This window comes from Crotalus tigris, unplaced genomic scaffold (genome assembly GCF_016545835.1).
Source record: "Crotalus tigris isolate CLP2741 ecotype Arizona unplaced genomic scaffold, ASM1654583v1 scf7180000023658.1318691, whole genome shotgun sequence".
NCBI lineage: Eukaryota > Metazoa > Chordata > Lepidosauria > Squamata > Viperidae > Crotalus > Crotalus tigris.
Window position 1 is genome coordinate 1,047,518 of NW_024100104.1, and position 271,174 is coordinate 1,318,691.

At 36.0% G+C, this 271,174-nt stretch overlaps 1 long non-coding RNA gene across 1 annotated transcript; it reads right to left on the reverse strand.

The window, feature by feature from the left end:
• Window positions 1-82,706: 82,706 nt before the first annotated feature.
• LOC120297672 lies at window positions 82,707-242,924 on the reverse strand. Its single transcript, XR_005553856.1, has 3 exons — window positions 242,802-242,924; window positions 180,035-180,185; window positions 82,707-89,367 (listed from the first exon to the last, which is right to left on the reverse strand). It is a non-coding gene; the product is annotated as an uncharacterized LOC120297672 (long non-coding RNA).
• Between the last annotated feature and the right edge of the window lie 28,250 nt (window positions 242,925-271,174).

A 271,174-nucleotide genomic window follows, 5' to 3' on the forward strand; every position in this document is an offset into this window, starting at 1 on the left:
TGGTAGATTTGACTACATCAGTCTGCTCACTTTTATGTCCACATAATACTATGGATAAAAAATATACCGTGGGCAAATAATCTGTCAAAGGAGAAATGAAAGAGAACTAGAATATTTTTTTCAAAAATACAGACTAGCATGATAGATTATGTCAAAATAATAGACATTTTAATAATAATGTATTTGAAAACCACCATTTCCAAAATTCTTTAATAGGACATATCAAATCACTGGACCCTGAAAATTAGCTCTATTACTTATTATTTTCACTTAACTACAAGGAACCACTCTTTCTTGCACATTCAGTGTTAGAAGTTAATATTGGAATCCAATACAAACAATTATTCTTTCTTAAAGTATAACAGAAATACATGCTTATCCAATTAGAGTTGAAAACTTGTACACATAGCATATCAGGCTCTTTCAAAGGTATTTCTCTGTTGAACAAATGGTTCAGATATATATGCTATCTCAAAGAATTCTGGCTGTATGTATACTTGAAGTTAATTTTAAGAAGTTTCACCAAGAGAGCTTAAGATCATTATAATGTTGGCTAGGAGCCATTGTGTTAATTAGAATCTACAAGTTCAAAAGACAGAAACAGAGTACGGGGAAGAATGCCTGAGGAGAACTATTGTCTTCATAATTTACATGTGGATTTCCCCCCCTTAAAATGTTTGAAAAACAGCTTGCTGGACTGAATAGCTTAGTAGTTAATGTAGTGGGACTTTGACATTTTATCATAAAAATAACAGTAGCCAGCAGGGTTGAGCCAACAGATTTTTATTGCTTAAAGTGAAGTAGCACTTCATTGTATCTCCACAAGTAAAGAATCAAAGAATCCAGTGCCAAGAGTCTTTGGCATTTCAAGCAGAATATCTGATAAACTCTTCTTTGAATGTGTCGCCTAATGGTACAGCTCGTTATGATGTCCTGCAGCCACATTGAAATTGGAAACCCAGCAGCACATAAATTTTCAATCCTGATAGTAATCTTTATTGCCTGGACAACTAGTAAATTTTCGTTTTCAAAGGATTCTCTGCTGTTCTGAATTAACATTCCTTTCTTAAGTGCGACTAACTAATTGACAAACATTTGTTTTAAGACTATTCTCCCCTACATTGAAGCAACCTTTGTTGAAAAGGATTTTGAAGGCAGTATATTTGTCCTGCTTTCAGTGCAATCCATGCATGTCCAAAATGAAAAATGATTGAGTTGTTCCAAACACTATCTGTAGTATATATTTTTTCAGATATTTTTATTTCTATATTATTGCAACATTATATCTTGTTAGAAGTTGAATGTTCTAAAGCAAATTTTGCTCAGAAAAAAACCTAACTAACTTTGTTGTTCAGTTGCTAAATTGTGTTTGACTCTTCATGGACCATAGTACGCCAGCCCCCCCACCTCCACTATTTTCCTCAGTCTGTCCAAACTCATGAGTGGGATGGATTGGCTCATTTGATTGCTTATTGTTGCCAGGGAGGTGTGTGTATGGGGAAGTTATTTCTTTATTATATTGGGTTTTTTTTATTTGTAAGACACTTGGAGTCACTGAGAGTGAGTGGGCAGCCATATAAATCTTATAAACAAACAAATAAATACATGTTTGCACATGTGCTCAGCTGCAGAAGGAACTGAACCAAGGGGAATGATATCACTCATGGATAGCAAATACTCCCACAAAACCAAGATGCCTTTTTCTCACTGTTGTGTATTAACACAATAAGGAATTGGTTCTCTTTCTACTTAAATGGATGATCAGATGGACAAGAGGGAGATAAAATGTAGACTGCTTATTTAATAATGCACAGTTAATTGTTTGTACTGCACTTTGAAATGTTTGAACTCAGCCCCACATAATCAGTATGTGATAGTAGATTAAAAGGAGCACATCTCTTTGGAAAGAAAAATAAGGCATATTTTGGCTTATGTGACTTGTTTTATGTCTTTTAAAAAATGATTAAAATGATCTTTCTCAGCAGAAGAATTTCTCTAGTTCTAGTGTCATGCTAGAATTTCTTTTCTGTCTTTTCTTGGAGGGACAGGGAGCAGAAGAGGTTGGTAGTATGTATTATTTATAAGTATCCATCACCATATCCTTTATTTTTCCTTTTTCTTCAGTCAGGAGAATTAAACTGAGAGGACAATTTCCTGCCATTACTGTTTGGAAGAATACCTATTTTCATGCAAAGCAGCAATGGTCACTGAAGCTGATTACTCCCAATTTATTTTATTAATTCAGAAAATCTTGATTGTCTCAGTTCTGACACAACCAGCAGATAGTCCTCGAAGTTCTGGATTCCACAGAGGCAAAATATGTCTCCATGAGTGAAGGAGCTCAATAGATTTCATTTTGATTCTAATTTTTTTCCTGATAACTCAGAGAATACTTCTATACTTTTATTCATAGAAGTTTTGTCTTCATTTCTAGAATGAAGATGAATCAAATTATGGCAATGCTTCAAAGTCCTTCCATTTTCTAAAGCAGCTTTCCCAATTTGATACTTGCTATAGTGGATTGGATTACAGCACTGTTTTCATCAAATGCAGCTAAATGACACTAAGTTGGTGCTGGGGTGTGTGTGTCTGTGTCTGTGTCTGTGTCTGTCTGAGATGCCCTATAATATTACTTTGGTTGTATTTTCTCATTTGACATTCTATAGACAAAAATCACATCAGGCAGGCATTCATCCAAAGTGCAGCAGCTTCTACTCTTGAGTCTTTATGAGTTTCAGAGTTCCAGGGAGTCTTCCAGAAATAGCACTATCAGGCTATGCAAAATATTCAGAAGAGGTGTTTTTATTATGCAAATAACTTTATTTTGGAATTGACAAGGCTTCCCAGCAGTTTCAAAATCTGTCCTCAGCTGTTTCTGCATGTGTGTGTGTGTATGCACAGCCACAACACTTTGCCACTTTTGCACAGCCCTAATCATTATGCACCCAATCCCTTGTTATTAATTATCACCTTGTTTTCTCATTAAACTACTATCTCATTCTGTCTCCTATTTCCAGCATCTCTCCTGGGATATCGCAAACACTTGCAATCCAATATAGGAAGCAATGTTGCAAATAATTTCAGGAGTGGTTTAGACTGTAATCCACTTATAGTCATACACAGTTATCAGTTCCAGATGGAGAATTAATTGGCTGTGTGTGTCTTTTTGCTACACATAAGAATGAATTTCCCCATTAGTATCTAAAGACAGATCCATATCACCCACTGAAGTCTCAATGGTTCTCACAGTTCGCTGCAGATTAATACATCCCAGTTTATATTTGGTATGCAGAACAATGGGAGATACTGTATACCCAGCATATTTGCTCCTGGAGTAAATAATGTTTTAATACCCTTTGCTTGATTGTTGAGGTCTAGAGTCAGGCAAGAAATTAGGGGGCCATATGTTAATTTGGCTACAAAGCCAGCTGGGTGATCTTGAGCTAGTCTTAAGCTTGAGAAGAAGGAACTAGCAAGCTATTTCCCAAAAATTCTGCCAAGAAAATTGCAGGGAGCAGTTGCCAAGTATGAATATTTCATTTCACCATTGCTGACAGCAACCCAGCGCTAGACTTCTGGTATCTTCAGCAGCACCTCCCTTATTGCCTGTACCTAGGAATGAAATGCCTGCCACTTCGCCCTGGGTATAGTGCTAAGGCAGAAATTTTTCTCAATGAATCAAAGCAATTGTCTGGAATTTAAACTGCTTTCATTAAAAAACAACCATGTTATATTGCTGCAACACTTCTAAAGAAAAAAAAAGCACAGTAGGGACAAAGGAAATTATTGCTGTTCATTTACTCAGTTTTTTTTTTAAAAAATCAGTCCTGAATGATTAATACTTTTAAATTTCTTTTGCACATGCAAAGTTAAGGCAACACCTGCTGCAGCAAAGTTAATTGAAGCTTTAACACTGGAATCTATCATCATTAGAGTTTCCCTGTGAAAACAGTACTTAGAGATTATTCCTCAAGACAATGATTGTTTCTTTCTTTCTAATGCCTTCTGCTATAGCAGCAGTACCTTAGCTAACAATATAAGAACAATTTTTGAGACCTAAAGAATTAGCTTATTAACACAGAGGAGGGAAGGAGAAAAAAACAGTTTGTCCTATCCTAGTAGTAGCCACTAATAATTGCTACTACTGTTATATGCTGCAGGCACTTTCTTTGTTTCATATACAAGTAGTCCTCAACTTACAACAAGTTCATTTAGTGACTGAAGTTAAAATGGCTCTGAAAAAAGTGACTTATGACTGTTTTTCACACTTATGATCATTTCAGCATCCCCATGGTTGTGTGATCAAAATTCAGATGCTTGGCAACTGACTCATATTTTTGATGGTTGCAGTGTCCTGGAGTCATATGATTGTAAAATAGGTTATAAAACAGGACGAAACTCACTTAACAAATGTCTCACTGAACAGAAATTTGGGGCTCAATTGTGGTTGTAAGTCGAGGACTACCTGTAGTTGAAATGTCTTCTATAAAATCAAACAACATATTGGCTTCCAAGAAATGTCTAATCCACAAGACCAAGGCGCATTTTTTGAAAACTCATTTCCATATCTGAGATCCAGCAATCTATGGAAAGGTGCATAAAAGGATCACCAACAAAAAACATCCTACTTCATGAGGCTACAAGGAGCTGGAGAGAAGAAGAAAATTGATTGTTGCAATCAGTGAAAATAACTGACAGGAGATTTGGGGCAGAAAAAAAAGATACCCACAATAAATAGCTAAAGGGAAACTTGTGTAGCATATTAAATATGCAACAAGCAGCTGTACTTTTGAAATCAAACATGAAAAAAGATATGCAGCAATCCTGATCAAAGTCACATGTGCAAAGAGCAAGGCTTAGATTGGTTTTCCCCTGCTCTTGCTTCATAAAATAGTCCTCTGTACATTTGTTGTTTCTTTTTCTTTTTAAAATTTTCCTTTTAAATGTATGTACAGGTAGTCCCCCCTTTATGGATTACTGCCTTGTCGTGGTGAAGGGGCTTGCGTAACTCAATGAAGCTATAAGCTATGCCGTGCAGGGCCACCCAAGACGGACAGGTTATAGCAGAGAGTTCTGACAAAATGTGATCCACTGGAGAAGGAAATGGCAAACCACTCCAGTATCTTTGCCATGAAAACCCCATGGGCAGTACTAAAAGGAAAAAAGATATGACGCTGGAAGATGAGCCCCTCAGGTCGGAAGGTGTCCAATATGCTACTGGGGAAGAGCAGAGGGCTAGTACTAGTAGCGCCAGAAAGAATGAAGCGACTGGGCCAAAGCCGAAAGGACGCTCAGCTGTGGATATATCTGGTGGTGAAAGGAAAGTCCGATGCTGTAAAGATTTTTTCTCCATAGGAACCTGGAATGTAAGATCCATGAATCAAGGCAAGCTAGACGTAGTCAAAAAAGAGATGACAAGACTGAACATCGACATCTTAGGAATCAGCGAACTAAAATGGACAGGAATGGGTGAATTTAACTCAGATGACCATCAGGTATACTACTGTGGGCAAGAATCCCTCAGAAGAAATGGAGTAGCCTTCATAGTCAATAAAAGAATAGGAAAAGCAATATTGGGATACAATCCCCAAAATGACAGAATGATCTCAATTCGAATCCAAGGCAAACCATTCAATATCACAGTAGTCCAAATCTATGCCCCAACCACTGGTGCTGAAGAGGATGAAATTGACCAGTTCTATGAAGCCCTACAGCACCTTATAGAATTAACACCAAAAAATGATGTCCTTATCATCATGGGGGATTGGAATGCTAAGGTAGGAAGCCAAAAGATAACCGGAATAACAGGCAAGTTTGGCCTTGGAGTACAAAATGAAGCAGGGCACAGGCTAATAGAATTTTGTCAAGAGAATACGATGGTCATAACAAACACTCTTTTCCAACAACCCAAGAGACGGCTCTACACATGGACATCACCAGACGGTCAACATAGAAATCAGATTGACTATGTGCTCTGCAGCCAAAGATGGAGAAGCTCTATACAGTCAGTAAAAACAAGACCAGGAGCTGACTGTGGCTCAGATCATGAGCTTCTCGTTGCAAAATTTAGGCTTAAATTGAAAAAAGTAGGGAAAAGCACTAGGCCACTCAGGTATGAACTAAATCATATTCCTGATGAATATACAGTAGAGGTGACAAATAGATTTAAGGAATTAGATCTGATAGACAGAGTGCCTGAAGAACTATGGATGGAAGTTCGCAACATTGTACAAGAGGTAGCAACTAAAACCATCCCAAAGAAAAAGAAATGCAAGAAAGCAAAATGGCTGTCTGAGGAAGCTTTGCAAATAGCTGAGGAAAGAAGGGAAGCGAAAGGCAAAGGAGAAAGAGAAAGATACACCCAATTGAATGCAGAATTCCAGAGAGTAGCTAGAAGAGATAAGAATGCCTTCTTAAATGAACAGTGCAAAGAAATAGAAGAAAACAACAGAATAGGGAGGACCAGAGATCTCTTCAAGAAAATTGGAGATATGAAGGGAACGTTTCATGCAAAGATGGGCATGATAAAGGACCAAAATGGCAGAGACCTAACAGAGGCAGAAGAGATTAAGAAGAGATGGCAAAACTACACAGAAGAACTATACAAGAATGAGCTTAACATCCCAGATAACCACAATGAGATGGTCACTGACCTCGAACCAGACATCCTAGAATGTGAAGTGAAATGGGCCTTAGAAAATCTGAGCAACAACAAAGCTAGTGGAGGTGACAGTATTCCAGCTGAGCTATTCAAAATCTTAAAAGACGATGCAGTAAAAGTGCTACACTCAATTTGCCAGCAAATTTGGAAAACTCAACAGTGGCCACAGGATTGGAAAAGGTCAGTTTACATTCCAATTCCAAAGAAAGGCAATGCCAAAGAATGTTCAAACTATCGCACCATTGCACTCATTTCACATGCTAGTAAAGTTATGCTTAAAATCCTACAAGCTAGACTCCAGCAGTATGTGGATCGAGAACTACCAGAAGTACAGGCAGGATTTCGAAGAGGCAGAGGAACTAGAGATCAAATTGCCAACATACGCTGGATCATGGAGAAAGCTAGGGAGTTCCAGAAAAACATCTACTTCTGCTTCATTGACTATGCAAAAGCCTTTGATTGTGTGGATCACAACAAATTGTGGCAAGTTCTTAAAGAGATGGGAGTACCAGACCATCTCATTTGTCTCTTGAGAAACCTATATGCGGGTCAAGAAGCAACAGTGAGAACCGAACACGGAACCACTGATTGGTTCAAAATTGGAAAAGGAGTCCGGCAAGGCTGTATACTGTCGCCCTGCCTATTTAACTTATATGCAGAGCACATCATGAGAAAGGCAGGGCTAGATGAATCAAAAGTTGGAATTAAGATTGCCGGGAGAAATATCAACAACCTAAGATATGCAGATGATACCACTCTAATGGCAGAAAGTGAAGAGGAACTAAAGAGCCTCTTGATGCGGGTGAAGAAGGAGAGTGCAAAAGTTGGCTTGAAACTCAACATTAAGAAAACCAAAATCATGGCATCCGGCCCTCTCAATTCCTGGCAAATAGATGGGGAAGAAATGGAGGTAGTGACAGATTTTATTTTTCTGGGCTCCAAGATCACCTCAGATGGGGACTGCAGCCAAGAAATTAAAAGACGCTTGCTCCTGGGGAGGAAAGCTATGGCAAATCTAGACAGCATTCTAAAAAGCAGAGACATCACCCTGCCAACAAAAGTGCGTATAGTCCAGGCCATGGTTTTCCCAGTTGCAATGTATGGCTGTGAAAGTTGGACCATAAGAAAGGCTGAGCGCAAAAGAATTGAGGCCTTTGAACTATGGTGCTGGAGAAGACTCCTGCGAGTCCCTTGGACTGCAAGGCGTTCAAACCGGTCAGTCCTAGAAGAGATCAACCCCGACTGCTCTTTAGAAGGCCAGATCCTGAAGTTGAAACTCAAGTACTTTGGCCACCTAATGAGAAGGAAGGATTCACTGGAGAAGAGCCTAATGCTGGGAAAGATTGAGGGCAATAGAAGAAGGGGACGACAGAGAATGAGATGGCTGGATGGAGTCACTGAAGCAGTAGGTGTGAATTTAAATGGACTCCAGAAGATGGTAGAGGACAGGAAGACCTGGAGGAACGTTGTCCATGGGGTCGCAATGGGTCGGACACGACTTCGCAATTAACAACAACAACACAGGTAGTCCTCAACCGTACGACTAAAATTGGAACCAGAATTTCCATTGTAAGTCATTGCAGTCAAGTAGAGACCTGGTTTGATGGCATTTTTTTTGGTGATTGTTAAGTGAGTCACTTTGGTGGTTAAGCAAATTCAGCTTCCCGAATGGGCATATTTTTGCCTTTTTTGGAGTCAGAAATCAGCAATTTTTGTCAGAAATTGACATCAAAGATTGCAAGTTGGGATCACAGGATGCTCCAACCAGTTATAAATGTGAGATTATTGCTAAGCACCCAAATCGTGTTTGTGATTATAGATATAATGTAAGTGCAAGTACAGATAGTGTAAGGCACTTCCCCGCCCCCCCAAGATTGCAGTAACTTCAAACCATTGCTCTTAAGCAGAGGACTAACTGTATGAGAGAGTACAATTTTACAGATGTGGGATAAAGTTGAAATCTTCTGAGATCAAGATCTCTATTAAGATCAGGTCTCCTAGTACAGAGGTCCCCAGCCTCTGAGCCACAGTCCACTGCTGGGCTGTGGCCTATTTGCAACTGCGTGGATGTAGTTCAACTCGCGGGAGTAGGGAGCTGGCACCCACACACGTGAGCGCAGCTTGACTTGTGTGAGCAGTGGGCTGGTGTGCATGTGCATGTGTATGTATGCCGGCCCACCACTCGTGTGAGTCAAGCAGCATGTGCATGTGTGTCAGCCCACCACTTGCACGGTCTGGTTTCCTTCTCCACACCAGCCAGGCCACCAAGCGGCAAAGGTTGGGTACTACTGTCCTAGTATAAAGAAAAAACAAAAGAACAGTGTTTTAATGTTGCTTCTTTTTTTGTTTTATTTTTATACTATATAATTTAGTCTTAATCTACAAAATTTGCTGGTATCAAAACTCCATGGAGATGCTTAACCTGATACTTTATCAAAGGAGAAGAAATGTGACTGTTTATGCAATTTGGGTCTCCTTCTCAATCTTTCTCAATGGATGTGTTCAGAGGACACTTTCTTCATGGTTAAGTTAAAGACAGTTCATTCCATTAATACAGTTTTCAGAATTAGTGCAGCTCACTAAATGGCTTTGTGCTCTATTCTAACTAAAATATTGTTGGCTAGTTAGTGATTGATTCATGTCAATTAAACTAAAATTAAAGACAGCCAGTTTGATCTAATAGCTAAGATCCCAAGAGATCCTTAGATCTGTAGAAACCAGGAGAGGATGAATTCTAGTTCTGCCTTAGGCATGGAATTGGCTGGATGACTTTGGACTTCCCTCTCTCTCGCTCTCTCTCTCTCTCTCTCTCTCTCTCTCTCTCTCTCTCTCTCCCTCCCTCCCTCCCTCCCTCCCTCCCTCCCTCTCTTCCTCTCCCCCCCCTCTCTCAATTTAGCTTATATCACTAGATTGCTGTTGTGAGTTATTTATAAAAATAAAGGCAGGATTTTTTTAAAAGAAAAAGATCTGTCATTTATCAGCCTTTCTGGAACTTCTGTCATAATAATACGCACTGGGTTAGTTTATTTATTATATTTTGGGTTGCCTCATACTACTTTCTTAGCTTTACATATCCGTTAAATATATTTATGAAATATACAATAAACTATAGATGACAACAGGCAACAACACTGAGGATAATTCTCATACAGTTATTAATAATATTAGTAAAATGAACCTGTGCATTAAATGGAAATATAAAAGTGGCAATATATACCCGTTTCTGAAAAATAAAGAACAGGAAATGGCTACGCTCATCATGTGTGTGTTATAGTTTTCTCTTGTTGCATCAGAACAAAGAAGCCACTATCCTCTGAGTGTTTAATTATTGTACAATGGTAAATTGTTAGAAAGTTTCTTGAGCATAGCAAATCCTATTGTACAAAGTATCCCTTCTGGGAACATGATTTTATCCAAAAGTCAACTGAAAAAAGAAAACTTACTAAAATCTGGGGGCAAACCAGACATTGCTTATTTCATATCTTTCTTTGATTTCTAAAGAAAGAGAAAAACTTTACAGTCCAAAGATTGAATTTCTTCTTTGAGTCATTATCAATAGAATATGTATTACATTATATGTTACCCACTCTTTTATCAAAAGGAAACAGCAGACTGCAAAGTACCATTTCAAATCAGGCAGTCCCAATCTTCCAAAGACCACAGTTTTCATTAAATAAATAAGAACTATTTCTGTTTATCGCAACTTCTATCTGGATTAGAATAGAATAGAATAGAATAGAATAGAATAGAATAGAATAGAATAGAATAGAATAGAATAGAATAGAGCTGGAAGCGACCTTGGAGGCCTTCTAGTCCAGCCCCCTGTTTAAGCAGGAGAACCTATACCATCTCAGACAAGTGACTGTCTCACCTCTTTTTTAAAATCTCCCCAGAGATTTCTGGGGGCAAGCTATTCCACTGGTTAATTGTCCTCCTTAATTCCAGGTTGCTTCTCTCTTTGATCAGTTTCCAACCATTGTTTCTTGCCCTGCCCTCTGGTGCTTTGGAGAATAATTTGACCCCCTCTTCTTTGTGGCAGCCCCTCAAATACTGGAATACTGCTATCATGTCTCCCCTATTTCTTCTTTACTTTACACTAGCCAAGCCCAAGTCCTGCAGCCGTTCTTTGTATGTTTTAGTCTCCAGGCCTTTGATCATCTTAGTTGCTCTTCTCTGATTTTTTTTCAAACTCTCAACATCTTTTTTGTGATATGGTGAGCAAAATTTGCCGCAGTATTCCAGGTGCGGTCTTACTAGGGTTTTATAAAACAGTGCTAATACCTTGTGTGATCTTGATTCTATGCCTCTGTTTATACAACCCAGGATTGTATTAGCTTTTTTGACTGCTGTTGCACACTGCTGGTTCCTGATTAAGTGAATGTCCACTAAGACTCCAAGGTCCCTCTCACAATTACTGTTTTTAAGCCAGGTCTCACCCAATCTGTACTTGTACTTTTGTTTTCTCCTGCCTAAATGTAAAACTTTGCTTTTCTCCACATTGAAATTCATTTTGTTGGATAGGGCCCATTGTTCAAGTTTGTCAAGATCTTTTTGGATCCTGAGTTTATCTTCTGGGGTGTAGGCTACTCCTGCCAGTTTGGTGTCATCTGCAAATTTGATGAGTTCCCCTTCAATTCCCTCATCTAAGTCATTGATGAAGATATTGAAGAGTACTGGGCCTAAGATGGAACATTGTGGTATCCCACTGCTTACTTCTCTCCATGTGGATGTAGTGCCATTGAGGACTACTCATTGAGTATGATTAAAAGTGTTCTTTTGCCATAAAATGGGTACAGTAATTCAAAGGGATGAAAAAAAGATATAACACTAGACCAGGAGCTTGAAGCAGGTTGAAAAAGTGTCGCCATGGTAGCCATGGCCCTCACCAAATTCCCATTTATTAGAAAATAAATTGAATATGTTCTTCCTTCAGGACACCTACGATCTTCCTCGCTGTCTCTATGTACCAATCTGTATATGGTGGTGGTAATGGTGGTGCCATGTATAGCAATAGCAATAGCAATAGCAATAGCACTTAGACTTATATACCACTTCACAGTGCTTTACAGCCCTCTTTAAGCAGTTTACAGAGCCAGCATATTACCCCCAACAATATGGGTCCTCATTTTACCAACACTGGAAGGATGGAAGGCTGAGTCAACCTTAAACTGGTCAGGATTGAACTCCTGTGGGCAGAGTTAGCCTGCAATATGGCATTCTAATCAGTGTGCAACCCTGCTCTTATAAAAGTGATTTAACACTTTTATCTTCCGATATAGACCTATGTAGACCCCATTGCAAATGATAGAAATAAATGTGATGCTGCTGGAAGGTAGCTGTTTGTTTAATGCCAGTTGCCTTTTCTGTTTTAAAAATATTATCTGAAAAGTCAAAACTTAAGCGGCAAGAAGTCTGGTGGGTCTCAAAAGACCTGTGTATTGTCGTATTTGTTTCCATGGGCAGAACACTGGAGAATTTAGTTTTTAATGTTTCTAAAAATCATGTTTCTTGCTATATACAGACAGTACAACTCTGAATTTTTCTAGGTGGTTGTATAAATAAGAGAAGGTTTTTCTCATTTAGGCAGGTTCCTATTCTAAAGGGCATCATGGTTCATTTGAGATGATTCTGCAGTAAAATAAAGCATCCTATTTTTGTCTTTGCTGACATCTCTCATAGGAAAATGTCAATGTATTAAGTGAAGCTGCTATTATAGTTTGGCTAGATAAGAATTTTGTATATAATATTGATGTTTTTAACTTGGAGAGAGGAATTGCTCGGGCATTTCCCCTGGACCGCATCCGGCAGCGAGAAAGTGAGAAGATAGGAGGAAGGGGAGAAGTAAATAGGAAGGTTGAGGAGAAGGAGGAGAGGGGGAGAGTGAGGAAGAAGAGGAAAAGAGGGAAGTGAGAGAAGAGGTTAGAGGGTGGATGCGGTTTGGGGGGAAATGGGTGAGCAATACCGAAAGTTGTCTGTATAAATTTACTTTATTCTTTATCTGAAGCATTCTTTATGAATGTAATGAAAAATTGAAAATAAAAAATCTTTTACAAAAAAAAAAAAGAATTTAGACTGCAAATGAAATGTCTGAAATGGTATAGGGTGCCAAAATCGATTACGTCACATGATGTATTGCGATGTTTTATGCCTTTGCGGAGCCATGGTGGGCATGGCCTGCACGTGAAGCATCCGGTCCGCAGGCCGCCAGTTTGGCACCCCTGGTATAAGGTATCCTGCATGAGCAGGAATTGGATTAGAAGACCTCCCTTTCAGTTATGTTATTCTGTTAAACCTAAAAGAAAAGTCTCTGGTTTGATTTATATTTGATTTTGAGAATCTTCTGAATTAAAATGTGAATCTTACACCAGTATTTCATTGTTTTATCACAGGTCTGTCAAAGATGGTAAAGAATTCCTTTTTTATATTTAGATTTCTAAGGTAAATTTGAAATACCTTTATATATCTTTGAGAATTTATCCGGTGTTAGAAATCAACAGTACATCATTTTATTAAACATTCTTTTAAATTATAGTTCAAAAATTTTAAACCTTTTGTCCACGTGTTTTCCTATTGTTCAAACATTATATTATGCTGAAAATTCTTTGCCCATTGAATCATACAGTGCTTCACATAATCGTGCTCCAAACTCTATTTTGGTAACAATTTATAAACCTTTGCAATAACATGTTCCTTACCACACAGTACCATTTCAGAGTCAAACCCATACCCCATAACAGATATGTCCTTCTGATTCCAAGTCTTCTTTGGCCCTGAGGGTAGGTTCACCTTGATTAAAGACTATTATTTGACTATAGGTCCACAAGTCTGACTTCTTTTCTGAAAAAGGCTTGCTGAGGTAACACCCAAAGAGATACCTTCTTAGAGACCCTTGTTTTGTATTAATTCCAAACCCTTAGCATAGCATGCCTAGCAAATTGATTCTTAAAATCAACACTTATTTTACCCTTGTCATACCATGAGTAGTTGTACTGTTCAGTTCTTAATTTGTGGAGTATCACCCACTCTTTCATCCAGCCCAAACAAAGTACAATTTCAAATCTGGTAAACCCAAACCTCTCTTTCCTTAGTATTTTGCAATAGTTTATATCTAATTCTTGATTTTTTTTCTTTCCTTTTGTCATTGTTTAAATGGAGTGTCAGTTGTCAGTGTTGGTAAAGACTGAAATAAAAACATCTTTGGTGTGTATTTTAATTACAGAGATTCCCCAGTAAGGATAATTGCAAATTACCCATCTTGATAAGTTATCATTTTTTGATATCATTCCATACAGGTACAAAATTATTTTGAAATAATTTAGAATTTGCATTTGTCAATATAACCAAAGTTTTGAATCTTTTTCTCCACCATGAAACCTAACTTTCTTGTCAATATTTCATAATCAAAGTGCATGGTTGTTTTACGTGAACCAGGTTTCAGTCACAACACTAGGAATAGCCTAGCAACTCCCAAGCAACTTATTGCTCATACTTAAGCACTTGAGTAGTAATTCTGTATGATTCCTTCTGGGTTAGAGCAATACTATCAGTGTTTCATTACATGCAGAGATGGTATTGCAATACAATGAAGATTGAGGCAGCAGTTCTTATGGTATAAGTAATATAGTAGAATATTGAACACTTGATTGAACTGATTTTCCACTGGGCTTGAATTCCATGGTATTTCAGCAAACAGTGCTTTTGAATGCTTCTGAAATTCCTGTTTTCTAATTGCACTGCAAATTTAAATGCAATGCATCCAACTATAGTGCAGAAAATGTTCAAGTTACATGAATATATGAGTGCTTTTAATACATAAAACAATTTTGCTTGATGAAAGGCAAATAAAGCCTATATGGTAATAATGTTATTATTTTATGGAATTTTATTTGGATTAAGTAAACTACTGTGATCTGTCCCTGGTTAGCTTTCTTTGATTCTCAGCAAGTCCTTTCATGTAGTAAGACTTTCAGACTAGCCAAGAATTTATAAAACAATAAAAGGAATGATTGATGTTGAACAGATTTGCAAGTTAGTACCGTGGCACAAATCAGGTTCTTAATTTAGAAGCTGATCCCACAAGCAAATCAACAAGGAATCCTTAATGCAGCAATAAGTTTTCTGTAGTCTGTGGATAGATTTTTTTTTCTGTAAAGTTAATTGACACTTAAGTGGCAGCATACAGAAGGATTTATATTTTGTCCTTAGAAGTGTGCTGTGGAGATTTATTTGATTTTAGCATAATATTTACCATATTATTTATATATATCGTGGGTACCAAATGTGTATATGGTGTCCAATGGATGGGAAGGGGTACATATTTTATACGCCAGCACTATACCATTTGGCCTGTGAACACTATGAAAGCAGAGCTATAATAACAGAGATATGGGGTAGGTATGAAGCCAACGACTGCAGTAAATGAATATTATTTACATTTAAAAAGAACTAAATGCCATTGGAGTACTGCCACCCACTGTAATGCTTTTTTGGCCCAGGCATTATTCTCCATAGGATCAAAACATTCTAATTATTCTGTGCTGTTCCTACACCCAGATTCATCCTTCATTTAGACATTCTGAGATTAATAGTCATTAGACAAGTTTGGGAAATGTTCCAGATGAGCTCAGCCATAGAGTATTAAATACACCTGCAGTTTATGTCCAGTGTTTTTACTGGTGTCCCTTTATACTGTAAAACTGTAATCAGTTTTATTCTGGAAAAAACAACAAACCTAGAAATTTGGAAGCTAGCAAGAATAAAGAGAGATTTTAGGTTGACTGCACTGCAATTGTCTACATAAGAGCTGAGAATCTATAGTTCTTATAAACAAAATAATTACATGAAAAAATGAATATAACTTACAAAAGTAACTAATTATAACCAACCATTATTTGTGAAGAGTTTTTGTAATCATTGTTTTAGACTCAGTCCTGTTTTTATTTTGTAAATACATAAAGTAGCTAACAAACTGGTATCCTGCACACTGTTTAATTTAGTTTGTTAATTAGTATATGGTATATGTTACAATTATCTTTAACACAGATGATATATTACTTCTGTGGAAACAAACACACATGCTGAATTTGTGCATAAACTAAAAGATTAGCTTCTAACCACTTTCCTTCTATTTAAAGCAGCGGTTCTCAACCTTTGTGTGACGGCGACCCCCATCACACGGACGTGCCGCGCATGCGCCCCACGTGCGTGGCGGCGCCCCCATGCACGGAATGCATGCGCGGCGGCGCCCCCATGCACAGCGCACATGCGCGGCACTGCCCCCCATGCGCGGCGCGCATGGGCGGTGCCTCCATGTGCGGCGCTCATGCACGGCACCGACCCCTGGAGGGGAAAAATGGCGGATCGCGTTGTTTGGCGACCCCTGTAAAATGGTCGTTCGACCCCAAATGGGGTCGCGACCCATAGGTTGAGAACCGCTGATTTAAAGGAAATAAAACAAAACTTACATTATTAATTGTGAGGCTCACACTACCTTCTTAAGAGCTATATTATAGACACTGTTTGAAATTCCTTCTCTTGTCAGCAAAAATTCCCTAGTTAATGTTTTTAAAAATGAGGATGAAGATGTATTTGCTGACATAGTATGCTTGACACTAATTCATGGGCTGTCAGTCTGAAGGATATAGCCATCTTAGTATTTTGATCTTGTCTCCATCCAAGTCTCAAACATTGATGTTTGAATTATTTTTTTGGAATGAGACTAAAACGTGATGCTGGTAGTAATAAATAACAAATTGTTATGTAGGGACCTGCTTGAACATTTTTTTTTGATGTGAAGCAATGTCAAAATAGTATGGCTCTAGTGTGTTCATATTGATACAATGTTGATAATGTATCCACTATATCATCATTCCCCTTTATGGATTACTGCCTTGTCGTGGCAAAGGGGCTTGCGTAACTCAATGAAGCTATAAGCTATGCCATGCAGGGCCACCCAAGACGGACAGGTTATAGCAGAGAGTTCTGACAAAATGTGATCCACTGGAGAAGGAAATGGCAAACCACTCCAGTATCTTTGCCATGAAAACCCCATGGACAGTACTAAAAGGCAAAAAAAGATATGACACTGGAAGATGAGCCCCTCAGGTCGGAAGGTGTCCAATATGCTACTGGGGAAGAGCAGAGGGCTAGTACTAGTAGCGCCAGAAAGAATGAAGCGACTGGGCCAAAGCCTAAAGGACGCTCAGCTGTGGATATATCTGGTGGTGAAAGGAAAGTCCAATGCTGCAAAGATTTTTTCTCCATAGGAACCTGGAATGTAAGATCCATGAATCAAGGCAAGCTAGACGTAGTCAAAAAAGAGATGACAAGACTGAACATCGACATCTTAGGAATCAGCGAACTAAAATGGACAGGAATGGGTGACTTTAACTCAGATGACCATCAGGTATACTACTGTGGGCAAGAATCCCTCAGAAGAAATGGAGTAGCCTTCATAGTCAATAAAAGAATAGGAAAAGCAATACTGGGTTACAATCCCCAAAATGACAGAATGATCTCAATTCGAATCCAAGGCAAACCATTCAACATCACAATAGTCCAATCTATGCCCCAACCACTGGTGCTGAAGAGGATGAAATTGACCAGTTCTATGAAGCCCTACAGCACCTTATAGAATTAACACCAAAAAATGATGTCCTTATCATCATGGGGGATTGGAATGCTAAGGTAGGAAGCCAAAAGATAACTGGAATAACAGGCAAGTTTGGCCTTGGAGAACAAAATGAAGCAGGGCACAGGCTGATATAATTTTGTCAAGAGAATACGATGGTCATAACAAACACTTTTTTCCAACAACCCAAGAGACGGCTCTACACATGGACATCACCAGACTGTCAACATAGAAATCAGATTGACTATGTGCTCTGCAGCAAAAGATAGAGAAGCTCTATACAGTCAGTAAAAACAAGACCAGGAGCTGACTGTGGCTCAGATCATGAGCTTCTTGTTGCAAAATTTAGGCTTAAATTGAAAAAAATAGGGAAAAGCACTAGGCCACTCAGATATGAACTAAATCATATTCCTGATGAATATACAGTAGTGGTGACAAATAGATTTAAGGAATTAGATCTGATAGACAGAGTGCCTGAAGAACTATGGATGGAAATTCGCAACATTGTACAAGAGGTAGCAACTAAAACCATCCCAAAGAAAAAGAAATGCAAGAAAACAAAATGGCTGTCTGAGGAAGCTTTGCAAATAGCTGAAGAAAGAAGGGAAGCGAAAGGCAAAGGAAAAAGAGAAAGAGAAAGATACACCCAATTGAATGCAGAATTCCAGAGAGTAGCTAGAAGAGATAAGAATTCCTTCTTAAATGAACAGTGCAAAGAAATAGAAGAAAACAACAGAATAGGGAGGACCAGAGATCTCTTCAAGAAAATTGGAGATATGAAAGGAACGTTTCATGCAAAGATGGGCATGATAAAGGACCAAAATGGCAGGAACCTAACAGAGGCAGAAGAGATTAAGAAGAGATGGCAAAACTACACAGAAGAACTATACAAGAATGAGCTTAACATCCCAGATAACCACAATGAGACGGTCACTGACCTCGAACCAGACATCCTAGAATGTGAAGTGAAATGGGCCTTAGAAAATCTGAGCAACAACCAAGCTAGTGGAGGTGACAGTATTCCAGCTGAGCTATTCAAAATCTTAAAAGACGATGCAGTAAAAGTGCTACACTCAATTTGCCAGCAAATTTGAAAAACTCAACAGTGGCCACAGGATTGGAAAAGGTCAGTTTACATTCCAATTCCAAAGAAAGGCAATGCCAAAGAATGTTCAAACTATCGCACCATTGCACTCATTTCACATGCTAGTAAAGTTATGCTTAAAATCCTACAAGCTAGACTCCAGCAGTATGTGGATCGAGAACTACCAGAAGTCCAGGCAGGATTTCGAAGAGGCAGAGGAACTAGAGATCAAATTGCCAACATACGCTGGATCATGGAGAAAGCTAGGGAGTTCCAGAAAAAAATCTACTTCTGCTTCATTGACTATGCAAAAGCCTTTGATTGTGTGGATCACAACAAATTGTGGCAAGTTCTTAAAGAGATGGGGGTACCAGACCATCTCATTTGTCTCTTGAGAAACCTATATGCGGGTCAAGAAGCAACAGTGAGAACCGAACACGGAACCACTGATTGGTTCAAAATTGGAAAAGGAGTCCGGCCAGGCTGTATACTGTCGCCCTGCCTATTTAACTTATATGCAGAGCACATCATGAGAAAGGCAGGGCTAGATGAATCAAAAGTTGGAATTAAGATTGCCGGGAGAAATATCAACAACCTAAGATATGCAGGATGATACCACTCTAATGGCAGAAAGTGAAGAGGAACTAAAGAGCCTCTTGATGCGGGTGAAGAAGGAGAGTGCAAAAGTTGGCTTGAAACTCAACATTAAGAAAACCAAAATCATGGCATCCGGCCCTCTCAATTCCTGGCAAATAGATGGGGAAGAAATGGAGGTACTGACAGATTTTATTTTTCTGGGCTCCAATATCACCTCAGATGGGGACTACAGCCAAGAAATTAAAAGATGCTTGCTCCTGGGGAGGAAAGCTATGGCAAATCTAGACAGCATACTAAAAAGCAGAGACATCACCCTGCCAACAAAAGTGCGTATAGTCCAGGCCCTGGTTTTCCCAGTTGCAATGTATGGCTGTGAAAGTTGGACCATAAGAAAGGCTGAGCGCCAAAGAATTGAGGCCTTTGAACTATGGTGCTGGAGAAGACTCCTTCGAGTCCCTTGGACTGCAAGGCGTTCAAACCGGTCAGTCCTAGAAGAGATCAACCCCGACTGCTCTTTAGAAGGACAGATCCTAAAGTTGAAACTCAAGTACTTTGGCCACCTAATGAGAAGGAAGGACTCACTGGACAAGGGCCTAATGCTGGGAAAGATTGAGAGCAATAGAAGAAGGGGACGACAGAGAATGAGATGGCTGGATGGAGTCACTGAAGCAGTAGGTGTGAACTTAAATGGACTCCAGAAGATGGTAGAGGACAGGAAGACCTGGAGGAACGTTGTCCATGGGGTCGCGATGGGTCGGACACGACTTCGCAATTAACAACAACAATATCATCATTGTCATTACATAGTCATTGTCATCATAATTAATACCAGTATTTAAAAGGTGAAAATTCTTCCCCACAAGAAAATCTTCTTTACTTCTGTCTCTTTTTCCATCCTGAATTACACAGATAGAACTTAAATTACAGCCCAGTCACAGTCCAGTTACATTTACAGCCCAGAGCTCAAAATTAAACATGTCAAAAATAAAATTAGATTAAAAGCACAAAACAGGTAAAAATCAATTCAAGATTATTAGTGGGCAGTCAAAGTGTAACAGAATTTGGTATGTTCAAGGAAACTAAATCATAACAACAATATATAAAAAAGATCAGAATTTCTATTTTATCAACCAAAGGGAACAGGATATGAGCTGTAGTTTCAAAAACTTTTATCCATAAAGGCATGCAGGTAATCCTCAGCTAATGACCACTCATTCAATGACCATTCAAAGTTGCTACTGCATAGAAAGAGTGGTAGTTACAACTAGTCCTCAAAGTTCTGGCCATCCCAGCACTCTGGCAGTCAGATGATTGAGATTTGGCTTCCTGGAAATCAGTTCAATGTAAGATATTTACAGTGTCCCTCCATCACACGATCATAATTTGTCATCTTCCCTGCTGGCTTCCCATAAGCAAAATCAATGGGTAGCTGGCAAGGAAGGTTCCAAGTTGCTCGGATAAGCCTCCTCCACCCACACACCATTCCCCAAACCCTTTGCCCTCATGCGAGGCCTTGCTGGTCACCAATACACCCTTATGCACCCTCCTCCATCCTTGATGCATTTGATCTGCACCTTCTCAGACACTCAGGCACCCTCCCTGGCCACTTACACACACTCAGGCACCCTACCTGAGCCTTGCTGAGCTTGTGCCACACACATCCCTGGCCACTTGCACACCCTTCTCACCTTCTTTAGATTGTGAGGTTGATCAAGCAAGGCAGTCAAAATTCAGTGCCTGGAAGCTGTATTGCTTAGGATGGGGAGGAACCCTCTTCAACTCAATTTTACCAAGACCAAGTGGCTAGGGTGGTGGGTGTTGAACTGCCCAGATCTGGAGATATTCATTTTTTTTTTATCTTGGATGTGGCTGTGCTTCTCCCTTCAATGTTGATATATAATCTGAGTTTTTTTGTTGAACTTATAGCTCCTGCTTGAAGAGCAGGTATCAGCCGTAGCTAGAAAGGCCTTTGCACAACTCCATCTGGTATACTGGTAGCATCCTTTCCTAGCTCAAGGGGACTTTCAGACAGTCATTCATGCTCTAATTCACATGTGCCTTGAGTAGGCTCATGTAACACCTCTGCTTCCTGAGATGTGTTGTCAATTTACTTCTGAGTGTAATTCAAGGTGCTGGTTATTATCTTTAGAGTCCTACATGGCATAAGACCTGGCTACTTGAGAAACCATCTTTCTCCCATAACATCTGCCTGGCTGATTCAGTCCTGCAGGGCTAGTACACTTTGGGTTTGTTCTATTAAACATGTCATTTCTTACGAAGCTGGAAACTTGCTTAACTTCTGGAACAAGGTTTCCCATGAGATCCAAATGCCCTCCATTCTGTTTTTGTTTAGAAGATCCATGAAGACCTGAGGTGAGGAAGAATTAAACCCCTCACTTCATTGTATTTGCTATCTTTTTTCTTTTTCTTTTCTTGGTTTCATTGTTATGAGCTACCTAGAGTCATCAAGAGCTGGGTGGCATACAAGTTTAATACATTATTTTAATAATTATTATTGCATGTTAACTCCCTTAGTCAGTATATAGAAAACATCCTCTTTCAGAGGAAGGAACTCATCAATCACTCCATTTGCCTTCTGTGCAGAGAAAGACCCTCCCTTAGCATAGCATTAGAGTTAGGGTTTTTGCTTTATTCAGAAAGCTGGATGATGGCAAAGCTTTTCCTCTGAGCCTCCTTCAACGGTGTGAAAATGAAGTTCCTTAATTGTCTAGTGGGCAACTGGTTGCAATCTCACTGGAACAAAGGTATTCTTTTTTTGGAATAATGTGTTTTCAGAGCAATCATTTTAAGATCTATACTAACTCTCATTGCAAATTGCTTACACTTCTTCTAATTCTAAATAAGCAAATAAATAAATAAGACCATGTAATCCTGCCAGCAAATATCCAATTTACAAATCAGCAAATATGTACTTTAAAGCAGTCTGAACATTCTCTATTAACTGCGATGATCAAGACCATGCTGAACACAGAACAAAGTCAGCAAAAACTCCAAATGGAAGTATTTGCTTTCAGCATGGCTAATCTTGGGATGCATCCAATCGTCTTAACTGCATATTTGGCATTTCAAAATATATTGGACTTTCTGACAGTGATCATTAAAATTTCCAAAGATATCTGCTGAATAACTGACCAGTGTTTTCCTTCCATTACATAAATGTTGGAAGAATGATACAAGCTATTTTTCCTCTCAACAATCTGAGTACTCTTCTGCACCTTTATTCACTTTGTAAACATCAAAAGGAAAGGAGAATGAATTGTTAATCTCCCTTGGTAAATTTCAGACTACCACACTTAGCTAGTCTTAACACCACATGGAAACTTTTTGGGCTCAATGGAAGAAAAAGAAAATTAATTATCACAATGGTGATGATAAGATGTAGAGATTGTACAATGTATGGGCTATCTATATTTTGATGCAATTGCATATTGTGTGACTGTGTCATGTGGCCACTGGAAATTATTTTTATAGAATGAAAGCACTTATGTATTTTTTTTTAAAAAAAACCCTGCAATGTCATTATACAGTCTCACCACAGAAATTATTTAAGGTTGCAGTTTGCTGTTTGCCTTAAGATATTCTCTTTGAATAGTAAGTCTCTAGAAAACTACAAGCCTATGCAAAAATGTTCTTGTGCCATAGTGTCTGTGATGCATATTTTATACTTTGAAAGGTTAGCTTGAGAAATTTAGGTTGAGAAGCAGGAGTATAAACAAAAAAATCCCCTTAAAATAGCATACACAAATATTAATGTTTGAGAGATTAAAAATGATTAACAGTGTTGTGACTCCTTAAAAGGTGTACAGTATATTATTGCGTTGTTGCATAGCTTTTCCAAAGTCTTCTAGTATAGCTTTTCCAAAATCTTCCAGTATAAAGACTTTAGTCCAAATAAAAGAGTATTATGTAGCTATTGTTGTAAGGAAGAAAGTGCAATGAGAAAAGAAAAGTTTGGAGACTGAAAATTACTCATAATGGCATTTAACAAAGCTGAATTTAGGTGAAATTGACTCTTTGGCTACTTTATAGAATTAGAAAATCAGAATTGAGGGGCCACTTAGGATACTGAGTCTAGCTTCTTCCTCAGTGCAGAATTCCTGAGTGAAGCTGCTTAATTTTGCTTAAAATACCTGCAATGAAAAGGAGTTTACAATGGTAATTGGTTCCAGTAGTTAAATAAAATAAATAAAAACCCTCTTCCTATTGGAAGTTTTTCTTAATGATTAAATGGAATCTATCTCATGTAAATTAAGATCTTTACTTTATGTCCTATAATCTAGAAATGATGGATCTTGATTTTTTATGTGACATGCTTGAAAGGTTCATGAAAAATACCAACACATTTCTCCCCTCCAGTTCCACCTAACAGATATGCTTTCTATTTAATAAGATTGTCTTGGGCAGTTCATCAGATGGTTTGCTGAAATCAAGTTTTGTTAAGTTGACAACATTCATAATTTAAAAATGAAGACAATGATAATAAATTTCTATAAATCAATATGTGAACTGATATATGGTGTGAGAAGAATGTATGGAAACTTCTTGTACACTACTGTGAAGCTACACAAAAGTGAGTTAACCTGTTGATGATAGGATGAAATTTACTAATAATATACTGAAGGAAATTTTTCAGAGATTAAAATAACATGAATCTCAGGTAGAAAAGATATTTTTTAAAGGCAGAATCTGAGAAAGCATTGTTCTAAATGAACTGTAAAAATATATTGGTATACACTGTGCCCTATTTTGACTATCTATCTCATTATGTAAAAGATATATGTTTCTCCACAGCTAAAGTAATTGAAGAAATATATGAAATTATACAGTCAGGTATACCATGACATGATGAAGGATGGGTATTCTGATAGTTTGTAATCTATCATTTTGGGGAATGATGGTATATATAGCCTCCCATATGGATAGGGTGGTATGCTTTGATAGAGAGTGAAAGTATTGGAGTATCCTATGTCAAATTTGGTAGCATAAAATCCATGGATGGAGTTCATATAATTGGCCATCCTTATTGTGATAACATCAATTCCTGAAACAGTACTGCATCCTGATTTTATAGTGTCTTTTGAGTAGCAGACAGAAAATTCCTATGTAGAATTGTTCCTCTATATCTGGAGGAAGTTCCTTAATCTTATTGTAAAAATATTTTGTATAATGCAATATCGAAGCCAGGATTCTATTTATTCTATTAAATATGACATTGGAGCGTTGCCTCTCAGTTTTTTTTAATTTGTTCATTATGATTGCTCCTTTGTAGGCCCTTTTGTTTATGATGTCAGTCTTGCTTTTAGAAGATCTGGATGCCATGGCTAAGATTGTATGGTTAATGAGATTGTTGGCAGATTTAACACTAAATTCCTGGTTTAGTGTTAACAGGATTAAGTAATTTTTAAAAAGCAAAGGAATTGAGACTAACAATTAATACAATTGACTGCCTCTTATATGTCAAAAAAAAATAATATAATTAAAGGATTATGCACATTAACTCACTACACTTGTGGGTAAGTGTAAATGAAAAGCTGTATGTTTCTTCTACAGCAAAATAATAAAGTAATATTTGTATTATAACTGAATATTCATTTCACTAAGGTAGATATGGAGAATGTCTGCCTTGTCTAAAGTTTACCATAAGGGTAAGACTCAAAGGTATGCCTTCTAAATCCAGGCTTCAAAAGTTTGGCTGACCATTAGATAACAGCAGTTGCTAAGCTGGATATTTGTAATCCAGGACCATGGCTCTCTCAGTGAAAGAAGATTGGATCATCTGCTATAGGAGGCTTGTAATACCTTCTTCTCATACACAAGGAGAATCACCTGATGGTTCTTATTGACTAAAAGGCATTTGATTATTGAGAAACATATTTAAATGGTCCAACTGCAACAGTTGTAAAAGCAGTGGAAATTTTGTAGTCGATAGCTAAGGTTTTCAACAAGTGTCAATAGAAAAAATAGAGATAATTGTATTTTGTAGGATATTATTCAAGTTTTTGTGTTTAATTTAACATTTACCTTTTTCTCAAATTAAGGAAAAACATTTCCTAGCATTTCTTCTCAAGGAAACACAAGTTCCCCATGGGACTTTTGTCAATCTTATCTGAATCAAACAGAAATATTTTGAATGGTCTTTGCAGAGGCATGCTTAACTTTTGCTGCAATTTATAAGCACTGTTGGAATGATGAATTATCTTAAATTCCAGTTCCTAGTGAATTATATTTTCAAAACTGCTTATGTTATTTTACTTTTGGGAAATCTGCCTCTGAGTCAGACTGAGCCAGGGCTGGACCTCAGCCTTTCAAGAATGCTTGGCAATTAATGACATTTACTAATTGTCTCTGTAGAACAAATATGGTGAAAAATGTAACATGTTAAATTTTCACTGTTAATCTTCTGCCTTTGTTTCATTTGCTACTGGTTATAGGCCATAAAGGAAGATGAATGATGAAGTCCTGCTTTTTTATTGTTATTTGTCTGTGGAGCAATTCATGTACTCGGAAGTAAGTAAAAGTTTATTTTTCATAAAGAGGAGAGCTTCTGATCTTTTCAAGGTTTGGAGTCTTCAAGAAAAAGGGCAGGCATTTCTGGTTAGATATCGTGGTGTGACATACGCAGGAAGATGGAGCTCCATCTTCCATGTTTGATTTCATCCTGCTGGGGACCCTAAAAGAGAGGCATCAAAGAAGAAGGGGACCCTCATTGATTGTGGAGGGCGACAGCCCTTCCACTGGATCCAAGGAAGCCTTCCAAACCAGCGGGGGGGAAACTGGCTACATTTATGTGGCCAGTCAGAAGCAGCTGACAACTGAAGAAAAGCACTAAGTAGCAATTTTTGAGCAACGTGGATGAAATTGGGTGAGACTTTATCCTCTTTTTATGACCTTAATACTACCTTCCTGGAAAAAAGAATGCCCAAAGCAAAGAATCCTTTGAGAGAAGGAAGGGAAGTTTTGGCTCTGCTCCCTCAGGAAAAGAAAAATGGCAAATTAATTGCTTTGGGGAAAAATAGAGAAAACTACAAGATCAATTTGGAATTAATACAAATATATAGTTTTGAAATTTGGGGACTAAAAGTACCTTTGAGACTTTTTTTTTAGAAAAGATGTTTGAAAGTCTGTAAAATTGGCCTGGATTTGGAAAGCTGGAAGATGGTGTCAACGACATCTAATGATGAATCACGGCACTACAATTTATTATGCTTAAAGGAAACTTGGCTTGAAGCCTGGACTTATATAAGACTCTTTGTTGTTCCTGGAAACTTTCACTTTTACAGACTACAGCTGGGAAAAGGGAAAAAAAACTCTTGGGCTGTTTATCAGTGTTGGGGACCCTATTGGACTATAAAGACTACATAAAAAAACAAAATGGGTGTTCCATACTTAGCCGCAAATGGTAAAGAAACTTTTTTAACACTTGGCTCCGAAGCCCCCAGATAACCTAAATGTACAAATCCAGACAATGGCTACAAAGAAGGAACTAGTAACCCAGAAAACAAAAGGAAAATTAGAAGAAATGGATCCAGTGGTGGGATTCAGCTGGTTTGCACCAGTTCAGTAGAACTGGTAGCTAATTTTTTGTTGCCCAGGCGCAGAACGGACTTTCGGAACCAGCATCCAAACAGAGAACCAGTTGTTCACATATTTGAATCACACCACTGAATGGATTCAAAAATGGAGGACCTAAAGAAAGGAATTAACAGACAGATACAGACAAATGAAAAATTAGAAGATGCAGTAATAACACCGGAAATGGAAGAGATACCTTATTTGTCAAGATCTTTGAGAATAAGGAAGAAGAGCTGATCAAATGGATAATAAAGCTGTTAGGAGAAATGCTGAATATTGACAAACAAGAAATGAAAAAAACTGAAGGACGGAGGCTGTTTAATGAATATAAATGGGTTGAGTGTTCTTACAAATCAAATTCTCTTCCTCATTCCAAACAAAATATACAAAATGGAGGAAGAATTACTTGATGATTCAAATGCACTGACTTGGAAAGTTATTTGTCAATAGAATAAGACTGAAGAAAATAAAGTTTTTGACCTATTAGATGGGATATTATACTATTAAATAGATGTTTGAATATGGTTAAGAAAATAGATAATAATAATTATTATAATAATTATAATAATATTATTATAATTAGAAGGATAGGATTTGTAACTAGAATATCATACTTTATTACGAGGTGGGAAATATGAAAATTTTAAAAGGGTTTGAATAAGGAAAGCTTTTGGTTACCTAAACATAATGTATTATGAGAAATTATAAGCAATAGAGATATTTTGAACACTGATGAGAAATTAAAATTTTTAAAAAGTGAGAAAAACAGGATATTGATTGAAAAAATGAATTTTAAATGCAAATAAAATTCAGATATATTCTGGCTAGAAAAGATATTATAAACTGATACTATCGATATTATGCATAATACCAGAAAAATGTGATGAAGGTATCTATATTTAATTGTATATGTATTAATAGTAACAAGAATTATATTTGCCTAGTGTGGAAAAATGCATACCACCAGAAGAAGAGAGGACCAAGGAAACACTGGATGGTGTAGTATTGAAAGTAGATTGACAAAGTTAATATGTATCATTGAATTACCAATAGACCCAGACAACACGTTGTTTATTAAGTACTTATGATTGTAAAATTAGAAAATTACTAAAATATTTATTAAAAAAAGAAAGAAAAAGGGCAGGCAATTGTGGTGGCTCACTACTTCCAGCTTTTTAAAAAAACTAACATCATCATCATCAACATCATTAAATAACTCTGGATATCATAGGTTTAAAAAATGTTTAGAAAGATAGTGTATTTAAGACAATAGCAGAAACAATCTCTCACCAAGCATTTGATTATAGCCATGGTGGAGCAGTGATTAGAATGAAGTATTGCAGGTTAACTCTGCATTCCCACTGCCTGGAGTTCAAACCTGACCGGCTCAAGGTTGAATCAGCCTTCCATCCTTCCAAGGTTGGTAAAATGAGGTCCCAGATTGTTGGGGTCAATATGCTTGCTCTGTAAACTGCTTAAAGAGGGCTGTACAGCACTCTGAAATAGTATATAAGACTTTGGATGGAATCATGTAGCCCAGGGTAGTCAACCTTGGCTCTTTTATGACTCGTGGACTTCAATTCCCAGAATTCCTGAGCCAGCTTAGCTGGCTCAGGAATTCTGGGAGTTGAAGTCCACGAGTCATAAAAGAGCCAAGGTTGACTACCCCTGATGTAGCCAGAAGGAATATTTTGTACAATAGGGTTTGCTGTGCTCAAGAAACTTTCTAACAATATGCTGATTCTGTAAACGTTTAGAGAAGGCTGTAAAGCACTATGAAGCATTATATAAGTCTAAATGCTAAATGCTATTATTAGTTGGACTATGCTATATTTTAATAAAATTTATTTGAAATTTGTATTGATATAAATGATTTTTTATCCTTATGATTTATGATTTTTTTAAAAAAAATTAATTGGTTTTAGTACTGTGAGCATCCAATATGAAGAGAAGTGAATATAAAGTTACTAAGTAACTTCTTCCATTCAGTTATGGCCAATTCTTGAAGGTTGCTTGGACAATCCCTGCAGTTTTCTTGGCAAGTTTTTTCAGAAGTGCTTTTCCATTGACTCTTTCTTAGGGCTGAGAGAAAGTGACTCCCCTAAGGTTACCCAGCTGGCTATGTGCTTAAGGCAGGATTAGAAGTCATGGTCTCCTAGTTCTAACCTTATACCTTAATTACTATAGTAAACTGGTCTCCTACTAAATAATAAATAATATTAAATTTCCAGAAAAATGTGAACCAAACTATTTTTTCTTCGTCTCTGCAGTTGCCAGTGCTTATGACTATACATATTTCTCTCATCAATTACTTTCCAGTTCTTAGATAGGACTGCATATATAGAGAAATTATGGATCATTTCTTCTGTATATTTCTTCATGCTCTAATACAAATGAAAGAAATAACTATGGCCTACATTGAAAAAGGAACCCAGGGACTTAAAGCTAGAATCTTTTAAGTATAAATATACTGCATTAATTAGTATAATTAATGACTATATATTTCCTTGCTTTGACTCTCATTATATAAGAGTTGCTATTTTGTGCAGGGAATTCATATTAACATTTTCTGAATTATTGTATAATATAGGTGATATATGGGCTCTGGGTTAAACATTATATCTTCATTATATGTGTACACATTGTTGTGTATATGAAAAGTTTTGATTCATGGCTATTCTGTTAAACAAATTGTAGTCTAGTTGAAGCCACTCTGAGTTCATTTATCAAAATGACCAAAAATATAGTGGAAACATCTAAAAGACAAACAGATAATTATTTTTTTATTTTGAATGTATATAGTCAGATTCTTAAGGTAGCTTAGAAACAATGAAGCATTAATAATTCAAAATATCTGGCCAAATTCATACCTAGATTTCAACAACCCATTTTAGTACCTTTTGCCACAGTTAATGGTAAAATAAGTTTCTCTTTAGTGATATGAATTTCAACAGAGGAAATAAACAAAGTTGTCAAGTATTAAATTACCTTTACATATCATTTTAAATCATGGGCTGATTAGTAATAATTTATCAAATAAACCATAATTGACTGGATTCATAAAGAAAGAGGGGATAATTTTCTTTTAGCTGAACATCACAGAAGGTATCAGGACATTATTAGATTAAATGTGGCCAGAACGTTTCCCTCCACTCCATACATTTCTGGCATTCATTTTTTCTTTTTAAGTGAGAAAAGTTAACCCAGGTTTTAAAGAATTGGATTTTTAGTGGCTGGAAATGGATATATAGTTTAAAGCGTTTGTTTCATTCCTCACATTTTCCAATCAATTTTGGGTGAAGAAATAGTGGATGTTGACTTGAGGTGACAGTACTAATAATGGACTTGTCCAACCTTCGAAACTAGAATAGAATTCCAACACCCTTCATAATTTAAATGTTAAAATGTATAAATGTAAAATTGCCTTATCAGGTCCACCAAATGTGATAGTACGTACCTATGTTATGTTTACATTTCCAACATCTATCTGACATATTTTTAAACATTTTTGCTAATCTTGCTGGTGGCAGGTGTCATCTATAAAATATTTTATACAGATTTTCTTTGTATGAAGTTGACATTGTTAATTTGTAGCTTCTCTCCCATAACATTTGCCATTTTTAAAATTCTATATTATAGCCAAATTGTCATTGGTAATACATTTTGTCATTGTTTCTTTCACTTGTTCACTTTCCATATCCAAAATTAACAAAAAGTTATACATTAATTTAATTAATTTCTCATCTGAGGTTAACAAAATCTTATCAAACACAGTTTGATCCTTATAAAATCCATACATTTTTATATCTTTTTCATATCTACTTTGTATCTGTAAATGTGCCCACCAGGACAAGTTAATTCCCTGATTTTCCAGTTCTTGTTTAGATTTTAATTTCCCATCAATATTTAGAATATCTTTATATGTCCATATTTTTTCAAAGTCTACCAAGTTCAGATGTATAAATGCCTCCATCATTGATAACCACCCTGGAATCGTTAAATATATTTTAGGTTTAATTTTTTCCCATACTGTTGACAAGGCATTTCTTATAAAATGATTAGGAAAGTACTTATGGACTCTGTTTTTCCCGTACCATAAGAAAGCATGCCACCCCAATTGTAAATCATGTCCCTCTAGATATAACAACCTTTTATTTCTAAGTGTTATCCACTCTTTCACCCATGTTAACACAGATGCTTGGTAATACAACGTCCATTCCGGCAACCCAAAACCTCCATTTTCCTTAGTAATGTTTTCATCTTAATTCTAGCTTTTTTCCCCTGCCAAATAAAGTTCAAAATTAATGAATTTAAATCTCTTCAGAGATACTCTTAGTAACTAAAGATGTTGCATGTTTGCAACCTGGTACTTGATTTGATTTGTCCGCCTAGTGATGAAAGTAAATCAAAGATAAGAGATAAGATAAGGGAGTAGAGTGGGGTGAGGCTAAACAATATGGTAGCAAATAACCCCAGCAGCCTAGTTTCTGGTAAATTGGTGCATTATGACAGCCTGTGACCACCATGGCAGACATTTTTCAAGAGCCCCACAACATTCTCTCAGAATTCAAATATACCTGGCTTCTGGTTTGTGGTTGTGCCTCCTCATCGGTGTGGCTTTGGGTTTGCTTTTTGCGTGGATGTGTGGTGGTGACATCCTGTGTGGTTTTTGTGAGTGTGGGTCTGGTGTCATTTTTTGTGTTACGGAGTCGTTTGTCAATAAGGGCGGGTTTCCACTCATCCACGCAAAAAGCAAACCCAAACCCACACTGATGATGAGGCATGACCTCAAACCAGAAGCCAAACCACAACTACATCATTAGCCACTTTAAACCCCTCCAATCCATACATGAAGCAAACTGACACCCACCATGAAGATGAGACACGACCACGAACGCGAAGCCAAACAACAGCAACACAGCTCACCGTCTCAAATTCCCCTGCAACTCAGACTAACCTGAGCACAACAGAGCCCCCAACCCAAACAGAACACTCCCCCAGCCAATCAGAGCACAGCCAACCCCCCATCCAATCAGAGCACAGCCAAGCCCCTAACCAATCAGAACACACATCCATCCAATCAGAACACAGCCAGGCTCCCACCCAATAAGTTCATACCCCCACTGGCAGTTAAAGGAAGAAACAGCTATGATCACACATTGCTCCTAGAAGCACAAAAACACCAGCCTGAAGATGACGAATGGGACTTCATCGAAATGTCGCCAAGACACTTCCAATTTTACGTGGGAGAAAACCCGAATAACCAAAGACCTACATACAAACGCCCATGAAAACTTCAGAAAACAAATATATATATACTTCACACAAAAAGATTCCTCCTAGACCGAATTAACAAAGATCTCCTCACACTTCACCTCAAACTCAGCAACAAGATCCACCCCGCACTTTGGGACAAATCCAAACAACTCGCCGTCTGGAGAGCCAAAAAACAGACCACCCTCAAGACAGACACACACACCAACAAACTCCAAAGACTACAAGAACGCCAGAAACAAACCTCTCCTCCCTCACAGCCACACATGAAACAAACAGTGCATAACATCTCAGATAGGATCCTCACCAAAGCCAAAGGTGTCATTCTTTGTGTTAGGGACTTGTTTGTCAATAAGGACGGGTTTCCAAATGGCTGGTAGGCGGGAGATATCATCTCATGCTGTGTGGGCGTTTTTCTATCTCGATGGCTTCTCTGATTATTCTGTTATTAAAGTGTTCAGTTTTGGCAATAGTTCTGGTTTTTTTAAAGTCAATTTCATGTCCTGTGGCTTTAAGGTGTTGGACCAGGGAAGAAGTTGGTTCCTCTTTCTTGACTGAGTTCTTGTGTTCTTCAATGCGTGCACTTATTCTTCTGTTGGTTTGTCTGATGTATGTGGTGGGGCAAGCAGTGCATGGGATTTCATATACTCCTTGATTTTCTAACTCAATTTTGTCTTTGGGATTTCTTAGGATGGTGGATATTTTTCTTTTTGTGCAGAATGCTGTCTTGATGTTGTGTTTGTGGAGGATCTTGCTGATTCTGTCTGTGATGCCTTTTATGTATGGGAGGAGGGCTTTGCCGTTTTCTTGTTCTCTGCCTTGGATTTTAGTGGGGGTTTCTTTTTGAATTAGGTTGATAATCTTATTTCTTTGGAATCCGTTGGATGTTAGTACATTAGTGAGAGTGTGTAGTTCGGTTTTTAGGTGTTGTTCGTCAGCTAAGCGTTTTGTTCTGGAGACGAGTGTCTTGGCTATGGAGTTGATCTGTGCTGGGTGGTGGTGTGAGAGTGCGTGCAGAGAGTGGTTTATGTGTGCTTTCTTCTGGTAGATGATGTGTCCTAAGGAGCCATTGGATATCTTGTAGACTAAGACATCCAGGAAGGGAAGTTGGTTATTAGCTTCTGTTTCCATGGTGAACTGTATTTTGGGGTGTAGGCTGTTGAGGTGTGTGAGGAAGTTGTCCAGTTTTTCTTTCCCATGTGGCCAGATTATGAAGGTGTTGTCTACGTATCTGAGCCAGAGTTTGGGTTTGTGATCAGATTTTTCTAGAGCTTGGGTTTCAAAGTGTTCCATGTAGAGGTTTGCAATGACAGGTGAGAGGGGTGATCCCATGGGTGCTCCTTCTATTTGTTTGTATTTTTGTCTGTTATGAAGAAGTATGTGTTGGATAGGCAGTGGTTGGTCAGATCTAGGATGTGTTTGGGGGGGGGTTATATTTGTTTTGGATGGCTGTCAAGGCTTCTTTGATTGGCACTTGGTTGAAGAGGGATATGACATCGAAGCTCACGAGTAGGTCACTGGGCTGTAAGTTTTGTTTCTTTATGATCTCTACGAACTGGAATGAGTTTTTTACGTGTGAGGTGATGGATTCTGCATAGGGCTGTAGTTGTTTGGCGAGAAATTTGGCTAGGTTTTGTAGAGGTGAGCCTATGGAACTGACTATGGGTCTAAGTGGGGTTTCTTCTTTGTGTATCTTGGGGAGACCTAAAACTTAGGACATCTGGATGATTTCTCTCTGGGAATTATTCTTTGCTGGATCTCTTCGCTAATGAGTGAGGCTTTTATTTTGGATCTAGTGGTTTTTTCCAGGTAGGTGGTGGGATCTGTGTTTAGGAATTTGTAAATGGATGAGTGAATGGTCTTTTAATTTCTGTTGCCCATCATTCATATTTGATTTACTCATTTATTTACTTAAAATATTTATGTAGCCAACCATGCTAAGCCACTCTGGGCAGTTCACATTTTCAGAGGTTAATGATGCAACTTTAAAAAAGTTTTCACTGTGAGTTGTTGTGAGTTTTGCATTGTGTTGTACTATTGTACATAATTATCAAATTAAACTACAAATAATAGTATAATTATAGTATAATTTAGCAGCTTATTCCAACTTTTCCATCAATAATTGCATTGTATATGCAAAATTGTGATTATGAATGAGATACAAAGTTGAAACAGATTTGGAAACAGCTAATACAATCTATCTCTCATACTTTGTTAATGACTGTTCCATGATGGTAGTCCTTGACACACATCTATTTGTTTAGTGACTATTTGAAGTTACACAGTACTGAAAAAAGTGTCTTATGACTATTCTTCACATTTACAGCTGCTGCAGAATCTCCATGGTCAAAGTGAGCAAAACTTGGATGCTTGACAATTGGTTCATATTTATGATGGTTGCAGTATCCCAGGTTCACGTAGTCATCTTTAGTGACCTTCTGATAAGCAAAGTCAATGGAGAAGCTAGAGTCATTTAACAACTATGTTATTAACTTAACAACTACAGTAGTACACTTAACAACTGTGGGAAGAAAGACCGTAAAATAAGGCAAAACTCACTAACAATTGAAGTGTTAGCAATAGAAATTTTGGGCTCAATTGTAGACGTAACTTAAGAAATACTTAAATCTGCTTAAGACACTCTGAATGAGGTATTTCCACTCAGATTCATCTGTGTAATGCATCATCCATGCATGTCAGTTCCTTCAGCAACATGAGCTATTCTTCCATTCTGAAAATAAAGAGACAAAAAGTTTAAATATTAGAATTTCAGACAGAATTATAGAATGTTGTGATTTGAATTATCACTTGATTCTTCTTGTATCTTCAAGCTGTGGGCTAAGTTAGCTTTCATTGGAACATCTTCTTTTTCTGAAATTTAAATGTTCTGCTGTGGAAAATTGATGGAGTCAGGTAATAATGCTGAAGTGAAGAACACAATGGCAAAGCTATAAAGAAAATTGTTGTCTACATAACAGATGTTTGCTTCCTTATTTATAGCTTTTACTGAAATAAATTGCACAATTCACATTCATGCAAATGCAAAATAAGTCTTTATACAGAGACCCTTGTATGCATCTGTGGGCTATTGCATGCCAAGATGTCTCAACCAGAGATACTCAGCATTCTCAAAATTGACATTTATAATTTAGCAGAGGTGAGGCAAGATTCCTTCATCCTAAATTGATGATTGACCTTCAGCTATCTCTTTGCAATTGGCCATATTTTCAGTATATATAACCCAGAAGATGCCCCCTCCCATTCATAGATCACTTAAAAAAGGAAAAAAATAAGAATGAAATAGATGAACACACAAAATAAAAATTAGAAATATCAGACAGAGGTTGGAATATAAAATATTTGTAAAGAAAAAGAATTTACAATTGTAATGAAATTTGACATTCTTTTTTTATTAGTTCAATGATTAAATCATGAACTGAATATATAAAATTAAACTTACTATATCATGTTGAGAAATAACTGTAAAAACACTGCCAAACTCTAAATATTAACGTTTATATTCCTATCACCATGATTCCTCATTATTTAAAATAAATACACAAAATCTTATTATAAAATAATAAGAGCCAGTTTGGTCTAGTGGTTAGGTTACTAGGCTTGAAAACAAAGAAATGTGAGTTCAAATCCCACTTAATCATGAATGCAAGCTGGGTGACTTTGGGCCAGTCACTCTCTCTCAGCCTAAGTCACCTTATGTGGTTGTTTTTCTGGGAAAAATAGGAGAAAGAAGATGTACTGAATATATATTCACCCTGAGTTATTTGTAAAAATAATAAAAGTGCAATGCAAATAAATAAAATAAAAGGAAAAAACAATATTATTTTAAAAGGAAAGAAAAATATATTAAAAAATAGTAAAGACAATGTTAAGTTTTAGATTCTCTCCCATGGTATCTACATTATTTAAAATATTGATATTAACTTTGATTACATAAATATAGACAATATTTTCCCCTTAAAAGCCATACTCTAGTTTGTCTTGCTATATAACATGCAATATTAAACCATTCTTGCTTAAATTGAATAAAAATTGTGTTTTGGATGTATACTGTTAATTTTGCTATTCTCCAAGTTTGATTTCCCAATCTGATATTATGAGCAATGTATCTGTTTTCTAGTTAGGCTGAATTTGACTTCATGCTCTTTAGCATACAAGTATCTCATGATTATCTCTCCCCCCCCCCCCCCCGTATTTTAATTTTTTATTCTTAGTATTCTCTAAACCATTTATTTTGTTATTAAACTTCAGAGTGCAATAAAACAGATCATGAAAACAATTAAAAGGCTTAGTGAATTCTCATGACATAAAATTTATTTATTTGATTATATTGTAATGTAATGAAATATTATTGTTAATTTCATTTGCTATGTTTACCCTTAGAAAATAATGTGTACCACAAGTTATCTTTAAGTTATTCTATTCATTTGTTGTAACTTGCTAGTCTTACAGATAAAGTGAAACATTAATTTCTTTTTATTAATTGCTATTAATTTGTTAAGGATAAATTGTTACTCCTACATATACTAATACTGTTTTACTGTTTCTTTCTACCTTTATAATAATATTCATAATTCTAATAATTCTATTATGTCCTAGTCTGTAGCTGCTTTGTTATATGAGGATATTATGGGGATGCCCCTTTATGGATTACTGCCTTGTCGTGGCGAAGGGGCTTACATAACTCAATGAAGCTATAAGCTATGCCGTGCAGGGCCACCCAAGATGGACAGGTTATAGCAGAGAGTTCTGACAAAATGTGATCCACTGGAGAAGGAAATGGCAAACCACTCCAGTATCTTTGCCATGAAAACCCCATGGACAGTACTAAAAGGCAAAAAGATATGACGCTGGAAGATGAGCCCCTCAGGTCGGAAGGTGTCCAATATGCTACTGGGGAAGAGCAGAGGGCTAGTACTAGTAGCGCCAGAAAGAATGAAGCGACTGGGCCAAAGCCGAAAGGACGCTCAGCTGTGGATATATCTGGTGGTGAAAGGAAAGTCCGATGCTGTAAAGATTTTTTCTCCATAGGAACCTGGAATGTAAGATCTATGAATCAAGGCAAGCTAGACGTAGTCAAAAAAGAGATGACAAGACTGAACATCGACATCTTAGGAATCAGCGAACTAAAATGGACAGGAATGGGTGAATTTAACTCAGATGACCATCAGGTATACTACTGTGGGCAAGAATCCCTCAGAAGAAATGGAGTAGCCTTCATAGTCAATAAAAGAATAGGAAAAGCAATACTGGGATACAATCCCCAAAATGACAGAATGATCTCAATTCGAATCCAAGGCAAACCATTCAACATCACAATAGTCCAAATCTATGCCCCAACCACTGGTGCTGAAGAGGATGAAATTGACCGGTTCTATGAAGCCCTACAGCACCTTATAGAATTAACACCAAAAAATGATGTCCTTATCATCATGGGGATTGGAATGCTAAGGTAAGAAGCCAAAAGATAACCGGAATAACAGGCAAGTTTGGCCTTGGAGTACAAAATGAAGCAGGGCACAGGCTAATAGAATTTTGTCAAGAGAATACGATGGTCATAACAAACACTCTTTTCCAACAACCCAAGAGACGGCTCTACACATGGACATCACCAGACGGTCAACATAGAAATCAGATTGACTATGTGCTCTGCAGCCAAAGATGGAGAAGCTCTATACAGTCAGTAAAAACAAGACCAGGAGCTGACTGTGGCTCAGATCATGAGCTTCTCGTTGCAAAATTTAGGCTTAAATTGAAAAAAGTAGGGAAAAGCACTAGGCCACTCAGGTATGAACTAAATCATATTCCTGATGAATATACAGTAGAGGTGACAAATAGATTTAAGGAATTAGATCTGATAGACAGAGTGCCTGAAGAACTATGGATGGAAGTTCGCAACATTGTACAAGAGGTAGCAACTAAAACCATCCCAAAGAAAAAGAAATGCAAGAAAACAAAATGGCTGTCTGAGGAAGCTTTGCAAATAGCTGAGAAAAGAAGGGAAGTGAAAGGCAAAGGAGAAAGAGAAAGATACACCCAATTGAATGCAGAATTCCAGAGAGTAGTTAGAAGAGATAAGAATGCCTTCCTAAATGAACAGTGCAAAGAAATAGAAGAAAACAACAGAATAGGGAGGACCAGAGATCTCTTCAAGAAAATTGGAGATATGAAGGGAACGTTTCATGCAAAGATGGGCATGATAAAGGACCAAAATGGCAGAGACCTAACAGAGGCAGAAGAGATTAAGAAGAGATGGCAAAACTACACAGAAGAACTATACAAGAATGAGCTTAACATCCCAGATAACCACAATGAGACGGTCACTGACCTCGAACCAGACATCCTAGAATGTGAAGTGAAATGGGCCTTAGAAAATCTGAGCAACAACAAAGCTAGTGGAGGTGACAGTATTCCAGCTGAGCTATTCAAAATCTTAAAAGACGATGCAGTAAAAGTGCTACATTCAATCTGCCAGCAAATTTGGAAAACTCAACAGTGGCCACAGAAAGGCAATGCCAAAGAATGTTCAAACTATTGCACCATTGCACTCATTTCACATGCCAGTAAAGTTATGCTTAAAATCCTACAAGCTAGACTCCAGCAGTATGTAGATCGAGAACTACCAGAAGTACAGGCAGGATTTCGAAGAGGCAGAGGAACTAGAGATCAAATTGCCAACATACGCTGGATCATGGAGAAAGCTAGGGAGTTCCAGAAAAACATCTACTTCTGCTTCATTGACTATGCAAAAGCCTTTGATTGTGTGGATCACAACAAATTGTGGCAAGTTCTTAAAGAGATGGGAGTACCAGACCATCTCATTTGTCTCTTGAGAAACCTATATGCGGGTCAAGAAGCAACAGTGAGAACTGGACACGGAACCACTGATTGGTTCAAAATTGGAAAAGGAGTCCGGCAAGGCTGTATACTGTCGCCCTGCCTATTTAACTTATATGCAGAGCACATCATGAGAAAGGCAGGGCTAGATGAATCAAAAGTTGGAATTAAGATTGCCGGGAGAAATATCAACAACCTAAGATATGCAGATGATACCACTCTAATGGCAGAAAGTGAAGAGGAACTAAAGAGCCTCTTGATGCGGGTGAAGAAGGAGAGTGCAAAAGTTGGCTTGAAACTCAACATTAAGAAAACCAAAATCATGGCATCCGGCCCTCTCAATTCCTGGCAAATAGATGGGGAAGAAATGGAGGTAGTGACAGATTTTATTTTTCTGGGCTCCAAGATCACCTCAGATGGGGACTGCAGCCAAGAAATTAAAAGACGCTTGCTCCTGGGGAGGAAAACTATGGCAAATCTAGACAGCATACTAAAAAGCAGAGACATCACCCTGCCAACAGAAGTGTGTATAGTCCAGGCCATGGTTTTCCCAGTTGCAATGTATGGCTGTGAAAGTTGGACCATAAGAAAGGTTGAGCGCCAAAGAATTGAGGCCTTTGAACTATGGTGCTGGAGAAGACTCCTGCGAGTCCCTTGGACTGCAAGGAGTTCAAACCGGTCAATCCTAGAAGAGATCAACCCCAACTGCTCTTTAGAAGGCCAGATCCTAAAGTTGAAACTCAAATACTTTGGCCACCTAATGAGAAGGAAGGACTCACTGGAGAAGGGCCTAATGCTGGGAAAGATTGAGGGCAATAGAAGAAGGGGACGACAGAGAATGAGATGGCTGGATGGAGTCACTGAAGCAGTAGGTGTGAACTTAAATGGACTCCAGAAGATGGTAGAGGACAGGAAGACCTGGAGGAACGTTGTCCATGGGGTCGCGATGGGTCGGACACGACTTCGCAATTAACAACAAGAAAATTACGGGTATGAGATCTGAACAGAGATAACATATTAGTTCATTGTCTATTGTAAAACTCTTTGTCAGGCTAATATTATGAACAATTTTATATTTGATTGAAATTTTTGTTTTAATAAAATGAACACTTTTTTAAAAAAATAAATCTATAATTATAAAATAAGTTCATAGACTATCTCACCATTTAAGATTGAGTGTTCTATTCTGAATTTCATCTGTATCTTTTGCCTTACCAAGTGGCTTAGAAATATTGTAAATATATAAACCAAAACTAGAGTATAAAGAAACCGTAAACTAAGCTGGAGTAATTTTTGTTGAGTTTCAGTCAATATTACTGTAGTTAAGAAACTGGGTTCAGTACCATGGAGAGCATTCTAGCAGCAGTCCTGTTGTGCAAATAAATTAGTCCATAACTTGCCTGGTGGAATTGACATAATTTATAGTAAAAAAGAACCTAAGCCCTGAAAATATGGCTTTATGTCCAAGCATAAATGATGATAATACTTACGATCCTAAGAGTATGATGAAGTGCCAACCTCTCTGTATGACATAGATCCAGAAATCTCAGTCTAGCATAGAGCTGGATTTGGTCTTAATCTTTCTGGACCACCATCCATTTTTAAAGCAAAGGGAAGCTACATTGTGGGACCAAATCTTCATTTTCTAGCAAACAGTTCTCCAGAGAAGGCATGTTTAGGATTATGTTATTGGTCATATAACAAGGACTATGGTTTGCTGATTGCCAAGAAATCTGAAATTGAATGTTTGGTTGAAGAGCTTTGATTCTTTTTTGCATTTCTAAATTCTGTTGTAAGTTATTCATAGACTTTACTTAGCATAGAATAAACAATGTCATCAGTATTGTTCACAAATAAGCTGAAGCTGTAGACAGTGTTAACGTGAAATGAATATTTCCATAATAAAGTACATGTCAGTATGATGCTGCAGATCTAGAGAAAGAAATTTAATAAACACTGGGTGACTCTATGGGAGCCTCCCTTTTAAAACTGAAGTACAAAAAGCTTAATATCAAGAAGTTATTAATAAATAGTCAATTATATTGACATATGCCATATAAAATCAGGTAACAAAATACTTAGGCTAATTTATCTCTAGCCATTTACTAAATTAGGTGTTTGACTATTAACTAAGTTTTTTTAAAAAAATATGAGAAAAGTGGGAAGTTTGTAACACATCAATAGAGAGTGAAATAAAGGGTTTGCTCTCCTGGTTGTTTTTGATGTCTCAGTGGCTTTCAGCACTATTGATCATGGTATTTTTCTGGAGTGGCTCAGGGGATTCGGAGTGGAAGGTATAGTGATGCAGTGGTTCTCTTCTGTCCTGCAGGACCAGTTTCAATCCAAGTTGGTGAGGGAGAAGGGTGCCTTTGAGCAATATACTTCTCCCCAAATTTAGTTTTATCATAAGCCACTAGGTAGAACAATTTGTTGTCCCAGAGTTAAGTAACATCAGTATGATATTCATTTTCAGTGTACTGTAGATCTCTGCCTCTGACTGGCAAATGATGCATCTTGGTGTTTTCCATATCCAGAAGTGGTAGAGATGAAGAAGAGGAGCATATTTTGATTTAACCATAAAAGCTTGGTTTTGAACTCTCCAGGATTAGGATCAGGATATTTCCAACCTTGATTCTGAGGGTTTTTTCCCTTTTCTTAGAGCCCATAAGCAATTGGGATGTTCTCCTAGACTCACAATTAAAGAATAGATGGTATTTTTGGCCATGAGATAACTCCATAACTCTATCTTCTAGGTAACTGTGCCCTCTTTTGGATTTAGAGGTTCTGCTCATGGTCACTCATGCCTTGGTCATGCTCTACATGAGAGCATACATGAGAGCTTCAATCATTCAATTGCAGCTGCCATCTTTAGTTTTTTGACCATACCCAATGAACAACCCTGTCCACTGAATATAGTGGAACTTATTTCCAGTAAAGGATGCATATATTTGAGCTTTCTTTAACTTATGCCCACTAATTAGGGTAAAATCTCAGAAGCAACTCTTCTGAGAATTTATTTCAGATGGAAAGTCTCTCCTGTATTCCCTTAAAGACATCCCAAACTGGTGTGTTAATTTTAAGTTTCAAGACTATAAGAGAGTTAGTGTATGAAGAAATAGCCAATTCTGACAGCCAAGTCAATGATAAAAGAAGGAGCTCATCTAGGTCATTTAACTCTAGGCAAAATGCAAATGGAAGTACTTATAATAAGAAAAGATACTACTTAGCTTAAATCCATCTTACAGTTAATTGTTATATAAAATATTTAGTTGGACTTCATCTTTTTGTATTTTATCAAGCTGTATTTCACATCATTTAACAGTGAAATGTTGTATCATGCCATGAGTAATGTCAGCAGGTCATAAAACTCATCAGACTTCAAAGTTATATTTCATAGAGTGGATCGCATTATATATGCTTGGTAACTGATGATAGATATGGCTTCTGCTATTCATAGGAGTCCCATTTTATAACTTAAGATTTTACCTTGATTACTGAATTGATCCATTAGGCAAATAATGCAGTCTAATATTTTTTTCCAATCAATTAAATGTGTATTTAAAAACTTATAGCCATATTTTGCTTGTGTAGGGTTTGTAGTTTTGTAGTAATGCATATGCTTTGCATGTAAAATATAAGCATAGATTTGTCCATCTGTCAAATACATCCCTATGTTTCACCAAGGTAACATCTAGTATAGTAATTTTTAATATTTTGCATATTACAAAATTTAACAGAAAAACATAGCTCGCTTAGAAATTATACACAAGCATGTCTTTAAGTTGAATTTGGAGGTAATTCAGAATAGGTATTTAATGCCAAATGTCTGTGTTAGTATATAATATGTATTCTATCTGTCCATGTATATAAAACACTTAAAACACTTAAAACATGGCTGTACAACCTTCTGTCTTGCCTGGGTCACATCAAATAAAGATGAATTGTCTTGGGCTGCATACAAAATATATAATACAATTAATGTACATAAATAACATTTTTTTATTTTTATTATCTTATGGGGCCACGTTACAACTTCCTCCACACTATTTTAATATTTAACTCCTCAAAATTGAATCAGCAATATTTTTAATAACATAATAGATGTTATAATTGTTCCAGAATTCTCTTAAACTCATCACATCATCTTTGGTAGCCTTAACTTCTTGTGAAAAGGTCCAGTGTAAATAATAGGCCTTAAGGGAGGCTATGATGCCCAACCTATTGGCTGAAGTAGCAATATGATGTTGGAGGATAAACATGTGACTTTTACATTGGGATGAAGGTCATCTAAATTACTTGGATGTCTAGTGTATTGTCACGCACAAGAAGAATCTTGAAAGGAATTTTCTTGGCCAAACAATAATGTTCAGCAGCAGGGGCAAAATGGTTCAAGGACCAATCTTCAGAGATGGCAATTGTAACACAAGCCTTTGTATTTGCCTTCCAATTAATGGGAAGAGATGCCTTAATATGCTTTTTGCCCTGGTGCTCTTTTTTCCTTTTTTGAAATGTAGGTGCTTTCAGCCCATTTACAGAAGCCAGTCTTACCTACATTAAATATGTGGTCTGGCAAATAAGCTCTCTCCTCAATATTCTTTTTTCAACATTTTGAGAAAAATCACACATAGCACTTATATCTGAACTTGCTGCTTCATCTTGCATTTTAATATCATGTAAATTTGCCCTCACTTTGAAACAATTGAACAAGCTGCTACTTGCAACAGATTCATCACAATCACCTTCACTTGCTGCATGTGCAGCTTTTAAATAATTGAAAAAGCTTGTTTGCAATAAAATAAGGCTAATAGGCATAATATGCTGATTTTGATCATCTAAGCAAATTATCAATAGCTTTCCATTTCAATGATTAAATCACCACATGGCTTAGTAATAATTGTAGCTTTCTTCAGGGCAGGGCCATTCACATGCTCCATAACTCTTACTTTGCCCTTTAAAATTGTTCCAGTCATTGATTGACTGTAGCTCAATACATTTCTAATGGCCAATAGCATTTCACCTGTCTTTTTATTGCTTTCTCTTATTTCCATTTAATTTTCAGTTGTGATCACTTTCCTTTTCTTTGGTGAATAACTAGTACTTGCAATAAATTTATGCTTTAAAGGCATGGTTTTTACAAGGATAAATAAGAAAAACATTTAAGCCAAATATAAAGTTACACATTCAACACAGTATTAATGATAATGTGATCTGACTAAAATGGGGGACAGCATCCTTCCTTGAGCTGATAACTCTCTGAAGTACACAATGTTTTCATGAACTGCACCTATTAGTTTGTGCATTTGCTATTATAAACCATTGTATTTAACTCATTTTTTTAATATAATAGGCTTTATGGCAATCCATTTGTAAGTATGAGTTGTCTGCAACTTGGATATTAATCTGTGGACTGTCTGTACTTCATCCACAGAATGCAAGGTGACTATAATCTTTTCACTTAGACCTTGTGTACTGTTGGCAACCACTGCAAACAATATGGAATTAAGATTAAACAGTAGTTTGACTTTCTAATTTCTAAAACTAGATCTACTGTGCCTTTCTGTTTTGTTATTTTTTTCTGGATCAATTCCTGTACTTCATATTTGTTTACTCCTTTATTCTTCTAGGCTTACAATCTATTCTCCACAGTTCTCTGCACACATTCAACTTGTTCAGCTTCTTCTAATTTATATATTACTGATTTGGTGAATGCAGAACTGGTTATAATGCACACTCAGGTAATGGTACTTAAAATATTTAACCTACTTGTTTAAAGTTATTCTTCATGAGCCTCTGTGCCTCGTGGAAAAGTTCATAAACAAATGAACAAGTGTGAAGAAAATGTTTAATCTTTGATTATTAAATTGGATTTTTCTGTTTTAAATATATTAAATATATTTTACTTGGAAATGAAATTTGGGAGAAATTGTTTGATGTATTGTTTTAGATTGATAGAATAATATGTTTCTCCAAAATAGCAGATTCTTGTATTTATTTATTTATTTAGTGTATGGCACATCATTGTATAATTACATGTCCTATGATTTGCCTTTCTTTTAAGGATCTTGAAAAAAAAATCAGAGAAGGAATTATAGATGAAGGCTAAATGGATACTTTGGGGGGTTTAGAGAGAAAATAGAAAACTAAGTTATCCTTTGAATAAAACTATTTCTTTATGGTTAGGAATAAGATCTTGCATACTTCATTTTGTACAATATGATAAAGAAATGATATAGTTTAATTAGATTTTAAAGAGCTACACAAGGAATTCTACTTATGAGCTATAGGTTGTGTTCATACATCATACAAAACTGCGCTTAGTTATCTATTGTTTACAAAAAGATAGCTACTGAGTTTGTACAACATATTAAGTCATAAACTGTATTTTATGAACCACAATGGCTAGTTGCAAATTGTAAGGTTTTCATTATGTTGCTATTGTTGTTAATATTATTTACATTTGAGAAAAAAGGATGAAGATCCTTTTGCTTTCAAATTTGATACTGCTCTCTAAAAAAAAAAATGCATTTAATTTCATTGCCCTTTTCTGTGAGGATAAATTGCTCCTCTTCAACTGAGACAGTAATTACCATCACATCATGCTTGTTCGGCTTGCTCTGAAGTGTGACTCAGCTAATCATTACGATTCTCCAGTCTTGTCTCTCTTCAGTCAGTTCCTTGGAATGACTACCTGACATCATTGATCTAATAAGTGCTCTCCTGGTTCAGGGGCTAAGTAAAAGAGTAACTGTAAGGGCATCCTTTTACAAGTTCCTGGTGACTTCAGAAGGCTTTGAGTCAGCCAGATTTATCTGGATGAAGCTACATATGTGCTCAAATTTATGCACATGCTAAAGTGTTTTATTGGCTTGAAGCCATGTCATCTATTTACTGGCACTTGAAGGCTCTTTCATTCTGAAGTAGTATCTTGTTCAGCCAGGTTTTCTGAAAGGAAAACCTATATAATATAATCAAAGGACAGCTTTAGCCAAAACTATCATTCCATTTAGCAACACAAGCTGAAGATATACTATTAGTTTTATGAAAAGAACAGTTCTTTTAAAGCAAGGATTTAATTAAGAAACAGTCCTGGAATCATTCATTGAAGATAGATCATTGGTACAAAGCAGATGCCGTGCCTTTTCTTTTTCTTATTTTAACTGCAGGATCATCACTGAACTGAAAAAAATCATCATCTCATATATTAAAGAATGTGACCTTGAGTCATAGAAAGAGGAGGGATTGCTGAGCTATTACATCTGTGCTGAGTCTGATCATCACTATACAGAGACCCTAGAATGATTGCATAGAAGAGCAACGAAAATAATAAGGCTAAACTGTATAATGAATGATTGAAGGAAGTAGGTATGTCTAGTCTAACAAAGAGCAGGACTTGGGGTGATTCAATAGCAGTCTTCCAGTATCTGAGAGGCTGTCACAGAGAAAAGAGGGTCAACCTATTTTCCAGAAGGAAGGACAAGTAAATTAAACTTATTAAACAGAGATCCACCCTAGAACTAAAGAGAAATTTCCTGACAGTGAGAACAATTAATCAGTGGAATGGCTTGCTTCCAGAAATTGTGGCTGCTCCATCACTGGATGTTTTCAAGAAGAGACTGGACAGACATTTGTCCAGAATGGTATACGGTCTCCTGCTTGAGTAGGAGTTGAACTAGAACACCTCCAAGGTCCTTTCCAACTTTATTATTCTATATTCTAGAACAAATATCTAAGTCCTGAGAAAGTACAATGCATGAGAAAGAAACTTCAAACAACTCCACCTTGACCAGGTTTGGCATACATTAAAGGGGCTTTGATAGCTTTTCAAGATTTTGTTACATTACCCTAATCATATTATCCTGGTTACTCAAGGCCCTTCAGGAAGTGAGATGTGCTGATTGATGGAAACTTGAACGATGCTTCTTCTGTTGCAGTGCCTGTCCTGCAGAAAGGTAACTCCTCTGAGATTCAGATGGCTCTGACTTTGTTGAGCATAAGGCATGAACAACCTGATTATTTCCTGAAACAATAGGTCTAGGTTCTTGGGTGAACAACATTGGTTAGTTGCTTGTTGTTTCTTACCGATCTTCTGTGAGATGGGCAGGTCTATTATTGTGTGTGTATGATTGTGTGTGTGTACAAATTCATAAGATGGAATGTATGTATTTGGATATCTATGGAATTGTATATTCATTATTTTTGTAATTGTGGTTAATTAATCTTGATTGTTGTTGCTTTTGGTTTTATTTACTCACCCAGAATTGCTGCAATAAGATGAGCACATATAACTTGTTTAATTTTTTTCTACATACCTTTGCATTCTGAATTTTATTTGATTGGAATATTTGAAAATTGATTAAATGCTGTAATAATTGATTATTCATGTGCAATTTTCTCACACAGTTTGACATCAATTTTATGAAAATTCTGATGAACTTTGTGTAAATATTTTAAGGGAAAATATTTAATGGAAAGATTGTAAGTAGAAGCAATTTTAGTGTTTATAAACATTTTGATGTAATCACCAGTCAGATACAAAAGGACTGAATTTAAAATGTAATGTTTGTATTGATTTTTTAAAAATATTATTTTTCTTTTTTCTATAAGTTAATGTGCATTTATTTTAGGAATAATAGTGGTGATATAAATATTAATATTTAGAGTTCTATAATAATTTTCAACTATTGCTTAAGATAATTCAATGAGTCTAGCTTTATATATTTAATTTAATATTTTAATATTTACTCCATGAAATAATGAATTTTAAATTTTATGACAATTGTAAATTTTCTATTTACTGACACTTTATTTTCTATCTGTGTCCTTGTTCATTTTCTTTTTTGTAGCCATTTGTTTTGTTCCTAAAATATTTTAAAATAAAATTGATTTTAAAAAAGGATTTTGAAGAGCTTGAAAATATGCATATTTGACTAATTGGCCCCAATTAATTATGTTACAATTGGTTGACACTTGACATCTACTAATGCAATCTAAGCACACTTAATTGAGGGGATATCCAGTGAATTTTATATAAATGTGTTTGTATTTCATAATGATCTTATATATATAATTCACTTGTGGATTTACATTTTCCAATTTTTAAAAAATCTAAATGCTCGTTGAATTTTGCATGCTTTGAATATTTACTGCTGGGGTAACTGAATCTATGCAATCAAGATGAGAGAGTTTTATTGACAACATATTGAGCAGCTAAAGTAACATAAAGACCTGAATCTTCCTCTAGTTCCACAATCTTAAATTTGATTGTAGCTTAATCCCTTTCTAATTTAACGTCTCTTTAATCAAAATTGCACAAATAAATACTTTCTCTTCTCTTTTATGTAGCTTGAAAGGAAAAAGGAGCTTAGCTTCAGTTCTGTTACTTTCAGGAAAAATGTTTATCTATGGTGAGTTATGAACAGAGCCTGGCACTTAAGTATTTGTGAAGATAATTTTACAGGAAGTGACCATATAAACAATGGCTGAGATGAAAACAGCCAATATATTTTGTTTCTTATAGTAGAAACATGGTACCAGCATGATTAGGGGGGTTAGTATATGTTATTATGTGCTATAATTGGTTCACTTGTTGTGCATCTGCATTTAGTTTGCAACTTAAAATCGAATGCTTCAGATTGCTCCAAAAAACAAACAATATCTGCTAGTGATATTATACCACATAGTTTCTGTTGGCTATTGGAATAGCCATCCATAATAAAGCTTGTGACTCTGATTTGTATTTGTATTTTTAAAATATTTTAGAAATGCAATAGCATTCAGCTCTATATGCAAAGTATAAAATAGCAATATAGATAATACAATATTTATGTTGTTGACTGATATGTGTCAAGTCAATGTTAACTGTTAGTGACCACATAGCTTTTCTATGATAATTTGTCTCTAAGCTACTCCTTCAGATCTTCCAACAGTGTATTCATCGCCACTGTAACTGAATCCATACACTTTGCTCCTGTTTGTCTGCTTTTATTTCCTTCCTAAAGTGTGAACTTCTGACTGAAAGTATTCAATTCCATCCATCTTAATTTGCTGATAGCAATAGCACTTAGACTTATATACCACTTCATAGTGCTTTACAGCCCTCTCTAAGCCATTTACAGAGTCAGCATATTGCCCCCAACCATCTGGTTCCTTATTTTACCAACCTCGGAAGGATGGAAGGCTAAATCAACCTTGACCCAGTATCGTACTCCAGGTAGCAGGCAAAGTCAGTCGGCAATACATTCTAATCATTGCACCACCATGACTCTTAATGATGCCTATGATGTCAATTTATAGTTATTTCATTTCAGCTTTCACTGTGTTCAGAGTTGCCATGTTTGTGCTTCCTATGTTCTATATTCCCACCGTAATTCTGCTTGGAGCACTTAAATTTACAACATTCTTTGCTCTTCCCTCCCAGGAAGGCAGCACAGCATGACTTGTACATATTCATATACTGCTTATATTTAATTAAATAATTCTATTATTCTTGCATAAAATGCCTTTATATGTATTATAACTAAATATTAACTTTATCATAATTTTGTGTCTTGTGTTCTTATTTGTTATCAACTTAAAATATCTTATTTATACTTGCTCTAAGCATTTGATAACATTGTAAAAAAAAGAAAGAAAATACGGTAAGTGTGTTTAATGCTTACAATTCCATATCTTCTTCTTGTTTCCTCATCCATCATGTCTATTCATTACTTCCTTTTAATGTCTGACAGCTTATGATTCCTTGGAGAAAATGTGTTTCCTTGGCCAAATCTTAATCTAGAATACCCCAAATAAAATATTTTATTATTAAGGAGACCCCTATAGATCGAAGTGTGGAGTTTTTAGTTATTTTAAAATCATAGATTTACCCTACATTTGAAGTGCTTCCACCATTTAAGAAATAAACATATTTTAATGATAAGAGAGTTTAATTTTAATCTCATTTGTTCCAATAAATATATATTTCAAGAGGCAAATTTGCAAACTCTGAACTATTTTGCTTTAGAAAATTACTTAAATACATTAAAGATACAATTAATTCATGTTTCTTTTCAGATAACATCATAGGAAAAGTAAATTGATTTTGATTATATAGCTACAATTGGATTCTGGTTGAGTAATCAGTGAATAAGGAAAATATCTTCTTAAAATAGTATTATACTGTAATATATTGCACCTTTGGAAGATTCAGATCCCTTTTTAAAGTAAGTACAGTGAGTATTGGATTAGGATTCATATTTTAATGCAGAAAATTCTTAAAGTGAATATAAAGATTAAACCAAAAACGTTTCTTCTGGGTCTAATGGAAAAAGACTTGGAAAAAAATTTTTGGAACTCTAATTTTATATATGGTGATGGCAGCAAGACTGCTTTATGCACAAAAATGAAAGGAGGTTTTGATTCCCACCATGGATGAATGGCTACAAAAGCTGATGGAATTAGTAGAGATGGCTAAACTGTCTGTCTGTTTTGATATAAGTACTTTTGTTTCTACTTGGAAACCACTTCTGGACTTTGTGCTTGAGGTGGAAAAAAATGATACCATAATTTGCAGTTTTACTGATTAGATTGATTTGTTGATATAGAAATGGCTAGTTCATACTACTATAGAATGTAAAAAGTTGAGATTCGATGTTAATGCCTTATTCCACAGTAACAGAGGGAATTGGAAGTCAATGCCTCCCCCCTTTCCCACACTTCTCTATCCCTACCATTATTCCTTACTATTTTCTTTTGTATTTTTGTATTTAATGTTATAAGTGAATAAAAATCTTTTAGAATAAAGTAAGTACAGTGGTACCTTGTTATTCAATTGCTTTGAAACTCATCAAATTTGGTACTCAACACATTCTGACATGAAAATTTTATCCTGGTACTCATCATTTGTTTGGTACTCAATGCATAACCTAGAACTTATCGGTCTCAGCTGCCTTGTGACTCACTACATTATTCCTTATGGGAAAAATATGTTTAGTACTCATTACATATCCTGGAACCAATTGAAAATGAGTACCAAGGTATCACTGTATTTTATATTTTATATGCACAACACATTTCTGCATAACTGAAGCCATTCTTTCTTGCTGGTAGATGAGATTTTTCATGAATTAATATTCCAGTGAAATTTGTTGAATATTTTATCTTATTCATTTCATTTCATCTCATTCATTTTGCTTTAATATTTATATATAACACTTTATGCGACATTTGTGAAAAAACAATTTTGTTTCTGAATATACCATAAATGTGTTTAAAATGTTGTCAGTTCCATAATATCTTTATTGAAACCTATGTATGCATGTATGTGTGGCTGTATGCATTCACATATACATATAGACACATATATATATAATGTAGGAGAAGCTGATGTACATAATCACTGTGTTGATCTTATTTTCTTTTTCTGTTTTGCTTGATTAGCTACAGTAAAATCAGATGAAAAAAAAACATAGGATCGTACTGTTTACCCCATATGAGAAGTCATTGTCTAGTTTCATCCCTCATTTTCACTTTCAGTGGGGAAATTTATACCAGAGCTTTATTACCTGAAACATGAAACTTTCTTACTTTCACAAACTGAGAATTCATAAGATCTACTTCAGAGTAGATCTCCGATGCAGTTAAAACACTAGTGTTGTGGGTTTTTTTTTTTAAATAAATGGTCTCATGTTATCTGGATCACAGCTGACAAACTATACTGTACACTCTAGGAAATATCTTCTCCAAGAAATAATCATTGCTTCATTTGTAAGAGCCATGCTAATGACAGAATGCTATTTGTCAAATTTCTATTATTATGCCCTCTAACAGAAATGGGCAATGCAATGAATACATTGTAGGCCAGAAAGCCCCAGGCAGTGCAAGGGCTTACATAAAAGGTTCATTATTTTCCAGTTCAGCTTTACAATAAGAGGCAGAAATGTAAAATTATCTCATTGTTACAGAACACTGTGTTAGTCATCAGATTAAAAAGCACCTGATACAGAGCATAGATATCATAGGGTCAAGCTACATCTTACTTGAATTGTTAGTGCAGCTGGCCTTTGTATCCCTTCCTTCCTTTTATAAAGAAAGTTCTACCCATGTCAGTAAAACAAAGAAAAATTCTATTACTACCAATGAAAGAGTTTCTTTCTTTTTATTCACATCCTCCTAAGAGTAAAGATTTTGTAGTGAAGTGAGAATTTGAATGTATACCTTCTCAGCTCACAGAATCAATTCACAGGGTGACAGAGGCTGTTTTGCACATATTATTATGTAGCCTCTTTTATTTGTCAGATTATGCCAGGTTTATTTCTACCCCAACTAACTTCCTAACTGGGCAGGTGGGATTAAAAACACTTTGCTTTTGTTAGCCACTAGATCTACAGAAATACCTAAAAAAATTGCCATATATTATTCAATTATGATTTCCATGAAAAGGCTTTGGATTTAACAATGGCAATGCCTACTCAATGGTTTATCTCTTTTTTTCTATAATTGTATGTCCTGTACAATTGTTGATTTTCTTCTCCTCAATCACCTATTAGCTTATAGTATACTAACTTCATTACTCTTTCCATAGATTTTTTGTTCTCTGTAGCCCATGGATATTCTAGAAGATACTCCCTGATGCTACAATGGAAGAAGAAAATGTTTAATTTTCTAATATTTGGACTTCATTCCCAGGAGAACACATACCTTCAACTGCTTAATTACCTAATCTGAGTGGTTTTGATATTCAACATAAAATTACCTCAATATTCATTAAAATAAAAGACCTACTTAGTAGCTATCTACTTCTGCTTTTTACTGGCCAAGAAAACCTTTCTCTTTAATCTAAGAATAGCACAAATTTTAATTAAACATAGAGGCAACAAAATTACTCTGGTTGGCTTATAATTTAAAGAAGCGAAATGGATTCAAGTTACAGTTTTAGTTTCAACATCTTAATGACTAAGCAGACATGTCAAACTAAAGGCCTGTGGGCCAAATCTGGCCTGTGATGGGCCCAGATCTGGTCTGTGGGCTGCCCTGGAGATGGTAAAAGACCGGTCCCTACTGCCCTGGCCCTGGTTGCATGCACAGGAAGCAGCAAGTACGCAGGGGTCAACGGTGCCCAGAAGCAGCCATAGCCTCCCTGCCCCTCAGCCGCCAATCAGCCAGTGCATCCTGGGGCCCCACAGCCCATTCAGTGCAGGTGGGTTTGAGTGCCATGGACACTGGGCTGACCCTCCAAGTGGCAGGTGAAGGCAGAGTTGCAAGAGAGAGGCATGCAATCTGGCCTGCCGGAAAGTGGGGCCAGGCTAGGCTTCAGGGGCTCGGCACCCTATGAGCTCAAGGACTGGGCTGAGCACCTGCCCCTTGCTGCCCCCGGCCCCAGGTAGCCTGTGCTGCCATCCGGGGACTACCACATGGCATGAGAGGGATAGTGAGGCTGCTCCAGTGGACCAGGCCCTGGCACCCACCCCAGTCCTGCCCCCTCCCTTAGGGACCACAGGATCCTCCTGGCCCCTCATAGGCACCCAGTGACACAAGTGATGTCAAGCTGGCCATGCCCACCCAGTTGGTAGCGACCACCCAGCCACCCAGTATGGAGTATGAGTATGGAACACTGTTATCATATTATATAATCTTATAAGCTTGTCCTGAAATACAAGTCTTTCTTATTATATTTTATACCAATTTGGGAAACACTGAATTTTATAACTTAGTTTATCTATGCCCAGACCACTTTCTCCCCCAGTGAAAAATGGAACAAAAAAGAAAAGAAAGATTAAAAAGCAATCCATGTATAAAGAAGGAAAAAATAGTAATTTTTAAAATCAGTTTCCATTTCAATATGATAATAGTGATTTAATCTTTTGGCAATATCTGTTGACCGACTGATTGGGATTTAGTATCTTATTTTTTTTAAAAAAAGAGTCCCTAAACTTTTGGGAAATTCTATATTTGGGAAAAACGCAATATGTCATAACAAGGAGAAAACTCTTATATTAAAAAAAATAAGCAAATTTAATATTTAAATTTTCATTTCACGATATTCTTACCAAACTATATCCATTCTTACTTCTGCTGCAAAAATATGCAAACTGTATATCTTTTATATAAACACCTGAAACCATAGAAATATGTTCTTTGGAACTTGACTGACTACATGGAAATGACTGCAAAGGTAGGATTTACATCTAATAAAGATAATTTCTAAGGAAAATAAATTTCCTTAGCACATTTCTCTGCTGCCTGTTTTATTTGGTTGTTTGTTATTTACAGAATCTATGCTATTGTCTACTGATTCCAAAGTCCAAAGTTCTCCTATGTATGTTTGCTCTTCCTTTCTGCCTAGCAATAGGAAAATTATAATAATTAATCATTAAAACTCCATGGGTTTATAGTTTCGACTTTCAGTTAAATCACTTGCCTTTCTCTAGCAAAGGGCAATTAACTGAAACATTAACTCTAAATGAATTTTTTACTCTGAGGATTTGATGAAGAGCTGTGAACAACATTTTCCAGGCATTGTTAAGCAAAACCCTAGTTATCATCCCAAAAATGGAACTGGTGGATATTACTACAGTAGTTTCTTTTAAATGCTTTCACCTTTTCTTGGTTTGAAGCTAAAGACTGACAACTTATATTTTGACCTGATATAAGGATACAGGTCTGTTATTTGGTTTTTAAAGATTCATATAGCAGTTAAAAATAAAGCTTTTATGGTACTTTCATTGCCATTTTATTTTACTTATTTTATTTTACAACTGGCTTTTCAAAACTCTCCACTAAATTTGTTGGCAGAGAATGCATAGATCATTTCTCTATTTTTTCCCCGAAGAGAAGAAGAAATTGGCAACACATTCTCAAATCCCATTTAGCTTCTGTAAAAAAGAAATAGTGAAAAGAATTTCCTTATCATGTTTTCCCTTGTGATTTAATTGGAGCACGGAAAGCCAGGGAAGCTGACGATCCTTGGGGAAATGATAATACAATGAAGGCCAACATTCATACACACATTGGCCACCTCATCTATAAAATGGTTCAAATACACTACATTTCTACCAGGAATAATTTGTCCTACATTCTTGTCTCTTGTGATCTAACACCAAAAGCAAACTAAGAGCTGATAGAAATATGTTCAGGAGAATTTTTCCACCTGGTGTCAGGATTAAATGTTGAGGCTGACTATTAAAGAGATCAAATGAATCCATTACTTTGTTCATTAAGGAGTATTTCTCAAGTCTTTGCAAATATGATAAATATTCCAAATCAATATTTGCATGTAATTTTGATTGTGAAATCATAGACATGGTTCAGAGGTGTGTCACTCCTATGTAGGGTAGAAGCACAGGTGAATGCTCTGGCCTTGAAGTGTACCCCGCCTTTGCTCTTCTAATTCCCTCAATACAAGTATGACAACTGTCAGCAAAGAAGTAACATGGAAACTGTTCTCAAGATGTTGATACCTTGTGAAATTAGGCCTCTATACATTTCATCGATGCAATGTTGCAGCTTGTTCTTGCAGGAGAAGGGAATGAAAAAAGGGGTTAACTGGGTTAAGTACCCAAGTTCTGGGAATTGCACTTTGATTAAAGTCCTAAATCTGGTTTGATAGCAATTCTTCTGTTTCACACACAGCAAATAAGGTCTGTGATTCTACAGATAAATGAACATCTTCTATATAGTTTTAAGGCTATAATGTACATTGTAAAAAACATAAAGCTCAGAATTTTCAGCATACGTATAAATTTTCATCATTCCAGTTAACCATTTACAAATATGTGCAGTGTATGATACATGATTATTTTATATGCAGGTGTTAGCAAATAAGAATTTTGGCTCAGTAATTAAAGATGTTTTATAAAGATTTGTAAATGTATTTGCAGGGTGCAGAAAGTGCAATGGATTTCACTTTTATTTACTGCTACCAAATAGCAGTGACAGAGAGTAATTTAAGGCAGCTGCTGATTGGGACTGTCATTTTCTCTTTTCTCAAAAGATAGACTATTTAATGAGTATTCTAGGAAATGGGTGGATGACTTCTTTTCAGAAGAAGATCCATGTTGTAGCAGTAATATTGCTCTGAGAAAACAAAGTAGGGAAGCATCCAGAAAATACTTTTAGAATTCTTTCCAGCTTCTTTACCCCAATAGGAGGCATACTCATTTTCTGCTGTATAATGAAGAGTTTTGTTTCTGTAAACATAAATTTATGTCCATCCTGAAATACTTTAAGATGTGTCCAATGCCTCTCCCATATGACTGCACTGGAGATTTATTTTCCTGGCATATTTTTCTTCACAGTCAATGTACATAGGCTAGCCTGGAGACTCCTTCTCTCTGCCCAATAAATTGTATGTGTCCCACTTCCAAGCAAACCAGTCAATCCAGGACAATATAAATGTATATGTATATACATGTATATATGCGTGTATATGTATATATGTGTGTGTGTTTGTATATATGTGTACATATACATGCATGCATAAAAACACACAATGTGTATGTTTATATATATTAATAGATTCATTGATTTAATAACTAAATGTCATTAAAAAGTAGCTACTTTAAAAAGCAATTAAACTGATTTGCCTATAAAATAAGATACTGCATTTTTCCATACGTTTATATAAAAATATGGGCTCATATTTATTGTCTTTCCTCTTTCCAATTGAAACAAGAAGATAAAGGAAGAAAGTAATACAATGACAATTAGAGAAGAAGAGGAATCTGTACAAAGAAGTTAAAGTATCAAACAAAATTGGAGGAAGATGAGGGGAAAAGATAGCTGGTAGATAATTTTGTTCATATATTAGACAGTAAATTCACTAGCCCCCTTCTAAGCAGCAGCTAATATTCAAGCTAATTCTAAAAGACATTCCAACTTTTGGCATGAATATGGCACTTGTAACTCTTTTGTCATTTCCTTTGTTTTCAACAGTTCATTTTTTTTAATGAACTTAAGTCAACAATTTAGTTAACTGGGAAAAAAACCTTTCTCTACCTTACAGTTAATCATGGTAAGTCACATTGATAATTAGTGATTGCCTTAAGATGTTTTGCTGCCATTCACCTCTCTCTCTCTTTCTCTGTCTCCCATCCCATCCCATCCCATCCATCCATCCATCCATTCCTCCATCTATCCATCCAAGTATGTGGGTTACAATACCTGTACCACAAGAATTGCAACATGTAGGGATATATAAATAGATTATATATAGCTTTGATCAGCTCAGGAGGATTCCCAGAGTATATCAGGGCTATGGGCTAAACTGGAAGGTAGAAAAAAAAACCTTTAAAACACTGTGGCAAATTGTTTCATGTTATTACTAAGAAAAATGCATGGATATGTTTAGTTGCCAGGAAAGTTGAAGGTTATTATACATTTTAATTTTGTAGGAAAGTCATAAATCAATCTCTTTTCAAATTAAAAAAACACACTGTTTAAATCTTATTAGCAGAATATGTGCATATTCAGATTATAAACTATGTACATATTTTGAATTTTTCTTCATTAAATGAAGTTTGGGAGCTGAAATATTGTAAAACGTCATTGCTATTATATATTGAATTCTTGGTATTCTGTGACTTTTTGCTCCTCTTCCTTGAATTATAAGTGGATTTGTTTGTTTACTGCTTCATACATTAACTCTCCATTCAATCAAAAGCTCTGTGGTCACTTATCTGTTACCACCATATTCAGTTATAACTTTCCATTTCTTTCCCAAGAGTCTCTCAGCCTTACATCTCACCTTTTCTATTTTATCTTTTCCCTGCATAAACACGACATTTTAGTTCTAATGTTACTGTACATAATTGTTCCAAGTTCCATTTATATGTCCCAATGTGTGTGGGTTTTCACCTCCAACACTGCCCTTTAGCAGGACTTTCCTTTTTTCTGTTAAAGAACCAGATAACTGAGTTCTGACAATCTGGCTATGGATAATTCCCAAACCAGACCAAAAAATAGAAGACCATTAAAGAATCCCAAAGAAGGGAGTTAGAAACAGCCACCTGAAAGCAAAACAAACAAAACCTAGGCTTATTAACTAAAATTATGCATACCTCCATGTACCGTAATTGTTAAGAGTTAAGTTTAAATTCAAGGAAACGTTATGGTACCATACCAGTCTTTGGGGCATTAGTTTCTTCCAATAAGGAGAAAGGGGAATGAAATATTCCCGAAAAGAGGATGGATTAGGCTGTCATCTTGATCTGAAATCTCAGTACTGCAGCATCTTGATGAGGAACCCACTTGGCCTTCTGTAAAGTTTAATACTGGTATAGGTAAAGGTAAAAGTAAATGAATCCTTGCAGATTTTACTCCGCTAGTCATTGCCAACTTTAATGGGTGGTGCTCATCTCCTTTCAAGGCCATTAAGCCAGCACTGTCCAAAGACATTTCTGCAATCATGTGGCCAGCATGATGTCATGGAGCCTTGTTGCTTTCCCACCAAAGTGGTACCTATTCATCTACTCACTTTTGCATGCCGTATAGTACTGGTATTTTCAAAAGTTGAAAGCAATTCATATCATTGTGATCTTTACAATGACTCTGCAAAATGCATCAGATTGCAAATGTTATGAAAAGCTGAGGTTGATAGAGAACAGTTCAGTTAAGATTATTTAGCCAGTTTATGGCAGTTGTAAAATGTAAAGTAGGTATTTATAATTCTTTATAATTAATATAATTTAGACCAGGGATTCATAATTTGTCTCTTTAGCTGCTATGCAATTGAGAAATCACTTAGGATAGCAAATGGCTTGAGGAATGTTTTGCTAAGTTCTAAAGTTTACATTTCGAATCAGTCTGCATTAGCATTGCATCTTCCATGGCAATTGCCAGAATGTCCAGGTAATAGAATTAATGGGAATTTTGGAAATTGCAACCTCAACATATCAGAAGTTGATAGGATTGTTCAAAGATTCTAACAGTTGCCCAGACACATCTGCATTAAGTATTGTGCAGCGTAGGTTCGATTTATGATGTAGGTATGTCATTAGACTTACCAGCTTACTGAAATTAGTTAAAAACATATTGAATATTTTTCTTTTTTTTTATAAACTAAGAACTACAGTGCCAGTCTGTTCTTTTATGAAAGTCTTCTTTTCTAAAAAAAAATAGAGCATGCTGTGCATAGTCACTGCTTTATATAGAAATATATGGCAAACTTCAGAAAGAAAAAGAAACAAAGAAAGTCAACCAGTAAGAGCCTCAAACTTTTCCTTCTAATATCGAAAGAATCTAGAAAGGTTCCGACTTAGCTTAGAAAACTGTACAAAAATAGATAAATGAGAAACAAAAAAAGGGCCTGATTTGAAATACTATTATAAGGAAGAAGATTGTGAAATTAGATGTGAGCTTTTCTACAGAGAATCATCTTTGGGAAATTATACCTGGTAACAATGTTAAATCTTGTCAGAAGGAAAGTGATTTTAGTGCAGATTTGGTTTATTTGAGGAAACATCAGAAGGATTTAAGCAAAAGGCATTCTTGAGTCTGCATATATTATTTTATGTATGTTTATGTATAAAACAACAGCTGTACTGTTGTGGTACAATCCTTGCTTGATGTTGCTTCTTTCAAAATGCAAGAATTAATTGTTGACATTCTTAAATAACCAGCTGTTGAAAGAGATCCAAAGCTAGGATTCCCTGTTTATATAAGAAGTTTAATTGAAATTAGGTAGCTTTTCCTTTCAAAATCTTTTCAAATATTGATTCCTTTTTCTAAGGTCTGACAAAATTCATGTTGTACTTAAGGAAGTTTGTAGTATAACCTCTCTAACTTTTCATTGATTAGAATCCTTGGTGTATTCTTTTTTTTTTTAATGAAAGTTTTTTATTTTTTCCATATAAACATTATAAAAAAAGTATACAATACAATTTTAGGATAAAATAAACATTATTACGACCTGCGCACTCCCCCCAGGCTGCGTCCACCCTCTCTTAAAACATTCCCTACTTCCCTCCTCTTTCTCACCTCCCATCCTACTCTCTTCCCCTCCCCTTCTGCTCTCACTACCCTACTTCCTCTCTACACTTGCCCACCACTCATCCCTATCAAACCCATGAACGCAGCATAAGGGGGGTGCCCAGGCCGCCCCCCTATAAGCAACCATTATCTATATTACACTTACCCCCCACATTTCCTCCCTCCCACCCCCAACCCCCCTCCCTTCACTTCCCAGAGCAGAATACAGGGTTAATAATTAAAAGGATTTATAATAATAAGAAAAAAGAAAAGAAAAAGAAAAAAGAAAAAATAATAATAATAAAAAAGAAAAAAAATATCATACTCCAATAGCCTATAAGACAATTCTCTGTAATATTTACTATAATATTCATTCATAGAATAAATGAAACTTTTTAGTTCCATACTTTTTCTGAATATAATCTATCCATCTTCTCCATACAGTGATATATCTTTCTTGTGTATGATCCTTTAAATAGGCAGAAATTTTTGCCATCTCTGCAAAACTAGATACTTTAAATACCCATTCTTCTAAAGTAGGCAAAGAATCTTTCTTCCAATATAAACCTATTAATAACCTTGCGGCAGTTAATAAATTCAACATCAAAATAGTTTCTTTATCATTTAAATCCACAAAGATACCCAATAAAAATAGTTGAGGAGTAAACTTTATCTTCCTTCTAAAAATCTTTTGAATGTTCCACCAAATCATAATCCAAAATGCCTTTACCTTTTTACAATTCCATCAAATATGAAAATATGTCGCATCTTTATTGCCACATCTCCAACATTTGGGCTGTATGTTAGGATACATACAAGATAATTTTTTAGGATCTAAATGCCATCTGTAAAACATTTTATAAAAATTTTCTCTCAAATTTTGAGCTTGTGTAAATTTAACATTTCTAGTCCAAATTGTCTCCCATAAATCCAATGAAATCAGTTCCTGTATATTTTGAGCCCATTTAATCATACAATCTTTAACCAATTCTGTTTCCGAGTCTAACTCTAATAAAACATTGTAAATTCTTTTTATATGGGCCTGACTCTGATTTTTAATCTGAATAACCAATTGTTTATCTTCTAATGTTATTCCCTCTTTCTTATCTACAGTCCATCTATCCACTATTTGTAAGTATTGAAACCATGACTGTAGAGTATTTTCTTGCCTTAATACATCTAGGGATTTCAAATGCCAATTCGAACCAGACCAAATTAACAATTCTTTATACGAGATTTTGTCCCCTTAGAAATTCCCTCAAATGCATGTCTGGGAATCCCCCAGATAGGTATTTTATAATTCAATCTGTAATAATACTTTTTCCAAACACGAAGTAAGGCATTCCTCAAAATATGTAATTTAAAAATCTGATCAACTTTCTTATTGAAAATCACATATGCATGCCAACCATATATTAAGTCCCAACCTTCCAAAAACAGAATATCCTTATTTGTTAAGTTGAGCCAATCGCTTAACCAAGTTAAAGCAGCTGCATCATAATATAATTTCAAGTTGGGTGCCTTAAGTCCTCCTCTTTCTCGAGCATCCTGTAAAATCTTAAACTTAACCCTTGGTTTCTTTCCGGCCCATATAAAATTGTTGATACCCCTTTGCCATTCATCCAAATTTGCCTCTTTTTTTAAAATAGGTATCATCTGAAACAAAAAAAGGAACTTTGGTAGAACATTCATTTTTACAGCTGAAATTCTCCCCAACAATGACAATTGCAGTTTTTTCCAGTCTTTTAAGTCCTTTTGTCCTTTTCCCCATAATGGTTCATAATTATTCTTATACAATTTTCCATTTGAAGCGGTTAAATATACTCCCAAATATTTAATCTTTTTTACCATCTGAAAACCTGTGGCTTTGACCAAACTTTCCCTATCCTTAACTACCATATTCTTAGATAATATCTTAGTCTTATAATTATTGACTTTAAAACCAGAGACATTCCCATACTGTGTTATAAGTTCTAATAAACAATCAATCGCTTGATTCGATTGTTCCAAAATTAAGACCAAATCATCCGCAAAAGCCCGCAATTTATACTCATTCTTCCTTATCTTTACACCCTTAACTACCTTTGATTCTCGAATCTGAATCAATAAAATTTCCAGCGTTAAAACAAATAACAATGGGGATAATGGGCATCCTTGTCTTGTCCCTTTTTCAATATTAAAATTCTCAGTCAATCCCCCATTTACAACGATTTGTGCGGATTGTTGCTGATATTTAGCTTTAAGTGCATGTAAAAAATTATCCCCAAAATTCATTTTCTCTATCAATGAAAATAGAAATTTCCAATCTAATTGATCAAAGGCTTTTTCAGCACCCAAAAAGATAAAAGCCACAGGAATCTGATTATTCTTATCCAAGTATTCAATTAAATTTATAATTTGTCTAACATTATATTTCATATATCGTCCTGTTATAAATCCTGCTTGATCATTATGAATCAAGTCCTTCATAACCTGCATTAATCTGTTTGCCAAAATTTTTGTAAAAATCTTATAATCAACATTTAATAATGAAATTGGCCTATAATTCTTAGGCTCTGTAAGATCCTGATCTTCCTTTGGAATCAGTGATATAAAGGCTCTTTTCCAAGAAGGAGGCACTTGTGTACCCAACACAATACTATTAAAAAGTTCCTTTAGAGGCTCCATCATTTCTTCAGATAAAGTCTTATAATACCTCGAAGTCAATCCATCTGTTCCCAGAGATTTTCCAACCTTTAACTGCTTAATAGCTAAACCAATTTCCTCCACAGTAATTAATCTATTCATCCCATTTTGTTGTTCCTCTGAAAGTTTAGGAAAATGCACAGATTGTAAGTATTTGTCTATATCCACAGCCTTTATGTTATCACTTGAATATAATTTTGTATAAAAATCTAAAAAACTCTTTTGGATCAAATTTTGCTGAAAAACCTCAGTACCTTTATATTTTACTTTCTCTATAATTCTAGCTTTCTGTTTCTTTTGTAACTGATAAGCCAACCACCTCCCAGGCTTATTCGCGTTACAGAAAGTATTATGTCTCATGTACGAGAGATTAGTAGCCGCCTGATCTGCCATCAACATATTAAATTGTTCCTTAAGCATCTTTATAGATACCTTTAAATTATTGTCAGTTGGATTAAGAACAAACTCTTGTTCTTTTAATTTAATCTCTTCTTCTATTTCTCTACATCTTTTTAACCCTTTTTCCCTAAAAACCTTACTCAATTGAATCAAAATTCCCCTCATATATGCCTTACTGGCATCCCAAACCATGGACATCGATGTTCCCTTATTCATGTTTATAGCAAAAAAGTCCTTTAAATGCTCTTTACATTTTTGTACAAACTCTTCCCGAGTAAACAAATTCTCATTCAATCTCCAGGGTCTTCTATTCCCATCTTCCAAATGTAATTCCATCCACACCGGACTGTGATCTGACAAAGTTCTGGGAAAAATTTTCACCTTCCTCACTCTAGAAAGAAGGTCACTAGTAATCAAGAAAAAGTCAATTCTTGAAAATGATTGATGTCTATCCGAATAAAAAGTGAAATCTCTATCACTTGTATTCCTTTCTCACCAAATATCAATAAGCTCCAATTCTTCTTTCAAATCAAAAAAAGTTTTAGGTAACCTAGTTTGGGTAAAAGTTTTAGAAGAGCTCCTTTTATCTATAGTTGAATCTAGAACCCCATTCCAGTCACCCATCAAGATTACAGATTTATAATCCAACTGGGATATCTTCCCATGCAAAAACTTATAAAATTATTTCTGTTGCTGATTAGGAGCATATAATCCAACAATAAGAACTTTTTTACCTTGTAATGATAATTCCACAAAAAGATATCTTCCTTCAGAGTCAGTCTCAATTAATTTAGATGGAAAATTTTTCTTCACGTAAATTACCACTCCCCCTTTTTTCCCTGGAGCTGGAGCAATGAAATGTGAACGCAAACGAGGATTCATCAAAAGTTTGGAGTACTTTAAAGTTATATGAGTCTCTTGCAGACATATCAAATCATTGTTGTGTTGTTTCAAATAGTGGAAAACCTTTCTTCGTTTCTGTGGCACATTTAAGCCATTAACATTCCAAGTCAGGAGCCTGGCCATCTCCACCAGCCTGGAGCCTCTGGAGCATGGCCTGCAGATCCACTGTCGAAGATCTTTTGGGTCTTGCCCCTCCCACAGGCTCTGTAATAACCATGCCTTCAACTTTATCTCCACTCTTCTGCTGCTGCTCTTTTTCTTTATGTTTATGGGCAGCTCGTGTCATCCTTTGTTCTTTTATCTCAAAATTCTGTACAGCTTGTTCCATAACCATCATTGATGAGACTCCTGCCATAACAGGCTCTTCCATTATCCTTGTTTGTGGGGATGAAGATGATCTTGCCTTTAAAATAGAATGATAAAAAATCTCTTGCCTTCAGAACTGTAGTTAATCTATGACGTGTCCCCTCATAATTCACTATTATTCCTCTTGGAATCTCCCATCTAAACTGGATTTGACGATGCTTTAATTCATCAGACAGAAAAGCAAAGTCTTTTCTGCCTCTTAAAATTTTGGGAGGTATTTCTTTTAAAATTATCACATCTTGATCTGCAATTTGAAACTTTTGTTTATAAAAAGCCTGTATAATTTCATTACAAATAAATCTTCTAGAAAAGTAGATGACCACATCTCTTGGTAAGTTTCTCTGTCTAGCAACCCGTGAGTTGACTCTAAAATTTTTTCTATCTCATTCCCGATTATTTCAGGCCTCCAGCCCAGATTAAGAGCGATATCTTTCACAATAAGCATCTTTAAGTCCTCCTGAGGATTCTCTCTCAGCCCCGATACGCAATGCATACTCCATCTCTCTATATTGTGACATGATTTGTTCATCCTGTGTGATTTCTATCTTATTCTCTACCTCCTCCATCCTGGATTCCATTCTTGTTGCATTTTCAGTAATCTCCTCGATCCTGTCGTCAATCCTCTCTATGTGCAGAGCAAGGCCCTGGAAGGCAAAAAGTATGTCTTCTCTAATTTGCTTATTTTTTGTCTCCAATAATTCTTCTGTAACAGCCCTCTCTGCAATTATAAGATCTTTTACTTCCTCCTTAATTTCCAAAGCATGCTTTTTAAAAGCTTCTTGTAAATCTTTAAGAGAAATTGCAGGAGGAGGAGAGGGTGGAGGTGATTTTGGTTTCTGGGAAACAGGCTGGGTCATTGGGGAAGAGATAGTAGCTTTAGGAGGAGGAGGCAGGCGTTTTGAAGCCATTTTCATTAAGTTCTAAGAAAAAAGATTCTTGTTTAAAAAAAAAAGAAAAGGAAAGGAAAAGAAAAAATCACAGTTCTTTTAAATATTCCTTAAAAAAGAAAAAAGATTACAGAGAAAAAAGAAAGAACAAGAAATAAAAAGACAAATTCTTGTTTCTATATTTAAAGCATTAGTCTGTATCCGGATTTTAACTTTGTAATGCAGATCAAACAAGAAAGACAATCGCCATTTTGCCTTTCACTTTCCCTTTCTTCAAAAGGGAAAGTAAACAAAAAAGAGGGGGAAGATGCTTGCAGAAGTTAAAGTCACAATAAATCTTAAATCCACTTTCTCCTGGTCTGTTCCGTCTGCATTTGAATACTCACAAGCCTCTGAAAAAAGCAGATGTGGGAGCGGCGCCTTGCTTCATCCCAAAAGTTCGGGACAAAGACGTCCTGGAGTGCGGAGTTGGCTCAGGCTTTGAGGGAGCTCTACCCTCCGATCCCTGAAATTATGGGGATCCAGGGGAGCTCTTACCTCTACCTGAGCAGCTGTTCTCTTCCCTTTCTCCCAGGGAAGAGATTCAAGCCACAGGACAGCTGATTGTAAAAGTCCTGCTGCTTTTACACAACCCAGGAACGGGCTGCTTTGTGAAAAGCAGCCATCATAGCTGCTTGATCCACAGGAGGAATGATCCTTGGTGTATTCTTAATGATGATATGTCAAGGAAGCTGCAAGAGTAATTTCAAAGCAAGTTTCTGAAATTCTGTGAAAATATTATTTCTGTTTACTCTGAGACACTGGTTGATTTTTAGCATTCATATAAAGACCTGTAGTTCAGTGAATGGTTTGAGAACATGAAAGTGCTATCTAGTAACCTTTTCAAATGATGGACTACAGAATTATTTCAGATGGTGGGGTGGTAGCTGAAAGTGATGTATCCTAAAGTAGAATTTACATTTCTCAGTCAAAGCTTTATGGACTCCATTTGAATGCAATTAAATAAAACCTTTTAGGATCCTGAAAAAGGAAAAATATTAGCTAATATGACCATTGGCTAGTTATAGTGGCTGGGAATTTTGATAATTGTATCCTGATATATTTGGAAGACAACATATTAGAACAACTGCAATTAATGAAATATAGCTAGACTGTTTGGGAATTCAAATATGTAAACAACTGGTTCTCTGTGTGGATGCTGCTTCCGAAAGTCCATTCTGGGCTTGGGCAACAAAAAATTATTACCAGTTCTGCCGAACTGGTGCGAACTGGCTGAATACCATCACTGGATGGCTGTAGTATTTAATAGGTGAAAACTGAACATGTATTTGTTTCCCTGACAACATTAGACATTAATACACAAAAGTATGGGATTTTTTGTGAGTTCTTTCTCCCACCAAGGGCATTTTTGTGTGGAGTGGTATTTTTTATTTTTATTTTTCATTTTACCAAATAATTGTCTCTGTTTATAATTCAGAACTTTATAACAAAGCAAAAACAACAATGACAATTTCCATTAATATGACATGAATGGACTCAATAAATAGAAGCAGAATCTCAGATAGATAAAGGCACTAGATGGATCCAAAGTGGAAGAATTCAGTGCTAAATTTATTCTTGATGGATTTACACTTAAATAAATAAATGCATTTACTTGAGAGCGGATATTTTATGGGAAATGAACAAACAAATAGATTAAAAAATGTAAAGGCTATGTGTGCAGTTTGGAAGAAGATGCATCTTACTATCACTATTGACCCAAGTGGCCTTGGTGAACTGAAAAACCTTTCCTCAGCTTTAATTGATTTGTGAGCTGCAGATTTTCCAGGATAAGCCTTGGCGACAATTCACATTGTTAAAACCTACGAACTGTGTTTATATAACTTTATTCTTGAAAAAATACTTCAGCAATTATGTAGAATTTGATAGTGAGAATTCTAGCCATTTTACTTAGATAAAATAATGTCACAACAATTCCAATTACCCCAAACAATGCTTCCACAAGGGCAAAGATTATTTGCATGGTTTAAGACCTGTGAAAAATATACTGTGAAAATTTAATTTATCATCATTGGGAAGCAGAATTAATTTTGGCATTTCCTGTGCGGTGTCATCTGTTCTCTAAAACCAAGCTAGAAAGCCAGCAGAATTTGTTAGAAGATAGTTGGTCAATGGATTATCCTGTGTGATTTTTCAAAATTACCACCTATAAAGTCTTCTCAAGTTTGATGCTTTCAAATTCAGTGTTAGTCTCAGAATTTTCAGCTAGTATGATCAATACCATAGAATAATACTTAATTAGGGATGTAATCAGATTAAGAAAGAGCAGGAGATGGAAAAGAGCTGGTAGGCTGGTGACCTAAATTGCAATTGGAACAAATGCAAAGTAGGACAACAAGGGAGATCTCAGGACAGGAAAATAATGTCAAGAGAAATGAAGTGTATTTGATATGCATTTTAAATAAAAACAACTGATTAAGAATACCATACTTAACCCATATCCTGTAAAGGGCTTTCATTCAAAAGAAGGCCACACTTTATATTCTATTGTCTCAGATTACAGGTTGTATAATAAAGATGTTAAATATCTGGAGGCAAATTCTAGCTGACTATTAGGAGAAACTTTCCAATGGTAATAACACTAGTAGAATTAATTATCTGGCTGGATGAACTGAGATTCTTTATCCCAGCATGTCCTTTTTTTTTTTTTAAGGATGGCTTTCAGCATGCTCCTCAAAGGCCTATTGCTATCTTTGGATAAGAAAATGTGCATCCCTGATTTATGGCAGCTTTGTCAGAGCTGAACCTTGTGGATTTGTCTAGCAGCAGATGACAGCTAGTTACAAAATATTGTACATTACTCCCGTAGCTCCAAAAGCTCTTATTATATGTGTGACCAGCCTTTGTTGGATAGCCCATAATTCTTCTCACAACAATAGTTTTGTAATATCAAGGACAGATAACAATTCAGGTATGTGTAAATCATACTTGCACATTATTCCTACTCTCAACCTGTATTTTGTCTGTACATACTGGATGTACACACAGTATCTTGGCTTTATAAAACATATGAAACTTTTATGAAAACAGGACAAACCAGGCAAGTGAGAATGTTGTGCTTTTAAAACTAAATGAAAAATTTGAAGAAGATTTATTGGTGAGATTTCAATCATTTAGCAAAACTGATTGCTTGTTGAAACATATGTGGAAATGCAGGTGATACTTTATCCACTTATAAAGCTAGCTTCTTTCTTGCATCTCAGTTGCTTATATATTGCAGTACAATATATAAGCAATAAAGCAACAAAGATGATTAGGGACTGGAAGCTAAAACATACAAGGAAGCATTGCTGGAATTGGGTATGTCTAGTTTAATGAAGAGAAGAATGAGGGGGGACATGATAGCAATGTTTCAATAGCTCAAGGGTTGCCACAAAGAAGAGGGAGTCAAGCTATTCTCCAAAGCACCTGAAGACAAGAAGCAATGGATGGAAACTAACCAAAGAGAGAAGCAACCTAGAACTAAGGAGAAACTTCCTGACAGTTAGAACAATTAATCATTGGAATAACCAGCCTCCAGAAGATGTGAATGCTCCAACACTGGAAGTCTTTAAGAAGAGATTGGACAGCCCTTTGTCTGAAATGGTATAAGGTTTCCTGCCTGAGCAGGGGGTTGGACTAGATGACCTCCAAGGTCCCTTTAACATCATCATTATTATTATTATTATTAGCAGTAGTAGTATCATTGTTATTATCATTATTATTGTGTTGTAATTATTATTATTATTATTATTATTATTATTATTATTATTATTATTATTATTTTCTGGCTTCAGGATACGTTTCGATGGTAGGGGTGGGTGGGGCTACACATCACTGAAGGAGCAGAGACAGCATTGCAGCCCAGATAAGCAATCAGGCAGTGAATTCTGGTGATAGAAGTAAAAGAAAGATCTTTCAAAATTTAATACTGAAAGAGAAATTTAAAATTGAATTTTCTGCAGTGGAAACTTTCTGACTGGAGAAACAAGCTTACTAAAGAAACTATAATGGATGGGAAACAGATAGCATAAAGGGAGGATGTAAGATAAATACGTAGCCAAAAATTAGCTGGGTCTTAGAGTCAGAAAGGAAGAATACAAGCTATAAAAAAAATTGCAAGAGGAAATGTCTAGCCAGGGAAACTTAACTAAACTGAAATACAGGAAAGAACCTATTGTTCTAAGGGGCCCAGAACTCAAAACCAAGAATTGAATATGTCTAATATTTTATATTATTAATGTACAATGATTTAGTATGTAGCAGGAAATAGTTAGGAGATGGTTGGAAAGAGTGTAATCTCATAGTACCTCAGCCAATGGGGAAAGAGGAGGAATGTGACGGCCGGGACAGGGTTGCATAAAGAAGGGACTATTTTGGGTTGAAACTTTGGAGAGAACCAAGCTTTGATAGCTTCTCTCTCCGCTTATTGCAATAAACAAAACAAAAGGCCTTCACTGTATCTTGGCTGGTTATTGGTCAGGCGAGCTTGCCTCTGGTCACGAAGGAAAGTAGCCAGGAGCACATAACACTGGTGAGTAGAGTTTCTGTGGATAGATTGTGAGATTGCTCCAGAGAGCTGCTTCTTGTCAGGGGATCAGAGAAAGTGAGGGGATTTTTTTAGTTATGAGTCATGTGGCTGGGAGTGGAGGGATTTCAGTCAGCCTCACAACTGCAGTGCAGCCCGTAATGGACATAAAGTTTGCAAAAGGCTAGTTTTCTTATACACTATCAGATACAATCAACTTACAGTGAATGAGAAATAAGAGCTGCTTGGTTTGGATGAAAGAGTGAGTGTTGATGTCAGTCGTCCCAGACAAAACAGACAGGAAACCTGGTAAGATGAACTAATTCTATTTATTGTAAGGCTACGTTAACAGAATCTTGCAAGCCTGAGTGTACAAATTTCCCACCTCCAGTTTTAATTATTTGTTCCATTAGGATAGATGTTTCCTAAGTTTTTCCTCTGATTGTTAAATGTCTGATGGTTTCCTAAACAGCATCTCCACCTGTCTTCTTCAAAGATCATTCATATATTTCATTATAGTTGCTGAAAAATAGAAGACCTTTAGAGTTAGAAATTGGGGTGGCTCTCACCACATGAAGCATTCTATAGATGAGAAATAACAGGCAAACAGAAACAGTTAACATATTGTGGGAATTTTGTTGAACTATCAGATAAAATGAAGAGAACAATTGATGGCAGAGGGACACAGCTGTCAATACTTTCATTATTTATCAGAAAGATTTAAAGCAGAATTTATGGTATTGAACATTGGAAGACATTGGAGATTTTGAAACAGAATCATGTACAAATGATGACTATTTTGTTGTTAAAGTATATAAGCATATATTAAAATTTGAAAGAGAAAAGGAACAAGGTAATAAACAATAAAGGGGGTTAAAATTTTTGTTTGTTATATAGAGATGGAACAATGGGAAAAATACAGTTGAAAGAACTGAAATTCATTCTATGTTATAATCTTAAAGAGAATTTTAATACAATGAGGTACCATTGGTATATGATATCACAAAAAATATTTAGGATATATAAATGTATTTTAAATTTATGTTGGAAATATGAACAATAAAGATTATTTTATCATGTTTGATCAACATGCATGAAAGCTACAAATTTGGGTTTCAAATACATACAGTGATTCAGATTAAGATTCAACTGAAACTTGGACTTTTCCTCTTGAGACCAATGGATAAGCAGTTGGAAAAAGTTCATTAAATATTGGTTTTATATATGATAACTGCAGTGATATTATTATATGCACAAAGATGGAAAGATTTGGCAATACCTCAGTCCAGTGTCTTAACCACCACACTAATGGCTTCTCTTACAAGCTCTATAATGCAATATGATGAACAGTGCTTCAAAAATAATGTGTAAGGTTCTCATCATGAGTAAATATGTTGCTCCAGGGAGTAGAAATTATTTTCTAACTGCACAACAAGGGAGGATTTATACTGATCTATAATTGCATATTATGATCTGGCAGATGTATTGCCTACAGGATATTTTTTCAGCAGTGCTATAAAATGAGTTTTGGAATTATATATACATGTAAGCAAAGTTGCTTCTCTTCCCACAGGGAAAAGGAGGTTAGCACCAGTGAGGAGACATAAATATGTTCCTTCTCTCATTAGGCTATCATTTTTTTTATCACAGATTTGTACTACAATGAATGATTAAGAATGTTTAAATTCATTTATTGCAATGAAAGAAGATGGATTATTTTCTGAATACACGCACAAAAATAAGTTTTGTGTACTTGTAAAATTAACCACAAATAATAATTTTCTACTAAAAGGAATGCTTCTTTGTAAACTTGGTGAATGATCATGCTTGCCCCAATTTTATGAAGAAAAGTACATATTTTAAACAAAAAACTTCATTCTCCTCAGAATTGTACCCTTTTTTCCTTTATAGTAACTTTTCTCACTGTAACAGATTTGTTTATTTATTGATATAACCCTCCAGAATCCAAACACTTTTGATAGTTTACAGTTATAAAAGCATAAAAAAGAGAGATTAAAAACAAAACATAATCAATTGTAACATTGCCACAGCCATCAGGCAATGCAATCAACAACTTCAGCTTTTAAAGATCTTTTGGAATAACTACCTTTTGAAATAGAGTCAAGGTAGTCATCAATCAGATCTCTGGGGGAAGCCAGTTTCATACGGTGGAAATGACCACTGAAAAAACATCCTTCTGTCAGCCCCCCCTTCTATTTATAGACTGGAGAATATCTCTCTCTATAGGATATGATTAATTCTATTTGAGTGGCTTGGTTGTACTAGCAGGTACCTAGCTATCATTAGGACCGTTAAAGATCAAATATAGAAATAATTCAATTGAGATGATTGTCACCTATTAGCATATGGGACTGTATTTTGTTTTGAGTAATCTTCAAAGGTACCATGCAGTGTCCATTACAACAATCAGCAGTAATAATAATTACTGGTATGATTTCCCATTGCCATTTTACACATTCCCATAAGGCTACAAGTGGCAAACCAGTAAAAGCTGAGTGAAGAGCCTCATTGCCACAATTTCTTCTTGCTCATTCATTAATAGCTTTGATTCCCCAAGGAGGCCTGAATCAGTAGTCAAGTCCTTGCAGAGTCTAGATCACACCTTGGCACCAGAGGCAACAGAGAACTAGATAATCCTCCAATAAATAGCAAGCCAATTTGTTTGGAGTCTTTCTTAGCTTGTTTCTCCCAGAGTTTAATCATCTTTAACTCAGCCTGGGGTGATGGTATATAACTGAGTATCTTCAGTTATTGGTAATACTTCAATCCCTGTCCTCATCAGGCACTTCAGAAAGAAATCATGTTTGATACCATCAAAAGTTGCTGATAGGTCAAGCAGGACTTTGAGGTTAAAAATAAAAAGGTAAAGTTTTTCCCCTGTCCAATTGTGTCTGACTCTAGGGTGTGGTGCTCATCTTCTTTTCTAATGTTGTCCAAAAACATTTCTGTGGTCACGTGGCCAGCATTATAGCCTAAGGTGCACAGAATGCTGTTACCTTTCTACCGAAATGTTATCTACTTATCTATTTGCATTTGCATGCTTTCAGACAGCTAGATTGGCAGGAGTTGGGCAAGAACGAGAGCTCACCCCATCATGTGGTGCTTAGGTCTCAAACTGCCCAAACCCATTATCTTAACCACTAGGGAACCATGCCCCCTTTCTTATAGGTTAGATTTTATATCTCATGAAACCCTCCTCCCCATGTCTGCTTAGTAAATCTCTGTTTCTGGTAACCAATTGGTGCATACTTTAAATTCTTAGTACAGTTCTTGAAACATTCTTTAGTTTTCTTTCTTCATAAGTTGTTTTTAACTCATATTCTTACTGAATTCTATCTTATCCCAGCCATTCTAGATAAGATATAAATATAAAGTCTGTTGGCAGCAAGTAGTTTATTTTGAAAGAAAATGAAAATTGTTGCTGCTGCTGCCTTCTAGCATGATTTTACAACTTCCTAGTCTAGACTGCAACACTGCATTTTCTGGTTGTTCCTCATCCAAACATTAACTAAAATCATCCTTGTTGTTGATATTTTTCATAAAACTGGATTAGTTGTAATAGATGTATCAGAACCTTGAGACCTGTTAATTCTTGCAGTGTCAAAGCTGAAATAGTTGAAAACTTTATTTAAAAAAATCTGATATCCTCTTAAAGAGCTATATGAAAGAATGAAAATGTTAACTATTTAACATTATTTATATAAATATATTTGCCTTCCACTTGTAATTGAGTAATTGGCAATATTGAATCTCTTCATGCCAGGAGAGTCAAAAGATTGCCCTGAATTCTCAGTGTGATGCCTATAGATGTCAGTGCATTTGACAATGGATCGTTGGTATTTGCAGGCTCCATGCCCAGATGAATTTTATCTTTTAAATACTTGCAATTAAAAAAAATATCCTCAGTGTAGTACAAATACTACCATGCCCACTATTTCTATGTACACCACATTCTTAGAAAGTAAGGTAGAGGGTACAACAACAACAATAATAATAATACCAGCTTGGATGTCACCCGGGTTAACAAGGTCCGCGCTAGATGTTGGAGTTCCTGAATATGTGGTGAAAAATGGGTTACAGGACTCAGGACTGTTGGCTGAGCAACCAGGGCCAGCAGCTGCAGAACTACTGAAAGAAAATGTGTTTACCTGTCACAAATACATGATTGAAAACAAAGAAATAATGATCAAGTCCAACAAGAAGAGGACATCTAAAACAAATGCACCAGTTCTGGAAAGAACAACATCCAGAATCAGAAATAACAGAACAGAGACTAGCAGATCAATGTCGATTTATAATACGAAATAAAGTATTCACAGAAACAGAACTGGACGAACCACCTGAGCAGAAAGGAAACTGCCCCAATAGCAGAGGAACAAAAGATAAACTCCTAATAGACAAAATGATCTTGGAAAACTGCAAGAAAAGGAAGACCAACCTGAATGTGGCATGGATTGACTACAAAAAGGCATTTGACTCTCTGCCATATAACTGGATAATCAAGTGCCTAGAAATAACAGGAGTCAGTAGAAACATCAGAAAATTTGTGTAAAGATCGATGGCACAATGGAAGACATAGTTGCAGATCAATGGTGAGAGACTGGGAGAGGTTAATATCAAGAGAGGAATATTTCAAGGAGATTCATTGTCACCATTACTATTTGTTATTGCACTGTTTCCTCTGTCAACAATACTGAATAACTCAGGACATGGCTATCAAACATCAAAAACATCTGCTAGACTATCCCACCTCCTTTACATGGATGATCTGAAGCTGTATGGAAAAACATCATCTGAAATAGAATCGCTGCTCAACACTGTCCGTATATATAGCCAAGATATTGTTATGGAGTTTGGCTTGGACAAATGTGCCACACTTACTATCAAACAAGGAAAAGTAGTGAAAACTGAAGGAATCAAGATGCCACACGAAAATAACATTAAGAATCTGGATGAGGAAGATTACTACAAATACTTGGGTATCCTTCAAGCTGACAACATCAAGCACACCGGAGTCAAGAAAAAGATTAGAGGTGAATACATCAAGAGTATGAAGAAGATCTTAAAGTCCAAACTCAATGGAGGAAATACCATAAAGGCAATCAACACCTGGGCAATCCCAGTCATTAGGTACACAGCTGGAATAGTGGACTGGACTCAAGCAGAACTAAAAGCAATGGATAGGAAGACCAGAAAAATAATGACAATGAATCATGCCCTTCATCCACGCAGTGACATTGACAGACTTTATCTACCAAGGCAAATAGGTGGGCGTGGAATGCTACAAGTACATCAGATGGTTGAAGAAGAAAAAATGGCTTTGGAAGAATATCTGAAGAACAATGATGAAGATGCACTGAAATTAGTATATCAGGAAGGCTTACTAACTACTGGAGAGACCAAACTGGCCTACAAGAAAGACCAAATGAAGAACAGAATAGAGGCATGGGAAGACAAAGCACTACATGGCCAATACATGAAAAAAATAGCTGGGAAAGCAGATAATAATAAAACCTGGCAATGGCTAAGAGCAGGAAAATTGAAGAAAGAGACCGAGGGACTAATTCTGGCTGCACAAGACCAAGCCTTAAGGACAAATGCATACAAAGTCAAAATTGAGAAGACAGCAACAGACAGTAAGTGCCGCCTATGCAAAGAAGCTGAAGAAACAGTGGACCACCTTGGTAAGCTGTTGCAAGAAGATTGCACAGACTGACTACAAGCAGCGGCATGACAAAGTAGCAACAATGGTGCATTGGAAGATCTGCAAAAAATATCATTTGCCTGTAAGCAAAAACTGGTGGGATCATAAAATAGAGAAAGTCATAGAAAATGATAAAATTAAACTGCTCCGGGACTTCAGAATTCAAACAGACAAGCACCTGCAACATAACACCCCAGACTTAACAATTGTCGATAAGAAAGACAAAAAAAGTCTGGATAGTGGACGTGGCAGTGCCTGGACACAGCAGAATAGATGAGAAAGAACTGGAGAAGATAACAAAATAAAAAGACCTACAAATAGAAATAGAAAAACTGTGGCAAAAGCAAGCAAGGGTAGTACCAATAGTGATAGGCTTCTTGGGTGCAATCCCAAAACAACTGGAGCATCACTTGAACACCATTGGCATTGACAAATTCGCTATTAGTCAATTGCAAAAAGCGGCCTTACTAGGAACTGCTTCCATCCTGGGACGATACCTGTAATACCATCAAACATCCACATCTGCCTATCCCAGGTCCTGGGTAAGGACTCGATAGGTAGACAAAATGCCAAATCCAGTCTGAACATCTGGCTGACTGTGTGATGATCCATAATAAATAAATAAATAAATAAATAAATAAAGTTAGTTAGAAGGGACCTTGGAGGTCATCTAGTCTAATCCCCTGCTCAGGCAGGAAACCCTATACTATTTCAGACAAATGGCTTCCAGTCTCTTCTTAAAAACCTCCAGTGTTGGAGCATTCACAGCTTCTGGAAGCAGGTTGTTCCACTGGTTAATTGTTCTAACTGTCAGAAAATTTCTCCTTAGTTCTAGGTTGCTTCTCTCCTTGATTAGTTTCCATCTGTTGCTTCTTGTCTTGCCTTCAGGCACTTTGGAGAATAGCTTGACTCCCTCTTCTTTGTGGCAACCCCTGAGATATAGGAATACTGCTATCATGTTACCCCTAGTCCTTCTTTTCATTAAGACATACCCAATTCCAGCAACCGTTTCTGTTTTAGCCTCCAATCCCCTAATCATCTTTGTTGCTCTTCTCTGTACTCTTTCTAGAGTCTCAACACCTTTTTTACATCGTGATGACCGAAACTGGATGCAGTATTCCAAGTGTGGCCTTACCAAGGCATTCTAAAGTGGTATTCACGTGATCTTGATTCTATCCCTTGTTAATGCAGCCTAGCACTGTGTTGGCTTTTTTGGCAGCTGCAGCACACTGCTCGCTCATATTTAAGTGATTGTCCACTAGGACTCAAAGATCTCTCTCACAGTTACTACTATTGAGCAAGGTATCACCTATACTATACCTGTACATTTGGTTTTTCTTGCCTAAATGTAGAACCCTACTTTTTTCACCATTGAATTTCATTTTGTTAGATAGCAGCCAGTGTTCAAATCTGTCCAGATCCTCCTGTATCTTAAGCCTATCCTCTGGAGTGTTGGCTATTCCTCCAGCTTGGTGTCATCTGCAAATTTGATGAGTTCCCCATCTATCCCCTCATCGAAATCATTGATGAAGATGTTGAAGAGCACTGGGCCTAGAACAGAGCCTTGGGGCACCCCACTACACACTTCCCTCCATGTAGATGCAGTTCCATTGAGGATCACATGCTGAGTACGGCAAGTCAGCCAGCTACAAATCCATCTGGTGGTGATGCTTTTTTCTATTTTACCAAGTAGTAGGTTGTGATCTACTTTATCAAATGCATTACTGAAGTCCAAGTAAATTATATCCATAACATTCCTCTGATCCACTAATTTTGTCACTTGGTCAAAGAATGCAATAAGATTTGTCTGGCATGATTTGTTTTTGACAAACCCATGTTGGCTTTTGGTAATGAGTTTGCTTGCCTCTAGGTGTTCGATGATTCATTGTTTTATTATATGCAATACAGTGATTTTTGTAGAACTGTATTTATTTCTCCAAAAATTAGAATAAATTGGGAGATATGCGGAGATGTGGTGGATGAAAATACTGGTGAGCAGCCCCCAACATTTGAGCAGCTTGGTAATCATTTTGAGAGAGTATGTATAACATTTTCTCAGAATTCTAAATATGTCACTAGCCTTTATAAGAATCATGCGTTTTAAATTAATATGCTGTATTTCCTTGACAGTAATCTTGAGGATCATATAGGAGAAAAGTCAACAGGAAGCTAGAAATCCAATTAATTTCTTTAGTAAATTAGGATCAACCTTGTGCCAAACATCTTATGATAAACACTTCTAGACTTTTTATTTACCACTGGTATAATTTTGGCAGCTTTTTTCTAAATGGGAGATCTGTTTTTAAAATATAAACTTGCTGTGCGTTCTGCTCTTAATGGGCTCTAATGCTTGAGAGGCAATAACTGCTGCTGGGAAAATATTGGCACTGTTTGGCTGGTGCCCAGTAGAAACCAAAGTACTTTCCCTCTAATTACAAAATAGGTAGTGAGAAAGTACCCATTCATTAAGTGAAGAACTGTATTTCTTAATCTTTCACTGATTGAGTCACCAACATTTACAATAGCTGTCATTTGGAATAACCACAGGTTTCTACTTTGACATTAATATTTTTTATCCAATAGGATAAAGTGTTGTCAGGTAGATGAAAGAGTATCTTTTTAATGTATAGAAAAACAGGTTATTTTGTTCCCATTTCATACAGCTTAGTCCATTCCACTGCTTAAGCAACTGAGTTCTTTGCCAATGAAGTAGCATGATGTTCTTGGATATTCAGATGGGAGACAAAAAACTTTGAGCTATGGATCTGAACTGCTACAATTACCAATTATCAAATATATGCATTTTTTTTTCTTTTAGAGGAAGAGTCTAGGCAGAGGGAGATGATGCAGAGTTAAGAAGTTTGTTTAAAGGCACGGGTGTATAAAAAGTCTTCATAACCCAAAAATCTTATAACCCAAAGGAAGTTTATTCTATATTTCACTTATTTAAACCATGAAATGATGGGAGTGTTCATCAACTTTGTAAATGATACCACTGGGAGTTAGAATTCTTGATAGAAATAAAGTTGAAATGAGAGGCAATAAAACTAAATATAATGTGTGGAAATGATGGCTGGAGATATTCTGCATGCAAGAAGGAATCCAACCACCAAACCTAAAAGAACACAATTTCTATCCTTTTGGATATGTGCATAATTGAAGTTTGGATGACATTTGGAAAGCATTCTCTAGAGTTTAGGAAGCTGATCAAAGGTGAAGATCAAAGGTGATGATACGACCTGACTAAAGTAGCAAAATAAACTTGACTTTGTGAATTCCCCGAAAGAAAAATGAATAACCAGACTATTTATTTACTAATACAATATCTGTATGCTGCCCGTTTCTGTGAAGAATTATCAACACACACATCTTGCAATGAGTGAGATATGAAGGACTTAGATTAACTATTCCAAAGGTCAGCATATTTTTTCTTTAGGACAAATAAAACTGGCTACTTGTTCTTTTAAAACATAGGTATGAATTAAACCTGAGATTTTTGTGGCTTTAAATACTATTGCTTGCATGTTCTTCAACTGCCTGTGGAATTTAAAGCCAACCAATTTTTCACTTCAAAAGTTAACTCAGAATCTCTGAGTATAATCAATAAATTCAAATACATTTTTTTTTCCTTTTTGGGAAGACATACTATTTTTTGTCTTGAGCCTTCAGAAATATAAAAGTTCCTTTTTTTTCTTTCCAGGTCATTAAAGATTTGATCAATGTTTTATCAAATGTTCTATTTTTAAAGAAACAAAATATTTTTGCTTGACATTTAGTCAACAAAGGAAAAGAACTCCTTGCCTGATAATGGAGTAAGAAGAGAGAACTGCTAAGTCACTTCATAGATTATTCTAGTCTACTGTAACTAAAGGCCACACAGTAGCTTCCACCAACAGCCATAATAACACTTATAATGGCAGAAGCTACCCACGGCTTTATCCTCATAGCTGGGGGTGTTATTATTAGGAATCACTCTTACTTAGAATATTTAAGGTTCTGTGAAACACATATTTTGAAACCATAGGTTCCCATTCTCAGGAAGAGAATTTCCTGATTTCATTACCTGTTAAAATAAATTTGCATCATAATTTTGCATTAAAGCAATAGCGAAAGAAATTACATTTTCCAAGGGAAAAAAATGAACGTCTTGCTGCTTTCTGAGCACTCTTTCAAGAGTCTGTAAAAGCAAAAAATCTAGTTGGTGGGGAAATACAGAAATAGAAGGAAACTATTTATTAAAAATAAGCTCTTAATAAGAGTCATAAAGGAAACCAATGTATGATTCAGAGGCAAGATAAAACAAAAATCAATAGCTTTTTTCAAATGTGGAGAATTTATAATTCAGACAAAAGTAGTTCCAGAAACTGAACAATCCATTTAATTAGACTAGAAATACAGGAGCTTCAATTTAAAATGTCTTCCTGAGGCACCAGTTGGTAGAATAAGCATTTTCCCCTCTTTTCAGCAATACCTTTTGATTCAGGTCATAAAATCTCTGTGATCCACAGAAGTCATTGCACAAAGGCAATGAGTGAAGAGTTTTACATTTAACTAAAAATTAGCCATTAGAGGGGAAAATTATCACCTTGGAGTCACGTTATTGTAATAAGGTTTATTCCTAGTGCCAGTATTTAAATTGCCCTAGCATTTAGAGGGAAAGGAATACATAAATGATGCCTCAAGAATGATAGTAATTTGGGAAAGCATGAATGTGCAGAGTCAAATGTGTTTATTTTACATAGATAGTAGAATATTTAGTGTTAGAGATGCTGACCGCATTGCTAATTTAATGTGATAAATATTACAAGCATTGTACTGAACATGTTTTTGTGCAAGACCTCAGACCTATTTTATTAAGTCTTTGGCATTGTGGACAAGCCAGGAGCATTCATGTTTTTTGCTTATGTGTTTTCACTCAAAGGATGATCAATTTCTTTTCCTTTCAGAACTCAAGTTTTTCTAAGCTTAATCTAACTGTGAATTTCTGAAAGAAGAAAACTTGAATTCTAAAAGTAATGTAATTGATCATCCTTTGAGTGAAAACACTCAAGCCAAGACAGGTTTATGGACCAAAGGAACTAAAATTTAAATAAAGTCCCTGTATGTACACATTAGCTCCTGTGAATCCAAGCAAGTCTATGATCATTGCATTATGGGAAGAATGGTTTTTCTACAAAGATGGACTCCTCAGAAAATACTAAATACTTGCTAAAGATGTATTATTATTTTTTCATGATTCTGCATTTTTAGACGTGTAACTTTGGCATATAGACAGAACATTAGGTACTGGTCACTCCCAACCTTGGCACCTTAAGAATTAAGGGGATTTTGAAATTAAAGACACAGTGGCTTAATTGAGAATGAGTGTATTAAAAGAATTAAAAGTGCACATGAAAAGCTGTAAGACAGAATTACAGTTCTCAGAAATATCTTAAGGGGAACATATTATGTCCCGTTAACGTGTAGTGAACATGTATTTTGTATTTGTTTCTGTATGAGGAAAAGAAGAGAGAATTCATGGGTGGTGCTGGAAACAAGAGAATAATAGGCTTGGAAACTGATCATATGAGGGATATTGGCAAAATCTGATTGCTTTTGCTCCTGATTTAATCATGGACCTAAATATTAAGTTCCTGACCAAAGTACCCTGGTCTTTGGTCTGAAACATAATTATTGCTTTTTGTGCGAAATTTAGGGAAATATATGAGATTAGGTCTGGAGACCAAAAGGTGCCCTGAAGAGAGGTGATTACCCTTTGACATTTACATAGTCTGCTGTGGGTACTAGATCATACATAAGAAGAAAGTTTTTTGATGTGCTTTTCTTAAATGGTAATGAAGATTCTCTTTTCAGACTACTGTATCAAATTACTATTGGAGGAACTGGTGATTTAATATTTCTTGAAATAGAAACATATTACTAAATATATTATTTTAATAAAACTTCAGACACATTAAAATGTATTGGGATTTTTTTCAGAAATAGTTGAAGTTTATCTTTTATTCAATTGTTAGTATGAGAAATAAAAAATAATCTATAGTAGTGATGGCGAACCTTTTAGAGACTGAGTGCCCAAACTGCAACCCAAAACCCACTTATGCATCGTTGAGTGCCGGGTGGGCATGGCCCATTGGATGGGCATGGCTGCGGTGGTAACGGCAGACTGGGTGGGGCTAAAAAGTTCAATCAATCAATTCCAACTTTGCAATATCTTTTTTCCCCGCGAGAAGTTGAAATTGACTGATTGAACTTTTTTTTTTTTTTGCACATGGCAGAGGAGGCCTAAAGTGAAAAGATTTTATAAAACCCAGCTGAAGGCCTAGGACTGGAGCAACTGCGCGCATGCCCACAAAGAGGGCTCTGAGTGCTGCCTCTGGCACCCGTGCCATAGGTTCACCACCACTGGTAAGGAGAGTCATAGATTCATAGAAATGATATGTGCTATGTAAGTTATCAAGTGCAAAAATTCAACTAAAGGGTTCCCAATTGATGGCTGCATAGCTACTGCTTGAACTCATTCAAAAGTTGTTCGGTATCTTGCTTAGTTATAATAGTTCCATTGCTGAAAATCTTCCTACTATTATGATCGTTTTCTTTACTTTCAAGTGAAATCAGCCTTCCTATAATTTAAATATACATATCTTGCAGTCGTGAGGTCTTGAACATACTGACTTCCTTTTGCATGACATTCCTTCACATAGTCCTAGAAAACTGTTGTCACGTCTACCTACATTTTTTCTCTCTCTCCAAGTTAAACATAGCCAGCTGCATAGTGTCTTCAAAAAGGAAGTAGTTCCAGGACCTTCAGTTGAACATATTGCTCATCTACCTATGAAAAACAAATTGGCTAGAGTAAGTTGATTATTCCATGAAGGAGGCTGACTAATCTTATATTCTGTTCAGGGAGCGCTTTCATTATGAGCACTCATTATGGTTTCAGCCTAGCAAGATGAAATTGAAAATGGAGAGATATTTGCAAGGCTATCTGCAGGATATAGTAAAAATATCAAGATAGCAGCCGTGACAGTGTGATTGAAGCATATTCTGTTTTTTATGTATGCCACGCATGACTCACATAAAAATCAGGCAAAGCCTTGATTAAACCATCAGGGGTGCCATTTTGACTATTTTCACTATACTCTGCAGAAAATCTTATAAATCTATGCCTCTCTGTTGCCTCCCTTATTCTGATTTTGGCTTTTTCCCACGGTTACAAAAAGATGGAACAGATGTCGATCAAATGGCTAATTTGATTTCTCTTCGAGTTATGGCTTGGACAAGGTTGGTGGACATTAGGGAGTTTATGAACTTTCAGTTCCTTAATCTCTCCCATCTCATTTCTGTCCTTATCTCCAAGAGGCCAATTTGAACAGTTTTCCAGCTACAGAAAAAATTAGCCACAGAAGTTAGTGAGGAACAAACACTGGCTCTGACATCAGAAAAGAAACCTGAAAATCATATGGCACCAAGCATGCTGTCTTTGACACCCCAAAATTACATCCTAAGACATCAATGGAATGCGTTTAAAATGAATTAAGTTTCACGAGCTAATAATCTTATAAAACCAGCAATGGTAATGTTTTATTATTGTTTATTATTTATTACAGAAATTATTGTACTTACAAATCATCACCCTATTATAGTTCTTCAGAATGTATTTCTTCAGTACAGCTATGACAATGTTTTTTGATTATTTTAAAACTTAGATTCCATATGCAAAACACAACAAATAAACATCATGTTCAGAACATGTCAGTACTTGAATATGGTTGATGGCAAAGTTTTAGTATATAAAATATCAGTAATAGATAGCATCAACAATATTTACAGGCCCAAATAAATGTCTGTGAAAAGTTATTAAACAAAAGAAAGAAAACCAGGGATATGCCTGAAGCCTAGCTGCAGTGCTAATACAGTTAAGGACTCTTAGTCCAATCAAGGCCTATGAAGAGGTTCAGGATAACTGAATGCAGAAAAATGTTTTGCTATTTTGGTAACAAAATAGCAGGCCACTGACATGAACTACTGATGTAAAGTTTTCTTCATAAAGTCCTCTTGATCAGTAATATAGCATTTTTCTAGCATATTAATTGATAATTCAAGATGGCGATTCAAAATCATTTTCCTTGCAATGATTCATAGACATATCTGTATCACAGATTACGGCAATCTTCCCTTTTCTAATTCTGCAGACTTCTATTGCACATTTCTCAATGTCACCAGTCTTTTTCTGCCTGGCTGACTTTATGTCTCCACTTTCAAGTGTTGATAATAAAAAAAAACAAATGGTTATGAGTGAGTCTTTGTGGACCTCTCTCTCTGTGCAAAATGCTATTTTAAAGTAAGAGATGGAGTTTAGGAAGCAGAAATTCAAATCAAAATGTGGCATAATTAAAATCAACACAATGATACAGTATATAAACTGACGAAGTTTACATGAGCTTTTTGCAAATATTGACAGCAAAAGCATGTAATAATAAGCAGTGTCTATATTCAGGGGATTATATCAAAAGCAAAGATTCCAGCACTGGTGAGGGTGTGAAACAGCAAACATTTTACTTGGGCACAGACACAAAATGTGACTATATTTCTACCCAGGTGTCACAGGAGTTAAATAAAAAGAGACCAAATCATTTAGTTGATTAGGGTTGAAAATGGCTTTCTGGAAAATACAAGCCTTTTTAGTTGGATTTGACACACATGACAGCACTTTAAGTAAATGAGAGCCATACAATCAATATGTGGTACTCTATTAATTTAATATACTCCTGTACTCAAGGCAGAGTTTTGCAGAATAACATCAATCCCATTGTAAAGCATCCTAAAGGCATCAATTCTGTTGTTCCCATGTATGTTTAGTATACTATTCGACTTGTACAGCTTCAGCCTATCTTTCCTCTGCCAGAGTTACATATAGTTGAATTGTTCAGCCCAAATCAAGCATTCACTATGACTGCTTGGCTCTGGAATCATCCTAAAATTTTTCTGAGCTCTTTGAATCAACAGATGGAAGAAGAGAAGATGAGGAGAAGGAAGAAGAAGATGACTGTTTCCATGGAGGGGGATGATGAGGGCATTGTGACATAATTACGCAATTGCTGTGATTTTTATCCACTACAATGCACAAAATTTTATACTTCAGGGAGTGCACAATAAAATAGATTAAATAAAGATTTAAAGGCAACATAATTTAAGGTTTCTGGCTCATTGTATATATATGAAAAGCAAGGAGAAAAATGATCTAGTGAGAATGAAGATATATAAACATTTAATTTCTATTTGTTGAGACTTTAACCTGAAAAATAACTTATATCATAGTTATTAAAGGTGTTAGTAATAATAAGAAACACAATAATTTTGTAAGCAAAGTAATGTATACATCAGCACAAACTCTTTTCAATCAACAGAGTCACTGAGACAGTTTTTCTTCCTGTATTTATACTATCACAATAGTTATAGGTCATGAATTGGATAGGAACACAGAAATGGCTATGCCTTAAAGACTCTTGTTTTGAAGTAATTTTAGATTTTGGATTTGGATTTCTGAATTTCAAAGAACAAAGTTGCTACATATCTTCTCTACAGCCATTACTCTCTCATACTAGCATACTGCAAATGAGTCTACACGTTCAACTCTAAGAGATTACTATCTCCTTGTCCAGGCTACCATGATACAAGAATGCATTCTGTGGTATGCCCCTCTTAAATATAATGATGTATGTTAGAAAACAGCTAATAAAACCCAAGAAAGTTTGATAAACTTAAGGAAGCAGAGATGCTTCTTGGCTTGTATCGGAAATGTTTAGAAACCTTTGATAGAAATATTGGACTAGGTTTAGATCCAGCAGAAGACATGGGCCAAACCTTTTATGGAGTCATATTTCTAATAGATGTTTTTCTATTTTCTATTTTCATGACAAAGTAGTTAGACTTAAAGTTTAGAACTTCACACAGAAAACATTTTTATCTATAAAACATCAGGAGCAAGTAGATATTCCATACCCTAATTGCATATACATACAAATGCATATTATATACAATAATTGATAGTCAATGTTTGGCACTCCTGGTAAGAATTTAAGATTAAATTTTGGAAGGATCATAGCATGGACAGGTATTCTGGCTCTAAATATTTGTCCAATTCCACCACTCTTTGATATTGTTAATGTTTTATTGACTTGTTTATAGTTCATTTACTCCAAGTTTTGTACAATTTCTGAGGCAGCACTGCTAAACTCTTATCTCACTTAAAAGAATTTTAAAGCAATGTGGCCTATAGAAAATGTTTGATGTGACAAACATTTAGAGAACAGAATCCACCACTTGTTCTGCTCTTCAAACAGGGCTTTAAAAACCTGTAACGTAAACAAGATATATTGTAATTATTGTAGACCACCACAAGAACATTTAACATAGATATTTAAAATATCATTTTGGGTGCAAAGCATATTAAAAGTATCTGACTGCAAAAATTGTATAAAATACAGAACATGTTCCTTCTTTGCTTCCTGGGCCCTCCAATTAAATATTTATCACCTGAATGGAGTTTCACACTGATTCTAATTAGGTGCACAGAAAGGGCACAATGGACAAATTATATAGCCTGTTGTAATAGATAAAGTGAGCAAATGTTAATTGCTTATACTATACAATATATTTTTTATCATGCCAGTGTTTTGTGAAGTACAAATAGTAAAACTGAATCTTACTGATTTAATGGGAAGAGACAGAAAGGTGAAAGGTAATGATAAAATGCAAACTACATTAACATTGTCATATAAATGTAATGCATCGCCTGTGTAAAATAATATAGTAGCTTTTCAATGGTATTTTGGAATACTTCATGAAATTGCCAGCTAATGTTGATTGGATATTATGACATCCAATCAACATGTACTTTTCGTGTAGTTTTTTAAACAGGAAAATTCCTGTGAATTTGCTTTTAGAAGAAAATAGGAAGCACCTAGTTATGCCCAGTCAGCACAACAGCTGACACAATCCTGTAATATATGAATTTTAGTGGGTTTTTTTTACATAGTCACAAAAGAATGGTGCTTAATTTAGGCTGCATATTGTCAAATGATTATGAGTGATTTTTCAATACGAGTTTGAAATATTTGGGATACTTTCAAGAAAGAGAATTTAATATTCTGTGCATTTGTTTAATACTTACAAAGGAAATTTTCTGTCTGGAATCTGTTATGTGCCTAATAGAAAGGATTGTTGCTATTTGTTGAGTGAGATTGATTTTTTGGGGGGTATTGCAAGGCTACAGTGCGTTAATTGTAAGAAAGCATCTTGCTCTCATCAGTTTCCATTCATTTTCTGTCATCAAGATATTATTACTCCATGTATGAAGATAAAATTACTTTTTTTCAGACAGAATGGCTTGAGGACTATGGGAAAAGTTTTTTAAAAAACTATCTATAATAAAGTCTTCTGACTTTGAAGACTCTGGCATGTATTGTCTCCTATCTGTCATTCATCTCTATGAGAATTAAAACTTTACCGTACAATTTGATCAGCAGATGAGCATTCTTAAATTTTGTTTGCATGGAACAGATTTTATATGATGAAAAGTTTTGCTATATTCAATGGGATGAAGTATTTGGTTTGGGTGGATTGTAATTTAATTTTAAAATAAGAGAGCAAAGTCTTCTGAAAATAGCCCATCAGTCATTAAAAGCAGTGCTCTATCCTGCTACATAACATTATACAAAAAAGGATGTGCACATTAGAACTCCAACAGCAAAAAGGGTTATTCATCCTGTTGCACCTTATATTTTTATCCTAATTTTTGTATCCATGCATATCACAAATATTCTATGTTATACCATTATACCATTGAAAACTACATAGAAATTATTTTTACCATGAAAACAGGTTTTAGAGATATGAATTATTGGCATTTTCAGTAAATACAAATTGGAGTCATTTTTTGTAATGGTTAATTCTGCTGAGGTGGTAGTATGTAGATTTTCAATGGGATTTTAAGGATTGCGGTAAAAATACTCATATTAGACTTCTTGCATATAATTAATAGTAGGATTGTAACTTCTTACCATACTATGAAACACATTAATTTTCTTGAAAGTGTAAAAAGGCCCATTTACAAAAAACATGGAAAATACTCTTCAAAATAAGTATTAGAGAGTAAATAGTAAATAGCAGAAAGTATCATTATAAGTTGACATTTTTTTCATATTTTTATCTCATAGCATATCATAAACATCATAAACAGATGCTACATTTCAGATTTTTTAAAATTAATTTTTTAGGATAAAAGAGGTAACATTTTTCTTGGTAGATTGATGGAAACGACTGTAGTAGTAGCAGCAAAGAAAACATGTCTCCATCTTCTGGATCACATTCTATACAGTATATGCAAAAATGTATAAGCGAATTCTTGCAAACATCCATAAAACAATGGGTTGCTGGCATATAAACCCTAGTAAGCCCAATCATCTATTGGTGACGGGTATTAAGAAATGGATTAATTCCATTTTCTTTTCTTTCATTTCTCCTTTAAAGTGGTATCAAAGGGTATTGGGTGGAGCCAGAACCCTCATACAAGTAAGGATTCCCTTTTATGGCATATCTGTTTTTCTATCTTCCCTCCCATCTTTCACATTCTTTTCTCTTTCTGACTATCTTTTCTTTTTCGTCCAAACATCCAATGGCAGGGAAGCTTGGACGATTTCCAGCGATCTAAACTGATATCTTCCAGAAAGCTGTTTTATTTACTTCATATGCTCTAACATGGAGTTGAACAATCCTTTTCAAGTTGAGGAAATATTTGGATGGTAAAGCAATGGGCAGTTATAAAATGCAGTTGAGATAGAAAGAAATCTATTTTAAACCTTAACTTTAATGACCTGCAGTAAATAATTTTTCAATGGATAACTTTATGCTAAATATTCCAAAAGACAATTAAATGGTTCCACAAAATTTTGATGACAAATTATGCCACTGAACTTTGTTATTTACTGAGGAAGAAAGTCAAATAACTGCATCAAGTTATGACAGCTGCATGATACCACTGATTGCCCATCCAGATGTACCTGATGAGACACCTGCATCAGAGCTTTTCTTTTAATACAATATAGGCAATAGATGAGATAAAGAATTTTGGCCATACAGATGTTTCTGAACAGCAGTTCTCAGCATCCTTTATTGCTAACCATGCTGGCTAGGGTATTACAGTATAGAAGATTATAGCACAGATACTGGTTTCTCATTCTAGTTCTACAACATCAAGTTAATAACAATTTTTGCCATGGCCATCAAAGATTCTCCTCCTTTTTAAATTCATCAGGTATTTGCAACATTACAAAATTGTATGCATATAGTAAAGAAATACATGAGCAGGGAAACTATTCTGTAGTGTTTTAAAATAAACTGGGAAGTAATTATATTTATTGCTGAATTGTTAAAAGAACTACTAGTTAATGATACATTAAAGATACCATATGCTTTCTGCAATCTAATTATAAGAAATAAAGAAATTCAAGCATGCTATGATTCCTTGACCAGAATTTGATCGAACCAGCAACTTTGTTTATAATATTCATGGATCCCTATAGATATAACTTATGGGCATGTAAATGAAATGCAGTTATTTAAAGGAACATAAAAGATTAAGAAAACAACAGTCCAATATTTGACAAGTAAAAGAGAAAAATAACAACATATTAATGTATAACTTTATAACTTTCTTAGCTGTACCTATCACAATAACTTAACCTACTTAAGTCTTCTGTCTTCATCCTTTTTCCATGTTGAATAGTTGAGATGTTACAAACAAACAAACAAACAAAAAAAACAGACAACGTAGAAATTGATGCTTGCTAGTAGCCAGTCCCAGGCTAATACTTAGCACTTAAACTAACATATCACATAATATCAGAGCATAGAATTTAGAGGCCAATTTAACTTTGCTTTCACTTAGATAAGGCTGAAGGTATATATGATGATGCACAAAAATTGCACAGTTACTGCAGTTTAATACAGCTATGACACAAAATGCCACAAAACTGCAAGGCTGGTAATTTTAAGGAACCAAAAACTTGATGCTTGAGTACCCAAATTTCTGTCCCCTTCATAAATGGAAAATATGTTTATTGTTGTTGTGGTTGTGGTGTCCATCTTTTCCATTATTTGTATGGTTTCATTTCTGTTTGTTTTCACACTAAAAATATCTGAAAAGAAGCACAAAGAAAACAAATGTTACTTATTTGGCAAACTATGTCAATAAAAAATTATGATTTTTATGGTTCCAGTAGTCTCACATCTGAAAATAAGATCTGCAGTATAATCTGCTATTTATGTACTTTGTAGTAAGTCTCAATAATTTAAATCAATGTATTCCATATAAGCAGGTTCAGGCCTAAGAGTGTTAGTAATTTGATAGTAAATTTTATTGAATGCATAATGACTTTCTGTTGAATAAACTGGAATGTGAAACATGTACATAAATTGTAGAACAAAACACTCTATCTGTTCTGTGAGTCAGAAAAAATAAAATAGAATCCACTATAAATCTGATGTCTGATAGATTAGTTTTCAAAGAATATATATCAATAGTTTAATCATTGACTTAATAATAATCTAATTAGCTAAAATTAATGCAACTTTAACAGTGCAGTCATACTGGGATTTGATTTTGTAACATGATCACATTCCATAATGATGGAATTTACTCAAAAGAATAAAATCAAGTAAATGTTACCAATTTTAAAAAAACACCCGAATCACCCCTTCCAATTTCATTACTGTTACCCTAAAGTGTCCTTTAAACTCCCTAAACCATCAAATTGGGTGCTCCCAACTATTTTCATGACATCATGTGATCACCAGAGACCATAAGTTGTTGTTAATATGTTTCTTTCAGTTTTGCATTTAGTAACAAATCGCTGTTTAGCAGATTATTGGACATTGAGATGATAAATGATATGAAAATTCATTAATTTTATGTAGGCTAAATTAAAACAAATTTATTTTCTATCAAAGCTTGCTCACCTCTTTTTCAATCAAAGCTTGCCTATCTCTTTTCTATCAAAGCTTGCCTGCCCATCCACTTTGGTAATATGAATTTAGCAAGCCATTCTTCCCTTCTCCTGATGAAGTCTTCACATCACTAACTACTGTTTGATACGTTGTTAAATCAGATTTCTGTGTATCATGAGAAATTGCCAGAGGTTGTAAGCCCCTTGTTCCACTATAGTCTTAGAACGAAAGCTACTCAGTGCTGAACATATTCAGAAATCATAAAAATATTAATACAATGTACATTCATCTAATCAGAAAGGGGACTGAAAAGGGGTAAACACAAAAAGCAAAACAGAAAGAGACAATAAAAGAGGGAATCTAAGAAAAGAGAAAAGAGTAAAGGAAAAAAGAGAAGAGCGTAAAAAAGTTTGATTGATGGAAATGAGGTGAGCAGGAGAAATCTAAGACCAACTGGACAGCAGAGAGCAAGTCAGACTGCTCAGAGAAAGCAGACTAGGGGAAGGGCATAAAAATAAATGAAAGTGGCAGCTTCGAAGATGGTTGGACGATAAAGGAGGCAGGAATGGGAGATTCTGTTCTTTTGTCCTGAGAGATGTCTAAATAGACCTATGTTGATAATATATTTACAATGGCTTTGAAAAATGTATGGGAATGAATAGATAAAGAAGTATATTTTGCCTTTGTGATCTAAACTGAAAGGGCTGCTTTGGCCCTTTTATGTCCTTAAAGAATAATGTTTCAATTAGCTTTCCTTGGAGATGTTTTTATCAGCTGCTGCTTTACTTCCATGAAATAGCGTTCTCTGATATCTGAATGGCTCCCCGTAGACCGGGTTTCTATGAGACCATTAAAACATGGTTACTCCACCAGCCTTTGTGAGCTTGTTCTCTCCAATATTGGAAGGTATTTCTTTGGGTTGACTCAATTGAGTAATATGATTCATAGTGCCAGTATTGTTTTGATATTATTTATATGCTCTGCTTTTACTATGTAGTTTTAACCTGCTTATGGAATTGAGATGTATGTTACCTAGAGTTTTTTTGTAATTACAACTGCCTAGAAACTCAGTAAAGCAATCAATCAAATATTTTAAATTCTTAAAACAACAAAAATATGAGGTAGCAAGAAAATAGAACACATTAGTAGAATTAAAACAGAGGTCTCATTGAACAAATAGATTTTAAGTTTATGCTAATATTTAATCTATCTTCTCTGAGATAGTTGCATAAGCTAATTTTTGCAAATGTGGCACATAATAAGATCTAGCAGTAGATCTGAGCCCTCTAACAGGTACATAAGGGAGAAAGTATTCTATCAAGTAATCATATCTTAAACTATGGCTGGCTTTCTATGTCATGACAAACATTGTGATTTTGATTGCCTGATATGTAAGAAGCCAATAGAATTATATGAATAAGCTCCTGGTAGATTGTCCAATTATCCAGTCTAGCATTTCTCACTAGCCAACCTCAAAGTGAGCTGATCTGGAGCACATCACTAAATTCCACTGTTGAGATTACTAGTGCATGAATTACTGCTACCAGTGCAACTCACAGGATTGCAGTAAACTTGTGCAAGCCAGGAAAGATTAAAGTGTAAAGCTAAACAATTAATTGCAGGATGCAAAGGAAACAAGAACTAAAGGTTTCTTCCGATGAGACATTGTCTGGCTTGGGGAGAAGGATAGATATGTGTGCAGGGCTGGTAGCAGACAGAAAAGCTGGAAATTCTCTCCAGAGGAAGTGATCCATTGAATTCAGTTAAGGTGAATCATGGTCTGGAGAGCAAACAAAGAGAAAAGCAAAGAGAAATACTTTGCATGTCTAGCCCAGAAAGAGGGAGAGAAAATGTTGTATGCAAAAACAGAGTGAACATATTTTCTAAGGAATTCATAGTGATGTAGAATGGAATTTTTAAAATATATATAGTGTAGTCATTAAGGAGACTCTTCAGGAATGTATGGAAGAAAAAAAAACTTATGATTATTCTTTGTGGCTCCTGAAAAACACCTCTAAGCCCTAAGAACAACAGGCAGCTCTACATCTACCTAAAATAAAACTGAAATAATCAAGACTTTTTACAGTTGCTCTGCCAATTATTACCTAATTAAGGCTCCCATCATAGTTAGAGTCCGTGTCTGAATTTCTACAAGGTGTACCCCTTCCTCATGCCTATCTGAGAAGCTAGATTCCCTCTGACAAGCTACTCTTGTAGCTTTTTTATTACAACTTCCAGCCACATTAAGGATACACTGGGTTTTCCACCATTTTCTTCTGGTATAAGCATACACTCTTTGTGCACCATTGTTCTGTCACCTCCGCCTATTTCAGGGGGAAATGGGGAAGATTTGAGGTAGAGTACATTCTAGACACTCAGCAAGCTTAACTATTAGATTCATTTGAAAGACCATCTGGCTACATAATATTCTTAGGGATGCTGCAAGGATATACACATATCCTTCTCCTTTGATCATTCCACTTGCATTTTTCTTGCAAACCAAAACCTTTGAACCAGCTGTTCAAGGAAGTTTTAGTACTTGCCAGTAGTTTTGGATGCTGAGAAGGGAAAGTGGGACAAGAGGAAATTACATGAGTGGAGAGAGAGATTGAATGACTGTATCACACAAAAAGAGGAACAGTTCTAAAAGATTGAGATTGCTGCTGAGGAAGGAAGGGAGAAAGGGAGGGAGGGAGGGAGGGAGGGAGGAAAGAAGGAAGGAAGGAAGGAAGGAAGGAAGGAAGGAAGGAAGGAAGGAAGGAAGGAAGGAAGGAAGGAAGGAAGGAAGGAAGGAAGGAAGGAACTTCCTGCCAGGAAATTTGACAATGGTGAACAATTCAGAAATGGTATAAATCTGCTTAAAGGAAAGAAATAGATACGGAGAAAAGGAAATAAACTGGAAGAAGGAGAGGAATCCTCCAGTACTTCTAGGTACATTGGAAGGGAAGAAGTAGAAGTGGGAAAGGGGCATTTTGTACGAAATAAGCTGAAATAGATAACTGCATAAACATTCAACAGTGTCTTAGCTTCAAAACCACAGTTAGTTAATTAATTTATATGAAGAAGAGTGAGGAAAAAAAACTACTGGTTTGTGCCATTATGGGATAAGAATCACTTGTACATCGATACTGGCAATGGACAATCAACTGGGCAATACTCAGAGTTTCTCCAAGCTTTTTCATAACGTTAACCTTTATTTGGGAAGACAGTTGGATTCTGGGATGTAAACATAATAACTCTGTAGAAGAACCAGATTGTACCCTCCTTGTTCTGTTCTGTTTTTTACTATAATGCAGTTCCAGGCATAATTCCTTGGTCTCATAATGGACTTTATTCAAAGGGAAAAAATGGAGGAAAGAAATATTTATGGGTGTAAACAATAATAAAGATGGAGAGTCTTCGTGTTATCATAAATTACTTAAATGGGATCCAGGTCATGTGCAATTGCACCAATTGTCCAATTGAACCAACCTTCCTGATTCCTTGAGGCGATAGCCGGCAGATTGCTGTTTCATGTAGGGCTACAAAACTCAAGATTTTTCTGAATTTTTTTTGCTGTCATTTATTGATTGTCTGGATTTTGGTAGCCCAGGCCTGATAGCCCTATTTTAATAGATATTTTTTTATTCTGAAACATTATTGTGTGATTAGTGTAAACAGCTTTGTGATTGTTCAAAGTAGTACGCCATGTCTCATTATAAGAAAGTGTTAGTGTTTAATTTTTGAGTAGCAAGTCATGAAATCTTTCAGCATCCACTCCAATATCTGTTGTTATCTATAACCAATGACATCTAGAGACCACCAAATTCTCACTGGACCATTTCTGCAGTCCTCCATCCCTCCCTTGCAGACCTGTGGTAGCCCTAGGAATCTTTTGTGAGAGTTTATATTTTGATTTCACAAACATTAGCAGTTATACCAAAACCTTGAAAACAGAGGAAAGGTTTGAAAATAAATCATGGGAATATGTATTTTTTCTGAAAGCATCTGGCCTTTCTTTCCATCACTGTCATGCTGTCAGCTGTGGTAAAAGCACTATTTCTGCATCCTTTTATATCATCCTGGCCTGCTGACTTCAGCTCCCTAGAGCCTGCAGATTAAATAAAGACTTCACAAAGTTAAATCTATTCTTCTCTCTCACTTGACCATATCCACGGTTATAACTTGATTTGCTGCTATAAATTGGCTAGGATGGGAACTATTAATTCATTTATTCTTCTGGTATTGACTTAAACAGACATCTAAAGCAAAACTGAATGCTATCTGGAAAAAAAGAAGAAAATGTAGGCATGTTGGCATTTTTAACAGCTTTTCCTTCAGTACTACAGCACTGCTTAATGCACTATGTAACAAGTATTAAATAATACATCAGGAAAATCTGCTTTTAACCTTCCTAGGGAAAGACTCCCAATTTAGTTTTCCCTTTCACTGTGGTTTCACAGCAATTTCTTTTATGGCCTGCTGGCAATTAAAAGATAGGTTAGATGTGCCAACAGGGCATTTTGTAAATCTCTGTTTAAAAATTAAATACATGTTGTTTGATAAAGTACTGTTATTGTATAAAGCTTTCTTTTCATTGGTAAAGCCGAAGCTTAGCAGGATTGCAATGTTTTACTTATTTTCCCTGGGAATTATTCCCAAGACACATTCATAGACACAAAGAAGAAAGAAAAGTGCAAAACAGCCTCCTCTTAAATATCAAACCTATTAGGAACAAATACCAGAGAGAATATAATAGTGGTTCTCAGATACTCCCTAGGGTATATTTATAAGTAACATGAAATGCAATCATGAGCTATAATGCTGCCCCAATGGAAAGCATGAATTTGGTAGGACTCTGAAAACAAATGGAGGCAACTCTCCCTAATAGAAGAAGAAAACTAGATGGATTTCACAAGGAATGGATCTATTTTTGGTTCTTTTTGCATCTGTTTTTATCCATATTTATGTATTAAACTAATAATTCAAGCAAATCTTCTCCAAATAGGATTTCAATATGCATTTTGATCTTACTTTTTGTCAAAGTAAATATTCAAAAGGGTGTGTTCTTTCCAAGTATTATTTAAAGCAGGACAGTGAAAGGTACAAAAATAGGCAGGGATGATATGCTTCAGGCTGCAGTAGTGATGGTGTATTACAATAGATGCTGCACTACTGTTATTTCATTTTTATCACTTTTGGTATCACTAACTGAAATTGGTTTTATACCTCCAAAGATCTCTCAAAACAAGGAAAAAACCATGGAATGAACAGTTTTTAAATAGCTCCAACTATTATTTCCAAATGATGCATTATCTTGACATCATGAACACTACTAATTATTTTCAAATGTGGCTGGAACAGACAAATGGGAAAATGAAAGAGTCTGCTTCTTAGAATGAAAGAGGCAATTATAGAATCTTGAAATTGCCATGCCTGTAATATTCATTATACAAGTCTGGGGTCCTAATGAATTCCTTTCTGATGAAGATTTGGTTGAGCTAGTCTATTGATATGTATTAATGCAATAGTATGCATAGTACAGCATAGGTGGCACCATGCTCAGTAGTAGTAACTGTGAGAGGGACCTTGGAGTCCTAGTAGACAATCACCTAAATATGAGCCAGCAGTGTACTGCAGCTGCAAAAAGGCCAACACAGTGCTAGGCTGCATTAACAGAGGGATAGAAACAAGATCACGTGAAGTATTAATACCACTCTACAATGCCTTGGTAAGACCACACTTGGAATACTGCATCCAGTTTTAGTCACCATGATGTAAAAAAGATGTTAAGATTCTAGAAAGAGTACAGAGAAGAGCAACAAAGATGATTAGGGGACTGGAGGCTAAAACATATAAGGAACGGTTGCTAGAATTGGGTATATCTAGTTTAACGAAGAGAAGGACAAGGGGGGACATGATAGCAGTATTCCAATATCTCAGGGGCAGCAATAAAGAAGAGGGAATCAAGCTATTTTCCAAAGCACCTGAAGGCAGGACAAGAAGCAACGGGTGGAAACTAATCAAGGAGAGAAGCAACCTAGAACTAAGGAGAAACTTCCTGACAGTGAGAACAATTAATCAGTGGAACAGTCTGCCTCCAGTAAATGCTCCAACACTGGAAGTTTTTAAGAAGAGACTGGACAGCCATTTGTCCGAAATGGTGTAGGGTTTCCTGCCTGAGCAGGGAGTTGGACTAGATGACCTCCAAGGTCCCTTCCAACTTTACTACTACTACTACTACTACTACTACTATTATTATTAATAAGCATGGTTTATGAGTTTTTTCTGTTAATTGTTGATAAATTTTTGCCTTTAGAATAGAAACAGACAGATCCAAGGCTCTATTAGCTGCCAGTTTATTGTTTTAGCCAACATATGGCAATAGTGAATTAAAAAAGAATCAAATAAATAGATACATCTGTCTTGGTATGTGTATAAAAGCTAAGAAACTACTATATATTGAAGTTTAATGTATAATGTATTGCAGTTGTTAGCTTACTGTTTTCGTGAGGTAGATTTTTGCATATTCATAAGAATTTTTTAGAAAACATTGCTTCTAGATCATAAGCCTTATTTACACTCATCAAATAATAAGAAAAAACTTCTAAACTTAAGAAGAAGAAGGAGACAGTGACAAACCACTTCCACGTTGTTGCCAAGAAAACTAGAGGGTTATCAGGAATCAAGTTCAACTTGAGGGCATCTCTACCTGTCTAGTAAACAATTGACACCACCAAGAATGGAACAGAGTAGAAGTTCCACGATATAAGACAGCCCATAGGGCTGAAAATGCAGATATTTTTTTAGCAACTGCTAAAAAACTTCTCACCCAATCCTATGCCTAAAATTTCTGTCTACAAAAAAAAAAAAGAGCATTCAGCAGAAGAGAGTGCATCTGTGTTTTTGTGAGATCCATAGGAAGCTGCAAATATGACATCAAGCGAGATTGGTTTAGTTCTGCTTGTGTGTGGGACTTTAAAAAGTATAACTTTTTCTGAATTTTTTGACTTCTAATAACAAAATGGGCATTCATTTATTATTAGTGTATGGCCTCCACAGCGGTCATGCATATTATTGCATATAAATGAAAAAGAGCATATTATTGCATATAAATGAAAATGCAGCAGCATTTAAATATCAATACCAGTGAAAATTACATGCCAAATATATTTTGTATTGCAAGAAATGCATCTTGCAAATATATATATATATATATTGGGAAAAACAATTCACAAAAATGTGTATTAGAAGAAATATTACTTAAGTTCCTTACAAATGTTCATTTAGATTTCTTTAAAAATGCAAACATATGGAAAAAAAAAGAACAAACTGAGGAGAAATTACGTGAAAGTAAAACTGACACACTAATCTATCCTTGTCTGTACTAACTTTAATTATTGTACAGCTTTCAGAAAATTCTTCATTTTGCCAGCTCCTGAAGCTTTGATAATAAACTTCCCTGAGTCCTCTCTTCCACTGGATTTTATTTATTTATTTATTTCCCTGCCACCCATTTCACTGATACAGCAATTCTGGGCAGCCAGTACAGTTGTAGGGAATTTTGTTCTGTTCAGACATTGTTTCAGTAACCAAAATGAATATAATCAGTAGTCAACAAGGTAGCCTGAGTTGTCTTTAAGCAAAGAGCTTACAGATTATTTACAGGTTTGTATTTTCTATAGCTATGACATAACACAAACTCGATTTATTTGATACAGAGGCTGAATAATAAATCTTATCTGAGGTGGCATTGTAACAAATGCTGCCAACATTTTTAAAGCTTTCACTGATGTATGAGAATAAAGAAATACAATGTTCATATTGCGTGATAAAACTCTATCAGCTTCCCCCTCCCTTTCTCCCCAAAGAAAGAGTAAAACCACAGATTTGATTACAATGTCATAAAAGAATAACCATTTTGTCTTGGAACAAGTCACTGAAAACCAGGAGGCAGATAATAACGTCAAACTTTCATTGCAAAAACAAAATAAAATATAATCTGAACTTTAGGTTGTTGAAACCTATTTCAAAGGTATATTGAAACAAATTATTCTGATGGAGAACAAAACATGATGATATGTTAGAAATTCATTTTCTTTTTCACACAAGTTGCCCAAAGTTTCTGACTTTACACTGAGGAAGCTGATTAGTGTTTCATTGCATTTCATTGTAAGTCCTTTAGTGTTGTTCAGAATTAGAACACTACTGAAAAAAGTGACTTACAACCAGTCCTTGCACTTTTGACCATCACAACATCCTCACAGTCACATGATCAAAATTGGGTTACATTTTATTTATTTATTTATTTATTTATTTATGAGACTTATATACCGCTTTAAGTGCAAGCACTCTCTAAGCGGTGTACACCAGTAAGCAATGTATATATATATTTACATTGCCCCCAACAATCTGGGTCCTCATTTTACCTACCCCGGAAGGATGGAAGGCTGAGTCAACCTTGAGCCGGTGAGATTTGAACCGCTAACCTGCTGAACACAGTCAGCTAAAGTGGCCTGCAGTACTGCACTCTAACTGCTGCGCCACCTTGGCTCCTGATCGCCACTTGCGACTTTCCCAGCCAGATTCCAACAAGTCAGTGGAGAAGGTGTATTCACTTAATGTTTGCATGATTCACTTAACAACTGCATTGATTAATTTACAACCATAGCAAAAAAGGTTGTAAAATTGGGTGCCATTGACTTAACAACTGCCTTGCTTAGCAACAGAAATTCTGGCCCCAATTGTGGTTGTAAGTCAAGGACTATCTACATATACATGCATTATTTTACAGTCTAGGAGGCATTTCTCTTTGTGATTTAGTGCACCAATCTTGGCAAGTAGGACTTGATTGTTACAGTACATATAGAAGTTCACAATGTAAGTAGGAAAGAAGATAAGAAGACAAGAAGACAAGTAATTAATAATTTTACCTCAAATTAAGTTCTTTACATGGAGAAAGCAATGATCCTGACCCTAAAAGCACTCATTCACTCTAAAGCATCCATTAAATGTAATGAACACTTAGTGGGATTGCCAATACTGAAGCAGTAGCTTCTGTGGCTATGTAGAAATGTTGCTGCATTTAAAAATTTCTGTCTGTCTAAGCCACTATATTGAAGCCATCTGTTAGAGATCATTCTATAGCTAGAAGATGCAATCAAGATGCAATAAAAAGTTTAGTAATAATTTAAAATACTAAACTGATGACTTCATTGTGATGATTTCATTAGACCCAAACTAAGTTATCTTTTCTGTTAAAATGAAATAAATAATACTTTTTTTGGCCAGAAATGCATTTCTGTATCAAGTTTTACTGCCTATTACATAGTACAAAATAGCATAGTTTCCTTCTGTAGGAAACAAATATTATTTTGTTTATTTAACGATATTCTACTGACTATTTAAGTCTCTCAGCAATTTATACTTTTGTTTTATTTCATGTTCTTTACAATTTTATGCAAGAAAAATTGCATTTGCAGGAAGAAGAAACAAACTTCCACTAGTCAGCAATGCTTTGCAAATTTATATGGGAAAATAATAATTCTATGTGAATTATATTAACTATCTATTACTGAACATCAGATTACCTAGAACAGTGGTCCTGACCTTTTTGGCACCAGGAATCGCTTTTGTGGAAGACAATTTTTCCACATCCCAGGGGGAGGATGGTTTCGGTTTTGCTCACTTGCCCACTGCTCATCTCCAGCTGAGTGGCCTGCTTCCTACCAGTACCCTGGCCTAGAACTTTTCAATGGGTAGACAGATGCTTATCAAGAGCTCCAAACCTTGTCATGGAGTGTCGATGCATTGCTGCTCATCAGCTATTATCTGAAAATGTGCAAGTTTATCTAATTTGTTTGTGATTGTGGTGCCCTCAAGGTATGTCCACATTTTTATCAGCATTATGTTCTTATCCAGAAAAGGCAAAAAAGACCAAAAGAAAGTCTTGGGGTAAAGAATGAATAGATGGAGAGGAAATAAAGAATTCTCATAGAAAGTGAAGGGCAATGAGATGTGAAAGAATTATGGACTTTTTGGGGGAGGAAGGAGGGAAGCTGATAGAAATTTATCATGCGATAGGAAAAAAATGTGGAAAAAAGAATAAAGGAAGAGACATATATATAGGAAGAGGAAGGCAGACAAAAAAAAAAGCAAGGAATGAATGGGAAAGAAAAAGAAGTGGGTGGGTCAAATATAGGAGTTCCAAAAAGAATTCTTGATTCTCCTAAGTGTCCAATTAATGAACTGGTAGAAAATATTCATGGTTTTGGAAGAATAAAATTTTATTTTTAAGCCTACATTGTGATAATCTTTAGAGAGAGAGAGAGAGAGGGAGGTGAAATAATTAGGATATGGATGTTTTGGCATAAGTAATTTCTATGTTTGAGATAAACATTGAGACCCCCAAGCACAAAGAACTGGGCTCTGGAACACAACATTTAGCTGCAGTTTTTCTCTGGTGTTAACTTTTGGCACACAGTCCACATACATTTCTCCTTCACCTAATTTCAAGTTGACAGGATTATCCAACCAACCAGAACTTTAGCTCTATCACAGTTGACAGTTCATGATGGAAGATTTGATTAGCACCATCAGTCTGTCAAATATCCGTATAAAGAAGAGCTCATTTCATGCAGAACCATCAAAATGGTTTGAGACATAATTAATCAGATGCTTTGAAACCGGTAAGTCCATGAAACTGGATAGAATGAGCTATTCATTTGAGAAAAATAGTGCTAATTGTTCATGCTCAATTCTAGAACTTTTGTGTCATTAGTTTTTCATATATCTGTGTATGATTAAAGTTTTCACATCAATGTATGATACAAAACTAGAAATAATATCTCAGCTTTCTGTTAACAAGCAATAATAAAGATAAAATGAGATGTCCTTTTATCCTACTTACTCTCCAATGATAATATAGACAAGTAAGAATAAATGCAGTGTGCATTTGGGCTCATGTTTGAGGCACTATTCTTGAAAAAAATCAAGCCTTCATTGTTGAACCAGCTATAATTTACATTCACATTTAACATTAGGAAACCCTTGTCTGAGGGGGAACTAAATACGATTTTGTCAAGGCTGACACTTAATGCACCTCTATTCGCAACTTGACAGCAGAAATGAAGGAAGGAAGAGAATGCTTGGAATGCATTGGGAGCTGAGAGGGAGATGATGAATTGATGTGAGCCATATGCAGCCAGACAAGATCTTGATACTTCAATGCCGTGCAATGGAAACTTTCCAAACGCACAGATTGTTTTCCCAAAATGAAAATAACATATTGGATTGGTGGACAATGGATAATGGGTGGCCCAAATGGGGAAGAGGGGAAATTAACTATGCTGTTTTTCACACGAAAACCTCAGAGCTAGCTTCACTTCTTCTGTGCTTGTATGGCGCTATCAGTTATACTCTTGGTACAATAATGTCTCAGGAGTTTCTTTTGCTGCATATGTCAATGGGATGGTTAACAGATTTGTTCTCTAACTGTAGTTAGATCTGATACTAATTTAATTTGCAAACTGTTTATGGACTATAATTCTACAGGTACAGTCGCAATTCAGGTTTGTTTCCATGTTTTTAAAAAATCAGATTTTGTCCATTTGATCATAAAGGATAGACTACTTCCTTAATAGGAATTGTTCTTAATTATTATTTTGATGGTTTCTGTCAAATTCTTTCTTGATTTTATTTATCATTTTTTCTCTCAAATTCTCATAGTTCTCATGGCAGAATCCATTTTGTCCACTCTTTTTTCTTATCCTCAAACTTACTTGTAATCTTTTTCATCTCCAGTATTTCTTGTAAGGTTTTTCCCATCTGGGTTAAATCATACTTTCTTCTATTATTAAATTCCATCTTGAAATCTCTCTCCTCTGTCTCGTATAGAGTTGTCTGGTTTTTTTGCTCACTCTCTTTATTTTCTGAGAATTTTTGTGTTGTAAAGTTAAATTGGAGATGTGTTCATTTATATTTTCAAAGTTATTTTTAATTTCCAGCATTGTTGTTTGGATTAGTTGCAAATAGCATAAACCTCCTTCTGGAAAGTATTTGTTTTTTCTTGGTATATTCTTTCTGCAGATCTCTGGTTTTCCATGATAGCTAAAAATCAGGGTTTTTCTTTCTCTGCAGACAGCTTTAAAGTCACAGTTAAGTTGGTATTTGTAATCCAGAAAGGTCAATTCTTTTTTTTTAGACTTTATAATTCTCAATTTGTAGATAGCCCAATTTTTTTTTTCTTTTTTGTCACAGCCTTTCTCTGTTATTAAGACACTGAAGGTCACCAAAAACAAATTATCTTTTCCTCGGCTTTGCCAGTCCCTGTAATAAATCAACCGCTGTTGTATATTTTCATCCACCACTAGATTTCAGCACCAGTCAGTAATAGACAATTGTTTACTTCTATTTTCATGATTTTAAAAAGAAAATCTTAACAGATTCCACTGATTTCAAACTTATCCAAATTAAGTCTTATATTCATTTCATTTCAGTTATATTTCTGTTTCCTCTGAAAAGTTTAATTCACCACTTCCATCTGTAGGAGGGTGGGCAAAGATCCCCCCGTTCTCCCTTTCAGATACTCCCCTTCTCCCTTTCAGAGGTTTTTTGCTTTTTGGGTTATTTTTTCCCCCAGGAAATCAATTTTCAAGTAGAAGAGAGAAAATCACTGTTCTTATCCCGTTCCAAACACGTTGATTACAGTCAGCTTAAAGTAATGCTTTTGGGCTTTGGCTGCTTATAGCTTGGGCTAGATTCTAAAGTCTAGCCTGCTGGTTTCTGGAGGGATTTTCCAAACTGATCAGATTGACCGCTGTCTCTCCACAATCAGCAGGACTTCCTTCCTTCTTTGTTGCCTCTACGGGGCAACTTCAGGCCCATTTAGGGTCTCCTAGCAGGCAGAAATCAGCTGCAGGGTGCAGAGCCCTGCGATCCCTCAGCTTCTGAGCTACTGTGCAAAACTGGAGGCTGGTTTCTGTCAAATTCTGCTGTGACTATAACATTAATACATAAAGTACTGAACTGTCATGTGTTATCTTTATGTCTGTTTCCTTTTAATGTGACATAAAAGTAATAGTAGATAGTTTTCCTTTTTTATTTTAATATTTTAGCTTAAATATTTTCAATGGCATGGAGATTGAGTGGCCCTACTTGATTCCTCCCCAATTCAGGAAATTCACTAGATTGCTTTGTACTTACTAGACTTTTAATCTAACATATTTTACAGAATTCTTGTGAAGGTAAAATGGGTTGATGGAGGATAAGGATTTGGGTACCATCCTAAGCTAAATTAAATAATGGTTTGATAAATAAAATTGACTTACATTTTATTGGTCACTTAGTTGCATGTATCAGATATCTCTTTAAATTTTTTTTGATGTAATACCTTTTTAAATTAATTTATATGTCATTGTTTATTCTAGAAACCTACAGAGGTTTAGGGGATGCTACTATACAGTCATCGTCTGTGTATCTTTAAGTAACTGACCTAATTAACTAAAGCACTAAGCCTTTTACCCTGCATATATTCTCATAAGTCTTTGCCAATCATTATAGACACTAATGTGCAGGTGCAGAAATTTGATTCACTGTTAAGATATAGAAGTGATGCTGACACTGAGAAATGAACTATTTTTGTATTAGCTGGATTATTAAAAGGTATTATCTGTGGTGCAAAACTAAAATATTTCTGCTCATAGCAGCCTGTTATGAACTTTCAGTGTGTGACCTAATTTTACTGTTTTTGTTTAGAAATATAATATTTCACTTGTATATTTTTCAGATCCATATAATTTCCATTCTGAAAAAAAACTTCAGAACACAGGGAAAAATAGTAGAAATGACAATCTGCTTTGTTGGGTTTGGTGCCTTCTTTGTATTTTATTGTGCAAAGTGTATCTGTGAACATCTTAATACATTAATTATACACATATTTATTAAAAGACCAACAGGCAGGTTATTCACATAGCACAAGAAACAACAACAAAAGCTGACTTCTTGTGAACCTCTTATGAGTTCCCATAAATGCCTTGTGGATACAATACTGAAATTATTTATGTTATGAAATGTAGTTAGGTTGCAGAATGTAGTTATGATAAATTGCTAGAGAAAACAATGACACAGATGATTCCTCATAGACATAAAATTTACACAGAGAGGAACTTTCAGAACCGAAGGACAGCCTATAAAAATATTTCTCATGTAAACCTCCTCTAAAATGCTAGTGTTAACCTCTCCATATCCAAAGATAGGAAACTATATTTTGCAACCCCCCCCCCCAAAAAAAACCTAGAAGTTATGAGAGACAAATCAGTAGCAGGTGTTCTCCTTCCTGACAAAAATAATGCCTGAAGGGAATGTTATCTTAGCAATAACAGAATTCAGTTTCATTTACATTTACTGGTACTTAGAATATAACCATCGGTAATTTACAAAGTTAGTATCAATAAATATACTAATTTTGCACCAACGAGGGAAAAATGACCCAGATCTACACTGTAACTTATCTCTGCATCTTATGAGAGTCTCTTTCTTTGGCAAAAGAAATATGAAACTATAGGAATCATATAGCTCCTGTGACACTGGATAAAAAATGATTTTTGTGCTTATTCACACACTGCACTCAACTATAATGTGGTTTGTTTTGCTCTGACTTTAGTGTGAAGTGTGAACCTAGCTGGTGAAGTTTTAAACCACCACTTATGAGTTAGCAGTACATATGAACAGGAAATTATGCCTTTTTAATCTAACTTGCTTAAAGCATACCCTTGGGCTAGAATATAAATATACAAAGTTATTTTGACTGTAAATACTTGTAACTCTACAAGTTAAGTATAGACTGTCCTTGATTTATGATGGCAGTTTAGACTGGGATTGCTGTTGCTAAATGATGTAGTTGCAAAGCATGACATCACAATGACATTGCTCTTATCAATGACAATCCCAGCAGACCTGGTTGCCATCGTAATCCCAAGATGTGTAGGTCATTAAATGGGAAATGGCAGGAGTCCTAGGGTGTATAGGTTCCATGGAGGGGGCAGGAAGTCCAAGGAGATGTTGGTAAGGCTGATGTAGGCCCTGTATGAGTGCAAAAATGCTAACACCTGGATGACAAGTGCAGTGCAAGAGCAGAAAGGCTGGGGGCCTTATTGGAGTGACTTATGACCTTTCCTGCTAGCTTCCCCATTGACTTTTCTTGTGGAAGGCAGTAAGGAAGTTTGCTCATCCAACTGTGGAATGCTGCAACTGTCATACATATGACAAGCATCTGAGCTCCTATCATGTGATTGTGGGGGCACTGTGATGGCTGGAACTTTGAGGACTGCTCATAAGTACTATTCATTCAGCACTGTGGCAACTTTGAACAGTCACTGAATGAGTAGTTGATAAGTAGGGACTACCTATAAAAGTTCTGTTTTCCTTTTCTGTTTGATATATGGGTGTGGGCAAATGGACATGTTATTCTTTGACCAGATGCTTTTGCTCAATACATTATTCACTCCATCTCAACATTTCAGAGAAAACAATTAAAGTTGATCTGCCTTAACTAGTTGCAAAGTCAAGAAAAGTGGCTTTTCTGAATGAACAAAAGTCACTATTATGGAGCTCCATTGCTTATAAGATTGGGGACTTTTCATCTGGGTGCTTTCAAGAAGCACTTTGATCAATCCTAGTCAAAGTGAAGTGCCCCTTTGAAGCTTTGCACAGCTCTGTTCAGCAGGAGACTAGCCAATTGCAAAGTTTCAGGCTGTGATTTTGGTTTTGCAAGCAGTTCCCATTTATCAGACTTATATTATAAGTGGAAGCTCTATTGGGGGTGGTGAAGAATAATAATAGTTACCTTGAATTTTGGAGCCAGAGGCAACAATAAGGCAAGAATTCCAATGGGGAACCACACTACTCATAATACTCTATATTTCAGAATACAGCAAAATAAAATACTAGGGTTTTGTTTTGCCACCGCTGAGCCAGAAATAAATGTGTTCAGATTTTAAATGCTACAGACATTGTGACATCATATAGATAAGGGGCTACATCTGAACTTGCACCAAATATTCATGTGGAAGTGACATACAAAAATTATTCAGAGAAGTTATAATGTACTATGAATATCAGCAATAATCTGTTGATATTAAGACTAGGCAAAAGAAATTCTCAACCTGTTCAATAAAAGACAATGTGCCCAGAAAATTTCTTTCAAAGGAGAACCAAATTTTAATGGCATTCTTAATATTATATGAAATACCATTATCATTTAGTTATGAAGTGTTTGAAAAGCATGTATGAACTGCTAGAATTCAAATTAGCACATATCTATAAACCTATTGATCCCTAGGGCAAGAAAAATCCTATTCTTGAGATAATTGAAATAGATCACCCGCTGATATTTTCTGTGCACAAATATGAGTGGACAATTTGGAAGACCCATTAAAAAACCCATTAAGGTTTCTAATATTTTATCAAGTACAAGTTGTTAAGCAATTGAATTTTGGGTATCCTCCCATTTCCAGTCTGGGAAGTATGATTTGGCACTTCTAGGACCACAGAATTGCCTAAGAAGTGAGACAGAGTAAAAAAACACAAAAGCTAGGATTTGGTATTAATATTTGTCTGTAACCTTTAATTGTTAAAACTTATGGTATATCATTTTGACATGATATTAACAGTCTTATTTATGCATACAGATCATCATACATTCACATATAGTTAACCCTGTGCAATGAATTTACAATCATATATTTGTGGCATGAAGATGGGTCATGAGACCATCTAGTGTCAAACTGCCAGCCGTGGGTCGGTTTCATTATACCGAAGCCGCGGCCACTCCATTCCAAGCAATGCAAAAAGAGTTGTGATACGTCTTGACATGTCACATGATGTGGCGAGTTTGACACCCATGATCTATATGCATATGCAATATTTTTAATGTCACTGAGAAAGTGCTTTTCATGTAGAAAAAGGTAACATGGAAAGCAATTCTAAGCTGTGTGTGTCTTTGTGTGTGCAAGAGAGAGAATATGTGTGTTTTCAAAACAGCTGGTCTATATTCTTCCGATTCTGCACTTCCTTGAAACTTCCCTGAGGGAATGATGCAGTCAATATTAGCTGCTCTCTACTTGTAGGAAGGGACTCCCTTTCTTCCTAGTAATCTTTGACTAGCAGATTTTCTCACCCCTACATTCCCTAGTGAAAAAAACCTACAAAGTGCAGCTGCTGTTTGCTGACAGATCTAATAGTTAAGTCATAATAACTCATATTAGCAGCAGGAAAAATAAGTAAAATAAAATCACCTAGGTTTCTCAGAGACTAAAAAGAAAATGATTCATGGAACAATCATTTTATATATATAGAATAGTGTTTAGTAGAAATGGATACCATATTCATCTCTTTCAATATATTGTCAAAAATTATAGCAAAGATCATTTTCAATTAACTGAGGAGTTAAATTATAATAATCTCCTATAAATGCTGAGTTGGTGCCCTTGCATATCTCCTGATCTATGATCACTCCATATGAAAACTTCTAAATCATAAAAAAATTGGCAATTGAGAGTTGCAAATGTGCTGGAATAGACCTAAAGAGTAAGAGACTGCCAAACATTCATGTGAGACCAAAGCAAAAAGGAAAGCATGTTGAATATGAGTTGACAGAAAATGGATATTTGTTTTGATTTCAGCTGCCTTTTCTCTGCACTTGCTAGGAAGTTATCCCACCCAGACACAGATGGTTATTTTTACCTTAAAGAGAAAAACAGATTGACTCCATTGAACTAGCATATTCAACTGCTATAATATGCAAGATGTAAAATAATTACGCACCTTTCCTTCATGTTGGCATAATTCTTAGATACATCTATAACAGCAGAATTTGAGTATTAAGCAAAACATTTCAAATCATAGTTATATAGATATATTAGAGGTTTTATTGTGTGAACTCTATGTAACTAGCAACATATCTAAAAAGAAGAATTTCACTTGTTCCCTCAAGAGAAGGGACAACTCTTTATTCATTTTTATTTTCCTCTTTTCTATAGACATACACTCTGTTGCAGAATAACACATGCTGGGGAAGCCATTTTGAATGCAGATGGACTGCGAGGGTACCACTTGATCACAATTGTAATTATCACAATTTCTTGGTAAACAAGTTTTTTTAATTAGATAGAAATGAGTCTAATTACTCTGACACATATTTGCCACAAGCATGTGAGAAGTAATCCTAAATTTACTCAAGACAATGCCAAAAGCATAATTTAATTTACAGTTCTGATGAGAGTCTGCAAAATTGCTGTAAAAGTGATGTAGAAGAAACAAAGGAAGTTATTCTGTGTTGTCTCTGATACCCATGAGAAAATTCCGTGGCTTAGCAGGAAATATGAACTATATGTTAAAGGATATGAATCCTTTTACCAAGTTAAAGATGCTAAAAATAACCGAATAAGGCTTTTAAGCCATATGGTTGCAATTGAGAGTAAATAATTGCTAGTAGTCCCGTGTTTCATGTTACAGGGAAAGTCATAGCTAAAGAACGGAAATAAAGTAATTAAAACTGCAAGATGCTTCCATTAAAATAAATTTTGCATTTGATTTCAATGGGAAGACTGAAGTGTGCGTATGTATGTGCATTCATTCTTTTCCATTTTTTGAAGAAACTGCTTTCTATAATCATGTCAAAGATTGCCAACTTAAAAAACACAGCTCAACAACTTACACTTTCCAAACAAAATCATGAAACTGACTCAATAATTCAATGACAAACTGTTTTGTAAAATTTCAGCCTTTATATGTTCATGTTAATTTTGCTGATTAAGACACATTCTTGGGAATGATGACCATTGGAGTTTTCTTCAGACAGATACGCACAGACTGGCATTGTTAAACTCTGATTTCCATACCTGACCACATAATTTTTAAGATTTTTGGTCTGCAGATAAACTCTGACTTTTTTGTGAGACATGATTTGCAATTTCTATAAAAAAAACTGATCAATCACAATGATTTATTTTGATGTGAGCTGAAATCTATTTGCACTTTTTGGGTGATACCATTTCTCCCTGTCGTTAATAAACTAATTGTCAACTTTGAAAATGAGCATGACTGCAGCCATTTTTCCCTACTCATTTTCGGTTAACACATAGCATGGAGAGAGGGGCCTTTACCAGGTGCTTCGCTAAACAAAACAGACTTTCTCCAGAGGGAACCAAGGTCATTGGCTGCTCCCAGGACTGCAGGCTGGGTGTTTCTTGAAAAGCCCACCAAGAAATTATATTGGGGAACATAGTAGCTTGCATAGTTTTAGGGGTGGGATTTCTTAACTTTGTATTGGGGATAGTTACGTGTCTATTCAGACTTGGTTTCACTTTTGACGTGCCAATACTTTGTATCAATAAACATGTTCTTTAAGGAATTTGCAAACTTCGGAGTTCTGCTTTATTTGTCTCTGTCTGTTGGAACCTTGACACTAGTATTTAATGCCTAAAAACCATACTTAGAACATTAGATATCTGGAAAAGATGAAGGTATCTTGCTTTTCTTCTTTCTTTCTTGTATTATTCTCCTTTTTAGCTCAAATAAAATTTATTTGAAAAAAAAGAAGAGCAGATGAAGAGTTTTATAGCATTAGGAATATGATTATTAAGGGGTAATTTATTCCCACTGAAAAGAATGGAAAAATAATTGGTCACAAGTTCAGCTTGGTTTCAAAGAAATTAAATTAGTGTTTCAAGACTCTCCTAGATAATAGTATGTCCATCATCAGCATTCTAAGTACAATGTTTTTAAACTTCATTTAGAAGCAAAGGAATTGGTTAAATATAATATTCAATTCTTACATTAAACTCAGAAAATAATTCTTATGATAACGTATTATTTACCAGTATTATAAAAGTACTTTACTCAAGAAATGCATGATATGTTTGTAAAAAATAAGGGCAAATCTTCAGAATTATTTAAAATATTATTATTAGCAAGGTTGTTTTCAAAGTTACATTGATTAATATATTTTCAACAAATACTTCACATAAAACTGTATGCTGTGATTCAAAACAAGTTTCAAAGGAACTTTTTTTCCAGAAAAAAATTCTTAGCTGAAGAATCCATTTGCTTCTATGTTTATGCCATAAGTATCTGTACACATGCATATCTGCTGTGTCTACACTTAAAGGTAACAGTGTTTATGATTATGATCTGTTTATGACATTCAAGCAGGTACAATAAAAATACACATTTGTTTTATAGATAATGGAGTGTACTTCTTTGACAAATGCACGTGCCTATTATTTTAAGGAAGACCCTCTCAGAAGTAGAATTAAAGCAAAAAAAATTTCACATGCAAAACCAAAACAAAGAAGCATGCAATCAATAAATTAAAAAGTTAAAAAAGGTGTCCAAAATTACTTTTCTCATTCTGTTTTGATAATTTTTGAGATAGAGAAACTAAATAAGGTTTAAGGTGTGATAAGTACAAAATAATTCTATTGCAGCAATATAATTGGCACTACCAATTTTTATTCTCATTGTAAAGGGATTTGCACATCAGATTTTTGTTTGCATAAACGTAATATCCTTTTACACCATTTCTCGTATATCAACATTTTATTAATTTCATTGTTCAAACCTCCAATTCATCCTCAAAACAAAGAATGCAGGCCTTATCTGTACAATGAAAAAAAAAATGAACGTGAAAATAGCATTAATTGCTTCTCAAAGTAAGAGCAAAAGCTGCTAAAATGCTGTTTTTTTCTAAATGCAGGCTTGTATCTAAATTTGCATTTTTAGATTGGAACAGCTTTGGATTTAACAGCTCCCCCACGCCCACAAATTTGTTATGGGAATCTGAGATATTCCTTTGCCCAAAACAACAGACTAGTCAGCATGGATGACTGCAAAAGAGAGGGGAATATTGCTAACAATGGATATGAAGGAATATAACCTATTTATTTTAATGTGTACAACAACTGACCAACAAGATCCATTGCTAAAATATATAATTTGTTTTGATTCTGGTGAGTGATTATTAACTGTTATACATAAAATTTTAAAAATGTTGGGAAAGATGTCATTTAATTCATTCTGCTGTTCTAATAATTTAAGTTGGGACAAGTTCCTTTGTTTCTGCTTTCCAGTTTCAGAGCAGAATAAGATGGATATTATTCTGTTTCTCCATGCTATTAAGCATTATGTTCCCATTCACTAGTGTCATTGACATCTGGTAAAAATGTTATGTGCATTTCCAAAAACTTGTACCATTTTTCTTTCACTTGTTTTTGCAAAGGCTGAGGAGAAAAATAAATATTAATGTAATTCTAATATGGTAAAATCTAAATTGGAAATGTACAGTCATAGCAAATAAACTGGAAGATGTCAGTTTAGTCATCACTGATTAAATCAATTTGAGACAAAAATGTATAATTTTCCATTTGGGGTCCCCTTCCTAAAGCCAGTAGCTTTTGAAAGAGTATAATTGTTAAGCTCTACATCCTCAGTGGATTATGTCTCCTGTAACAGAATAATGTTATACTTACAAATATAATCCAGGAAAGAACTGTCGCTACTTTTAGAATAATAGGTAGCAATGTTCCAGGAAAGATTGGTCCACTTCCTGTAAATGCTTTAATTGTCAATTAATAGGCACAGCTACAGAATTTGTTGAAGAGCATTCTTTGGACATGCTCCTAGCTGGGGACTCTAATGCCTGGATTGGTACATATGATTATTTACTTTATAAACAATATAACCCTAGTCTTGTTTCAAATCGGGAACCCGTTACGTTCCTCTGAGGCAGACATGTCAAACTCGCGATGTCACGTGACATCACACAACGTATCGGAGCTTCTTTGCCATTAGTGGCAATAGGGTGGGCGCATCTCCTGTATGATAAACTGGCCCGCAGGTCGGCAGTTTGACACCCCTGCTCTGAGGCATGCCAAAAAAAAAGCTGGTGATTGGTAGTCTTGTGATAGCTTCCCCCGTAGCTACAGATAATTATGTATTTTACCAAACAGAGTGAGATTCACCTTAATGCTAGGGCAGTACAGGAAAATAATTTCATTTAACCAGGGTATCTATGCCAGGAACAGTAATCTCTCTTTTCCCTCCCCCTTAACACATATTAAAAATTCAAACAAAATTTGAAACAAGTCAGAATGATTGCAGGAATCGGGTAAGTCTAATTTAATGAAAAGAAGGACTAGGAGTGATTTGATAGCATTGTTCCAATATCTAAGGGGCTGCCACAAAGAAGTCAGCCTATTCTCAAAGCACCTGAAGGCAGGACAAGAACCAACCTAAAACTAAGTAAAAATGTCCTGCAATTAATCAGTAGACTCCAGAAGTTGTGGGTGATCCAACACTGCAGGTTTTTAAGAAGCAATTGGATAACCATTTGTCTGAAATAGTATAGGATTTCCTGCTTGAGCAGGAGTTGGACTAGAAGACCTCCAAAGTCCCTTTCAACTTTTTTATTCTGTTATTTTGTTTCAAAAAAATTGGGCTGTAGTGCAGGCTATAGTTTATTAACAAAGCTCTCAGCAGCATCATCCCTTAATTTTCATCTACCTTTAATAAGGTTTGGAATCTCCATTAGGAGAAGCAGAATTATATATATATATATATATATATATATATATATATATATATATATATATATATATTAGGTTGCTAACAAAGAATAAAGAGAGAACTGGTATAGCTATTTCGAGTTCCATTAACTCTCTTCAGCCAGACTTACTCTTCTGAGATTCGAACCTGGGCTTATCTGCATGTTAGGCAGTTGTTATAATCTCTAAGCCACAGGTTCTCTCCCACTATCCTCCCCCTGTCTCTCTCCTGATAGCTAACAGAGTGGGAGAGAACCTGTGGCTTAGAGGTTATAACAACTACCTAACGTGCAGATAAGCCCAGGTTCGAATCTCAGAAGAGTAAGTCTGGCTGAAGAGAGTTAACGGAACTCGAAATAGCTATACCAGTTCTCTCTTTATTCTTTGTTAGCAACCTAAAAATGTAAAATGATGTCGCAGTTGGCGACTGCTGCTTGTGGATGGCTCTAGATTGAGCTGATACAGGCAAAAGAAAAAGAAAGAAGATTTGTTTCTCCCATATTTGGGCTGACAGGGTGTACATTCAAGGCAAATATATATATATTTACCTTGAATGTATATGTATACGTATACATACACACACACACACACACACACACACACACACACACACACACACACACATATATATATATATATATATATATAATGTATTGCATCTAGACTTTAATTTAAAATACAAGAGGGTTGTCTGGTCAAGTATATTTTTAGAGCCTTTGATACTTCTTACATTATATCATATTAAATTGCTGACAATGATGTTTAAGCTAGTACTAATAGATATTATTACCATTTAATAATTGGGACTATTTCTGTACTTTATCTGCAGTTTGTCTTCAGAGTAAATGTGGTTGGATGAGTAGCATTCATTGCAAATGAACTTATCAATGAGTCACCTGTCACCAATTGTTCCTTGGGTTACTCTAACTGAACAGTAGTTTGCATTAGAAGTAGAAATAATTCCATCGCTACACTCTGGAGATTAAAGGGATGTGATTTGTGTTACAGTCAGAGAACATGAGATACAATTTACCAAAACAGCACAGGCATGATTTGCAAACAAAAAATAGCATTAGCATCAATACCACATCAATACAAAAAATGAAATGGGAAACAGAACTACAGCTATAGCTGATGAGCCCCACTGTGACATTCATTATTTATTGCAGCAATGTGGATTTGATTTTGTACAAATAGCTGAGTTTGTTTCTGATGAAAGTGTGCAAAAAGGAAGAAGAGAAACCTTGTATAAAACATATCTTCTACATACACAAGAGCCTAAATTTCCTTAAGCAAGATTGGGATAAATGGACATTTGTGATTATTACAGTCTGGCCCAGTACACCCATACATCAGTTTGTGGAAATTTGGCATTGCAATAGTAGCCCATTTGTTGTCAGGATGCAGAATTCCTAAATAACATTTTAATATGGCCTGAATTATGTCTTCTAGTCCTCATCATATTGGTCCTCTAATTATCTACAGATAATTGCAAACCACTTATTTCTGTTTATGAAGGCTACAAAGGTCTCATGATTTAGAAATGTCTTAACTTTTAAATATGAGGACCTGAGGTATTATGTTTTATGGACCAAAAAAAAGGGAAAGAGAGCATGAGCAAGCAAAAGCATTCTCATTAATATGTTCTTAATAAGTGCATTAATGCAATGTCTGGAAGAGAATATATATATATATATAGAAATATAGAAAAATGAACACCAGGATAAAAATAAACAAGACCGTTTAATATAAACAAGGTTGTAAGTAAAACAGTTACTGAGCTTTCGTCGGCCAGACTGCCGACATCATCAGAGTTGGAATGGTAGGTGATTAGACAGCCTGCCTATGTAGCTGCTATATATATTGCCACTTTGATTGTCCTGAATATTTATTCAGTTTGCAAAAACAAAACAAAACATGGAGTCAGCTTTAGACAACGTTCAATACCTGATTTCACTAGGGACAAAAGGAGCCAATCTAGAATTGAAAGAGTGTGTTTTTCATATTAACCTTCATAGTGAATGAAATATTATTTCTCCACCTCCATCCCCTTTTATTGTGGGTGGTCTGGATGAAAGCCTTTTACTCTAGCAAATTACCTAAAATTCTGAGTGTGCTACATTGAAGAGCTTTCTTTTTGATGAGGTTTTATTCCCTGCCTCCTTGGCTATCCACAGAGTAACACAGTAATACTTAAATTGGAAACGGACAAACACCCTTGCAAACTGGGGCTTATTAAGTTATATTGACACGTTTTATTCCACTATCCTTTTTATACAGTTTGCTGCATAGACTTAATAATAACTCTTTTGTCAAATTGCTGAAGGTAGTCTGATGAAAAGAAAACTCATTTCCTTTTAGTTGTTACGCTTTCTGAAACCTGCTCAAAAGTAGTAGCTGAGCATTGTGCAATTCTTATTGCCATTATGAGTTAAATGATTTAGATTTTTGACTATTATTTAACCAATGTCTTATAGGCTTCTTTTTCTCATTTTAGTGATAAGATCAATCAGTAGCAAATGGCACATTTTATCTATTTTCCTTATACAACTTTTTATTTATTAATATATATATATATTATATTTTACTTTATTTTGTATTCTGTTTCTTTTAAATTACATTAGTTTGTTGGTATGTCTAACTATCTTCATTTGGTCTCGGACCATAAATAAATTTGTTCTTGTTAAATCACAACATGAATGTGTGTTGTTTTCTCAGACCTGGCAGCCTGAAACTCCTGAAGTATATAGCACATATTGGAAAATATCTTGGTGCATCAATATTAGCTCAGTAAAGAATAGTATTAAAGTAAACAATGATATTTACAAGAATTTTAGAAGACTATTGAAATATTGTATTTACAAAATCAGTATTTCTGTATTCTAAAGAATGACAGATATGTATCTTAACTCTGGCATAATTGTTTTTCCAGTTATTTGCTTTATAAAAATTGTCTCTTTCCTCCTGTGATTTTGCATGATAGATAACATGCAAACAGAGTTTTGCCTTTCAACACACTGAGGTAGCAAAGAAAAATATATCAAAGTTAGATTTTTTAAAAAACATTATTTAAACTTCCATCCTTGCCTTTTAATGTATCTATAATTAGGGGCATTAGGTTCAACTTGGGTCTTGAAGACTAATAAATATATTCCCTTTTTAGAGGTTGAATGGGATTAAAGTTGCAGATATGTTAATTTTAGAAGAGTTGCAGATATGTTTCTTATCTGGCGGAAATGGCAAAGATTTCGGCTTTCCTGAAGGATCAATCTCAAGAGAAGTATGTTGTGGTATGGAGGAAATCGATAGATTTTATACAACACAAGATGGACATTAAAAAATATTATTTAGCTTTTTAATAATTTATATTGAAAACCAATTTTCTTGAAAACCCAAACTTTTTTTTCCTTTCTTTTTATTATTATTATTTTCTTCTTTCCTCTTTTCTATTTTTCTATTTATATATATAAATATAACCTTTAATTATTTTATAACTTGTTTAAGTAATGTATTTAGATTTGTTTATAGTTTATTGTTGTTAATTATTTAGTAATTTGTTTAAGTAATGTATCTAGATTTATCTATATTTTATACTTTTCTTAAGATTCTTTGAAGAAACTCTAATTAAGCCTATATCCAGCTCTGGGATAGTCGGGGGAGGGAAGGGGAGGGTTGGGGAGGGATGGGGAAAATTGTTTTGTTTTTGTATTGTAAAATCTTATAAATTTTCAATAAAAAAAGAAGAGTTGCAGATATGTTAATTTTAGAAAGACAAGTAATCTGGACAAGAATTAAGATTTTAGACTAATTTTCTGCAAGTTGACACTCTTCATATATTTTACTACTGCATTTGGCTGTTTTGGATTAGTTTGGTTTGTTCTTAGATGGGCTTTCTATTCTTTCCTTCTTCCTTCTTAAGAAAAATGTTATGTAGGCATGTGTAAGCAAGGAGTTTACCTTCTGACATTAATACATGCACCCATCTTTCTGACAACTGTAAGTTTCCATAAAATGTATAATCTCTGTTTAAATGCTACTAACAAGTGGTGGCTGAACCACTTGCATTTTGAAATCTACACGTGTACATAATATAAGTGAAGGAATACTCTTGTTTAAGAGGAGTAAGCTAATATCAATATTACTTAAGGCAGAAATACAGCTTAGTTTAAACTCTCACTTAAAAGCCCCATTCATAGTTTCTGAGTCAGAGTTACCTTCAATCTAAATGACCTTTAGTCTAAACATGTAATGGTATGGCATGATGCAACACAGAAGTGACTTGAAAAACAATTTTATAAAGTTATTTGATAAAGAAAAAATGATATTGGTTTCATAGCATTGCCTTTTCTTTGGATTTGTGAAAGGACTATTGTTGAGTCCGTCGCGAAATGGTAAGACACGAGAAGCAGTTGTAGTTCTCAGGAAACCTTTATTCTTCAGTTCAGATTACATTGGAATATGGCGGCAAAAGCCCACAACTCGCAGCCTCCTTTTATAGGACTTTCCCGGGTCAATGTGTTACTTTTCGCGCGCCAGCACTTGCGCATGCGCACAAGCACTAGCGACAGCCTGTCTGGTCCCGGGCAGCTTGCACCTGCCCGGGACCGCCTGCAACGCCCCGAGCCCACTTGCAAGGCTCAGGACATAACACCCCTTTCCCCCGGGCTAAAACTACGACCAATGCCAAATCATACACAACCCACTCTTAGTACAATGCTCTGCTCCCCTCCATGTTCGGAGTTCCCCCGTTTCTATTGCCTCAGTGTTTCTACCCTTCTACTGGCTCTGTTTAGCCAATAGTGTTATGTAATCCTCTAAGTACTTAGGAGATTTCCTTGCTCTCTGTGACCTCCTAAGCTCTGGGTGTCTGACAGGTACCCCCTGACTGAGGGGTGATGTGTGTCTGTTCCCCTTGTTATGCCTTGGTGACTCCCAAGGACTGTGCTCCAATGCCTGGCCTGCTTGCTTGCCCACTGGGCTCGTCAGGCCAGGGCTTCTTCCAGTGTATGACCTGGTTGTCCCGCCTAGCTGTAGGCTCTCTGGCCCTTTTAAGTGACTGTCAATGTTGGGCGTTTCTGTAGAACCTCCTAGGTCCGTCCAAGACCTGTCAGGAGGCTATCTATCCCCTGAATCCTGTTCTGTGTCCGGGCTTGTGTGGGTTTCAGTACTGTCCCAAAACTCAGTTGTCCCCTGAGTGTATTCAGAGGTGTTGTAGTCGGGATTTGGTTCCTCGACCACCTCCCTGTGTGTTTGCCCCCTTCTAAGGACAGGGTTGAAGTCAGGCCAACTAGGAGGAGTGTGTGCCAGCTCTCTTGCAGGGAATGGATTGTTGGGATGCTCCCGGGTATTCTCTCTGACTGGAGTAGGCATTGATGCCTGGGTTCTAGTTGGGCTCCCTGACTTCCTGTTGGGAGCAATTGCGGAATCTCGGGATGGGCTGATTGTGGCTTCCCCATTGATAATGGGCACATTCCATGCCCCTCCCTTTGCCCAAAGGGCTCCCCCTCCCCCCCTGGAAAAGACCCAGGAGTCTCAGCGGGAAGGTCCCGTCTAGGGTGAAGTTGGTCAATGTGCCGACGCAGGACACGACCGTTGTCCAGGGATACCTCGTAGGATAGAGGACCTGTGACCCTGGATATAGATGCGGGGACCCACGTATGACCAGGCCCGTAATTACGAGTTCAAACCGGGGCATCCACAAGTAGTTGCCTAGGTGCCCTGGGGTGTGAGACAGAAGGAGGCAGTCTGTCCGGATGCAACCGGTCAAGCTTGGTAGTCAGTTTGCGCCCCCAACGAAGTTCAGCTGGGCTTCTCCCTGTAGAAGTGGACGGTGTGGTGCGATAAGAAAGGAGGAAGTCAGCCAACCTGTGATGCCAGTCCCCGTAGGTGAGCCTCTTCAAGGCGTCCTTGGTGATGCGAACCATGCGTTCAGCCATACCGTTGGTGGACGGGTGGAAAGGTGCAGAAGTGGCATGATGAATCATGTTAGCCTGCAAGAAAGCTTGGAATTCGGAGGAAGTGAATTGAGGGCCGTTGTCAGACACAATGACATCTGAGAGCCCTTGTGCAGCAAAAATCCCCCTCAGTACCTGAATAGTCTTTGCAGTGGTGGTGGAAGAGACAGGTACAACCTCAAGCCATTTTGAATGGCTGTCAACGAGGACCAAGAAAAATTGACCCTGAAAGGGCCCAGCGTAGTCAATGTGCACCCTAGACCATGGAGACTGTGTTTCCTCCCATCTATGCACAGGAACTTGGGGCATTTCAGGGCGTGAGCGTTGACAAAGGTGGCAAGCATGCACCTTAGCTTCTATGTCTTTGTCTACACCTGGCCACCACAAGTGGCTGCGTGCAAGAGCCTTCATTTGTACAATGCCAGGATGACTCTCGTGGAGGGAATCTAAGACCCTAGTCCTCATTGAGGTGGGAATGACAACTCTGCTTCCCCAAGCAGACAACCCTGAGAGGTGGACAACTTGTTCCTTTTAGACCAGAAACTCTGAAACTCAGGACTAGGACAGTGCTCAGGCCATCCAGACAAAACCCAAGAAAGGACACGTGAGAGTGTGTGATCTGTGCCTGATTCAGCGGCTACATCCCTGGCATTCAGGGGGGACTCGGGCAAGGCTTGGATGGAGAGAATATTGATGGCTGGCGCGGGGTCAGCCTCTATTACCGGCAGGGGTAATCTACTGAGGCCATCAGCATGGCCCATTTCCTTTCCAGGCTTGTGAAGTAGGGAAAAATCATATGCAGACAAAAAGATAGACCACCTGAGCATCCTGGGGGAGATGATTTGGGGAGTTTGTTTACGTGTGGTAAACAGTCCCAACAAAGGCTTATGGTCAGTGAAGACCGTGAAATGCCTTCCATACAAAAAATCATGGAATTTTTTAATTCCAGCAACAACAGCTAAGGCCTCCCTGTCTATTTGAGCATAGTTGCGCTCAGCTGAAGACAATGTCCTGGAGTAATATGCAACAGGAACCACCATCAGCCCTGAGGTGGCTCAGTAGAGCACCCACCCCATAAGGGGAAGCATCACAAGCGATTCACACAGGAAGGGACTCATTGAAGTGAGCAAGTACACTGTTAGAAGTGAGCAAGGCCTTGACCTCATTGAAACTAGCCTCATGTGTTTGAGACCACTGCCACACTGCCTGTTTGTCTAATAGCCTGTGAAGAGGCTCAGCTACACTAGCCTTATGTGGAAGAAAGGAATTGTATAAATTCAGAAGGCCCAGAAAAGCCTGTAGTTCGGCCTTAGACTTTGGCCTAGGGGCTTGCATAATAGCTTTTAGTTTGGATTCAGCAGGATGAATCCCAGCAGCATCAATTTTGAACCCCAGAAACTCAGTAGAAGGTACCCCAATTTTACATTTGTCCTTCTTGAGTTTGAGTCCCGTTTTCCTGAACCTTAACAGGACAGCCCTTAGCCTTTCAGCTAGAATGTGTGTGGAGTCTCCTGCAATTAAGACATCATCAAAATAGGGGCAAACCCCTGGTATACCCCGTAGTGTGTTTTCCATTACGCTTTGGAAAATCCCAGGAGCGACATTTACTCCAAATTGAAGTCTCTTTACCTTGAAAGCCCCTCTGTGGGTCACAATAGTCTGAGCTATAGCAGCGTCATCATCAACAGGCAGCTGTTGATATGCTTGAGCTAGGTCAAGCTTTGCAAAAACGCGCCCCCCCTTGAGGGAGGCCAGGATATGACTGACCACAGGAACAGGATAGGCATGTTGCTGCAATGCCTTATTTAGAGTGCATTTGTAATCAGCACAGATGCGAATGTCCCCATTTGCCTTAAGAGGCATGACAATGGGGGTCTCCCATGGACTGGAGTCAACAGGTTCTAGAATTCCTTGTTGGATCAGTTTGTCCAACTCAGTGTCAATTTTAATCTTTAAAGCAAAAGGGACCCTTCTTGCTTTAATTCTAATGGGAGTGACCGTGGGGTCTAGTTTTAAGGACACAGGGGGTCCTTGGAATGTGCCCAGCTGGGGGCTGAAAACGTCTGCAAATTCTTTGCAGACTTCCTGTAGGTCGAGTGTTTGTAGGCTGTTGAGCCCTGTGATGTGTATCCCCAAGGCCTCAAACCACTCGAGTCCTATGAGACTCGTTCGTTCACCCTCTACTACTAGTAGGTCTAGTGGACCCTCAAAATCCTTATACTGTACGTTAAGGGTGGCCTCCCCCTTAACACACACTCTGGAGTTTTGAAAATCCGTTAGCACAATGTCAGAAGGCCTCAACTTGGCCTGGGTTCCACTGCCGGAACAAATCTTCCTAAATGTGTGCATAGAAATGATCGAAAGTGCAGACCCCATGTCCAGTTCCATAGTTAATGGAACCCCTTGTAGCTTCACCTTAAGTGACAGCTTTTTCTTAATGGGCTTGTGTGTGCCTGTCCTGTAGATGCTTCTTCGCGAAGCGCAAAACCCCACCCTATTCTGGCTGGGGACCCTGGTACCTTTCAGGCGCAATTCTTCCTGAGGTTGTACCTTCTGATGGCCCAGGCACACAGCTGCAATGTGACCTTGTTTTCCGCGCGCACGGCAGATAGCGGAGCGGAACTTGCAGTCAGCTCTCTTGTGGCAATCTCCACAACCGATGCACTTGGGGAGAGCTGAAGAGCTTCCTCTTGGTTTTCCTTCCTTTGTGGGGTGGAGACGGTCCACTTCCTCGTCCGGATCCTCCTCGGAGTTCCTTTGGACTTCTTCCTGGTGCACGGATGCAGTATCTGGACTGTTTCTGATCGGCTGCATGTTCTTGATGGCGCCGCCCGCTGCTTCTTCTGCGGTGACCTCTCTCAAGGCATCTTGGAAGGACAAGTCCTCCTTGGCGAAAAGTCTCTGTTGCAACTCTCGATGCCTTAGCCCGCACACATATCGGTCCCTCAGTCGTTCTTCGAGGTCCTTGAACTCGCAATGTTTGGCGGCTTTCCTCAGTGCGGCGATGTACTCCTTGGCCGATTCTCCGGGTCGTTGATCCCTCTGCTCGAAGGTGTGGCGCCACGCGATGACAGACATCTTGGGTTGGAAGTGCTCCTTCAGTAACTTCTTTAGATCTGCGTAGCTGACAGACTCTAAAGGAACAGGTGCTGCGAGGTTCTCGGCGATTTCGAATGCATCTTGACTGCAAACGCACAACAGGGTGGCAGCTTTCAAGCTCTCTTCCCTCACCTGGTTTACTTTGAGGTAGTTTTCCACCCTGGCTACGTAGGACTCCCACCTCTCTGGATGTGAGACGTCAAATTCCGAAAGCCTTCCAATCTTCGCCATTTCGTATCAGGAAGGGTCTATCAGCCAGCCTACCCCCGAATGCACGCTGGATTGGCGGGTAGCTGCCGAGTCAACGCCGTTCCTGCCGCTCCGGACTCACTCGGGTAAGCTTACACCTTCTCTTCTTCGATGTAAGGCATCCCACCTTCGTCGCCAGTGTTGAGTCCGTCGCGAAATGGTAAGACACGAGAAACAGTTGTAGTTCTCAGGAAACCTTTATTCTTCAGTTCAGATTACATTGGAATATGGCGGCAAAAGCCCACAACTCGCAGCCTCCTTTTATAGGACTTTCCCGGGTCAATGTGTTACTTTTCACGTGCCAGCACTTGCGCATGTGCACAAGCACTGGCGACAGCCTGTCTGGTCCCGGGCAGCTTGCACCTGCCCAGGACCGCCTGCAACGCCCTGAGCCCGCTTGCAAGGCTCAGGACATAACAACTATAGTGTGATTTTCTTCTGGTAAAAACACAGGATAGAATAGTTTAGTGAAGATTAATTGCATTCCATGGGATTTTTTCACTAAATGTGTTTGTTCCCATCATTCTATCTTACTAAAATGACAAACATTCTGATAAATATGCAGACTTTGTATAATTCATCAGGAATTTAAACAAACACTGTTGCAAAGTACTAATTCTTTTCTCTTCAGTTACATGGGCATTCTCCAAAGTAACAGCTTCTGATATGAGAATGCAAGATCATTAGTGAACGTCTTAAGGCTTAATAAAGTTTCTAAAAACAACAGTTAGAAACGCTTCCTAGAATACGCATGCAACCAGAATGCATCTGGGTTTAATGGCCTAAGGTCATGTTTTAAGGACCAGAGACTGCAGCTTAGATAATCTGCTGATTTGCTTGTTACAATATCAAGCTGACTCATTTCACAATTATGACTTTAAGGAGGAGGATGGGTAGGGTGAAGGTCAGTTGGAAATAGAATAAACTATAAGGGCTGCTGATTTTGAAATCACTGACATATAGGACTTCAGTATTATTTCTGTTGATTTTCTTTACATTTACAGACTGCTTAAATTCATATGCTTCCTCATCTAGTAGCCATTTTTTTAAAAAAAGTAGTGGGAAACACACACACACACGGAGGGAGGGAGGGAGGGAGGGAGGGAGGGAGAGAGAGAGAGAGAGAGAGAGAGAGAGAGAGAGAGAGAGAGAGACTTCTTAGGAGTAGACTGCTTGTTAAAGTTAAAACTTGTCTAGCTTGCTCATTTATGTTATGGCATTTTACTCTTGCATGTAACTACATATTTTGCCACCAGGTATGACATCTGAAAATCAGACAAATAGAACAGCTTTTCCACTGCTCCTCCAAAATAATAGCCTGTAAGTCACAGTAATTGTGCCAACATTTCTTCAGCATTTGATGTATATTTGAAAATCACAAGGATTACAGCCTTCTGAAGCTTTATAATTTACATATAATAACTTTAAAAATTCAGACAAGAATACCATAATTTGCCTTAGTTTCTAGTCAAACAATATCATTATTATTTTAGCAAAAGATAGCAGAAATGCAATACAAGGAATAAAAATGCTAATATATGAAATCAATATCTATTAGTTTTTAAATCACATTTGGGTCTTTTAAGAAGCTATTGCTGATTCTGTTTGTACTAGAAATTACTCCAGGGCCTTTTAGGGATTTGCTTTTGCTTTCTTAAAGAAAAAAAGGCACTAAGAAACCAATATATCTATCTCATATCTTCCTTTCACTCTCATTCACTCTCATGGTCCCTTCCAACACTGTTATTCTATTCTATTCTATTTTCTAAAAATAACATAGACAATAAGCAAAATTCAACTGATTGCCTTTGAAAAATATAGCAGATGACTTCCAGTTTGCCATCGTGGTGCCACGGACACTGGAAGACGAGTTCCGTCTTTCATGTCTGGTTTCGTCCCGCTGGGGGACCCTGAAAAGGGTAGAAAGTCACCTTGTAGGGGTGACGAGCAAGAAGGGGACCCCCGCTGATTGTGGGAGGGCAGTGGCCTGTCTGTTGGATCCGGGAAGTCCTCCAAACCAGCAGGGGAAAGACCGGCCACAGCAATATGGCTCGTCACTAAGCTGCTAACAGCCAAAGTCAAAATCACCAACAAGCACCTTTAAAGAAATGTGGATGAAACTGGATGAGATGTGATCTTCTCTTTGACTCCAAGTACTCTTTTCTGTAAAATCTGCCCAAAGTATTTTTTCCCCCTGAGAGGAGAAAGGGAAGGGAATTTCTACCCCACCCTCTAAGACAGTGGTTCTCAACCTTTTTAATGCTGTGAACCCCAACTGGTCATAAGTCGATGACTACCCAACCGGTCGTAAGTCAAGGACTACCCAACTGGTCATAAGTCGAGGACTTTCCCTGCCCGGGAGTGCCGCACATGCATGGTGCCACCCCCTGCACCGGCCGAGGCGTAGTACAGCTAAGGAAAAGGGGGAAACAAATGGCGGACTGCATTGTTTGGCGACCCCTGTGAAATGGTCGTTCGACCCCAAATGGGGTCACGACCCACAGGTTGAGAACCGCTGCTCTAAGAACAATGGCGACTAACTATCCAGGGAAAACAGAGCAACTATAAGAACAATTTTAATCTAATTGCATGTAAATGCTTTTGAAACTTGGGAACTAAAAGTGTTCCTATTCTTACTGGAGACATTTGTTTTTATCTAAAAAAAAAAAGAAATAAGACTTGAAAAACTAGCATAAAAATTTTGGACTTAAAAAACTTTAAATGGCATCAGTGACATCTTGTGGCGAAATATGGTGTTACAACTTGTTATTGTTTAAAAGAAACTTGGCTTGAAGCCTAGACTCCAGAAAAACACTTCTCTGACCTTAACAGCTACCACCTGTGAAAAACTCAGCTGCAAAGAAGGAAGTTTTGGGCGGCATATCTGGCTTGTTTGAATTATGAATGTAAACCTTTACTGACTTTCAGAGCTATATGTGGAGAATTGCTTTCCTATTTCTTTACATGAGAAGCATATGTTATCACATGAGATGATGGAATACCTTGGACTATAAACTCTTATTTGACAAACAATTTCTACTATAAAGATCACCTATAACACATGAAATAGATATCCCATACCTAACAAAAACAAAAAAACTATTCTTAACATTTGATTCTAAAGTCTTCAACTTAACATACTATCAAGAAAATATGAATGAAGATCAGGAAAAAATATTTTCCATGTTGAAATCAATACATGAAACCATTCTTTCAGCTTGTGAAAAAATAAGATGCAACATAAAGGAACAAGATGCCACCTTAAATATACAAACTCAGATCTTGACTACAACCAAAGAACTAACAATGCAGAAAATAACAGGAAAAGTGGAACAACTAAATACTAAGACAGGGGATTCAATTGATCAATAGATCCAGTCAATGGAAAAATCAGAAAACACTGAAAATGGAAAAGACTTTTTACAAAAATCAGAAGAAATTTGAGGAAAAGGAAGAAGAACAGATCGAATGGAAAGTAAACCTATCAGGACAATTATGGGAAATTGGAGTAATAGGGAGGCGATCTAATGAATACAAATGGGCTAGTTCTTCCCTAAAACTGCAACTGGTCTTTCTTATTCCAAATCATATATATAATAATAGAGGGAGAACTTTTCTGGGATTTAATTGCCTGAAAGTAAGGCCTACCCTAAAAATAAGCCCTAGCTTGATTTTGGCGGATGGGCCTAATTTAAGCCCTACTCCCAAAATAAGTGGTAGTTTTGGGGCGAGGCACACACCTAAAAATCAATCTGGGGTGGGGGTGTGGATTTGCCCCACATTCTGCGTACCCCTTACTTGCACCCAGGCCTCTTTTTGCCAGCCCACTTCTTCTGCGGTGTCCTCTGCAGCCAGGCCTGCATTTCTCAGTCACAGGCCTTCCAGAAGGCCCCTGAGAACCGAGCTATGGACTCAGGCCAGAATGTAACTGCAGAATGAAGCTGTTCCTTCAGCCCCAAAAGAAGTGGAGCAGCTGGGTGGGGCTGTCAGTGCTGGAGGTGAGTATAAAAGACATCCCCTGAAAACAGACCTGGTGCCTGTTTTGGAGGGGAAAAAAAGACCCAGTCTTATTTTATGGGAAACACGGTATTACTCTTTCTGAATAGAAAAGTAAGTATAGTGTGATAGAAGTCCAGAAGTCAAATGAGGCTATTTTCTAAACTTTCTAGAAACCAGATGATGATAGTGGGAGAGACTTCCTCTCTTACTTGGCTAGACAAAACAAGAAACGATGCTCTCCATCAGGGTGTTTCGAAGTGTCAGCCCAGATTCACGTACCCCATGCCATTGCTTTTTGAGAAAGGTGCAAAATTGTACTTGACTAAAGACAATTTCTACTTGTAATTACTCCCACTCTTAATTCTGTGCCTTCTTTCATCTCTGCCTTATCAGACAATTCCAGACAAAACCTTTATCAACTTGCTATTTGAATCACTCAGTAGTCCCAAAGGTGGCTATGTTCAAAATTCTTAATGCTTTGTCAAGCTTTGGTAATTCTGTATGTTCTTACTGAGACCAAGTCTCATTTGTTTGAAATGGTATTGAGTTTCCTGCTTGAGCAGGGTTTGGACTGGAAGACTTCCCAGGTCCCTTCCAACTCTGTTATTCTGTTATTTTACCCAATGAAGGTTAATTTCTGAATAAAGATGAAAACATTTATAACGTAAATTTATTTTTATAGACCATTTTTATTTGTCATTTGTCATCTATCATAATATATAATGATATAATCTGAAATAAAAGATAATTCTAACAGAACTAATGAAGCCAACCAACCAAAACTATAATTTGTACATTTTCTTGGGTAAAAATAATAACACTGTTGTGGAAGAAGTTAGAACCTAGAAAAATGTAGGAATTGTGAATTGGTGAATTTCATATTGAACCTTCCATCTGCTTTCCTGAGGTTTCTTTTTCAAAAAACAAGCCCATTAACAATGTCTTTAAGAAATATTATCAAATATTATCCAATTAGAACAAAAAGGCCAGTTAATAGATTGTATACATCAACTTCTGCAATAAACCTCTCATGATTGATTATATATTTTTAATTCTTATAATCTTCATGCATTTAAATTAATCATTACTATGAAAGCATATTAATATGGGGCACTAGTGACATATCTTTGCTGTTCAGCATACCTTAAGGAATCATAAAAATAATTATTAAAACAACTGGAGCTGGCAGAAGTATGCTTTGATGAAATGAATTGAATTTCTGCATTGAAAAAACAATCCTAGAAGAAAGCTAAAATATCCATATTAACACGTATCAAAATTACATTTAAGTTGAAAAGTGAAATATACAGTAAAAGTGAATCCAATTTATTAAAGCTAACTAGGTTTAGATCCAGACAATGCTCACATAGGAAACTTCCCATGGCACCTATCTTATATAATATTCTCTTTCCCCTTCCCTCCCAAAAAGTGAGGTTAGCACCATGCCTGCTAATTTTCCAGAAGTCCCTCAAGACCTGGCTATGTGAGGTCCCAGGGGACCAGGAATATGTTCTTCTTCCTTTTCCTCAAATTTCTTCTGATTTTTGTAAAAAGTCTTTTCCATTTTCAGTGTTTTCTGATTTTTCCATTGACTGGATCTATTGATCAATTGAATCCCCTGTCTTAGTATTTAACATTTTGCAAGTTTGAAAGTACATGTCTCCCCATTGTTTCTTTTACAGTCCAAGAAGCTAGAGATGGTCACTTCTAAGCCTCCATCCACATTCCTGGTGTGAGCTAAGTTGCCTTTACTTGACTGTTCCCTCGGTGGTGTCGCTTTGCCCTGTCTCCCAAAGTCACCACAAACCATTACTCTCTAACACCAAATTTCAAAAGCATCTATACTCTTTCTATCCAGCTTATTCAAAGTCCAACTTTAACTTTTAAAGGGAGTCACAGGAAACTTAAAAACCAATCTGATATTGGATGTCATGGTATCAGAATTCTTTTCAAAGACCTGCATTGGTATTCTATCAAATGCTAATCTATAGCATACTTAAGTGTCATTTATTTTAAGTCCCATTTTATCTCTTCCATTCTGTTCTCCATTGTGTTCTTCTCTAGATTTGCTGATAGACCTCTGTTCTTCTCCAGGATTATTGGCATAGATTAGAACCTTCATTGATTATTCTTTGTCACATTTTTGTAGTTATTCCATCAATTATTGCAGCCTTGGTGAACACTAGAGTGCTGATCTAACTGCACCTTCTAGGACTAGAGGTTCTTGTAAGTAGGGAATATTTTTCTGAGGTGAGAAACCTTGGATGTCGATATCAATACTGTATAGTGTTTCAGTATACTCTTTCCATATTGATTCTTTTTTTAACCAGTTACTATCTGTCCATTGGAATCCCTTAGCATATCAATTTGAGGGTGAAACCCCCCTGCAGGGTTCAGAGATCTTTTGGAAGATTTTTTTTGCTTTTCCAATCTGCTCCAATTCTTTCATGTCTTTATAGATATTATTATAATACTGCTTCTCATCTCTTCTAATAGATCTCTAAAATTCCTTATTAAATATCCTTCCTTTGATCTTTGTCTTTCTTAGCTTCATCTTCTCTATTTTACGGTTTATTTATTTATTCAATTTGTATAGCTCAAATAAGTGACTCTGAGCAGTGAACAATCACAAAATCAATTAAAAACATTTTTTTTTCTTTTGAATCAGGCTTGCTCTCTTTTATTTTTGATCATTGGCAATCTCTATTTACATGAATCCTTAACAACTGTGATTTCATTCCACAGTTCCTATGGTTCCCAATAAGTGAGGTTCAGGACTTCAAAGCAATGATGTTCTCTTTTAAAATAGTGGATATAATATTCAAGATTGTACTGTGTAAACTAGTTGGCTTTTGTCTTCCAGTTTAACTTAATTAGCAGTTTGTGATCTATTCCCCAACATTCCTTGCTTCATATTTGCTGTTATAACTGAATTCTTCTATCTCCTTCTGCCAATAATATAATTTTCTGTATCCTCCATCTGGTTATGTTCATGTATATAGGCACCATTTTGATTGTTTGAAGACTTTATTAGCAATGGGAAAAAAAATCACTGGACTGTGATAAGAAATTGATAAGTTGTTCTCCTGTTTCATTTTGGTTTCCTAAGCCATACAGTCCAAAGGCAGACTTTGAAGTACTTAATCATCAGTCTAAGCAAAGTTATGACAGGATATATTTAATTCTATGATTTATTACAGCATTAATAATGGAAATTGCTGTTGATATGTCTAATGAATTACAACGGAATATCTGTAACGATCATTTTTCTCTGATTTAGAATAAAAATGTGATTACATTTTTGATTATTTCATTACATATCAAAGCACAATACCACAAAGCAGTATAAAATAAAGTAATATTATATTATTATTAATAATATACTGATGAAATCTACATTAGTGTTGATACTAAAACCAGTCTGCAAGAGGAAATATATGCTCATACAGTATATACTGGTATATAGTCATGTGTAGCTGATGATAGTCAGGCAACTGATCCTATCAGTATCATGAATCCTAAAATGGAGATGGAGACAACCATTAATTAAAAATAGCAGTAACACTATAGTTGAACTCCCAGATCTATATATTGAATTGTGTATTAATAAAATATTGCTGCTATAAAATTTGTATATTTAGCCTCTCAAAATATCTAGAATCTTCTATCATGGTTAATTAATGGCAGAATATTTTCAGGAAGCATCTCAGAGCAGGAACATAGAGATTGGAATTAGAATGGATTTTCATTGGCCTGAAATTTGTAATTGAAAGAAAGTCTTAATGTAAAGTTTGAAAATGTATTTTTTCTTTTATATATAATGCTTAAGTAATTCCTAAAGTTAGTAAAATATTATTGAAAATGTATTTGAAAATATCTATGTTAAGAGAAAGTTAAAGAAAAAGATGTATTAGCTTAAAGAAAAATTTAGTTTTAAAAAGGATGCAGAGTAAAAGAAAAAAATATGTAAGAGTAACTTGGAGGGAGTGATCTAAATTTAATGAGTTAATTGGTGTTAGTTGGAATTTTATTGGTCTGAAAGTGAACTTTAAAATATGTTAAGAGGAAGTTTAAAAAAAGATGTATTAGAATGTTTTGATTTTAGAAATTTTTTAAAGAAAATATTGTGTTTTAAAATGATTCAAAAAAAGTATTTTCCCCTCCAAGGTTAAAGAATCTGAAAGAATAGAGTGAATTTTGTCAATATAAATGGTGATAGTTTATAAAGATTACTAAGTGCAAATAGAAATATACCATATTTTTCCATGTATAAGACGCTATTTTTTTCCTGCAAACACCCTGTTCAAAAATCAGGTGCGTCTTATACACGGAAAAATAATGGTAACCTCCGCAGCCCAGGGCATGCCTGAGTGGGTTGCCATGCCACCTGGTACAGGTGTCAAGCCCCTGTGGGCTTGCTACTAATGGGAGAGGGAGGGGGCAAGATCGTTGGCTACCCGAACTTCTGGATTTGCTGGCTCAGCTGTTGGGCACTCCACCGAACAGCTGATTGGCAGGGAGAAACTCACCTGCCATAGCATCTTATACAAGGGTACATCTTATAGATAGAAAAATATGGTATATTATTTCAACAGCAAGGAAAATAAAGCAGAAATGGCTAAACTGATTGTTCTATTTAAAGAGGAGAATATATTTATGTGTTTGTCAAATATAGATGTGTTTGTCAAATATCAAGGGATTTGACTCATCTCATCCATCTCAGGGAAGCCTGACAGCTTCTTTTGTTATCTCAGTTTGCTTTAATTGTTCTGATTTGTTCTCCAGGAAACACTGAATCAGGTTTCTATCTATAGTATGGACAAATGCAAATAATTCATTTGGTTTCTCTACAACCTCCATATCATCACTGAGTATCCCTTGCAGGCCTTTGTTGTCTAACAACCAATTGCTTGGTTTTCTGCTTTGCATATATTTATGTTTATTGCCATATGATTTTTAAAATACATATTCATTATTGTCATCTTAAATTTTGTGTGCGTTTGTGCTTCTTGTGAATCTCTTTGTTTGGATACGTTTTCCAATTCTGAAAGAAACTTTAATTTTTGTACCTTCCTGGATACTTTTAGGAAAACAAGCTGGCCTCCGTCTAGATATGGCATTATGAAGATATTTGGCCCATTTACCTTTTTTTTGCTCATCTTTTGTTCATTATTATTTTTTAGGAGTTTTTCCTTTTGTAGAAAAATGTGTGATTGTATTAAAACTTCTGGCAATTTCCAATTTGTAATGTATGCAGATTCTAATAGTATTATGGTAACTGTATCCTGTTAGTTCCACAGCATTTATGTGTTGCATTAGTGTTCAGGCTTTTGGTATTGTTACACAAGTAAAGGTATTGCCTTGTTATGTATCTAGATCTAGGCTCCAAGTTTAGGGAAACTCAACTCAAAAACATTTTAACAAAGCATTGCCACAACCAATGCAAGCAATTTCACATAGTTTAACAGTGAACTCTTTAGCTACTCATACTGGATCAGATTTTTCTCAACCCAGTCCCCTTCCATATGGGGTAAACTTCATGCTTTATACCTGCCAGCCATGGTGTCTGCATTATGGGTGCTGAAGGCTAATTATCAGTTGGCATCAAGTTGGAGCAGAGCAGCTTACATTTGAAAAGAAGCAACATAAAAAAAATTGACTAGTTCATTTGTATGCTATCTGCTACAGCCCAGAGGGAAACTGACAACTTATTCACACATTTTTTTGTTTCAATGCTTATGTCAACGCAAGGACAATTAAGATTAGGAAATTGCTCAGTGGCATGGACTACTCTTCCTTACTCTGTGCCTAAATATAATTATAGAGACTACCTGGTAAAAAGCTTTAATAAAGGGGGCATATTTACAGTTCATTTTTATCTAATCTCCTAGGTGAATCAGCTGGAAGCACACAAACACAGTTGCCTAATCCTATACCAAATTAGTCATTTAATTCCTCACAGAAAAAGTAAAACATGAAGGATTATCCAAGTCACACAACACTGTGGATGAAACTATGATAAAAAAGACAGACTTCTTTGCTAAATGAGCCTGTTTTATAAAAAGAGCTCTCAGGGCACTTTACAGCAGGCAGTGGAGAAAAGATATATGGAGATTGATTAAAATTTTTAGAGGGTAAAATGAAGCTGATAGTGGTTCTCATGGAACACTCTCAAGATGTTGTCCCTGCATTGTTATTATACCAGTAGTACACTTTTTTTCCGTAATACATAATTGCAAAGATTGAATGAGAACATTTTGGCATGTGCTGTGTTAATAATAAATAATTCAAAACGTCCCTATGCCACATTTCATGGCAGGTGGACTTTTGTAGAAGAAATAAATAAAAAAATAATGAAACGAGGACACATGCCTATTAGAATGACTTGTTTCCAGAACCACCTGCTTAAAAATGAAAAACTCAGTTCTTTTTGATCTGTTAAATATTAATCAGTCACAATGTGTATATTTCTCCTTCCATGTGAAATAAACAGACTGAAGGGTTATAGACATTTTGTACTATACTCTTGCATACATTCAATTTCTGAAGGGCCATTGAAATGAATTTGTAGAGAAGAGGAATAAAGCCATGGCTACATCAATATAAGCATGAGGTTGTGTTTTTTAGGATTTCAAGGAGGTGCCTTATTCCATGCAAAACATCTCTTCAAAGTCAAAGTGGAAAGGGATGCAACTTCCCACTGTCAAGGAAGATCAACCTCATCACCATCCTTCACTTCACCAAATGACTGACACACTTCCATGAGGCAACACAATCTATTAAAGTCATTCAGGCCAATCTCAACAGGTATATTATCTTTATGACCAAAATACTACAAACACAATATCCGTATTATAAATTCAGTTACAGTGCAGTACTGTGGCTAAAAAACATATTCTTACATTATTTGTTGAATTAAAAATTATACTTTCACATGACATTGCCATATTTTACATTATAAAATACTTTATATTACATTATAGTAGACAACCAGATAATTATTACTAGAATAGTTTGTGTAGAATATTGCCTGGGATAAATTGTCGTTATATGCTGGCCCAAGACGGTATGATTCTAAGAGGTCTACGGAAAATATATAAATTCATTCTATGAAGCTGTAATATTGCCAGAGAAATATTTCTTTGCTGAAAATAATTCATGGTATAAAAGGTATGTTCTATTAAAAATCGGTAGGTTTTAAATTTAATTACAAATATATATAGTTTGCTGGATATTGATTAGTACGCTTAGCAGTTGCATGTTTCATTGTTAACATTATGCATTATGTGCAGTAGATTTTTACTTTTATTTATCATATATCTCAGTTGCAATTTTATCATAGAAAACACATATAAAAGGAATCTCTGATACAGGTATACATTGATTGATTTCATTAATATTATATATTTGCTGTGAAATGTATTATATGAAAAAATCAAATAATAGAAAATATGAAATAGAAAATATGTATGAAATTTAAACATTATGTTCAAGATAACAATAAACTGTAGACATGGAAAGGTATTTTCAATGGTAAACATCATTTTCATGGACAAGATTGTAAGAAATTAAAGCCACTTGCTATGGAGACCTTCTTGGAAAGAAAGCAGCACAAACTTACAGCAAAGGCACCTTAGGAAAGGAACTAAGTATTCTGCGGCCATATAGTAAACAAAGACAAAGCATAGAGATATTTTCTCAGAGATATGGTGAACATTATTTTGACTGATTGTAACAGATGTCAAAAGAACTTAAAATATTCTATGTATGTCTAGAGAAGCAAGCAAATAAGAAACATTGATGCTAAGAACAAGGGTACCTAAAAAGGTAGCATTGCATATTGATCCATGAAAAGCTACTCCAAAAACCCTAACTGAGTATATCCTTATTAGATCCAAGTAAATGACCAAAGAGTATGTCTAGTTCTGAATTTACAGACCATTCAAGCAGGCAATGTGTTAGAAAAGGACAGGGATAGGAAAAAAGGAAAAAGTTTAAAAAAAAATAGGTCAGGACTTCATCGCTGACAATTGCCATTGAAAGTCTATTTCAGGATGTAGACAGAATATCGATTATAACACCATATAGGTATTATTAAGCTATAGCTAGTTCTCAGGAGCAAAGGAAAGAGTTGTTGTTTCCCAACTCTGAACGCACAAAGGCTAACCTGTCTCCTGTTATGAGTTCTTAACCATTAAAACTATTCCTGCTTATAATGTAAGAAGGTTGATTGGTGCCGATAGAATTTTTTTTATGAAAATGACTAAGAAGACTATATAAATTACAATTATTTGTATAGGAATAAAGTTATGAAGTAATGATTTTTTTCCTACTTATTTCCATGAGGAACTTCAAATATTTTGAGCTTTTGTAAATAAAGCCTTTAAAGAAAGCCCGATTTAATGGCTAATGCTGGTTTATTGATTAAGCTAATAGCACTATATTTTTGTTGGTTTACAGGTTCTTGGATTTCTGTGTACAGTTTAAATTCTCAGTCAGATAGGTCAGTCCAGTTCAAAGATACAGCCACATTCATTCTTTTTTGGGAAAAGATTCACCAAGAATTATAAGCCAACCTAATCATATACAAAGCAGCATATACTATCAAATACAGTTGTTTGTGAATAAATACAGAGAGGGAATACCTAATATAATTTATACCATATTACATTATAATGTAAGTGTGATATTTAATTCTATATGGAGTATATATAATTTACATTACACCATCTCTTTTTGTCCTTTTCTGCACTTCTTTTATACTCTCCCCCCCCCCACAACATTGGGCAAATATCTAGAGAGACCATGTTGCCAGGCCCTAATATAAAAAAATTAACATTTTCATTGCCAGTGTGGCGTAATACTGAAAATATTTTTTTAAAAAAATAAAATTTGAAATTTTGCAAGAATAATGACAAATCAATCAAAAGTGACCTTAATTATCCTTCCAGCTAGTTTGCCTCTTTTCAGCTGAGGATGGAATTAGTCAGAATCTTGCATCTTTGGATATGATGGAATCATGATACAGAATCTTTTTATTAGTCATTAAATGAATTAGAAATGAAGTAACTACTATAAATATTTCTAAAGCAGAACAATGAATTAACAATTTAATCTTTTAATTATAAGTCATTAGGCATTATCAAGTGAGAGCTGAGATGGATCTGAATATCAAATAAGGGTATTTTCTATGTGTTTATTTATCAGATCCCATTATAATGCTTTTCATTTAAGGTTTTAAAAGGCCTACACATTGTGCAGCACTAATCATGTGATTATATTAATGTATCTCATCTGAATAATTCATATTAATTGTTATATACATATGTCTATTCAGCAAATAGATTTTCTCATATCCAAAGAAGTTAAAAAGCAATAAGTATGCACAAGCTAAACCAAACCGATCATTTCAGCTGAGGATGTACATTTAAGCTTCCTCAACAGGGAATTCTACAGAATTCTTTTATTAAATCAGAAACATCTTCAAAGAATTAAAAAAAAATTAACAATTTGTCCTTGGTTTTATTGATATCGAATACAGTCTTTACAACCAGACTACATTTAATTTTAGGCAAGAAAAACCAAATGCACAAGTACAGCATAGGTGGCACCTTGCTCAATAGTAGTAACTGTGAGAGGGACCTCGGAGTCCTAGTAGACAATCACCTAAATATGAGCCAGCAGTGTGCTCCAGCTGCCCAAAAGGCCCACACAGTGCTAGGCTGCATTAACAGAGGGATAGAATCAACATCACGTGAAGAATTAATACCACTTTACAATGCCTTGGTAAGGCCACACTTGGAATACTGCATCCAGTTTTTGTCACCACGATTTAAAAAAGATGTTGAGACTCAAGAATGAGTACAGAGAAGAACATCAAAGATGATTAGGGGACTGGAGGCTAAAACATATAAGGAACAGTTGCTGGAATTGGGTATGTCTAGTTTAACAAAGAGAAGGATTAGGAGGGACATGATAGCAGTGTTCCAATATCTCAGGAGCTGCCACAAAGAAGAGGGAGTCAAGCTATTTTCCAAAGTGCCTGAAGGCAGGACAAGAAGCAACGGGTGGAAACTAATCAAGGAAAGAAGCAACCTAGAACTAAGCAGAAACTTCCTGACAGTGAGAACAATTAATCAGTGGAACAACCTGCCTCCAGAAGCGGTAAATGCTCCAATACTGGAAGTTTTTAAGTTTTTGTCCAAAATGGTATAGGGTTTCCTGCCTGAGCAGGGGGTTGGACTAGATAACCTCCAAAGTCCCTTCCAACTTTACTACTATTACTACTACTACTACTACTACTACTACTATTTTATTATTATTATTATCAGAGCTTGTACAGAATTATTAAAAGGATGCTTCTTAGATACTTGTCTAATGTAGAGCCTTCCATTAAAGCAAAATAATGTTAAAAATACAGATTAAAAAAATAATCTTTGAAGATAAGCTGCTCACCTGCCTGTGTTGCTCCCTGCTGTGAATTATTGTGTATGACTGTGACAAATGAAGCAAAAATTATATCTGTAATCTAGACATACATTTATAATTTAGATTTTATGTTTCATATTTTGTATTTTTATCTTTTGTGTTTTTATCAAAATGTGATGTGAATGTACCATAAAATAAATAAATACCCTATCTGTTCTTCCCAACTGCGTATCTGAACAAGAGCAAGTGATCTTATTAAAAAAAAATCCCTGATCTTTTCATAATTTAGTTGGCAAGTCAAAAAACATTCACTGAGAAATGCAGATTTATTAAAAAGATATATAAAAAGCCATTGTGATTTGTAGTTAAAATTTTAGATTAGAACTGAGAACACTTAGACCTAGGTTTATCCTTAGTCATGAAAATTCATTGTAAGAATTTGGACCTGCCAGTATATCTCAGCTTAATCCTTTAGAAGGGAATGTTACATATACCTTAAAAATGCAGCATCTGAAAAAATATGTAGACATAATAACACTGACAAACATTCAACAAAAATATACAAAATATTTTGGGAAACCTTTTTAATTTAACAAATTATAAACTAATATGGAACTGGATGAAATATGCCCAATAATCAGAAATGTAATAAGAGAAAGAAATGGAGATTAGTCTATCTTTGCACCATGGAACAGTTATCCATCCAATTAATTGGTAATAGCAATGGACAATGGGATAACTTTCATATAATAGAAAAAAAAGAAATTATCTTGATGAAATATTGGATATTAATAGTTGTTCTTTGGTTAACATCACTGTCACTTGTCACTGTCAAAACTGATCTAGTCAGGATTAAATAATTTCTAATTGTGGCTGCTATACCAGAATACTGCACACTCTCCCGTTGATGTTATTAATCAAGAACACCTAACTATTGCAGGTTTATTGTTTTCAGCAGCTTTATGAATTATTATAGAAGGGATCTGGTGTGTGAAGTTTTCTATAAATGAATAAATACTTTTCCATGTAATCACACTTCTTCTAATGATGGACAAACTTTTGAAAGCTTTTATGAAAGAACTCCATACCTTGCTCTTCAACCAAGTTCTGACAGTTCTTTCCATCTCTTCATTTAAGTAAAACAGATGCTCACAAGATATTCTTTCTGTTATGTCCTGAGCCTGCTGAGCTATTCAGCAGGCGCAGGATGCAATTAAGCCCCGGGCAATCCCTGGGACCAGACAGGCTGTCTCCAGCCTTGCATGCATGTGCAAGGTGGGAAAATGGCTTGCAACAATTGGTTGATGCTGCAGGTTGCTGGGGGAGTATAAAAAGTACCCGTGCCATTTTGTTCTCAGTTCTGCCTCACCTCGATGTTTCTTCTTCAAAAACAGAACATTGGCAACGAAGGTGGGATATGCTGCAAGAAAAACAACAGGAAAAGCTAGGCTGACTCACCACGGAAGGCCTGAAGCGCTGGGAAGTTTGGCGTCTGGAGAAAGCGACTCTGCCTGCCAGTATGAGAACGCTGGAGGTGAGCTCGGCTTGAGGGACCCCTTCTCATACCTTGCAGTGAGAGGCATTGACAAGGCTCCAGGGCTGTAACGATGTCCAAGCTAGGCCATCTATTGGAGTTTGATACAGTTCATCCTGAACGCTGGAGTTCTTACATGGCCCGAGTGGAGAACTACTTTCGGGTAAACCAGATTAGAGAAGACGGCCTTAAAGCTGCTACACTGCTGTGTGTCTGTGGGCAAGAGACTTTCGATATTGCAGAAAATCTTGTAGCCCCAGCACCACTTGAATCGATTGCTTATGCTGAGCTGAAGAGGATGCTGCAAGAACATTTTGAACCCAAGCTCTCCATAATTGCCTGGAGGCATTCCTTCGAGCAGAGGGATCAGAGGTCTGGTGAGTCTGCTGATTTTGTTGCTGCCTTACGACAAGCAGCTAGGCCGTGTGAGTTCAAGGATCTAGAAGAGAGGGTCCGGGATCGCTTAGTTTGTGGGCTACAAAGTCGTGAGCTGCAACAGAAACTTTTTTCAAAAGAAGATGTTTCATTCCAAGATGCTCTGAGAGAAATTTCAGCTGAAGAAGCAGTGGGCGGAGTTATGAAGGCCTTGCGGCTTGCCAGAACCCTCCCAACGTCTAGTACCACTCATCAAGAGGTTGCTTGGGAGGTTTCCGAAGAGGATCCTGAGATGGAAGTGGACAGGCTTCAACAGCAAGCAGAAAGAAGGCCTCAGGAATGTAGACAACAGACAACCTTATTCCCTCAGTGTTTTGGGTGTGGAGGACGCCACAAGTGTGCTGACTGCCGGTACTACTCCACTATCTGCCAGGCATGTGGCAGGCAAGGCCACATTGCCTCTGTCTGTTTGGGTCACCAGAAGGACCGGTCTGCAGAAGAATTGCCTCTGAAACGTACCAAGGTTCCCAGCCAAAACAAGGTGGGCTTCTGCGCATCCCGTAAGAGTGTTTTCAAAACCACAGTCCACAGGCCACTTAGAAAAGAAGCTTCACATTGACATGAAGTTGCAGGGGGTTCCCTTGTTGATGGTGTTGGACACAGGGTCTACTCTATCGATCATTTCCTTAGACACCTTTAATAAGGTTTGCAGCAGAAGTGGCCTATGAGTCAAACTCAGGCCATCAAATTTAATTCTCACTGATTTCCAGAATTCCAGACTCAGTATGATGGGGGGTCGCCGGATTCAAGGGGGCATCAAAGTCCTGGTCTGCCAAGCCTAGCAGGTGAGCTCGCAGGCCAGGCATCAACATCTCCTCTAAGAAGATCAGAGAGGGCAAGGTGTCCCCCCAAACACTTACAGGACTGTGTAAGGTTCTTGTCACTTCCAGGGTAGGCCTAATAGTTCTGTGAAATGTAATGTATGCCAAGGAAGAGTGTGTAGTAAGGATACAATAACACTGTATTTTATTTCCTTTTGTTGTATAGAGACATGGAAAGTGTGTTGTAATATGTAAAAATAATAAGTATTCTCTTATTATTTTATCTAAGGGGGGAGGGTGTTATGTCCTGAGCCCGCTGAGCTATTCAGCAGGCGCAGGATGCAATTAAGCCCCGGGCAATCCCCAGGACCAGACAGGCTGTCTCCAGCCTTGTGCACATGTGGAAGGCGGGAAAATGGCTTGCAACGATTGGTTGATGCTGGAGGTTGCTGGGGGACTATAAAAGATACCCGCGCCATTTTGTTCTCAGTTCTGTTACTAATTGTAATAAAGAAGGCTGTTTTTGTTACTCCAGCCTCGCCTCGATGTTTCTTCTTTAAAAACAGAACACTTTCAATTTGGGCAAAGGTGGAAGTTGCATGGCATCAAGTCTACAATCTAAGATGGTTGGAATAAGAAGCTTAGATCAAACTTTGCAATTGCCTTGTGGGTCCTTGTGTGGTTAAAGGCCTAGGGCTGTAATGTTGTGCTGCTGCAACATTTCCTTCTTATGCCTCTGAAATCTGTTTATTGTTTTTTTAAATAACTTTCTTATTTTTAAAAGAGCATTAAAAACTAACACAAATTAATAAAAAGCAAAAAAGAGAGGAAAGAAAATAATGTAGAAAAAAGAACAAGAAATAGAAAGCTTTTGATTTCTTTGCAGCAAATATAAGTACAATTACAAAATTATCCCTTACTCTATGATTACAAAAGAAAGCTTGCTCTTGTCTATTATTCAGTTTTTCTAATCAATAAAACCACAAATCATAAGTGCAATTTTTCCAATTTATGCACAAAGTCTAGAGTAGTTTTCAGACAGCAATAAATGTAGATACTGTTTTCTTTCTAAGCAAAGAAGTGAATTTGCAAGTGAAATCTGTTTATTGTTTTAAAGTATTGAGTATTGCAGTATAGTATTCTGAGTTAATAGTGGTGCTACGTTCAAGGAAATCCATCTGGGTAACATCATATACATCTCAAAAAATGAAATCATGAGTTTTATGCTGAAGTATGGGTTTGGGGGATTTTTTTTTACAGATAAAGTTTTGTGATGATATTCCATAGATCCATGCTTCATGTCTGTGTCATGATGATGAACCCATGTTTTGGTGACTGTCACAATCCTATGAAGAAATTTCTTGCCTTCATTCTTGTGGTGTGACAACAGTTATTAGCAAATTTCAACTCCTGAAGCTTTCATCTCTGTTGTCAGTAGGTGAGAAACCGATTCCACTTTCTGATACTGAACAGCATCAATTATGTGACCCACACATTCCTATAAAATGTTGAGCTTCACAGCAATTTCTCTTTGAGTGAAAGGAATTGTCCTTATCAATTCAATCTTTCTCATGTGAAACACATTAGTTACCACCACAGATCATCTACTTTGCTGTTGATCACACAAATAAGCTCTTCCAGGCTAACCATCTTAACATTTTTTGATCCAAATATACATACATCATACAGTTATCTGCATAAACCATATGCATTCAGTGGTAAATTTTAAATAGAGGGACTTCTTTGCCAATCAATAATGCTACTGTGGCATGTTAATGTTACCATGGCACACTGATAGGTACCCACAGCAAGTTTCTATTTCATGAACAATAGCAAAGCAACCTTTTCCTCACTGTAACTTCCCATTAATTGAAGTGAAATAACAGATGCTAAAAAACGTGTCTCATCTTGCAGCACATGAATCTATTATTTGTTGGGAACTTATAATATTGGAGACATCACATTACACTTCATTCAATCTTCACATTAGAAATAATTTTAAAATACTGGTTTATGAAAAAATATCAAGTATATTTTAAGATCTAAATTGCCTTTATGGATAGCATTGCATAAAAAAGTTAAATGTTTTTAGAATAATTGGTAGGAAACATATTGATATAGAGAAAATGTCTATAGCAGTGATGGCGAACCTTTTAGAGACCGAGTGCCCAAACCGCAACCCAAAACCCACTTATTTATCACAAGTGCCAGGGCCGCATCAGCATTTTGGTACCCTCATGGGGGGCAGGCAGGCACCTCTAAGTGCCGCATATGGCACGCAAAAACTGGGGTCGCAAAAATGGGCCATCGTGCTGCAAGGCACAAAAACGGCTACCGTCACACCACGGGGTGCAGATACAAGGTGCTGCACCATGCAAGAATGAGGCAGGGCTAGTGAGTATCCCGCAGGCACTAGCCTCACCCCATTTGCAGCACGTGCATGTTTGCGGCCCTCTGTGCGCATGCATGCATGTAAAATACACCCCCCTCCCTTTTCTTCCAGTCCACCAATTGACAATGGTTGGTGACCTCTGCTCTACCACCTCTACTCGAGCTTGTTAGTCGGCCACTTTGCCTCCTTTGTGCTGGGCGGGTGGCAGTGGCAGCCTGATGGACCTGCTGCTGGTGGCGGTGGCGCGTGTGCCAACAGAGAGGACTCTGAGTGCCACCTCTGGCACACATGCCATAGGTTCGCCACCACTGGTCTATAGTTTGCAATGGATATTAGGCAATTGGTTTAGAGCAGGGGTCTGCAACCTTGACAACTTTAAGACTTGTGGACCAGCTATACTGGCTGAGGAATTCTGGGAGCTGAAGTCCACAAGTTTTAAAGTTGTCAAGGTTGCAGACCCCTGGTTTAGAGGATAGGAGACAAACATGCAAGAACTGTTACTTAAGCAAAGAGGGCTGAAATATTTTTTATGTTCCGAGGAGCAAGGTAGCATTTGGAAGTGACTAAGAAAGACTTCTCCCTGATTCACTGTGGTATAAAAAGAAAAAGAGATAAAATATAATCAGGCTTGCAAGTTACTGTTATTAGAGCCTATCACAATGAAGGATAGTACTGTACTGCTTTTCTTGTTTGATTCTGATTTCCGATTTGGTCTATCTGCTGAATCTGACAACTGGACAGAACATATGTATGTTTTTTTAATGCCTTTTTTATTATTTTCTGTATCAAAACAAAGGTTTTGAAAAATAACCTCTCCTTAAGGAAGTCATAAAGGAAAAGCCTGCTGTATACAAATAATGAAAGCTATCCTATTAATAAGCTGTTCGCATGTTTCATGCCCACTAACGGAGAAAAAAATAAACAGCATCCTAAAGCACTCAGAAACAGCAAAATGCTATTAACTGTAAGAAACCATAACAACTGCCTTCAGAGGCATTCTGGTATCCATTACTTCCTTTTACCCAATGAATTTCTTGCTTATTGTAATTAGATTCACCTCAGATTTGTACAACAGTGTTCTTCAGCAGAAGAGCAAATTTTTGTTCTCATACAGGGAACACAGTCAATATATATGGACTACCAAATTAGGTCATCGGGAGACTGAATGCTTTCAATAGTAGCAAACCCATTTTGATCAGCAGGATACTTCAGCCAAACTGATTTCTGCAGAATATTTTCTCCTTGACTGATGCTGAGTCTATCTTGGCTTCAAATGTCATTTCAAAGAAAGGAGATTATAAGGATTGTATAATTATTTGATTCAGAATTGAATAGCAACACTATGAACTGGAGTTTTAACAAGCTTTTATTACTATTTATTATTTTATTTATGTGAATGGTAACCAAATTAATTTCCAAATTAATTAGAAAATACAAATCAGCTTGGGTTGATTTTATGAATAGAATAGCAAATATTAAATTACATTTAAAAGAATTTTATTGAAATGTTTTGCATAATTAAAAGATAAAAAAATAAATGTGTAAAAGCAAATGATAAATAATAAAAGAAAAAATGCTAGAAACAGATATAGATAGAACAAGGAAAAAGAAAAAAGTTAAAGAAGCAGCTTTATGGGTATATAATTAGAAAGGTTTTGTGAATGATCAGTTTTATATATGGTAGCTACAGAAAGGCTAGTATATGCACAAGGATGAAAAATACAGAAGTACCTACAATAGAGGAGTGGATTGTGAAGATGGCAGAATTTGTAGAGATGGCAAAATTGTCTTGTTTGATTAGCGACAAAATAATAAGAACTTTTATAAAATTTGGAAACCTTTTATGGACTTTTTGCTGGAAATCGATGAAAATGATCATTGCTAAGTTTATTGAAAGTGTTGAATATAGGAGGATGGGAACTATATAATGTAATTCTAAAGGGGGATAAAGAATAAAATTTGGTTTGTTCTGTTCTTTGTTGTGAAGAACAAAAGCTGCTTCTTTAGCAAATCTTAAATAAATTTTTCAAATACATCTGTATTTTTAAATTAGATAAAGGCTGACTGATATATCCCTAGAAACTGCAAATCACTTATGAATATTGGAATAAATGATCAATTCTAATTACATGATATTCAACTGGTAGAATATAATAACCATATTTTCTTAGAGAACAGCAATGGGCAATTGATTCACTCTGTGCATGTACTTTTCAAACCCTTTTTGATGGTATCTGAACCCTCTCCAATTGCCCAAATTATATAGATAAAAATTGATAGCAATATACAACCCAATATCTTTGTTGCCTAAATTTACCAAGGAAACAGTAAGCTAATACACCTAGATTATTAACTTGCCTGAAATATATCTACTGTTTCTTAATATTATTTTACTGCCTACCCATATTGGGGAACCCCAAGAAAATGCATATAAATTGTTAAAAGTAAAGAAAACAACAGGATGAGCCCCAAACAACAATACCTTGGGGATAAAGGCAGAAAACTTCATGCCATTGGAGCTAGTATTTCATATAGAAATGAAATTCCTTGTTTTCGATTGCTCAGTTTGTTCCCTCTGTTATGGTGTTCCTGAAGTATTATTTACAAACATCAGATTTATAACACTTTTCAAGAACTGTGAATGAACATTGAATGCAGCTTGTTGGCCATATTTTAGGTATGCTTAAAGACGAATCCAAAAATTGCATTACATTTGATAACTCCTGGAGGAAACGAGGCCGGCTTCAAAAAACCTGGCGCGAAACACTTAAGAAAGATCTCAAGATTATTAATGTCCCTTGGGATGATGCTGAAGGCAGCTGGAATGATCGAAACTGCTGAAAATGTTGCTGTCCAATGCTCTCTGCACATGATGATGAACAAGTGTTGTTTAGATAGATGACTGTCATGGCATTTTCATTATTTAATCCTTATTGCTCTTTAATCATTAGGATTTAACCCTAATCACACAGAATGTGCAATAATAATAATAATATAATAATAATAATAATAATCCCCCAGTGAGGCACTACCTTGACATGGTTGTGGGGCTTGTGTACTCTGAGGAAGATGAGAGCTATGCCAGAGGTTCAACCATACTGGACAGGTCTCATCAGAGGAGTCAGACAAAGAGTGTCTCTCCCATAAAAAATATGGTGAGACGTAAATTGCAGAATGCCATACCGGCTCGGACGTCGCCCGGGTTAACAAGGTCCGCGCTAGATATCGGAGTTCCTGGATATCTGGTGAAAAATGGGTTACAGGACTCACGACTGTTGGCTGAGCAACCAGGGCCAGCAGCTGCAGAACTACTGGAAGAAAAGATGTTTACCAGTCACAGATACACAGTGATTGAAAACAAAGAAATAATGATCTGTTACTACAGATCAAGTCCAACAAGAAGAGGATATCTAAAACGAATGCACCAGTTGTGGAAAGAACAACATCCAGAATCAGAAATAACAGAACAGAGACTAGCAGATCAACGCCGATTTATAACACGAAATAAAGTATTCACAGAAACAGAATTGGATGAACTGCAAAGGTTTACCCAGGGCAAAGAAATCAAAGCCTTACCAGAAGTAATTCAGAATGTAGAGGCAAACCAGGGGGAGTTGGCAGTGAAGGAATCCAGCAGAGATATACAACTGTTCTCATTTGGAAACCAGGCACCTCTTCCTCAGGAAGAACAAAACCCTCTAACTAAAGAAATAAAAGAATTGAAACAAAGAATAACTGAGCATCTAGAACAGCACAAAAACAACAGAATAAGGCTACCTGCATTGAAGCTTGTTCCAAAGAAACAGCTAGCACAAGCATTAAAAGATGCAAATACTGCAATATCAAGTATAAGCACCAATTCACTGCAAGAAACAAACCAACTAATGTACAGCACAGCTGCAGTTATAACAGAATACCTGGGATGCAAAATCAACAAAAAGAAAAACAAACAAACAGTGCACCAGAAAAATGGAAGGTTAGACTAGAAAATAAGATCAGCAAGTTAAGATCACATGCAAGCAAGCTAGAACAGATGAAAGAAAAGAAGCTGAAGAACAAGAAGACCAAAGAATACCTAATCAAGAAATACCACTTAGAAACAAGGAAGATCAAGGAAGCACTGGAAATAATAAAGCAACAAATAACAGCTATAGCCAGGAAAATCAGTAGATATGAAGCTCGAATTGCAAACTATAGGCAGAACCTCCAATTTCAATCCAATCAGAAACGTTTCTACCAATCCATCAATGGAGAAACTGCAAGGAATCAGTCAGTACCTGACAAGGAAGAAACAGTGCAGTTCTGGAAGCAGATATGGGATAACCCAAAGAAATACAACAAGGATGCGGCTTGGTTAAAAGAGGTGGATGCAAATAAAACAGAAGTTGAAATGAAAGAACTAGTAATAACAACAAAAATGGTAGAAAAAAGAGCAAAGAAAATCAAAAATTGGTCAGCACCAGGTGAAGATGAACTGCATGGGTTTTGGTTGAAACATCTAACTGTTATACACCCACTCATTGCCAAACAGTTCAACAATATACTACAAGGAGGAGAAATTGAAAAGTGGCTAACAACTGGGAAAACCTACCTAATAATGAAAAATCCAGCAAAAGGGGCAACACCAGGTAACTACAGGCCAATTACCTGCTTACCAACAACTTTCAAATTACTAACTGGTGTAGTAGCTGATGCAGTGCAACAGCATCTAGTTGAAAACAATCTCTTTCCACCTGAGCAGAAAGGAAACCGCCCCAATAGCAGAGGAACAAAAGATCAACTCCTAATAGACAAAATGATCTTGGAAAACTGCAAGAGAAGGAAGACCAACCTGAATGTGGCATGGATTGACTACAAAAAGGCATTTGACTCTCTGCCACATGATTGGATAATAAAGTGCCTAGAAATAACAGGAGTCAGTAGAAACATCAGAAAATTTGTGCAAAGATCGATGGCACAATGGAAGACATTGCAGATCAATGGTGAGAGGCTGGGAGAGGTTAATATCAAGAGAGGAATATTTCAAGGAGATTCATTATCACCATTACTATTTGTTATTGCACTGTTTCCTCTGTCAACAATACTGAATAACTCAGGACATGGCTATCAAACATCAAAAACATCTGCCAGACTATCCCACCTCCTTTATATGGATGATCTGAAGCTGTATGGAAAAACATCATCTGAAATAGAATCGCTGCTCAACACTGTCCGTATATATAGCCAAGATATTGTAATGGAGTTTGGCTTGGACAAATGTGCCACACTTACTATCAAACAAGGAAAAATAGTGAAAACTGAAGGAATCAAGATGCCCCACGAAAATAACATTAAGAGTCTGGATGAGGAAGAGTACTACAAATACTTGGGTATCCTTCAAGCTGACAACATCAAGCACACTGAAGTCAAGAAAAAGATTAGAGGTGAATACATCAAGAGAGTGAAGAAGATCTTAAAGTCCAAACTCAATGGAGGAAATACCATAAAGGCAATCAACACCTGGGCAATCCCAGTCATTAGGTACACAGCTGGAATAGTGGACTGGACTCAAGCAGAACTAAAAGCAATGGATAGGCAGACCAGAAAAATAATGACAATGAATCATGCCCTTCATCCACGCAGTGACATTGATAGACTTTATCTACCAAGGCAAATAGGTGGGCGTGGAATGCTACAAGTACATCAGATGGTTGAAGAAGAAAAAATGGCTTTGGAAGAATATCTGAAGAACAATGATGAAGATGCACTGAAATTAGTATATCAGGAAGGCTTACTAACTACTGGAGAGACCAAACTGGCCTACAAGAAAGACCAAATGAAGAACAGAATAGAGGCATGGGAAGACAAAGCACTACATGGCCAATACATGAAAAAAATAGCTGGGAAAGCAGATAATAATAAAACCTGGCAATGGCTAAGAGCAGGAAAATTGAAGAAAGAGACCGAGGGACTAATTCTGGCTGCACAAGACCAAGCCTTAAGGACAAATGCATACAAAGTCAAAATTGAGAAGACAGCAACAGACAGTAAGTGCCGCCTATGCAAAGAAGCTGAAGAAACAGTGGACCACTTGGTAAGCTGTTGCAAGAAGATTGCACAGACTGATTACAAGCAGCGGCATGACAAAGTAGCAACAATGGTGCATTGGAAGATCTGCAAAAAATATCATTTGCCTGTAAGCAAAAACTGGTGGGATCATAAAATAGAGAAAGTCATAGAAAATGATAAAATTAAACTGCTCTGGGACTTCAGAATTCAAACAGACAAGCACCTGCAACATAACACCCCAGACTTAACAATTGTCGATAAGAAAGACAAAAAAGTCTGGATAGTGGACAGTGCCTGGAGACAGCAGAATAGAAGAGAAAGAACTGGAGAAGATAACAAAATACAAAGACCTACAAATAGAAATAGAAAGACTGTGGCAAAAGCAAGCAAGGGTAGTACCAATAGTCATAGGCTCCTTGGGTGCAATCCCAAAACAACTGGAGCACCACTTGAACACCATTGGCATTGACAAATTCGCTATTAGTCAATTGCAAAAGACGGCCTTATTAGGAACTGCTTCCATCCTGCGACGATATCTGTAATACCATCAAACATCCACATCTGCCTATCCCAGGTCCTGGGTAAGGACTCGATAGGTAGACAAAATGCCAAATCCAGTCTGAACATCTGGCTGACTGTGCGATGATCGATAATAATAATAATAATAATAATAATAATAATAATAATAATAATAATAATTATTATTATTATTATTGGAGGTCTTCTAGTCCAACCCTGTGCTCAGGCAGGAAACCCTATACCATTTCAGACAAATGGCGGTCAAGTCTCTTCTTAAAAACTTTCAGTGTTGGAGCATTCACAGCTTCTGGAGGCAGGTTGTTCCACTGATTAATGTTCTAACTATCAGGAAGTTTCTCCTTGTGTATGTACAGTAGTGGCCAAAATTGTGGAAACCTTTTGGAAAAAGTATACAGTAGAAATGCCACCTTTGGTTAAGTTTCCACCAATTTTTCTTCTAATTTCTTTATAACTGTAGCCTTGTTCACTTAATAATACTATTTTACATCACTTTCTGAGCAACCAGTCAACTCTTTGCACCATTACTTTAATTTTATTACGTTTTACAGGCTCACTAAATGAAAAAAAAAACCCCAACCAACGTGATAGCAATTACATAACACCCTGACAAATGTCCTCCTCTCAGATTCAATACATGACATCAATAACTGAATCCTACTGTGATCTGACTGGCTCAAGATGACACATGTTTGGGTCTCTAAACACTCATGCTCATTGGCTACAATCAGATGAAGGAAAGCTACCTGATATCAACTTAAGCAAGTTGTGCTTCCTTTTTTTGGTTATTTGGCTATAACTTTTCATAGAATGCAGTACACATAATTGAACATACTGTATTGCATTACATTCTTGATTAAATTATCTTTCCATTGATATATAATTTTATGGTACTACTCAAAAAAAGTGGTGTTATTAGCCATCAAACCTCAAAAATACACTTTTCCCAAAACGTTTCCACAATTTTGGCCTGTATTTACTTGAGACCAAGTTGACTAACATCTGAATAGACACAAATAGGATTGCAACCTATGTTATGGCTAGTAATCATAGGAATCAAGTGTTTTATTATTTCACACAATCAATTGTTGTGCTGCAACATCAATTGATCTTTCCAGGTAGATTTCTAAAAAGCCAAGATGAATCAGATCTAAATCAAGTCATGATGAACTAAGCACCGATTAGGCTTGTGAAGAGATACCAATGAGTGTTACTGCCCATAAGTTCCTTTCATGCTTTAAAAGAGATCTTTCATGCAGAACATGTTTTGAGAAGCAGAGGAAAGGCTTGCTAATATCAAATGTCCAAATTATCTCTTATTGGAATGTCTATATTATCATATCAAATAATGTCTCCATTTTTTCTGAATGAATGTGCTGTGACTATTTCTAGCACTCTGGGGGTCAGTGCCAACAAATCAAGTAAAAGGTTACCCTGATCATTTTCATTCTCCAAACAGCTGGTGCAGCAAAGAAACTGAGCTATGAATTAGTCATCTCTTCTCAACTCTTTAGCCTCAATCTGTACATCTAAAACACAGGGAAACAACTGTCCTGATGTAAATATTCAGGTGGTCGTAGAATTACAACCAGATAATACTTTGTCAGAGCAGATCAGGACTCAAAATTGGAATATTCCACCAAGGACCAATATACTGATCCAGATTTTAAAAGAGTTTGAACTTGAAACTTGCACTTGCAGAAAGCAAAACTAATCATAGTTAGCTAATTTTAGTTAAGTGAAAGATAAATAAAGATGTGAAAACAATATACATTTAGTTCATATGAAGCCAATATGCAGTAACTTTAATTGGTAAGAATTAAAGGGTAAATTTATTCCTTTCCAGCCTGTTTTTAATAATATCGGTAGGAGGGGCAAAGACCTCCAGGCTTTACATATATGGGAAGTCAAATAGGACAGTATTTCAAATTAGTGTTATTTGTATTTAAAATAGCAATATAACTGAAGTATGCATCTCCTGCTGTTTCATTATGTAGCATTCATAAATCATCATTAAACTACTGCATGTTCTTTTTCATTCACAGTGTTCAATTATGCAGCTTCTGATTTAAATAAATGCCCCAGTTAAGGTAAAATAGACTATTGTGCCGGAAAGAAGTGTCAATTGGCTTTATCTAAAATTAAGAGAGATATGAAAGAGGAAGGAGCAAGAAGTTACATTTCAAAAGAGCCTAACATGAATTTCAATGTATTCTGACAAAAAGGATGGGAAACTTTCTAAGAACATTCAAGAACTCCAACAGTTTTTACTGGGCAAAAAAAAAAATCCACCATATGATTTATATTTGTGTGATAATTATTTGGGGACTCTATGTTCTACAGATGCTTAGGAACATCAGTTGAGGATGACTATTGCAATTTGTGGGTTTCCTAAAAAAGCGTAAGACTGATCATTGTGGGAAGCAGGATGTGGGTTATGTGGACATTTCCCTGATCCAATTAAAAAGAGCCTATAAATGAGAGCTTTACTCATAAGTCCCAAGACTGGGAATACAGAAAATGTTGTCTAGGGAAATCACCTAGAGCCACTACCATTATTATTTTTTTTTGTATTCTTTAAAGCTCTTCTCAGGATGGATGGGACACATTATTTGGGTTACTTTTTAATTGGAGCAAACTTTATAAAGATTTGAAGTACCCATTTCACTCCTAACTCTCTTCTATTGCATTCAGAGTGTATCCCTTGACAGTCTATGCAATGTTTTAATTTAGACTTCAGGAATGAGCAGGGAGTTAGATTCTGGCTAAATAACCCCTTCCTCTTCTATGATTTTAATAACCCATTATATGCTAAGCATTGCAGCATATTTGTCCTCCTTTAGAAAAGAAAATGGAAACAAAATTCCTTTTCATAAAATTGAATCAAAATGTTTGAAAAATATTGAATAAAAATGCTTAAAAATTTAGAGAAAATATTCAGAAAGTGTTAACTTTTGCATGTTCTGGAGCATTATTTCCTGACACAGAAAACTGGATTTCTAGTTTTGTCTAATTCCAATGACTGCAGAAAATACAAATCTCCCCCACCATCGAAAATTATGAACACAATCAGGAACATTATTTTCAATTATATAAAGGCCAGGAAGGTATGCATTAACAAAGCATCAAATTACCAATTAGCATTTATCTTCTCAAATGTTAAATTTGACTAACTTGGGAAAGGAGATGGGGGTACAAAAAGAGAAGCCTGACTAAGGCATATGGATTCTGAAAACTAGTTAGTTGGGATGAGACTTTTCTCGTGTACTTAACAAACTTCCCTGCTGCAAATCTAGCACTATTGCTAAATAAGATCAAACCAAAGATTCCTAGAAACTGAACCCAAAATGGACTGTTACCAAGATGTAGTAATATTGTCTATTGTAAAAAAAATTAACTCTTAGAAACTAGCATGCTTTCCCTGAGGAAATTAATTAAATTCCTATCTGAGCAAACAGGTGCAATGTGATATCTAAATGACAAACTTTTCTTCCTTTAATGCAATAGAATTTTGTCAATAGTACTTCCTAGTATAAATGGCAATAGATGTTTTGAGAAGTAGCTACAGGTTATCATGGCAGTCTGAATTAACTATCAAACAGATACTAAATCTCAACTGAAAAATCAATACCATAAGAAGTGGCAGTGCATCTCATGGAGAAGAGGTGTCACATTGGCATACTGAGACATGCCCATCACTGGTCACACTATTGCATTTAATGCATTAGTATTCTGATATCAGCATGGACTTTCTGCAAATTTATAGATAGTCCAGGCAATGGTTGTATTGTGTAATGTGCTGAGATGGATTCTTCTCCCGCAATCTTGCTTTTATTTATTTTTTGTTTCGTTAATAGTTATGACACTGTTTTAAATGCTGGATATATACTGCTCAGAGACACATTCAGTGAGATAAGCAGCCATATAAATTTGTGGATGGATGGATGGATGGATGGATGGATAGATAAATAATGCCCTGTCCATCTCATTGCTTATGGCCTAATCTGAGCTGTATTTTAATTTGTACCAAATAGCAATGTTCAGAGTATTCTTCTAGGTATTTGGGTATAACTTCTTTAAGCTTTTGGTATTATTTTAATGGCAGATAAGATCAGGTGGCTAACCTTTACTAAAATTATTAAAGTTAACCATGCAGGGTTAACATATTAAAAATATTGACAATGAATTATTTAGTGAAACAGGAGGCTCTCATAACTGAAGTTATTAAAAGGAGCTTTCCTTTCACTTATGTTTAACTAACAGAATAATTGTTTAAGGCCAGCTTTTTCAATTTTGTAGTGATCATTACTGCCTAAACATTATTAATCTGTGCTAGTGTGCCTTTAATTTTCATCCCCATCTAATAACTTCTTTCCATATTGCTCTGCTTTGTCCTTTAGCTTTGATAAAGTGGGTCCCCATTAACAAAAAAACTGAAGTCAAAAACTGTGGCCTTATAATCAAGAAGATTTGGAACTATTATGCTGCATTATTTGGAAGAAATTAAATCAATTAAATTTGTTTTGGAAGTTATTTTCATACCACTATGGGATAATATAGAGATGTTCTTATATCCACTTAGTTGAAGAACTGAAATGATGGCATATCACTTTAATATTTATATTTATGTTTATATTTATAAACAAATATTGGAACATGTGTTTATCTTTCCCATAAACAATATTTATGCTTTATTAATATATGGTTCACATTGCTCCTAAAGAACTCAGTTCTCAAGATATTTATTTTTATTTATTTCACTTATTAATTCATTGTGCATAGCTACCATCTCACATTTATGACCCCGGGTAGTTCACATTTCTTGCAGAACATTCTTATACAGGTAGGTGCTGAATTAGAACAGAAGTCTAACAATGAAAGTAGATTGAAATTTTCACTTGAGAAAGATGGCAGTACTGTATAAAGCAACTTTACTTCTAGCTTTTTCATTGAAGGAGTTTAATCTAACATAACAAGGAAATATTCAATTGGGGGAAACCATATTAATTTACAGAAAATGTATTGAGTATACCTATGTAATAAGTGTCTTGCTTTGTAGGAGGTAAAGAAAAGCATTATATAGCGAAAGAAAGAATTGAGTTGTACTCTGCTGTATTTATTTGTGAATATAATTGCAGATTTTGTCAAAGTTACAGATATCAACAGAGAGAATAACTAGTAAGGCAAAATGTTCTCTTAGTTAATAAAGACATTTGTAAAGGAAAATCACACTGTAGACCAAGCCTGAACAACTGGTAAAAGGAAGAGGTCCACATTAATAATTTAAACATTATTGTGGGCGGCACAAGACTATCTGGTGCAATCAGCTGTTCAGTGAGAAGAATGACAGCAGGGGTGGAGCTGGTAGCATTTGTGAGGCCAGGAAGCACTAGAGGTGCTCTGTACCAGGACAACTTGCCATAGCTGATTTGTCCCAACCCATGGCAAGTTGACTGCAGTGAGTTGTCCTGTTGGCTGGGGCAAGATAGCTGGGATGAGTCAGCAGGGGTGATTCAACCATGGCGAGTTGTCCTGTGGCAAGTTGGCTAGGACAAGAAGGCTGGGGTGAGTCAGCCCAGGTAAGTTGACCATGGCGAGTTGTCCTATTCCACTACACCATGCCATTCAGGGCAGCGGTAGCAGTGTTGAATTATTCCTGGTGATAGCAATGTTTGGAAGCAGCGAATTGATTCAGTTTTTTTTAAAAAATGCCAGCAGGCTACATAAGGCTGCGTAGTAGGTTACATACAGTCTGCAGACTATTTATTGTGCAGACCTGCTGTAGACTATAAAAACATAACTTTTCTTTTTGTAGCATTTATAATATCATAGCAGTGGGGTTTTTTAAAAAACAAAAAATCTGCTTATAAATAGCATTCAAATCAGCAAGTTGTATAGCTGCCTAAAAATAAAATACAACAATTCCAGTTCTCTTTGTGCAAAGAGCAATTAATATATTGCTGTTTATCACTGTTATTCTTACATTTCCGTAATCCAGAACAAATATGTGACTGAAAGTATTGGTGATGTTAATACCCATCTCTTTTTACCACACATATTTCAGTAGAATATATTGCATAGAAAGAGTAGGCCTGAATGCATCTGTTACTTTTGCTATGTCAAAATATACCAAACTGTACCATTCTGCCACCATAATTGCCAAAGTTACATAGTATGAAGCAAATAAGCTGCAGAATTGAAGAATTGTTTACGGAACAGGTCAGCCTAGCAAACCTATCAAAATCATGCCATTATCTCACATCAAATATTTTCTTAAAAGCAAGCTGCATATGGTAGAGAAAACATGGAAGATTTAAAGTGAAGTCTTTGCTGGAAGTAAAAAAAAATAAGAGGTGTTCATTTTAGGAGCTAAAAAGATACAAATTGCAGCCACATATCTCAATTTAACTAAAATCTGGTGCTATGTTTTTGGGTGGATTTAGACAGTGGCTGGTGCCATTAAGCAGCTATTTACATAGGACTGTAAGATTTTACACAAATCCAACAAAAATAGAATATTACATGTTTTAAAATAAGCTGTCTTCAGAGCTGAGCCTGCAAATGATTTGGCCCTTATTTCAAAGCTGTGGCTTTAGTGGATAAAATAAAAGATGACATACCAGCAAGTTTCAACTGTGTTACATTATCCACAACTCCCCAGGATGTCAGCAAAATAATAAGACAGAAACTTCGTTTCAGAAGCCAGGACTTATTTGGATATCTGGAAACTATTTGTACATTTTGCGGATTTAGAGTTGCTGTTATTTCCCACCAGCTAAATTCACCCTGAACACTTGCGAACAGAAGTATCTATTAAGAAGATGCACACTGTGGTCCACAGGATAGTTTATAATAAGATTTTACGAAGCTTCTGTGCCAAATCCTATTTTCATAGACCAGCAAATATCAAAGTATTATAAGGTACAAATAGAGAGATTTTCATCCACTATAACATTTTTCAATAATAATAATAATAATAATAATAATAATAATAATAATAATAATAATGATCCATAATGATCCATAATAATAATAATATGGAAGGTACTTGGAGGTCATCTATTCCAACCCCCTGCTCAGACAGGAAACCTTACACCATTTCAGACAAATGACTGTCCAGTCTCTTCTTAAAAATTTGCGGTATTGGAGCATTCACAGCTTCTGGAGGCAGGTTGTTCCACTAGTTAATTGTTCTAACTGTCAGGAAATTTCTCCTTAGTTATAGGTTGCTTCTCTCTTTGGTTAGTTTCCATCTGTTGCTTCTTGTCTTCCCTTCAGATGCTTTGCAGAAGAGCTTGACTCCTTCTTCCTTGTGGCAAGCCCTGACATATTGGAACACTGCTATGTCATCCCTCCTCCTTCTTTTCATTAAACTAGACATACCCAATTTCAGCAACTGTTCCTTATATGTTTTAGCCTCCAGTCCCCTAATCATCTTTGTTGCTCTTCTCTATACTCTTTCTACAGTCCCAACATCTTTTTTACATCGTGGTGACCAAAACTGGATGCAGTATTCCAAGTGTGGCCTTACCAAGGCATTGTAAAGTGCTATTAATAATTCATGTGATCTTGATTCTATCCCTTTGTTAATGCAGCCTAGCACTGTGTTGGCTTTTTTGGCAGCTGCAGCACACTGCTGGCTCATATTTAAGTGATTATCCACTAGGACTCCGAGATCCCTCTCACAGTTAATACTATTGAGTAAGGTGCCACCTATACTATAGCTGTGCATTTGGTTTTTCTTCCTAAATGTAGAACCTTACTTTTTTCACCATTGAATTTCATTTGGTTAGATAGTGCCCAATGTTCGAGTCTGTCAAGATCCTTTTGTATCTTAAGCCTATCTTCTGGAATGTTGGCTATTGCTGTCATCTTGGTGTTGTTTGATGGGTTCCCCATCTATCCCCTCATCCAAATCATTGATGAAGATGTTGAAGAGCACTGGGTGAACTGCACCCCACTACACATTTCCCTCATGTAAATGCATTTCCACTGAGGACCACATGCTGAATACAGCTGGTCAGCCAGCTATGAATCCATCTGGTGGTGATGCTGTCTAACCCACATTTTTCTATCTTATCAAGTAGCAGGTTGTGGTCTACTTTATCAAATGCTTTACTGAAGTCCAAGTGAATTAGATACACAGCATTCCTCTGGTCCACTAATTTTGTCACCTGGTCAAAGAACACAGTAAGATTTGTCTGGCATGATCTGTTTTTGACAAACCCATGTTTGCTTTTGGTAATGACTTTGTTTGCCTCTAGGTGTTCATTGATTCGTTGCTTGATTATCTTTTCTAAGATCTTTGAGGTCAGACTGATAGGTCTGTAGTTTCCTGGATCTATTTTTTCCCCTTTTTTGAAGATGGGAACTACATTAGCTCTTTTCCAGTCCTCTGGTATTTCCCCAGTGCTCCAGGATCTTTGAAAGATATTGTTCAATGGTTCTGAGATCACATCTGCCAGTTCCTTCAGAACCTTGGGGTGTAATAAGTTGCAGAATATCACAGAAATCTACCATGTTCTTCTTTACAATATAACATTTCATATGACATATTGGACTATGGAACAAAGTGTCCATACCTTAAAATGACTTAGATTAACTCTTGAAATTGTTTCATTCTGGACTTGCCTGGCTTAATTGGCCTTTGCTAATTTGCTAATGTATTACTGTTCGATTATTTTTCAATATTCTTTTCATTAAAGAAATACAATATTTGAATCTGTATAAATAAGGAATTGCATTAGGAAATAGGAATTGTTCCTTATACTGTCTATTCTAACTACTTTCCCTGGAAAATAGTTTTTAGTGCCCATTTCTCAAGAATGTAATTTGCTAATATTGTCCTTAGGAAATGCCTGTTACTATTATAGTATGGAAGTACATTTGTCTATAGGAAGTAATATCTGTAGTATGCATTCTGTGATATGAAAAAATAGTCATAAATATCCAAAATTACTTGGATGGTATGCATAAATGCAGAATGCTAGGTAGTTAAGAGCAATCAGAGTCTTTGTCCAGGACAATCTTATAATTTTTTGAATATATGAGGGCCTTCTCCAGTCTGAACCTTTTTAAGATGTATGGCTATTAGCTTTCAGAATTCCTAGCACAATCATGCTATTCTATAGATTAAGTAATTGCAAATACCGCGCAAGAATGTATCTCATGTTTAAAATGGATATGTTTGTATAGTTGGGTTAATCTTGGAAAGGAGAAAAACATAAACACCCCCTGCCATAGACAGAAAAGCAACATGAAAAAGAAGGTTTTTATATGCACTTCTTCCAATATGACATTTTACAAATGATATTGCATATTACAAGATTGTTTTTATTATTTCTGTTTTGCACCATAACCTTATCGTAATACAAATCATAAAAAAGAGCATTAAAACATTCTTCTTGCTTTGTTCATCTAAAGAGCTAAGTTAGAGCTATAGAAATAACATTGTCATGGTCTCACGCTGCCTTGCCAATGCTGCTTTTCTTGTCTTTGCTTTTTGTAGCCAGCATAGTACCCTTGTCATAGCTCTGCTGCTGCAATCACCCACCCACTTGCTATTCACTCAAAGGTGACTACTATTTTTCCTAGTGAAGAGGAGACATAGCTGATTACAAGCCTGTCCTAACCAATCATATCTTTCCATGAGAGCAAGTACTCTACTTGTTGATCCATTTATGCCTTGAAGCATGAAGATTAATATCCTGGGTGGCCATTAACTACGCTGCCTCCAAGAGACATCTTTGCTTCTGTTCCATTTGTTTTTCCTGACAATATCAAATTTCTTATTTGTCCTAGACAGCTCATTTGAGAGGAGCCATACTTTACTGATGAAAGATATTAATGCTCTTAGTAACTACATATTTCAAATCCTTCTGCTTCCTTTCGAGCTTGCTGTTCCAAAGAGGTAAAGGCTGCTGTGATGGATTCTTAGTCTTACAAATATTAGATTAGAGAAGTAGCTCTTATAGTCAGTCTCAGAGGTAACATAGTATTCCTGATCAGGAACATAATCCCTCCACAACTCTACCTGATTCCTGAAGTGAACTGCCTATTGTATAACACCCCAGGCAATTAATGAATCAAAAGTGGATTGCAAAGCACAAAAAGAAAGAAGGATTTGAAACACCAGTTTAGCTCCACCAATCTCATATTTTGTAGTTGGATTTAACTATGTTTCCTGAAATTTCCAGCTGGGGTACTTTCTGGAAATTAAGATATTGTAGGGAAAACCAATATAATGCTATGTTAATAAACTACATTTGATTTGTGAATTTAATTTAAAATAAAAATAAAAATAGTGCAATATTCCATGATTCTGCTCTCATCACAGAAATTACATTTATTGTGAAAAGGCTACTGGATAAAAGGGTTCACAAGCCTGGGAGTTGATGAATAGGTGCAGGTAAATGTACTTAATACAGCTTCGTCCAAATCCACTGTGTGAAGACAGCAAACCTGCTATTTGTGTGTGGTTAAATCAATTAATCTGAGATATATGCTATCAATCAATACCCACAAACAGTACATAATCTTGTCTTTCAAAAATTCACCACTTTAGCATTCCAAATCAAGTTTTAGATTTCGAATGGCTGTTTCCAAGCAAAATGTACTGTAAATGTCATGTTTCTTCAGGAAAATTTTTCTTGGAATCCTCCAGGACAGACATAACACTTAAGATGAAAAAGCTTCTTCACAGAATTTTATGAGATGATTATTCAGTATAGCCTGATAATAATACATTAGCTTGGAAGACAATACCACAAAAGTGAATAATTAGAAGTGAACATAGAATATATGGCAGCATGTCATGCAAAGAAAAAAAAAACTGAGAAGGAAGCCCTGCCTCTAGAATTGAGTAATTGATTTCATACTCTGGAAGGAAGCACACAGAGATCTGAAGAAAAGACTTTGTCAAGTGTTCCAGTGATTGGAAGTAAAGTAGCTCAGACTTCCCCAAAGGAAAAAAAGGCATCAACCATAAAGGGCTCAGATGCCTGTACAGCAATGTTCCTATACTATAGTAAAGGAAACAAACAGAATGAAAGCCTATTTGAAATTATTTGGTGAATATTAGAAGTAAAAGAAATGACTTTGCTATAGCTGCTTACTACTAAACACATTACTATAATAATGGCACACTTTAACTACTCTGTCATAAACTGGGGGGCAAATTATGCAATGAGTGGAAGACCAAACAGATCCTACATGCTTAGCTAACTTAGCTAACACAAAAGGTAGAGGAGGGAACTAGAGTGACAGCGGTACTGCACTTAATTCTTATTAATAGGAATGAAACGGTTAAGGGAGTTCAAGTTATAGGAACTTTGGGGGACAGAGAGACCATATTAGAATTAATCATGATGCAGTCATAGGTAACTGAACAGACTAGTGTTCTAGACTTTAAGAGAGCAAACTAAGTGAGAGATTAGGAAAAATTCCAAGGACAGAAATCCTAAAGAAAAAAAAACCAGCTCAAGATGCTTGGGAAATTCTAAAAACGAGATCATAAAGGCCCAAGCAAAAACAATACTACAGTGAAATAAAAACAAGAGACTCCAGACAAAACCAGCATGGTTGCAGAAAGAGCTCTGTGATAAATGGAGCAACAAACAAGTATAAAAAAATAAAAGAGAAGCTCATAACTAAAATAGAATACCAGCAAATATCCTGTACCAAACATTAAAAATATTTGATTCTCTAACTAAATGGGAAGGAAACATTTATATTGCAAACCCCCCAATATAGCCCTAGAATGATTATAATCCAGTATTATAAAGGAACTGTCATAATTGCAGTTATTTTTAAAGAATTTTTTACCAAGGTTATCTGAGACAAGACAGAAACTGACTTCAATTTCTTACAAATCACTGGCTGTTTCTTCAAATTGAGGGAATCTGAAAGGGAATACATTTCAGCTACACAAACCACAAGAAACAGGTTACTTTCACTCTTTCACAGACCAGTTCCATATTAAAAGGCAAACTGGTTCACTGGTTAAAGTGCAAACTCTGCCCACAACCTGGAGTTCAAGCCGATGGGGCTCAAGGTTGCTCATTTGTCCATTCTTCTGAAGTTGATAAAATGAGGACCCAGATTGTTGGGGACAATATGTAAACAATGCTTCTAAATTGTAAACCCCCCAGAGAATGCTGGGGCATAACATAAGCCTAAATCAGCGATTCTCAATCTTCGTGTGACGGCGACCCCGTCACACGGACGTGCCGCGCATGCGCGGCGGCGCCATGCGTGGCGCGCATGCGCGGTGGTGCCCCCATGCGCGGCACGCATGTGCGGCGGCACCCCCTGGGGGGGAATGGCGGATCGCGTTGTTTCGCGACCCCCGCAAAATGGTCGATCGACCCCAAATGGGGTCGCGACCCATAGGTTGAGAACCGCTGGCCTAAATGCTATTGCTATCTCCCCTTGGATGTTTTCTACTATACAGTGAGACCTTTGTAGGCTATTCTTCCTTCATTTTCGAGAGGTACAAGTCCATACTAATTGTTCAGTCTGAGGTTTAATATAGCCAATAACTGATCAGTTAAGGACATTGTAAGGAACATTTGATTAATTTCATTGTTAGCATCTATGATTTAGAACAACTGGGCCATTCTTTTTTAAATTATCTCTTTTATCCAAGAGGACCATTTCATTTCATTATAGTCTCTTAAATTATTAAATGTTATTGAAAAATTCATTTTTACTACAGCGATTACACTTGCATCAAGCCCACACTTGCATCATAACAATTTACTGTAGAAACCAGTTCTTTATAATAGTGTCTACTTCGAGAACTTTGGCAGCTTTAGAAATACTATGAGTCAATGTTGCTGACTCAAGAATCTGGTATGTTGCTGTTGTCAGTTAGAAATCATCGAAAACATGCAATCTCTTGGAGTGAAGGTTAGAAGGGGAAATAGAGGACATCTGAAATATACTGATGATTTTGACGTTGGGTGGCACATTTTATGAAAAATTATTTGGAATTGAGTTTCCAGTCATCTAAAGTATTCATTTTGATTTTTGCTACATTCTGTCCCTCATTAAGAACCCACCCAATCCTAAGAAACACCATTTACAAATTCAACTGCAATTAAAAGACAGCATAACAATACAAATAATCAAAATATCAGTTAAACCTCCCTAGGTATTTTAATCTGGGAGCAGGATATGATCTACCCATTTAAATTTTCCAGTTTAAGTTTGCTCATTGAACTAAACCAGGGTAAGCATAGTTGGCTCAGGAATTCTGGGAGTTGAAGTCCACGAGTCATAAAAGAGCCAAGGTTGCCTACCTCTGATCTAAACACAACATAATAAATCAATCAAATGTAAAAAGTTTAAAATTTTGATATGCATCTCAGTATGCTCATCTTTTATCTGCTTTGGATGCATTATTTTCCAAAAGGAACATTTTATGTGCTAATCAAACTATACATCTCTATATATAGCCTAAAGTGAGATCAGTGCAAGAATCCAATTTTGAATTCCAGAAAGGCAGTAAAACCAGTTGCACAGCTTGAAAACATTAAGAACCATCAACTAACATTGAATTAGTTTCAGAAGGGACAACAATAAAGCTTGGTGTACTCTTACTGATATTTTCACACAGCTAAAGCTCTCTAATTGATACTTGCTTGATTGTAGCCACACCAACAAAAACAAAATCCAGAACATTTTCAATAAAGACAGTAAAACATTTGTATTTGAAATACTAAAAAATACATCGTTAAGACTGCGCTACACATTACAATAAAAGCTGCTATACAGTATTCTGGCAAACCTGATTATTACATAAAACTCAAATATTACCCAGATATTTTTCTTAATGAAAATACCGTATGTGACTCCTTATATACAACAAAGATAGAATAGTTTGTAACTGAGTTGAGCACCTGAAATAACATTTAAAATTTATTTCACAGTAGCATTAGAACCTAGACAGTCTAGAAATGTGTTAAAATAGAAACCTGTTTGAGCAATGGAAAAGATCAATTAAGTTACAAAGCTACAAAGTTTTATATTCTTGTGTATATACATAAAACCATTTTCATATTCTGGTTTGTACACTATTGTGCATCCTACTGTATTCATGTAAAGGAATTTATTGTGACCTTGGAGATAGGGAAGGTTTCAACAGCTACTAAGGGGGAACTTTCAGAAGAGATTATACAATCTACAAAGAGAGCATGAAAAAAATCAATATATTTCCCTTTCCCTTTTATTTTAGTATAAGATGGGATAGAAATCTTTTGGAGTGTGTCAACATAGAAGTCAGCTATACATTCAGAAGTAGGTCAGGTCAAGAAACATGTATGGCAGGGATTCCAGGACTAATCTTTATTGTAGTAAAGTAGAATAACAGAATGAAATCTATTATTTCATCTAAGTTATGGATAAACATTGTGGTAACTTGAAGATAAGTTGCCTGGAGATCTGGACATACATGTAATTTTTATTCCAATTTATTCCAATTATGACTTGTTGTTGGATAAGAATATAAATTATAAATTAATATCTAATTAAATATTAGACTATTAGATGGATTTTGTGAAAATGGAATGAATTATATATCTATATATCTATATCTATCTATCTGTCTATCTATCTATCTATCTATCTATCTATCTATCTATCTATCTATCTATCTTCAAAAAATCCATCTAATAGTCTAATAGTTACTGCAAAATAATATATATAAACTAAAGCAAAGAAATCAATTTGTTAGAATACTGATATAAAAATGGTTTAATAAACGTTAAGATGTGCAAATGCTGGTGAAAATGTGATTAAGGGTATGTATCTGTGGTGAGGAATGAATGTTTGTCAAGAGAAGTGAAAATGGCTGTGCATAAGAGCACGCTTATGTCACTTTTTTCACTTGAATCTATCAGGAGAAACATAACCACAAATTGAACATAGTAGAAATTGAGTACTTAAGTGTTTATAATAATGCATGGAAAGGGTAAGAATTAATAGATGAATATGGATTAAATACAAAATACAGTGATCAATATGAAAGATAAGGTTGAGATGGCTTGGGCATATAGAAAAAAGATTGGATTGCAAAATATACATATAATTGTGAAAGGCTGACAAAAAGGGAGGGCAGGTTGACTTGTTAGCTGGATGGAACTGATGAGATCTTTAGAGAGAGTTGAGAACTTTAAAGAAACAATCAGTGCATGAAATGATGTATTCATGTGATGGAAGCAAGGATAGTTTTCAAAGGCAGAAATCTATGAAAAAGTATAGTGAATACACTAATTTGTTTCTTTTTCATATCTCATGCTTTTAATTTCTCTGCCTATTTTTTATTCCTTTTCTACATTCTGTATTATGTCACTTATTCAGAAGGGAATAATGTGATACAGTATTTCTTAACTTCAGCAACTTTAAGATGTGTGGACTTCAATTTCCAAAATTCATGCAGCATGCTGAGAAATGAGGTTGAGAATCTCTGGTGTGATAGATATTTTTGTATGTGTGTTATGATTAATAACTAAGTTATGCGATGAAATGTTCTAACAACAAAGCCAGACAAAAACTGCATCATATATTTAATACAGCATAACCAGCTTATGCTTGTTACGTTTGAAAAAAAATAATATGCAGAAATACTTATCCTAAAATTCTAAGCAGATACTATTTGGGGAAGTACTATAATCAGTTAAACTTCTTTCTAGATGAATATATTTAAACGTGAGATGCCAGGATGAATGTAAAGAAATTATAGTATGCTTTTCCTTAAAAGGTTCATGCAGTACTTCAGACTAAGAAATCAATCTTTAATAATATCAATGTCAAAATGAAGTTTTAGAAGCAAGGTAGGAATGTCTTTCTGGCATATACTATATGTTAGCATTTTTTCTGACCTCACATTACTTCAGACCTTAGCAAGCACTCAGATAATGGGGGTATTTAAAGGGATTAATACAGACAAATTTCTCTAATTTCTGTTCAGAATAAATCTCTTTAAGTGTCTATGTCTGAACACTTCAGCAGAGTAATGCTCTTTCATCTTGAGACGTTAAGGGGAAAATGTTAAAATACAGTGTAAAATCTTCTGTTATTGGGCACTATTTGCAATAGTAAAAGCTCAACAGGAAATTATTTTTACAAGAAAAGTTATAATGTTATAAAGAAATGGCTGGGATAAAATTGAAATTAACCAAGTACAATTGTATGCATAATGGACAGTTCTGTGTGATTTTGAGCTGTGGGGCTTCGTTGTCATATAAAAGCCTTTAGGCGTCTTACATTCTTAATAGGTTTATAGGAAAGAATCTGAGATTAAAGTTTCATGCTTCTTTGTAGTGATTGTTATAAAAACCTCTAATTTCTTAACAGTGGAGAAACAAAAGATATTGTGAAATATTGTTAAGGTGTGACTTCTCCCCGAGTGGTTCTTGCTAAGAGTGTTATTTCTCAGATTTTAATGGAAGAGGAAGAACAAAGATCTTTAGTAACATAGAGAATAAGAGAGAGAAAAGAGGCTGCAGTTCCCAGCATTTTGCTAAACATAGAGATATGAGCTCCAGGCTATATGGATTGCCTATAAGTATCCTAGACATAGGGAAATTTTTTAGGGAAAGAAGTTCTCATGTTCATTTAAACATTCTTATTTAAAGGAAACCTGTGGTTCAGTGATCTAAGAGAAGGTTAATGCAACTATATTGCAAACGTTAAGCAATCTGATAGACATATACTTCAATTGCATTTCTACTATCCTCTTGGAACAATTTTTCTGAAATAGAGGCACTATAGGGTACAGAAGGATCTGAAAGTAACATGTGAAACAGTCAAAAGGGGCTTGTTTACATGTTCAAGGAATGGTTGCAGTCATTAATAAGTGCAGGGTTTTGTAAAAAAAATGAAATGGAAGACAACATGGACGTATCTGTCCTTCTTTGTTTAGTCTGTAGTGATGAAACTGTGTTAGTGACTATATTACTAAAAAGTAGAAATGTATGTGCCATGCTGGATTGCTGCCTGACCATTATCTATTTTAAATACAACAAAGGTTTCTACAGACAAAAATATGGCTGTGCCATAGGTTCACTTGTGCGCCCCCCCCTCGCATTCTGGCCAATCTCTACATGGAAGAAGTAGAAACCAAAACCCTAAACTCCTTCACGGGAATTCCAACCACTCACTGGTATAGGTATATGGATGATACTTGGATCAAGATTAAAACACAGGAAGTGGAAGCCTTCACCAAACACATCAACACTGTGGACCGCCACATTAAATTAACACGGGAAGGTGTTAAGGAAAATATTCTGGCTTTCCTGGACTGTGCAGTACACATTAAGGAAGACAGAAGCCTCAATATTGAAATATTCAGAAAACTCATGCACATAGATCAATATTTACATTTTGGTTCTCATCACCCCCTGGAGCACAAAATTGGAGTGATCAGAACCCTACACCCCGCACTGAAGGTTTGCCTATCAGCAAACAAGGAAAAGAAATAGAACTAAAACATATCATGGAAGCCCTCAGAACTTGTGGCAATCCCAACTGGGCCTTCATAAAATTCATGAAAAGATCCAGCTGAAGCTGCTCCATAACAAACAAAAAAGAGAACAACAAATGAAGCAATGTTTTATTCCATACATTGCAGGAACATCTGAAAAGCTTAGGAGGATTTTCAACTGACATAACATATACACATTCTTTAAACACAAGAATACATTAAGGCAGAATCTTGTCCACCCTAAGGATAAAGCACCAAGACACAAACTGAATAATATAGGCTGTGCAATGCAATGGGACATTTGCAGATCTGTATATTGGTGAAACAAAACAACCACTTCACAAATCATGGCACCACATAGGAGAACAAATCCATCAGGACAAGATTCAACAGTCCATCTGCATCTAAAATGCAGAGGCCACTCTTTTGAAGACAACAAAGTCCACATTCTGGACAGAGAGGACCACTGGTTTGAAAGAGGAGTCAAAGAGGCCATCTATATTAAACTTGAAAAGCCCTCTCTCAACAGAGGGGAAAGAATATGACACTAGCTATCCCCGTTTACAACACAGTTCTTTCAGCAGTCCCAAGAAGTTTCCACATCCATTTGCATTATGATTCAGGTGACCCTGTGGGTACAAATAAATCCCCAAGTGGCCTCAATGACTGTCAGAGTGCTAACAACCAGATGACTGCTAATGAATATAAATCCTTCCATTCCTACCATTCAACAAAAGTGAAAAGTTTCTTGAATGAGAAGCAAAAAGTCTTCAAGGAAAAAAGCCAAAAAACTCCAGTTGCCTTTTGAAAAGCACCTTTGGGACAACCATGATCTGGATAATTGAAAATCTCTATAGACAGAAGATACAAAGTACAAAACTTGAGAAGAGCTGTGATACAATCTGGTATTTAGTTCTTAGAGCCATCAACTAGATCAGGCATGTCAAACTCGTGATGTCACGTGACGTATCGTGACTTTTTTCCCATTGCCAGCAATGAGGTGGGCGCGGTTTCAGCGTGACACATCCAGCCTGCGGGCCAGCAGTTTGACATCCTGAACTAGATATTTCTTTAGATAAATGAAATAATGTCCTTCTGTATTTAATTATATATTTATTTATTTCATTAAATTTATATGCTATCTATACAATTAAATATATGGTATATAAAATATATATTTCATATATATATATGCAATTAGCTCTGATAGCTTATAGACTAATTTTTAATAAATATGTCTGAACCATTTTAAAAGTTATTAATATTGGTAGTCCCTTGTATACAAAATTTCTCAGCAGCATTTTTTGGTTCCAAATTTGTCACTATTCAAGCTCTTCTGGATGATCACAAGTTCCAGAATTATGAAAGAGGAACAAAATTTTCCTTATTTTATTTTCTCCTTACCACGCTTGTTTGTACATGATTATAACTGTACTCCATACTTAAGGATGGAGAACTTCCAATAGCACTAGCACTTAGTCTTACAGCTTTAGCGCTTTGCTTTACAGTCCTCTCTAAGCGGTTTATAGATCAGCATATTGCCCCCAATAATCTGGGTTCTCATTTTACTGGTCTCAGAAGGATAGAAGGCTAAGTCAACCTTGAGCCGGTAAGACTCGAACTGCTGAACTGCTGGCAGTCGGCAGTCAGCAGAATTTGCCTGCAATACTGCATTCTAACCACTGCACCACAACATCTCTTATAGCTATCTCCTCCAGAAAAAAATGCATATGCTAACTTTATAGAACATAGAATTAAGCACGGGAAAAGGTGGGAACAATGGCAATAGATTCTTAAAGATACCCATTCATTATTGGCTGCAGTCTGAAACAATTGAATAATCTATCGTAGGCATATTATCTTGTGAATGAACTAATTTAAATCATTAGACTAACTTCCAAATAAATAAACATAGGATTACCCTGCAAAGCTACATTCCTATGTATGTTCGTACATCCTCTTTCAATTATCTAACATAATTATTCAGAAGTATGTCTGTGCTCCATTGATGTAAACCCAAACATTAAAAAGATATATATAGAGAGAAAGAAACATGGTAGTATGTTAAATTAGTTTTTGCAGAACTGTGGGAGGATTTTAAAATTGATGATTTCATATTTAACAAAATGGAGAGAATTTGCACTTGGTTAGTCAATACTGCAGTACTTTACATAAGTGCTTTACAAATGGTGACACTAATTACAATTCCAGCAATTGGTTATTATCTGCCTTTCCTAAGATTTCAAGACTAAGTACAAATTTCATGCATAGTGGATACATTTGCATTAGTTCAATTCATTCTCCCTTTCCCCTCTAAAATGGCTTTATAAGGTAAGAATAATATCAATTCCAAATTACTATTCTAGTGTTATCTGTATTCATTTATCACAAACTGCATTCTAAAAAAAGCAAATCTGCACTGTAACTATGTTCAGTGTTGGCATAATCCCTCAGAGAAATTTATTTTACCAAGTTATTATTTGCACAGTTTTCAGAGCTTCCTGTGAAATAATATTTGCATTTTTTATATGTGTTGTATTCATTCATATACATTTTAAGGTTTTATCTACCCATGCAAACACATTTTCTGACATTAGTTAATAGAATTAATTTGGTCACAGTTTAGATGACATTAATAAGATGCAGTGCATTAAATCTTACTGATGCTATAATTCATGCATGAATTCATATGACTAATCTTTAGTATCTAACTGTATATGTATATAGTTAGGAGTCTTCAGGGTCTAAGAATTGTGAGGCTCCCACTAGATCTCTTCTGGAAGCAGACTGCACAAAAGCTTCCAGAAAATATGTCAAATTATTGAGAGCCATCCATTAAAATGGGCTATTTGCAGGGATTCCAATTTTTTTGGGCTCAAAGTCCACAAAAACACTCATGGCACAGTGATTCCCACAAAGTGATCATCATCATATGGATCATCTGCTCACAAAAGGGCTGCAATAGCAGAAGTGGTTAGTCATAAAACAATGTAGAAGAAGTTATCCTATCCTCAATGTTAGCCCTCTGCAATGCTCCTTACCACATCCCACAATGTAGTTTTGTCATTTGGGAAGAGGAACAGATGTCTAAATCTGCAAATAAACCATAGCTTTGAAGTGTTATGTGAACTTTGAATAGTTTTATATTTGAGAGAATACTATAGGGCCCAGCCCAAAAGTGCTTTGGATTGAGCCCTATAGTGTTGAGTGATGCTCAATACTAGACATATAGACATATAGGGCTCAGTATCACTCTTGGAAACCAAGATGACTTTGTTTAAACATAAACAACTTTACTAGCCACTTGATTCCCTTTCCTGTTATCTGTCCCTCCCAGAAAATTATTGGGAGAAAGAATATTGAAAGTTGGCTGAGACGTTGTGCTCATACTAGAGAAAGAGGAATTATATACAATTGAACCAGTTAGTTGCACACATCAGAGTTTCTGAATTTATGTTAGAAGTTTCTTTATTAATCAGAATTAATTGAGAAAGAATGGAAATCAGGGAAAAGCAGACTTATGTAACAATGTTGTAACAACAAAGTAACTGTGAGAGGGATCTCAGAGTCCTAGTGGACATCACTTAAATATGAGCCAGCAGTGTGCTGCAGCTGCCAAAAAAGCCAACACAGTGCTAGGCTGCATTAATAGAGGGACAGAGTCAAGATCACCTGAACTGTTAACACCACTTTACAATGCCTTGGTAAGGCCACACTTGGAATACTGCATCCAGTTTTGGTCACCACGATGTAAAAAAGATGTTGGGACTGTAGAAAGAGTACAGAGAAGAGCTACAAAGATGATTAGGGAACTGGAGGCTAAAACATAAAAGGAACGGTTGCTGGAATTGAGTATGTCTAGTTTAATGAAGAAAAGGACGAGGGGGGACATGATAGCAGTATTCCAATATCTCAGGGGTCACCACAATAGTCAAGCTATTCTCCAAAGCACCTGAAGACAAGACAAGAAGCAGTGGATGGAAACTAACCAGAGAGAGATGCAACCTAGAACTAAGGAGAAACTTCCTGACAGTTAGAACAATTAATCAGTGGAACAACCTACCTCCAGAAGTGGTGAATGCTCCAACACTGGAAGTCTTTAAGAAGAGATTGGACAGCCATTTGTCAGAAATAGTATAGAGTTTCCTGCCTGAGTAGGGGGTTGAACTAGATAACCTTTTAAAGAATGGACATTTTTAATAACTAAAGAGAAATTATTAAATGAGCAGTTATTATAGTTACATTTTGTCTGTATCCATTCCTGGATTGGTAAACCTTGCTCACAGTCCCCCGTGCCTTATTCAGTCCTAATTGGACTACTGGCATGTGCTATACATGGGACTGTCCTTGGAAAGCATTGGAAGCTGAAGCTAGTACAATGTGTGTGATTTCTCAGGTGATGATAGGTGTATTCTGATATACTCAGGTAACTAATTCTGTCAAGAATGTCCTTGGTTGGTAGGAGGCTTTCCAGTGCTAATCATGGTACTGGTTATTAAGATTAAAGCTTTATATGATTCCAGACTATGTTATTTGCGAGGCAAGCTTCTTCTGCTCTCTGATCAGGTTAAATAGGGTCATCTCACTCTGGGTCCCATCCACATGAAAATGCCACTTTATCTCTGTTGAGTATTACAATGCATAGCGAAGAAATAAAAAATCTTCTGGAATAGTTCTAGTTCTTCCTTCCTGAGTTTCAGGAAAAGAGTTAAGTTCTGGCTGTTCTATTTAATCTGGGAGCAATGAACACTGTGATCATTGTCCCAATGACTTTGTAGATTTTGATAATTCTTATATTGCTAGTGGTTTTGTTTACATTATATTTAGGTTACCGTATTTTCCGGCGTATAAGACGACTTTCTAAAGCGTGGAAATCGGCGCTGAAGTCGGGGGTCGTCTTATATGCCCAGTCGCCTTATACGCTGGAAATAACGGTAGTTTCCGGCGTATAAGACGACTTTCTAGGCATGGAAATCGGTGCCAAAGTCAGGGGTTGTCTTATACACCCAGTCGCCTTATACGCTGGAAATAACGGTAGTTTTTGGTGTATAAGATGACTTTCTAGGCATGGAAATCGGTGCCGAAGTTGGGGGTCGTCTTATACGCCCAGTCACCTTATACGCCGGAAAATACGGTACTTCTTTTTGAGGAGGTTATTTTAATCTATGAAATGATTAACCACTCAAAGCCTTTCGAATGAGTGGCATTAAAATACACTCATAAACAAAGCTTATGATTTTATTTAAAATTTATTGTTTTATAATGTCATCTCCAAAAATATCAAATATAAACTTAAAACAAAAGTTCTACTTGGAAAAAAAACTGCATGAAAGGTTGACAGTTTTTCCCTGACCTCTACGGTTCTCACCTTCAAATACATGCTATATATCTTTATTTTTTAAAACTCAAATATAATTCTAAGTACCAGAGCTAAGCATACAATATTTGCTTGTTTTTTTACCCTTAAAAATCTGCCTTGATCAAGAAGAATGTGTTATGTTCTCAGGAAGCACAGTATCAGGAAGTGGAAATTTATTTATCTGAAATGAAAAACGGATTGCAGACTTCAGGGATATATCAGTTTGGAAGTTGAACAAACTATAGACTTGACACTGGCACTTGGGTATAGGAAAAAAGGATTTATCTTCAGTTTCAAAATGTAACTCAATGAAAGTATCTTAGCTGCAAGTTTTTGTTTTTTAAAAAAGGTTCCTGCATTATTCCCCCAAGATTTCAACCAATAGGAGTAACTCAAAAAGCAGCAATAAAACAGTTTAGGCGACCGAGGCAAATCCATAGTGAAAACAAGCCAGCATTACAGATCTCAAATCAAATGCTCATGCTGAATTCCAAAGAAATGCACTGGAAACTCATAGACCAATTTTAAGCATATAGATCTGGCTGAATGCCAGTCAAATCTCAACTCATGGTGAAGAGAAATTTAGTGAAATGCTGCAAATTTCTTGGTTTTAACATTCAATCAGATGCTTCTTCTTTTCTCTTTATTTGACCCCAAATAGCTTGAAACTCAAAATCTCTTGACTGTTTATTTTTAAATTTGCTATGATGTTATATAAAATAACCTCTAATAAAAACTTTACCTGTATCCCAAACCATTCTTAAATCAGTGCATCTACCTCCATTATTTTTAAAAAAATATTTTTATTTTAACTTCTTTTTAAATCCTTCACTGTTGCTTCATTCAGTCTTCGTCTAAAAAATTATATTTGCATTTATGAATAAACTCAAAGGATTATGATCTGAAAAAGTATTTGTTAATATCTCTACTTTATATGCCTTAGGAGCAAAGTTCTTTGAAATCTAAATAGAAAAGGATCTATGTCTTTCAGAAAATTATGTCTCTTGTAGGCAAATTACGTCTTCTTTTAATTTTTTTAAATAATGATGATTTTCCCTCTCTTTTGAGGAAAATTTGCTTTGGTCTAGTGGCTAAGGTATCAGGATACAAACCAAGAGACAATGAGTTCTACTCCCACACTAGGCTTGAAAGTTGGCTGGGTAATTTGGGCTACTGATTCTCTCTCTTATCCACCCCATCTAGTTGTAGTGGACAAAATAGGAGGAAGAAGGAGTATTAAATATGTTCACCACCTTGAATTATTTATAAAACCAAAAAGATGGAATAAAAAGAAATATATATTCCACATTAAACATTTGTAATCCATAGTCAACCCCCCAAAATAAAAAAATGATGCCTAGTTCAATATCATCCTTTTCAGTTTCCTATTGTACCTGCTGGAATTTTTGTGTAGTCTACTCTGATGCCTCTATTTGAATTTCTTCCAATTCCTCTTTATTTTTTTCTAAAAATGTCCTTGTCTTCTATATTGAATGAGGTTGAAACCTCTGCTGTTTAAAAGTAAAACATCACACCTTTGTCCCCTCAAAATGTAGCCTTTTTCTATTTTAATTTCTCAGTTAAAAAACACTCCACTTTTTTCTTATGTAAAATTCTACTAGGAATTCCTTTAAGGATAATTATAGGGTATATGCATTATCAATTTTCATTCTTGTATTAAATGCTGCTACAAAACTTAATCCCTTGCCTTCTTCCTGACAAAGTACACCAAAACATCCCTTGGAACATTCCTTATTTTCACAAATCTTGAATTTATTATATGTACTTTATCAATTTTTTTCCCGTATCCATCCCAATCAAAACATTTGCCAAGGCTTTAATATTTTTCTCTAATATCTTCACCATAATCATTGGATTAGGATTATAAACCTTTGGGGTATATAAATTCTCTTTGGATCCCTTGAGGTTTGCATTTCCCTCAATGTAGTTGTACATAGCTTCTATATTAAAAAGAAATATGTTGGTATTTTAGAACTCTTCAAATAATGCGGTTCATAATATTGAATCAAATGTTGAAATTTGAAATCTAGAAAGGACACATATAAGGTTACATATACATTTGTTTATGTATTTTTCTATTAGATGGTACAACTCAAAGTTGCGATCTATTGTTGAACATCCCATTACCATAATTTGAAGCGGAAGACCCAAGAGCTTCATAGTACAGTGCAACTGCATGCCTGCTTTGCCAACTACTTTATTTAACCAGATCAGCTTGTTGTGAATCAGGGTAGAACATAACTGCAAAAATGTAATATTTTTGCTTTTTTAAATCCACATTTGGAATATAAACTTGTATTACAGAATTTCTGCAGTACAGAATTTTCTTTTTCTGTCAATTGTGAACAAATCTTTCTTTACAATTTTTGACTTCTGAAATTTTGCTACCAATCCTACCCATTAAAATTACATTTTCTCCCTTTAACAACTCCTTCTGTAGTTTTTACTCTTCAGTCTTGTTATTAACTTGGACTGTCATTGCCATTCATTCCATTAGAGTGAATAACCTGCTACCTAAGTTGGATACTGGTCTGCATCTCCTATTCAATCTCAGTGAGTTGCCATTGTATTGAGAAACAATTATTCTGAATGGCTTATTTTTTACATCTTAAGACATACCTGACCCAAACTAATGTTTCCAGCTTGCAATATATTACCAGAATTTTGATCACAAGTTTTAATAGTCCTAGTGACAAACCCCTGATGGATAGAAACAGCTTTCCAAGCCGGGAAAAGATATGTATTTTTGAATGAACCTTTTGCTGAATAATTCAGTCAACTTGATAATGCATTTATGCTGAAAGCTAATTTGGGTGCTCAAGGTTTGTTAAATTATTTTAATATTCTTCTTGAGTTTTACATTTTTAGTTACTTTGTTAGATTTCAATGCTTCATTGGTGCTGGTTGTCTACCAAGTTCTGTGAGAAAATTATTTTTCTTCAGGAAGCATGTATGGGCTAGAGGGGGAAAGTAATTTATGGTTCAGAACTAAGCAAACATCTATTTTCAAAGTTTACAAATGGCTGTATAAAAATATTAAAGCCATCTGTAACTACATGTATGCAGCTACCATATAAAGAAACAGTTGCTGTAGTTATGAAATGCTATCTTAAAAATACTTTGACAAATGTAACATAATAAATGGAAAAGCTGAGGGAGATAAACTGCTTCTGCTTTTTACTTGTAATACAATTATTTAAGAACTTGCGTGTAGCAGGGCCAATCAAGCACAATGGGCAAACTATATATAGTATGTCCATACATATTAGAGGATCTTTGGCCAATATAAGCATGAGAAACTGAAACAGACTGAGAAGTAACAACATTGGGCTAAATAATTCCATCCTTATTACTGCCTACAAAATTTTCCAGCATAATTACACTTCTTATGTTCCAGTATTAGCACTCATGTATTAAGTACTTTATTACAGAGTTTTGGCAGGAAAATCCAAAATATCTCTGTTTTTATTAGAGTTGAGTTGAAAGGCGTTGCTCTAGGTAGAATTCCTCAGAACTGATCAAAGTAATGAATTGAAAGATTCAATCTGGTCTTTAATATTCTGCTGGGTTTTATTACAAAAACAAAATGAAGATGATGGAATATCCACTCCTAATAATAGAAGTCTGGCTAGACCTCTCTTTTTATTCACCATCATATATCACTGACCATAAACTTTCTATGCCTAAATATAGGTAGAAAAGAGGGAAGCTCTGTAGTGTAAACTGATCACCCTCTTATATCTGAAGAAACCATCCTAGATTAGTGTCTCAACAGATGGAGTGGCCTCAAAGGAATTTGAAGGCAATTGTGCTACTTGTACAGATCATTTTTTAAAAATGAAAATCTAAAGTCACTAAATGTGGGCATGATACCATAAAGAGAAGTTGAAATGTTTATACACTGTCAATGTCAGCCCAGCAGGGAAGAGTTTGAATACTTTCTCTGAGATCTGGATGCTGCTCAGCCATATCCCTTCCTGAGGTCCTTGACCAAGTCTCCTCACCTTTTTATGTTGGTGACTTCAGTAACATCAACCTCCATGTCTTAGGTTCTGGGGGTTAAGAGTGCATGATCTCTATGATGAAAATGGGCTCATCCCAGATGGTACATATTGGAGCCCTAGATATTTTTGTTTCGGAAAAATTGTTGAGTGATATGAATTTGGCAGGCATAACATTTTAGCTCCATGAGACGAAGACTGGGTGATAATCTTGCCACAGTATCAGAGACTTCTTCTAGCCTGTTGATTCAGATAAAATTGATAGGATAATTTCTAGTTTATCTCCTGCCACTTGTAGGCTGGGTCCTGAAGTAAACAATATTTTCCTGCTGCCTTAAAAGCAGCTACAGTGCCCCCCCCCCATATCTTAAGAAAATCCCCCTGGAAACAACTGTGTGAGATAACTATTATTTTTAGATATGTTTCTTGAGACTATGATGATAAGATAGCAACAGAGCATATTAGAAGTAAGGGACTATTGGACAATTTGGATAATTTTTGAAATGATTTTAAAGAGAGCTTTATGTGAAACAGTTTGCAGTAATCCATACATACTATATGATTATGCAAACATGATTTTTTAGGTCCTTCGGTAGATTTGTAACTTGTAGATTATAAAAAGGGTACAGTTTTTACTTGCATATCCAGCATACTTATCCAGCAGTAGCTGGAATCTAGTACCACCTAAGAGCACCTATAGGTTAGAGATCTGTTCTGTAAGGACAATCCATCCTTTCAAGACTGCAATACTAGAGTTGACTGAGAAACTTAATGTACAAACAATAATTTAAAAAATTGTAGTTGTACAAAAATGTAGTGATTTGCATGCTAATTGACACTAGTTAAGTCCCATGAACATATGTGTCTATACTGCAAGCCCTGAATTGGCTGCCTGTAATTGAAAATGCTGGTTTTAACTCCTGAAACCCTATGTAGCTTGGTGCCAAAATAACAGTGTTGGATGCTATTGAAAATTTGTTTCAGTCAAAATAAGTATATAAGCAGCAGTTCCTGTGCATAGATTATATATTAGAAAATCAAAACTGCATGTATTGTACTTGGTCCAATCCCTGTCCCATTGTTATCTCTTATAGAAAAAGCATATTGACCTCAATTTGCACTTCTGCATGGAAATTTGTTTATATGAAGTATATTCAGATGTCTTTCACATGGGCTGAATGACAATCTTTTAAGTATCCAACATATCCCGTGTTCATTTAACATACAATATCCCATATAGGATGCTGTTGCCACAGCTGCTGTGATTTATTCTGTAACAGCTACAGGATTGGATGAGGTTGCATTTCTAAATTACACATTTTCTGAGCAGAAGTGGTAGAAATGTTGAATGCACGAGTGGGACCATACATATGAGTTCCACTAAATTATTTCCAGACTTGTTGGCTCTGTCTCTAACATTACTGAGTGTGAAGATTTGGAGAGAAATGTTGGAAGCATGCTTGGCTCATTAAAGTTCCTAATAATTTAGGAGGATTCTAAACATGCTTGGTTGAAAATGTTTAACAGCCCTTTGGGGCCTTGCTTGTTCAATGTGAAGCAGTTCAGAATGGGGACAGCATCTGCAAAGACAATGAAGGAGGCCTTCAAGTGCAATTCAGTCCCTCCTACTTGGGTTCAGGCAATAATTCCTCAAAAGAGCTAGTGTGAAATCAATTAGCTAACAATGTGGCCTAAAGATGAAACTATTAGTTTAGGATAATCTAAATCCTCTGTCTTGTTGCATGTAGCATTTCCTTCACTCTTAATTTGTGTGCCATTCAAAGAATGACTCTGCCAGGATTCCTGTGTTCTAATAAACTGTGAGGAAAGTACAAACCCACTGTGTTAGTAACGGGACCAATTAAGCAATTAAATCATCATTAGAGGAGTTCCACTGAGGGTAGTGTCTGGGGTGGGTAAGAGGTTAAACCATAGACTATTAGGCTTTCCTTGAACAGAATAAACCATTGACAGCAGCATGACACTGAAACCATTTGTAAAGATTATAAAGAGTACCAGTTAAAAATAACTTATCTTGTGATATACAGGAAATCCCCCCCCAAACAAAAACAAATAAAAAAACTGGATTTTCAGAAAAATGAAACTGTTTTCTAATTATAGAAGAAGAGAAAATTATGAATATGAGAAGGAGGTTGGGAGCTGTTGAGATGACAATCCAGTGATATCCATGGCAAACTGCCAACAGATGTTATGCTCGTTGAATATTGATGAAATAATTGTTACAAAAAACACCAGTTGTACAATTATACATTTAGAGGCATAACATCTTGGTGCAACCTGAGAATATGGCACCTGGGACTGAAGACTGATTAAGATGGCAGTTTATGCCTATATTGTTGATGAAAAGAGACAATCATAATAATGAGGGCTAAAAGGTCTCTGACATGGGAAAAAAGATTGATAATGACTGAACAGTGACATAAATGTATTAATTTTTAATAGCTATTAAGATGTGACATAAGTGAGGCAGGATAATATCAAGAACATCATTTTTAAAAGCCATCCATTTGCATATTAAAGGAGGATGTGTATGCCAATGGCAAACTTATCCTCTGAACATGTATCATTGTGTAGCCAAAACCACACCATCCTCAGAGAAAAAAGAATTGAATATCTCGGGAGAAATCATGACTTGCTGGTTGAAATGTTAAATAGGAATGTTGTAACATGTTGCATAATTGTTATTGCCAGAATAGAAAATCATATTTCTATGTAGTAGTTGTGTGTTTATGTTAACATGGTGTATGATATCATCAGAATGCTGGTAATAACCAACTATATTTCTCTGCTCTAGACTAACCGGGTGAGTCTTTCCCTACCAAGACTATGGACGGGGAAGAATAGCCTTTGGATCAATTGTGGCAAGACCAGGTGACAGTGGGCTTTAATGTCAATCAGGTTTTCCACCCTTAACTTTTCCATGACTCCTGCTTGAAGACCAGGTGGCAATCATGGTTATGAAGACTTTTGCACAGTTTATCTTGTATACTAATTGTGCCAGTTCTGGATGGGAGGCCTTGCTGACTCACATCTCAGTTGCCTCTCATTATTATTACTAGTTCAGAACACAGCAATGTAGACAGGTTTTGGCATGTCCTGTAATACCGATATCATATTATCAGTCTGCTAGCTGCAGTAACTTCCAGTGTATTTCTGAGCTGTCCTAAGGTGCTGGTTATCACCAATAAAGTCTAAAGTGGCATAGAAACAGATATTATTCTTACTTTTTTTTAAAAAAAATAGACAATGATAGAATTGCAATTATGTAAGAACATAAAAAGAGCCCTGGACTAGATTGAGTATAGGATTCAGTGTGGAAGCCTCCACACACAAAGCATTTAGTGTCACACAATAGCTAGGCATTGAGAGAGGTCACAGACATGGAATGGATGGTAATTTCAGTTTTTTATTGCTCCCTTGTATTTAAAGTATTCTTCCTATAATCATCAAGACCAGTAGTCTTGATGATTATCACCAAGACCACTACCTGAATCTCCATGTTTTTATTCAGATCCTTTTAAAACATCTACATTAATAATTATTACCACAGTTGTTGCTACAGTTTAAGAAAAGAAATTGCACAGAAGTATAGAAAAATTATAGCACAAAAAACATCTTTTTCATTCTTGAACAAAGATTCTGATGTGTCTAAATGGCAAAATACATATATTGAACCTAACTGAAACAATTAAGATTTATTTCATTGTACAAAATTTATACATAATACCTAAATATCTAATAAGTAAAATAATTATTTCAAAAATCTTGTAGCATCACAGACAACATAGCTATCTTCCTACACAGAAAGAATGATTATAATTCTGAAAAATCTTGCTATTCTTTAAATGAAGTTCATGCAATTAAATTTAAATACACAAAACAAATGCACAAGTAACCTCAGTTATTTAAATATATCATTACTTGTATTAATAATTTAAAATAGTAAATATTTTAATGATAAAATTCGTTATGCTGCTATCACGAAGGAATTTTAATGAGACTAGACTATTCACTATTATTTATTTGGACTATATTTTGATGGACATAATTTCTACAAAAACATTATTCTTTCTTTCTATTCCACATCACTTTTCCCAAATCCATAACATTATCATAGGGAAAGCAAGGACTACTTTCAAACTCTGTTATTTGTCTGTTAGTAAGCCAAATTTAAAATGCTTTCTTTCACATTATTGGATGACTAAAACAAAATCCAAACAAAAACACAGTATTTGCATTGATAGTATAACAACTAAAAATTCTAGTGCAGCACCTGGCTGCAGTTTAATTAGGACTAATTTGAAATGCAAACAATTTACTTAAAGCATTTATTAAATTAAAAACAAATCCTGCTGAACAAAGGGAAATGAAAATTGTACAAGAGTTGTTGTAGTAAACATTAACACTAAAAAATTGTTTTAATTAAATATTATTTAACTGCATCCATAGTTAAAATTAAGAACTTGCTGTCATAGAATTCTGATTCTAGAAAGCAACAAAAAAATTTAGTTCAAGCTTACCTTAAACTATTCATATTTCAAAAAAGAGAAAAAAAAGGGATCATATCTTTCCAAGGAAGAACACCAAAAATGATAATGGAAGGACAATCTTACAGTAAATTTAAAACATTCTAAATACTGATAGTGACAATAGCTTTGGGTACTCTACATATTTGCCTCACAGCATTCAAATTTATAAAATTAGTAGCAAAGGTTGTTGAGCCACAAATTTCAAAGTTGTTAAATCAAAATGGTCTTACTGGCAGTTGTTACATCTAAAATTAAACCTTTAAAGTTACAAGAATTTTCTTAGGCTTAGGAAAGACACAAACAGGGAGAATTGATATTTCTCATCTTGAATGTATTTAACCAATTCTTGTGATCTTGATCTAAAACTAATAGCTAGTTTCAACAAATGAACTTTTATAATGCATATAAGCAAAATTAGTAGCTCTACCTTTTGTGTAGCTTTTATCACCTGATCCTTGGCATCCATCTTCATCATCACAGTCTCCACTTGATTCTGTCTCTTTACTCATTCCATTCCCACTGCTGCCTTCCCTGTCAATCCAACTTTCAGACTGTACACTTGTTGTATGGGCTGCCAGCTACAATGCAAAACATTAGTAAAAGTATTCAGATTTCTAGGGGAAAAAATGTAACACTGTTTTTATCATTGCTCAGTTTGCCAATGAAGTCAGAATCAGCAGTTTAATATAAATTCATTAAAAGCAATATAAACTACTAAATGGAAGACAGAGCATTACTAATGAGTTTATTATTGAAACTCAAGGCATTTTATTAGACATACTTCTGCATATATTGTTGTGTCTTCTAAAAACAGTCTTTTTAGCTTTGTTGTTTCTTTTACAACTATTAAATTTTATTTTCAATGCCACTGGTTCCAGAACATTTCAGTTGGCTATCAATATTTCCTATCTTTAGTTATTTACAAGTTTTTCATTCATATTGGACATATATTACCTCCAGTAACTGAGGCTCTATATCTCTTAATAATACTTGGTGGGAAATACAAATGGGAAATTGCTATTGTGCTCAGGTCTTGAGGGTGGTAGTCCCTTAACAAACTACTTGTTTACCAGGCTTCTGGCAAAAGGAGGATGTATCCTCATTTGTGACCTCATGTCAGCAGGCATGGTCTTAAAATCAAAGGGAACATGTTTAGCTACTTCTGCTTTCTCCCTTCTTATCTACAGTGTGCCAGACTTACTGGGTGAAATCATTATCTTATGTGTGTCAACTTTGCTGGATGTTGCTTATGTAATCAGAAAGAATAAATACAAGTATTTCTTGTCATTTGGGGTTTCTGTCATTTAGAGGAGTCCGTCTCTATTCAGCTGAATAAACACTTAAGTTTGAAGGAAACTTCTGGTTTCCTTTTTTCAGTTTTTTTAACTGCAATTTACTCTAACACTGTAAAGTAAAATAGTTAATATGTCTTTTTTCCCTCTTTTTTCCAATTGTTCATGTCTTTTCCCTATTCAGTTATCTGGTAATCCTACTCTTAAGTATCCAGTTAGTGATATGAAAGCATTGCTTCTGTTTTATCAGTTGCTGCATCAAAAATACTATTTTTAACATTTTTTTCTCCATCGTCTTCCAAAAAGATTCTTGCTACTAACTTCTGCAGTCGAATTCCCTGTTTTTAACAAGTCAACTAATATATCCCACCATCCATATAAGAAACTCTCTGAAGAATGCTATAGTGGTGGCCTCTAAAAAAGTGAATAATGAATTTCTGTTTATACAGCAGAGATAGTTGGCATGATTTGAGACAGGCGGAATCTGTTGTATATATTTGCACTGTGCATCATTCAATGAATCTTTTATGGAAGGTAACAAAAGTGTTCATCCTCAACAAATGTCCCTTTCTCTTGGAGAAAAATTGAATGGTTATTCATCTCTATTTTAAAAAAAAGTTCACCCAGTGTCACACTTTTTACAGATTATTTCATTTATGGGTGGCAGAAGCATGATATGTGCTAATAAGACAAAATACGATAGTTAATTTTATTTTTAAACAAGTAGTTTGATGTTCTCATAGCTGCCATTCATTGTTTAAAAGCCTGATGTCATGCAGACATGGCTGAAAAAAACTGCTTTTGGTAACATTCTGTACATGATGAATACTTGCTTAGTTGTCTCTCAGATTTCTGATGTCTTTTAACTGTAAGATCATAAAGTCAGAATGATCTGCAAAAATAATTAATCCCATCTCCAACTGAAGCAGAAAATCTCCTTCTTATATGACTCCAGTGATCTAATTCTTTAATAATCAATCCCTGTTTTTTTTTTTTTTTGTATTTGAAGGGAGCGATTTCACAAGTGCTGAATAGCTTTTTAAGATGCCTTCTTAAGGGTTATTCTGAATTTGTGAATGAACTTTGAGAGCTTTCTTCTTATCTTAAAAAAGGTAATTCCAATTGGATTGAATACTTGCATTTTCATGCCATTGAACATCAAGATTTTTTTTCCATTGCAATTTTTTACTTGGTGTTTTAGTACTTAAAAAGCCAAGCAAGCTGTGCAGGAATTAATCTGCTATGCAAAACCTCCATATGCTGATTACCCCTGGTTGGATAAACAGATCTAGGTTCAATTCAGATGTAAGGATAGGCAGTCATAGAATTCTACACGGTATATTGAAGAAATAAGTGAATTTTCTTTTATTGTACAACTATTTAGACTTGGTTTATGACCTTACAAAATTACTAAAGAGATAATTTTGTTACTAAATAATTTCAGTTACTAAATGTTATAGTCTCACCCACTAGAAATAAAAATACATTCTAATGCGATATCCCTTAACAGATTTAACCACAAGATAATAGATGATCTTTTCATTAAAAAGAAACCAAGTAAGAATTTGAATTCAACTCCATAGAGTGTCCAATGTTCTTTCTATTGTATCATACTATCTTCATTTGTGTATCATACTTGTTTAAAAAGGATCATACTTAATACTGTGAATCATGCTTTAAGAGTGGAAACCTGACTTATATAGAGTAATTGCTTTGGTAACCTTCAAGCTGGTTAAAGTCTCCTAAATTATTATAAATAATGAAATGTGTTTTCAATAATATGCATACAGTCAACAGTATTTTCTAATAAACTTTTAATATTTACTTTAATGATACTTTTTATTTGCAAGTTGGAATAACCCATATTAAAAAACCAAGGCCAATTGTCTAACAAAATATTAAATATATCCATTATAATCAAGATAGAATCAAGATCATGTGAAGTATTAATACCACTTTACAATGCCTTGGTAAGGCCACACTTGGAATACTGCATCCAGTTTTGATCACCACGATGTAAAAAAGATGTTGAGACTCTAGAAAGAGTACAGAGAAGACCAACAAAGATGATTAGGGACTGGAGGCTAAAACATATAACGAACGGTTGCTGGAATTGGATATGTCTAGTTTAACCATGATAGCAGTTTTCCAACACCTCAGGGGCTGCCACAAAGAAGAGGGAGTCAAGTTATTTTCCAAAGCGCCTGAAGGCAGGACAAGAAGCAACAGATGGAAACTAATCAAGGAGAGAAGCAACCTATAACTAAGGAGAAACTTCCTGACAGTTAGAACAATTAACCAGTGGAACAACCTGCGTCCAGAAGCGGTGAATGCACCAACACTGAAAGTTTTTAAGAAAAAACTGGACAGCCATTTGCCAGAAATGGTATAGGGTTTCCTGCCTGAGCAGGGGTTGGACTAGATGACTTCCAAGGTCCCTTCCAACTTTATCATTATTATTATTATTATAATCTTAAAATTTAGCAAAGATTCAACAAAATATTCTTTAATACTTATTGGACACCCCAATAGAACTAGCCTGTTATTCTCACTACAGTAGAAATGTAAAATGAGGGAGAAGATAAAAAAAAATAATATGAAGTTGTTCCACTATTTCCCTGTTTGGTTTAGTGTCTGTAAATTGTTAATAAAGTGCTAAAAAGATCAATACATTTTAAAAATATAACTATATTTTAAAATCAATACCAAAACCATGAAACCTATCAGCTAATGAAGAACAATGAACCTGGGAGGTAGCAAACAATATTATTGTTTTCAAAAGAAAAGTGTGGCTCTACATAATAGCAGCAAAACAATAAAAAAAATGTAACTCAGTGAAAAATGTGGAACTAATTTTGAACTAATCACTTCATTAAAAAAAAGAATAACATAAGATAACATAAGATAACATAAGATAACATAACAATATAAATACTCTTTCTGCTTTTGGGAGTCATGAATATGAATTATCTGGAGTATGGATGTGAGTTCCTCCATGACTATGTCATAGGAGTACTGTATAGGCTTCGTCATGTAGAAAAGACAAGAATACTGATATAACTAATTTATTTCTGTGGTGAAATAAATTAGTATATCTCTGTATATCTCTGAATAGCACATATTTAGGGAATAAATTAGAAACTTTATCAAACTTGGATAAGATTGAAATTCCCAACTAAAGGAATTTCCAATGGTTGCAAAATATAAAAGCTCTCAGTCCCAACAAAATTAGAGAACAGGAGGTCATAAAAAGCTACAGTAAAGATTGGCTGTTCTTTACAGGTCCTTTGGGTATTTCCTGGAAATACCTGACTAAACAGGAGATAGGTTTTTTTAAGAGCACAATTTTAGACCTGATGAATTTTGGAATTTATCTCACCCAATCCTTACTTGACTTACCTGACTTACATTTTGCAAACTATTGTATACACATACATTTTATATGAAAATCTTCAAAATAATAAATATTGGTTTTGCAAGTTGGTAGGTACTTCTTATACTTCCTCTTCTCCAACAGATATGAAAATTACTGCAACATATTAAGAATAGCTAAGTTTTTTATTTAAATCTTTAGGAAGGGTGTAGAGCAACGAGAACAAATGATTTCAAGGATCCATTTGTAATGCAATGGTTGATGATAGCTTTAACCTGTGATGAGGCTGTCTTGTATCTAAACATCCACACTGCCAGCTTTTAGTCTTACAGTGACAGGGTAGAAACAATCTGTTTGATCAGATCTAAAAAGTGTGAAATAAGAAGTACTGCACTCAAGCTCATCTGACTCCACCAAATTGAATGACACAATTTTTGGGAAGGCATGATGTGATTTGTTAATCTGTAAATAGTAGCTCCCTCCAAATTGTCTGAAGAAAGTGAATGAAACGTTTCTCATTGCTTTGTACTCAAACAGCAATTACCCATCTTGTTTGCTGGAGGAAATGTTCATGACATGCTCTAGTGCACGTTAATTCTATTCCAAATTCCTGGATAATTATCTATTTCCAAGTTTGACACAGGTAGGCATCAGCTTCATGATAATATGAAAAGTCTGACATTTCTTCATGAAGATCAGCGAACAATCTCATTATTTATAGCAACAAGGTCTCAGGTAGTGTCAAATTAATAAAACTATATATATATATATATATTGTGCTACTGGAACGGGGAAGAAAATTGATGATTTTATTTGAACTCTCTGATAGGAGAGAGAAAAAATAATATTTTATAAGTAGAAAAACAAATGTTTAGTACTGAGACAACTACCATAATGACCAGAAGAGTGTAAAATGTATGCCCCGATAATACCCAGCAAATTGCTTCTACAATATTTTTTTATGAGACTAAAGGACTTGTGTAGGAGGAAAGAAATCAGAACATGAATATTTATAACCCACAGAAGCAAAAAGATTTCCAAAAGTTGTGTATACATTGAAAAGTTTGTAGTTCATATTCACTAAACTGCCCTGGGAACTACTGTCTTTTCCTGGAAGCCAATATTAAACACTAAGAGGTACCTAGAATTAACTAATTCTTTAGCTTAGATTATGAAAGTAGATTGTAAATATCATCCTTACATGTGATTAGAATACAGAAAAAGTGTTATACATCTCAATCCAGATATTTCAGCATAAAGAGGGATTTATAAATATGCAGATAGCAACACAAGCAGTCAGCTCATTCTTTTCATTAACAATGTATAAACATACTAAAGCTTTCCCCAAATTAATATGAATATGGACCAGATTACTTTATCTGAGCATCAGAATCATGATTAATTAATAGGGGCTTCTATGCTGTTTTCTATCACAGATCCTCTCCTAGAGCTTTCTTTAAAAGCCAGGTAGTAACGGTTCTCCTGAAGCCTAACAAGTGGCCTAGTCTCATCTAACAAGGGAGTTTCTCTGATCCCAAAATAAACAAATGGATCAAATCAGCTCAGAATATCATTGAGGCATAAATAACTAGGCTCAGATTCTCCTGCTTTGCATGTGAAGCCATAGCTCTCTTGAAAAGATTACAATGCTGAGAAAGGTAGAAGAAGGAAAAAGAAGAGATTGGAAGACCTGAAAGACCATGATCACGAGAGATTATCCTATCTATCTATCTATCTAGTTGCTAAGAGTCAAAAACAACTTAATGGCACATAATCAATCAATCAAGATCCAAATCAAGATCAAGATTGAATAGAATAGAATAGAACAATAATAACTTTATTGTCACTTTGGATGTACACTAATCGGCATACATTAAAATGAAATTTCATTGTATACAACTCTCAAAGGGACACCACTTCTGATATACACCACATAAATATGACAAAAATAAATAAATACAGAATTATGCATATATTCACATATATTATACGACACAGAGAAACAGCAGTCTAGTTCAGGTTATGTATACATGTGCATGGTGAGAGAAACGAATCTTGCAAATTTACCAGGTGGATGCCATAGGGAACAAAGTTATTACAGAATTGGGTAGCCCTGCTAGAAATAGTTCGAAAACTCCTCCCAGAGGGGGACAACAGAAACAGACCGTAAAGTGGGTGTGTGGGGTCTCTAACAATGCTTTGAGCTCTAAACACATAGCGCTTATAAGCAGCATCCTGAATACCAGGAAGTGAGCTTCTGATGAACGTCTCGGCTGTCCTTACAATTCTCTGTATGGACTTTCTATCTGAGGCACTGTTGCCACCAAACCAGACAGTGATGCAGTTTGTTAAAATGCTTTCAATTGTGCCTCTGTAAAAAGTGGCCAGGACAGAAGGAGAAAGATGCAGGAAATGCAGATGCTGATTTGCATGCTTCACTAAGGATGACATGTGAAGAAACCAATTCAGATTGTTAGTTATCTGCATGTGAAGTGTTAATACCATTTTATAATGCCTTGGGAAGACCACACTTAGAATATTGCATCCAGTTTTGGTTGCCATGGTATAAATAAGATGTTGAGACTCTAGAAAGAGTGCAGAGAAGAGCAACAAAGATGACTGGGGACTGGAGGATAAAACATACAAAGAACGGTTGCAGGAATTAGGTTTGTCTAGTTTAATGAAAAGAAGGACTGGGATGACATAATAGCAGTGTTCCAATATCTGAGTGGGTTAATCTATTCTCCAAAGCACCTGAAGGCAGGACAAGAAGCAATGGATAGAAACTTATCAAGAAGAGAACTAAGAGAAATTTCCTGACAGAATAATTAATGAGTGGAATGACTTGCCTCCAGAAATTGTGTGTGCTTCAATACTGGAAGTTATAAGAAGAGACTGGACAATCATTTGTCTGAAAAGGTATAGGGTTTTCTGCTTGAGTGGCTGTTGGATTAGAAGACCTCCAAGGTCCCTTCCAACTCTGTTATTCTGTTAAATATAAATATGTAATAGTTGGTTAACATGTAGGTGTATATCACTATAGTCACTGAGTAGAGAAAAGTACATGGTAAGCTATATTTTAAGCAGTTTCCTATAACCACGTCAATGAAACAGTCACATTTAAGGGATAATTTGGATAGACTGAATTTTATTTCTTTACACTTAAATCAGAAATTGTTTCTCACAGAAAATAGCATGGTTTTAACAGAACTAAGCTATTGTTCCATTTAAATATTTACAAATATTCTGTTATGTAATTATCCTTCAGATGGATATCCACCATGTATGGAAAATCATATTTTTTAAAAAAAAAACAAAGGAATATTTTTGAAAAAGATAATGGTTTCTGTATTAGTTAATGTGTCAGTAATATTAATAACATATTAAGCTATCTTGATTTAGCCTCAGGCTTTCTTCTCACAGCTACTTATTAAATATCAAGAAAAAGATGACATAATAATGTTATTATTTATATAATAAAACTGAATGTTCTCCAGCTAACTTTATCCTTGTGGTACACTGAGGGTTCAGTGATATCAAAAACTGGTTAGTAATCAGATTAACCATGTGGCATTATACATAATATTGGAATTCAACATTATGGAAGCACAAGCAATAGAACACAGTCAAACTGGAGTCTTGGACTTCAAGAGAGCTAATTTCAATAAACTTAGAGAGTTTGGGAAGGATTCCATGGATGAGAATCCTCAAGGAGAAAACAAATTTTGAAAAGTGAGATAATAAAAGCCCAGTCTAGCACAACACCAACAAAGAGGAAAAATAACAGCTCTCAAAAGAAACCAGCATGGCTGCATAAAGAACTCTCTGATTAATTGAAAGATAAAAAGGACAAGTATAGAAAGTGGAAAGAGGGACAAATAACTAAATCAGAATATCAGCAAATAGCCTGAGCCTGCAAAGATGAAGTGAGGAAAGCTAAGGCTCAAAATGAACTAAGGCTTGCAACCAAAGTAAAAAATAACAAAAAAAGCTTCTTTCAAAGTGTAAAAAACAAGAAAAAAGTGAAGGAAACAATTGGTCCATTAGTAGGTGAAAGTGGCAAGAAGGTGACAAGCAACAGGGAGAAAACAGAACTATTTACCTCATTTTTCGCATCTGTCTTTACACAAAGGGAAAAAACAGACCAACCTATCAAAAATAGTGCCATAAAAAACAGAATAGAAACACAAGATAATGGTAAGTGAGCACCTGTCCAGCCTAGACAAGTTCAAATCACCAGGACCAGATGGATTACACCCCAAGGTTCTCAAGGAACTGCAAATGTGATCTCAGAACCACTGAACTATATTTTTCAAAGATCCTGGAGCACAGGGGAACTACCAGAGGACTGGAAAAGAGCTGATATAGTTCCATTTTCAAAAAAGGAAAAAAAATGGACCCAGGAAATTACAGACCTATCAGCTTGACCTCAATACCTGGGAAGATTCTGGAAAAGATAATCAAACAATGAATGAGCAAACACCTTCAGGCAAACAAAGTCATTACTAAAAGCCAACACGGGTTTGTCAAAAGCAGATCATGCCAGACAAATCTTATTGCATTCCTTGACCAAGTGACAAAATTAGTGGACCAGAGGAATGCTGTGGATATAATTTACTTGGACTTCAGTAAGGCATTTGACAAAGTAGATTACAACCTACCTGAATGCATATGGGTCAATATAAAAGGGGGGGGGGAACGACATTGCCATAGGTGTATACTATAGGCCACCCAACCAAACACAGGAAATAGATGAACTTTTTGCTAGTCAGCTAACTAAGGTATGTAGGAAGCACATCACAATAGTAATGGGGGACTTTAACTACCCTGACATCAACTGGGAGACAAACTCTGCACCAAGTGGAAGATCAAACAGATTCCTGACAAACCTAGCAGACAACTTTGTCTCCCAAAAAGTAGAGAAGGGAACTAGGGGATTAGCCATTTTGGACTAATTCTCACTAACAGAGATGTAATCATAGAAGGTGTTGAAGCCATAGTAACCTTGGGAGGAAGTGATCATGCAATATTGGAATTCAACCTTATGGAAGCACAAGCAATAGAACACAGTCAAACTACAGTCTTGGACTTCAAGAGAGCTAATTTCAATAAACTTAGAAAGGGTTTGGGAAGAATTCCATGGATTAGAATCCTCCAGGGGAAAACAACTCAAGAGACTTGGGAAATTTTGAAAAGTGAGATAATAAAGGCCCAGTCTAGCACAATACCAAGAAAGAGGAAAAACAACAGCTCTCAAAAGAAACCAGCATGGCTGCATAAAGAACTCTCTGGTCAAAAGGACAAATATAGAAAGGGGAAATATAGAAAGTTGAAAAAGCTTCTTTCAACGTGTAAAAAACAAGAAAAAAGTGAAGGAAAAAATTGGTCCATTAGTGGGTGGAAGTGGCAAGAAGGTGACAAGCAACAGGGAGAAAGCAGAACTATTTAACTCTTTTTTTGCATCTGTCTTTACACAAAGGGAAAAAACAGACCAACCTATCAAAAATAGTGCCATAAAAACATGCTCACATATGCATGGGGCAAAGCAGAAACCACCAATATTTTTTAAGAATAAGGTTCGGCAAGAATTAATAAAAAGCTGGAATATAGTTAAACGTCAATATTACACAAAAATTCTGGCTTGGCTACCGCCATTGGAAGCAGTCACATATCCCAATTTGTATAGGAAAGACAAGGCTATTATATTATAAAGACATCTTGACAGAAGAAGGTTATTTAAAACAAAAACAAGAGCTAAAACAACAAGGAATAGACATGGAGTGGTGGTCTTATCTCCAGATACAAGCAAGATACATGAAGGATAAGCAAGAATGGGGTATTAACAGAAAAGATACGGGGTTAGATAAAATACTGCTAGGCCCGGAGAAAAAACAAATAAAAAATATTTATAAACACCTGTTGGAACATAAGCTATATGAGGAGCAGGTTAAAGAAACAATGCTGATGTGGGCAATAGATCTAGGATATAATATAAATATGGATCAATGGCAGCAAGTATGGGAGCGAAATAACAAAATCACATTGACAACATCATATAAAGAAAACCTGTATAAGATGGTTTATAGATGGCATCTCCCTCCGGCCAGATTAGCCAAAATGTATAACGGATATTCATCTATGTGTTGGAAATGTAAAAAAGAAAAGGGCACCTTTTTCATGTATGGTGGACATGTAGAGAAGCACAAGTGTATTGGCATATGGTCTGGGAATGGGCAATAGAAATGACTAGGCAAAACATTCTATACAAACCTGAGGCATTACTACTAGGAATACTAGAGAAAAATGTAAATAAAGAGGACACATATTTAATTATTCATGTGGTTATGGCGGCAAGGATACTATTTGCTCAAAAGTGGAAAGCAATGGAAGTACCGAGTGAGGAAGTACTAATAAAGAAAATTATGTATTGCACAGAACTAGATAGGATAACTAAAAGATTAAAAAATCCGGAAGAAATAGAATTTTATCGAATATGGAATAAATTTTATAGATGGAGAGAAAAAAACGGAGGTCACAAATAAAGAGATAAGTTAAGATAGAGACCAGAAATGTATAGTTTGTATATAGATATATTATATGTAATTAATGTACAATATGGACTGAGATGTCAATCAAAGACGATTTACCATGTTCAATGATTTTAATCCTTTTTTTTCTTTGTACTCAATAAAAACTTTTTAAAAAAATAGTGCCATAAAAAACAAAATAGAAATACAAGTTAAGATAGGCACGAAAATGGTAAGTGAACACCTGTCCAGCCTAAACGAGTTCAAATCACCAGGACCAGATGGATTACACCCCAAGGTTCTCAAGGAACTGGCAGATGTGATCTCAGAACCACTGAATTATATTTTTCAAAGATCCTGGAGCACTGGGGAACTACCAGAGGACTGGAAAAGAGCTGATATAGTTCCATTTTCAAAAAAGGAAAAAAAATGGACCCAGGAAATTACAGACCTATCAGCCTGACCTCAATACCTGGGAAGATTCTGGAAAAGATAATCAAACAACGAATCAGCAAACACCTACAGGCAAACAAAGTCATTACCAAAAGCCAACATGGGTTTGTCAAAAACAGATCATGCCAGACAAATCTTATTGCATTTTTTAACCAAGTGACAAAATTAGTGGACCAGAGGAATGCTGTGGATATAATTTACTTGGATTTCAGTAAGGCATTTGACAAAGTAGATCACAACCTACTACTTGATAAGATAGAAAAATGTGGGTTAGACAGCATCACCACCAGATGGATCCGTAGCTGGCTGACCGGCCATACTCAGATTGTGGTCCTCAATGGAACCGCATCTACATGGAGGGAAGTGTGTAGTGGGGTGCCCCAGGGCTCTGTTCTGGGCCCAGTTCTCTTCAACATCTTCATCAACGATTTGGATGAGAGGATAGATGGGGAACTCATCAAACGACACCAAGATGACAGCAATAGCCAACATTCCAGAAGATAGGCTTAGGATACAGGAGGATCTGGACAGATTTGAACACTAGGCCCTATCTAACAAAATGAAATTCAATGGTGAAAAAAGTAAGGTTCTACATTTAGGCAAGAAAAAAACAGATGTACAGGTATAGTATAGGGGGTACGTTGTTCAATAGTGGTAACTGTGAGAGGGATCTCGGAGTCCTAGTGGACAATCATTTAAATATGAGCCAGCAGTTGCTGCAGCTGCCAAAAAAGCCAACACAGTGCTAGGCTGCATTAACAGAGGGATAGAATCAAGATCACGTGAAGTATTAATCCACTTCACAATGCCTTGGTAAGGCCACACTTGGAATACTGCATCCAGTTTTGGTCACCACGATGTAAAAAAGATGTTGAGACTCTAGAAAGAGTACAGAGAAGAGCAACAAAGATGAATAGGGATTGGAGGCTAAAACATATAAGGAATGGTTGCTGGAATTGGGTATGTCTAGTTTAATGAAGAGAAGTACAAGGGGGGACATGATAGCAGTGTTCCAATATCTCAGGGGATGCCACAAAGAAGAGGGAGTTAAGCTATTTTCCAAAGCACCTGAAGGCAGGACAAGAAGCAATGAATGGAAACTAACTAAAGAGAGAAGCAACCTAGAACTAAGGAGAAACTTCCTGACAGTTAGAACAATCAACCAATGGAACAACCTGCCTCCAGAAGCGGTGAATGTGCTAACACTGGAAGTTTTTAAGAAGAAACTGGACAGCTATTTGTCAGAAATGGTATAGGGTTACCTGCCTGAGCAGGGGGTTGGACTTGATGACCTCCAATGTCCTTCCTAACTTTATTATTATTATTATTATTATGGATCATTGCACAGTCAGCCAGATGTTCAGACTGGATTTGGCATTTTGTCTACCTATCCTTACCCAGGACCTGGGATAGGCAGATGTGGATGTTTGATGGTATTACAGATATCGTCGTAGGATGGAAGCAGTTCCTAGTAAGGCCGCCTTTTGCAATTGACTAATAGCAAATTTGTCAATGCCAATAGTGTTCAAGTGGTGCTCCAGTTGTTTTGGGATCGCACCCAAGGAGCCTATTACTATTGGTACTACCCTTGCTTGCTTTTGCCACAGTCTCTATTTCTATTTGTAGGTCTTTGTATTTTGTTATGTTCTCCAGTTCTTTCTCGTCTATTCTGCTGTCTCCAGGCACTGCCACAACCACTATCCAGACTTTTTTGTCTTTCTTATCGACAATTGTTAAGTCTGGGGTGTTATGTTGCAGGTGCTTGTCTGTTTGAATTCTGAAGTCCCAGAGCAGTTTAATTTTATCATTTTCTATGACTTTCTCTATTTTATGATCCCACCAGTTTTTGCTTATAGGCAAATGATATTTTTTGCAGATCTTCCAATGCACCATTGTTGCTACTTGTCATGCCGCTGCTTGTAGTCAGTCTGTGCAATCTTCTTGCAACAGCTTACCAGGTGGTCCACTGTTTCTTCAGCTTCTTTGCATAGGCGGCACTTACTGTCTGTTGCTGTCTTCTCAATTTTGACTTTATATGCATTTGTCCTTAAGGCTTGGTCTTGTGCAGCCAGAATTAGTCCCTCGGTCTCTTTCTTCAATTTTCCTGCTCTTAGCCATTGCCAGGTCTTGTTATTATCTGCTTTCCCAGCTATTTTTTTTAATGTATTGGCCATGTAGTGCTTTGTCTTCCCATGCCTCTATTCTGTTCTTCATTTGGTCTTTCTTGTAGGCCAGTTTGGTCTCTGCACTAGTCAGTAAGCCTTCCTGATATACTAATTGCAGTGCATCTTCATCACTGTTCTTCAGATATTCTTCCAAATCCATTTTTTCTTCTTCAGCCATCTGATGTACTTGTAGCATTCCACGCCCACCTATTTTCCTTGGTAGATAAAGTCTGTCAATGTCACTGTGTGGATGAAGGGCATGATTCATTGTCATCATCATCATCATCATCATCATCATCATCATCATTATTATTATTATTATTATTGTACCATACACACAGTGATTAGAGTCACACATTTTCCTAAACCCTGGCTTGCTATCTGTATCACAACAACTGGATTCACAAAAAATACTAAGACCTACAACATGCTTTCCCGGGGCAATGGCTGGTTTTTGCATATAGTCAGAACTAAACAAACCACAATCTGCCATTGTATCACTTGTGAACAAAGCCATTACATTTTATCAATACATCTATATCCTATTTAGACTAAGCATATTTTTGCCTGCAATTGTAGATCCTAAACTTTGAAATGTTCATAGTTACATCAGAACATTTTACCTAGGTAAGCAAATTTTGCTTAGGTAATAAAAGAAATTCTGGTTAACCTAGATTCCTACCCAGTTTTCCATTTGTGGAAAAAAATGCATATTTTATACAATCCTGTGTGATTGTTTTTTTCAGGAACAGTTGATTTCATTTATCGCCATTATAAAGGAGGCCAAGAGTGAAGCAGTGTGTGGCTAGTATTAATAGTTTGTTATTATTGCTGAGAAATAAATGGCATAGAAACCCCTATAGTTGTAGGTTTAATCTCCTAAAATCTTTCAATTAAAGTCTTGATGTTACAGCCTATGGGCAACAGTTATCTACCTGCTAAATGTACCAACTCTGCTGCAATTGCTCCCCTTGATGGATCATTTGCACTTAAATTCTGGGAGCTGAATCCATGCCCTTGTACTGATGTGTATCCTTGAAGAAGATGCAGAAGGCAGCAACAGATGACCAAATGAATGGTTTTTACAATTCCAACCTCAGTGAAAACTCTAGCTGAGGGCATAAAACTTCATGCAATCTGACTGGTATTCATTTTCTCCCACTTTCACTGGTATACTGGAATATGATGTGTCAGAAGGCCAAATATGTTGTATATTACTTAGGAAAATGTAAGCTTGTCCTTCTTTAAGTGAATAGTACAAGGTAAAATATAGACGGATGGATACCAACTTCTCACAAGCACCAGTAAATATAGGAGCTGATTTCAAGGCCTGAACAGAATCTAATTATATTACCTTTATCTAAAATGCCAGCAACTTCTCCCTGACAAAGTATTAGTTTCTCTTTATAACACACCAGTATAAAGATACATATGGTAATTTTGCAGAGCTTTTCTTTGGTCACATCTTTACTAATTTAGATCTAAGTAGTCTAAAAGGGCAATAAGTGGAAATTGTCAAAGATAATGTATAATCAAGGGTCAAATGAGTACCACTAGCTGTATAGCAACCTTTTATAGGTTATTGGACTGCTGAACCACCTCAAGATTGATTGCTACCTGAGTAGTGATCACCTCCTATTAACTTTAAATTTTATTCTTTGGCTTGGTATATATTCATGGATAATCTTTGCAGCAATCTTAGAGGAAGGTATTAGATTATTTTCCGTACAATGGTAGAGAAAACTTAGTAATTCTCTTATGGTGACTAAACTTCACCCATCTTTAGCAGATTAAGTCACAATCAATTGTTTATGAGAAACTGATACAGTTTCATCAACACTATGGCATATGCAAACATGTCCCCTCACATTTCCATAGTTCAAAGTTGGGTTTATCTCTGAATGTGTTGAAATAAAAGTGTCCTTATTGTTTATGACTTCAGGATGAACACCATCCATTACCCATTACACAGGGTCATATAAAGAGGGAATATTTGTTAACTGATAACAACTAAAACAGAACAAATGTAGCAAAAATTAATTTCAATAGCCAAATTCAACAAGCAAACTGGTCTATAAGCAAGTAAAGGGTATACCAAATTAGACACTGGTAAATGTTAATAACCAAACAGAGCTTAATAACTCTTACACAAATATTGGAATAGAAACATTACTACACTTCTAAACCCAACAAAGTACTTTGAGAAAGTCATTCTTTCTAAATACTTCAGTGCATTTGACTGGACAATATTTATTCAGTGATATTGGAAGGAAAGACCAGGAACAGCCTCTATAGAAACAGAACCCATTCTTATATTGTTGGAAAAATGCCTGCTTCAGGTATGAACCAAAATAATAGGACACAGATGCAATACGTATCTCTTATTGGCACATACTATACGATTACAATGATGCAGAACAGCTACAAAGCCAACAAAGTTACAGGTTGTAAACCATCTGAAAGGATACAAAAGAATTACAAAAGGCCATGTATTTATTTTTTATTTTTAAAAAATGCAGCTGTCCATCTTATCCCAAATTCTGGACAGCTCCCAATCAAGAATTAAAACAATTATCAATTATAAAACAACATAAAACTCACATTAAAGCTATTAAAAATATAATCATTGAAAACAAAAACTTGGTATTAGGCTTCCAATATGCAATCACTTTATCCTTTCCCAGTGCTTTGGGAAAAGCCAGGTGTTCAGTGTTTTGTAGAAAGCTAGGAGGGCAGATGTCTGCCAATCTTCAGAGAAAGAGTGTTCCATAGGGCAGAGACTGCCAGTTTAGCTTGTGCAACAGAGATGTAACATGGATAAATTTAGGGGTATTCAGCACTGCATGAGCTGCTGCATTCTGGACTAATTGTACTTCTAGGTGGTCTTCAAGACAGATCCATGTATAGTGCATAGCAGTAATCCATGATCAAGGCATGTGTGTCTCTGAGCAAGGCCTCCCGGTCAAGGAAAAGTCACATCTGGCACAGCAGACAAATCTATGCAAAGGTCCCTATGAGTTTAGAGGACTTCCAAATTGTGTACCAAATCTTTTGAATGACCAGTGCCCTAATGGGGCATTCCACAAGTTGCCAAGTTTTCTTTTTAGTCTACCTGTAAGTCCAGAACTCTATTTACACTCAAGTAGACTATGGCCGAGAGCCAAATTGATATAGTAGTTAAAAGCAGTGGGCTAGAAACTAGGAAATTGTAAGTTCTAGTCCTGTTTTAGGGTAACTCTCTCTCAGCTCTAAGAAAAAAAGAATGACAAGCCACTTCTTAAAATAAAACTGAAAACTGCATGGGCTTATCCAGGCAGCTGCTGAGAGTCAAGATTGATTTGAAAACATAAAAAGGGAAGGGGAAGGGAAGAGAATATAACGATTGCATTTATTCTAGGATTAGTATTTCCTGTATATTGAATTCACAAAGCTCTTAAAAGGATGTACTAGGCCCATGGACAGTGATAGTACTGAGATACTTTTTCCACTTTCTTTTAAATGGATTAATATTTTTGGTTTTGTTAATCTGGTTTTTATGATTTGTGAAGGGCTCTGATAACTGCTGAGGCTTTGTTGTACTGTTCTAAATAAATGGATTCTCTCTGGATTGGACTCAGCCACAACTTGATAAAATAAAAAGTTCCATATTCCGGATAAATTGTTGATACTATTTAGCTGTGCTTTCACATATTGGTCTGTGGCTGTAATATAGTTCTATCTGTATATCCATCCAATAACCAATCTAGCCTTTGTCTGCCAGGAACAGGAACAGCTGTTGTGTTAGCTTGGATATCTCTTGAGCACTTCCACTTGTCATGGAAGCCTATTAAAATTAAAATTATTGAGAAAAGTAATAGCTGCATCATTGTTTGAATGTTGTTAGTTCACCTAAGCCATTAAGTCTGGTTGAAAAATTAAAATACTCCAAAAGGTTACCAAAGCATATTACAATTACCAAAGTTAATGTTCCCTAATTACATATTGCTTAAGAGCAAGGAAAATACAAATCATTTTAAAGAACTTTGCATATTTTTATTGCTCTGGTTATCCAAGCAGGAAGCACATTAATTTTAATAGAATTAACAATTTTAGGTTAAAGGAAGGGGTGCAGCCTATTACTGCTATGTGCTTCAACCTCTTAGCACTTTAGTCAGTTGGATACATTGTATGGGGAAAATATGGTTTCTTTATTTGCTGGGAAATCTCAATTCAGTATTAATCAGTACATGAAATCTAAACATATTCAGATACATGTTTTTTTTTAAAAAAAATTAGAAATACCTGTTCCTGTGGTTTGATTTAATGTGTGTGTGTGTGTGTGTGTGTGTGTGTGTGTGTGTGTGTGTGTGTGTACACGTATACATAGTAGGGTTTGATTTTGGAATCAAACATAGGTTCAAAGGCAAAAACTGATACCGGTACTATAAATTATAGATTCTTAATTAATAGACATCAGCAAGTTCAATGTGTCTCCTCTGAAAACATGAATTCAGAGATGTTTCTTGGCACCTTCATAAGCCTTCATAATCTCAATATGCAAATAAAAACTCTTCTGGCTTCTTTAAAATGTACTGGGTGGCAGTAATTTAATCTTACAGATATAGTAATAATAGATGTTCAGGGTTGTAGCCCTTAACATTGTCTACGATTTTCCTGCAATATATTTTTCTCTCTAACTATAAACTATTAACCCCACTTCTTTTTCTGATTTCTTCCTACCACCTGCCACAACTCTGAGTTAACTGATTAACCATCTCTATTCATTTAGTAGTTTTGTTGTAATGAGTTCTTAAATTTCCAGACTCTGGATATGCTTATGTTGTTCTCATGAGTCACATCTCTAAATATATAATCTTGAATGTCCACCTGTGATGTTAAATGACAGATTTGGAAATTATTGTGGGGAAAAAAAAGTGTTTCCCAACATGAACAGTTGTGCCTGAACTGGAGGGTACTGTGTAAAACCCACTTTATCTCAGAACTACACTTTTAAATAAAAAATGTCACTTGCTGTAATTATCCCATTGGACTGCTCCAATTATTTCATCACTCAATATAAGTATATGTTGAGAGACTGGCATATTAAGCAGGCATGGTACACTGTCTACATAATAGTTAATGAATCAGTGAATTTTTAATAAGAAAGCATTGGCTTTGCTTGATATTGTAGCTCAGAATTTTTTCTCTAGTATAATTTGATAAGGTTAATTCTACAAAAAACATAACAAGATAATAAAAGATGGAGCTTTTATTACAGATGTATGCATATGTAGAAATCATCAGAGTGAAAGACTGTAAGTAAAAGGAAGAGTGAATAAAATGGAACTGTAATAAAGAGCCTTCTGGTGTCACTTTTATCATTAAAAGTCTTGGATTAATATTAAAAGCACAGCTGAGGTACCTGTGGTTTGAAGTGCTTGAGAGACTGTCTTAATTGCCACAATCTGTTGTTCCTCTCCAATGTATTTGGAAAGGTTCAGCAAGACATGTGCTTTTGCTGATGAGCTGCTCTGCATCTTGTAAAGCAGACATGTTTTGGCTTGTGTGTCAGATGTTGCTATTGCTAAAACTTAAATGTTTTAGAAAAGGAAATGAAGGGATGAAGGCTGCATAGTAATAAAGAGAGAAACCCAAGCACAGTAATTTCTGAAGTAAGAACATGGGGAACATTGTAGATCTTAAGATTTTTCCTATCTTATTAGCTTTTTTAAAAAAACAAACAAAAAACTAGAAACAGAATCTTTAGGATTAGAATTTCTGATGGATATCTTTGTGAACAAGGATGTATCTTATCAAATATGCAGGACCCCTAATAAATACCAGCCTGTTCTAATTGCCCCCTCTCCAGCTTTGCTGGACTCCTTCACAATTAATAAGCTTGGCTTAAATCATATCACTGAATTAGGTCTGTGTCTTAGATCTTGTTCAGTCTTAGCATACAGTACAACTTGAAACATTTTGTTTCCTAATATTTTTTTTAATCTTTGGCATTCTCTATAATAGATTCCCAAGCCAGATAATCACAACTATTGGATATAGGTAAAAGTTCAAGAGTGGAACTACCATTAGCCACCTCTTCTAAATGGATAACATGAAGCTGTATGCTAAGTGGGAACAAGACATTGACTTGCTGATCCAAGATACAGATCTACATTGAGGACATTGGGATGTCAAACATACTAGAGAAGTATGGCTGAATGGTAGTCAAAACAGGAAAATAGTTAAGACTGATGGAGTGGAAACTACCAGAGGGCCACATATCAGACATATAAACCAGTTACAAGAATCTTGGTATCCCACAGAGAACCATGAAAAGGAGGCAAAAAGATAGCAATATCAAAATACTATCAAAGGATCATACATGTCCTGAATAGAAGCTCAATGAGAAGATCAAGATCCATGCTATCAACATGTATGCCCTGCCAGTCATCGGTTACCCCACCAGTATAGTAAGCTGGCAAAACAATGAGTATGGAAGCTGCTGATGTGAAGAAGCTCCTCATAATGTATGTAGGTTTCCACCCCAAGTCCAACACCCAGACATTGTATACTAATTGGAAAGAGGAAGGCTGGAGTCGTGTGTCAAAGCTACTGTCCTGAATGAAACCCAAAGCATCCAAGAGCACACAAGATGGCACCCAAAGATGAAATGCTTAGTGAATGCCTGAAATAGCAGCAGATATGGGAGGAAGATTAATCAGAGGAAGTGCCATGGCAAGACAAGACCCTGCATGGTACATACCATCCACAGGTAGCTGAGGTGACAAACACTGGATTTTTTTTATAGTGTACGAGTGTGTGTGTGTGTGTGTGTGTGTGTGTGTGTGTTTTACTATAACATACCACAAAATACCAATATTGGCAGGGCAAAATACTATATATAAACAGCAAATACCACACACAGAGCACTGATTATGTTACCTCATTGGGTAATGAAACATCTGCAAACAACAAAGCTCAAAGAGCATCAAGGACTCCACTGTAACACAATAACTATTCTTTATAAATTTCTGTTTCTCCCATACATGTCATATTATTAATAAAATCTATAACCTGTACCTATAATTTTCTCTTTATTTTGAAATAGATTTTCTATACAGCTGTATTCAATGATATTTCATATTAAACTGGTCAAGACTTTAAAAAAACTTAAAATATGTAAAATATGTAAAAAGATGCAACTTTGAAAATTTGCAATCAGAAGGCAGTTCTGTTGATATTCCCTCCCTTACAATGAATATCCTTTGAAACAATGAGGGTTAATTGTTTGTTTTGTGAGGCCAATCTCACAAAAGTAATAGTAGTTAAAAACATTTTAACAACAACCATAATGCTCAAAACCACAAACACAACTCAATTCATAAAGGAAAACATTAACAAACAGAGATTGCCTAACCATTTGGTCCATATGTTTAAAGAGCAGCCTGATCTCTAATGGCCAAGGACATCTGGATCTGTGGACAGATGCTACTCCATAGGGCAGATGCTGCCACAGAGAAGATGCATCTTTGGGCTCCAAAAAGATGATATTGTTTAATGCAAGGGAACACAGAGTATTTTCTTCCTACTAGATTTGGAGGGGTAAATAAAAACTATAAAGTGTTTCCCCAAAATGACATGAGGGGCTTTATAGGTGATTACCAGTATCCTGAATCACTGGGAGATAATATAGCTTGCAGAACAGTGGTGTTCTATGACGATAACAAGAAATGTTAAAACGTGTCCGTACCACTGCATTATAAACCAGATGTAGCTTCCAAATGGTCTTCAAGGGCAGCTCCTTTAATTACAAAGCATTAAAGTAATCCTTACAAGAGTGATTAAGTTAATCTTGTAACAAGGCATCCCAGTCCAGGAATGGATATAATGAGTTTCACGATGAAAGATTCTCCTAACCTGATTGCTACATGCTCTTAAGTGTAAGTCCTAAATCTAGGAGAATCCCCAAATTGTTTCAATTTTCACTGGGAAAGTGCACCTCCCATACATGGTTAAAGATCAAAAATGTCCAGAACTAGGGGATTTTAAAACCCACTGTTGATCAGTTTTTCAAGGGTTGAGTCAAAGCTTGTTCTCCTCCAACCAAAACCTCAAAGCCTCCAGGCACTAGCAAAGAACCTTGATGGCATGACCTGATTGGCCCAGGGCAGCTACATATAACTGGATATCATCAGTGCACTGAGATACTGTAGTCTGTGATGACAGATGAACTAACCCAGCAGTGCATGGAGATGTTAATTAAGAGTGCGAGTCAATGGAATCCTGAGACAACCCACAAAACAGGGGCCTTGGATTTAATCTCTCAATCCGCTACCAACCCAGACTGGACTTGTTCCCAGAGAAAGAACAACCACCGTGTAACACTGTGTTCTATGATCTGGCCACCCTATTCCAGAATGATGGTATAGAAACCATGGGCATACACTGTATCCCCCATTCTCTCCTCCTAAAATTTTATTATGTAGTCCTCATCAGCTAGCAATCTTATTGCAGGGATTAATTCTTGATTCTTTCTAATTGTAGCTTTCCATACTATATTAAAATTCAGGTGACCACAATAAGCTTTTTCTTTTGTAAGAGAGGTGGGCAAAATGATGTATCTGTACTAAAAGTCAATGTACTACTTACTTACAAAAAAGTTATCTTGCTTCATTAGAAGAATCTTGTTAATTTTTGACATTTGAGCAGTTGTTCAGTGCAAACTTCAGTTCCTCGTATGACATTTTAAATTTTTGATCAACGAAGAACTCTGAAGCTTCAGAACACATATAATAATGTTCAGTAAGTATTCCAAACATTTTTCAACAAGTAATTATATATAGTTTTAAACTCCAGCAGCTAAATGATGAGGTGTTGCCAGTGCCATGCTTGTAATCATGTGCCAGAACATTCTTTGATAATCACACATTATCAGCATGAGAGCAGAATTTCACAGAAAAATATGGAAACAAAGAAAAATTACATAAATAAATTCTGTCCAAACTATGAATAAACTACTGATTGAGGCAGCTACTTCTTTGTTTCACTCTGCAAATGGCATCTTCCAGTGACAATACAAAAGGTCAAGATTTTCCTGTCAGTTGTATCCAACTCTAGGTCACAGCGCTCATCTCCATTTCTTGGCTGAAGGAGCCACTGTTGTTCGAAGACAATTTCTGTGGTCATGTGGCCAGCATGGCTCTATGCCAAAGGCACACAGATTGCTCTACCTTCCCACCCAAGTGGTACCTATTAATCTGCTTGCATTTGCGTGCTTTCGAATGGGACCAGATACTTCCTCTTTAGTCGGAATGTTCATGTTAGAAATTATTTTTTATAATTGCCAATCCATTAGGGGAAGATGTTTGGATTACTGCAATGCTCTCTACATGGGACTGCCCTTGAGGATCACCTGGAAAATTCTACTGCTCAAGAATACAGCAGCCATCATAATATTTTTTGTTATCCTGATAATTTTTTATTTGCTTTGTTTAATTTGGACCAGTGGTGATGATATTCTGGAATACACTGAAATTCTTATGATTAAATATTTCCTCATGCTCAGTAGATAGTTCCTGCTGAAATTTTTCTTTTGTTTCATAAAAGAAAATGGATACAAAATAGTTCCCTTAGTGTATTTGTAGTTTTTTTTCCCCTTTCAAGCAAAAAAAGAGAAAGAAAAGTCAATACAGTTTAGATAAATGATCAAGTGTGCTGATATGGACATTGGCTGCTCCATTTCAATCTAAGCCATTCCTCAGGCAATCTGTACCTGCCCATATCCCTCGAGACCATTATCACCTGAGAGGTTATAGCATTACTTCCATGCACAGAATTACTTTTTTCTATCTCTTCTTTTTAAACTCTTGTCTGACTTTCAAATAACCTTAAACTTAAATCCTCTAGCAGTACTGATAGAGGATTATCTTGTGCTCTGGGCAGACATGGTTCAAAACTGATATGCAGAACATTGTTTTGATCTGCATGGGAGATTTATAAAATGAGCTCTGATTTGGGGGGTGGCAGAGAAGGTAATTAATATACAATGTCTAACCTAGGGCTACTTTAGATTAACATATATATTTTTGTATTTATTTTTGATTTTTCTCCAAAGATCAAGACTCCAAGATTCACCCCTCCTCCAAAGAACAAAATAGATAGATTCATGCATTTCCAACCATTTTTTAAATTATAGAGTTTGTTCTTAATGTCTTGCATTTGTTCATAGAATTGGTTTGGAAATTATATCTCAGTGGAATTTCTATAGAAAGAAAGTGCCCGATGTTTATCAAAACAGATGCTTCATTTTCATAAACATCAAGCAACATTTCGACTCCATCTCCTCCAGAAGGCCAATATATGAATATCAACAATGTGAATCGAAAAATTTGGCATAATACAAAGGAATTGTTATAGAAGATGCAGCTACTTTGAGTATAAGCTGTCAAACGGCTTTAGGTGAGGATTTTTTTTGGTAACAATCAATTGAAATCCATATTCCTATAACTTAAATCCATGATTTTGTATTCTGGAAAAGAGGCCTTGACCTTCTGTGTGATATGCTTTCAGATCTTTGAAGAATGCTATCCTACTTAGTTCCTTTCCTCCAACATTTCTGAAGGCTAAATGTAGTCAGCATTTTCAGTCCCTATTCACAGGACTACATATCTAATCCCTTTATTATCTTTTTGCCTTTTTCAAACCTTTCCCAATATCTTTTTAAAGTGCTGTACCTAAAAATGAACAAAATACTAAAATGGGTAGTTTGGCCTTGAACAGTGCAGAGTGAGATAGAAATACTACTGAACTTCCTTTGATTTATTTAGGAGCTACGGTATGGGCTTTCTGATACACTTGCATTTGTTTTTTTACAATCACATCAAATTACTTATATTTAGTTTCCAATTAACTACTCTAACATAATCTTTTTCAGAAGTAATCAAGCCAGGAACCAGCCATTCTATATCTACACATTTTATTTATATTTCTTTGCATTTGTTTTTGTTAAATTTACCTATGGTTTCATTACTGTTTTGAATATTATTTGTGTTTTTTGCAATATCCCACCTATTTTGTGCTATCTTCATTTTGATAACCATTTCTTTCAACTCTTCATCCACCTTATTACTAAAAATGTTGACACTAAACTTTGTAGCACCCCATTTTTATCTGATTAAGAATGATTAAAGTGCACTCTTTAAATATGATTATCAACTCATTTATTTTCCACATAAATAATTGTACCATCGATTATATACATAACTAGTTTGCTAATCAGACTATCATAAGGTACTTTGTCAAAGACACTCCTGAAATTGTGATATATTACATTTCATCAGGCCCATAATCTTCTAAGAAAGTTTCCAATTAAAAATGAAATTATATTATTTAAGCAAGACTTGTTCTTCACAAATGCATGTTGACTTCTTATAGTTACATTGTCAAAAATATGCTTACAGATACATCACTTTATAATATTCTCTAAACTCTTGCCCGATATCGATATCACACTGAGATGTCATTTTTCTGACCTTTTAAAAACAGGGACTTTTGTATTTCTCCAGCACTTCATCTATTCTCCAGATATTATCAAAGGTAATTTTACCAGATCATCAGCAAGTTACATCAGTATCTAGGGATGCAATTCATCTGGTCCTGGAAATTTAAACTCATTCCAAACCAAGCATATATTGCAAATGGAGGCAAATATACATGTCCCAGGATAATGTTGCAGGATCCAACCTGAGTTGGTCATAGGGACCAATGGTTTGGTCTTCCAGGCTTTCAGGCTTATGCTGGAATAAACCAACTCAGATTGGATTCTAAGCATACAGTATATTTCCTGGCTATGTTTCTATCAAAAATCTGCCTTTGGGAAAATTGAAGATGTGGAGTAAAAACCCATCTGCCTTTCAAATGACCTTTTAGGCAACAATGTCTACCACATATATGGGTTATTTATCTTTCTTTCTTTCTTTCTTTTTTTTCTTTCTTCTTTTTTGTTTCCAGCACCAATTCTATCAGGTAGTTCTTCAATGTACTGGAAAAACATCCATACTTTGTACAGTGAATTCATTTTTAGATCGAGTCATTCAGAAGAAATAAGTCAGTTTACCTCTGCATTTATACAACATGATATAAAGGAAGAACTTGCCTACCTTTATGAAGAATATAAACATACAATGTAGCTTTCATTGCTATTTTAAAGGAGAAAATAACCTTGAATTCAATGTAATAGTATAACCTGACTAAACCTCTTAATCTAATGATGCACCTATATAATACAAACACTATTCCAGCAACTGATATAAAAGAAAACTGATATATAAGAAAAAAACCATGTATTTCATTCTTTATTTGAAACACAATTAATATTAAAGGCAGAAACCCTATTGATTATAACATATCCTTGAAAATCAGTCTGGTTTCAATTTTAAATATCCTCCCTGCAGGAAATGTGATACACAAAATAAAATATAATGTAATATATTTATGGAAGAACAGAAAAACCTCTGGTTAACTGTTCAGGAATGAAGTAAACATTTTTTTAGTTGTTATTTGTATAGAAGAGAATCCCATTAGTGTCACTGGTAACTATTATTATGTTATTTAATCACGAGTTAAGTAGCTTTTTGAATGTCATTAAAAATCCTAAACATTTTGCAATTCCACATCAATCAATATTTGACCATGTATAGTTGCCATTATTCATATTAAGCCTTGTCCTTCCTCCCCAGGGAAGGATTCTGTGTCATGTTTCCTCTAAGGCTTTACTATTCATGACAGTATTTTATATTGGGTAAAGCTGAACAGCATCCAAACAGCTGCCAGGGCCTGAAATGTGCTGAGTTAAAATAATTGCTTGCCTTTGATTTTCTTGTTGTTAATTGCAAAGTCGTGTCCAACCCATTGAGACTCCATGGACAACGTTCCTCCAGGCCTTCCTGTGCTCTACCATCCTCTGGAATCCATTTAAGCTCACACCTACTGCTTCAGTGACTCCATCCACCCAACTCATTCTCTGTCGTCCCCTTCTTCTATTGCCCTCAATCTTTCCCGGCATTAGGCTCTTCTCCAGTGAATCCTTCCTTCTCATTTGGTGGCCAAAGTACTTGAGTTTCAACTTCAGGATCTGGCCTTATAAAGAGCAGTCAGGGTTGATTTCCTCTAGGACTGACTGGTTTGATTGTTTTGCAGTCCAGGGGACTCACAGGAGTCTTCTCCAGCACCATAGTTCAAAGGCCTCAATTCTTTGGTGCTCAGCCTTTCTTATGGTCCAACTTTCACAGCCATACATTGCAACTTGGAAAACCATGGCCTTGACTATATGTACTTTTGTTGGCAGGGTGATGTCTCTGCTTTTTAGTATGCTGTCTTGATTTGCCATAGCTTTCCTCCCCAGAAGCAAGCGTCTTTTAATTTCTTGGCTGCAGTCCCCATCTGTGGCGATCTTGGAACCCAGGAACATAAAATCTGTCACTACCTCCATTTCTTCCCCATCTATTTGCCAGGAATTGAGAGGGCCAGATGCCATGATCTTGGTTTTCTTAATGTTGAGTTTTAAGCCAACTTTTGCATCAAGAAGCTCTTTAGTTCCTCTTCACTTTCTGCCATTAGAGTGGTATCATCTGCATATCTTAGGTTGTTGATATTTCTCCCGGCAATCTTAATTCCAACTTTTGATTCATCTAGCCCTGCCTTTCTCATGATGTGCTCTGCATATAAGTTAAATAGGCAGGGCGATAGAATACAGCCTTGCCAGACTCCTTTCCCAATTTTGAACCAATCAGTGGTTCCGTGTCCAGTTCTCACTGTTGTTTCTTGACCCGCATATAGGTTTCTCAAGAGACAAATAAGATGGTCTGGTACTCCCATCTCTTTAAGAACTTGCCACAATTTGTTGTGATCTACACAATCAAAGGCTTTAGTATAGTCAATGAAGCAGATGTTTTTCTGGAACTCCCTAGCTTTCTCCATGATCCAGCGTATATTGGCAATTTGATCTCTAGTTCTTCTGCCTCTTCGAAATCCTGCCTGTACTTCTGGAAGTTCTCGATCCACATACTGCTAGAGTCTAGCTTGTAGGATTTTACGCATAATTTTACTTGTATGTGAATTGAGTGCAATGGTGCAATAGTTTGAAAATTCTTTGGCATTGCCTTTCTTTGGAATTGGAATGTAAAAAACCTTTTCCAATCCTGTGGCCACTGTTGAGTTTTCCAAATTTGCTGGCAAATTGAGTGTAGCACTTTTACTGCATCATCTTTTAAGATTTTTAATAGCTCAGCTGGAATACTGTCACCTCCTCTAGCTTTCCTAAGGCCCATTTCACTTCACATTCTAGGATGTCTGGCTCGAGGTCGGTGACCATCCCATCGTGGTTATCAGGGATGCTAAGCTCATTCTTGTATAGTTCTTCTGTGTAATTTTGTCACCTCTTCTTAATCTCTCTGTTAGGTCCTTGCCATTTTGGTCCTTTATCATGCCCATCCTTGCATGAAATGTTCCCTTCATATCTCCAATTTTCTTGAAGAGATCTCTGGTTCTCCCTATTCTACTGCTTTCTTCTATTTCTTTGCACTGTTCATTTAAGAGGGCATTCTTATCTCTTCTAGCTATTCTCTGGAATTCTGCATTCAATTGGGTGTAACTTTCTCTTTCTCCCTTGCCTTTCCCTTTCCTTCTTTCCTCAGCTATTTACAAAGCTTCCTCGGACAACCATTTTGCTTTCTTGCATTTATTTTTCTTTGGGATGGTTTTAGTTGCTACCTCTTGTACAATGTTGCGAACTTCCATCCATAGTTCTTCAGGCACTCTGTCTATCAGATCTAATTCCTTAAATCTATTTGTCACCTCTGCTGTATATTCATCAGGGATATGATTTAGTTCATACCTGAGTGGCCTAGTGTTTTTCCTACTTTCTTCAATATAAGGCTAAATTTTGCAATGAGAAGCTCGTGATCTGAGCCACAGTCAGCTCCTGGTCTTGTTTTTACTGACTGTATAGCGCTTCTCCATCTTTGGTTGCAGAGCACATAGTCAATCTGATTTCTGTTTTGACCGTCTGGTGTGTAGAGCTGTCCCTTGGGTTGTTGGAAAAGAGTATTTGCTATGACCATCGTATTCTCTTGACAAAATTCTATCAGCCTGTGCCCTGCTTCATTTTGTACTCCAAGGCCAAACTTGCCTGCTATTCCAGTTATCTTTTGGCTTCCTACTTTAGCATTTCAATTCCCCATGATGATAAGGACATCATTTTTTGATGTTAATTCTATAAGGTGCTGTAGGGCTTCATAGAACTGGTCAATTTCATCCTCTTCAGCACCAGTGGATGGGGCATAGACTTGGACTACTGTGATATTGAATGGTTTGCCTTGGATTCGCACTGAGATAATTCTGTCATTTTGGGGATTGTATCCCAGTATTGCTTTTCCGACTCTTTGATTGACTATGAAGACTACTCCATTTCTTCTGAGGGATTCTTGCCCGCAGTAGTATACCTGATCGTCCTCTGAATTAAATTCATCCATTCCTGTCCATTTTAGTTCACTGATTCCTAAGATGTCAATCTTCAGTCTTGTCATCTCTTGTTTGACCATATCCAGTTTGCCTTGATTCCTGGATCTTACATTCCAGGTTCCTATGGTGAAAAGATCTGTACAGCATCAGACTTTCCTTTCACCACCAGATGCATCCACAGCTGAGCGTCCTTTCGGCTTTGGCCCAGTCGCTTCACTCTTTCTGGTGCTACTAATATTAGCCCTCTGCTTTTCCCCAGTAGCATATTGGACACCTTCCAACCTGAAGGGCTCATCTTCCAGCACATATCTTTTTGCCTTTTGATACTGTCCATGGGGTTTTCATGGCAAAGATACTGGAGTGGGTTGCCATTTCCTTCTCCAGTGGATCACATTTTGTCAGAATTCTCTGCCATGACCTGTCCGACTTGGGTGGCCCTGCATGGCACAGCTCATAGCTTCATTGAGCTATGCAAGCCCCTTCGCCACGACAAGGCAATAATCCATGAAGGAGATTGATTTTCTACCAAACCTGAAATCTATCAGTTCATCAGTTACTAAGAAATATGCATATATCTATCACAGCATTTAAATTACATTAATGAACATGTGACAATTTTTGTACTCTACAAAATGTAATATTAAAAGAGCCTTTATTTTTCACACAAAATGGTAAAATAATCAAAACAAGTATTAAAAACAATCTACTTAATTTAATAATAATTTACTCAGTGGATCACCTTCACATAACTAAAGAGGATAATGATAAAATAACCTTTATTCTTCCCTAAATAACCACAGTATTTGATATGAGACACAGTAAAACAATCAGGAGTGAAATGGCTCACATAATTTGGATATTGGGTTAGAGGTTAGCAAGCCCTTGTTTGAGACTCAAGTGCTGCTCTATAGCAGGGTGAGCTCCTATCATTCGTTCTAGCTCCTTGATAGAGACATGAATCAAGTCCCCACAGATGTCCACAGGGCAATAGTGATGGCACTGGCTAATCCTTTCAACCCGGAACTGCTTCAAAGGGGCTTCTGACACGAATGGGACAGGATCAGAAAAAACAATTCACATAGCCACACAACTAATTATTTTCTGCTGTCTAAGAGGGATGCAATTTGTTTGCTTGTTTAAAAGACTTAGATGACTCCCATTTAAAACACAATTCTCAGCAGCTCAGAACAATAAGAATCAAAACCTGGAAACTCAGCCACACTTTTCCAATGCATCCAGAAAAATCATCCCCGGGTTCTAACAGGCAAAAAATATATTGGCATTTTCAGTGACAATTATGTTTGCTATAAGCTACAAAATGGGATGCCATAAAATTAACAGCTCGCACACTGAAGTCTGTATATATTACAATCCACCCTGGATCAACTACAGATAGATTTTCATATTTAGTTAAATACTTATCTTTGAAAATGCTGAAGATTTAATTTATACTGCTTTCTTTTTAACATACCCAAGTTTAAGTCTCTACCCATTATGCTTATAGATCAATGAATACTCTCAAGATATATGGTGACTGATGCTTGCTAGGATTCTCAACATAATAATAATAAAGTTGGAAGGGACTTTGGAAATCATCTAGTCCTACCCCCTGCTCAGGCAGGAAACCCTATACCATTTCAGACAAATGGCTGTCCAGTTTCCTCTTAAAAACTTCCAGTGTTGGAGCATTCACCTCTTCTGGAGGCAGGTTGTTCCACTGGTTAATTGTTCTAACTGTCAGGAAGTTTCTCCTTAGTTATAGGTTGCTTCTCTCCTTGATTAGTTTCCATCCGTTGCTTCTTGTCCTGCCTTCAGGCGCTTTGGAAAATAGCTTGACACCCTCTTCTTTGTGGCAGCCCCTGAGATATTGGAACACTGCTATCATGTCCCCCCTCGTACTTCTCTTCATTAAACTAGACATACCCAATTCCAGCAGCTTTTCCTTATATGCTTTAGCCTCCAGTCTCCTAATAATCTTTGTTGCTCTTCTCTGTACTCTTTCTAGAGTCTCAACATCTCTTTTACATCACGGTGACCAAAACTGGATGCAGTATTCCAAGTGTGGCCTTACCAAGGCATTGTAAAATGGTATTAATACTTCACGTGATTTTGATTCTATCCCTCTGTTAATGCAGCCCAGCACTGTATTGGCCTTTTTAGCAGCTGCAGCACACTGCTGGCTCATATTTAAATGATTGTCCACTAGGACTCCAAGATCTCTCTCACAGTTACTACTACTGAGCAAGGTACCACCTATACTATACCTGTACATCTGGTTTTTTCTTGCCTAAATGTAGAACCTTACTTTTTTCACCATTGAATTTCATTTTGTTAGATAGCACCCAGTGTTCAAGTCTGTCCAGATCCTCCTGTATCCCAAGCCTGTCTTCTGGAGTGTTGACTATTCCTGCCAGCTTGGTGTCATCTGCAAATTTGATGATTTCTCCATCTATCCCCTTGTCCAAGTCGTTGATGAAGATGTTGAAGAGCATTGGGCCCAGAACAGAGCCCTGGGGCACCCCAGTACACATTTCCCTCCATGTAGATGCAGTTCCATTGAGGACCACATGGTGAGTACGGCCGGTCAGCCAGCTACGGATCCATCTGGTGGTCATGCTGTCTAACCCACATTTTTCTATCTTATCAAATAGTAGGTTGTGATCTACTTTATCAAATGCCAAGTAAATTATATCCACAGCATTCCTCTGATCCACTAATTTTGTCACTTGGTTAAAGAATGCAATAAGATTTGTCTGGCATGATCTGTTTTTGACAAACCCATGTTGGCTTTTAGTAATGACTTTGTTTGCCTCTAGGTGTTCGCTAATTCGTTGTTTGATTATCTTTTCCAGAATCTTCCCAGGTATTGAGGTCAGGCTGATAGGTCTGTAATTTCCTGGGTCCATTTTTCCCCTTTTTTGAAGATGGAAACTACATCAGCTCTTTTCCAGTCCTCCGGTAATTCCCCAGTGCTCCAGGATCTTTGAAAAATATAGTTCAATGGTTCTGAGATCACATCTGCCAGTTCCTTGAGAACCTTGGGGTGTAATCCATCTGGTCCTGGTGATTTGAACTCATCTAGGCTGTACAGGTGCTCACTTACCATTTTCTTGCCTATCTTAACTTCTGTTTCTATTCTGTTTTTTATGGCACTATTTTTGGTAGGTTGGTCTGTTTTTTCCATTTGTGTAAAGATAGATGCAAAAAATGAGTTAAATAGTTCCGCTTTCTCTCTGTTGCTTGTCACCTTCTTGAGAGCTGTTATTTTTCCTCTTTGTTGGTATTATGCTGGACTGGGCTTTTATTATCTCACTTTTCAAAATTTCCCAAGCTTCTTGAGTTGTTTTCCCCTTGAGTATTCTCATCCATGGAATCCTTCAAAAGCCTCTCTAAGTTTATTGAAATTAGCTCTCTTAAAGTCCAAGACTCTAGTAGGCACATGGATTCTTGTAATAGATCTTTGTTTGGCAAGTATCCCACACAAAGAGTGTTGTAAGCAGTGGCACGTATGCAGCCCTCTGCTGCTCATAAATGGTTTTGAGTTGCTGCCCACAGTTTTAATGTGAAGACGCTTAGCCAGTTGCTGAGAATATCTAAATATTAAATATATTTCAGTACTAAATATTTCACCAGCTGTTGTACAGCTCTAATATTAAACATTTAAAGTATTTTCTACCAGAGTTGTTGAATACTATGTTTTAACTCTTTAACTTATGATTTTTCTGGTACATTTTTGAACAGGTGATAAGGACAATAAGAACAGGATTTTCTATTCTGCTTCATGAAATATAAAAATATTTAATAAGTTAAGGAGTGAAAGACATCTTTCAGAACAGGCTATACATGAAGTGTATCTTAAATCAAGACTAACATTTTATAAAATGAGTTATAAATTAGTAATTTATGTAGTTACTTTTCAACATACAGCACAATCTACTTATTTAAAGGAGAATAGTCTTTCATCAGTGTGAGATTGTTCTAGTTTGGGCTACTGTTTCCATTTCATATTTTGGTTCAATTAACCAATACTATGGAATTAGTTACAGTAATTATTCCAAAAATGAATGATGCTCCTGTCAATGCTCCTTATGGTATTTCTGATTGTGCATCAGAGTAAAAATGTCAAACTCTGAAACAAATTTAGTGAAATGTCATTTATATCATTAGTCAACAATTTTTCATGATACTATTGAATATCACACATTTTCTCATTTGTTATGAATTGTAATCTGTTTTAGGTTTACTAAAAGAGAAGGGAAAAAGCAAAAAATAAATTAGATTGAAAATGCAGCAATACTTGTTGATAGCATGATTTACAAGTAGGTAAAATCTTAAAGCAAGCTGAAGTTATGTCATATAACTAAACTAACAAATGGAAGCCTAGGGCAGATCCCTGCTTTGGCAACTTTATGCCTGAAAATTTTAATGGAAAATAGAATCAGCCACCTGTGACTTTGAAAATATGTTATGTTTAAAATTGGAATGTAAAATATATTGTATATTTTATCAATAAAAACTTTTAATGCATTAAAATATACTTGGTGTGTTAAGAATCAGAAAAATGAAGAATATCAGGTTAAAAAATGGTTGTAACTGAGTTATAAATTGTTATAAATGGTTTCAGCTATTAGTGTAATTGTATTAAATCAAAGGCCACCAATGATAAGTGTTTTATTTATATGACTGGATGTTGCTATGAAAGCATGGACAACTCATAATCCTCAGCAATTCTTTTTAAGGGTGACATATCCCCAAATGCTCTTCTCACTTTCATCGTGTTGATCAATATTCAACTAGATGTCGGGAAAGTACCTAGTACTGCTGATAACAAGGAAGTGACAGGAATCAGGATTTCAGTCAGTCTCTTTGGCATTTTCCCCAAACCAAAGGTACTTCTTTTCCAGGCACAATTTTTAGCAAGATTTATTGAAAAAGAAAGAAATGGGGTTACAAATTTTTGGAAACTAATTTATTTCCCATCTAAAGCTACTACATCCCAAAGCTCTACAACAGACCTGTATTTCCTTTCTAACTGGCTTTCTGTGAACAGCAACCTGCTGGGTCTTTTCACTGATAATCAAGGAGCTTTGAGTGTCTATTTAGACAAATCGTTTTCTGAAGCTTCATTGCTCTAGAAACTGGTAATTGTTGTGGATGAGAATGGAAGTGCAGCAGTAGCAATTTCATCACCTGTGAAGCCCTTCATTTCACCCTCAACAGCCCCTTGATGGGGTGGAAAGAGGGAACAGATGTGCTCACTTATCAGTGTTATGTTCTGCATGTGATTCTTAGAATTCACTATTTGAATACTTCATAAATGTGTCCATTTGTTTATAAAATTACAGTTTTCCTGTTTTTCAGCATTTCTTTTTTATTAAAAAAAATGTATTGATTGTTATCAATAACAATCTTTAGTGCTCAGTAAGCAGCATGTTGTCTGGGTTCATATGTTTAAAAAATAATCAATAATAATTAATTTCTATAATTCCATAATCAATCTATTAATTAATGATATATTTCTTTGATCTCTTATTCCCACAGTGTTCTCCTTTTATCAACATTAAGCAAATATAGTTCTTAATACTTTCAATATATACAAGGTTGAATATATTTTTCTTGTGTTTGCACAAATAACAGTAACATTAGCATATATCTTTTCTGATCTGCTTATATTTCAATTATATTCATAAAAGTCATCTTATTAAATCACTATATATCCTGTTTTCAAGTTTCTTATTTAAGCTTACTTTCCCCTCTATATTCAAATCATTCTTATCAGCCATAGTTTTCTCAATGTTAATTACCTTTAAATATACAAATTTTCTATTCACATAAAACATCCCAATATTTTTATATTTCATATATTATAAATACTATACTACTTATATATCTTATTCCTCTTACTGTAGGGCCTCTTAATATACATGATTTATCTATTCTTTTAACCATATTCAAACAAGTGTTTAATCATATAGTACTCCATCTGGTAGGTCGAGTCAAATCTAATTCTAGCATTCTTCTTTTGCAAAGTAGTTTTCTAAATCAGTGTATTCAGCTTGCCAGGGATTCTTCCTGTATTTTTGTGAATGTTGTTGAATAGAAAAGTCAAATTATGTAGAATGTACACTTTTTGGCTCCTAAACTCTAATAATTCTACTGGTTGTTCTATAATCTATTTTGTTAGGTCTTCTTTCCTATCTTCAAGTTTATTTTGAAGTTTTGAAAAATAAGATATCTTTCTCATTTCCATTGTTGTGGGAAAATCTTGCAAGTTTTCTTTTGTTTGTATTAGACTGTGGTTCTCTTCATTTGTAGCTTCCCTCTTTGAGTCCCTCTCCTCTAGTTTGTATTCTATTATCTGGTTTGTTTGTTAATTCTTTGTCATTTTCTGAGAGTTTTTTAATTGTAGGTTTAAGTTAAAGATGTGTTCATTTATGTTGTCATAAATGTCACTTCCAGTTTTGTGCCATAGTGCACGGCCGAGGGATTGCAGAGCTCCGCACCCCACGGCTGGTTTTGCCCTGCCAGGGGACCCTAAATGGATCTAGGGAGAAGGAGGGCCCCCCATGGATCATAGAATAATTGCAGTCGATTTGTTTGATCTGAGGGAAACCCATCAACCCAACAAGAGAAAGGCTAGCTGCACACCAGTGACTAGCCCAAGGTAACAGCAGCCAAAGTCCAAAAGCACTAACCAGAACAACTGTGAACAGCACGTTTGGAACTGGGTGAGAATATCAATTTCCTGGAAAAGATCCCAAGAAGCAAAAAATCCTCCAAAAGTGAGAAGGGAGGGAACCACATCCCCACCCTTCCATAGATGGAAGCGGTGACTTAATTTTTATGGGGGACAGAAAAATTTTGAAATGAATAATACTACAGTCTGGATAAATCTGAAAATCATGAAAACTGTTAAGACTTTACATCTGAAAGAGTATTGATGAAACTACAAGAAAATAACTTTTTGCTTTAAAAGTTGGAAAATGAATGGCTACTGACACCTAATGGAGGATTAGAGAATAGAACAACAGCTGCACAGACACAGAAATTGGCAAGGCATCCAGAAATAAAGAATAACTCTTCCTTTGAACCTCAGTGGCTTCTCGCCAAATAGAAAACAGCTGGGAACAGAGGAAAGAAAACACACTGGGCTACCTACTATAGGGTGAGAACTATATTTGTTTTAAAAAACTGCTGACCTTCTGCAATAAATACTTACTGATCTGTGATTTCTAAGCTCAAGAATTGTTTGCAGAGAAAGAAAAACCTTGACTTTTGGCTAAACCTTTAGGGAGGAATTTACTGGAAAGCTTCTAAGTGGTTAAACATTCTGGACTCTAAATCTGAGTGGCTGATAATTGTAAGACCCATGAATAGAAGAACTATTATAAAATACTGCCTTTAACAATGCTTTGATAATTGGAAACACATTTGATTATAAAAGCCATATATAAAGAAAAGAACTATACAAGATTTGGCTGTTTGGACCTTAAGACTGGCTGGTCTGACAAAGCTAATTACAGAGACTATGGTATTGATGAAAGACTATCTGAAGGAGGGAGACAAAATGGATGTTACATACCTATCAAAAAGTGGCAGGAAACCACACCTAATATCTCCTTCCGAAGGACCTAGCCTGGAACATCAAAGATTTGCAGGAATAATACTTCAAGACAAGGCAAATATTTTCCAGCAGGAAATGTATGCAATACTGTGACAGATTCAAATGACAATGGTTTCAAATCATGATGAGATTAAAAACAACTGTTTTTCGCATTTCTTATAGTATCTCAATTGTGGAATGGCAGTTTGAAGCTACTAAAGAAAGCATTTTTCAATCTGCAGGGAAAAAAGAACGGCATGTTGACATCAAGAATTAGTTATGACAAGCTATTCGAAAAATATGTATTAACTCAATAACAACACATTTTTAAATTCATAAAATTTGACAGGGAGAGAAGAGGTTCAACTAATTCTATTCAGAGAAAAAGTGTATCTGAAGATAATAGAAGTTTGTTTATTCTGAAAATTATTTGATTTCAAAAATTGACCACATTTTATTTGTATGGACTACTGCCTACATAAGAAGTGAACTCTTTTGTTTTTTTTCTGATTCTTCAATAGTTTTGTTTTTCATTAGGTCAATGTTTTTCAACCTTGGCAACTTTAAGATTCATGGACTTCAACTCCCAGAACTGGCTGGGGAATTCTGGGAGTTGAAGTCCACATATCTTAAAGATGCCAAGGTTGAGAAACACTTCATTAGAAGGATGAGATGTTTCTGTCTCTTCAAGACTGCCATTTATATTATGCCATTTATATTATGACAACAATGATGTCTCTATTAATATGAGGGATACTACATTTGTAATAATTAGACACAAGGGAACGCTACAGGCTTTATTTGTCACAGAATGATGGTACTGAGGTAGAAAGTAGACCAGGAATCCAAAAGTCCAGGATCCACAAACCAGCCCTAATTTGGCAAAAAACATTTAAGATCTTTAGCTTTTTCCTTACCAAGGCAACAACAATAATTTAATATTACCCTTCAATACCTGTATTTCTACTCTGTCAAGGAAATATGGCAAATACAAATTCTGTGACTACAAATGATGGATGGGATTTAAATTCAAAGAGCTCAATGCAATAGATGTAAATAAATCTATTAATGTTCATAATAAATGAAGTTAAAAACTCAATAATATTTTTAAATAGAAATTTAATCTGTTAAGAAGATTATACTCTTTATCCAAACTACACATTGTGGTTATACACTATACATAAGAAACTGTATTACTAATACAGTTTTTGTCAACAGTAGTCAAATATCAAAAGACCAATAAAAGTCTTTGTTTTTGATTGCCTTAGGCAATAGTTCTCAATGTTCTAATTCCAGAGATGCCTCACTAAATTATGTTCACAACATCATGTTTACTCAGTTAGGCCAATGTTCTGTGTGTTCACAACAAACACTAACTTCCGCTAACCACATGTGCTGAATCTATACAAAACACCAAGTTATATATGATTGTCAGTTTCTGTTCAAATATGTCATGAAGACATACCCTAAGTATGCCTTACAAATAGGATTGCTTGAGAATATTATGAATAATTAACACTTTAGATCTAAAAATTGCTATTTCAGATCCTGTGGAACTGACTTTAACTACTATATGTGCCATACTTTTATTTGTGCAGAATATCAACAACTGAAAATTATTGTAACATCTCACTGCCATCTGTACAAGTTATGTCTATGACATGCTATTAGTCATATGAATGATAATTGTTTTAGTTAAAGCAGTGCTTAAAAAAAACTTCAGCAATTCTTAGGATCCAAATAAGAACTAAAGCTGACTTCAATACTCTGCCTGCCACATTGCCAACAGGCAGGCAGGCAGGCAAGCAGGCAGGCTGACTGGCTGGCTGGCTTGTTTGTTTATTTGCAGTATTTTATATTACATATCACAAACTGTTGAGAGGTATAGAAAAATAAAAGTCCATATAATTAATCATCATAATCCAGTATAGAGTAAAACATTCCCTTCTGCAATAGCAACCCAATCTCCACACATCCCTTCTCCATGCCGTTTAACATCTTCATAAAGCTTCTAGAACAGTGGTTCTCAACCTTTCTAATGCCGTGACCCCATAATACAGTTCCCCATGTTGTGGTGACCCCCAACCACTTATACATCACTGGGTGCCAGGGGCATGGTCAAAGGGGGAAAAAATGGCAGACAGCCTTCTTTGGCGACCCCCGTGAAATGGTTGTTTGACCCCAAATGGGGTCCCGACCCACAGGTTGAGAACCACTGTTCTAGAAGACGTTCTCTGCTGGTTTGGATGTTGATGGTACCCAATAACACTCAGCTCCTCCAGAATGCACTGGGGATGACACCAAAGTTCTTCCTTGGTCTCTGGTACTGTGAATCAAATGTACTCCAAGATGAAATATTTCAAGATGAAATTCTTGTTTCTGGATACGTTTTCCTAAGCTTCAGCAATCCCCCCCCCAACAAATAGCAAATAATTCCATGAAAAAAACACCATAAATGCTCTGAATGACATTTGCCCTTCAATGATTTGACAGTTCATTGCACAGTCCTGTCCTCTGTGGTAGAATCTCTGATTAACATTCCACATGGCAGCTTGAGACCAGATTGTAATTTTACAACTGTTGTTTGTAGATAGGCATATATGAGGGCTGACAATTTTTATATAGCTAAGCTACCTAGCCCTGATGGATATGAATAAGCACTATATTATTTCATGAAATCTCAGGATGATTTTATCAGATAATTAAATATATCTTTTCTTGACTTGTGGTATTGTTTTTAAAAATGGAATACTGTTGTATATTTAGTAGGTAACTGTAGTTTAAGATAAAAATAATGTTGGAATTATTTAAAAATCTTCATGTTCTCATTTATTTAAATGAAATCAATTTAAATTCTTAATTTAAAAGCATTCTGGAAAGTCCCAATAGTTATTCCCTGGGGAGGTAGAATAAGTAAAGCACAGTCATGTATTCAAAATTGTTATAGGATCACACCCTTAATTTGATTGAAGTCTATTGCTGTTCTTATAATCTTGTACTTGAAATTTTTCCAAGGAAATTAATGTTCAGTTGACTGTGAGTTGATTAATTTATGTTGGCCAAACAAATTACGAAGATCAAATTAAATAACAGCATTTATGAGTCAGCCAGTGTTTGAGAAACAAAGAATTAAGCAGGCATAGGCTAATACGTCATTGAGGCACAGGATAAATCTATTATGTGGATTTCCAGGAAAAAATGGCAGACTAAAAATAGTGCTGAAAAAAGCAGAGCTGACAACCATGGTGGAATGAAGAGGTAGTGAATAGACTGGCTCTTCAGTAATTCCTCTGCAGACAATGAGATGACTTGAGATCACCCACAAGACTCCAGACATCTCCTCCTTGCAAGGAACTTGCAAGATAGCAGTCTCTGGCAGGTTTAGATATCTGGGAGATAAGGAAATACCCATCTTGTTCAAATTTTGGTTTGAAAGGACACTAAATTGGCATACCCCTTTTTCTAACCACTTTTGGAAATTGCTTTTTAACTGTCTTTCAGTTATTAGGAACTATTGATTGATATGTTTTACATCACTGAGTTTCCTTCAATTCATAATGAAAGAAGGTTTAACTACTTAAAAATGGATTTTTTTTCAGAATAAACAGTAAAAATTAATTAAAACTTAGATCTTAGAAACTTACAAATGGACTAAAGTGCAGATATATTTTTGGTATTAATTATTAAAAAACCTTCCTATGGGAAGAAAATTCTTTTTCTTTTTCTCTTTTTACTTTTTCTCTATTTTTTTTCTGTACCTTCTTTTTCTTGTTTGTGCATATATATTTTTTCCAAATAAAAAGAATCTGTCAATTAGTGTACAGCTATGAAGAAGAACAAGGTCATGCCAAATTCCATGCATTTATAAAGACACTATTTCACAAAAGATTTTGCAATGATTTCTTGATAAACTTATATTTTAACCACTTATATTTTAACACAGCATTTATTCTACAACAGATTTCCAGATCTTGCAGATCTGAATTCCCAACATTTATGCTAGGTGAAGATAACAGGAGTATCTACAATATATGGCGGGTACCAATTAGAACAAGGGTGGGTAGCTTTTTGGAGACTGGACCACTTGTGCAATTTTTTAGCAGGTTGAGGGATAGAGATTAACATGGATAAAGAGGAGAATAGGAAGGGCTGTCATACATGTGGATTTGGTTAAAAAAATTCTGTGGCATTTCAATTGTTTTTCTTCTTTAAAAAAACTTTGTTGAACTTATTTTATGATAAACATTAATTATGGATCTCCCAACAAAATATGGCAAGAAACAGTCTACCAATTGTCAACCATTATGATCAGAGAGAGTTCAGAGGTAAAAACAAAGCAACAACATATTCAGAAACTGCTTGCAACATTGGAGTTTCAGGTTCTTCACTGGAGGTTAAGAAAAGGATTTCATAAAAGTTATCAAATCTTGGGAAATTAGTTTATAATAAAATCCATACAAATGTATTATACTAAACTGTCTCAATTTTATCAACAAGAAACATTAAGCATAAAATTATTTCAAATCACATATCTTTATCAATAAGAAATATTCATGTACAAATCCTTAACTTATCCTACCCATACCCTTCTCATGTTCTATGTATGCCCCTTTTTGTAATGAGACTTATTTTCACTCTAAGTGAATAGAGAGATCCATTGTGTGAAAGGCTGCAGAATTTTAATGAACTGCAAAATATAGCTAATTATGAGGGGAAAGCATCTTCTGCACTTTCTCATGCAAATTAGACACATTAATTGGTGTTCAGAGACTCCTTTTAAAAAAAGAGAAAACCTTAAAGGGAAAAGGAGGAGGGAGGGAATGACAATTTGCTCTCTAGTCCATATAAAGTAAATGAAGATAAATTGAAAAAGAAAATGTTAATAGGGTAGACAATCACTGTTAGAACTCTATAAATGTATTAGGTTTTTAAAAACCATTTATTTCCCAACTTTCTCATGTTGAGCTTTTACCAAATAAGTGCTATAATCAAAGCACCTCATTCACAGCAGTATGATTTTCTTCCCAGTTTATAAGGATAATATTGGAAGTTTCAACTTTATTTAGATAGTTCACCATGTATAATGAGATATGTTTGTCCTTTACAGGTTTTAAAATATAAATACATTTAAAAACTTTTTTCTTCTAGTTCCAGAGGTCATCTAAAATTGGCCCTTAGTGTAGTGGATTTATACTGCTCCAAAAAATAAAGGGAACACAAACGTATAGGATCCTATAAGTTTGTGTTCCCTTTATTTTTTTGAGCAGTACAGAAACATTTTAGACTACCCTGTAGGTTGGGAAGATGGAATATATGTAAGATGTTCCATTTTTGCAGCAAAGAACGAGGGTGGCTTATAGGCCTCTTTTTCTTCTGAAGAATAACTCAGTTTCAGTAAGGTGACCAACTTTTTTACAATGGAAAGGAAGACACAAATAAATTGAAGAAAAAAATATTGTAAATAAAAGAAACATTTTATTCACTGCAACAATAATACAGAATACACTATAATATGATAAATGCATAAAAAATTTGTAACAATAACATTTTATATTGTAATTATGCTTACATGCCATGCCCCCGCCCGCAGCCACCCCACCAGCACTGCTGCCCTGCCATGTAGAGTGGGCCCCGCGGCTCCCAAAGCACCAGCTGCGCTGGCTCCGGCCCTGGGGGACAGCCCGCCATCGACACACCCCGCCTGCAGCTGCCCCGCTAGCACCACTGCCTACTTGGTGCAGCCCCGTGTAGAGCAGGCCCCGCGGTTCCCACAGCACAGCCATCACTGCCCCTCACACCCCCACCCACAATAGCCCCGCCGCCTCTGCCTCTTGCGCCCGCAGCTATTATTGCCCTAGCAGGGCCGAAGATCAAGAGAAAGTTACCGTGGCGTCACCCTCCAGTCTCCTCCAGGTGTCTTTGGGACTAACTAGGACAGTGGTTCTCAACCTTCCCAATGCCGCGACCCCAACCATGTGGTCGTAAGTCAAGGACTATCTGTATTTCCCTGCGGGCAGGGCAGGAGGAGGCACGCACACTCCGCCTCCTCTCCTGTGGCTGCATGTGGGCCGTTGCCCAGCAACCGCTTCAGCCCGGGAGCGCCATGCATGAGTGGTGCTGCGTCCTGTGCTGGCCGAGGCGTAGCTGGCAAGCGGCAGTGATGGCACAGGCCGACCACTGGCTGGACCACCAGCTGGCCCAGCCCAAGGGAGGTAAGCCACCCGCCGGGCCCCATGCACACCAGCAACCCTTCCTGCACCTGCTGCTGCCCCACTAGCCTTACCTTGGCCACCACACATTCGGTGCGGCGGCAGGCAGGCCCAGGTGCTCCTGGGTGGCCATGGCATGCGGCAGCGAGGGCGCAGGCCGACCACCAGCTGGCCCAGCCCAAGGGAGGTAAGCCACCCACCAGGTCCCACGTGCACCAGCAACCCTCCCTGCACCTGCCAGCCTCCCACCTCCCACCCCTGGTCCTCTTTTACTTACTTTTAGTAGTTGCTCAGCAGGGAGGGAAGCTTTCCAGAAAGTTCGCCTTGCAGCACCGTTTGCAGACTGGGGCTTTTGGTGGGCTCAGCAGGGCAGAGACAGCCTGGACAATTCCTATTGGCTTTTGAAAGCCAATAGAATTAGAATCTATTCAAGAGAGTCTATTCTATTGGCTTTCGAAAGCCAATAGATTCTGTTGGCTTTCGAACGCCAATAGAATAGAGTCTCTTGAATACAGTCTATTCTATTGGCTTTCAAAAGGAGGACAGTTGGTCATCTTAGTTTCAGGGATGTTAGAAGCAAATCCAGGCAACAGCTAACATGGGTAATATAAATGCAACATTGTTCTTTTGTGATTGATTAGCCTATCTTAATAGCCATTTTGTGAACAGACAAGTTCCCAGAAAACAGCTATCTTGTGAAAATGCTCACAATAAGATCTTAAACTTCTAAATTTTGTCTATCTCAGTTTTATGTGGAATTATATACATTTTATGTTTTTCTTGCTTCTGAGGAATGCTATAATCAATGTAATGTGGGGACCCATGGCTAAAAAGCTTAGCAATCCCTTGAAGGAACATTCCTTATGCCATATGTTTTAGAAAAGGATTTATAAAATACTCTGAAAACCAAGTGTGAGATCAGTATAAAATCTTGGGCATCGCAGATGCTCTTCTGATTAACTAATTCACTAATTAATCTTCACAGCATTCCCCATAAGGCATATACTGGAAGCAAAATTCATATTTTAGAGAACAGGGACAGTGAACAGTTTCAGTGCAATAAATCCCAGTTTTTAGGGGAAATGGAACCTCAACATGAAGAACGAACATGAAAGATAAAAAAAAAGGTACATGCTATATTTTTTATCAAGGTAGCACAGTTTAAAGCAAAGCCAACTATTGCTGATATTAACTGTATGGAAGAGAAAACAGCCTACAGATATTACAGCTGGCTTTAATAAAATGATTGATTTAAAATGTGCATTTTTAAAAAAACCAAAAAAAAATCAACACAAACAGATGGAATTTTTAATGACAGATGGCAGACTCTAGTATAATAATAATAATAAAATAAAGAAAACTCAAAAGGAATTGATAGGAAACGACAGAAAACTAGCTTCCTAAGATGATGCAGATGTTAAAACATAGTGAGTACTTTTATATAGGAGAGCTTAAACAGTCTCACTGATTTTTGTGAAACAAATTGTTTACCACAGCTGAAGTACATGTAGCAAAAATATGTGTGCAAAGTCTTCCTTTTTTTATAAGATAATTTTACTTTATAAAAAAGACGGGATACAACAATCTTAAGTTTCATTAAAGAAAGGTACAACTGATTATGTTAGCTTGTATACATTTGTAAACAATAGCTGTGCCAATAAAAATATTCATTTCAGCAGATATCAAGTGTATTCTAAACTAAAAGTGTCAAGTCTTAATGATAGCTTGTTGCTTCCAAATATCTATAAATTCCATTGCAATGTTTATCAAAATTGCACTAGAGCAGAAGAATTTCTACTTTCTTCTATACATAGAGTATTTAGGCTGTTATATCATGTTGTCAACCCATATGTAATAGCATTTAACAAAATACTGTAACTTTTTTCAATGTATACTAGTTTCATCTTCATGTCTACATTTTCCAGCATTTAAACTAGGATTTGGTATTTATTTATCTAATTTATATAGTTTTCCATCTCATAAGCAAGTGATTGGTTGGGATACAACAGGACTAAAAAGTATAACAGATTTAAATCAACTGAATGGCAAGCATCCCAGTCCTGCAATGGACTTCAATCTTAAATTCAAAGCGAAGTATTCTCAGCAATAATCAATTATAATGCTGTTGATTTAAAAGATGTTGTTTCAGTCCTCAGGCATGTAGAATCACAGTCAGTGGAAACAGAATCAGTCCATCAGGAAAATTGAACTCCTTTATAAATAATTGTTACTGGCCTTATGCTGATTAAAGGGAGCACTGTGGAATAGTTCAAAATTATACAAAGGACATATGAATGTCAACCAGATTATCCCACATTCATGACAAATGTGATTTTCTCAGAGTGTGACTTCAATGAAGATAAATTATTTCAAGCTTTTTATTACAGAATCTTTTCTTAAATTTGATGAGTTCTAGAATTGGCCTAAATTCATTGTGGCAACACATCTGAGAAAGCTAATTGGTATTGATGGCTGATTGTTACTTCTCTGAAAAGCATACTACCTGCTCTAGTAGAGAAAGTTGGGTTGATAGCCAAGAGCACATCTGTCTCATGCTGTTGGATGGATTATAAAACTTATCATTGCAATGTAGTTTGGACATGTAAAGAACTCTTTAAAAGAGCAAGTCATAATCTTTTCAGATAGGAAAAAGCACTGCAGAGAATTTAAAGCACAGACAAAAAATGTAGAAAGAGATACCAAACTCACAACCACCATCACAGCATTTACATTAATAGACCAGCATAGTCTAAAACCCAATTCCTTTAAAGCACAGAAGTATTCCACCTGGAATACTCCTTGGATCCTCCCTGGAAGACTGAATACCTATTGAAGCTCTGCAAGAATCTGGTGGTACAAGATGACCCATTACACTGTATTAATTCTTTATGCTTTTTGTGAGTCCTCTTATTTCTAGTTACTGAAATGGCATTGCAAAATAACAGATCTATTTATTTCACTAGTTTGCTTTGAATAGGATTCAGCATTTAAATTCTTAGCTCTGAAATCTCAGGATGATGTCACAAAGCTAACTATGGGAGTTACTTACTAAGCTATGCAAGGCAGCTTGGGTCTACCTTCCCTAGAAGCTTCAATGCAGGAAAATGACAAATTTTCTTGCTGAAGCAAAAAGGTGACCCAATTTGCCTGAACAATGTACTTCAGCCAACTTGCTGTCCCAAGCCAGCTCTTCTGATAAGCAGGACGGGTACCTGTGTGTGATGGCACATCTATAGAACCTTCTTCTGGTGCCCTCAGTAGTTGGCTAAAAACACTGGAATAGGCTTTTGAGGAAGCACGGCATATAAGCAGCTCTTTGGAGTACTAGAATGAGGCTATGAAGCAATGGGACAATTTTGCTTATCGAATAAAGGGAAGGGGGTTGCTTTGTGTATTTGTTATGATGTAGAGATTTAAATGAATCACTATCAATGACTACATGAAACTCAGTATAGTCTTGTTGACTAGGGCAACAAAGGTTAGAAAGTATGATAAGAGGTACAGAAGTAGATCTAAATTATCTTACTTATTCCACCTATTTCACAATTTGAGAGTTGCCTGTTGAAGAAGGCTTTTTCATATTTTTTTGTCCATGGAACTTTTAGTATTCAGGATCCTTTCGAGAAATAATGACTGCACAATTTTGAATTCTCTTATTGGTTTCTTTGCTATACTGTATGTTCTTCAGGAGATACTATTATAAAAATGATGACTGCTTATATTCAAAGAAAAATGAAAAACATAAAATACAAGTTACAGGTTTTATAAACACATACAATAATTAATCCTATCTAAAAACAAATATATTTTTAAAGACTTTGTAATTACCTTAATGCTTCATTTTTATTTGTTGGGTATATCTGCCACAGCTAATTACTTAGCCAATTGCAGCAATAAAAGCAACATTAAATGTACCAATTTCAAAAGTGATACTTACTCTCACACAATAATTATTTCTGTATTGGAGATTCAAAATGTAAGAGAAAAAAGCAATAAGATAACCTTCCTCAAACGTTGCTTAAATTAATTAACTAACTAAAATTAATGAAAAATTAACAATTTGTTCATTACAGATCTCTCTTTCTCACTGATAAACCCACATAAATGCATGCATGCATTCACAAGTACCTGAGAAATATACCTGAGATTACCTGAGGAACCGTCTTGCCCTAACTCAGTGGTTCTCAACTTTTTTAATGCCGCGACCCCCAACCGGTCGTAAGTCGAGGACTAGTCAACCGGTTGTAAGTCGAGGACTACTCAACTGGTGCAGCACCGTTTGCAGAATGGGACTTTTGACGGGCTCAGCAGGGCAGAGACAGCCTGGACAATTCCTATTGGCTTTTGAAAGCCAATAGAATTAGACTCTATTCAAGATAGGAGTAGCACAGCTAAGGAAAAGGGGAAAAAATGGTGGGCTGTGTTGTTTGGTGACCCCCGTGAAATGGTTGTTCGACCCCAAATGGAGTCCCGACCCACAGGTTGAGAACCACTGCCCTAACTATATTGACCTATCCCACCCAGTCAGGCAGGGTATGTTATGGATCCTGTCAGTTAAAGAATTTCAACTGGTGGGATCTAGGAGCAGAACCTTGTCTGCTGTTGTCCCCACCCTTTGGAACATCTTACCTCCAGAGGAGAGGTAGGTCTCCACTCTTCAGGCTTTCCAGAATAATGTGAAGACCTGGCTCTGCCAATTGGCATGAGAATCTAAGACTGATATGTAACTCTGGGGATTGTTGGTGGCTTGAGACTGCTCCCCCCACCTCTTTAACTTTTATTGTCTTAATTTTTAACTTTGTACTTAACTCTGCTTTTAGCTTTGTTTTTAACTGTGTTTTTTACATCACTGTATATTTTTTATTTTAACTGCTCGAAGTCACTCAAGTGAGATGGGCAGTGTAGAAATTTGATAAATAAATAGATAAATAAAATATACAAAGAGAGGGAGTGTGTGTGTGTGTGTGTGTGTGTGTCAGAGACAGAGAGTAAGTTTAGATTATTTGGGGGGGAGTAGAGAGAGACATCACCTCTCTCTACTTTTACTTTTTACCAAAAGCAAATTCAAAGGGAAAATATTAGTGAAAATACTTTGAAATGGATGTATAACAAGTGTCACACCTCTCTTCAAGTGTCTAAGTTGTCAGAGAAAGTGTCTCAGTCAGGAAGTATGGCCAAGCAGGGGATCAATCTGGAATCCTTATGTACACACAGCAAGGCAAGGTCTGAGTCCCCTTGGATGCTGATGAACTTTATCTAATCTTTGCCAGGGACCAATTGCCAGTCTGAGAGCATTACGTGAAATAGGCATTAATCAATAAAGTAGCTGGCTTACAGTCTACATATATGGGCCTAGTTGTTTGGACCTGACATTAGTTCACTCATGGTAAGTACAAAAAAAATTCCTATGTAAGATCAGTAGCAGACAGAAAATAATTTACAGGCAAAAATCAAATAGAAGATGAGGAAATAAAACTCATTCCTAGACAAATGATAGCCTTTTCAGTCCATATACTCAAATCATGATGAATGACTGACAGCCATTAACTTCTAAAAGAAAAAGAAAATATTGCTTTTCAAGGAAAAACTAAAATCTTGAACTGAATGGGAAAAAAACCACATTTGTTACCTGAGGAAGTATACACGGGTTTCTGCCATTTCATAATTGTTATAATTATTGTTATAATTGAGACTGAACCAACATCTTACACAAAACTTTTTGAAGACATAAGAGAGAATATCTAAAACTGATAATGTGGCAACAATAAAAAAACAAAGGCAAGGAGAAATGAATAGATCATTGAGAATAAAACTTAAATTACAAAATGTCAGAAAAAGGCAGGCTCTGAGGAAGGATTTGAAAGAATGGGAAGTGGTCCAATAGATTTCTATATCTAATTTTTCAAATGGGAATTTTTTTGTGGCAAGACCCATACTTAGAATTTATTAGTATTCTTGTAAGCTGCCCAAAACAAGTAGAATGGGTGGAATATATATTTATAAATTAAACATTTAATGATCTCTATCTAAATCATTTAGCCTGTCCCCAAAGGGCATAGGAAAAGCTAGCTTTATATTCTCTGAAAATCCTTTGCAGAGAATAAGCCTTTTCTGAACAGTCATAGGAAATGTAGCAAAAAGAGAGAATCATCTTCTATTAGGAAACTTTCTGGAATGAAGACTCTGCTGATGATAATCACCTTATTTCATTTCTAATGATATCCACCTCCCACTACTACTGAGTACAGCTTAACCGCCTTCTCAGTTCAGAAACTTCCAAACTTTAAAAACAATTTGGAAGAACATCTGAAGATGAGAAAAGGGAAAGGAAAGACTGGTTGCATGAGCTTCCTCCTATTCATGCAACTAATGTTCCAAATCCATTTTTGTAATCTTGTATTTCATGGAAACCAATAACTGAAATATTATTGCTCAAACAAAATTAAGCCTTATTCAAGTCTGGCTAATGAAAACCATTTTGATGCAAACTTTTAAAACCTCCTATGCTAGTGAAATAAATTTCAGTACCACAATTCTCTTAGATATTATTTTAAATACTAGCTGTTCTGTTTCTGTCCTATGACTTTAAAATCAAATTATTTGAAACTACTCCATGTATTCAACATCAACAATACATTACTATAGATTTCTGTACCTTCTTGTTAAACCTTGATGTGTAATGCAAGGAAGATATGCTAAAAATATAATATTTTATGGATTAAGATCATGCTATCTTATCTGTGCTACCTGATCATCTTTAGCCTATATTAATTTTGACCCTTCAGTGCTCTGTCTTGAAATATATTGTTAAATTGTTTTTGCAACTTTACTGCAAATTTTCTAAGGACAAGTCACTTGGAAATAGAAGAGTTAATTCTGAATAGTCACATATACAATATGTAAAAGACAGTTGTCAACTCTGTAATTTAGCTCTCAGTTAAACAGTTACAGTTTACAATTTAATGTTCAGCAATAAAATGAATATTGCAAGATTAATTTAATATTGACTATGGCATCAACTATAAATGTCACTCTTGAGTTCATAATTTATATTCCCCAGAAGCCTTGTGGACAGAAAATGAAACATACCGTATATAAAAACTATAGTAGCTTAGTTAAAGCTTGCAATAAATTGATATATTACAGTTTTGAACTTGGCCTTCCAAATTAAGACTGTGCTATAAAATTAATGAGAATCCACAGAACTAAATAAAAGGCTATCATTTTTAAAGCAAATGCCATTTTAAAATAAACTGATTACACTAGTTTTATTTATTTTATTAGATTTATGTACCACTTATCTCCTCTAGAAGCAACTATAGTTGTATTTAAATAATACAAAATTTGCAATGGTATGTAATGTTTTCTTTTTAATGTTATATCAGATTTCTATGTTTTAAAGATCTCTTAAGACTGAAAGATGATGATGTCACTCGAGAGGTTTATATTTTTATAATTTGATATAATTTGAATATTAAAAATACAGATCCCTAATATAAAGAGCCCAAGTACTTTATAGCCAAGATCCAGAAAAGGTCTGGAAAAACTTAGGCCAGTCAACTTAATGTCTATTCTGAGCAAATTGCTCGCTTCGGCAGCACATATACTAAAATTGGAATGATGGGTTAGCAAAAATAAACCCTGCCTCATCAGCTTCAAGAATTTTGTTTACTCTAAAGAAAGTGGATGAAGGAACTTCCTCTCCCAAAACACTAGCACCAAGCATTGTCATTGAATTTGTGTTTTGAAGATAGACAGACAGATAATAGATAGATGGATAGATGGATGGATAGATGAGAGATAGATAGATAGATAGATAGATAGATAGACAGACAGACAGACAGATATGCTGTGCAGTATATTTCTGAGTAGCTTATTATAGAATAAGATTATTAGCCTTTGTTCAACCTATTCTGCTTTGTAACTAAGTTGGTTTATTACTGCAATATAGTATTTTATCTGCTCAATCGTAGTTCTTGTCTTCCTATAACAACCAGTTTCAAAGAAGGAATTATTACTGCAGTGCCTTGCAGGCAGCGTTTATGGCAATTGATATCTGAAAAGTGGCTTATTACTACAGGTAGCTCTACTGATCATTTTATATTAGTGAAGAGGTTCAATCCCTTGCTACAAACAAGTGATTTTTATCACATTTTCAAAGAGAAATTCCAGCCCTAAAGGTCACTAGATTTCATGTTTAGCACTTCATTCAGAGGTAATACCATCAGTGATAAACCATTTCCATTTATCATTCCTTTTTATTAGGTTATCTTTCACAAGTGCTGTATCCAATACTGTATGCAATGAAGTACAAATCATGTTTCTTTATATAATTTAATTATATTGAATTGTCTGCCAAATTATTCTCATAAATTTGTCTTTTTGAATGTTTTGTCAAGGTAGGCTTCATGTACTATATATAAGAGAAAACAAATTAAACAAACTAAACAAATTAAGCAAAAAGGATGACATTGAATGCTATTTTAGAATGCTTGACATTCATGAAATTTAATTGTTGTTATTTTTTTAAAAAACAGTTGTTTTCTATCTGCAGTTCTTGTCTTCACCTTTGCTCAACAATTTATTTCTACAGTCATTATCTAAAGTGAGCACAATCACTTAATTGATTATTAAATTACTAGATCATACAACCTACATACATTCCTGAAAGCTACGATAACTTCAGTAAAAATAACAGAATATAAAGATCAAATAAAATATTACTATAAATTTATTTATAGGAAAATAAATAAGCTCCCATCCACCAAACATTCTCAGGGAAATCTCAGTTTTCACCAAGTTCGAGAAATTTATCAGATTAAGTATTAATCTGATATTAATGTGGATTTTCCCCCATAAACAGTAGCTATCCATGAAACCTACCATCTGATATTTTGAAATTGGGAGACCATTAACACATCTTAAAGTGGCACAGATTGAGAAACACTGGGCTATGAAGTGGAACAGAACAAAACAGAATTTCTGCTGAGAGAGGATTGATAAGATTCACCTGAGGTTCTGGAGCTAAGTCATATAGAGATTTAAGGTTAAAACCATCATTTTGAATCACACCTGGAAACCTATTGGCAGCCAATTCAGGAGTCACAACAGAGGCATTGACCTGACTGAGACCTTTGTGCATATGCAGGAGCTCTATATTACTTACATTTGATGTCAGCCTTTGTTGTCCATTCAAGATTCCAAAAGCAATAAAAATTGAGTAAAGCTCCTCAATAGTTTCATGTAGATATTAAGGAGCAGTGGAGAAAGAACTGAATACTGAGGCTCACCTGGATGACTTCACCCCTCCCACCAGGACAAAGCTGAACCACCATTTATAAAGTGCCACTTATTCCCAACCCTTGTATACCTTGTATACAAGAAGTCTAATGTAACTATGTTGCAGGCTTGGTAGGTTTATAGAATCTTGTGAGTTGTTTTTCCCTTTTTATTAATGCAATAGTGCAGAAAAACAGCTATTTTAATTAATTCAACATTCTCTTATAAGAGTTCCTTATAATTAAATAAGCCCGAAGTCTTATCTCTGCCTGCCTTTTCCCACTTGATTGATAACAGCGATAAACTTACACTGAAGTTAGAAGTGGCTGGCCAGGCATTTTTAAAATAGATTGTTCTCTTTCATAGATACAAACAGCATAAACAATGGCTAAGGATTTCTAAGGTATTTTTCTGCTACTGAAGTAAAGCTTCCAGTAGCAAGCAAAGTTTGCCTTATTAAGTGTACAGCATAACATACCAGTTTAATTAAGTGTTGCTACCTCTATATCTAAATTCCCTTCCTCCTTTCTACTTTGAGATAAGAAAGGAAATAAATATACTGGCCACATTCTCTTTTTCTGGTTGGCTTAGCCTTCTAGCTGATACAACTTTCTTTCTTTCACGTTTCAGCCTCTTCCACAGCAGTGGAATGGCAGAAGATTGGAAAGAACAAGATGCTTTTCCTTTCCGCTCATGTAAGATACGGTAGTTGCTCTAATAAGCTGTTGCAAATTTTAGCTAAAATTGAGTTGTAAATTCCTCCACATGAATGCTTAGCGTTACATAAAAAAGCTTTGCAGACTGCACCACTCTTTGTAAATCACTATCAATTTGGAGCTTTTTATCTATACTATGCTTGCAACAATTAATATAAAGAGGACAATATGACTTCCGTAATTTAATATCTACTTGGGGGGAATAGATTAATGAAATAATATTCTTTATAAAAATATTCTTAGCAAAGGGTCAACGTCCCAATTTTTGATCAGATATCCCCATCCCCAGGTGTTGCCAGCTAGAGACAATGCCTTATTTGAAATGTCTCTGGCAGAGGTTGAAGAGACTCTCTTCACAGGAAAAGTTCATTGTCATTCTTCCCTCCTACTTCAGGAGTCGAGACTGAAGTCACTGAAGCCTAAGAGTCCATATATTTGAAAGGAAGACATCACCACCAGATTTTGACAGTACACACTAATTTTATTTGTCCAACCGTACCAGATCATGGATGAACACAGTCTTTTTACAAATTGACTTGGTATTTAATAACAGCAGTTCAAAGTCATGTCACTAGCAATCCAGCTTCCTAGACAAAGCATTGAGGCATTTGGGTAGGACTATCAAATTGTCTCACTTCTCCTTTAACAGCTTGCCCAATCTTCTGGTCAGAAGTAAATATCTGTGCTTTTTAATACATTTAATGATATGTTATACAATCTACTTACTAATAGGAATATCTTGAGGTTTGGGGGAATTACCAACAAACAATTGTCTAGTAAGCACCCCCCCAGCCATCATTACAATTTCCTACAACACAATCCAGCACTCAGGGAAACATAATACCTGCTCCCATATGAGCTATCATTTAATGAGAAGGGCATTTAGCATTGTGGAAATATAGATGGCAGCACCAAATCATTTTAAAGAGTAGCCTGGCTAAGTATGTAATTTACATGATAGATGCATGCAAATTTACCCATTGGCTTTCATATCTAGTTTAATTTCACATGTCTCACACACAGAGAGAAATGCATGCAGATACCCACTGACTATTTGGACAAGTCCTTGCAGTTTTCAAGGCAAGATTTCAGAAGTGGTTTGGCATTTCTTGCTTCCTAAGGCTGAGAGAGATGACCATTATATCCATTTTATGGTTCTGTTCTGGTTGCAGCAATTTAAAGCTAGGTTCACATACAGGAAAATAATCATTTGGTATTTTCGTAGTTCAATGCACTGTAAATATCCACATTTTCTTAGCATATCAGGAGTGATAATATCTCCAATCACAACTTCCATTAGGGCAGGTCATCCCTAAATATCTTTCTGTGATATTTACCTCTCTGGTTTCCTAAGCACCATTCCTTTCTTAATTCTCAAAGTCGCCTACAGATGCCATTATATAGAATGACTAGAGGTAGGGAAAGAAACAGTAGAAGGAACTTCTGACTTCCTGCCAATTTCCCCATAGACTTTCCTTGTAGGAGGCTGACAGCCAGCATTGGAAATGACAATCATGTGATTGTGGCTGACCACAGCAGTGCAGCAACACTAAAGTGGCCACCACTTTACCAAATTCCAATCCCATGGGAGTCATGGGGCCTGGATTTTGGATGCGTTCTGTAAGTTAGCCATTTGAAGTACACTGATTAAGAAAATGTTGCCCTATGATACACTGTTTCACCCAATTGAATGTTATAAAGAATCAAACAGACATGAGAGCTTTAATAGTATATAGATATTATCCCAGCAATAATTTTATGCAATATGATTTTCTACAACAGACTTCTTATAGAAAGTTTTAAAAGATTTGTTTCATGTCTGGTGTTCATGTAAATTACTTATTTGCAAGCTGTGTTTTTCAATAATTACCTCCCATAGAAAATCTCCCTACAATGACAATGTTAGTTGATGAAGCTGGGATTGTTCCAAATGAGCTGCTGCATGGTGACTTGGTTATCAGGCTCTTTTTATTATGATGATGTTTTTACTTTTTAATTATGTTGTATTGGTTTGCACTGTTAACCACCCAAGTCTAGTATATCAAGGCTATATATAAATACACAAAAGAAAAGTCTTACAAGAAATATTAGCATACAATATTAGAAATATGGGCTGTGTTTAGTTACTGTGTGTAAAAAAGGAAGTTCTAGAAACCAGATAATCAGATGGGAGTTCCTAGCATTTCTCTTTATCTATTTTCTTAGCTTTTCACATGCTGTCAGGTTTGTTTTATTTATTTTATCTAAGAGTGTGGCTTTGTTATGGATTTGGACCAATTTAATTCACTGAACACATTGTCTCATGTAAAACATCCCAATCAGTGGCTAAACCTGGAGATTATAGAATTAGCTATAGCAACTGTTCCAAAGTAAGGTATGTTCCCCCAAATGTCTTCTATTGTTTTTCTGCATATTTCTGTCCTGACCTTTAGGTAAGATGATTAATTGCCAAATGCATATGAATGTTATTAATATTATGAAATCAAAGAAATGTTATGTATATGTTAGTATACAATTTATCACAATGCAATTGAATAACAATAATTTATTATTATTATTATTATTAATAAGAAGAATAAGAATAAGAATAATAAATAATTAACTTAATGAAATCTATTTTAGCTTGGCCAAAATTTATAGCGGGTGAGGCAGAAAATAAAGCTGACATATGCAGTTGGTGTGCAGATGCATATTTGCTGATGATGCAAACTATGTCACTAGTTTTAAGGTTTTGCAAATTGGTATAAATTTCATAGGTTTTACTATCCACTTTGTAGGATAGACATTTGCTTTTGTAGTATCATGTTAACATTTTTGTTTAAAGCTCCATTATTTTCCTTGTCTGTCTAGGGGAAAAGGGCTTCTATTTATTTTGACCATGTGTGGGGCAATGGGGTTCTTGACCTTTGGTTCATTTTCAATGCAATATACCTCAGAGGATGGGATTCTCTGCACATCCTGCCCTTTGCAACACCTTATGGAATTATCTAATGACCACACAATACTTCTGCTATTAAAGGTGACATGACACAACTATGAACAATAGAGCCAACATTTCAAAAAACAGCACATAAAGTTTATCAATCCATGTACAATTCAGCTCTCCTACATTTCTGGACAGCTGTCTTACACCATATGCTGATGGTATGTTATGAGCAATTAAGCAGCAAACTGTATGAAGTGTAATTATACAGTAAATATAACATTTAAACACCTTATTTTGAATCATGCCTATAATTAAGCTAAAATGGAGAATATTTTCAACCACCCCAACATCAGTAATATGGTGTATGTGTGATAACAATGAAATGTGAAAAAAAATGTGCTAATAACAATGAAAAGCAATGCTTTATTGGTTGCTCTCTTCATGGTAAATGTTCATTTAGCCAAATTTGATTGGAACGCAGAATTATGTCAGACAAAGATTTTATCATGCAGGAGTGTTATTGAATCTTCATTCTAATAATGAATATGGCAAAATAGTGAAAGCTGTTCTATAGGATTTGCAGAGAATGTTTGGTAAATATTTGGCATGGGAGAGGAAACAGCAGCAAGCAACCAACACAAAGAGTAGACTTTAAATAGTTGGTGTCAACCAGATATATTGAGACTACCAATAAGCATAAAAGTGGTCACACTCCCAGGAAAGCTGAATGCCACCAGGTTGAAAAAGGTTAGGTTTCTGAGGAAAAAAAATTGATATAAACCCATGTGTCAAATGGGCAAATAATCACCTCAGTCTTAATCTTGCCACTCATAATCATGTCATCCCTGTTTGATCAGCATAGGGCTGGTATAATGGATATCACCACCTCTGATCTCAAAAGCATACAAAGCTATAAAATTGCTTTGATTATTAAAAATAATACTTATAGAACCTTGGTAGAAATAAGTTAATTCCTGCGAGGCTCTGATTGTCTGAATTTCTTCTTTAGAAATTGTGTGCTAGATAAGAAAGTTTGTATATTATTTTTATGCACTTTCCCCATAGATATTCCTATTTTATCCCACTTCCATGTTCATGATTAAATTTTATACATAAATAAAATACCATATTGTTTTACAGCTTTCAGTCTCTGTACAATTCAATTGTAATTTAGATTAATTCTTCAAGCATGCTGAGTGATTGAAACATTTTGGTTAGTTTTATTCCAAACAGTCACAATAGAGATAGGGCAGAATACAAATACTGTATAGCTAGATTAAGGTTTCATCTCCTTAGGTAGCTCTTGCAAATTATCTGAATAATACATGCTGACTCTCAGGTTATAGGTCTAATAATACAGATCCTTTCAGAGTCTGCCTGGAGTGATTTCTGAGGATCTGAGTATTCTGTGGATAAATCACAAAGCAAATAAACATTTCATATTAGAATGAAATATCCATAGGATATATTGAGTTTGTTTTCTCTTGCTTTGTATATGGAATAGTTGATATCATACTTAGGAAAAACCAGAATTTTTTTTTGGAAGAGCAGTGAAAGATTTAGAATGCCTTTATTATAAGATTAGCAAAAACAAACAAACAAACAAAAACCATGAACAGTCCAAGCAAATAAAAAATAATTCTGAGAAAAGCAATCAGCAAGTCCTGATTCTATTGCTAAATTCAAAGCCTTATATAAATACTTAAGTTTTAACATTTAAATCTAATCTAATCTAATCCACATTTAAAAAGCCGTTTTATGCATGCCAGCTATGGAGAAAGAACTAAGATGGGTGTCTCATTCTCAACATAAGACATTTGTCTATACATATATGTCCATTTTGTATTTTGCTTGTGTTTTTATACTGCAAGATCTTATCTACAAAGTCTCATTGCAATGTACCGTAGTAATCTATGTGCAAAGTCTATGCACATAGATTACTATGAATATCTTCAAGAGCTCTAATGACAAGCGAATGTCATAGGGCTGCTCAAAGCTTTTTCTAATAGAAATAAAGAGTTCTACAAAGCATGTTCTACAAAACCCTTAGCTCAAACTCATTAATATATAATGAAATGGGTGGTTTATTTACTTAATACATAATTAAAATAATTAAATCCCTGTGTGTAAATCGGGACTACCCTTAAGTAGTACTGATAGCAATGCACAAATACATATCTTTGCTAGCTAAACAATTCCTGATAAAGATGTCCCTATGGGTTATATCACACTAGTCATGACCAACTTTAGGGGGTGGAGCTTATTTCAATTTCTTAAGCCAAAGAGCCAGTGTTGTCCAAAGACATTTCCGCAATCATGTGGCTGGCATGACATCATTCCGCAACACATAGTGCACAGCAAAACATGGAACACTGTTATCTTCCCAAACGTTTATATGCAATATCTATTCATTTCCTGATAACCATAGCAACATTAAAACAGATATGGACTGCTGAGGATATAGCACTCTACTCTACTCTGAATGTTCTTTGAACACTGATTTAGAGTTGCCTGCCACTGCACATAGGCATCACCACATACATACACTACTAAGGGATTGATGAGTAAGCGTAGGTTGCAGACAGGCCAATAAGCATGTCTTCCAAATCCCAACTGCTTGTTGTGCAGAGGTGTGTATCCTGTATACTGATTGGTTGATCCAACTTTCTGTTCTGTGCTCTGTTGTTTGAATGTCCCCTAACCAGAATGTTACATTTGCAGGAATATAAATGGAATGCCTATAAATACAGAGACATACATCCCCTGACATGCAGTGCTGGAGAAGTCTGCTGAACCCTTGAGGTGTCACTTTTATGCCCCTCCAATCTCAGTCTTTTGCTTGGACAAGGCTACTGATTTCTGAATTTAACTTGCTAGAACTTTGAGACTGTGTTATCTCCTATCCATTTCAGTTGTCTAGATTAATTTTATAATTAAAAATATAAAACAAACCTGTCATGGTGTTCTATAGGTTCAAAGTTGGGTGATACAGTAAAATGGAGATTTCCACCTATATAGGTATAAATATAGACTTTGCTTATATTATTGCTCACAACTGAAAGATTCACACAAAAAACAATTCATTTTTTGTAAAAATGAATTCAAATAAACAGATATTTGCCAAAATTGTGTATTATCCTAACACTGGTAGCATTTGCAAAAAATCATATGCAACTACAAACCCAATTTTTCCAGCAGACATTAAAGCATAAACAATAAATGGAATACAATTATATATAAAACCTGAGAGTTTGTTCCACTTAAACAGATGTATATATTCCTTAAAGAAAATGCTTTTCACATGAAAAAATGATTTTTTAAAATTTTAATTATTTCTACAACATGCATTCAGTATATATGTTTCTATTTGATTCTGTCACTGTGATTCAGTGTAATGTTCTGACTTATGATTACATTTTCCTAATGAAGAATTAATAACACAGAAAAGCCCACATAAAATGTACACAATAAGTCATCTGGGCAAATAATTCTTGAAATGTTTTCCAAGAGGAAAGATACCTGTATACCCAGAGAAACAATAATAAGTAATTTCTAAGGGTTATATATTTGCTAACACATAACAACAAGACAGGAAGAATTTATATAAATATTCTTTTTTTTCTCTTAAATGTATTTCTGTTTAAATAAGACATTTTACAGAATCTGTATCAGGAGTGCAATCCTCTGCCTTTAACTGTGAAGCTTGTTAATAATTTTTAGTTTAATTATAGATAAAGTTGCTATTTTTTACAAAACAAACAGAATATCTGTAGTTTGAATTACATCAAAAACCCATTGATAACACTAGAAGGCAGTAAATACTCTTCATACCAGATATTAAATTAAGAAATTGCAAAGATTCCAGAAATATTACTTATGCAGAAAAAACAATATCTCCGCCTTGATTTTCTTACTTGACTTCAGGCAAATTTGGGAGTTTTGAGTACGTATGTCTCTTCGTGTAAAATTTCCCAAACAACTGAATCATTGCTTCTGGAATACAGTATATATGTTTAAATCTATCTATGAACAAGCTAAGTAACAGATGCTATAACTAGTTAAATCTCAATAAATAAAGGCTAGGCAATGGTAGAGTACAATTATTTGCCATTCTGCCATCTCTACTTCTTCTTCTTTACCTGAATTTCCAAGAAATCAGTTATTAGAAAGGACAAACCAGGGTTCTATGGAAAAATGATATGATTTTATCATTTTTCATATAAGGCAGTTTCTATATTACATTACATAAAAGTGAAAAACAAAAACTAGGGATGGGAGAAAACTACTTAGTTACATTTTAATGCAACCTACCCAATTTTCAGCTTAAGAACAGGGACCAATATAATAAAAGTTAAAACTACATTTCGGTGGGAAAGTAATAGCACTCCATGATGTCATGCTGCCCACATGACCATGGAAATGTCTTCAGACAGAGCTGGCTCAATGGCCTTGAAACAGAGATGAGCACTGCCCCCTATAGTCAGCAATGACTAGCAGTATAAAATCTGCAGGGACTTCTTTACTTTTACTTATTAAATGGTAGAACATGCTTTGATTTCAACTCCAAGTGATTTACTGGATATGTCTATCAGTTTTCTTGGCAAATTTCTATTAAGGGAGCTGCGAGGGAAGCACCCTCTCTCCAATTCTCCCTTGCAACACATCCTGTATTGTTCCAGAAAGTGAGTATGACTTATTTCAAAAGATCTAATATGTAGATGACAGGATTTTTCCTCTAAAGTAGAAAGTTTCTAATTTGTAAATTGCTACCATGATCAAGATTTAAAAAGAAGAAAAGGAAGCATATTCAAGATAGTTTTTCCATAAACTATTATATTTAAAGGGGATTTACATACAAGAGGTATTCAAGATATATAAGATAATACTGCAATATTATGATTTGCACTGCAATCCTGAATGTATCTATTCAGTAATGAGCCCAATTAAATTTAACAAACATGCATATAGAATTGCAGACTTACTCATTTTTTGAGTGCCAGCTTTTATTCATTAGTTAATCCAACTCCAAGATAAACAAATCTCTACATAAACTATTCTATATTATAAAAAAGTAAAATCTTCTTTAATTATTTTATCTGTGATAAAAGCTCACTAAAAATATGACAGAAGTAATTAGTAATGCTTAACAATAAAGCTGCTTAAGGCAATAATCAGTATTTTCTTTAATTCATGCAATCAAGCACATTTTACAGAGCTTGTTTTTGTTAAGGAAAAAACATCACTTAAAGAATGTTTTTTTCTTAAAACATTGAAGATTTTCTTCAAAATCTCATTTTTTCATCATCTATCATTTAAGAGTATATCTCATCCCTACTGATGGTGAGGGTGACTTTCTCCCTTTGTATGGCAGGTCAATACAAAGTCACAGAATAAACCTTTACTTGATGAAGGAGTAATTGAAGACAGAATGTAATGTTATACTATTTATAGAATTACTACTTTTCAAGTACAGGTTATGTTCTAGTGCTGAAGGCCAGGATCTAAAAAGCTACAGATGCCACCCAGCAGTCTGAGCCTAATGGAATACTTAATGTTTTCTTCCCACAACACTACAGTAGTGGCCAAAATTAGTCCAAGACATTTTGTTGTCTAAGCTAAAGAATAAGAGAATATTGTCTCCCCTTCCATGTATAAAATTGAATAAGAAATGTTTGTTAGCAATGATTGTGGGATATTCTTTCCATTGTTGTAGAAAGTAACATTCTAATTTATGAAGTGCAGGAAGATTGTTTGGTTCTTAGGTATTTCTTCAAAATCTCATTTTTTCATCATCTATCATTTAAGAGTATATCTCATCCCTACTGATGGTGAGGGTGACTTTCTCCCTTTGTATGGCAGGGCTTCTTGCCATATCACACATTACTTTTGATTAAAAAAATATAAACAACATTTACAAGGTGGCATCAGATTGGAGATTTGTTTTTGTCAGTATAAAAGACTTCTAACCTCAAGTCCCAGAATAAAAAGCAAAAGCAATGAGTTATAAGAGACACACTGTTTCTACTTTTTTATATGAATCAGTACAAACAACATTACCACCAGTAACAACTGTCAAAAATTGCCTACCTTCTAAGGAAAACAGCTGGGGAGAGATGCTATCCAGTCATTATCAACCCATAACAACACTTCTCAAGTTGGACAAGAAAATATGCTTACATTAATGAAAAGCAATTTCTGTTAAATATGGTAAGTTGTTCTGGCTAATTTGGACTGACAGTGTCTACACATTAGTGCAATGTAATAATAATACAAACTTTAATATATTCAGCATCAAGGGACAGTTCAAAGTTCTAGCAGATGGCTGCACACAGCAATCAGAGCTCAAGTTAATAACTTGACAGTATAAGTTCATGATGAGTCTGACATGCCTACTGGCAGATCATCTTTTGTTCAGAAAAAAAAATACTTTCAGGAAAACTTTACAAGCTATTTTAATAGTACCCTATATGGCTAGTGGAGGATATTTTGAAATCTTATTGCACTGTGCCATCGTAAACATTGTAAACAGAGTCTAACTCTATAGAATTCTCTATATTATGAATACAGAACTATTGGAATTTGAGGCACATTCACCACTTGGACCATCATGGGAATTTACTGCGACTTCATGTCATCTTCCAGATCAGTAGACATACTCTGAATTAAATTTACCTCTTTTAAAAATTGCTGAGAATCAATGTGGATAACCTTAATTATCTCACATGTGTGTTTTAGATCAGTTCAGTTCAGTTCAGTTCAGGGAAAGATTTCCTATTAGGTTGAATACAAAATATAGCTATGTTCTGGTGTTTCTTCACTAAAAGAGGTCACTGGTGATACTTCAAATGATACAGAGGCAAAATCTTTGGTATTATCTTAATAATACTAATGTAGGCATTCTTTAAAATTGTGTGAAGGGTTATGTGACCAGCCTTCACAAGTATAATACAGTATATGGTCCTCAATGAATATGTTTGTTTGTTTTCATGTTTCTAGAATGCTTATCTCTCTGTAAAGTATGGAGAGAGATGTTTTCTTTCCAGTGTATATGTGTGTGGAAAGGATGAGGAGGAAGGCAAGAAGGGTCAGTAGAGAAGGCACACGAGAAAAGCTTTTACAAAGCCTTGTCAGTTCTCTAAACATAAATACTTACCTGATTAAAATGTTTCAACTTGTCAATTAAATGACCTATCTGTGGATCCAACCCTCTGACTATCAGCTCTGGATTATTCATTTGGGCTTTCAATCCATTTGTAACCACTCTGCTTGTATAACTGTAACAGAAAAAAAGAAAGAAAAGACTGACATTAATGAAATACCTTTAACTATGGGAAAACAGAATTCTCAGACATCTATGAATAATGTCTTTTGATGGATTTTTGTTTCAGTGAAACAGGAGCTTCTTTAACAATCTAAGGGAGAAAGATTAAGTGCCCTTCTGCCATTGAATAAATTATGTTTTATCCTTGCATGTAAATTTTACTAGTACCTGAATTGGTAGGATGGTGATATCTTTGTTAGAGCTAAGCACTCATAAAACAGTTGTTTTGTTGTTAACATTTAAAGAATTTTAAATAAATCCAAAGAACATAATTTTATCCAGTTGGCTGAAGCAGTGGGGGGATTCAAATATGTGAACAACCTGTTCTCTGTGTAGATGCTGCTTCTGGAAGTCCATTCTGGGCCTGGGCAACAAAAAATTAGCTACTGGTTCTGCCGAACTGGTATGAACTACCTTAATCCAACCACTAGGATGAACCCTATTTGTTGAAACTAAAACAATTAATACCTGAGATTGATTTGGGACTTTTTAAACTAGCCCTTAGTTATTCATAAGTTTTATCTTCCAGAGAAAATCATAGAAAATAAATAAACTTTCTAAATTCCTGCATTGTTCTTATAAAATAACTTGTGAGATCTTCTAAATTATGTTATGGTAAATTTCCACTCATTTATGATTTATTTACTATAATCTATATTAATGATTTAATAACACAAATTAAACCAATTAACTGTTTAAATATTAAGGCTATAGAGAAAAATTCCATGAAGAAGGCACATATTATTATACCTTCATTGTCCCAGGATGCCTTGTCTAAACGTCTCTAATTTCAATTTGCTTTTTGTAATGGACTTTACTTGAAGGCATCTTCCTAATTTCATTAGAAGGCACCTAATGATCTGGATTGTGCCTACCCTATCTAATATGATAGAGCAGGCAGTTTATAGGAAAGAACCTGCATTAACCTGAATCAGTCCATTTTTCCATCTACAGCATAGTCGGCAATTACTGGCAACAGATCTCTAGAGTTTTGAATAATATATTTTCTCAGCCTTACCTGGAAACTTTGCTTTATTACTAAGATATACCATCTCCCCATTCTAAAGTGAAACTAGAAGAAGTGATATATTGTAGACATTTCAAAAATTTAACTTGTTGAAGTAAAATACTCCAAAACATTATGAACTCAGTTCTTATGGTGGGAAACTACTTCCTTGCCTAAGTTTAAATTGAAAAACCTTGCCTGTAAGAGAATCATACAGTACAGTATGCACTTCAATTTAAGAGGAAGCAGAAACTGATCAGACATTGATGAAAAAAATGGTATGACATATTAGGTTTACTGCAACAGTGAAAATGAAAAGCAAAAATAATTTCAAATAATAAAGAAATGGAAATGGAAAGTTATTTTTTAAAAGTTGAAACTTCACTGAAAAAACAGTCTTAATCTAGTCAAGTCTAGTTACATTAAACTCAGGGCTACACTACCTGAAAATATTTCTACAGCGATATTAAGTTTAACATTATTCAAACCATCAGTTAACTTCAATCCTAGCAAATATGTCTCAGTTTCATGCTATAAATTGATTTTGCTGTCTATAATTTACCTTTATTTGATAAGATCAGTCAAGGTGTTTTAATCCTTGACATTTCGCATGCAAGTATTGCTATCTTTTCTAATATTAATCCAAGACAAACTTTATGTGTCTTTAGTTCTGTCTAACACACAATAAAGAAGAAGACAAAATTTGAAAATAATGAATTGGCTAGGTTGAAATTATTGACTATGGTACAGAATCTGCAAGTCGCTTGTATTTACCACCTTGAGGTAAAGTGCTCATACCATAAATTGAGGCACAAAGGACCATGTAGGCTTACATTTGAACATCTGTGAGTGTTGCAGATTGGAAATAAATTATATATTCAGTATGTATGCATATAAATTCTACTTTTAAAAAACTCAGATTCAGCTATTTTCTAAAAGTGATATGAGGCGAAATATCCTTTTCCAACTGGTCCATTTTTGTTCTCACCTCTAATAGCTTAGAATAATGATCAGAGCATAATATCAAGACCCAATCAGAAGCCTTTTTTTAAAAAAAAAGGTAAACAAATCAAAAATAATGTCCTTAATAGTTAGTAAATCATTTAAGAGGACTCACTAATTTTCTAAATCAATGAACCCATGAGAAATTTTCAATATTTGGTAATACAAATCCTAATTAATTATGCATCTTTGACTAGATCTGCATCAATGTTTGCATATTATTTAGACAATACCATATTGCATGTCTCCATATAATTATTTTTGTCTGGCTGAACTAATTTTAAGGGGACCAGAATATTGTATATACTTTGTTTTACCAACATATTTCCTCTGTCTGGTATAAAGTAGAGTTTAGGCAGGTTTCCCATGGAACCATGCCACTCATCAAGAACTCTAAGAGATGTAATCAAATTGTAATTTTTAATGTAACAGAAAGAGTAAATTGAAAAAGTCATGACATATAGCAATTAACTATAATTTTAACTAAATTTAAATTAAGGGTAAATGCAGTCAGATCAGATTTAATTTCTTTCTCAATCCCACCTCCAGCTTTTTGGAGTACTGTCCCACTCAGAGACCAAGTACAGAAAGTCCTTGGAAAGAGTTATATAAAGGAATGTACAACTGAATTTGTCTGCTGTAAAAAAAACTAAAACAAAACTAAAGATTAGGGTTCTTAAAAACAAAGCAATATTAGAGAAGCATCAGGGACACTTATAATTTGAAGGTGTTATGCTATCATTGCTAAATAGAGGAGCTGTTCTCTAAACAGAAATTTTTAGAATTCATTACTATATCCCTAGACTCTGTTTAGTAATTTAGTCATTCATAAAAATTAGATATCGAATTATAACATTTTACTACACACAAACATACATATCAATTGCCACTAATCCATGTATTATAATAATTCATTATTAAGTTATCACTTTTCTTTATATGCTGTACAATTATTACAAATATTATTTAGTAGTCTTTTATTAATCATCACACTACAATACCCTACTTTTACCTTCAACAAGTAAGCATCAAGATGGGAGGCACAATTGTTTTCCTTAGTTTTTCTAAGTTTTACTAAGATTTTTTTTAAAAGAATAATCCCTAACATGTTGATTTGAATTACAAGGAAAAGCATAGATATATTAGAATTTTTATTCCTTACCAAGTTTGTTTCTGAGCTAGAATAAAAAAAACCAGGCAGTTGCATGAATTAAGTTCTTTATTTTTCACCCAAAAGCAATAAAACAAGATGTTAGGTGGGTGCAAAGACCCCTTCCACCCAGCACAGCTTATATATTTTACAATTAGCCCCTCCTATAGAATACCATTCCCTTGTCCTGTTACCCATTTCCCATCTCAACAATATTCCATATAAGGAAATTCCTTTCTTCCTTACAAAGACCTTTTCTGAGAATGGATTTATCTAAAGAGAAGCTATGTACACTTTATCTCACTAGCCTATAAACAGTGGAAAATAAAAAGGCAGACAAATTCTTGAAATAAAATATGTTTCAAAGTCTTAATAAAAATATGCTCCAATAAAATATTTTAACACTATAGTCCACAACATGTTCTAGCAGGTATTTTATAAAACTCTAAAAGGTGTAATTGCTATTTCATCCTGAACCAGAAGAATGTTGTTTGAGACAAGTTCAACAGAGCAGCATTGTTTCCTTCATGCTGGGCGCTCTTTCAAAGCTACGAAAAAGGCTGTCCATCTTTTTCTCAACATATGCAGACTCCCATATTTAAATCCCTTCAAGCTTTTTTTCATGGAGGTTCGGCTATTGTCTGCAGAGACTGCTCTGGAATCAGTAATCTGAAGGCTGTTACCCTAAGATATGTATAATTAAGGTCTTTAAGATAATAGCTTTAAAGTACTCATGGGAAAATAGTAAACGTAAGCAAAGCAAGTAGGCTATAAAAAAGAAAAAAGAAATCTTGTACTGGCTACCTTTACAACAAAAAGCTAAACTAGCAAGAATAGTTTGAACAAAAATACTTTTGGAAAAATAATAGTCTTATGCATTGCAGAATGTATAGTATTTACATATACAGGGAGAGAGGGAGAAACAGGAAAGAGAGAATGTGGATGTGTGTGTGTCTGCATTGTGTGTGTATATATAATTTAGAATTATAAATAATCATTTATATCATTGATTTCCTGGAACAATTAAAATGGAAAACCATATTCTAAATATAACCCAATTCTCTTATGAAGAGTTCAAATGCTGAGCTGGAAAGTCCATATATCAGTTTGACAATTTGTTAGAGTCTGCTGATTGTAATTATTATGGTATTATTTTGGCCTCCAGTGGTTGTAGGTTGCACATCTAGCCACAAATTGGAGCAGGGCCAATTTTTTTCAGTTTACCTCACTCTTTTATGAAGGGTTTGTTTTTTTAAAGGTTCAAATATAATTGGTAACTTTTTTATTGACCGGAGCAGTGATCTATGAAAACAGATGCTGAAATGCCTTTAGTCTTTAAGATGCTACTGCTACAACAACTAATATTTCTATTTCTTTAGTATAAGGAGCCTGAAAAATTCATTTTGAAATTCTTAGACAGATAGACACTAGTGGTATTTGAAAAGAGTAAAACTGAAGTAAAATCCCATTACAGCAGACTGATGGATTTTTTTTCAGCAGAGAAACAGGAAAGTTTCAAAATATTTTTGTATAGATTATCTAATTTCATAAAACTTATCTAAAATGTAGCCTGTATGGATCAAAAGGAAAGGAAACATCAAGAAAATAGTGGTTGAATGGAGGTGATGAGATCAATTCCATTATACTACCTTCATGCTAGTTTTTGCATGTAGACTTATAGAATATAATACTCTCTAGAGCTATTGTATACAGGAATGAAAATAACTTTTCTCTGTGTATCTAGCTCTCAAATTATCAGCAACTGTAAAAATAAGATTAAACTATTGAATGCCTTCCAAGTAAATGTAGAGATTAAAGAGGGAAAATAGGACTTTGAATTGAACCTGGAAGCAAACTGGCAACCAATGCAACTCAAGAAGCAGAAAAGTGTTTTTTTTTCTGGGGCACACATACAGTAACTGCCTGTGCTATTGCATTTTGCGCTAGTTGAAGCTTCCACACACTCTTCAAAGGCAGCCTCATGTAGTGTTCATTACAGGAGATGATTAGGATATGAATAACTGGATGTGCAGAGCTCCCGATTCAGGGTGACATCGCATTGTGCTGGTTCTCTTCCTTCCTCAGTCAATACCAGTCTGTCTTGATCAGGACTGAGAGATTCCTTCCTTAGTCATTATCTATGTGAGTTGCTGAAGGGTTTAATGCATTCTCCATTGGGGGAATTCATCCACTGCCATGAGGTGTGGTATCATCAATATGCTGATAATGCTCAAGCATATCTTTCTGTCCATGGAAAATTAAGCACTGGATTTTTAGGGTTTCCAGATTATTAAGTTTTGCAAAGGTTCTCCTGGTCTCTTCCTTCAGCAGGAGTTATGAGTCTGGAAGGACAGCCAGATTGTGAGCTAGGTCTGTCTGGGCGGTGTCACCTAATCCATACCAAAGATAGTACAGTCCAAAAGGGCTCAGATCACCCAAAACGTTTTCTTGAGAACAAAGGAAAATATACAATAGTACAATAGTATTTCAGTAGTATTTAGGAGACACTACACAGGGTCTCCTAAAGATTCACTACGCGGGTTTTTTTCTCTGCAGTTGTGGAGAGCTTCCTTGGATGACATGATTTTAAATTCTTACTTCCTACTATATAATATGTTTTTGGATAGCACATTTCTACAACAGTTGTTCTAAAGTACAAAGTCATTGTTAATTGAACCGATAAAAATTATTATTATTATTATTATTAAAATTTATAAGCCGCCCCACTCCTGGAGGACTCTGGGCGGCTAACAATAAAAACACATAAAACATAACAAAACAAACAGTACAAGAACAGTCATCCAGGGGTCAGATTTTATAAACCCCAGGCCTGCCGGAAAAGCCAGGTCTTAAGCAGCTTACAGAAAACCAACAGGATGGGAGCGATCCTAATCTCCAGGGGGAGCTAGTTCCACGAGGTGGGAGCCATCACAGAGAAAGCCCTCCTCCGGGGCCCCGCCAAATGGCACTGCTTGGCCGACGGGACCTGAAGGAGGCCCAGCCTATAGGATGTAACCGGATGAAGGGAACTATGAGGTAGTAGGCGGTCTCACAAATAGCCTGGCCCTGAGCCATATAGGGCTTTAAAGGTAATAACCAACACCTTGAATTGGACCGAGAGACCAATAGGCAACCAGTGCAGCTCACGGAGGATAGGTGTAATGTGGGTGTATCGAGGAGCACCCACTATCACTCGCGCGGCTGCATTCTGGACCAACTGTAGTCTCCGAATACTTTTCAAGGGTAGCCCCATGTAGAGCGTGTTGCAGTAGTCCAGATGTGAGGTGACAAGGGCATGAGTGACTGTAAGGAGAGCCTCCCGGTCCAGGTAGGGTTGCAACTGGTGCAACAGACAAACTTGTGCAAAGGTCCTCCCAGCCACAGCCGTCAAATGATGTTCCAAATTCAGCTGTGGATCAAAGAGGACACCCAAGTTACGAACCAGCTTCGAAGGGGGTATATTTTCCCCCGCAAGAGTCAACACTGGACAGTCGACATGATCCTTGGGAGGCAACATCCAAAGCCACTCGATCTTGTCAGGATTGAGCCTGAGTCTGTTAACCCCCATCCAGACCCTCACGGCTTCGAGGTAACGGCCCATCACATCAGCCGCTTCACTGAGAGAGCTCGGGGAGGAGATATATAACTGGGTATCATCAGCATACTGATGAAACCTCACCCCGTGCTGTCTGATGATCTCACCCAGCGGCTTCATATAAATGTTAAATAGGAGGGGGGAGAGGACCGACCCCTGCGGCACACCGCATTCAAGGGGCCTCGGGGTTGACCTCTGCCCTCCCACCAATACCGATTGCGACCGGCCAGAGAGGTAGGAGGAGAACCACCGTAAAACGGTGACTCCCACTCCCACCCCTTCAAGCCGTCGCAAAAGGATACCATGATCGATGGTATCAAAAGCCGCTGAGAGGTCAAGTAGCACCAAGACAGAGGAATAACCCCTGTTTCAGGCCCGCCAGAGATCATCCATCAGCGCGACCAAAGCGGTTTCTGTGCTGAAGCTGGGCCTGAAGCCAGATTGAAAAGGGTCTAGATAATCCACTTCATCCAGAGACCGTCGGAGCTGGAGCGCCACCACTCTCTCTACAACTTTCCCCACAAAGGGGAGATTGGAGACTGGACGGAAATTATTTAAGTCAGCCAGGTCCAGGGTAGGCTTCTTGAGAAGGGGCCTCACAACCGCCTCCTTCAAGGATTGCGGGAAAGACCCCTCCCTCAACGAAGCGTTGATCAACACCTGGAGCCAGCCTCGTGTCACCTCCTTGGCAGCCGAGACCAACCAGGAAGGACACGGGTCCAATAAACAAGTGGAGGCGCTCATTGCTCCCACCGCTCTGTCAACATCCTCAGTGGTCACAGACTCAAATTCATCCCATAAAACTGAGCTAAGACCTGCCCCAGTCATCTCAGAAGGCCCTGCCCAATCGGAGTCTAGGTCTATCCAAATCCGAGAGATTTTGTCTGATAGGAATTGCACAAATTCCTCCGCTCTACCCTGTAAGGGCTCCCTGGCTTCCCGAATGTTAAGTAGGGAACGGGTCACCCTAAACAAGGCGGCGGGGCGAGATTCTGCAGACGCAATAAGTGCGGAAAAATGCGAACATTTTGCCGCTCATATTGCCACTAAATAAGTCCTAATATAGGCTCTTAGAAGTGTCCGGTCGGATTTGGAGTTAGTAGCCCTCCAGCGTCGCTCTAGACGTCTCTTCTGATGCTTCATCTCCCGTAGCTCCTCAGTAAACCAAGGTGCCCTCCGGGATCCATAATTACGGAGAGGTCGCAAAGGCGTGATCTGGTCTAACGCCCCTGATGCTGCCGTATTCCAAGCAGTGACCAAGGACTCAGCCGGTTCGTGGAGGAGGGAATCAGGAAAACCCCCAAGCGCTATTTGGAACCCCTCCGGGTCCATTAAACGCCTGGGGCGGAACCACCTAATCATATTCAAAATTGAGTAATCTAATCAAATTGATCATTTGAGTCTTGGAATTAATAGCAAACTATGATGTCCTAGGAATGGACAGAAAATATTAAGATTTAAATGACCCTGTGTCATTTTAAATTGACCCTGGATCTCAGGCATATGAACTGCTAAGATAATAGAATAAACAGCAGTGACTTCAGCACTTCCATAATAATACGAACTTGGCCTCTAAAATCAGAAATCAATTCAGCTGGGATACTATATATTTTACTAGGGCAATCCTCAAGAGATGGATCACAGCTCCATAAACCCAGCTAGCATCCCCACGGATTTTGAAAATGATACCTACCAGTACACTTGTAAGGCACAGATTGAAAGGAATGATTCCTTATACAATTTCAGCTTTAAATTTTTTAACACGTTTTCTATAATTTTAAGATATCTATATTTAATAAATTCTGGAATACAAACAAACAGAAATTATCAAAGCTCATTTCTTCCCTTAGCATGTGATAAATGTAAGATAGTCAGTAGCATCTTTTCATCTCTAGGATATACAACAGTAACTTTAGGAAACATTTTTAAAAAACCAGATTCTATAGAAGACATTATTTTCCACAACTTTGTAAGTGGCTTGTTTTACCACCACCACTTCCCTTTTAAAGGAAGGTCAAATAAATGAACGCATATACTATGAAAAATCTGAAAAAGGAATGATTTAGGAAGTCAATTTATCAAGCCAACATTTTTCAATCTTTTTGCTGATATTGGTAAAGATTTATGGCTGATTATCATTGCCCTCCTTCTGCAGAAGACTCATATTCCCGGGGTTATGGTTTCAGAGTTTGCTGTCATAGATGTAACTTATGACACAAATTTAGCATTGTGTATTCATTGCAAAACTAGACTGAACAGATATCATTTTTTAAAAAAAATATATCTGAAAGCTCTACATTGAAGACATTTTACAATATTGAAAAAAATCCTTTTGAAAATACATAAAATGAAATTTGCTCGTGCATAATTACCAGTATATTTTTATGATATTGGTCATTCCTTACCAAGTACATTCCTTACCATAAAAGTCTTACTTTTGGTGTAAGACAGTAAATAATACAGAGATGAACATCTGCTCTTGCATTTTTAAAAAAGGCCCTACATCCCATTTCCAGCATTTTTGAAAGCTACTATCAATGTTGGACTGGATGGATAGGTTTAATTCAGTATAAGGCAGTGTTTAGGTGGTGCCTAAGTAATATAGTTAGATTTTAGTACAGTTCTTTAATATTATTAAGCAGAAATCCATTAAAGATTATTTCCTGAATTCTATGAAAAAAATGTACAACATAAATTCTTTATATTTAGATATAAGTTCAGGATATTCAGAATGTTTAGAACAAACATTCTGAACATATTACATTAAACAATATAAAATAACATGTATAATTTCTGGCCTATTGAAATTATGTTCCTTTCTAGGTTAAAAAAAAGATACAATTCAAGCCAAAGAGATAAAGATGTTAAATGAAAAATCAACATATTCATAAACACTTGAAATTCTTTTATGCTTGTCAAAAATGCTGGCTATATTTTTTTGTCTTATGCAATCACTCTTTTGTGAAGGGTGAGAGGCATCTTCATTATATCAGATTTGAAGTAAGATTAGATTTTATTTACTCAATATTTTAATTTTTTTTCCTCAACCATCTGTTACCATTCCAAACTTAGGTCATCCAGAATATAGTTTATTCCAATTATTGTTTTTGTGGTTTTGCAGCAGCAACGGAAAACATGCCACCCACTGCCTAATCTGTACAGTTCTTAGATGAAACAAACAGAACTTTGGCACACACTCACACTCACACTCTCAGACAAAAGGTAAAGAGAGATATAATACAGGAGGGAAGGAATTTCTCAGTGTTTTCACTTTGGGCTTGTCCATCAGGACTTTAGGCTTCCTTGCTGCTAGCAACAAGTTGCGGCTTGAAGAAACAAGACTTCCAATTGAAAAAAAAATTATCCTAATGTATAACTAAAGTTATCAATAGCTTCAGCAAATGCAGTGGATGAAATAGTCAATTGTGCTACATATGCATCCTTGTCCAAATGCATGTGGTTATATATGCATGCTCTGAAAATAAAATATAGCTCTACGTCCATTCACATATTGATTTCTAAAGTGGAATTAAACCCTGAAGAATGACAGATCTAGTAATGCAACCTAATAAAGCTGAAAACACTTCCAGACAGCAAAAGCAAAGCAAGATAAGGATTCCATTTACAAATAACACACACAAAAAATGTAATGTCTGAATAGGGACAATGAGGCAATATAAGATCTGAGAGTATTAACAGATCTAAACTCTCATTCATAAAAGCCAAAACTGGGGAATTTGTGCTTCAGATCTGTATAAAATTCAGCGGTGACCAACTGACCTATTTACTGACAGGCATTAGTATATATCCTGAATAGAAGAAGTGATGGTGAGGTGCATTTGTCATGACTGAGAAAGTAAGCATCTGATTTATGCTGCATATGTGACCTGCTTACTAGATAAAGCAGAATCCATAGTCGTATTCAAATGGGATTGATGGACTCAAGGCTGGTAATGCAAACAGCTCTTCACACAAAGACTATTAACTGAGACCATTCATAATTACATGATGGCTGCTACTGCAAAAGCCTTTTAAGAAATTTATAATATGCAAATCATTTGGTTAAGAACTGGGGATCTAAATGAACTTTATAAATGCAGAAGCAAATTACCTCTCAGTATAGATACTGGGGATAAACTAGATAACCTCCAAGGTCTCTTTCAACTTTATTATTATTATTATTTATTTTATTTATTTATTTATTATTTTTATGAGACTTATATACCGCTTTAAGTGCAACCACTCTCTAAGCGGTGAACACCAGTAAGCAATGTGTATGTATGTATGTATGTATGTATGTATATATATATATATATATATATATATATATATATATATATATATATATATTTTCTGAGGTTTTTGCGGGTGTTTGTATGTAGGTCTTTGGTTGTTCGGGTTTTCTCCCACGTAAAATTGGAAGTGTCTTGGCGACGTTTCGACAAAGTCCCATTCGTCATCTTCAGGCTGGTGTTTTCAGCTTCGTGCTTGAGCTGCTCAAAGCACGAAGCTGAAAGCACCAGCCTGAAGATGACGAATGGGACTTCATCGAACGTCGCCAAGACACTTCCAATTTTACGTGGAGAAAACCAAACAACCAAAGACCTACATATATATATATATATATATATATATATATATATATATATATATTTATATTATATATAATAAAACATAAAAATGAACCTAGGGTAATAAAAACTAAAGAAGTTTTAATGGGTTTTTAAAACTATAAAAGTTTTAAAAAGCGCCAAGCTTTCGCCGTCACCTGCCGGCATCCTCAGGGCTGGCGTGCCAGAGAATGAGAAGGTCTTTTTATAGGCGTGCCGAGGTTTGCACTCGGCTCCTTGATCTTGTTATGGGGCCTGATTGGTTCAGCCGTGTGTAGTTGGCCTGCGCTTTTTTTCTCTTCTTAGTTGTATTTTTATCCTCATCCGTCTCCAGTTCTCCCAACCTCAGATTAGCTGAATGGCAATTCCAGTTATTTCGGTTGCTTTCATGTTCCGATCTCCCCTCAGGCTTGGGTGGTGGTGGACGTTCAAAGTTCCTTTCTCCGCCCCGTTCTGTCCGGTTGCTACTTTTAGAGTCCCATATATTTCCGGTCTCAATGCTTTCGGTTTTAATATGTTTATCATCCTGGTAATCCCGTAAATTGTTACGAGTCTGGTATAGCGTGGGGGGGGTATTCCGCATGGTGGAGGGGTCGTCTCTTGTTCGTTGTCATGCCCAGCTGTCTCGCACGTATCTTACTCCGAGTGCTCAATCCTGGGGGTGTGTGCACAGTCATCGGGGCGCGTCCCTCCTGGTTACCGTGTTCTTCCTTAGTTCTCCCCTTTTTTACCTTGTTGGAAGCGCTCGCGTATGTTCTACACACGGCTGAACCAATCAGGCCCCATAACAAGATCAAGGAGCCGAGTGCAAACCTCAGCACGCCTATAAAAAGACCTTCTCATTCTCTGGCACGCCAGCCCTGAGGATGCCGGCAGGTGACGGCGAAAGCTTGGCGCTTTTTAAAACTTTTATAGTTTTAACCCATTAAAAACTTCTTTAGTTTTTATTACCCTAGTGTTCATTTTTATATTTTATTATGAATATCCCTAGGGTTCACATTTTTAACCTTTTTAATATATATATATATATATATATATATATATATATATATATATATATATATATATATATATATATATCTGGGTCCTCATTTTATCTACCTCGGAAGGATGGAAGGCTGAGTCAACCTTGAGCCGGTGAGATTTGAACCGCTGACCTGCTGAACACAGTCAGCTAAAGTGGCCTGCAGTACTGCACTCTAACTGCTGCGCCACCTCGGCTCATGAGAGATGCTGAGTTCTGAAAGATCAGGCTGTTTGTACATCTAGCCCCAAATTATCTTAGTAGCTCTGTGATATCTATCATCATCTGATCCCTAATTCTTTTTATCGAAGATGTCAAATATTGAACATAAGGTACATGCACTTTACCATTGAAGTTCATACCTTGTGCTTATATGAATTTTTTATGACATCTCTCTTGGTGCTTATGTGGGCTTCCTATGATATCTCTCTAGCTATCATAAGGCAGGTATAGTTAGATTGACCTTTGCCCGACCAACAAGACAACATTTCTATTAGGTGCATTCCTGCAGTCCTTAAATCAAATTGCAGTCAGCAGAAAAGACAGCTTTCATTGAAGAATTGAAAACAGTAAGCAGTCAGCTTTTAAGCTCACATCCTGGGAATGCAGCGCGTGCAGAATTGCATCATTATTCTTTAGACCATTTCTCATTAAGGAGAACAATTTCCATTCTACCCATCCAAGTTCTCCATATGTTACAGGCTTCTTTGTTGGCTCTTGCCCTGTCCATCAATGTAATTATTATCAAAATTTAATGGACTTCAGGTAGACACTGATATTCAGCAATATAATGATCTGTAATCTATTTTTCAAAGAATACTAGATTAAACCTCAGTGAAAGCTTTCCTTTGAGTTTATGATGTAAATTAAAGAAATTGCTTGTGGGAAATAGGAAAAAAATAAATCAATGTTTTTATTGGTTGTATTTTGAATGACCACATCAACAGAGAAAGTGAAAACCTATGAGAAATTTGATGATCTTCACATGAACCCAGCACAGAAGCTAAGCACAGCAGATAATTAAATTATATGACTAATCCTTTATTATATCTACAGAAAACAGGACAGTCAAAGTTAGACCTAAACTTGTATAAATAGAATAAATACAATATTTTTGAGAAACATACAGATTGCATTTTTGTGAATGTTACACAAAAACATCATTTCATTACAAATCTATCAGCAAGTTACTTTGTTCCTGTTGATTAGAATTGTGTTTCTGTTCATTGTAGCCAGGCTTTTGTAATAGAAAAAGGAACAAGACAGGGATGCCCGTTGTCTCCGTTATTGTTTGTTTTAACACTGGAAATTTTGTTGATTAAAATTCGGGAGTCTCAAGAAATAAAAGGAATAGAAATTAATAAAAAAGAATATAAATTAAGAGCCTTTGCAGATGACTTGGTTGTTACTTTTTCTCAACCTGTTTCTTCGGTGGTGAAATTATTACAATTGATTCAACAATATGGACGTGTTTATGGCTTTAAAATTAATAATAATAAGACAAAAATATTAGCTAAAAACATGACTAATGGTGATAAACAGGCTCTAGTTAACTTAACAGACTTTGAAATTGTTGATAAGGTAAAATATTTGGGGGTTACATTATCTGCTTCTAATGTAAAATTGTATAAAAATAATTATGAAAAGCTGGGGATGGAGGTACAGAAGGATTTAAAAAACTGGAATAATTTACAGTTATCCCTTATGGGCAGAATTGCAGTTATTAAAATGAATGTCCTGCCAAAGTTTATTTTTTTGTTCCAAATGTTACCTATCTTAAAGAACTAACGTAATTTAGATGAATGGCAAAAAGGTATTAATAAATTTGTTTGGGCAGGGAAAAAACCAAGGGTGAAACTTAAAATAATGCAAGATTTTCGTTAGAGAGGTGGACTCAAGGTACCAAATATGAAATTGTATTATGATGCTGTAGTATTGACATTGATTAGCGATTGGGTGAATTTAACAAATATAGAAATACTTCATTTGGAAGGCTGGGACCTATTTTTTGGATGGCATGACTATTTAATATTTAATAAAAAAGTGGATTGGGTTTTTAAGTCTCATATTATAAGAAACTCTTTGCTAAGAGTGTGGAGAAAGTATTATAAAAGTGACTTCAAAATACCATTATGGGCTATACCTCGGCATGCCATAGAAGGTATAAGGAAAGGGGTAAATATGGACAAGGTCTCTTACGTACAGTTATTAAGATGGGATTGCCAAGACTGGCAGTTAAAATCTTTGGAAGAATTAACACATGAAAACTTAACTTATTCATGGTTCCAATATAGACAAATAGTGGATAGATGGAAGATGGCTTGTAAAATGGGCTGGCTTAGAGAAGATGGAATTTTTTTAAAACAAGTAAGAGATCAAAGGCCAACCCATATTAAGAGAGTTTATGGGGTTTTAGTGGATTTAGATTCAGAACTTGAACTAGTTAAAGATTGTATGATTAAATGGGCACAGAATATTGGTGAAACGATTTCAATGGATACTTGGGAACTTATTTGGATAAGAAATGTTAAATTCACACAAGCGCAAAATTTCAGAGAGAATTTTTATAAGATGTTTTATAGATGGCACCTTGACCCAAAGACAATGTCCATTATGTACCCTAATCTACAGCCGAAATGCTGGAGATGTGGATATTTGGATGCTACCTATTACCATATTTGGTGGACGTGTAAGCATATAAAAGCTTTTTGGATTAAGATATGGTGGAATATTCAAAGAATTTTTAAAAGGAGGGTAAAATTTACTGCGCAATTATTTTTACTAGGTATTGTTATTGACTGTGATGCTAAGGAGGTTATATTGATGTTAAATTTGATTACAGCCGCTAGGTTGTTAATAGGACAATATTGGAAGAAGGAATCTTTGCCTACTTTACAAGAATGGTTTCATAAAGTTTCGTATTTGGCAGAAATGGCAAAGATTTCGGCTTTCTTAAAGGAGCAAGCTCAAGAAAAATTTTTTGCGGTATGGGAAAAATGGATAAATTTTATACAACATAATTTGGATATGGAAAAATATTATTTAGCCTTTTTATAATTTGTAATGATTGTTTTTTCTTTCTTTCTTTCTTCTTTTTCTTTTTTATATATATACATTTTTAATGTATTATTATTCATATATATTTTTTTTTTTATATATATATATGCTTTATTTTTCGTCCACTTTCTTCTTTCTTCTTTCTCTCTCTCTCTTCTCTTTTTATTTTTTATTTTTTTTCTTTTTTAGTATATATTATTCATTTTAAAGTTTATGTTATGTATATTATTTCTATATATATTATTACTGTGATTTTTATTATTATTATTAATTATTTTATAAATTGCAAATGTTATTTTTAAAATATTTGTTAAATAATCCTATATTCAGTTCTGGGAAGTCGGGGGGGGGTGGGGTGGTTGGGGAGGGGGGGTGGATTTTTATTTGTAAAACTTTTGAAAAATTTCAATAAAAAAAAAAAAAAAAAAAGAAATTGCTTGTGGGAAATAGGAAAAAAATAAATCAATGTTTTTATTGGTTGTATTTTGAATGACCACATCAACAGAGAAAGTGAAAACCTATGAGAAATTTGATGATCTTCACATGAACCCAGCACAGAAGCTAAGCACAGCAGATAATTAAATTATATGACTAATCCTTTATTATATCTACAGAAAACAGGACAGTCAAAGTTAGACCTAAACTTGTATAAATAGAATAAATACAATATTTTTGAGAAACATACAGATTGCATTTTTGTGAATGTTACACAAAAACATCATTTCATTACAAATCTATCAGCAAGTTACTTTGTTCCTGTTGATTAGAATTGTGTTTCTGTTCATTGTAGCCAGAAGGCCAAATCTCTGATATGCTTCTATTAGAAGATTGGAGGTTTGCAATTTTATCTCTGTAACAGCTGCCTCACTGTCCTTGTGAAGCGTGATAAAAGTCCAAGTACCTGGGCTAATGGAGCTGAATCTAAAATGGTAGCTATATGCCAGCTCCTGCGATGAATGTATTAAGATTAAATACTATTCCAAGATATGTCTGAAATTTCTCCCTCCCTAGGCCTGTTTTTTGCAAGATCAAGGGATGTATAAATGTTGAAAAAGATTTTTAAAAGGCAACATTTCAACTGAAGAACTGAGTTAATATTTTATTTGGGAAATGTCTGGAGAAATAGCATATCAAGCCTCTTCATTAAGCATAATAATTAGCAAGCTCAAATGTATTTTTGCAGTAAGAAGATTTACTTATACATAGTTCAATAAAAAGGGCAGAATGTTACTATGCTATGGTAACTGAACTACAAGCAATATTCCAAGCTTGCCAAATGCTGCTGCAAACACAGCTCATCATGCTTAGCAAACTAACATATATACTCCCATCAGCCAAAGTTATGGCTGACATCAGCATTAGCTCTCATTTATTTCTATTTAAATAAAGTCTGAAATCTATCTAGTATATTTTTAGCCAAACTTTTCACAGTACTGTATACGGGGAAAGATTTACCTTGTAGTAAGAATGGAATATAAACCTGAAATGTGTTGGGCCAGGTGCCCAGATAAGCAGAGGAAGCAATAATAATTTAGGAGATAAAAACCTCCTTCTGCATACTGTTGCATTGGGTTTTATAAAGGAACCAGGGCATGTTTCCATTGGTCTTCTTAGACTGATCAAGATGCCATGATATGCTATATAATATAATACAGATAAACCTATATGTACAGTATGTGTGTGTTTGTGTATGTTTGTATGTATGTATGCCTGCATATCTGATATAGACACAGGTGTATCATATACACATATTACAATGTTGATATTACTGTACATATTACAATTTAAAATTCCACTTGCTTGAATCTGTATCTCTTTAAAATAAAGTAGCTCATGATGCAGGCATTTTAAACGACTCCTTTTGCAAGAATGAATTTCCTCCCTATGAGAATTAAAGTCCCACAATTGTTTTCACTAAAGGCTCAAAGTGCCCTATCTATGATAAGCTGCAGTAATTAATCTCCCAGCTGTAGCATAAAAAGAGTGGAAATGAAAAGTCTTTTATTGGCACTCTCATTATTTAATGATAATTAAACTCCAGAGTCCCATAACTGCCCCTAATTTTATTTTACAAATATCAGTTGGAGCCATTGCTCTTCCTACAGCTGTCTTACAAATCTGTTGCCAAGCCCAAATTGAAAAGGGGCACAAAAACACACATACTCTGGACACATCTGAAAACATTAGTGTTTATCGCCCTAATTTGCTGCCCTTCAGATCCACCTTGAATACTGAACACTTGTGGCCCTATCTATCTGGGTTAAAAAGTCTTAAGTTATTTAATTATTTCAGTTATGATAAGCCATGCATAATTCTACAAGGGCTTAATTATGGTCCTGCAGCCACCATTGAATATTTCAATTACAAAAGCAGTAAAGCAATCTGTACTGCATTTAAAGTTGCAATTCTGAAAACATGTTATGATTTCCAGTGATGAATTTTAATCTTAATTTATATTATATAAATATGACCTGGATCCCAGACTTTAGATTTTGAAACAACCACAGTTGACTTTAAGGGTTCATAAATAGTTCATAATAAAATTGTTTGTCTGAGGGATATTTGTCCATTCCACCCTCTGGAGCTCTGATTTCCTTTATAGTTATATAAACCAATCACCAGTGTAGGTAGACTTGTGAATTAAAACTGGTTCCTCCATTTCTAGAGAAAAATTAAGACAGCTTGTTTTATTTGGACAGTATCAGAACTTCCTGTCATGGAATACCATATGGTATAAAAATTTTAGCTATTTTGGGAGAATTGTTACTGGCAGAGTATAATAAAATGTTATTATAAAATTAAGAGACTTGCAGCTGAAGAATTATTTGTGCTGCTACATACTCTGTTATAGATCCACTACTCCAGCTAACCTACAAATAAGGAAATAAAAAGAACTTTAAAAATGAGGATTTGTATCCTTGTTTATTTATATGCACCAATAAGGAACTTCCAATGTCTTTAATTCCCAGCTGAAAAACTCAAAGCATGGTGAATGTTTTCTGGAATCCACATTGTATTTTTCTATGTGAGGACTCAGGATTTCTTATTTCTGCCATGAGAGTTCTGCCATAACAGTAAATTAATTATTAAAAATGGTTCTATGTGCTTTAGAAGGATTAGCTTATCCTTAAATTTCATACATATCAGTTCAAAAATAGGCCATTATTTGTTTCAAATACATTTTCAAAAATTAGAAAAGATCACTCTTCTTCTAGTTTCCCAGTTGTCTGTCTGTCTGTCTGTCTGACAGTCTTTTGCCATTTTAATACAACCCTTTCCAGGCATTCAGTCATAGATTGAATGAACCATCTGGCTCAGGAATACTGGGAGTTGGAGTCCATAGGTTATAAAGCTGGATGGAGTCACTGAAGCAGTAGGTGTGAACTTAAATGAACTCCAGAAGATGGTAGAGGACAGGAAGACTTGGAGGAACGTTGTCCATGGGGTTGGATGGGTCGGACACGACTTCGCAATTAACAACAACAAAGTTCCCCAACTCTGTTCAATAGGATCAGGTGCTTTGCATAATCAGAATCAAGAAGTACAAAGCAATTTTTCCTAAGTTTTCCAAGATTAAATTGTGGGATATCAACTAAAGATGTGTAGAGGGATTTATACGTTGCACTAAGCTACAATTTCCTTTAATCATTTTTGTGAGTTAGCAAGAATGGGTGGGGTCCATAACTTACTAAGCTACAACTGTGTGCCTCAGCTCACACATTCTCCCAAGCCACAAAGAAGCAAGCAATGTTGTAGCTTAAAACAATATACCATTCTCTAACTACAGTAACTACTTAACACCATTGCACAGTCTCACTAAATGAGTGTAATGGAACAGATTAGTGAAGCAGAAAACAGTGGTTATACTACAGGCTGAGTTTAAAATCACAAAGCACCATGTCAATTGTATAGAATGAAGAAGCCATAATTTAAATTCTTCACAAAATATCATTGTTCTTGACTTCTTTGCACTGCAGTGGTTAATCAGCTGTTGTTTGTATAGCTTCATTCTTGTTTACCCATGAGGCTTCTGCCAAGTCCATAGAAAAGCTGAATTAAGGAAAGCATCAGGAGATGGGTGATTAACAGGTGAGCCCAGGTGTGAAGCCTGGCAGTGACTCAGGCATTCCAATTTAAAAAACAAAATGAAATTGCACAAAGACTTTGACAGTCTTCCCACAAAAATCTTGCAGTAGAGAAATGGCACAGTTTGTTAATTTCATGAGATCCATTAAAATAATTTCAACTTTAGAGAACTGTAGGTACCAGTTTTATGAGTGCTATGGTGCTGAATTCATATCAAATATAATAATTCTAAAGCCCTGTTCTTAAAGGATAAAAACTTCATAACAGAATTGGTGCCAAAGGAAACATAGCTTCATATCAAGTATTCTCAAAAAATGGCAACCAAGCAGATTTCTGTTGATTTTTTCCATTTACCTACCTAGATATTCATAGCAGGCCAATCCAACTGCATTAGCAGCCTTCATTCTTTATATTGCTATCAATTCTGGAGTAAGTCTTTCAAAATTCCTGGCAATTAACTGGTAGGTCACTCAAGGTGATGATAATGTTTGCACTAAATGTCATTTTTAATGAAAGAAAGGAATTCATCTTTTAAAAAAGAATATTGTATAAATATATGTATAACTTTTAAGGCATTCTTGGCATTACCAAATGGGAGCAGTCCCATTTAAGTTTGTAATAGGAGCAAAACTATTGTTATAATTAGTACTTTACAGAGTGATGTCGCATAATATTGAAATTAGGAAGAAAACAATCTTATGCCCATATGATATGTTATTCTTGAGTTTTTGAAAACTCAGTAAGTAGGCTGGGGCTGATGGGAATGTAGTGCAAAACTTCTGGAAAGTATCAGGCAGTCTCCTCCTGGCATTTTTGGGCTCTCAGTTTCAGATGCTATTGTAAATATGCCCCATTAATGGTCAGTGACTGACTTCTAAAAAAACAACAACCTGGAGTTATTTCTAAAAAAAAAAATGCAGTTTATATACATACACCTGATTTTAGGGGAAATATTTCTTCATGCACTAGAATCTAATGCAACATTTACAACATATACAAGCAACCTTTGGTGCTTTCTAAAATGCTTTTATTGTTTGAAACAAGCTGGAACTGGAGCGCCCTCCAGTGCTATAAAGTTTAATTACAATATGATTGCAACATTTGTTTTTGCAGAAAAGAATTTCTGGTCAACAATCTCTTTTTACAAAAAGGCACCTTTTTCACAGGAGGAAAAAAAACATAGAAAGAGGAAAAGGCCAGGCAATTTAATTAAGCATCAAGGTGTAGACAGAATTTTTTTTAAAAAAATCCTATAATTGACATTAGTATTGTTATCAATAGAAGAAGTATTAAAAGAAAGAAGACAAAAGAAACCACATTCCTGGTGTATATCAATAATATATTCAGAATTTGTTTCCACAGGCATCATCACACCTATCCAATTTTCTTCCCAGTTTATAGTTCAAGTAGGCATTGAAGGCAAGTGCCAGATAAGTCGACCTGCTCAGCATGGAGAAATTCAAGGAGCAATTTGATCTCACTCTTATTTTATTTGTGCAATCCACTCTCATGTTAGGATGCTTCAGAATTTTGTTTTATCTTCATTTTAAGTGAGTTGACTTGATTGGATTGGGGCATAATTCTTTAGAGCCTTTTTTTAGGGAAAAAGAGATTATAACTTAATTCTTGCTGGAAACCGCCTGTTCATTTCCTTGAATCTCTATTCAGCATAATATATGGATGCACAGAACTTACCAAACCTATTCTGTTGGCCTCTAAGGATGTGTATAGTCAATTAAAGAATGTACCTGCTTTGATAGAAAGCCTCCGTTTCTGATCTTTCTGTCATCATGATGAGGGGAAAGGAAAAGAAGAAGAAAGATGAAGGCAGGAAAAAAAGAAGGAAGGTAGAGGAAGCAGCCTAAAAAGGACAGCCTAAAAGTATCAGACTTTCACTGAGTGGAGGAGGGGGCAAAGATAGGGGAACTTCCTTCCTTCCTCTGCTCTTAATTGCCCTAGTGATCAATAGGATAAAAGAGGCAGAGAATTGATGCTTCTGGACATGGACATCCACAGTTAATTATCTGGTAGCTGCATGTCTGACACTGTTTCTCATGCATTTCAGGATCTCCATCAGGATCAAGGACAATTCCCCCAAGCCCTATTTGGCACAGGTGAGTCAGACAAAATATAATTAGTATCCAAGATGCTCAGATGGGTAGATATTTTGATAAAGCCAATCAGTTACAGTGTAATCCTGAGATATGTTAGTGCATTAGATTTCCTAACGCATGACATTTTCCTATTTTGCTGGACCATTAACTTTTATAGGGAAGGAAAGAAAGAAAGAAGAATAAATTGATGAAACATTAAAAAAAAGGGAATCGGAAAGAGCAGCTCAAAGAGTTCTTTGCTTTGTGACATCTTAGAACAGGGGTCTTCAAACTTGGTCCTTTTATGACTTGTGGACTTCAACTCCCAGAATTCCTCAGCCAGTGTGCCTGGCTGAGGGAATCTGGAAGTTGAAATTCACAAGTCATAAAAGGACCAAGTTTGAAGACCCCTGTCTTAGAATCTTAAAAATGGTTTGATAGTCTCAAGATGTCAAAGTTCTTTATGTTCTGATACATATTGTATAATTCAAGATTCAAATATGGAGCAGTTTCTTTGTCATAGGTGCTCTTGTTCTCATCAAATTACAGATAGTCCTCAATTTATAACCAGTCATTATGTGATCAAAGTTTTAACAGCATTGCAAAATGCAACTTACAACTAGTCCTTAAATTACAACCAATGCAGCACTGCCATGATTGCATGATCAAAATTTGCTTGCCATCCTGCCAAATATTTATACTGTTTGCAACATCTTGGAGTCATGTGATCACTGGCTTCTAGAAAGACAAGTCAATAGGGCAATCTGTATTCACTTAAAGATTGCTTGATTCACTTAACAACTGCAGTGATTTCCTTAACAACTATGGCAAAAAGTTATAAAATTGGGTGCAATTCATTTAACAACTACCTTGCTTAACAATGGGCCTGTATAGTTTTCCTATTGAAGCTCTGCTAAGTAAAACACCAAGATCCCTTCTCTTTATATTACTTTCTATTTCATTCTGAATAATGGGCCAGAAATGGGAGCAAAATAATCCAAATTTGGTTTTAATAATATACATGAAGAGATGCAGTAAGGTAGTTTGATAGACAAACATATTTACAGTTGCCAAATAACACAACTGTGCCAACAGAAGTCCATTTAGTTTAGCTACTTGTGTTTAACAGAGAAATCATATCTTTAAGAATTATTTAGGATATCAAAGCTACCCCACTGCTCAATGCCAAAATCTTTATTAAAATATCCCCAAAGGGTAACTGTCCACTGTGTAACACATAAAGTGTAAATGAACTCACTACCAGAATTGGTTCTACCTTCAAATAGCTGTTACTGTTAACTAGAATTTTCCTTCCTATAACAATTATTTTGTATTGTCAATTTTGGAATGAGAAAATACAAATTTCAACCAGCAAACTCCCAATGATTTTTCAGCATCAGCAATCAACACAAATGGAAGTGTTTAAAAAAATCAGCCACATCAACTGTTATTATTCTTCTTCAACCAGCCAACAGTAGCTGCAGTTAGGCATAAAAGAGACTACATTTCAACAAATAACTCTTCTATTTTTTGAAGGCATAAGTATTTTCATGCAATTGTCTGAGTGACCTAAAGATAAATATTAAGACTCATTAACTAGATTCGTTATGAGTCACAAAGTAACTGTCTTCTTCAAAATATTAACCTGGCAGCTATTTCTGTTTTTTTGGCATTAACTATACTGTATTACTCCAGGAGTATCCAATCTTGATTGATCAACTTGGAAAAACTGTAGGAGGTTATACTCAGGGCATTGCAATAAATCTCTCTTGAAGAACTCCAAGTACAATGTCTCTCCTGGGAAGTGAACTCATTTCATCTTGAATAGAAAAGGGGTTATATTGGATGTATATACAGTACCTGTAGCTCTGAAGATCAATTTGTAGACTCTGAAGTCTACAAATTTAGCCACATATATATTTGTGTGCCAAGGCTTAAATCTGAGTTTAATCTTTCAGTGTAACACTTAGGCCATTAATGTTACAGGGTCTGTCTTGTATCTAGATTCTACCCTTTGTAGAAAAGGTTGAAAATATTGTTTGACTTTATTTTTAATAAGAATTTACCAACATTTATCTTTTTAAATAAGTGGTACAGAAAGAATGGGAGATATTTTTTTTAAAATGTAAGATGTTGTGTGGTTAAACTCATCGGAGTCTAAATTTGAATCCTTGAGCATTAATCCATGTCTTTTTCTTCTTACATGTTTATCTCCAACAGACCTATGCTAGATAAGTTAAAATCTGATGATTTTTAATATAATTCTTACTAAGAATTTGAATAACAAAAACTAATGAAGACTAAACTATTAGTTTTCATTAGCGAATGCAAAGAAAGAATAAAAATATAGGAAAATAGAGAGAAAAAGAAAAGAAATATATAAAGTGATTTCCAATATTTCATCACAACCAGTACAAACAATTTAATAACTCTTCATGCAGATATTTCTTCATACCATATTCCACCACTTATCCATAAGCAAATCTATAAAATTCCAAGTTTTCAATTCTGGTATCAGCAAAATGCCTATAAATGTTTGTCACACCATTGCACAAAAAGTTATTATTTTAACCTTGATAACATAAATCAACTTTATATTCTTTCCTTTTACTTTTAAACCTCTGTGGGGACTTTCTTATTAGATTCTCCATTGGTTTGAATTCTGATAATTTTTTTCATTTCCTTTACTTTCATTGCTGTATGATATTAATAATGGGTGTCACATTAACCCCCAAAAATTATAAGTATATAGCATAGAAATGATCATAGCTAATTTACCTGGGTAACCAGTCAATATTGAAATAATGCAGGTTTGAAATGCAAGGTCTATTTCGGGTCTAGACCACAGTAACATGCATAGGTTTTGGATCTTAATTTAGATCATCTATGACAGTCGTTCACATGCTGTTTACTTCTTAACTAAGTGGCAATTTTTATTTTTATTTTTGCTTAGAGAGTGCTTGCACTTAAAGCGGTATATAAGTCTCATAAATAAATAAATAAATAAAATATGACATTACATAAATATAAATGTGATCAAGAGGCTATACAATTGATGGTCCAAATCCAAATCCAGTGGCTTTGATTCTCATTTAACAACCACAAATACTCATTAGAGTACAGATAGAAAATTAAGGTTTCAGTCTATGTCCTTTCTTTGAATATCACTTTGCCCCTTCTTTGCGTAACAGATAACTAACCTGAGTTCACTCTTGTATGCGAACATAAACATAAAAAAAAAATCTTTGACTTTTCTCCTGATTGGATATTGTTAGCTACATGATAGGTTTCACCTGTCCCTACAGCATAAGGCAGTCCCTTTAAATAAATCTCCTTTATGTTATAAAACATGTTAAATCAAGCCACAGGGCAGATTCCTACTCTTGAGAATGCTCTCTCTCTTTCATATACAAAATACTTCAACTTCTAACAAAAGGATTTTAAAGACAGCTAAGAAAATCCATAACAAAAGCAAGATGTGTGCTAAAAATATTGAAGTGCAAACAAAAGCACTCCCTTTTGATGGAAGAATCAAGACAGACAACACTTAAAAAGTATTGATAAGTCTTTATGTGCAGGTTAGAAAGCCACAGTACAGACAGAACATGGACTGGTTCCAATTTGACAAATGAAACACAAATCTATATACTCTTCCCTCATTTATTCAGCCATATACTGAATATACATTCAGTATATTCGTGCAACATATCAGGACAGTTTTGCCATTGCCAGCAATGGGGTGGGTGCAGCTTCTGCGTGACGTGTCTGGCCCGCGGGCCAGCAGTTTGACACCCCTGCATTAAGGGATGAGTATGGAAGAAAAATCAGAGGAAGAAACATCAACAACCTGTGCTATGCCAAAGGCACTACTCTCAAAACTGAAAATGCAAAGGCCTCAGCAAGCTCTAGTATATTACATGGGAAACTCATGAAATGAAAATCCATTCATCTCTAAGGATGCCTATATATAAGGCATTTTTGCTATGTTTTGAAAGGGTTCAAATGTTAATTTTCATCAGACTAATTAAATAATGCACAAATCCCATTAGGAAAAAAATTCCCAGTCTTACTATTTAAAAAAAAAATCATGCAAAATGTACAAAATCATGCAAAAGGGACAAATAATTTCAGGAAAAATTATTTTATTTCAAATTTTCAACAAACAGCCATAGGAATGAGCAAATTAAGGGAATAGTTATCTTCAGAAATATTTACACAAATGTTTAATATTTAATATTCTTTAATATTGCTGAATAATAAAATGTTTCAAAAAAATTTCTTTGATATATTTTCACAATATTGCATCATTAATCACAACTCTACAAATGTAGCCAAGCTGTATTTAATAGGAATTTATTCACTGGTAACCCTATATGTGATTGCACCTCCAGTATTATCTCAGTGTTACTTAAGTGCATCCCAATGGTATCTCAGCTATTTGGCCATGAATCACAAACACAGAATTAATGATCTAATAATAAACTATCCTTTGGTAACACAGTATATCACAGTATCTTTTTCTACAATCATAATAAGATTAGTGTGTAGCAACCAAATATGCTTATGTTCCAAGATGCAAAAACAGAAATCCATAGATGCGTATAAAAGCCTTAATTAAAATAATCAAATCAATATGGATAGTGGTTATTGTGACTTATGAAACACCTTATATAAGAAAAACATGTTTAAAAAACATAGTAAAATTGAAATATAATCAATCCAACCTGAGAAGAGTTGCTAAGTATTTCATATTTTTGACTTATTACTGCAATTCATGTATCTATCGCATGGCTTTTATTACCATACTGCTATAGTTGCATGGGACATGATATTCCTACCTGTTATGTCCCAAGCCTTGCAAACGGCTCGGGCGTTTGCAGGCAGTCCCGGGCAGGTGCAAAGCTGCCCGGGACCAGACAGGCTGTCGCCAGCGCCGTGCGCATGCGCGGGTGCTGGCGCGGGAAAAGTAACCCATTTACCCGGGAGTTGCCTATATAAGAGGCTGCGAGGCGTTTGTGCGAGGCTGAAGCCATCTTCCTGTAAGCTGAACGCTGAATAAAAGAAACTGAGAACTCCAGCTGCTTCTCGTGTCTGTTTCCCGCCACGGACTCAACACTGGCGACGAAGGTGGGATGCCTTGCACTACCTGGAAAGGAAGAAGTGTAAGCTTACCCAAGGAGTCCTGAGCGGCGAAAGAGGAACGGCGTCGACTCGGCAGCTGCCCGCCAATCCGGTGCGCATTTGGGGGTAGGCTGGCTGATAGACCCGTCTCCTGAAGATCCAAAGATGGCGAAAATCGGAAGGCTTTCGGAATTCGACGTCTCACATCCAGAGCGGTGGGAGTCCTACGTATCCAGAATGGAGAACTACTTCAAGGCAAACCAAGTGAGGGAAGATAGCTTGAAGGGCGCCACCCTGCTTTGCGTTTGCGGCCAAGACGCCTTCAAAATCGCAGAAAACCTTGCAGCACCTGTTCCAGTAGAGTCTGTAAGCTACGCAGACCTGAAGAAGCTGATGAAAGAGCACTTCCACCCCAAGGTGTCCGTTATCTCATGGCGCCACACCTTCGAACAAAGGGATCAACGTCCGGTGAGTCAGCCAAGGAATACATCGCCGCGTTACGGAAGGCCGCCAAGCCTGCGAGTTCAAGGACCTCGAGGAACGACTGAGGACCGATTCATGTGCGGTTAAGGCATCGCGAGCTACAACAGAGACTTTTCGCAAAGGAAGAATTATCCTTCCAAGACGCCTTAAGGAAGTCACCGCAGAAGAAGCAGCAGGCGGCGCCGTCAAAAACAATGCGGGCCGATCAGAAACAGTGCAGCAGGGTGCGTCCGTGCACCAGGAAAGACGTCCGACGAAACTCCGATTGAGGATCCCGTACGAGGAAGTCGACCGTCCTACACCCCCAGCGAAGAAGGAAACCAGAAGGGGAAGCTCTTCGCTCGCTCAAGTGCATCGGCTGTGGATTGTCGCCACAGGGTAACCGACTGCAAATTTTCCCGCTCCGCTACCTGCCGGGGCATGCGGTAACAAGGGCAACATTGCAGCTGTGTGCCTGGCCGACGAAAGGCACAACCCCAAGAAGAACGCCTGAAGGGTACCAGATTCCCCAGCCAGAATAGGGTAGGTTTTTGCGCTTCGCGAAGAAGCATCTGTATAACAGGCACACACAAGCCCATGAAGAAAAAGCTGTCACTCAACGTGAAGCTACAAGGGGTTCCATTATCTATGGAACTAGACACAGGGTCTGCCCTGTCCATCATTTCATTGCATACATTTAGGAAGATTTGTTCCAGAAGTGGGTCTAAGGCCAAGTTAAGGCCTTCTGATATTGTATTAACAGATTTTCAGAACTCAAGAGTGGGTGTTAAGGGGGAGGCCACCCTTAACGTGCAATACAAGAGTTTTGAAGGTCCACTAGACTTATTAGTAGTAGGGGGTGAACGAACGAGTCTCATAGGACTCGATTGGTTTGAGGCCCAGGGGATACACGTCACAGGACTCAACAGTTTACAAACACTCGACCTACAGGAAGTCTGCAAAGAATTTGCAGATGTTTTCAGCCCCCAGCTGGGCACA